Here is a 269,939-nt window from a genome sequence, read left to right as displayed (position 1 = left end):
GGTAGTTTGTGGTTGGTGTTCTCAGCCTTCTCGGTGGTGACCACAGTGAAAGAAAAAATGATGCCCAGCGCTACCAAGAGCAGCATAGTCAGAATTGCACAGACATGTGAGACAGCCAGCTCTCTTCACAGCACCCTGAGAAAAAAAGAGAAGTGGAGAGACAGACTTGCACTCTGTAATATTGGTTGAAAGCCTAACACCACAGTATACAAGCATGTGGGCACAAGCAAGTGTGTGGGGACTCAGCTCCAGGCGGATCTAAGCACCACATAAGGAAAGGTCCTGTTGCAGGAAGTATTACTGACCCTTTTTCCGACTGTTGTCTGAGCAATCATAACTGAGGCTGGAGGGGCAAATAGAAAACTGCCGGCTGGTAATAATGTGACCTTTACAGTTCCCAGTGGCCAAACCAGTATTTACGCAGACAGTCATATTTCCAATGCAATTTTGTTAAGTCTCAAGTATGCATGTGATTACACAGCCCAAAGCCACTGACATTCTTCAGTCCCAAAATCAATGATCAAAGCATATCAGTGTGACTGCTGTTACTGCAGTGACCACTGTGCTGTGCAACAATGGCTCCTAAATCTCTGCACATGTGAAGGAGCTGAGCAGACTGATGTCGCTGTATATGAAATGTAACAAACATTATTAAACTGTAAATACAGCAGGTTTAGTAGCAATAGCTTGTTAAGAGTTACTTACACGTGTTCTGAAGGAGCTCCTTCAAAAGCAGAGGGAAACACTTTGCTATGGGCGTAACGGGATGCCTGAAATTAAGACAACGGCTCCATCTATGAAATACTTGAGGATACATGTGGAAACATGGCGCTGACAGGCTCCAGGCTGTCTTTGGATGGCATCAGTTGTAGCTTATTACCGAATTAAGTTCACTTTAATTATGTCTGTAAAGAAGAGGTGGTTTTTTTTAACGAGCCCTGGTTTAATTTGTCCCTAATGTTATACCCGTGTTTGTGTCTCACGTGGTCTCTGAGAGAAGAAGCACCCTCCATTACAGCTGATGATGAACTAAATAAACTTTAAGCTAGCGACAGTTACTTAACTAACGCTTTAAGATCCCGCTAGACTGCACTCGGTGACCGGATAGACGTGGGAGATAAATCCGGGGGATATGTGGCGATAATAACGCGTTACTTACTCTTTCCTTTTTCAGGGGTTAAGATATGAGAATACTTTTCTGGAGGCTAATGTCTGAAATATTTATGTGGCGGCTAACTAGTAGCGTTAGTTCTTGACGAAGCCAAGACCCCTTAACGTTAATTTAAGATGTAACGTTACCGATGTGGCAGCAAAAGAACTGGACAGAGACAAATATTTAATGTTTCTACGGTGTATAAACTTGCGACGGACACAAAACTCCCATTGAGTGCTCGTCTATACAGGGTTGGTGTGAGTTTGAGTGGGAGGCAGTTTACCTGAGTACAGAGCCTGCTATCCTCCAGACTGAGGCGATGATGTTGCCGGTGGTCGCCATAACACCGGAAACCTTATCCCGGCCCGTAATACGTGGGGACAGCCACAGGGGGGCGCGGTGTACCACAGAGCTCTATAGATTACACTAATCCCAAATACTGGAGGTGCACTCCAGTATTAAATCATTTACAGTAAATGCTACCAGCTGAACAAGATACACCATCTTTCAGTTACATAATAAACATAATGAGCTGTACACAGAAAGTGAAAGAAAAGAGCAACCTGTATAGTTTGTGTGGCACGTTTCACATAGAAAATGTTTGTCAGTCACATTTTCTATGAGCAGTCTTGTATGAAAATATAGATTAGACAACTGTATGCAATTGTTCAGAACATGGAGATTTATTTGAATAGTTTTGTGCATTATTAACATAATGTAGTATTGTGTGAATGTAATGACACTACTGGCTTCTAATGATAAACATTTAAATTAAGAATCACCGTATTTTTCACCACCCAAATAAATGTTTTATTCATTTACATATTTATATGGTTTAAAATCCAATCTTCAGGATTTCAATCACAAACTACTCTCAGGTCTACGCCATGTTTTTGTAAGGAGTTAAAAGAACAATACGTAAATTTCTCTGTACAATATGTTTATATATTTCTTAAATTCTGTAATGCATTAAGAAATAAACAAGGATGAATTTGTATAGTGCAAAAGACCTTCACCAGCTCCCAGTTATAAACTGTACTACGTGAAAGGTTCAGTTATGAGAAATTATGTCTAGAGCAAAGTCTGTACTAAATCCCAAAGATTTCAACTTGACACCCGAATCACAAACTGTAGCTATCCTTCATACTGATTCTGTAATAATACATTGTATGATATGCATACTCCCAACATTAAATTAAAATATAGTATGTCATAATTAATTAAATAAAATAACAGATAGAGATAAAAGAATTTTCTTTTGACACAGTGATTAAACTTAGATTATCTGCCCTATCTTTTTCTGCGAATGCATGTGTGGCTAAGATGGTCGACTGATTTGTTTGTAAGTGTCCCAGAAGTAACACGGTACAATAAAAACTGTTTATTTCTGGTTCCGCAGCAGTTCATCAATCTGGGTTTTGTACATGTTCTTCACATCTTCAAGGTCCAGCCTCAGCTCCTCTGCCTCTTCCGCCTTTTCTCCATACATCTGCAGGATGGTGTTGTGCCTCTGCTCCAGATCCTGAAATGCACAGCAGCATAAATTAAAACAACGTCTGTAAATACAGCACCTTTCAACAGGAAAGCTCTGACAGAACTTTTCCAATGTACATTAAAGCATATATTTCCTAATACAGCCCTTACCTTGAGTTGAATTTTCAACTTGGGGATCTCTTTCACCTTCTCCTCCATCTCATCGTTTTGGTTGGTGAGTCGGATCAGTTCTTCTGAGATTACAGAACGACTCCTCTCTAGACTGGAGATCTCAAGCTGAAACAGCAGGACATAAAGGGGATAGTACAAACCACAGGGACATAGCAGCCTTTTAGTGCCGAGGAACGACTAATTTAATAATCAAAAACTTTATTTTGCTGTTGTTAGCAGTTGTATTTTCACATTTAAAGAATTTTATTTTTTTAAATCATAAGAAAGCATTTCAGATTTGTACCATCAAACTACCGCTTAAGTATTCTGAATGTCTACCTGCAGCTGTGCTATCTCTCCTTCTCTGAGTTTGAGCTGAGACTGGAGGTTCTCTATGATGCTCGAGCCTCCAGACAGCCTGGCAGCTTCGTACAGGTTGGTCCCGCTCATTGACACAGACATGGTCATGGTACTGAGCGAGTGGTCAAAAGAGTCATCCTGGGAAAGAATAGAGGTGTGCAGACCAGCGTTGTCTGCCCCACTGATGGAGCTGGAGCGGGACAGGGAGGGTGTTGAGGAGGCTGGGGGCTCTACCACAGAGTGGGTCATGGCCTTCCGCTCCTGATAGGGAAAGATTTTACAACTATTAGAGAAAAGAATTGTTTGAATGGAGAATTTTTTTGTTTAAATCAAACACAATACAGATACAGACAAATTTGGTATTAGGGATTTCTAAAATTCTCCTAAACCTTATCCTTGAGTGCCTCTTGTGCTAAGTAGTATTTCTTCTTTTCTTGCTCCACCTTCATCTTCTCCATTTCTAGTTGATTGGCCAGCAGCAGCTGGTAGAAGGAGCAAAAACAGTGAATATGACACATGAGGAAGTTGTTTCATGGAGTATATGGACAAGAGTATGAAAGAGCATTATAGTACCTTTTCTTTCTTGGCATCTTCCAGCATCCGGATGTGTTCTCCTCGCAGATTTTCCAGCTCAACATGCTCCCTACATCGAGAGAACGAGCAATAAGTCTCTGCAATCAACAGTGTCAAAAAGGAATATATGTATATGTGTGTGTGTGTGTGTGTGTGTGTGTGTGTGTGTGTGTGTGTGTGTGTGTGTGTGAAGATTCAAATCGGTGAAATGAAAAATGAATCGTGAAACTCCTATTAAACAGCAGAGGGCGCTCTTTACATTTCATTGCTTGTTACTTAATAGCTGTATCAATGTGCAAAGACATCAGTTTCACTTTTATAAGAAAAAAGAATATGCATAGTTTCGCTGCGTTTATACCCCACCTCAGAATTAAAAATGGGTTATTTAATTTGGTGAAGAAAATATAAGAGAAAAAATATTTTGTAGATTTTTGTCTGAGATATAAAGAAATCTCACTTTGTTAACAAGAATCGTAAGAATATCAAAACTGTGAATTGTAGCAAATTCACAATACTCGTGAGTTGAGTGTATCATTATTATGCCCTAGTATCAAACCAATTAAATACCCCTTTGACATGCCTATTAACAAATTGAATCAGCATAATGGTGTGAAATATAATGAAGAAGCTATGTGGTTCCTTTTACAACATCAGTTTAAATACTCTAATATGCTGCTATTTTCAGTATTTATTCGCAGCCATGTGTAGATAAGATGTTTAAAGAGGCATTTTATTGTAGTATCTAGATGTCTTTTATTCCTTTGTGTCAGAAAATACCCGCACACAGTACACCATACATTCATTTACACCGTTCAGCATGAGCTAAAAATTCTCCGAGCCAGCCAGGAGTCGAACCTAGAATCTTCTGATCCGTAGTCAGACGCGTTATCCATTGCGCCACTGGCCCAGTCAGAGGAGTAAACCTTCTCATAAAAGATGACTCTGTGGCACAAAGGCTAATGCACGCATGACTGCTTCTGTCAGGAGGGGATCCCCCTGGCCTCTGCTTCACACTCTGACTCACAAATGGGTTTGTTGTAACAGAAAACCACTCTCCAGGAAGCATTAGCATTACAAAGGGGGATGTGGTAACAACACCTTCTGTATTTTCCTTCCCAGAAAACCACGCTAGTAATTTTCAAACCTACATTATGCATATGTATATAAAGTTAGATGTTTAGGGCAATAATCTAGGCAACAAGAAGAAATTGAAAATAGCATAAAATTCACCATGTTGTCTACTACTACTCTGTCCTGCAACACACATTCTTGATGGTCCAGTGGTTGGGATATAATTTAGTAGGAACTCAGTGAAACCATTTCATAGTTCAAATTAAACCACCAACAAACATGAATAAACTTTATCTATCCAACCCCACACATTCCAAAGTGAAAAAGAAATATAATGAGAAAATGTATTTGTTACCTGCTGCTCTCATCCTCCAGTTTCTCTCTCTTGTTCTTCTCAGCCTCCACCTGTGCCAGGAGTCGGGCCTTTTCCTGCCGGACCAGGGAATTCTGGGACTCTAGAGAGGCCAGCTGGGACTTGATGGACAGTAGTTCTTCTGTTGCTGATCGCTCCTTCTCCACAGCAACGGCCAGCTGTGCCTGGGCATCCGCTGATGAAAAGAAAAGGGGGATTAGAGGGAAAACAGATGTAAAGCTTTTTGTTCACTTTGTACAGTACTGTCTTTTGGTGATTGTTTTACTCATAGTTAAACTCCTGCCTCTTACCTAGCCTATCAGAGATGTTCTTCTCCAGTTTTTCCCAGGATGCTGTCTGTCCACCCAATGAGGCCTGTAAGTTCTCAATCTGACGCAGAAGGGGCCGTGTTGCAGAGGTAACACTCTGACTGAGTTCCTGGTTCCTAGTCTCTGCCTCCTGAAGCCTCTGTGGAAGACAAGAAAAAAATGGCGTGCATTGAGTAAATTCTGTCCCGGTCATAATTATTATATTATTTTAGATTTTTTTTGCCTCTAGTCAAAGGGAACCAGCTTTGTAGGAGACCCTCTAACCAGTATATTACCAGCGTACCTGCTGCAGCTCACTGATCTCCTCCCTCAAATAATCTTCTTTCCTTGCTTGCTGCTGCTCAGCCCTCTGCAGAGCCAGTCTCAGGTCAGCCACCTGTACAAAACATTAGAAAGAGTTCATCAAGGATGTTCTGATAAACCTGGCAGTGATTAAATTAATGTCCAGTGTAGTTAATTAAGACAATTATTCATGTTTAAATGAAATCAGTGTGTCTTAATGCTTCTCCATCAAAACTATCAGAACAAGTTGTGAATTTTTACTACATCCCCATCCCTGGTGGTATCCCATGCATTTTGATTTTGTGAATGAAAGCTGGTGCAACTGAACAAAGTCTGGGTATAGTGAAAGAATCACACACCGTCAACTGCGTGCCTCAGTAAGTACCCATAAAAACCTGCTGTAAATAACAGCTGCACCACTAGTATTAAGGTTTACTGACGTGTGCTGGGTTGCTCCAACCCAGTATGTCTAATAAGCCTCCAACGGTTTACTTACATGCATAGAAAACAAATTGTTCCATGGTGTTAGTCTGTGGTACCTGTTCGGCCAGGGCCGCCTGTTGAATCCTGGCCTCCTCCTGGGCCTTCTCAAGAGCCAGGCTCAGTTGCTCCTTGGCATGTGTGTCCCTGCTGAGAGCCGCTTCTTCAGCCACACTGGCTCTGCTGGCATTCGCCTTGTGAAGTTCTGCCAGCTCCCTGACAACAGAGATGTAGAAGTAAACCATCAGCATCATATTACTGCAACGTCTGTATTCATAAGAACAATGAAGCATTTGTTCTTGTTTGGCTCTGTACTTAAGCACACAGGTTTTGAAACACAACAATGACAACTGGGTATTATTTAAGAATATGTTCATTTGTACAATTACTTTCTGACTATGTATAAAAAATGTTTCTATTCCTATAGTGTTCACCCAATGTAGATGTAAAACCCCTCAAATTAAAGGTGGAAGTCAACAGTTAAACCTCACTATCATTGCATCATTTAAAATTCAATGAACTGGAGCATCACATAATAAATATGTTACTTTCCAAATACTCAGTCCGCACTGTATACCCAGCAGAGCGTGTCAGCAAGGTACAATAAAACAATAGCTGGCTTGTTGGGTTAGATTTGCAGTGAAGACTCGGTTGTGAGTGTTCAGTATCCGTAGCAGGGTGTGTCAATGTTTACTTGTAAGAGTTGTCGAGAGCAGCCTGCAGGCTCCTGTTCTTCTCTTGCAGTTCCTCATCGTCTGTCTGCAGCCTGCTCAGCTCCTTCTCCTGCCGCTCCACCACAGCGTTCAGCTTCTTGATGTTCTCCCTGTGCTGTTTCTCCACCTCCTCCTTCCCATCTAGAACCTAGAAGTATAATATGAATGAATGAGTCTTTCGATTACATTTATTTTTAAATCAGCCCCCATATGGTGACATTATTCCTGTCTTTTCAAATGAAAAGCCAAAAACATGTCAAACAATGGAACAATAAAATGACTTCAAAGACATTTTATTGGACCTCCTAACAATACCAAACCCTGACTGCTCAACCTCACTTCCTCCAATTGAATCCTCCTGAGTAGAGACTTAAGAACTTAAATGCTGCTAACTGAAGCAATTAAAGTTCCCTTTAATGTGTTGACTAGAGTTAGCTGAAATTTGCCTGTCATAGTAATTAAGTACATAAACAAAATGTATTTAAAATTAAACATAAAACAAAACAAAAGTGATCAAACTAAGTTGAAACCAATTAAGCTAAAATTTAAATAAAGTTCCTCTGGCTCAAAATTGTCAGTAACTAAACTAAAAATTATTTCTATTGTTAAATTGACATTTTGAACTACGTACTAAAATCTGACCTGCTGCAGTTGCCTGAGCTCCTCGTCCTGCTCCTTGATTTTCTTCTGTTGCTTGATGATTTTTGTGTCGCTCTCCTTCTCTTTCACACGCAGTTTTTTGATGATGTTGCTGTGCTGCAGCTGCTGCTTGGACAGCTTTTCACCTAAAAGTGATAGAAATAAACAACTACTCAGCCACGTAGGTAAAGTCAAAAACAGATGCTAGGACAATACCCACTGAGCAAGATTTCAGTAACAAGGTATAAAATCACCAGCTGTTCTTTAAACCATCCACACTTTACTCCTTCAAGGTTGGGGTATGCGTGATTTCTTAAACCCGAATAAATAATTTGCTCCAACTCTGAAATTATGGTGGTGACACTTCCATCCATTCATTACATTACTCTTCATTCAACACCTTGTGTGCTACTTGAGCAACCTGTTCTGAGGTTAGACATAATAAAAACAGCTACAACTGGCTTTATGTGAAAGGGGGAAAGGGAAACTTTTGGTATGTTTTTTGTGTCTAAGTGACTAATGGACACAACAATTTTTGAAATTGCTCTGGTATTGAGTGAGAGCGCTGCAGCTGGCAGCCGTGAAACTGGCTGCAACATAATTCTTATGGGCAATTGCACACCATCAATGCACGTCCACTGAAAGTGGTTGTTTTTGCCACTGACAGGCTCAGATTGTTATTCTAAGTGTCTGACCACATTATGGAAAGGATCCCTCCAAATACAGACATTTTTGTTTAATCAGAAACAGCCTTTATATTGCAAAACACAGGAATTGCTGGTCTACCGCTGCCTCGATTGGTTGGTTAGTTAGTTAGTTAGTAAGTTAGTTAGTATGGTATTGTGTCACACAATAACACAAACAAAAATATCAAACTCTCTAAATACTGGAGCAATTTCAAAAATTGTGGTCCCCATTAGTCACACAAAAACATGGGAAAATTGGAAATACCAGAGTTTCCCTTTAAATACGTTCTTGGCGGTACAGCCTGTCTAGAGATGAAGTGGGTTGGCAGAGGTGAAAAATAATAGTCTGCTACATCAATTAGTCTTACCTTCTTCCAGTAGGCCTCGGATCTGCTCTTCCTTTTCTCTGATGATCTCCATTGTATCACTGGAGTTCAGTCTGGTAGAAAGCTCATCTCGCAAGCCCTTTATTTCCTGCAGCATAGAAAGATATCTTCTTTGACACAGAGTCTTTGGACATGTTACACTGCAGTAGATAAATATAGGTTAGTTGCAATTATATATCCGTATGAGTAGAGGCTTGGCTCACTAATAGATGCATTACCTTCTTAGCTATGTCTCTTTCTTTGCAGGCCAGCTGAGCCTTCCTTTCTGCGTCTGCTATGCGCTGGGTGAACTCATCCTTTAGAGACTGAACGGTGGAGCTCTCCTCCTTCAGGCTTACCACTTCACTGGAGGATGAACAGGCTCATTAGTGTAAGAGTTAATTGTCAGCCTCAAGGACAAGATAGCACAAGTAGAATATTTTAAGCATTGAGGTTAGAATAATTACATACGTGCATTAAGGTATATTTAAAAACCTATTGTAGCTCAACTTAAGAGTTGAACAAATAGTTTCATAGAACCAGCATAATACAGTGGTAATATGTTGCCTTGTCTGACCGGTATATCAGCAAGAACATTAGACTCTTGGCCAAAACCGCTTTCTTATTAAGACTGTTTACAGTGCCATTGTGAACCAGGTGTGTGGGCCATATACTCACTCTCTGAGATTGTCACACTCCTCCTCCAGTCTGGCCTTGTCTTTGCTGACAGTCAGCAGCTGAGACTCTCTCTTCTCAAGGCGGGCTGACAGCTCATCAATGACCTACATGTCCACAACATTTTTTTGTGTTTACAAGAGCAGGTGAACAAAAGAAAAGAAAAGCAGTGTGGTATGGTTTAAATATACACTGAGTGTTTCACAGCTGCTTTCTTCATATAGCATAACAAATTCTGGGACACCTGGGGGAAATACTGATTGAAATACAGCCAAATTCTGACGTACTGGTAGATATTTTAAAATACAGAAGTGTCCAATGGTCTTCAACAACAGAGCAAAGTTGTGTTTAAAACCATTAGACAGGACAAACACAAAGTGTTGGTCAGGTCAACATGCTGGGAAGAATTTACAAGATGATATGGAAATGTCACATGACAGTCTACCAAAGCGATTTACTTCTATTTTGCATTCTAAGGAAGGTTATGCAAATTATGGAGTTAGTTCAAATGCATTTGTTGTTACTTTTTAAACTTGTAAATGATGCTTTGTGATTGCTGCAGAGTTGTTCAAGTTAATTTTCAATTCATTAATTATGCTCAGATCAATAGACCTTTTTCTTACTTTTCAGAGCAGTTGAAGACTTTGTTTATGGCACTATATACACACAATTTGTGTAGAACAAATAACCCATATATTTGTTCATCAAAGGGTTGTGGCAAAGACATATAATATATACTGGGGGTAGGGTGTTTTGAAGTTTAACAGTAAACTTTAGTGTATTAAACATGCTCCACACAGCAATATGGACATAAACACATGTTACGTATGTAAGTCCATATTGCTGTATAATGTGTACATTAAACAAATCATTTCAATTGATTTGACCATCTACAGTACCAACTTATACCTTTTGAAGCTCCAAAATCTGAACTGTTGAGAAACTTTTCATCTCTTCTGTGATTGGTGGAGTGATCTGTTCTTCAGCTTCAGAGATAACATTAGACAGTGTAACATTAGCCTCAGATTCCTGTTCCTGTTCCATCAACACTTCAGGCTGCTCACTATTAACAGGCGTTGCACTCCGTCCACTCTCCTCCATCTCATCCAGCGATTGCTCCCTCACTGTTTCAGTAAAGCCCTCTTCCTCATCCTCCTCTTCCGCCTCTCCTACCTTCTCCACCACTCCATCTTCCTGCTTCTGACATACAGATGATGACACTGTCAGAGGAGCAGGGCCTGCAGTGACAGATGCAAGTGTCCGACTGCCAGGGACCTCATCATCTGAGTTAACCTCGCTGACACTCCGGCTATCCAGCGACTGTACACTGAACGAATCTATGCGCTCAAATGCGTCCGAGGAGGAGCCGCAGCTCTCTGTGAGTTTGGAATAGTCCTCTAGACGGGGGAAATCTCCACAAGTGGAGGCAGTGAGAAGCTGGAAAGAGCCCTGCATTAGGTGAAGGCCAGCCTTGCCCTCCCCTGTTTCTTGTCTGGAGCTGGCCGAGCTCTCACTCAACACAGATTCGTGGTCCAGTACTTCAATGTCACTAGTGGTAGAGGTTCCTGAGGAGAAAGCGCTGACTGGAGGAGAGGGGGTGTCATTTTGACGGTCCTCTACCTTTGAGTCTTTATGCTCTATGAGTACTTCCTTAGAGGACGGCGAGGGCGTAGGATCAGAAGGGGTAGAGCCCTTTGTTTCAGAAGTGACATCCGAAGATTCAGAGGAATCTGTGGTATCCTTCTCACCCTGGTGGTCTGATGGAGTCTGTGACTGCTCTGTTGTTGAGTCTACAGCAACTGTTGAGACAACATCTGTCATTACGCTGCTCGTTTTGCAGTCAGGGTCACAAGGAAGATCACCAGAAGATGAAGACAAAGAAGAAGAAGAAGCAGGAGAAACTGGCTCCAAGAGGATAGAGTCTGCATAAGGTGCTGTCGGTGAGGCCTCAGGTTCAACCGGCTGGCTCTCAGGAACCGTCTGGTTCTCATCACTCGTATGGTCGGGTGCCGACTGTTGAGTCTCCACTTCTTGTTGGACAAGAGCCTCTTTGTTTTTCTTTTCCTTCTCCTGGGGCCGCCTTTGAGACTTAGCAGGGGGCACAGACACTACCTGGGTTTTGGTGACACTTTGTACGTCTCCAGGCGTCAGAAAGGCACTGAAAAAGTTTTCGGACTCATCCACAACTGTGCGGGTGACAGGAGTAGTAATGGCCTCAGAGGAAGGAGGAGGGGTGGTGGTCTTTTCTTCAGGGGGAGCTTCCCACTGGGTCATTCCCCATCCTCCACTTAATGACAGCTTTCCAGGTAATGTTACATCTGAAAAGAAAGAAAGAAAGAAATTGTCATGTTACCAGGTTGTAGCAGTTATCCGAAAAATTGCATATGACAACATTAGCTAGTTTTTACCACGTCACATTACATTACTTACCATCATAGGGCATTACGACTGTGTCACCCCATTGGTCCTCTTCTTTGATATCTAGAACTCGGTCGATTGACTTTTGAGCTGATGTTAAAGCTTGTTTAGCGAAGCTGGACAGGTGAGATGCGTTGAACCAACTCATTTTGACTATTTGGCTAGCTAGCAAGTTCAGGAATTGTGACGCGGATGTTAAAGGGAATTTGGCGTTACGAAGCACGAAGCAGTCACTTTTACTGCCTCTGCATTTTTCGTTATCGACGATAACCTGGTGCGAACAAATATTTAACAATTTCAAATACTGTTCTGTCCAGAAAATATTTATGGACAGCTAGCTACCGCTTAGCTCGTTAGCAAAGCTCTTAGTTAGCCAACGCATAACGCTAGTGTAAGGGACAGCATCAATCCCAGATACAGTTGCAGCTCAAACTCACTAGCTGGCACTCAAAAACGGCATAATTTCTACAAGTCAGTCATGTAGAAATACAGCTATCGCTAGTACCGTATCTAGAACTCTATAGACATCAAAGCAAGAGCATTCCCATGGTTAATCCAAGCTTTTTTCGGCTCTTTTGCTCGGCCGTCATCGTTTGTTTTGGTCGCTCTCAACTTGTAGCCCAGCTAGCATTAGCCTGCTCGCCACTTCCTTTCCACGTAGCACCATGACGTCATGATCCGGGCTGACTGGGCCGGAGACATTACAGTCCAATCAGCAGGGGGAAGTCCTCCAAAACCACACCTGCATGTTGAGTCCTCTACGTCTCTGACCTCCCAATTACTGAAGTATGGATGTCCAATATGTATAAATTATCAGCTCCATTTGTTTATGTTTGAGCCTTTGCTTTTTTAGATGTTATCCAATACCTTAGATGCTCAGTCTGTATTGACGCATGTAAACAAACAAGCAAAGTGGCTCTCATACAGTAAGGCCTGGCAATCATCCATACTCTGTAACTGTTATTTCACTCCCACAAATACACATAGGTACATACAGAAAGCAGAAACTTTGTAAGAAAAACATTTTATTCCAGTTTAAACATCATTATCAGTGTCTGTTGATTACCACTCCAGTGGTTACTGCAACTAAAAAACTGTGTTGGAATAAATAAATATTCAAAATATTTTAAACCAGAACAAGTACAGAATAATCTTTTCCCAAAAGTAACCAATGCTTGTCTCTTCGTTTGCACAGAGCACGCTTTAGGTTGTAGTGCAGATAAGACATTAATGCAGAAATCCTTAACATTTGCATACAATGTATCACCAAAACATGACAGGTTTTGAACTATGATTTGGCTTTTCAGTGCAAAACATTAACTCAAGTCAATAAGTACATTAAAACAATGGAATTAGCTGCAATCATTTACACTGTGACTGAATACATTGTAAACTGTTCTAGTTTTTAGGCCATTTTAAATATTCTGTATCTGCATCAAGTCATAGTTAGCAAAGAAACAAACATGACATCAACTGGTTGTGGGAGTGCTTGAGTTCATCCTATGAGGTAAAGCTGAGTCTGAACAACATGGTCTGGGGTGTGGTGACATCAGCTACAGCCAGCTCTTGTCTATCAGTCAGCCCCAGCTCTGGAAAAAACATGTTCATAACATAAATGAGTCAGTGAATGACATTCACTGTGTATTCATCTGACCACTTCAGAGCGTAAGCATAGCCATTTCTCGGAAACATATTCAGTAAATAAAACACCTCACCCTTCAGCGTTTTGGACAGATTTGGCCGCGTCCTCTGCTCAATCGAAGCGACAGACTGTAAAACGAAATACCAAATGGATGTCAGTTCAAACCAAAACTTGTTCAATTGTCTAATTTCATCAGGACACCCCTCAGACTCCCATTACCATAAAACAATAACTGAAAACACAAAACATCAGGCTCAAATCAGAGGCTAATTACCTGTAAATATAATGTTTTGTTCTTTCCCTCCACTGACGCTGTTATAGCAGGTGATTTCATTTGTCTGAAAAAATCCATTATACTTGGTTGTCAAAGACAATGTGTAATGCACTACCAAAATCAAACAACAAACAAATATGACCACAAGCATAACTTAAGTATGGTGATAGAGTAATAAATCATAAATAAACCTACAGGGAGGCACTCTCAGTCAGGTAGTCCAACACCTCCTGGAGTTTGGAAGATGGAGAAAAGTGCAAGTCCACAGGTACTTGGCTGCAGGCTGAGCAGTTTTCCTGCATTAGAATTGAACATAAACATACGTGTTACAAAAAGGCCACTGTAACAAATGAACTGGCAGATGAAATTCAGGGACAAACCTTCCGCTCTGCTTCAAAAGTGTAGGTGTACAGGCCGTCAACATCATTGAAGACCATGTAGTTATTGAGAGATATGTAGGCACTGCAGATTCACAAAGTAATATCATGAGAAACAGTCAAAGGTATGTGTGGTTTATACAGATCTTCACTTTGTGCATATGGCTGCCAGGCAGAACCTGCAAACTTACCTTGATGCTATTTTGAAAACCTCGGTTGCGCAAGCAGCTTGGTCAAATAAATAAGAAAAAAACTGTTATGGCCAGGTAGACATTTCCATTGTTTTCATAAAGTCAATATACTCAGTACTGTTTGGAAAATGATTAACTCTTATATGGCAGAGCATACAATCTTTCATAAAGGCATCAAGTCCACAGGTCTGTGCACCTTCACGTTTAGCTACTTACCTGCTATGACAGCGTTTGTAGACGCTACAGCTGGAATTATCCTCTTTACAACGCCTGCAACATTTGAACAGGATATAGAAAATATATGTTTACAGCTTACTTCTAAAAATGGAAAATCAAAGAAATAAAATCTGCTGATCGGCACAAACATCAATGAGACAGTGTTTAGAGGCACCAACTAAGATACCAAACTTTCATCATCATCGCTCAGACAGAAACAGCCTGTTGTGTTTTATGTACTTTGGCTCATAGATGTGCTATGTGTGCTCACCCTGGGTTAGTCTGTATGTGACTCCTGTTATGTTGAACTCTGCTGCCCTCTCCAGAGATCTCTGATACACCCACTGGATGTGCTCTGGGTCATCCCCATCCAGGACCACACCATCTAATCCACACACATACAAACACACACACAAGGACTTGTTAATAAAGGTCTTGTGAGCCTCATGTCAAACTTAATTATTATTCTAAACATTACAAAGAGCAGTCAACAGAAAAAATACTATAAAAATAATAACTGCAGTCCCAGTGATTTCCTACCTCCAAAGGGAGTCTCTTTGGGCCACAGCAGCATCCGGACATACTCAATGCAATGTTCTGGCAAACGAGGCATGGAGGCTATTGTACACATGGGGAAGTTGACCTACAACGACGGCTGTATTTTAGCAACAACAAACTGACCAGGAACTGTTTCTGTAAGACCACTGAGTTGTGGTTGTAAACATTATTTTTCGGGGGGGAAAAGCTATCTTACCTGAGGAGGGTAAAGCTCAAGAGTACAGTCGATGCAGGCGGTCATGCCAGGGAGAATGACTCTGGCATTGCCTTTAAAGCCTTCTGTCCCACCATCAATGAGAGGAATGATGGAACCTGGGTCCAAGACACCATCCTCATAAACCAGCAAAGACAGCTGCACAGAAAGACAGGGATGTGCATGTGATTACATAATACTACAGCTGCACAATGAATATATTATTGAAATTGCAATATGCAAATCACAGAAGAAGGATTTTTTTGTTAAAGGTAAAATATGTGACATAACAGCATTAAAATAAAGTAATGTTTTTTTTTATTATTTGTGATGCAAAATCGATCATTCCCACACTAATGGTGAATCATATTGCAATATCTGTCTTCTTCTGTGGAGCTGCTGCTGCCAGCCCTATCCTTCCATACTGAGTTTGCCTTTGATAAATACCATACAATAAAATCCCTGTTAACATACAAATGGATTCTGTCCACAGAAACACTTTAATCTGAAACAGATACAGGAGATGTTGAGTTTAAATAATACCTTCATATTTTTTTCTATGTGACATATTCTATATAGACATGGAAAATATATTGAAAGGTGTATATGTTGCTGGTGAATTGTCGATATGACTATAAACAGACCCTTTTCACTGTCTATTTTTGCTGGCTGTCATGGCTCACGGGGAAAAAATAGTGATGTGAAGCGACACTGCAGCCGCAGCTGAGACATGCAACTCACACAGGCAGTGTGACTGCTCTAATCTGTTAGACGATCCACCAAGCACATACTCTGCTCAGGAAGGCAGTGTGAACGAGCCATTACAGCTTTACCATTTTTAAGAAAATGTTGCAAACACAGTTCTGGGAAAAAGAACTGTTATAAAGACTGCAGTGAAGAGGAATAACTTACCAGCATGCCATTCATCCACCTCCTGGCAACTATCGAGTCCAGTCCACAGACAATTATATGGAACTCTAGATGAAAACAGAAAGATGAATTCAAATCTAATGTGATAATGACACAGTCCAAACATTAGGGGTGTAACTAAATATCATGAAAAATCTAATGATATGTATTATAGAGTAACACAATTTCATTTAAATCTTATCAGTGGCTATGTGAGAGGTATAGAGTGGGACTGGAGTGACAGAAAGTGGCCTTTTAGGCTGTCTTTTTGTCTCAAGTAGTTTTGTGAATGTATGAAACCATTTTGAATCGTTACAAAACTTCCAACCAAACAATAGGAGTGTTGGGAAAGTGTAATCCTAATTATACTTACGTCTGTAGAACGTTTCATCTAAGTCTTGGATTTTCTTAAAATGTCTGCACAAGCATTTAGGAGAGTTTCATGTTTGGAGAGAATGTTTACTTACTTTCACAACCTGTACGGTGTCTATGTCAACATTATTAAATTGTAATTTTTAACACGTGGATTAGCTGCTCGTAACATTTTTCACATTTTAATGATGTAGATTGTGTTTTGGGCATTTTAAACAACTGTACTTACATCAAATATCTAAAATCTTGTAATAGTTGTTCCAGCAAAAGGATACGGGACTACACAGCATCCAGGTATACGGCTGTTGATAAAATCAGCTGCAACGTCCGCCTTGGGCCGACCGATATCTTTTGGCCTGGTCAATATTACACACACATTAATAAAAAAATATCTGCTTGCTTTAAACATTACATTAAACAAAAATATGGGTCAGAAATTATGCACAGAATTATTACATAACTCTATTTACCTGAAGAGGAACTGTCGATTCAGGTTTGAAACATCAATGGTGTCCATGTCCACTACATGGATGTTGCGAAAGCTTGATAAAGCCTGAGACACAACATCAACAAAAACAAACAACAAAGTGTTGGTCATTGATTAAAGCACAGATTAGACCTTCCAAATATTCATAATATGTGATCATACCAGGTCTTTCAGCAGCTCACATCCCAGACCACCAGCACCAATGACCAGGATTTTGCAGGTTTCTAACATAAACTGCAATGACTGTAATGAGAGGTGATAGAGACATTATCTATAACAGCACAACAGATCAAATGACTAGTGAAAAGCTTGCATAATGCCGCTTCTTGTATTTGTTACCTCTGTGCTGGGTTCAAAGTCAGGATGCGTGAAGGGCCCCGATCTTTCCAGAAACTTTTTGACATGGTTCCACCGCCCCTCCCACTCACAGGTGCCTCCATCAACCACCATCCTGAAGACAACAATATGTGTATTTAGGGTGCATCAGCAGCAACATCTCTGACAATCTCAAAGTATTTATGACACAAAAACCTCTGAGTTTATTGAGATCATGCAAAAAAAACACAAACCAATCAAGACCTAAACTCAATAGTGTGATTAACTGTCACATGGTGAGGGTGCTATTTACAATTCACAGCAGATCATGCAATAAGTTGAGAGGTTCAAGAAACTAACTAATCAAGTACTGTGACATTCACTCTGTTGTTTTGATGTCAGCGTCTGCTCTAACACATGTAACGTTTTGTTGTTTGCCCACTTCATGGAAATATAGTAAAACTGCATATTTCTGACAGGTGGGCGTTTCTGACCCTCCGGTATTTACTGGGTTATCTCTCTTGCCTGTACAGCTCCCAGGAGCTAGGCTAAGTGACCAGCTAGCATGTCAACAGTGAGAAGGTACAGTAAAGACCTCTAACCTCGCGTAGAGGTGAATGATACCACAATATCTTTATCGTATAGACGTGTTAGTTACTCACGACCAAGTGCTCAGGATCTTACTCCGTAGCTTAGCTGTCAGTGTACTCTGTTTACAACCAATATTAGCTTCGTCAGCTAGCTAACTTTAACCTTCCTCCTGTCTAATAACCTCAAACCTTCCGTCACTTCTACCAATTCATCACTAACTTCTCAGTCAGCTCCACTACTCTCCTTCTTTTCTTCTCCCTAAAAAGAGAGAATAAAAGAAGGTTCATTCATGCTGTGCTTTCGTAGGTTAATGAGATTTGAAAGCATCTTTCGGGCAGTTAATCACTGTGTTTCTTGCTTGTTTCTTCGGCAGCTACTTACGGCTCATCCGTGTCCGCCATGTTTGGCCACTTATTTGCCTTCAAGGCCGAAGTCAGCAGTAGTAAATGCAAGTCCCCCTCAGGCAGTAATACCAAAATGGTTCCTAAAACAAATATTTAGATGCTGTTTTAAATTTCAAAACAGCAGGGCTATTGTGTCGTGCTGCTAGGGTTAGAGGAAGGTAAAAAGCATGTAAGTTAACGTAGCATTAGCTACATAGTTTTATTTCAATTTAAATATTTCCGACAGTAATTGAAGGTAGCATTGGCTATAGTCCACTACAAAGACGGCAAAATACACCACATTTCCAACAGGTGGCAGCATTTACCCGTTATTTTTATATGTACAGTACATCCCTACTGCAGATTATATTAAACTATACTTCTGTCATTAATGTTAATGGTCAAAGAGAGTATTTAGCAAGTGTTGGCTCTTTTACGCAAGATGAATTTGGGCTCTCTAAAACATTAGGACATTAGAGCAGTAGGTTTAACAATGGCAAAGAGACTTAAATAATTGACTCTACTAGTAATTACTTGATAATTGCTCTGCTCTGTGTGGTTCAGCCCTATAACTTTAGCAATTATCTATAAAACCAGTTAACAGTCAAGAAGAGACAGGAAAAGGGAAATTGCCCCTTTGAATTAAATAAACCTACTTCAAGAGCAGAAATTGGTCAAATTGGCCTGGATGCAAAGTGTAACTGGATCAATAATTTAGCCTTTACATTTATTTGCAGCATTTTGCCTTGTGTTGTTTTTATACCTGTAGCTTGCAACACAAATCAGAACAAGACAACCAGGAAAATATGTTACACATTTATTGCTTAGGGTTGCTTTGATTGTGAATTGCTGCATGAAGCACTTTGCATGAATAAAACATAAAACTGAGATCCTGTTATTAAGTTTAATGACTTTAATAGTGAAGACATCACCCTCAAGTATCTGATTTACTGTGTCCACATTGTACTAATGGATCTTGGTGTTTAATCTCTCATTATAGAATGATTAATAAACGTTGGATGGACTTCTTTGCATTTTAAGAGACACGCCTGTGGGTGTGTGAACATAATTAATCCGTCTGTCCGCAGCCTCTCTAATAATAAAGGAAATGTGGTGTAGAACCCTTTTGCAGAGGTCACCAAATAGCTGCCTAATGTATGCACTGACATCCTGGCGCTCACAAATTATTTGGACGCTGATATAGGTTACTGTGTGTGTGTGTGTGTGTGTGTGTGTGTGTGTGTGTGTGAGAGAGAGAGAGAGAGAGAGAGAGAGAGAGAGAGAGAGAGAGAGAGAGAGAGAGAGAGAGCATGCACAGCAGGACATAGAGTATTTTCTCTGAGTTTCAGGGATTTGAATGGTTTGATGGAGCATCAGGATTTTTTTTTTTTCTGATTTTTAATGAGATGTTCCGAATGACAGCCTCCGAAAACTGATAACTAAAAATAACTGCTGCGGCCATGTCCTTCATAGCTGACTGCCTGCCATCTCAGCCCTCCTCTCTCTTTCTCTCTTTTTCTATTTGTCTTGTCCTCTTTCATTTAACCTCAGCCATGCTCTCATGTTAAACAGCATGGAAATGTGACAAAATTTCATCAAAAAAAAGATGAAAGATGGAAGACACTTTGCTTATGTTATTAATGAAGACCATTGCTGTGGGAGTATTGCTCATGAGCACTACAGTTGATTGCGCTCAGATATTCAGGTTGAAACAATGTTTCCCCTATTGGTGTTGCCACCAGCATTATTTTGAAGGTCTTTAAAACACTGAGAGTTGTTGAATTTGCACTGGATCTAAAGTAGGGCAGCAGAGGACTAGAAGTCAAAACATCTTCCAGTGGTGACACATTTTTATAGATTCCATTGAAATGCCATCTGTCATTCCCCCACCTTAAGCAGAGACATTCTGAATGTCACTACCGTGCCTTTGAGGTGACCCAGCTCTTTGCCATCCATCACAGGCAACCACAGTTAACGCGTCCATGCAGAGATTGAAGAGTCCGGGGTTGAATAGACCATTACTTGAAATACTTGATCATAGCAGGCTATCAGTAATGTGACACTTTGCTAGGGAGAAAAACCTCAGAGGAGCTGCTGATTTTTTGTGTCTTTCTTCAATTTCAGAAAACAGAGAAGAGAAATCCTCTTTTTCCTTTACATGCATTGACATGGGAATCAGGGTTTGTCAGCTTTATGGCCTCATATATCTTCATATCCATTTGCCATTTGATGGCTCTCCGTCATGACGTCCAAAGTGGTGTTGATTGTGCTAATGATGTGTCACAGCGATATGTCCCATGTTAGGCACAGAGCAGGGCTGCCAGCTAAAAGACAAGGAGAAGCTACAGGCTGATGTTGTGTTGTGCTGAAGTAAGTGATTGATGACTCTCTCTGTTGTAGTGCTTTGATTAAGACTCCAGTGATTTATCGCCACTGCTCACAATGTAATTAGACTCTCTATATACACTCAACAAAACAATGTTGTCTTGCTATATGATACCAATATGTGAGAGTGAGTGTGTGTGTGTGTGTGTGTGTGTGTGTGTGTGTGTGTGTGTGTGTGTGTGTGTGTGTGTGTGTGTGTGTGTCGTGGCACACACTTCTTGTTATTTTCATATATTACATTATATTGTGATGGTGTGCATCTAAATGCTTCCCAAGTCTGTCTGAATAGATTGTCAGGGAAAAAACACACCCCTCTATTCACTTTTTATGTATTTAAGCAGGAAATGTGTTGCACGTGAGGTATTTATTAAATTATTTTATATGTGATGGATGTGTTTACCTTAAACCTGAAATTGCCTGGAGTGTATTTACTTCACTATTGCCAAGAAGCTCTTTAAATAGATCATATTGGCTGTGAAAATGCACCTATACTGTGTTTGATGGTTCAGGGCCTTGGCTTTTGGTTTGTCTTGGTCTCTTTAGTTTGACTGAGGAAGAGGGAAGCAGATCCCACCAGGACTACTGAGTCAATCTAAAATATGTTTATTTCAAGTCTAAAAGAACCACAAATAATGGGCAGACTATGTTTGGCATTTATTCTTATTATTATTTCCTACATTGCTACTTGTAATACAAATGCATTATTTGAAAATGGAGTATCATGGCCAGTGTCCCCATTGTAACATGTCTCAAGGTGAAGAAGCTGGACCAGATCTTATATGGGTTTGTTGCAACATCACCAAGGTGTTCAACAACACAATCCATCTTCCTAGCATGAGGGGTGTGGCGTTATTGCTGGTTTGCACTTTGTTCTTCCTGTTTCGATGGGCAGAGCCCCACAGACTATTTGTGCTCGGCACTTCCTGCCTACAGGGGTGGAGGACTTGCCATGATCTTGCTGCACATAGTTTTTTTCCCCATTATTTGGTCCCTAAGAGTTTTTTCCAAGATGGAGGAAAAGCTGAAGATTTTGGATCAAAAAACGTTGATCACATGGTGACTTTGACACAACCGGCCCCACTACACTGTCTCAGTGTAGTCGGGGTGTTAAATGCAGCCACTGCATTGATTAGTGTGCCTTATAGGTTCAAGTCAGACCTTAATCCTGCAGTTATATTTTACATCAGTATATTTTCATCACCTACTCACTATAGTTTCTTTAAAGGCAACGCAGCTCGACCATATAAGTTCTCATTAAGTCTGTTTATTCACTGCAAATCACTCCAGCTACGACCAAAAATAGGTTTATAGTTTATAGTTTATTTGAAACAAATGCAAACGAGAAAAACAGTACACTTGCTGTCACATTTTCAGCTTATATTTGAACTCACGTTAGGCACAGATTGCAACTTAAAACGGCATGAAAGCAAACTTGGCAAATAATTACACTGACAAAAAGAAATACCTTCCAGCAATTGTTTGTCAGGTTCTCAGGGGGGACTTGCTGTTGGGAGACAGATAGATGGATGCATGCAGGGCAAAAAGCTGAGTAAGAAAAAAAACTACAGTAAGATGTTAAAATCTGAGTCACTATCTAGGGCTGCATGATATGGTAAAAAATAATCATATTGTAATTATTTTGACAGATATTGTGATATGATTCACAATTAGTGGGAATGATCATTTCTGCATCACAATTTTCGCTGACAAAAACAAAACAATCATGATGATGTGACATTGTTGGGATCTGTTTCTTTCTGTTTGTCACACATTTGACATTTATCAAAGAATTGCAGGTTCTGCAATTTAGATTTCGATAATATTTTGGATTCATTGTGCAGCCCTATCACAATCTCAACAAAGACTAATGACAATACTTTAATACTATTTTTTTTATCATCTGTTATCACCATTAATGTCATAGTTTGATATATTGCTTTATGCTTTTTTTGCTTTCTTGCTGGAAATTTGGTGAGAAGTTTGATACCACTTTTAGTCTATACGGTAAATAGGTAGGTACAGCCAACGATTAGCTTAGCTTATCATAAAGACTTAGACCTGGAATCTATCAAACAAAATACAGTGTGTGAATTACTGAGCTTTCAGGTTGTGGTAAGATGATATTTACTCCTCTGAACATAGCCAAGCTAGCCGTTTCCAGTCTTTGTGCTAAGCTAACCAGCTGCTGGCGCTAGCTACATATTGAGACTGTAGAAGTGACAGTGGTTTCATTTCTGATCGAACTCTGGGCAAGAAAAAGAATGAAATGTCAAACTATTCCTTTAAATGTCATTACAAACCATAAAGCATACAGCCACCAGTTCAGTTCAGTCTGAAATACTGTATATTGCTCAGGCCAGTCAAATATCACATCACAAACAGTTGCGTGGACCCATGTCTCCATTATGCCGATTGGTATCAGTGTGGTGTTAATATCAGCCATAATATATTCCTTCTATCACATGTCTCATCTTTGGGAGAGGCCCGCTCTCCGTGTCTTTCAAGGACGGGAGAGGAATAAGTTGCAGGAGAACCTTAAGACAGTGGAACGGAAATTTCCCTTCAGCTATTTCGACAGCGTTTATTCCTGCTTGCGCTTCCTATTTCCTGTCGTCCTCAGCACGCTTCCTGCTCTGCCATTCCTACTGTTCCTCCATCACTATTGTCCTCTTCTTGCTAAAAAGAGACATGTATTGCACACATGCATTGTGGAGACAACATCCAGTCTGTCAGCAGTCACCCAAGAATTTCCTCACTGGAGTGAAACATACCTAGGAATGAAGTAACAAACAACATACAGCAAGGTTTAGATTTTCAATTTAAGCAGAACGCTGAAGCTGAGAGAAAGGGTAGCCTACATATAAAAACAGAAGCTCTCTTTTTCCTAAAATGTATTGTGTGATGTGTTTTGTCCGGGGGGCATCAGTTAACTAAAGCAGTGTGCACAGTGGAAGTACAATTCAGAAGTGTACTTGGCCAGGAGCACTAACCCCTAGTGCCACTCACTTGACACCAAAAAAATGGGGGACTACAAATGGTTCCGATGGGCCGTTATTCCGAAAACCCAATAGTCTGAGAAATGTCGTATTAGATCAAAAGACTATTTGTCCGACTGTCCGTTATCCCGAAAACATAAGCCCACTGCTCTAAAGGACAAAGTCAGGTTACCTTTGTCATCATTACAGCAAAAATAAACATGAGGTTAACATTGTGGCGCAGTTTGGTTAGGTTTAGGCACCAAAACTACTAGGTTAGGTGTAGTAGAATCAGAATCAGAATCAGAATTATGTTTATTGCCAAGTAGGTTTTTACACCTACGAGGAACGTGTCCTCGTGCAATTGGTGCATAAAATATACAAATACAAATATACAAATATTAGAATAGAAGGACATGGTTTGGCTTCAATTAAATATGTTAGTCAGTTAAATTGATACCAGAGTTTGTTGGAACAGCAGGCCTTCCAAGCAATGAGAATACATTTTTTCCAGAATAAAGGGCTGTTGGACAAATGGGCTTTAGGTCCAATGGGACATCTTTTATATTACTGGGGTTTCAGAATACTGGGACTATAACCCACGTCTATTTTTCATTCTTGCCCCTGCACATGGCAGACCTCCAATTTATCCAGTAAATGTTGGTGTGACAAAGTAGACCAATGACTCATTGCTGATCTCATTTGGTCGATGCAGGAACGAACATTCCTTCAGAATTAGTTTCTGACCTTTTTATTTGTGACTGTTTTTGCTTAATCTTAAACAAATCAAGTATATCCAATGATCAAAGCAGCAAAGTCAAACTCACTAAAGGCATGACGAGTCCCACACCTTGCCATATCATATAAACAGCCATGATTTATGATAGAGAAGCTGTCTGTGCTGTTCCCGCCCGAAAGGTTTAACCCCCGGGGACTTTCTTAGCCCTGCATTTTATGTTCTCTTCTTTCCTCTGCAGAGCATGGGGCAGGGTGGAGCTTTAGGAAGTGGGGTATATCCTTCCTCTCCACTGAGAACAGGACTGAGGAGAGAGGCTGGAGGCTTGGATGGCTGGGGCTCTGAACCAGTGATAGGACTACAGATGCCACTAGCAACTTGCAGTTTATCTCAGTAGATGTTTACAAGCAATATGCATATGAAACAGTCACAGGAGATAAAGTATCCTGAAATCTTTCACTATCCCCACCAAAGTAATAAACAGCAGTGCACCTGACAGCTTGGCAGCCCTTAGAGGTAAATTGCCTGTGAGATTTGCATTGTAAAAGTGACACCTAAAAGAAAACACGCTCTTCTGTCATAGCAACTTAATTGCAGCAATATAGCTGCAATACTATTGTAGTTATCTCAGGCAAGATTTAGATGTTCCATCTACTGAAACCATAAGTCATTTTTATATGCGCTCATAATGGTATTTAAGATGGACTATATCACATAATGAAAAGAGTAACATTCTATAAATGTTTCACTCTGACTTATACAAAGTGGCCAGCCATAATTATAAGTGCACAGACTGTTAGTTGAAAGAACAATATGCACAATGTTACTAATGCTGAAATATCACACATTGATGAATCATAAGATTATTCATTTGTGTTTTCCTCTTGACTTTTAATCTTTATGGTTGTTATATATCTGCATGTAGCCTGCATAAAGAGTCATCATTTAATCCATGAACACACTTACAAATTTATCACCACATTAAACAACCATAATGACAATATGATGTGACTGTTTGCCTGTTAACATCTCTGAGTGGTGGAGACATTTGATCCTTTTTTCAGTTCCTCACTCAAATGAACTCTATAACAAAGAATAATGCAGTTTGAAGGATATTTCCGGTTTATTACAACGTGGATCTTATTTTTTTAGTTTTGGTAATCATTCCTATCGGTAATAATAAGGTAGTATTCTCAAAGTGAATTCTGGTGATGTGGACCGAAGAGATGAGACTGAAAAGAAGTCTGATTGCATGGATAAACATGATTTACAGTTCAAAGCTGCTGTAATCAATATTATATTATGTTGTGTTAACTGAGGATCAAATTATCTTTCAACTTATTGTTTTGGTTTTAAGGTCACAACTTCATTGTCACCGCTGTCATCAAACCCACAGATGTTTTCAGAAGAAGTTTTGATAGACTCTGTACACTATCTGCCCGGCACCAGATCACAGAAAGACAAAGTTAGTGACAAGGTGGGGAACATAATGAAGCATGGTGGAGGGGACAGGGAATATTGGACTCTAAGTAAATCTGCTTGTTTCATGCCCCGCCTGACTCTGTTATTGCGATGTCACTGTTCTCAAAGCAATTACAAGTAACCAAAATGGCCAAAATGATCAAAAAAAGAGCCTCATTTTGAAAAGAAAAATGATCCTTTAATCATTAGGAAAATTCAAACACAAGGCACAACTCGTGTTTTCACAGATTAAACTCTGTTTGATGACATAACAGTGGATCCCCTTGTGTGGATGCAAGCAACTTGCCAGCCAGTGTTGTGCCCAGTGTTGTCCCCAACCCGCCATAATGAATTCATTAGAGCGCAACTAAAATGAGATCTTGATTAAAAACAATTTGGGTGCTTACTTATTTATTAAGGTGGTGGTCAAGTGGTGTTTACCAGCTCCTGTGGGCCACTCAGTGAAGTAATGGCCGTCACATGACTAAGTATACTGAATATCTAATACACAAAGAAGCGCAGAGACACCCATATTCATATTACTCTTGATGCACACGTGCCCTCTCTCTCTCTCTCTCTCTCTCTCTCTCTCTCTCTCTCTCTCTCTCTCTCTCTCTCTCCACAAAGGATTACTCTCTCTGTCTTCCCCTCTCTTTCTCTCACTGCCAGACTGACACCCACCTGCTTGTTCCACTAACCCACCTGAATGCCTGGGAAATTAAATGCTCCGCCAAGGTAATAAACAGAGTAAATCCTGGTTGTGTTCTCTGCTGACGGCCGGGGTGTTGTGGGGTCAGGTATTACCATATTAAGCCCGGGGCAGACGGGATCAGAGCCCAGCACTCCCTCATTACACCTCATCTAGTGGGGATTTACTGCTTTTCCAAAAACTGCTTGCCTGCAGCTGGAGTCTGTGCTGTGTGTGGGTCGTGTGTCGGTTAAGCACAAATATTCAGAGTCATAATTTATGGCAACAGTTTCGTACATTTTATTGTAAATTGTTGAGTTTGCTGAAAGTCCTGCTACACTGCTGCACTCACATGTTTGCTTTTATGTGTGTGTGGGTTCTGTGCACATGGGATGGAGACCACGTCTAAATCAACTGTCTATTCACAGAGTTAAAGCTCAACTGAATGAGTAGATGATGTTTTATATATTTATGTGGTATAGATTTTTTTGTTTTAGATTTCCTACTGTAGTAATATAATTTTCATAATAGTCATCATACCGCTGTCGAGTATTAGGCAGCATGAACAGCTTGCACAGTTACTGCAACAAACATGATAAAACCATTCATTTTGAACAGATTTTCCCTCCTGATAACAGCTGCCGAGGAGCAGATTAATAATGAAGTAGAAAATGAGATTATGCTGAGTCATTAAGTTTATAACTCTCTGTAGAAATAGATAATGATTCTGCTAGTGATCATAACTGTTGCCACAAAGTCACTAGAATGTTTGATTATAAATGAATTCCTTGAAATCTTCCACCACTTGGGGCTGGATAACTTTTTTTTTATTGAAGTGCAAAGTCAGTTTATGAAGTACCGACAGTTGTTCGTCTCTTACAAGAGAAAGTGGTGAAGAAATAAAAAAAAAAAGAATCAGAAAACTTTCTACCCTTAAACCAAGACAAGAAGTCAATAAAGACATACAATTATATTCTAATTAAAGAGACTTTTTTGTTGTCTATATGTCCTGACAAGTGCACTTCATGTGCACCCTACCATTGCCCCTCCACAACACGGAGTCAAAGACTGTAAACGTAAACGTGTCTACCCCATTTCCACACCAAACTGTTTGTGTGCACAGGTATGTAGAACAGAATTGGCACGTTTTACACACAACTGCTTTAATGTCCCCACAAACACTTAGTAAACAGCCTAGGGTGGGCCCTTGGCAGGTTTGTTGACTATTTATTTGCATTTTACACATTGTCTTTTCTACAGATGATCAACCAGGCTGATTTCAGAGTGAAGTCATCTACTAGCACAGCAGGGGACAAATGGTCGTCATTAGCATCAAGCTAGTTTATGAACAAATGAATTTACCTCTGAAGATGGAAATTCAGTTGAAGACTTAACGTCGGGAATGCACATTTTTAAACAGTTGGGATTGCACCATTTGTAAACACATAACTACATGTATAATGTAAAGGGGAGCAAAAATGGGAAGCTGCTACTCCAAAGTACCCGTCTGCAAAATACAGCTAATTGCCTTGGCAACAACCTGGTGCCCTATTCATTCATTTTAATTGTAGGCCTACCACGTCTGTGCAGCAGTAACCACTGCTGTAGTTGAATTCCTTTTTTTTTTAATACACATTTTTTAAACACATTGTAATACTAAACTTCTGCAAACACGTGAAATGATGTGTTCATGCAAGTTGGATTTTCTGAGAAAGTTGCATTTTTATTTTTAAAACCAGACCCATTGCTGACAATTTGTACTCAATCACAGACAACCCACAGGCAAATATCTGTGAAGTGTTCAATCACAGTTGTCGAGATGAGGATTTAGCATGTGAGGTGCTGATGGAGGATCAATACAACTCCATCATGGCTAAGCCAGCCTCTCACTGCCAATAAACACAAACCTTTCACCACTTTATGATGTGCATGGACAAAGCAAATCCAACACATGCTGCAGGCCAGGGGCTTAGTTTTAAACAGAAAGGGGTGCTTCTGTTTTACACTCTTGGGATGTGATCACACACATCACAGTTGCTCATCTCCAGTTTTTTTTCCCGCTCAATCTGCACCAAAATATCTCCAGCATTTGATGCCTTGCCTACAGCTATTATCAGCTCCATATCACCACCTTGAAATCAGGGTTGAACTAATGCATCCTCTGCAGCCATATGAGAACAACATACTGTACATGTCTTGATATGGATGGTAAGAAATCAAATAAGAGCAGGTGTTCTAGTGCCATATTTTTCATAATGTGATAATGCAAGGTGTATATCTGTGAGTGAAGGCCCTTGCTGAAATACAGGGACCCTTAAGCTACTGTTTGATAAGAACCATATATTTGTTTCGGTTATATTCTTCCCATGGTGATACTGAGGTTGAAAAATCCCACCATGTGTTACAGGAAAAGCAATAAAGTCATAAATGGGGTAAAAAGGAAAAGATCATTGTTTATTGTGGTTTTGAAATTTTCATATTGCCTGAAACCAGTAACATAAATAGAGATATCGAGATTTTGAGGGTATAAGAAACAATAAAATCCTCTCAGGTGAGAGGTAAGTCCTGCCTGTGGGTCAGGTGGATCAGGCTTTAGATGTCTCCTGATGTAAAGCCAACAGCTATGTACTAGAGCTATACTCTAATCCCACAAAGATGCAGCACCTTCTCTCATCCTCAGCAAAAGCCTTTGTTTGTAGAGAGGGAAAGGTGAGAGACAGAAAAAACTGTAGCAATTAAAAGAAGAAAAGAGGAGTAAAAGAATGGGAGTAGAACATAAATCAAAGCCATGCATTTTTGAAAAGGAGCTAAGGGAAGGTGATATTGGAAGGGGGGGCAACCATCTGTCTCTGTGGACAAAGTAGTACTTACCTTTCGCATTCAAGCACATGCTTGACTGATTACGCATACATTAGATCACTAGGCGAATGTGCTGAAGTGGGATGTTCCTGTGAAAGGCTGGTGGCTCACAGGAGGTGTTGGGATTTACACCCTGTGTGGGTAACTGCTGCTCTCCTCGGCAGTGGAAGATCCAATCAGAAGGATGTTAAGCAGTTACAGTATTGTTATAATACGCTTTAAAACCTCACACTGACTCTGACTAGCCCGGAAATTAGAATGGACTCGCTGTGTATCACATATAATTCCAATCCATCCAATGTTATCTGATAAAAATACAGCTTGTTCTGTAATCAGTGCGTGTATTCTAATGATATTAATGTGATCAAACAGAAATAAGGGAATGTTTTCACAATTTTCACTTCATCATTTTGGTTCTAGTTACACAGAATTTTGTTTTTGGTTTTAGCTATACTAGCAGCATGGCTCTAGGGATGGTGATTTATGTCTGTTGTTCAGTCGCACAGTCCACCACTTGAAGAGCAGATAGAATTATTTCAACAACTATTAAAGAGCCATCTGTGGTCCCCAGAGGATGAACTGAAATAACTTAACTTTTCATCTAGCCAAAAGGTTTAAGACCTGCAAAACTACATTCCCATCCTCCTCAGCTGCACACCCTACATGTTTTGTGCTGATTGGCTAATGTTAGCATGCTAACACTATCTAAAATGGTGAGCAAGGTGAACATTATACCTGCTGCTTTAACTGCATTTTCTGTCTGTTAAGAGGAGCAAAAGGCACTCTTTAGTTTATGCCCCCAAGAAGTGTATTATAACTAACTGGGAGCTCTGGCCATTAGCTGCAGGATCTCCAGTTTGCTAGAACCAATTCTGGTTGTTCTTTTTCCTATCGACAGTACTCGGTGACCTCTAGTGATCAAGACTAGGGTAAAAATCTGCCGAAGTTCCCCTTTAAGTATGTTAAAGTTATCTTCTTTAGCATGTTAAGGCAGCTGCGTACGCCATGCGTGTTGTCATCACAATGGAAACCCCTTAGGACTGTTCAATATGAAATCCAACCAGCCATTTCACCATTTTTGCAGCCCAATTACACAGATGGACGCGAGAAATATCTGTGACAGGTCTCTCACATGTAAAATTGTGATTCTGGCTAATTACATTTGCTGACAAAGTGTAAACCAAATGTTGTCATGATGTATTAGCCTGCCAGCTCCCCCCACCTCCAACCCAATGCATCACAATGATTGAATAGCTTTAGAGATATCAACAACATTCACCAATCGCTTGTCTGCCAGAACTGAAAGTCAATGACATTATGTCTATTTATGTGTTTTGATTAATTGTTTGAATTGCCTTTTCAGTGCGTATCTCCCTGGCGCTTAGAGGAGTAGCTGTTGGCAGTCATTACCATAATCATGTTAGTGTTTGGCTCTGCCCTTGTAGTGGCTCTGTCCCATTATCATTCCACACTGTAATGGATGCACATCGGAGATGAGATTGTGACAGCTTTGTCCTCTGCAGGTTAGGACACCGGTCACCGCTCCACAAAACAAAATCTGTTTTATAAATGTGCTTTAATCTCATCATATTTGATACTTCAAATCTGAAAACATGCACCTTACTGATGAGAATTTCTGCTAATGTGCACCCCTTTAGCCTGAAGTTGCTGTAGTGTACAGTCTGCTAGTGAAAATGTGTGTTATAATTTACGCTGTGCTGTGCTGGCAGTCTCTGCAGGGAGCTCAGTGGCTCTGCTGTTAACTTGCTGCTATCTATCTGACTGAGACATCTCCTGTTCCATCTCAGCGGCCACCTAAAGCTTCATTTCCCTGCCTGTCACCATCCGCCCCGCTCACTGTCTGCCACAAGGACGCATGGTTTGATAAAAGCCACTCCGCCACATATTACATCTCATTTCACTGACACTAGTTGTGCACCTCGCTGTAAGACCCAAGCAGACCTCACCCCTTGACCTCACCTTATGAGAGTAATGAAAAGTGCAGCTGTGGATTAATGTAGACCACCTCCATGCACACACACACACACACACACACACACATACACACACACTCACTCCACCTGAAAGGCAAGAGGAAAAAAATGCTGAAAGGTGTAAAGGGTGCTAAAGGGAGCCGAGGTTTGTTTAGCACAATAAGCATGTGTCCATCCTGAGGAGAACAGGAATCCAATAGTGAGGTTTGCCCCAAGGATGATATCTACTGTTTTATTGCCTGTTTATGTCTGTGTTAGCACAAACTTTGTAATGGAGCTCATAAAATGTGCATACTGCTTGAAGGTACAGATTTTGTCACAGTGGGGACCTATTGCTGCTACAGTACAAAGAGCACTGGTGCTTGTACTGAATGTTATTTTTATCTCTTTCATCTTCATATCCACAACTAACAAAATAGAATTATGTTTGATAGTGAGGCTTTCATAGCTACATTTCAAAATGATACAATAAAAAACATTCAAACTGTTCCGCCTTGCAACGTTGACACCCTACACAACTTATTCCAAGATTAAATCAGTTTAGTGTGGGATTGTGAGCTGGAGAGACTATAATGCCGATAATTACAGTTGTGCTTCATGACAGTCTGCTGCCTAACTCAGTTCATTGACAGCAATGCCATTTGAATAAATCTAGTTCATCCAATCAGCCACATTTCATTAGCTTAGTCTGAGCTGTTGCTTCAACTGCAACATATATATCTCAATAACAGTCGGATATTATTTGCCGCAACTCAGTCCTATGGCGTTGAATTTGGCTTCACTACAGGGGAACCAAACTCAATTGAATAAAATGCAACAAAAATGAATGCTCTAAATTATTTTGTCTGGTGGTCCAGCTATGACCTCAGCTGTGTTTCACCTCCAGGTGCCACTTAACCTCATTAGAGGAAAATGAAAAAAACACACAGAATATATATTTGTCTACCCATGCACAAACACACACACATAAAATATCAAATATTTCAACCTTTACACATTCAACACTTAAAAGACACTTTCTCTACCGCAATATATCTTTATTACCTACTTAAGCTTAAAGTGGCTCCATCACCTGACATTTAAATCTCAGTTATTGCACTGGCGCCACAGTGCTGAATTCATAAACCAATACAACACAGCAGAGCCAAGACCCCGCTCAAGAAAACAAGCGTGGGCATTACAGACAATGGCTACTGGGTCAATGAGGGGTGAGGAGAGAAAGTGAGTCCCAGGAGACGGCACAAGAGGGATTTTAACTGCACCAAATAATGACAACTCAGGCAATATCACCCTGCCAATGTGTTGCTACGACAATAACGATTGATTGTGGTTCATTGTATCAAAGCTGATCCTTTTGACCTCTAGGTTGCCATGGTAACACATAGTCTCTGAAGGAGTGATAGCTGACTATTGACACCAGCTGACACGGTATTGAGAATGACACCCATCACTTGGGGCAGATATTACTTATAGATAATGTAATTATAAGTGTCCTCTCCCTCTTCTGTTTCCCACTGAAAGGCAGATGAGCACAGGCACTAAAGGTCTCCACAGGTCAACGTCTTTTTCCATCATCACCAGTTTAACCACGCCACCAGGCTGCAGCAATGTTGTGACCTATTGCTGTCATAAATAGCATGATCAAATATACATGCTGAAGCATATTCCACACTTTGGTGGTTTTGCAGATTCCATAAATGAAAATTGACCGTGCTGTTTGTGCTGATGTTGGTGGAAAACCTTCCAGTTTGTACATGAAGCATCCTCCCCCCACCACACCATTCATCTCCTGAGGCTCACTGTGCATGAGAATACACAAGAGCCCGGCTGAAACCACCTCAGCAAAATATCTGACCAGAGACAGGACAGCAAGACCGCTCGTGTCCTTTGAGTCTGTTTCACTGTGTGTGTGTGTGTGTGTGTGTGTGTGTGTGTGTGTGTGTGAGCATCAGCTGGCACGGCATACACTCAGAAAGGACACAATATCACACACACACAATGGATACAGAGAAGAAAATCACTAGCCTGGGGTGAAGTTGAAGATGTGAGGATCTGAAATAAGATAATAATTAAAATTGATAAAAGATAAGTCTGCTGATCCTACTAAACAGTAGCCTATTGTTGTGTAGCTTCTTCCTCTGTGCCATAGAGCTCCACTGTTGTTCAAAACTATTAGAAATACATCAGTGAGCCACAGTGTTACATTGGGTGACACGTTCCTTCACTGCTATAAACACTGACACGTAGTTTAGTTTGAGTCAACCACTTACACTGATGCTGAAAATACTTCAACTACCTCTTGTATTAATCCACAACTTTAGATAGTCCCCAACAAATGTTATTTGTAAAATATTTACTCCTGTTTGAGTAGCATTTGCCAAAAACTACAGTGCTGAGCTGTATCAGGAATTTTACTTTTTAGGTCGAGTTGAGACAGTTGAGACCCATTTTCAAAGGGTCAAAAGTTATTAAGCCTCAGTCAGAACCTTAGTCAACTTTCTTTTTTCCTGTACTACGATATGCTGTGTGATAGGACCGCCTACGTTGAAAATACAACCACATTCTGAAGATGGTTAAAAGCAACGCATAGCCACATCTTAACTTAGTTAGCTCATGTTAGCTAACTAACTAGCTAATCTAACTACATCAGTCGTTAGCAAGATAGTTACATCTGAAAGGTAATGTTAGCAAAACTCTTGCTAACTAGCAAACCAATTCACATCAATCTTTAGATAGCCAGTCACTGTCTGTGACAGGCAGCAAGTGTTGCGTGGCTTGGACTGTGTGTTTCATGTTAGTGCAAAATATATATGACCGGTGAGTTCAAAGGGGTCTCACATTGTTGCAGACGACCAAAGATCTTATATTAATGCAGATCTCTCATTTCCTGTCTGCCAGTGACCCGTCTTGATTAGAAAAGACTTAATTATTCCAAAACAAAAGCCTGGGAGAGACACAGAAGGGAGGTTGTAGTGTTGGCTATTGATATTGTTCTATCAGACAGCTCGAAGGCAGGAAGTCCTCTGTCTGAGCTGACAGGCCTGGCTTTTTCTTTTTTTTGGGGGGGCGAAGGGTGGGGAGGGGGGGTCCTGGGGATAAGAGACCGCCCTGTTATCTTTGTGTAAAAGGTCACATAGGTCTGTCGGAAGAAGCAAAAGCAACAACCATCTTTGTTTTCCACACACTCTGGTGCAGCAGGTATCCAGACCACGGAGAGCCAGGCTGAGTGAACACACACATGCACACAGACATCACATCACTCACTCATATCTGTGCATTATGAAAAATGCATTGTCAGAAGAAGTTGGAAAGCCCCCTGATATGTTTTCCTTCTTGTGATGTGTGTGTTGAAGTATGATTGTTTGCACACGCTATTCCTCAGAATGTCTAGTTCTGATTTATCAGAGGTTTGACTTATAGTTTGTGCTGCTATTGTGCAGAATGTTTTTATTCATGTGACAAACCTTCACACACAAAGGATGATATTTCATTTTGCAGCTCAAACATATCACAAATAAAGATATGGTTTAGCTCTACAATGCACTCTAGCTAATGACAGACACATTTGAGCCTTGTATACAGGTTCAAATTACAATTTCTTCTGTTGCATGTTGTTACGTAAGTCAAACAATGTGCTTACACCTACACAGCTAGACTTGCGTGAGACTGTATAAAAGCTCTGCCAAAGACGTGTGTTTCACTAGCAGGAGTATCTGCATCCTCCCAGTCTCCTTTGGCTGAGAAATGTGAAAACAGTCACAAAAAGAGTCAATTCTGGCCCTGGGGCTTTTTTTTTTTCCTGATCCTATTGTTTTCCCTCTAGATCGTTTCATGCTGTTCACAAACAGAATGGTGGCAGTGGATAGCACACACACACACACACACACACACACACACACACACACACACACACACACACACACACACACTCATATTTGTACAGCACACACCTGCATAAACCCATGTAACTTACATACGCTCAGAGCTGATCCCATGCAGGGAATTCATGTTATATAGCCACATGAGACCCGAGTGTTCAAGGCCATTAAAATGATAAACAAAAACATACTGCAGAGATTGAGGAAATATATAATGCATTAAGAACCTACACGCAGACCACACAAACTCACAATGAAAGGCCTCCGTAGTGCTCGTTAATTTGTGACGCCAAAAGCCAGCGTATAATCTTTTGACTGTGCTATTGTGCTTTATTTGGAGAGGACATAAATGCTTCTTTTTTTATAGGGCTCCTTGAGAATTATATTTCTGACTAGTAAATCATTGTTTTTACAGTGGAGCTTGGAGGATTGTCTCTGCAGCAATAGAGAAAAAGAATAACAAATTCATCTGTTATCAGAGTCTGACCTACTCTCTTGGCTTCGGGCTAATTAACGGCAGTGGGACAGCTATTGTGCCGTAGCCGAGGCCTTCAGAGCCTGGCCTACAGAGAAATAATACTTTGTTTCTGGGTAATGGAGCAGTGCTGCTACTTAATCTTAGTGTAGGCTAGACTTAACACAAACAACACTTTTGGAATTACAAATTAATGTGACACACCACTCAATCATTATTTGGATAAGCTATGTGTCATTTTTTTAAAAAGCTTACACATGGGGGAAATTCGCATTGTGATGACTACAGCAGCACAACAATAACATAGCTTCAACATTTCTGAATGCAATATAATGTGTCTTTTTTTATTCAAATGACAACAATGATACAGGCCAGTTTCATTGATTTGCTGTGGAGCTCTGAGGCCCTGTTGGGAATTAAACCTGTATTTGCTGCTTTTTGATGAAGTGCTGACTTCCATGGTCCACCTGTTTACTGCAAAGCTCTGCTGCGTGTGCGTGCAGTCACTGGGGGTGGGTGGGAGGCGTCTCTGGCTTTATATTGTTGGGAGAATGGAGTATACACTGCTGACAACAGGGTTTTCTTATTTCACTCAGGTTACACAAAACTATTTTTATGCATAAAGACACCTGAGTTTCTTGGGCAGCAGCAGTTTATGTGGTTCTCGTTAATAATGCATTATCTATCTTGTCGCAGTTTTTTGTCAGAAATAACCAAACTCCAGTAATCCTATTACAATCCCTGCACTCTTCAGTTAGACATTTTAATAAAGTCTTTCGTCCTGTTATATACATATCCTCTGCTCTGAAGTCCCCTAATCAGAATCTACAGCTCGGGGCAAATACATAAGTCTCAGAAGAGCACCGTGGTCCTTACTGGTTGTGCACAGCTGGGAATCAATAAAACGTGTCAATAATGATTCGATCCATTACAGCAGTCAAACGCTTTGCCATCCAATTACAAAGGTGTTTGGGTCACATTGAAGAGTGAATGACCTAAGCCTGATTGTACTTGATTACCACATAAATCAATACCTGAACTTCATACGCTACAGCCAGTTTGCATAACAACATGATTAAGTGCCTTTTTTTTTTTCCTGAGAAAGGAATTCTGTAGCGAAGCTGCCACTGACACATTATAGAACATACTGTGCATAATGGGGCAAAATGTGCTTTCCAGTAATCAGCTGCATTACTGTGTGATGTCACATAGCTGTAGTCTCAGAGGGGAATAAAAACATCAGCACATCCATTCAGTCCAGTGCGCAGTCGCTGGCAAAGCAGGTGTTATGGATTGTCTCAGTTATGGGAACAAGTTGCTGACCCCTTTCCCTGATCTCTTTCCTGTTTGGCGTTGTAGTGCAGGCGAGGTGAGGGGAGATAGAGTCGGTTTGTTCCCTGCTACTGTGGCATGTTTTTCCTAATATCTCCATTCCCCTTCTCTCCTCCAGTCAAGTCATGTTCCAGGTGGGGTGACAGAGCACAGCACGCAGCTACAGGCGGTCCAGGAAATTTGTGTCCTCCGTCCAAAAACATGTTTTGACCGTCTGTGCCACATCTGGGGGGATATTTACTCCTAAAGCCATTCTTTTCTGCAGCCACATGACACAATACTCTTGACAGGTTCTATTTGCACACCCTGCAAAAGCAAAACATATTTTGCACAAATGAAAAAAAAAAAGGTCATATGTAGCAATTGTGAGCAGAATACTCGGGAGAGAGGAGATTTGGCACTGCCAATAGACCAGAGTAGAGCTATCTTTAGTCATCCAATTCAAAAACAAAAGATTACTTTATGGCAGCTATAAATGTGCTACTACTGACACATTAAAAACTGTCTTGGCTTCAACACTCCATAATGGTTATTACAGTATCACATTGTAACAAGGGGAAGCAAAACAACTGAGTCACAGTGATCTAATTGTTTTGTTGGTGCTGTAGCGTATTGCAAAATACATTACTCAGCATCCTATTGACACAAATACACAGCTTAATTACTCCAGCAAACACAGTGGATCGCATCTTCAATAGAAATTATTTCATATTTAATACCCTCTTTAGTGACTTGCTTAATAATTTAGAAATTGTATCATTACACACATCAACAGATGTATTGTTCAATGAGATGACCCTCACGCGAGTGCAAAGAAAACATGAGGTGATTATGACACAACCACTCTCTAACCACCTCTTTGAGTCTAATAGAGCTTTGCACCTGCAGCAGAGCTTAATCCTTCCTGCACCAAACCATCTGGAATGGGACTTTTGCTGTGTGTATAATGTATGGGTCTGTATGCCACTGCAGCAGTCAGGACCGGAGCCCTGCGGCGATACAGCTCTGCTAATTCTTTTATTGTTCTTCTCTACTCTATCACTATCTACTTCAACTCTGCTGTAGGAATCCCAGAAGTATACCACATTGTTTGACCTTCAATGCGTGGGCGTTAAACCAGCATTGGGAGCTGTCAAATCAAAGACCCCAAGTGGGCGACGATCCCAGTCTCCCCCTGTGTTGCACAAGGTGCCTCTGTCCTTGAAAACCCATCATGAGTCCCACACTGAAGCTGGTCAAAGTTTGTCTGCTCCTCGAGCCATCAGGCTCTGCACAGCACCAGTCAATCAGCTCTGTTAGAGGTTACCTAAGGGGTTAACATCGCCAACCTTTCCCATCTGTTGCTAAGGAAGCGTTGCCTGTTGTGCAGGAAACAGGGAGAGCAGTTTCCTGTTATGAAGAGAGGTTTTTAAAGGGTTGCATTCATTCAATCATGCAACAGATGCCGGGCCAGGAAGCCCGGCCAATAGCAAAAGCTTTGGTGTCCTAGAGAAACTGTATTTGGAAACTGCTTTTAGGAACCTTTCTATGCACTGCTCTGGTTCAGGAAGTATTCCATGAGCAAAACATGCTGAAGAAAACACTGAGAACAATCTATGCTTGATTTTCTGAGAATCTGATACATACTGTCCAATCATCTATAGCGACACGTTCCAGTCATTCCAGGCATGAAAAGTATGTCATGACATATTTGAGTATCTCATGTAACAGTGTGAGTCTTCAACTGGTGTCAACTATGTATCAGTCAAGGGACATGTGCCATGCACCAAAACATGTGCAGATGTGATTTGAAAAACTATTATTTGTACATAAACAGTAGCTGCAGATTTAAAGCTCTCCATCTGCACAATGAAACATTGGAGATAAACTGTGGCTTAAATTTCTAAGTCTAAATCTCTCATACTGAGTGGATTTGGTCTTATTCAAGTCAAGTCTAGCCTGCTGCCTCTAGAATATGGCCCCGTTTCACACATCTGTGGAGCAGAGTCCTGAAACAAAACATGACCAGATGTGAATATAATTGCCCACTGATGCTCTATGTGAAACAATCTCAGCAGTGGCTGAGATATAATGATGTGCATTGGACAAATGAAACATGTAGAGAGTGGGTTTGGTTGTGCTGTAGTCCTGCCTCAGGAAGCGCCAAAGCAGCACCTCCCGTCTCCACACAAGAGCGCACCAGTGTAGCATCAGCACTGGAGATGTACGCCGGGTGGGAGCTCAGCTGCGACTCTACGATCACAGGCTTCTTCCACAAGTAGGCTCTCACTGGAGGAAAAAAATAAAGAAAACAACACAAGATGCTCTACAAGTCTCCCTTTACCTCCTGATTTTCCCGCAATGTGTTTGTATTTGGACTAAGTTTCCACGTCATTTCGAGGGACACGGTCGGTGTGGGGAAACATGAGGATAAGTGTCGCTGCCCGTGGATGATGATGTCCCACAATGAATGCAGGTGGGTTGTTTATCGTTTCTGTTCGTGTCAAGAGTCCAGAAACCAAACTTTAAATGTTTTACAGTTAACAAAGTGGTGCGCAGTAGCGTGAGTGTGTGTGTTTATTTGTGTGTTGGAAGGAAGTCTTTGTGTTCATTTTCATTTTACAACCTAAATTACAATAACCTTGAATCATATAATTAATTAATGAAACCGGTTAATTCTGTCGGAAAATATATTTCACCTGTTAATTTGCACATACTTTACATACAGATTGATATCCAATGCAAATGGATGCAGGCTGCTGTAGTGATTGAAATCAGTTATTCCATAGTTTAAACGAAATATCAACAGAGCTATAGATTAATTATACAGCTACTGAAATTTTCAAAGAAATTATAGCTTTCCATTTAAAAAAATAATTTGGATGAATTCTGTATAATTTGGAAATTTGGAGTGAGTTTAAATCCATACCTATGGATAAAGTTGCTTTCAGTGGAAACCTGTCCTGGGATAAATGTTCTGTTCTGGGATTGGTTATATGGTTAGATTACAGCATTATAATCCATGTCTGTGAAAGTAGGCAGAGGCACTGTTCTATACAGAAGGTCACCTGTCTGGCAAGTGCAGTGTCCTGTGAATTTAGTAAGGGAAAGAAGTTCACCTGTATGTGATTTCTGTACATCCGTCAAAGAAAATCTTAACTTCTGTGTTCTACAGCCTTGTCACTTTGGAATTAAGACAGGTTGCTAAAGCTTGGCAGGTGACATTTCATGATGAGGACACAGTCTGAAATCATATCCTGCGAGTTTGGCACAGCCAAGGTCCCAGTGTCTATCTCTTCCTTTGTTTTTCAAACATTTGTTGTAATTGAATTCTTGTTGCATAATTCATATCCTGTTGTTTGCAGTTGGGTGCTTTGTCAGACTGGGACCCCTTGTTTTCTCCACCAGTTTTATTGTTCTTTGACGCACTCAAAGGACCTTTTTTTCACCCAAAAAAAAAAAGTGTTTGCCTGTATGTGTAGGGTTGTGTGTGTTTCCGTATCTGTGTGGGGCAGTGTGAGTACGTTTCGTGAGAATCTGGGAAGAATGACGAGAAGGAAGTCCATTTGTGTTGTGAAAATCTGTACTCCTAGAGGTTCATGGAGGAGTGATGGGGGGCCTTGCTGTTAATGTCCTTCCCCCGATGGACATCCTGTGTGGAGCCCTTTAAGGAGGCTCTGCTGGAGTGGCTAATGAACCTGAAATTCTTAAAAGAAGGAGTGTGGTCACATTGAGAGAGAGAAAAAATGTAGGGGGAAAAAAGTGATGTGTGACAATGAGGGTCTTTTTTTTTTTTTTTTTTTTTTTTTTTTTTAAATTCATATTACACTGATGTCTAGAGAATGAGAGAGAGACATTGACAGAGAGATAGAGAGAGAGAAAACACTCAGATAGCCAGAGTGCACACAGGGTTTAATAGGATGTGCGTCAGGGCAGGTACTAAATAACAGGAAGAGACAAGGGGTGTACACACTTTGTTAAGTACGGGTGTGTTTCATGACAATTCGAAATTTCGTAAGCAGTGCTCTTTAATGACTTCACAATTTTTAACACTTAACAAAACATAGACGCACAGTGTCAAGAGACATCATGATTACATATTAAATCTGCTTAATCATCTTTTACGTTGCCGTATCAAGAGAGACAAAGAATTTTTGGAGTGATACAATTATCTTCAAAGTTTTTGGTTATAATTAGCCAACCATTTGTTAAATCTGATTCTGCTATAAGCGTACAACATGCATGTGTCATTTCCCAGACAGAGAGATGTTATTGTTCCTCCTCTAAGTACCCTGTGGCTCTGTTGTTTTTCCTGCTGATAATGTCCCCTGTAGCATTCTGCATGTCACTGACTATTGTATAGGATTTGACTTCCTCTTAGCATTCTACACCAAAACAGGACTCACATATTTATCCTTGTATAAACGTAGATATTAGGTAAAGCAATAAAAAGAACCCAAGAAATGAAAATATTAAGTGGCTTTTACATTTTTTTTAATTAACTTTTACTCTCTTTGCACAGATTTTCAAAATCCACTGCAAGTCCCTCAACCAAAGGTCCGCAGTCATCTGACCATCAAAGTGCAGTCCAAACTGATGTCCAGGCCGTGTCCACCTGTCCATGGTCCAAAACCTCCTGTCGCACCCAAGCCCAGACCCCTGTATAAGCTTCACACATACAAGGAACCCTGCCCCCCACAGAGCCTAAGTAACGGAGACGTGGCTCACTCTGATGGGGAGACGGAAGATCTCCATGACATGGCTGAGGAGAATCAGGACAAAGAGGAGAAAAGTGAGGCAGAGGATGGGGTTAATGACAATGGCATAGGACAAAATGACAAAGAGGACCTAGTAGAAGGAGAAAATGAGAAGGAAACAGAAAAAGAAATAGATATATTAGATAATGACGATGACAGCATTGGCTCTGAGGATACAGTCAAAGCGGATGATGGTTTGACTGTTGACACTACTGAGGATGAAAACACTGACTTGAACCAGCCTGAAGGTGGCAATCACACTGATGATAAGAATACATCCACACCCTCACCTCCTCCTGCTGAAATTGAAGATGAAACAAGAGAGGAGGAACAGAGTTGTAGTGGAAAGATTGAAATACTTTGTGGCTCAACCGGACACTCAGATGAACATGTAGAGGAAGAAAACCTTGATCAAACGCAGTCACTTAGTCAGGGTGATAAGGACAATGATGTTGGACCTAATGAAGTGGACAGTGGGCAAAATGAGGACTGTGTGCACCGTCCAGAAGAGACGGAGCTGGAAGCTGGAGGATTTGCATTCGGTTTCAGCGTGCTTCCAACTGTAACTGAAGAGTATCCTTATGATGTGATTGGCCCCAACGATGATGCTAGTGATACATGTGAGTCATGTGACCCAGCTGAAACAGGGGATGCAGAGGTGTGGCAACCAGAACGGGCCACCAAGGACCTATCTGGCTGTTTTCGATTCACATCCAGCACTGAGGATGTTTTTGGGCCATATTCGGTCATAGGAGCTGTTCCGGAAGATATGGCGGACACTGCTGACCCAGAGTGGGGTCAGGATGATACTGATGACAAATCTTTACATGAAATCCAAGCACCTGGTGCTTCCAAACAAGAACCTTACTATGTGTCATCAGATGACGTGGACAAGCTAGAGGATAAGCAAGTCCTCTCAGAACAGGGTGAGATCGAGGAGGCCACTGAGCAGTCAAATCAGCACAAAGATAAAGCAAAGGATATTGAGTCAGCTGATGAGTATGCAGACATTGACGATTCACTCTGCATTAAAGCAGATGACTGCGAGCAGTGTGTCTCATCTGAGGATTACGTTGAGATAGGCGATGAGGACGAAGAGGAGGAAACAGATAAGAAACATATCAAAGGAAAAAGTGCAAAAGAGAGAACAGCTAAACGAGAGCAGGCTTTCCTCAGCCAGCGAGCAAGTTGCCAGCCTCGCCTCAGGTTGTGCAACATCACAGTGCCAACAGACCTAGATCTGGGCCGTACCCCAGAGCTCACCAACAGGGTTGTGTTTGCCCACACCACTGAGGCCTTTGAAGAAGACATTGAGGAACTGGACTGCCATATTGTGCCTTACTATGAAGACACAGAGTCGGACAGTGAAGAGCATATATACGAAGAGGCAGGGTTTGACTCAGAAGGGGAGAACTTTGTGACACTTGATCGTAAGACTATTGTCACACGATCGCGCTCTTATTCTGGGAAAGTACCAGGTTATGTCCCAGAAACAGTACCAGAGGAGACAGGGACGGAGTACCAAACTCATGACTACTGCACAGTGGCCTTGGATAAGAACAATGATCCACTTAACCAGTCACACCAGCCTGCGGTCCCGTCTACGAAGTCTCGCCGCTTCTTGTTATATTCCCGGTCTGCAGAGGGTCCAGAATTGTCCTTGACCACTCCCACTGAGATTGGCCTGAATCTGAAGGATGACATCAGGATGAAAAGAAAAGATGATACCCTTTCACTCCCATGTGTGATAACTTCTTCTGGAAGCTTCTCCCAGCGTAGCCATCAATCATCTAGTGGTGTTTCCACACCAACCTCTCTAGTGGACATCCCACCACCCTTTGAACTGGCATACATTACTAAAAGACCAGTCACCAAGAGTTCCCCATCCCTCCTGATCCAGCATGAACCTAATGACATACCTAAGAAGAAAAAGTCCTCCTTCAAGCGCTTTCTGGCACTTAAGTTTAAAAGGAAGACAGATTCGAAGGGCTTCAGTGATGGAAGTGTCCGCTCTTCACGTTCTTCGTCTGAGTCCAGCCACCACGGCCCAGTAAGAGTCATAGAACTTGATCGCAGAAGCACCGGCAGCTCTCCTCAGCTTCAGTCTCGAATGGTGAATCCCCAGCAGCGTCCTTTAGATCTGCCATCCACCTTTGTCCTTTACAAAGACCACCAGCGGAAAGCTTATGGGAGGGGAGTCTCCAGAGTGGAATCCTTCGAAGAGCGTTCCCGGCGCTCCGTTATGCCACTACCATTGACCAAACCCCGCTCCATCTCCTTCCCCAGTGCGGATACTTCAGACTATGAAAACATCCCAGCCATGAGCTCAGACTATGAGAACATCCAGATTCCAGGCAGACCCACCAGATCCCACACTGTGACTGAGTTTTTTGAGGACCCAAACCGCACTACAGTTCCCTGCAATGAGAATGATGGCTATGTGGATATGAACAGTTTCCCTGGGATTGACAGCAAACCCCAGACATTGAAAGCAGACACTGAAAGGTAATGTAAAAGCTCAATAAATTTGAAATGGTTTTGTATCATTTCAAGCAAACCTCATGGGGTTGATTCACCCCAGTTACAAAAAACACATCTTACCATATCTCTAGTGCTATCTAGCCATACAATACTTTTACAATACTAGGTTTTGAGATTCCTTTCTCTGAAATTTCCAATGCAATCTTACCTAGGCAGACCCAAAAGATCTTTTTAGGTCATTTAATACATAATAAGCCTAAAATGTGTTTTTATTTATGATCATATATGGTGTTTCAGCTACTCTTCTTGTACATGCCTGTATTAAACTCTAGAAACTAAGCATGTCCTGCATGCATGTTCACTTTGTATAGAACAGGTGAGAGTGTTTATCCCGTGAACCACTTTTAAGGTTGTCAGCTCAGTCGTTGGGCCTGGACCTATCTGCTCAGAAGGGCAAGCTTGACCCCTCAACAGCTGACAAATATTCTTACACTGTATCTCAGATGAGCAGAGGGCACATGGCTGAGTAGAATCGGATCTCCCTCTTGTAGGGAAGTGTTCATTGAGAGATGAGCAGCCTGCTGTATCAAGCATCGCTGGCTTTGGGAAGATGGACAATGCTTGTGGGAGAGCTTACTCCTGTTTTTCATTTGGTAGATTTAGAGGTCACATCTGGTGCCGCTGCTTCCTCTGCAAATCTGAGGTGATAGAACAGGTAATGGCAATTGGGTAGCTCACTGAGCGCAGGTTATTCACATTAGAGAAAGTCATTATGGGCTGCAATTAAAAGTGGAAAAAGTGTGGGGGAGTTCCGTTCACACAAGGAAGTTGAGAAAGATGAGGGAAAAGGTGAGAGAGGGGGAAGGGATTTGTTAATAGAGTCTTAAAAGAGTAAGAAAACAAAGAGTATAGCGATGAAGTAATATAAAGGAGGGGGAGGGGGAAGTAAGAACAGGAGAATGGGTGCAAAGAGCAGTTCTGGTGTAATTGCTCTCCTGTACCTGACACTTATGGTTAAGTTTAGGAGAGCTTTTATTAAAGTAGCTCTCTCCCGAGTGTTTCTCTTTCATTGGACCCTTGAGGGGCCACAGGATTTACTGCAGTGTGTGATAGAGTGAGGAATCACCGTGGTCAGACTGTACCAAATTGCCCCGGCCTGTGCCACAGTTTCATCCACTGCGGGCCACAGTCTCTCCCCAGTCTTAATAAAATAGTTGTGTTTGATGACCTGTGTTTAGTCAAAGAGACAGGCCATTACCAAGAGCTTTTTAAAAGGCTTGAAATCTTGGGGCAAAATGCTTCTGCCTCAATTTGGTTTTATTTCTTGTGTGCCCTTTGTTTTATAATTCATGTTCAGCTAGCTGTTGCTTATTTTAACATTTTATCTTTTATCTTTTATAACTATTTTTCCTATGTAGAAACGAGTTCAGTCCACAGTTCATATCCTTTATGCAACTTTTAACAGACATAAAGTTTATAGTTACCTCTCGACCATACATTCTGTGCAGCACTATACCATGATTTCCCCTCTGTTTATTTCCAGTGTACTTTAAACTCTACACATATCTCAACATTTGAAACCTGTCCATTTCCCAGACAATGGTCCCTCAGTGAGGGCTCTTTTTCTCCCAGTGATGTTATCGATGTAGCTCATTGTGTGGTGGAGGTCTCACACCACTCACAATGATGCAAATTACCTATCTGTCCTGTCACCTCGCCCTCGCCACATTCCCCCTGGAGATGCTTCTGTTACCAGGGACACTGTTTGGTGTGTCTATACAGGGCTGGTTTATGTTTATTTGAGTGTGTATGAGTGTACGTGCGTGCCCACAATATAAGTCATTGTAGGCGTTTGTCCCTGCCTTTGTGTGTACATCTACACTAAACTCTGTTCAAAGCTTGACATTGCTGCCGTCCCAGGCTGCCTATCTGATGATGGCAGTGATTTATTGAGAACACATTCAACATTCAACGTGGTTTTTAGACCCACAGAGGAAAACGAGGATATTTGTAGTGAGGAAAATGACCAAATGGCCCTAGAGCACTGCACACAAAAGGACCGTGCCTACAGTAGCAGACACGCATTTTAAGGAGAACTCACAAAGCTGCTGTGCCACAGGCTTGGCTTGTTTCCACTTGTGTGATTAATGTATAGCACCATTCACACACTACTTCAGCACAAGCATTCACGCTAAGCAAAGAGACATGTTCATTAGCAAGCTACCATAATGTACAATAGGAAAAGAAAAGGCACACTAATGATTCATCCCAAACCTAACCAAGGTGTTTGTTTGTATGTGTGTGTGTGTGTGTGTGTGTGTGTGTGTGTGTGTGTGTGTGTGTGTGTGTGTGTGTGTGTGTGTGTGTGCGTGTGGGCGTGTACATGTGTGCATGTGCAATTCAGTGCTGCTTTATCAAAGATGAGGCTCCTGCTGAGAATGCAGTCTCAGCAGGATTGTTCTTGCCAAGTAGCCGTGTAGCAACAAATTTGTTGAAAAAGGCGTTTTAGCAAAAAAGCCCAGGATTTGTGATTGTGCTCAACTTAGAGCCCATTAAGTGTTCTTTATGTCGAGTTTAAGCAGTTCTAGGTAGACGCACAACAGTAATGCAGATGTGTTGTTGTCCCCATGCACACAGTAAACAGAACTATAGTGGTATGTTCAGTGAGATGCTGCTAATGTCTGCAAAATAGCACATCTCTAGCTTACCTTTTGGCGTCATTTTCACTTCAAACAGTTCAACATGAACCTCTTCAGAGTGATGACAAAGCCCTGCCATGGCCTCTAAAACAGCTCCTCCACCCAATGTTATGTTAGTGTTAGTAGTGATGAGGGAGCCATCTTAAGTACATTGTTGTACTGGGTGGTGGCTGTGTGCTGTGTGGCGAGGTGGTGGACAGGGTGTGTCGTTGGCTCGCCAGGTCTGGTGCCAGGCGCTCTGAGGTCATTGCCAGGTCATCCCCGGGGAGGAAGCGTCCAGCCTAGGAGCTTCCCACTGGCCTGTTTACAGGAAATGCAGGGACGAGGGTGGGGCTCTGGCTGGAGGCATGGAGGTGGAGACGGGAGAGGACAGATAGGATGACGGAAGGGAGATGGGGGTCACCCTGGTGGGGTGGAGGTTCCCAGACTCTCCCTTGAACAACAAGATGAGGTGTGGTCCAGTCAGGAATGCCAGGTCTGCTGTTATTGTTGCTCCAGTTTGTCAGGAATGCCTCAAGCCTCCCACTTCTTATACTCCAAAGAAACTCTTGTGGTGCAAAGGATAAATCAACTGAAAACAAGTTAGCAGAGGTCACAAAACTGTTGCATATGTGGGCCTGAATCACAGCATGATGTAGGATTGACATTATCCAAAGCCATCTTCCTTCACTACACAGGTGATGAGCAGCAGTCGAAGCGCCAGCGTCTTCACAAATCACTTCATCACACGCTGTCACAACAGCAGCAGCAAAACAGCCACAGACTACATGTAATCATCATCACTAAAAGCAGCAAACAATTTAAAACTGCTCCCATTAATCCCCCCATCAGTATCCCAATCTTCTGTAGTTAGCAGGCTAATGAACCTTTTCAGCTGCTCCTATTTCCTTGTGCCATTACAAGTGAAGAAGGGCCTGTCGGATTGCACCTAATACATATTTTAATACTCAATGTTTAGCTCAATTGAATTACATATTACAGGCACCATCAAATTCACAGTAGATTGGTGTCATACAGGTTTCACAGAGAGTCATTGTGTCCTCGTGTGAATTTGACACAGAAGATTTAACTTTGCCGTGTTATAAAAGACATTGCATTCAGCTGGCATAATAGCATTGACTTAATGGTGTTGTTAAAGGGCTTCCCGTATTACCATATTACAATATCACATACTCGCAGGTTTAGATATAGAAACATCATATGGAGGTGACTGGAGCTAAACATAGCTATATTTGGGATTTTATGGTGGGAACATGGTATATCTTGGCATGTTTTCTGTCCAAGAAAAGGGAGATGTAACTTAAAGAAGAAATTATTACAATTTAACCATAAATGCTGTTTTTTTAGTTTTCTGTTGGACTTTTCAGCGATACATTATTATAAATTGGACACAATCCTCCATTACAGCACAGAAGGTGTGTTTTCAGAGATTGTGCTGTTGATGGTTGAGGGTGAAAAGGTGAAGGTGAGAATCTGCGGTGCGTTTCTCTTGGGCATATAAAAGAATGCCCCTCACTCGTAGAATTAATCGGAGCTTAAGAATGAGTTCAAAGAAGACCTATCTCTCGTGTTCCCTTTCCTTCCCAACATCACCCAGGAGCCCACACCAGGCTGACCTGTCTACTCTGAGGTCAACCATGAGTAATGGCCCGTAGGTGCTTTCTTCAGCCCACCCAATAGAGCTGATGTGTGTATGTGTGTGTGTGGTTTAGTGTGAACCTCATGAAGTATGAGTTTGTCTGAATGGAGATGAAGTCCAGCGGGTAACTCTGTTAACCTTTGGTCTTCTAATAGCCGTCTACTCTCTGCACACACAGGGCTGTTCAAGACATCAGGGCAAACCTTCATTATTATCTGTAAAATGCCAGAAGAAAAGTGAAAATTTCTCACAATTTCTTAATGATTGTCTTATTGGCGAACAGGCCAAAATGAAATAATTAGTTATAAGATAATTAGTTTACTACCACTACTATCAGATTCTCACAACTGATGCTTGAAAAAGGACTTAAATGATCAGTCGATCATCAAAATAGTTGCAGATTACTTTTCCTTATCAACTAAACAATGAATAAACTAATCGCTGCCGCTGTAGATAGATTGTTTGACGTCACAATTAAAGAAAAAATCCTTACAAAATACTACATTACTGATGCACTTTTGTTGTTGTGGATAATCAGTCAGAAATTAATTAAATTAAACATGTTTTCACAGCAATAATCAAGGTTAAAATCTGTGTTTGTTTTTTGTTTTTATCGAATACAACAGTCCTTCAGAATAAAAGAGACTTAAACCATTTTGCACAGATGAGATTCAGTTTCAACAGTTTCACTAAAGGAAGACTCAAATAACCAGAATGCAAAGCAGCTCCTGGAGATATTTCACTTGAAGTAAGCAGTGCACACATCAATCATAAAATCACATTAATACCCCATGTTTTTTTTGTCCTGTAACATCATCATATCATCATCATTTTCAGTCATAAGTCAATTTAACTTAATACTATTAGCATTATTCTATGTTGCATCGCAGTGCCTACAGTATTCTCAGTATTTACTATAGCAGTACTTAATGGATAAGAAATGTATGTGTCCTTGTGGCAGTACATTAATATTAATTTTGTTATTCTGCTAAACTATACATGTCATTGTAAGTCTATTCCATTGTCATCTGACATACTGCACAAATATTCAGCTTTTAAAACGAAATTGGTGGTTTGCATGTAGAAAGCTCTGAAAGCTTTCTATTAGTTGTGAAACCTGCCATCAGTCTCTCTTGAAGTAGCTATGCTACAGCTATAGGACAGCTTGTTATATGAGAATATTTGTTATCCAGTTATCATCCTGGCAATGTGAATTTAGTCAAGCATACTGAATGGGTCTTAATGGGCCAGAGGACATTAATAATTACCACAGGTAGCATTTAAAAGGATTACATGTGAAATGACCTAAAGCATGCCCCTCTCAGGTACAGAAGCACACAAAAGGATTACCAGCGTCTGAACACAACTGTGCCATCTGTGTGAAGAACGAGTCATGAAAGGGATTACAGTCTGCCACTGGAGGACTCTATATGAGCAGTGGACATGTTCAGAGACACACACAGGAAAGGGAAAAACACACATTTACAGGGGACTTGGAGTATTGCTCAGTGTTTTGAGAATATGCTGCTGTAAAGATAATATACAGTGGCTTTTTACTGTGAATGTTCAATGTGTGTCCTCAATGCGTTCCTGAAAACATTAAGTGTCTTTATTTATAGTTAAAGCAATTCTATTGAACTCATGCTACTGTGTAGATGCTGCTATAGTATTAAATATAAATGTTTCAGTACCAGGGCTGTTTTGCTGTATTCATACTGTCTTTTCTTTCCCTTTGCAGTGCCTACACAGAGCCTTTCCCAATGAACCCCGTCTCTGCTGGTCTGTCAGCAGATGAGGACCACGGGCGTACCTCAGAGGAGGAAGAAGGGGTGGCGGAGCAAAGTTATGACCGACAGGTGAGATATGGTATACAGAGATAAATGAAAGTAGGGTAGCAGGTGATTAATTCAGTCCTCTGAGCTACCAGCTGGTCCAGCAAATCAACATGATGAGCAGAAAATGTGGCAAGGGTCCTTTTGAATGCTTTATTGTATTAATATGCTTTAGGTTGGAATTTTAAATATTTTATACATTTTATACGTGGTACTCAATGTATACATGAACCTTTTCTCCTGAATGTATCACCTTAAACTCCCCAGACTTTTGTACAATAAAAGGCAGCCATTTTACAGTGGCTATGAGACCCCACCCTTCCTGCTGCTACCACAATAATATCAGGCCACTGCTCCCATCATGTGGCACACATTTCCTTGTTTTCTTCTTCAAAGCAAGACAGAGAGGAAGAGGACCAGAGAGACTTGCATTGGTCCCAGGAACAGTTTCATTGAGTGTTTTGGTTATATTTTGAGGAAATGAGGATCAGTGCGCCTTTAATGCAGTATTTGTGAAATGCCCCACATAGGAAAAAATAACACTGATAAAGCACAGGACCCTTGCCGGTAAACCCCTAAATGGCTTCAATGTTATGTTTTGGCTCGGATGTTTTGAGACCCTGTGATTAGCCTCTAAATCAATGAGCAGCATTGTTGTCACCACACACACAGCCTCTCATACATAATGCATCTACATTTAAAAGTCCCGTATTTGAGAAAGCCTTCATCGTCTATGCTGCACTGTAATGAAACAATCTGTCTTATTTTGACAGCAGTAATCTTACCCAAAAAAAGTGAATTTGCTTTTTCGCCACTTTCCTCGGCTGCTGCGTAGCTGTTCCTATTAATGTGTAAGAGGAATAAGTGCCCACTGAGAGCCTTTAAACATTAGCTGTGTTCATTCATCTCCCACTGTTCTCCCTCCCTGTCACCCAGATTGATGGCCGATCCCGAGCCTTCTACGTCGCCAAAGAGCTTGTCGACTCAGAGAGACTGTGAGCATCTCCACTCGGGGATTTCCCCATTTGCACTCTTCTCCCGCATGTCATCACACACAAACATGCTGCATCCAAATCTGATGTTTTGTGTCTTTATCTATTCTCCTATTCCCTCCAACTGTATCTCTCTGGCTCCTACGATAATTCATCGAGCTGCATGCAGGGCAACTGACAGCCAATTACACAAGTGTCTTGTGTAACTTATTGAATACACTAGCCTTGCCCTTGCCCTGCTACACACTTAGCCATTCTTCTGATGTAGTTTTCTCATCATGCATAATTTAAGTAATTTAATGAGTCTTGTAGAAAGATTAACATAGTTGTGTAGAAGGTTGTAAATTCCTTTTCACAGTTTAATTAAATTTTAGTTTTTGCTCTTTTTGTTTTCCAGACACGTCAGCGCCCTCAAGTACCTTCAAGAGGTAAGAAAACCCTTGCTGCTAACGTGGCATGAGCGTGCCATGTTAGCTTTGAATGTCTCCTGCTTCAGGGCCTCTTAACATGTCTTGAAAACCTACTGATAACATCTTATCCTGTGTGTCTGCTCCCCAGTGTCTGTCTCCCTCTCCTCCTCCTCCTCCTCCTCCTGTTGTAAGGTTCTGCTCAGGTTTATCAATGTTGTTGCAGCAAGATCTACTTCCTGTTCTTGACAAAGTTGACATGTTGTGGTATGGTCAGTTGTAAGATGACGCAGTGTGCATGCTGTCGTTGTATTCTTACACAACTGATATGTGTACTCTGACACTCAAGCAACTCAGCTGGCAGTCTGCCACCTAAAGGTTACAACAATGCTGTTGGGGGCTTTTATACTGGTCATATTGAATACTCTGGTATGAGCTCCTTTTGACCAGGTTGGCCATGCAATGGAGAATTTCCTCTCAGAAGAGTGTAGTTGATGCAGGGCAGAGGATTTAAAGGTGAGCAGTGGTAAGCCTCTCGAGGTCAACCATGCCTCACAGCCAACTGTTGTCATCTATTTCCATCATTTCTCACTCACTGCCTGTCAAAACAAAACCAAATCTCTACAGAGGTATGAACAAAGAAGGATGTTTACCAAAAATACCACACAAATAAGACTCAAACACTTCAAACAATATTTAAATTTGAATCAAAAGGGAAAGTCATACAGGAAGAGGAGGTCAGACACAAACCTTTAAAAGAATGGTGTGGGTTGCTATTAAGGTGATGGTTGCCAGTACAAATCTGACAGGTAGAGTCATTGTACGCAGAGAAAGCCCATCAGTCAGCCTGTTCCTTATAACCTTGAATAAGGTCATAACCTGATGTGTACCCCCTCACCATGATTTATGAAAGCCTGATACAAAAGCAGCTGATTTGTGTAATATGTAATTCAATGCCATTAAATAGCAACTAATGCAAACATTATACAATGGACGCCCCTAATAATCAGAAATCTGCAACCGCATCAGGATGCTCAATTACACTAATTAGCTGCTGCATGCCAAAGTACAGACAGAGACATATGCTGCAAGTCAATATGGGCCCCATTGCTTCAGAAGTGACATTTTGACAGTGATGTCCTAGTGTAGTCTGAGCTATTGAATATATTTTTCAGCGTAAATTATCTGCGTTCACACATTCTCACTTTAAACCGAGTAACCTTGGCTTGCGCTCTCTTCAGTGTTACCATACCTTTTAATTGAATCTTTTTGCCACCTTTCAAAGGTGACATTGTGGGCTTTTTCATCACGCTGTTGCATAATGCATAGGTACAGTGTTATAGGGTCTTATTATTCTTTGAACTTCAAACTATGATGTGTCAAGATATTAGTTACTTTGATGCAGATGACTGTCATAATTAGCATGAAACTGAGTAATTCAGCTGGCAAACACTCCAGTGGCACAACGTGCACAAACAAACAGTTTGGGGGGGAAAAAAACGAAAGCAGCGTTAAGTGAGAGGCACACATGAGCTATTGTTCCATTGTTTGATAAGTAATAACAAGAATACAAAGAATTTCCAGACCCTGTCTCCACATAGGAAGGGAGGCCCTGCTCTTCTTCTAAAAGACTTTCCCTATAACAGCTTCAACATATGAAGCTCAGAGTTATTACTTTTTCTTGCTGGTGGTAACCTGTGACATCTGAACAGATTCTCCGTGCTGAGTTATGACCGAGCATGACTGGTTGCTCAACCAACTGCTTAACGTTGCTTCTTGACCTGCCTTACGTGAGGAAAATAGGGATAAGGTGGTGAGTGGGCCGGTGAAATGGAGAGTAAAGCTCCTTACATTCATGGATCTGAGTGTGCGTGTGTTTGTGTGTAACCTGGGAGACCGAGTCAACCAGAGCCGTTAAAGTAGCTGTTCTTCTCCCCGGCAGGCGTGATGAATGTTAACTCATACGCGATCGATTGTGCATGATGAACGGCATGTTCTGAAGCACCCAGTGTCACTACATTATCTCGCGGCCGACTGGGACAACTCTGTTTGTTTTATGTCTGTGCTTTACTTAGAACTGGAATAGATGGGCTCCGGACACTTATCCCTTACAGACACACAGAGGCTTTATATATGATGTTTGCCAGACAGCTTTGCCCACAGAGGAGAGTGAGATTTTTTTAAGCATGTTGACACCTCCTAACGATTCCCCTACTTTCATCTAGTTTTTTGTCTTCATTTGCTGAGTAGATGAATCACCTCTCCCCTGCTTTTTCACTCCCATATGCCATAACTCCTTATATTAGTCCTCTTAGTCACTGACACCGCAGCTATTAATGCCTGTTGCTTATGTTTTATGTGTGCTGAATGTACTTCAATGGACCTGAATTCATTGTATATCAGTGAGTTTTTAGGTTCTTGTCTACAGAGAAATGAAAAGTGGGGACTATGTACAAAACAGCATTGTGTCATTGAGCACCAAGGTCATTATGCAACAACACCTGGTGTGTAACTCTTGTGCTAGCAGCGCCGCCTTTCCTGAATGCCTGGACAGAACCCAAAGTGGCGGGAAGGCACTGAGGTGATTTGAAGGGAGGGTGGCAGGAAGGATGTTTAGGAGCATCTGACCTTCCTTCCTTCCATTTTCTCCCCCTTCTTCATTCCTCATTCCTCAGTGCCTTTTCATTTCTCCTGCTCTCCCTCCCTTCCTCCTTTTACCCTAACTACCATTTCCTCCATTCCTCTCCCTTTTATGCTGTTTTTCTGCCCCACACTTTTGTCTTCTCCTTACAAATCGTGTTTTCCTCTCTTTCATGCAGGAGTTTAGGTCAGCAGTGAAAGAGGCGGAGGGTGAGGGAGGTGAGCCTGTGTTGGAGGAGCAGAGGTTAGGGGAGATATTGGGAATGCTCCCCCAGGTCTACACCCTCCACAGTAGCATCCTTACCGAGCTGGAGGACCGCATCAGTCAGTGGTAAGAAACACCATGGATATTACCGTTGCTTATGCTCTGGTCTGTTGTTGTAGACTACAGTTTTCATATAGTGTATTTCACAAATGTAGCACAATACACACACAGTTGAAGCAGACTAATGCAGAATGGATGTAAAGAGTAAAGAGTGTGGTCGTAATGCATTTTACTCTGAGGTCACAATAATTACTCTACACTATCCCAACCCTGCTTTAAAATGCATATAATAATTTGAGAGGTCATTCAACCATTAAGTGTTTTTTTGTGAGGTTTTAACATTATTATATTTAACATGAACTTTTCTGTCCTTTAAAAAATCCATCTTAACCTGGTGGTGTACTTTTCTTATTCTTAAACTAAAATATGTAATTTCTGGGAATCATTGTCTTTACCAACATCATTGCAGTCAGCATCTTAAAATTCAGTGTTTTTCCAACACTGTTCAGCAGACAAAGGACGTCCCAGAGGGCCTGCCAGCTGAGCTGTTGCTAACATTAGCTGAGCTTGTTTCTCTGATAACTTAAGATCCAGATGTGCCATGCACGTAATCTCTGATTTTCCTTTCTGTGCAGGGAGGAGAGCCAAAGGGTAGTAGATGTGATCCTGTCACGTCGGGAGGACTTTGGGGTATTTGACACCTATATCTCAGAGTATGATCGTAGCATGTCCTTGCTGGAGGAGAGCTGCAGGAACAACTTGGCTTTCGCCAGCATCGTCAAGAAATTTGAGGTAAACTACTGAACAGACAGACTAGAACCTGAGCAGATAAAGGCTCTTGAGTATGTCTCTTCTCCTCCTTTTATTCCCACTTTTTTCCCATGTCTTTATTGTTTAACTGAGAATACTGCATGTGGCTTTGGAGCACTGCTTAATAGCAAAAGATCCTCTTCAAAGCATAAATGGTAGAAATATTTTGACAGTCACAGATTCAAATCTTAAGTTCAGTTTCCATGTTTGTGGAGTGAAAGCGAAGCCTTGTGGGTGTTTCCAGGGAGCAGAGATCGAACCTGGTATTTCCCCTGGCGCCCACTCAGCGGCTCTCAACTTAGATTTTGTCACCCAGCTTCCACGGGGAGATAATGGCCTTTCTAAACCCTCTCTATCCCGCCCTTCTCCATGGGACTGACCTTTCCACTGTCATGCTCGCATATTTTATATCCAGCACTCAACACCAAATACTCATTCTTTGTCCAGCGTGGATCTCCTCATCGTTGATCCTCCCTGGAGAGCAGGGAAGACGCTGGGTGACGCGATCAAAATTCAGCAAAAGCACAGATTGTGTGCCTGGGCCACTTAATCAACATATTATGTTGAATAGGAGTCGGTATAGTCCCTGCTGGTAACAATACAACTGAAAGACTTTTAACTGAAAGACAGGATATAAAGTGAACCTATAGATAAGACCACAGAGACAGATCTGTCATTTCGGTGTAGCTGTGTCCCGGTCTATAAAATTGATTCTCAATTTACAGTGTGCAGCGGCACACAGGTCATCCTGAATAAATTAATAGACTAAATTAAATGTATTACCTCTTATTTAGTCCTTGTTTGGTAATTAGAAAGAGTTTATGTACAATTGAATGCTTCAATTTGTGTAAGACAGATTAGTAAAAAGGCCTTTCTCAGGCTTCTGTTTATGTTAAAGTTTGGGTTTTACAAAGTTACCTATTCAACTCACTACCTTTCTTCTCAAATGTACGCATTACTAGTTCCACCCTGTACTCTGATTCACTGTGAGTGGCTGGCACAATGGTTCCAGGCGTTTCTAGTTTGATAAGAAAAGCGGAAGGACAAGGCACCAACTGTCTGTGCTCATGAATATTCAGCAACAGCTGCCCCTTACCGAAAAACTTTGGCTCTGCCAGACTTAAGTGAAGTTAATGTAAATAGAAGAGAGTGCAGGTGAGAGATAGACTCTAAACCGTCACTTTAGGAAATACTGACCTTTAGTATGTTACTGCATGTTCTCACACTTGGTCTATGTCAATATGCTAGCCCTAGCCTATAACCTTGATCAAAGTCAATAATTTGCCACTTCATTTCAGCTTCATAAAGTTGATATTGGTCCCTTTTCTCACACCATAAAGCACTAATTGCTATCTGGAGTCACCATAAAACGATTGATTTGCAAAGAAAGATAAATGTAATATCATCTGATCTAAGGACACAAGTGTATTTTTTTCTCTAAAGGTCAGAGGTCAGTAAACAATAAAGAATCGGCTACTCCTCTCTTGTGTCCATATAAATGCTGATTCATCTCACACCTCTTAAATTAACACCCAGAGGCATATTCAATCACTTTTTCTCAGTCCACTCACAGGCAGATTCATACTTCCCACGGTATATACACACTGCATATTGTATTTATGTTTCAAATATAAACCTGTAATATGGGGTCTGTCCTCCCCAACCTCCCACAACCAGGAATTGTGTGTGTATGTGTGTGTGTGATGGATGCTGCTTTGAATCAGAGCACTGCCATGGGAATTGCAGGGTGTGTGTGACCCCACTGTAATGAGGGAGAAGGAGGGCCGAGGGAGAGCAAGGAGGATCGTGCAGGTCACAGGATACACTACTCCTACTACTGTGACAGTCATTTATCTGCCGACTGTGTGACACTTCACAAGTCATTATACTTCACAGTAGTGGAAATGCTGATGTAAATGTTCTCATTTCCTGCTCGCAGCTATTTTTGCAAATTTAAAACTGTTCGTCAATAGCTGCAATTTTCGCTTTCTCTGTTTCAAGACATAAACCCTTACCTCCCTCAATATCCCTCTTTCTTCTTCACCCTCCTGCCCCTCTGCCTTTATTGCTACAAGCCAAAGTCTAGCCGTATAAGTGGTAGTAATTTCATTGTGGATGTGGTGATGACAGTGATGAAGTAGCCACAGACCCTGATCAGATCAGAGCTAGACCCTTACAGGATTAAAGCCTCCTCTCCACAGCCAGTTGCTTGTTTACCACATCATCTATAAACATTGGCCCAACACAGTCACAGTGTGTGTGTGTGTGTGTGTGTGTGTGTGTGTGTGTGTGTGTGTGTGTGTCCTCTTTTTTGTGAGAGTTTCTGCGCCTCTGTGTATTTGTGTCTGATTGTTTTGCAGGGGCATGTCCATACACAAATTGTGTGGATCTTGTTAAACCATTTTTTTCTGAAATCTCTTTCCAAAGCCCTCCAGCTTGGATTTATATTCATGTCATAGCTTGTGTTTGTGTAAAGCCTGTGTGTTTCCTCTTGTGCAAGAAGCCCAGGAGGAGAGGAGGAGGCTGTGCAGCAGGTGGACAGAGAGCGATAGAGGGAGAGCGCGATGGAGTGAATTCCTTGTAAAGGCAGCTGGGCAATGAGGCAGACAGAAGCTAATTAGAGAAGCAGCCTCCTTTACAACTCCCCAATTAGATCAGTTGTGTGTGTGCAGGCAGCAAATCAGCTGGCCATGCCAGAGTCTGAAAGGTGGGTTTGTGTGTCCGTGCGTGTGTGTTTATCTCCCAGCACGACGCATCACACCCTTTCCCTCTTCTCTCCTCCTCCATTTGGCTCGCTCACCCAAACAAACCACACGCTAATTAACATCTCTGGAAAGCCACTTCTTCCGAACAAGTGTCAATTGGATGACAATTTGCGAGCCACACTTGAGGAGAGCGGATGTTCTGAAGCCAAGCGGGTTTTATAATGGAAAGCTGGTTATTATTGTACTCGATGCATCATGCAGCGATCAGGAGGAAAGGGGGGGGTTACAGAAAAGTGAGAGAAACTCAAACAGAGGTTGTTGCTGAGAAGTGAAGCTGAGTAGAAGAAAAAGAAAGCGAGATAGAAACAAAAAGAGAAAGCGAGTAGTCGTGAAGGGCTCATTAGAAGGGGTATCAGCTATGTGTTTTACTTTTTGACTCCTGCACTCCAGATTGTGATAATGAAGACAAAGAGTGGTGTGTTTAACTCGCATCCCGTCCCTCCCCTTTACAGACCTCATCAGTGTTATCTCATCACCAGCCCAAGGTCTTGTGTGTGTGTTTGTATCTGCTTGTGTGTGGAGGGTTGCATCAATAATATATCGCATGTGTTTGTGAGTGCGTTTGAGATGAGTTAAGCGTGTGCCCGTGTGGGTTCTTGTGTGCTCTCATCTATGTATGTGTGTGCAGTGTAAATAAGATGAAGATGCTGTTTCCCGCAGGGCGCTATCTGTGCCTCTCTAATGTTGGACAGGACTTCATTGGATTAGAGAAGACTGTGTGTGTGTGTGTGTGTGTGTGTGTGTGTGTGTGTGTGTGTGTGTGTGTGTGTGTGTGTGTGTGTGTGTGTGCCCAGTCCCCCGTTGCTTCTCTACCGCTCAGGGCATAAATACCTGTCACAGACAATTAGATTGTGATTGATTTTCTAAAGCTCTCTTTGATTGCGCCAATTTCTGTCCCCTTTCACCTGCAAATGACTGCTCTGAGAAGAAGAATGGGAGTTGTTCGGGTTTTTTGTGTGCTGGAAAGGTGTGTGAAGGTCAGCCAGTCCAAGAGCGTTCCCTTTGTCACTTGTGACCTTGACTTGTAGCATCGTGTTAAAGAGGCTATCTTTGCTTTGAAGACATAGGTCTGTGGTTTTGTGGGTGCAGTTTATGGACACCCAGGGGTCCTTTGGTGGGATATCACACTGAGGAAGATTTGAATTTGATTATAATTTTATTCAGCCGAAATTATCAAGTGTCAGTGGTGTATACAGTTTAACAATTCAAGTTTAAAGCCCCTTTTCTCTATCAAACATTTTTTGACCTATGTATTGTTTTGATATCTGTATATTTACCTCTTTTAAAAATCTGTGTGTGTGTGTGTGCGTGTGTGTGTGTGTGTGTGTGTGTGTGTGTGTGTGTGTGTGTGTGTGCATGCAGACAAAAAGCCCAGAAGAAGCTGAAGTCCCACTGAAGCACCAGCTGCTGCAGGTTATAGTGAGAGTACTTCAATATCGGATGCTACTCACAGGTAACGCCAAACACACGTACATACATAGTAATCTAATAACAGTTGCCAGTGTTAGCTACAGTTGAGTTGAAGTGAGCAATGATGTGCTTTATTCCTCATTCATTTTTTGAAGTTTTCAAATGTAATGTTATTTCTTCTTTTAAAAGTCACATTTTAAATTCACAAATGCTAGAAAAGACATATTAGGATTATGTCATTTGCCTCATGCACTGAACAAACGGCACTTTGCAAACAGTTTAAAAATTGTCACCAATTTTTTTAGCAGCCGTTAAACTGTATTTAAATAATCAGTTTGAGGGCCTCATGTTTTCACTATTCTTTTCTCTCTGTGTCACCTGCAGATTACCTGAACAACCTCTCTCCTGATTCTAAAGAATATGAGGACACACAAGGTAAACCTGCAGCATGGAGCTCTGACTAGAGCCATAATAGTGTTGATTTTTCAGTAGTCAAAGACATACTGTCACACACACGGTGCAGCTGCTCGACATGTATCAGGCTATAGTTGTAGGATCACAGTCACTGAGTGTGTCTTTATTGAATTCAGTCGTGCATAAATCTCTCTTTCTCTCTGTGTTTGTGTTGCAGCTGCCTTGGTGATCGTGTCCGAGGTGGCGGACCAGGCCAATGACAATCTGAAACAGGGGGTGAGTTTACTCTGGATACTCTCCATGTGTTTATAACATTCACACTGTTTAGCTCCTGTTGAGTTTGACACATTCACAGCCCAGCGTGCCGTTATTGAGACTCCTCTTTATATTCCGCCTGGCAATGAAAGAGCAATTTTCGGATGGAGATGAAGCGTGGAGAAGTTAGACAGCGGAGGTTTTCCTGTCTATGAATCCTTCGTCTAAATGAAATACTGGAGTGAAGGAGAGGTCTATCCCTCTTTGGCGTCGGCCTCCGCAGCTTGTTGATTAACGCAAGGGGCGAGGAAAGATGATGTCATCAGAGAGTCCCAGGTGTATCATTACAGAGGGACCAGTGTGAGGGTGGACATGACTTACGCTCCCCCTCAGACATGGGCAGTTCAGAGAGATAATTCCCCCCTCCCCCCCACTGTCTTTCTCGCCTCTCACTGTCCAGATCCCCTGTGCCTCACTCTGGCTTGCCTCCTCTGTTTATCACACTTTTTTCCTTTTTACGGACATGCACTGACACACACACACACACACACACACACACACACACACACACACACACACACACACACACACAGGCTGACAGACAGTGGAAACACAGGCTCCCTCTATCTCTGCCCCCCCATTCAGTTTTCAGTATCACATCCCTTTTCGCCATCCTCCCTTTCATTCACGAACAAACAGTGACAGTTTCATTCTCTGTCTCCTCTTCCGTCCATCACTGGATAATCTCCCTCCATCTCTATGCTCTCTCTGCTCTCCCCCAGGAGAACTTGCTGCGTCTGGTCCACATAGAGTACAGTGTGAAGGGAAAGAGGGACCTCCTGAAGCCTGGAAGGGTGAGCACCAAGTGGCCGCTTCTGGCCAGTACTGTTTCACAACACTTTGTTTTGTAATGACGTCTGAAGAAAAGTATTTGATCGTCTGAAACATAATTGATGTAAGCAGCAATTTGACGGCCTACCATGCCTTTCTTATGCTTTTCTCTGTGTGTGTTGTTTCTTTTGGCAGATGTTTGTCAAAGAGGGCACACTCATGAAGGTCTCAAAGAAAAGCAGGCAGCCCCGACACCTGTTTCTGGTAATGTTTCTTTTCTCCATATCGCTCTAACTTTCAGACACATTATTAGACATTATTATTGTTTAAACTTTTAAAATAGTTTTTCCCCGCTATTCTTTCATTACGTAGTTTCAAAGTCATAGTTCTACATCATGGGAAATATGCTTATTAGCTTTCTCTCTGAGGGTTCGATGAGTGGATCCACACTATTCTCACATCTGTTAAAAACAGCCAACATGCCATAAGCTTATCTTAGCATGAAGACTGGAAGCAGAGGGAAACAGCAAGCCTGGCTTTGTCAGATTAGGGTTTTAAAAACACCCATCAGCACCTCTAAAGTTCCCTAATTAACACCTTATTCATGTGTGTAAAAATTACATTGGCGATTTTTTGAGGTGGTTATGTGCAAGACTGTTTATTGGCTGGGCTCAGTGACTTCCTGCAGTCTGTAGTTTTTCTGGCACCCTGTTTTTTGTGTGGCTTAGTCACACAAGATAAGAGATGTTAATTAGCATTCAGAGGTGTTGGTAGGTGTATTTTTTACCTTTCGAAAGTCAGATTAGCTGTTTCCCCATTTCCAGCCTTTATGCCAAGCTAAGCTAAGCGGCAGCTGGCTTTAGCTTCATATTTAGCATATAGACATGAGAGCGGTATCAATTTTCTCATCTAACTCTCTGCAATAACGAATATTAGCATATTTCCCAAAAGGTCTAACTAATTCTTATAGGTTGTTAAATCATTTCACACATGGAACTTCAAGCTGCATAATTTTATACAAATCTCTCCAAAAATCATCCTAACTTATTTGGTGTCTTTGGAAACTTATGGATCTCTTCTAGAGTTTTAAATCAGGTTCTGTGGGTTCGAACAATATTTGTACCATGAGTTTAGTCATACTGCATCAGTGATTTGACATGGTGCACTACAGTTGAAAACACCTGCCATGTTATTGAAGAAATGGCAAAAACAAGGCTAGCGTGGTCTGCGAAAATATAGGGGAATGTTGGGTGGAGGTCGTTCTGCGAGAGGGGTGAGGTTGGGGGGGGGCACGAGGCCAAGGCTGTAAGACCTCCACTTGGCACCACACCCAATCGAGAAAGGGCCTCCCTCTCCGCTCTTCTCCTCTCCTCCCCTCTCAGGACTTGTTTTCCAGGGCCCCACTTCCTTACAGGATGTTTGGTGTGGGTCACTGGATGCTGGCTTCCTGTGTATTGGGAGGGGACTGACAGCAAAGTGAAGGCCAGACACCCTGTAGAATGCAGGGAGGAGGAGGAGGTGGTGGAGGAGGGGTGGTGGCGCTACACAAACACATAACGTGAAATAGAGAAGCCCACTCTATTGTTCCATGTGCAATCAGTGCTGTCTCATGTTGTGAATTATGCTTGAGCTACACATCTGCGGGAGCGGCGTAAATGATTTTGGCTTATACTAGTCGATCCAAATAGAATATAACGTGGAGATGTGGATTTGTTTTATCGTTTATCTTCCTTTTGCTCAATTCCATCATTCTCCTCTTTCCAAAACAAGAGTGCAGCTGAGCGACAGCTGAAAAGGGTCGGTGGTTGATACTTGTAGGCCATTAGAGTTATATAGCCATTCGCTCCCTTGAAGCTGACGGCATTGGTTGGTCAGCTGTTATTTATGGGCTTTTAAGGAAAGAGAATCCAAAGAACAGTGAAGATGAAAGCCATCACTCACCTCAGCAACAGAGAGAAGCTACAACCATGTCACAAGCCTGGGCTCACAGAAGAAAGACAAGTGGGGGTGAACGAGTGAATGCAGGGATTAGAAGGAGGATGGAGGTACAGAAAGTTGCCAGAGGGAAGAGAGTGAGAGTGAAAGAGGCAGGTGAAGGAGGTGAAGGGTTAGTGGATGAGCTGAAAAGCCTTGAAGGTGCCAGGGGGTCAGGTAGGTACATGTCGTGTCTCATCTGGGAAAGTTGTCTGTGTGAAGTCTGCTAACTTGGCACTTGCTTGGGTTTCTGTGGAAGGAATCTTTGAGTAAATGAGCAGTGCAGGCAGGGTGGAGCCCACGAACTGTGGTGGCTGCAGCCCAGAGGTCGCAGGCAGGGCTCGGGCTTGGCTATCATGCACTGTTTTGTCTCCAGCCAGTCAGCCAGTGAACCCGTAACTGCGACTGTTTGTGTTGTTGTTGTGGTGAAGGTGGCCGGTTCCACCCAGTCCTGGTTCTCAGTGTAGCCTCAGAAGGCTGGGAGGGCGAGGGGGAGGCATGGAGCCCGGACCAGGGTGGAGAATTCCTGGATGCTGCCTTTACGGCCCCAGCGGATGTTTAGAGCACACATTAGGTGTGACCAATGATGTCATCTCTTTTGTCTGGGAAAAAATGAAATACCTCTCATAACACAATGGACTCTCAGTGTGTCCGGGGATCACAATACTTTTGGTCTGACAAGCAAATAAACACTTTTAATGCCTTATTTTACTGTTTGCATACATGGGAATTTTGTGCTGAGGGGTTGCACGGACATATGTGAATACTGAGAAAGGAAACATAAGTAGTTGAGCCCAGAAAGTTGCTTTCAAGAAAGAAAGAATAAACAAAGAGGTGTGTGCTGCAGTTTTCTCTCAAGTCAACACCACCACCTTGTGGTAATTAGGGGTTATTGTATTCTTCAAAGCTCAGAATTCAAGCTCATTTTTTCAACCAAATCTAATTTATCTACTTTGTTATTGTTTTGACAAGCACAATTAACAAATAAGCGAAATCTAACATATTAATTAACCTCTTATTTCCTCTTTATTTTCTCTTTATCAGATGAACGATATAATGCTGTACACCTACCCTCAACAGGATGGAAAATACAGGCTCAAGAACACATTATCTCTGTCTGGGATGAAGGTACATTCATTTCCTACGAAATCTCAGCTCATCTCCAACTTTATCTCTGTACACAACGTTTTTTGGCTGACCTCTGATGTGTTTTTGCCCCTCACACACACACAGGTGAGTAAACCTGTCCTCGACAACGTGCTGAACTGTATTAGGATTGAGGTGTCTGACATCACTATTACACTCTCAGCCAGGTGAGCATCTATGAACAGTGTGACTTTGTTCATGACTGGCACAAGACTCCTTTTCTCCTGTTCGACTCCTGCCTGACTTTAAGTCTCAAGCCTTTCAGAAATATCAGGTGTGAATGTTTGTCTGTTTCCGTCTTCAGTTCAGTTGGAGAGAGGGAGGACTGGTTCCACACATTGAGCCGAGCCATAGCAGACCACGCTGCAGGACTCTGTACATTTGGTGGACCCTGCAGTGAGGTAAGAAAAGTCAAAAAAAAAGATGAAGCTTTTTTTCATCTGAGCTGGTCCATAAATGTCCGCATCAACTAAAATTAAGGTAACAATCAATGCTTGTTCAATTAGTTCAAATACATTTTACCACTGAAATGATTACTGAAAGAATCTGTTATATTATTTTAATAACAATACATAGGTGTGCTTTGTAATCCCCAGCTTATGTCTTACCACATACTAACATACAGAAACATCTGCTTATAAAACCTCACTCTCACCTTGTCTGATATATTGCATGTGTCCACAGGCCCGTGAGAAGTTGTGGATGGCCCTGGGTGAAGCTGCTCCTGTACTCGTGCCAGTGTCTCATGTGATGATGTGCATGAACTGTACCTCTGACTTCAGCCTCACGCTGAGACGACACCACTGCAACGCCTGTGGCAAGGTCAGATACACAGACCTGCAAAAACTACTTTGTGATCAGTCTTTGCTAGAGGTTTGTTTCACTGTACTGGATGCCAGGTGAAGTTTTAAGAGACTACTGACCTGGACTAGAAGTACTAAAACAAATAGAAAGACGAAATTGCTGTGTATCCAATAAACTCATTATTCTAGGTTCATCATCTCATGAATTATTAAATGACACAGTTATATTGTCTGTCACACAGACCTTTTTTTAATGTAGCGCTCTTTATTTATCTATCATTCTGTTAGAGTATTTTTTGTTGTTTCTCCGTTTTGGTATCAGGAGGTCAGACACTCAGAAACTCGATGCTGTCTGGTTTGTAAATCCTTTTTCCATTCTGTCTCCCTGAACAGGTGGTGTGCCGTGCTTGTTCCAGGAACAGATACCCACTGAAGTACCTCAAAGACAGGGTGGCCAAAGTGTGTGACCACTGCTATGCCGAGCTCAGGAAAAGAGGTGAATCTCATCTTGTATAAGCATCTCAGTGGTGGAGGAGTACAGTGGGAGTACAGTGTGTTTTTTCCTATTTGATATGGTAATAACCGTGTATGTGTGTGTGTGTATATAGGTGGCAGCGTGTCGGGGGCATGCGGTAACTCCAGCCCTCGGACTCACCGGGCCAGCCGTCCCCTCTCTGCTGTCTTCCAGAGCCTGCAGCCCCCAAGTTTGTGGAAGAGCAGGAAGAGCACCTCCCCTCTCAACCAGGTGGACTACGCTTCCCATTTGCCAACATGCACTTAGCTCAAAATATGGCATTTTATGGGCCCAATTTTTATCACAATGCATTAAATAATCACACTTATTTTGTTTCAGCTTTTCACTGTAAATATGGTCATGAAGGCTAGTGACATTTGATCTGATTTGAGTTTAATATTTAGTTTGAATGAACACATGTTCATTTCCAGTACAGAGTAATCTACTATATTACTACAGTATGCTGTATGTTAGAGGCTTTAAATCAAACGGCCTCTACCCTTCAGTAAGTAAAGAGTGTTCCCTGACCGGGAATCGAACCCGGGCCGCGGCGGTGAGAGCGCCGAATCCTAACCACTAGACCACCAGGGAGTTAGAGGGTTTTATGGATAGCTTGTCGACTGGAATGACATGTATGACATGTGGCATGTATGATGAATTATGTGTAGACACTTGTGTAGTGTATGACAGCTGCTAGTAGGGTTCTCTATCTTACTTTCATGGCCTTCTTCCTGCCTTCAGGGATTGGACAGTACAACAAGAATTTAAAGTAATCCTACTCCTGCAATTAAAACCAGATTGTTATTGTCAATTGTAAACTCGGTTACATTATGTTGCAAAAGTTTCCAGTTATGTGTATCTAATGTGTCATGCAATTCATTAGGTGGTGCTTGCTGTGGAGGGCTCCGCCATGAGCGGCAGCCTGCAGCGCCGGAAGAAGAGCAAGAGGAAGTGGAAGCGGCTGTGGTTCCTCCTCAAAGACAAGGTGCTCTACACCTTCACAGCCCGTGAGGTGAGGGGGCACAGAGTCTCCCACACCAGCCCCAAAACTCTCTCACACACACACACACACACACACACACACACACACACACTCATCACTCAGTCACAGAGCTATTTCCTCACAACCCTTCTCTATACTTTCTGTTTAACACTCACACTTTTACTGTTCAACCTTTCCTCCTGGGAACAACACTTGCGACTAATGAAGGGATTCTCTGTGCTCTCTCTGTTTCTTAGTATGCATCTGCTTTGTTCTTCTTGAAGCATGAAATTCGTGTTATTTGCATATTGCCACAGACAGCAAAACAGTTGTTTGTACGCCTGTGTTTGATGTCTTCACTCTGGTTTCTTTAGGATAAAGTGGCATCAGAGAGTTTACCTCTGCAGGGCTTCACCGTCAAGCTGACTGAGAGGCCCGATGGAGAGGAAGGCAGCAACGTGTTCCATCTTTACCACAAGAAAACCCTGTACTACACGTTCAGGGCTGATGATCAGCACACTGCTCGCAGGTCAGAACTGGAGAACTCTTTATATAGAGAGATGTGGCTTTTATTTCTGAATTGGATTTGAAGAGTGTACGAAAAGCACGTTCCCTGACCGGGAATCGAACCCGGGCCGCGGCGGTGAGAGCGCCGAATCCTAACCACTAGACCACCAGGGAGCTATGAAAAGGGTGATAATTGGCATGTGTGGTATGTGTGGCAGGGAGGAGAAACTTATCTCACATTCTTACATGAACCATATAGATAATTGCTGTCCTTAGTGATCGTGAGTTTTGGTAAGAAGTGTTAATCTGACAGCATTAAAGTCAGTATCGGTGAAAGAGGACAACAGGCATGGCATTGCACTGTTATATGGACTATGTGGCTGTTTGTGGCATGCTTTGTTCTTTGGGCCTGGGGACTACACATTTTTCTCAAAGGGTAGGAGTCCCCACACAGGGAGGGTCTCAAAAAGATACTTTTAGTTGCATAATGGGAAATGAAGGATCCAGTGTTTTTGGAAATTGACAGTAGTGGATTGTAACTCAAGTAGAGTACTGGACTGATTACAAAATTGAGGTTTGAACAAAACAGTTGCATATGTGCAGATAAATATCCCTCCTCAGGGACTAGAAAAGTGACTTTGTCATGTAAAATCAGCGGAGTGCCCCTTTAAGTCCATCAGTCTCATGTTTACTTTTATTGTGTTTCAGATGGGTCAACGCCATAGAGGAGGCTACTGTTTTATAGCACCTACTCAGTTCAATGAACATGCCCTGCTGTCCGTGACTGCTAGAACTCCTCTGTGGAGCACAACATAGCTACCTGCTGCATCTGAACTCACACCATCAGTAAGGATTCATCACGTCTGATCTGTTGTGGAATATCATGTGACAATTTAATCACCGGGGGGGATCTTACACAAAGTGGGGGAGTCACAGGGGTTCTTCTATGTGGAAAGGAGAAGCAGAAACCTCTTGTTGGAGTGTATGAAAACTTGTAAGGTTCCAAATACGCCGATCCAGCCATGTTCACTGGAGCCCGTCCCTTTAAGGAGTTGCTTGGATACATTCAATGCTTCATCTAAAACAGCATTTTATTCCCTCTGTTACACCTTTTTACAAGGACCATCCCACAAAAGATTCTTCTCCAAGTCAACTATTTCCATCTTTGTGGTATTTTATTTGTTTTTTTTAACCTGAGGTTCCACTGGATTATTAAACCACCCTTCATTTTCATACATGAGACAGTTACAGCCTGTGTTCTGTGATGATTGTAAAAAAAAGTCAAAAACAAACTTTGCTCCATAGTCGTATTTGCAGCTAGTAAAAGGGAAAATATTGGTCAAGATATTTGGTAATCTGAATATATATTGTGAAGTATACACTGCAGATATTGAATTATATGATTTGTTTGTATAAAAATGGTGTAACATGATGTTCTGAGTAAGAGGTCATTTTAATCATCATGGTGTGTGTACATTATGCTTCTTGTGGAGTGTTTCTCTTGTGTTGAATCTACAAAGCTATGGAATGACCCTCAGCATGACAACCACTCAATACATTTCTATGATGAAGAATACATTCAAAGACACTTTGTACTTTAATCTGTAGGTTTTGATACATTTGCCACACAGTTCTTAAGTGCCAACTAATTTCTTCCAGTTGAATGCAGTGCAATTCCCAATTGATGATGAATGTGCCTGAAATGAAATTGTACTTTGTTTGTCTTTATGTTATCGCAGTACTGTACTACTGTCAGGTCTCCAGAAGAGACCTTGATAACATGATTTTATCTACTCTTATATACTTTAATCTTCTAGTATTTTGAACAGTTCAGTTACAGTCCAGTAACATAAGAATATACTATTGTGCCACATTTATTAATGCATTTTCCGTGCTGTATATACACCGCTGGACTTAATGGAAACTGCTGAAAAAAAGCCATTGTCATACTACCTATGAAATCAGTGTTGGATTCATCTGAGCCACTTGTGCAGTAGGGAGGACACTGGAGTTTCACTCTTCTCTACTCTCCTAACATAATCAGACATACATAGTTTCTCTTCAGTAACCAACCTAAAGGCATTATCTGCTCCATTCAAAATGCAGCTGTACTACATGTGATCCTTCACCCTGTCAAACCACATTATTTCTAAAGCACACATTTGTTCATCAAGTACTGTTTAGCTTTTCTACCTGTTTCCTATGCGCCATACCTATAGTGTTATTATGGATTGTACCTCTTGCATATTGTGCATTGTAAATGTTTATGTATATAGATACATATAAGAATAAACTACTCTAAAACGTTTACTTAATGTGCTTTCACAATGCAGAGATGGGCTGCCTGTTCTCACACATAAATCTATTTCTTTCTCTATACAAATAGAGTAGCCAATGTTACTCTATTTGTAAAAAGTAAACAATGTTCCTTTTCTGGTAAAAAATATTTCTCAAGATCCACTTGAGCACTAAATTTAAGGCCATCATTCGTATATACATCCATTTTATAGATAGATAGATAGATAGATAGATAGATAGATAGATAGATAGATAGATATTCCTTTATTTGTCCCACAATGGGGAAATTCCAAAGTAACAGCAGCAAAGTGGACACATTTATATAATTGAGTACAAACACACTGCAGACCAAAAATTATCATACGTAGTTCAATCGACTGTCTGACGCAATCCTAGCAGTTCTAATTATGAGCTTCACATAAGCAATACTTATTGAAGGGTTGCTGCTATGTATGGGATACATTTGTATGGGTGTTCATGTTGTGCCTGTTGCCTGTAAGTGATAAGTACTGCGATGACGCAGAAAAAGTACATACTGTACCTGTATTTCTACATTGTTTGTGGTACTGGTAAACACAGTATAGTTAAGTGCCTCTTTCATCCAGCAGAGGGCAGCATTACTTCATGTCCCACAGATTGCACTAGGATTGTATTAGACATGAGTTCCTTTATTTCTGTTTGTCAACCAGCATGCAGTTCAAAGAACATAAATAAGATGCAGTTATATAAGTTGAATTTTCACTTGCAGAGCAATGCCATGTTGTTGAAGTTCAGGCAGCTCGGTTTTCCCATTATTAGAGGAGAATTAGAGAATTAATAGAAACTTGATAACATGTATTACATTGGGCAGAAAACAATAATACAATGTTTTTATATGCAAAGTAGTGTGACATGTATCTCCTCAACCAGGCGCCCCCATTATGCTGAAGGTATACTAAGTCACTGTCAGTTCATTCTCTTATCTTATTACTTCTATTAATTCTGCCTGGGAATAACATTGGTGAATGTAAGAATGGCAATTCAAGGTGTAAGATCAATGCAGATTGTGTTCAAGATCCAGCCAATACTGATATTTGACAGGTGTATTTGAAAAAAAAACATTTTAAATGAAGATCTGTTCATGAACAGATGATGTTCAGAGTGACAGGATGTAGAAATATATCAACAGCATACTTTATAGCAGTAATCCTATGAGTGATTAAGTGTCCAAGCCAAACCTTTTTAATCTAAGTCTTAATAAGATTTTAACTGATATAAATTGAGTTGATTCTGGGCGTGATGTGTTACTTTGCAGGATTGTTTAATGTAAAACACAGGGGAGACGTTGTTACAGAGGCATGTTGCTACATAAATCCTGATGTACATCCATTAAGAATGTCAGATGATGCCCCCTATACTATGCTGTCAAGCCATTTAATGCACATAAGTCAGACTAGATCAGAATTTAACAATACTGCAGGCCATTCATTTTCACTACACTGACTGAATCAAGGGAGGCCCTCTAATTTTAGGTCAAATTAAGGAGACATATTTGTGTTGTATTTATACACATCATTACTTTTAACTGTTGCAGATGTAATTTGGCCAAATATAAAATGCACATGCACATCCGCTGCCAGTAGTGACCATAATCAGCCCTTCTTTTCTCCAGGCTTTTCACTTCCCAGCCCCGGCCAGACGGCTGGGTAATATGAGCCATCTCAGATTAAGTTAATTAGTTATACCAAAGAGTTCCACACAGCCAAAACAACCAAGTCAGACAGCGGTGGACCACGACCAGGAAAGCAGTGGCTAGCATAAATATTTAAAGACAAAGAAACAGCACAAAACATTTTGGCCTATTTCTTTTTCAACATCTGCAATATTAATGACTGCGAGTTAACCAGAGCAGGCCCGATTTAAGAGCTTGCTAAAGAAAAGAAAGAGGATGGTGGCTTTCATTTATCAGCCAGTACAGGTCCTTTGATAATTAAAAAGTGGCATTTGATTTGCTCATTAATAATTTTAAATGCCTGTCTATACAGATAACAAGAAAGGAAGAGAACAGAGGAGAGTGTTTGCTGAGGACACTGTTACTGGATACAGAAATCAAGACCAGAAGACCATTTCCAATTAGACGACGGGTAAAAATGAAGTGATTGCATGTCAGTCAGAAAGTAGGCAGAAGACAAAATGGGAAGATTGGGGTTGTTCTAGATACATGATCCCAGGAGTGTCAGTGACCCAATACTTAGTTGAAGTAACAGAGAGAACTAAGAGAGAGAAGAGAGAAAGGCACTGGAAGCAGGGAAAGTTGTTCATTTCCGTCAAGCACTGAACAGTTAAAGACACCTTGTTCCACTGAGCATGAGCTCAGTCTCTCACGCAAACACATTAATAAAACCTTTCCCTTTGTGGCCAGGGAACCAGAGCTGCGGAGAGTGATTGGGTAACCTCCCGCATGTTTGAATCAATACCCTTCAATTTCTGCAGTCTCTGTAAGAAAAGGACCTCTAATAATAGGAAAAGGACAGCATCTCCTTGTACACGCTCAACAACGTTTAAAATTCACAACCAGGAGGCCAGTAATAAGAAATTCAATAGAGTGCTTGCATTGCATTGCCAAAATACCAATCTGACACAGGCAAAGAGGTTCAGAATTAAACAAAAATATGTTTTAAATTTAGTTTAGTTTGTTTCAAGATAAGACAGTGATAGCAGGTATCACTGTATGTGTCACTGACTGGGTAGCCTAGGACACCAGTGAAGTCAGGTGAGCAATGTTCCATGTTGTTATCTCAAATCTTTTCCAGTGCAATACTGTTGGTATGCATTGCATTGAATATGCACCTGAACAGAGTTTGAGGTATGGGTTTTTGAAGAGAAAGTGTTCCATCTCGTCTTTGTTCTTGTCTAATGCTCCTATTCACAAGAGCCTTAACATAGAATATGTTACACAATAGGGGGTAAGTTTGAATGGCAACAATAAATAAGCATCTGAGAACAAAAGCCTTGCTGATATTCCAGCTGTGCGTGTTATCTGCTGTGATGGCTGGTACAACATTTTAAACCACAGACAACACAATCACTCGTAGATGTGCGTTTGACGTTTTTATCACCATTTGAGAAGGAAGTCATTTCAACAGTGTCTAAAAGAGGAAAGTGAGGTTGTGCTGCTTTTAGAGATAACCCACACGTTAGCCAAATGTCTGTCTAAAAGACTGGTCTGGTTTACCTCATGGCCATTTCAATGAAGAAACTTGTTCAACTTCTCCTTGTCTACAAACAGTTCTCAGCCTTGAAAAGTGAAAAAAGATGTGTAGGAAAGAAGTGGACATGAGCAAAACAAGCAGGAGAGAGAGAATGACAAAGAAATGAGGACAGATAGTGAAAGGCAGTTTTAGTCTCTGGCACGTCTCTTGATGAAAGGACCATTTCTCTCCTTTTTTAGGGATTGTTTTTTATCCCTCCCTCCCTCCCTCCCTCTGCCTGTTCCTCTCATTACTCACTCTGATGTTTGCCCTGGCACTGCTGTGATGGCAGAAATGGCCATCCCAACAGGAACAGGCTGGGTCAGTCCCCTGCCGCATAGAAGTCTAATTCACACAGAAAAGCCAGTAGTTTCATACAGTATGCTGTGTCATGTTATACAACTGGTGTTTTCACAGTTACACGCAACGTCAACTCCATCTGGAATTTTTACAGCAGACAATGATGCTTCTAATTAAAAGTTTAAAGCTGCAGGGGGGTCATTTTGTTCTCCTGCAACCCCTGGGTATCAGCGAGAAATGAACCTGATTGCCATCACATAGCCTGTGCTGACGGGAAACTATGCACGCGACTGTTCTACATTTCTTCCTTCAGGGTGGTGATGGTGAGAAAACCTTCTTTGCTTCCTCATGTTGAGGAGAAAATCTTGCTTCCCCAATCTGATGCTGAACCACAGTGTTGGGCGGGACTAAACACAGGAAGGGGTCACTCAAGTGCAAATCCACTGGATCAGTTGGTAAATCCAGAGGCACGTTCATTTCATGGGAGGGGTGACTTATCACAGGTCTGTGATGGTTTTATTGGGTGGAATTTGTATTTACAACCAGTGGTGCAGCATGAAGTCATTGGTGAAGATTTCCAGGAAGTGAAAGTAATTGAAAAAATTATGTTTTCCTGTCATGGGACTTGAAGTTTTTAATGTGTGTTTGTGTGTGTTAAATCTTTGGAGGATGTAACACTACTCTTTCCCACAGCCACAGATAAGCCTATAGTTGAGTGATCTTGAAATTATAAATTTGGAATATATGATTGACTACAAATTTTGTGTATCAGTTGCAACAGCTCTGTGAGTGGCGGACAGTTTTTTTTCTTTCTGGTAAAATCTATTGTCCTTGAGTTGTTGTCCCACGCTCCAAATGTTTGTGGTGGTAATGACGTCGTGAGCTACTCTATCAGCATTCAACTCTGTCACTTATTCTATACGTCAACGTTTAACCCTTTTTGGAGCTATAAATAGCCCTTTAGAAGATGAGGCAGGCTGTCTAAATTTACCGGTCCATTCTCTCTTATAGTCATACAGTTTTGGTGGGTGGGGGCTGCCTGATGACTCAGCACCACGTGGATCTCTCTGCTTTGTGAAGGAGAGGAGGAGTGTTAATGTGGAGGTGTTGTGGGCAGGGCCAGTATGGAAATGCATGGCTGTTCGGATCAGCCCACAAACTGTGTGTGTGTGTAACCAGACTGTATCCGAGAGTACATACTGCATTGATTTTCTGGTTTGCTGGTCCACCTACCAAATTCAGATATTTAACAAGAAGGAAAAACTGTTCACAATCTTCAAAGCTTCACAAGCACTTCCTTGCTTTTAGACACTGAACATACCAGTCTGATAGGAAAGATACAGCATTACTTATGACACAGCAGTTAAGAGAAACCAGCTTCAAATGGAAAATATCAAGTTTCCATGTTGTCGGTCCAGTCCTGCCAGTGTATGAAATTTAAAAAATAATTAAGTAAATGAAGAGCATTTGAAATTGAATTGCATTGAAAATGTGACTTAAGTAAAAGTGTGTTAGTATAGTCAGGAAATTATTAAAGGTATAAGTACTCAAGGAAGAAAAAACGGTCCCTGTGATTGTTATACTATTATATATTATATCCGATTATTACTCGTGAATTAATGTAATAGCAGGGTTTTGCTGTTGTAGTTGGTTGAGTTGGAGCTCATTTTGAACTATTTTATAATCTATCTTATGAACTATTTCTAGAGATAGTGTCATTATGGATTCATATGCTAATGACTGTCTCAATTTAATGACAGATAGTGTAGTTTTTTAGAAATTCTGAAAATAGTGATAAGCGCCATCATAATTACCCAGAGCCCAGAGTGACACAGTACTTGTTTTGTACAACCAGCAGTCTCCTCAAACCTCAAAATGATGAGAAATAAGTCTGAATTATTGAAATAATTAAAAGGAAAAGCAGCAAATCCTCACATTTGTGAAGCTCTTTCTTATCAGCTGTAGCCTGTTTACATATTCATATGTTTTGTGTGCAAAGTTCAAACTTAAAGCTGTCAGATAAATATAGTGAAGCCTAAGGTACATTTGTGTTGTTGTGTGTCTACTGCTGTGCACAACCATGTAGTCTCACGTGTGTGTGTGTGTGTGTGTGTGTGTGTGTGTGTGTGTGTGTGTGTGTGTCTGTTGGAAATTCACCTGGTTGACGTCACACATTCACTCCTCTGCTCCTCGCGCTGCCATAGAGCCGCAGTACAGAGCGAGGACAGCGCAGAGAGACAGACAGACAGACAGACAGACTGACTGACTGACAGAGAGCCTGAATTAACAGCAGTCGACTTGAACACTTCCTTAAACACCAACGAGGATCTAGAAGTCGAACCTCCGGGAAAACCCCTGGTTCAAAAACCAAAGCCGGTACAAACTCGCCACCAACAACACACTTTCCAAGCTCGGCGGAAGAGGTAAGTCTCAGTTTGTTGAGAAGCGGTTAAACTTGTTCGCGGTTGGAAAAACTTGAGCTCGGCGTTGTTTGACAGTTGGGACAAACACTTGCTTGTAGGGTAACTACTGGGTGTCAGGAGTCGCCTGGCTTTGCTATGGCCCCGCTTTTTTTGGCTGAAGTTTTGTCTCACAGAGGAGCGACTGCAAACCTCGGTTGACATCAGTAGTAGTAGTAGTCGTCGACTGCCTGGCGACGGGAATGAGAGCGGCTGCTGTCGCGGAATGTCTCCCTCTCTCGCCGTGTAGTTAACGTTACGTAAGTTAAGTTAAGCCATGTTTCAGTGCTTGCATGTCCGGATAATGTAACAAAACTTTACTTGTCCCGACTAATACTGTGGAAACTACCTTCAGTACAACACCGGGAAGCCAGTTTGTGTGCTTTATAAATTCCTCTTGCCAAGTGTTGTATCCTATGGCAACAGAGGAGTCTGTTTCAGGGATGTAGCTAGCGAGGCTAACTTAGTGCAGAATAAAAGTGGGCTAAACGGTGGTGTTTATGTCCACCGTGATGACTGTTAAAACACTTTAAAGGTGTTTAAAGGTGTACAGTTTAAGAGTCTCCTCCTGGTGATCCTGCGGGTAGACTAAGCACTGACAATAATGACTCACTTTTGAGTCTCACAGATACTGTGTGTTAACTATTGACTCTAACTCACACCATTCTGTAGTCACAAAATGTGGATATAACTTTAATTCCCTGAAGTTCAAGTGTAAGTTGAATTTTAGTTGACTTTCATTAAATCCCAGGTTTCATCCTTAGGTTTCTGGTAGGGTTTGATAGAAACCTGCCAGTGCCACAGTCATTGCAAAGACAGTGCTGATGATGAACAACAGCACTTGGCACTTTGTGGTCTAACTTGTACTGGAGCCGGTTGGCATTGTTCTGTTGACACCATACTGTCAATGGCTGAGACTAAAGTCCATGAGCCTTAAGAATCAAAGGTCCTTTCCTCATTGCACGCAGGTTTAGCAACTGGAATTGCCATCATGTAACTCTTTACCATCCTTCGTCGCCTCTTCTGGATGACGTCAATGATTGAGTAAAACACAACGAGAAGGATGTATTTGTGGTAACAAAAAGAAATAGGATGACTAGTGTCTGTGTGAAGATTACCCAGCATTCTTGTGGCTGTAAACAAATCAGCCTTCTGAATCCACTGAAGCTGACATGACTTGTCTGCTCCGCAGGTACGCTAAACACATGATCCTGTTTTGAAATATTCTTTCCATCTCTTACGAAAAGTCTTGTGTCACACACTACAACACAATTCTGCATTTGTGGCAAGACTCTGTATCCTGCTGTTATCTTCTGGAGGCAGTGCAGCATTGGGAGCGCAGGTAACACTATCTGCCTGCAGTTACTGGTGTGTCAATATTGGCTTGTGGCTTCATGAGCTGCTTGGAGGACACGTTTGGGACATCTGCTCAGTGAGGAGTTACCCATACAGTACTGATCCCTCGATAGTACAACACACACATAAACGCAACACCGACTCATATAATTTAGATAGCGTTCTGACTGATATTAGACTGTATACATATATAAATAATTGATCATTTAATTTGAGACAGGAAGGCAGAGTAGGCTAAGCTTCAATAGGTACGTCAAATGCCAAAAGCCATCAGCTTGTCTCTTGGTATATTTATAATAATGTACACAACCAAACTGTTTCCAAACTGAGTAATAAAATGGTCAAGTACTGAATGTTGACATCAGTAATTAGTCTAGTTTATCTATTTTAAAGAGATATTTACAGATTTAATCAATAATTTTGTTAATTTTATACTTTATTGAGAAAAGTTGCACTCCTGTTTATGGTAAAACATAATTAAACACTAATGCAGCTGATTTGATTTATTTCATTAACTGACTCAGGTGTTTTGTAAAACATATTTCTACTCAACAAAGTAATGTATTGGGGAAAGAAAGTCTAATTTTGGCCCCAGTATCACCAAAACTGTACATGCAGTTTGTTTTATGTGCCATAAAATATGAAACAGTACAGTATCTCCACTGCAGCACTTCTGTCATGATGTACGATAACATGATTTTACTTTAAATAGCAACCGCTATGCACAACTCCACACACAGGCAGGCAGACACACACAGACAAAAGGCGAACTGCCTCATTTGCTAAATCAGCACTGGGTGATGATAGTTTGGCCATCACTTGCCCTTGGCGTCTCTCTCACTCTCTTTCTGCCCCTCCCCCCACCACACACACATCATGCTATCCTGTTTGGTGCTCCAAGCTCGGATGCTATTTGATTTGTCTTAACCAAGGCTTTGTGAACTGTGAGTGGGGCAGAAATAGACACCAGTCTTAATGCATGTGGAGAGAAGGCACGCTCACACACACACAAACACAGTGGCAGGATTCATTTCATGCTGGTATGGCAGGTTTGACACCATGCCAAAGAGTTCAGTGATACTCAGGAGGAAGGGACAGAAAATCTGAAAAGGTTATCCCTCCACAACAACAGTTACACTAAGTTTGTGACAATGTGTAGTGAACAACTAATAGTTAGTTATTAACAGCTTGCATTGATTTGGTCTTAGGTCAGTTCAAGGCACATAGTGAAATTATAGCAGTCAGTATCTTTGGAATAAATGTATCACAACAGCCATTCATCTGACTCTGACCTTGAACCAGCAACCTCAGCTCTAGTCTCATTCTTCAAATCTCACTCGCTTTTCCTGTCCTACTTTGACCTGGTGGCTTTGTGTGTGTGTGTGTGTGTGTGTGTGTGTGTGTGTGTGTGTGTGTGTGTGTGTCTGTGTCTGTGTTGTGTGTGTCTGTGTCTGTGTCTGTGTGTGTGTGTGTGAGTGTGTCAGAAAAAGAAAAGGAGACAATTTAACATCACAGAATGGAACTAATGGATACTGTATTTTTTCCCTGTAGGTGTTGGTGTCTCCTTACACCAAATCTGTAATATACAGCCTATTGACATAACCTCTATATGTGTGTGTGTGTGTGTGTGTGTGTGTGTGTGTGTGTGTATGGGGTTGGGGTTGGGGAGGGGGTGTTAGACATTAACCTTGCTTAGTGAAAGAAAGGAAGGCTTTGATTCTTTCAAGCCAGTCTCCACTGAAATTCATTAAAGGCTGCTTTGTTCAAGGTTATTAGTGTATGTGCGAGCACAAGTGCAGTTATGTGCTTTCGAGATGGCGTTAATACGTGCCACCTTGCCTCAGTGAAAGATTTGTGGATTAAGGCAAGTTTTATGAGAATTATGTTTTGCATGAATTCATTTGTCTGGAATGAAAAATAATGTTAAGTATTTGATTGGGCTCAGAAGTTATCTTGTATTATTTCTTGCAGCAAGGAGGCTTTTTTTGGTCCTACTGTGTTTGTCACTTCATATTTGTAAAGACCACTCCCACTCTCTCTCAGCCATTTAAACTCAAAACACTTTCTCACCACTTCTGCAAGTTGCAGTTTGTTTTCAACAAATATGGCATATGTTTGGTACCCAAAAAAAGTTCTTCAAATATTTTTAGTGGTCGCCAAAGGCATGAACAATTGAAGATAATTCTTAAAGGCATTGTTCAGTTGTAAGTCAATTTTGACAACATGCGCCCATCAGTTCCACTCTAAACTAAATTTAGAGGCTATAGCACTAAAGCACTGTTGTCATTTTTTTACTTGCTCTTGTGATATTCTGTCGATTCTTGAATACACTATAGATTTTTGTGTTTAAACCCTCAACCACTAGATGTGTAGTAGTTTTATAAACCACTGTTCTGGTTGCATAAAAAACTTGTTTTACTCATATATATGGTGTATTTGTTATACTAACAATTATTATATATATATATATATATGTATATATATAGTATAATTATATTATACTACAATATTGCCTTCCTTACAGTATCGTAATACATCACAATATATTGAATCGTAACCTCATGTTTTGTATCGTCAGATTCCTTCTGAAACACAGCCCTAATGTGTAGCAAGAAAATATTTAGTTAGGATCAGCCCTTTTCCATGATCACACTGTTTAATTTCCAATGTGGATGGATTGTTTTTATTTAAGCTATCACAAATAGCAGTTTGATGATGCAATAGATGTATTGTTTACCCACACAACTACACAGGTTATTAGCTTTAGGCATGAGTGTCGCCTGCCTGAGTCTTACCATGCTTATTCAGGCTCATTATAACCGTGTGGAACGTGTTTGTTCAGCTTTAATTTGCCCGGCCACACACTGGCCCTGCTCCTTCCAGTCAGTGGAAGTCAGTCCAGTCACTCCTCCTCTCTTTCTCAGTCAGACAACACAGTCTCTTGAAATAACTGTAAAACAAACACAAAGTAGGACAGGGAAAACAAAGTTTGTGTAATTGTTTACCTGAAAGGTGTTTTGAACATGTAGGGAACAAGTACGTACGCAATTTCTTCCTTCACATTTCTCCTTATTTCCTGCTATTGATTACCAACTATACAATACGGGAATGTGTCAAACACTTCCTGGTTTTTCTTGACAGCACCAACAGCTCAGCATCAAGTGAGCCAGAAATGACCAAAACTGATATAATCTCACATTGGTTGTTATGATGTCAACTGACAGCTCTACTTTAGTAATGTTAAGTCATTTTAATATTGATTTGACATCTATTTACCTTTACATGACTAACAGGTTGATCTGCTACCTGTGTCCTACTTTAATCTTCTAGCTTTTTTTAGCATCCTGTCAGGCCGGTTAGCACCAGTTGAACATTGAAATGGCCCTCCTTCGAGATGACAATACCAGAAGTGTCCCCAGACCTAGTGGAGTTTGAGAGCCCTGGTTTAATCAGTTCTACTGACGTGCCTTTTCCAAGTGTTACTAATAACATTAAGGATAGCTCCATTCTATTCAAGTGTCTCAGTTAGCTGTGACAGTGTGCTAGCATGCACAATACCAGGACCCTGAAACTGAAGCAACGAAATGGAGTTCAGCCATTTTTTTTCTTGCTGTGACAAATGTCTTCCATGAAAAAGGCCTGTTGGTTTGTAGTCAGTAAGTCAACATAGACCTTTTTCACTGCAGACATTTTGACATGTCACAGTGGGAAAACCACAGGTGTAATTAACAACATTAATAATGCATTCCATTGCATTGGCTGCTGTTATGCATCCACTGGAGTCTTTTAAATATAGGAGATGTACTTTTAACACAGTTACCAGTCCTAATGTTTAATATTTGGAAACAATGACTGTCTGAAGAATACAATACATTGACACCAGCAGACACTCAGTGTCTTTCCTGGTGATTATCTAACAGGCCTGTACTGCAGCCATATTTACTTCTTGCTTGTTTCTGGGGCTTTATGCCTTGGGTTTGGCAAGTGAAACATATAATTAGTCGGACTGAGGTCAGGTAACTGACTTCACTGTTCAGAGGACAAGAACATTCCACTGTCTGCCCATATAAAATCCAATTGGTTGCCTTGTCTACATGTTTTTTGTCCTGCTGGATTGTCCTAAAACTTGATGGGAAAATAGTAAAAAAAAAAAAAAAAAAAAGGCTAGAAGTTCTACACTGTTATAAACAGTGCTTTTGATGTAAACAAGCCTTTCTTGTAATTGTGTAGCAAAAGGGTGGCTTAGTTCAGGTAGAGGTTAACCATCAGTGCTGTGTAGTCAAACATTCACAATGTAGAATTAATGCATCTTTGGACAAGACTCCGAATCCCTTTCAACTGTTCTGCAGGTGGCTCTATGGCTGACAAATAAGAATCATTTTCCATCATTAATGATCTTTGTTAATAATTAATATTTCATTGCTTCGTGGAATTCCTATTGATCTAAATTCAGGTTGCTGGCATTAATTGCACAAAAGGTAACGTAATGCAATAATTTGTGTTCGCTGTGTGAAGGAAACTCTGTTGCTGTTGTTCTCTGTATAATTGTACCTGTCTTTGTTCAGACCGGCCGATGAATGTTTGACATACAGAAGCTCCCAAACCTGCTGGACCTGCTTGATCACGTCTTTCACTAAATACACCTCCACACATGCTGTACATACCAGGCTTTTGACCTGTTTGTGGTGCATCATTGGGCATGATTTTGATGATAGTTTATCTGTTGGAGACAATCACGCATCTCTGTCTCCATTAGTGTGTTGTTTCATGAATGCAACGTAACAGAAGATTGGTTTCACGTCAGGGTTTTTTCCTGGTTGTATGTTCTGTTTTCCTGTTCATCACGGGATTGACTGTTCCATGAATCTGTTTTTGTAGTTGTCATTATTGAATGACACTCAAAGTGTAGTTACGGGAATAGGAGCACTTCTTAAAGTCCCTTTAGAGCTTATATGTCAGACGACAGCAATTTTCATGTCAAGTCAAGCGGCATTTAATGGCATGTTCTAGTTACTTACATCTTCTTGTTGTCATGTTTTCCACATACTGTACCTTCTTAAAGTTAGTGTATAATTTATGAATTCTTTTGTGTTATAGAAAGTAAAGTAGACGCCACAGGCTGGTAGTCCAGCTTTACATTCACTGGGTCTTGGCAGTCCTTTCAGTCTAGGGCAAAAGCTTAAATATTTCTTGAGAGTAACTAAATAGCACCTGGATGCCACACACACACACACGAACATCCATATCCATCTCGCTGGAAAACTGACCTCATTGTGGCTGGATTTAGTGAAGGCAAATCTGGTATTGTCATTGAATCTGATTTCTCTTCAGGTCCACTGGCCGGTCCGGTCTTCCAGTGTGTTGTCTATCTTTTTTTTCTTTCCCTCTCTTTTGCTCTTTTCCTCTACCCACCCCTTTCCCAATTGCATGTGCTCATTTTTTCCGCTCTCTCTGGGGAAACAAGGCTCTCTTTTCTGTGTACCAATGCTTATGTATGTGTACACAAGAGTGCTTGTGTAAATTGGAAATGGACTCTAAAAAAAATTTTGCGTGTTTTTCACATCTGGCAAACTCCATAACTAAAAAAAGACATAATATTGTTTTTGCGTGTCTGTTTGTGTGTGTGCGCGCGGGCAGTATCATGAGAGCTCTAATAGATTCTCGATCTCGACCCTCCTGACCTCTTTCAGAAATTGCTTGTTGTTGGAGTCTTTAGATCCCCAGCAGACTCACAGGGTCGGTCAGAGCCTTCAGCAGCAACAACAGAGATGTGTCATTCTCAGCCAAGTGGAGACAAGGATATATTTTCAAAATATAGGCTGATTATCTTAAAGATGTAAAAATGTTTCCAACATACTGTATGTATTCTCTATTACTGTAGCTTTATACCAACATTACACATCTAGTACATAACTATACACTTACTATGAATACATTTGGAACTCTGTAGACTTTAATTCACATTTATTGCTGTATATATGCTGTAAAAAAAAGTCCTGTGTCATATCTTTTTAAAAAACACGTTATCAGTGTATTCATTTATTTATATAAAATGCAGACTGACTGACAGACTGTAGAGATTAGCCATGAACATAAACCATGTCCATGAACATTAAGGTGTTGCAATCATTTCAATAATCTCAATAATTTGGCTGGTTTACTGCAGCCACTTTGACCCGTAGGCTATAGCTTCATTTTGTTCAACAGTTCATTTTGTTCAGCCCTGAATTTCACAGCACGCATACATCTTCTACACACTTGTAGTTGTTGTTTGCCTCAGTGGTAACCTGTAATCAGCAAACTCCATCAGCTGGTAGAAATTTCCTCCTTCCACAAAGTTTAACAGGAGCATATCTCCAGTCACCACTTGTGATATGAGCCGCTTTATCGCCTGGTAGCATCACAGCGTTGCTTGTTGACTTTAGCAAATAAGATGATAAGAGGTTGCCTCTTGTCCATCTCGCTTGTTTTCTCCTTACTTAATCTACAAATGGTTATAGTTGTTCTATGATACAGAAGTTTAATTTAATTAAGTCTAATGTTACAAAACTTGCACTGCATGTTCATTTTGTCTTTTTTTTCTGTGACTAAAAGTGTTGAACGTTATTGGCGGCTACACATGCGCAGATCAGATTAGTACTTGATACAGTGAACTAGTACCGACGTCCAAGTACTCGAGTACTCATGCCTATCCTTAGTATGGATTTGTGATTTCAGAATAATACAGGGTGGCATAATGGCTCTGAGGAAAGCTCTGTCTTATCATAACACAAAGGTCCTAGGTTTTAATCAGCTGGCTGAGGGCCAGGGAGATGTCGGGACATGGACTTTATGGGTTTCCTCCAGGTGCTCCAATTCTCTCCAAAATCACTGAATTAGAAAATTGCTTGTCTGTATAAATGAATGTAAATTAGAGTGACCATGCTGTGAGACTCGACTTGCCTTGAGACTTTGGTAAAAATGCTGTGGAGAGTTTACTTGGTGACATGGTAATATTGAAAATTGCTGCACTGAACGTATTGTGTATTTTGGAGCGCTGCGACATTGTCATGAATAATTACTAAGATAACGGAGATACATGCAACAAGCTGCTTTCACTAGAATAAAGAAGACTCTAAGTTCAAATGAGATAACCCTTTATTTAATTATCATTTCGTCTTTAGCAGATCATTAAGTAGATCCGTGAAAATATTCTGAATTTACGTAGGCTATAATTGCTGTTAGTTATGTTATGTCCTTTTGGTTTTTGTAGAATATGTAAGAGTATTATTGATGTTTTTTCACTTGTCAGTTGCACTGATTAGGCTATCATAAATAATGGATTGTCGATGTCTTTCGACCTGTTTTAAACCAGATGACAGAGAGTATAGCCGATACTGCAGGACATTTAAAATGACTGTAACATAGCTGTCACTTGTGCGTAATGGTTTCTGCGTCTTGTAAACACTGTGCTCCATGTCATCCCCACACAGAAGTAGTGGCCACATCACCATGTGCTGGCAAGTAACTGACTTTTGGAACAGTTGAAGGTTAAGAGGCTTGCTCAAAGGGCACCTTAGTGACAGCTACTGAGATACCATACACTTCAACCATCCAGAATTGTGTTGCTTGTCTGAGATATCACATCAGATATGACACCTACACACTATAGATCCTGAGTGAGTCAAATACTAAAGAATTTTATACAGCTGCATACATTAATCCAATTGTACACATTCCCACCCAAGACTTGTTCAGTGCAGGCACAGTAACATCTTGTACTGCTAAGCAGCTCCACACAGTGATTAGAAAAAGCAGTGGAGAAGAAACAGGATTTCCTCGTCCCCTAAAACTTTTCAGCTGCAATATGAAAATTCTCATTTCAATTGTGCATTTAGAGTGTCACTCAGCAAGAAGCTAAAACGTGATCTGGATCCAGCCTGAGCCCAAAAAAGCATCTGGTCTACCTTTGTAGGCAGAGCAGCAAACATGTATGTATCACAGCAAGCACCGGTTCAGTAACTCAGGACAACTCATTATGTATGACATTGAATAATGTCATGATTGATTAATTATTTAGGCAGAAGCAGGAAGGCTATAGTACATTCCTGTCCAGGAGTTTAATGTACATATTCATGCTCAGGGGAAGGACATGTCTTTTAGAAATTAGATTACAGAAATGTAATTTTATAGAGCAGCTAAACATCATAGTGTAGCTAGAATGTGATCACACTAAAATCACAGGCATGCCATGTTTATGAAATGACTAATAAGCCAATATTATATTAATAGAGCAAGAGATCAAGTTAAGGAACTTAAAAGCTCACAAAAAGTGCTGTGTGGAGGAATTCTGTGGGATTTTATTGCTGTTTTTGGTAACTGGGATGTGGGCTAGTATGCCCTCAGGGTGCTGCTAGTCTGTGACAACATACAGTATATGTATAGTGTAAGTGAACAGCCTCGATAACATGATTGGCTCAGTAAGTATTTGTTTCTTTATACAACATTAAGCTTGACTGGCTGCCCACTAAGTTTAGAAAATGTCACCCTTTGTAATCCCTTATAACAAGGAGAAATGGTACCAGTTTTTCAGCATTTTTTCCCCAGTAAGACAGTTCGTTATTAAAGAACACTGATTTGCTGAACACTGTGTCCTAAAGCTGAGAAAACAAAACCAGTGTTTGTCCTCCTATGGTTGGTTCTTTGGTGTCCTACTGATACTGACTACACCTTCAAAAAAACGCTTTCTTGTCGTCTGATAGTTTAGGATAATTAGATTTGATAAATGTTATTATTTTAATGTACACATGTACAGTATAAAAGTACAGGTTAATAAAAAAGTACTCCCTTTCCAAGGACTTTACTATTTGCAGGTCCTATAAAGCAGCAGCTGCTGTCCTGTTGCCTGCCACAGAGAGTTGCCCAAATAGTGTTTTTCTTGTGTTATAAGTTATTTAACATTTGTCTGGGGATTTAATTTATGTGTTTCATTCTTTAACACTTCATACTGCTTTATATGGAGACTCTACCACCCTGCTTTATAATAATTGTGTTAAAATATATAGAAGGGTCTGGGCCATCTGGGCAGATTAAGAAGGACTCAAAGACTTCTATTCAAACCCCACAAGAAACACTTTAAGAGGAAGTGTAGAAAACACATGGAGAACCGTGCTGAACAAATCTGTCAGTGGAGCAATTCAGCTTAAATGATGCAAGCAGGTGGACACTTTTGCAAACTGCTTGTGTTTTCTGTTTCAGTTTTATACTTTTGAAATGATGTGTGTAGGATTTAATTTTCACTTGGAATGTAATGCATTTTAGAACAACAGATACATCAGAAGAAGGTGGATACCTTTACATATTACTTAAATAGGTATTTTATTTCTTTCAGCATAATAGATGTAATATTGCAGATGTGGCCTGCAGAGGGATTGATTCTAGTTTAGAGTGACTCTAACATGTACAGCATTACTAGACAGAAAATCGGCAAGACTGATGCTAATATTGACAATTCTCTATGGTGTAGTGCTCTAAACGTCCTTTAAAGAATGGCCACAGACATAAATAAATACAACCAACTAAGTAGAAACAGCTGGGAATAAGGACTAGACAACCATGATTAAAGAGCATAGTTTCATTGGAAGAATTCCCACAAAATCAGTGTAAAATAGCAAAGAGCCTGCTTATCTTTTAACTTTGTTTTCCTCCTTCTAATACTCTGTTTATCTTTTAAATGTGATCATTTTTGATTTTCTGTTTCACATTCCCTCATCCTGCTCTGATGTGCACAGTTTGGGATTACCACTCTGTTACTTCTTCCCTCATTATTTGCGGGTAGTTTCCAAAGTTGTGTCTTGAGTTGGAAACTTCTACTTCCTCTGTAGTTCCCATCTGAAGACACTGTTAGCCACCAACTCTCTTCCTTCTTGTTTTAAGTGCAGAAGTTAAGCAATCCAAGTAAAAGATTATTGTATGTGTGTGTTTGTGTGTATGTGTATGTGATGTTCTAACTGTGAGTCTATGTCTTTGTTCCAGGAGGCTTAGGTGAGCAGTCACCATGGCACCCTTCCTGCGTATCTCCTTCAATGCTTATGACGTGGGCGTGCTGCCCTCTCTTTCTGACCCTCCCATCTGTGCCGTCAAGATGAAAGAGTCTGTCAACACAGGTATTTGCAGATGTAAACACACCTGTATGCAGTCATAATTTTATGTAGCACAGTGAACTGGAAGACCAGACCTTCTAAGTTTAATTGCCTTAACAGCCACCATCTGCTGGACTTAAAAATCCATAAGCATACTGACTCTCTATCAGTTCCAGGTGCTTTGTGCTGTCTTACCTTTTGTGACTTCCCTGAGAAAGGAAAAATAAAAGACAAACGTTTTGTTCCCAATGATGACCCTAATCTTATTTCACAGAGCGAGGAAAGACCTTGGTCCAGAGAAAGCCCACCATGTATCCAGCCTGGAAGTCCACTTTTGATGCTCACATCTATGAGGGGCGTGTCCTAGAAGTGGTCCTCATGCAGAGCACCGAGGAACCATTGGCCAAGGCCACGGTGGGCGTGTCTGTGCTGGCGGAACGCTGTAAGAAGTCCAAAACCAACAGTCGCACTGAGTTCTGGTTGGACCTGCATCCTTCAGGGAGGGTCCAGATGGCGGTACAGTTCTTCCTGGAGGACAGTGATGCAGGTGAAACTGCTGCGTCATAAAAAGCCCCTTTCATGACTAAATAACAACAAAAATAAGTTAAAGTTATCTTCTTCATCAAGACCGGGTGGGATTTCATCAACAGTAGCCTGGAAACTTAAGCAAGCAACCCCACAACTGTCATCACATTTAGTTTCAAATACTGCTTAATCCTGATTGGAAACATGTGACACCACATCACCTTTTTGTTACTGAGCACAACCCAGTTCAAACTAGTGACAGTATAGACAGAAATCTCTCATTACAAATAACCAAAACTATTCTAACTTTGGCAGGCAATTGTGTGTTTTTGCACATTGCTTAGAAAATATGTTTACACTGCCTTCAAAACAACATTCCCTGACCGGGAATCGAACCCGGGCCGCGGCGGTGAGAGCGCCGAATCCTAACCACTAGACCACCAGGGAGTGTCAGCATGGAAGAAAATAGTCTGCACACTATGGCTGTTGGGGGGGGGGGGTGTTTAAACCCTTCCCCTTGTATCTCCTTCCCTTTTCTACTCTCAAGTGGACCCACAGAAAATCACCCTGTCTCAGTGTTGATAAATAATGCCCTCTACCGGCAGGAAGGATTCCTCCTCTGGTGTTCATTTCCCTGCACTTTCTTTTCTACACACAGCCACAGCTTAACATAACACGTTAGTTAGTTAGTTAGTTACAGTGTGGAGTCATCATGCTCTGGCCCAACTGCCCTGCAATAAACGGTCTACCTCAAGCTGTCAAGGGTTAATGTGCATGCTGATGACATATCTTTCACTGAGCTTGTCGGTTGGGTACAGGTGTGGCCACTCAGCGAATGCACTGTGACAATCCTTCAAGGTCACGTAGGAAGACTGTACTTTGAATAGCTAAGATATTAAATGAATGTTTATGTTTATTGCTCAGCATATGTCAAGCCAAATGTTAATGGATATTTCTCTTGATACAGTGTACTAATGTTCACTAAGAACCTAAGGTTAAACAACTGCATACAGTATATTAGGCTTATATGGGTATATTGGTTTTCTTTTATTTCATGCTTTGTATTAAGTTTTTCAATGAAGAGTTTTATGTATTAATGGTCTGGTCTGTCAGTGACATTGAATCTTGTTTTAAGGAATAGCTCACAAATTATCCACCATAAGCAGCTTGAGATTGAAATCATACTGCTATCATTTATCTGCTTTGAAAAACCTATTTTAGTTTCACTTCAGCTGTTAGAAACAGAAGTGGAGAGAGCAGTGCTATTTAGCTGCCAGCTCACCAGCCCCAGCCCCAGGAACCCAGTCTATGGTAGTCACTGTGATCGGCTGATTATCTTCTGGGGGAGTTTCTGAGAGTAGCACAATCGGGGTTCACTGTTCAGGGTTGGAGAGGGTCATGAGATGGGGGGGATGTGTCTACTGTTATGAAGGGCTCCATACTCCATCAGCTCCCTCCTACACACTCCACAGGTTTCCTGAAAAGCAGCCTGAAGTATTTTTAGGCATGTGTGAACAACCCTCAGCGCTGTCTGCCTCCTCTGTCGTATTTCTCTTGCCCTCTCTCTCACTCCCACTTACTTGGCTCAGCTCACTGAAGCGTTGATCAAACATAAACATCTGTCACTAGAATGGCAGAGAGAGGAAATTAGTTTATTTCTCTCACCTCATCACTCTTCCCACGTTTCCATGTCTATCAGTTGTCTCTTTTGGGGCTACTCCTCTTGAATTGTCCCTCATTCCCTCCCCTCCCTCTTACCCATCCACCCACCTACCCTCCCTATCTCCACCAGAGTTTCTGCCTGCTTTGTTTACTTCTCTCACGCCTTTTTCGTTGTCCTCTCTGGATGACTTTCGACCCCACCCTGTTCACATGCATCAGTGGAAGCTGCTTATCCAAAATGGTATTTTTCTGTGTTTACCCTCCATTTGGGGCCTCCTTCTCTAGCTAATCGGGCTATTTGACTAAATACCCCTTGGCCATTGTAGCTAAATATTGATTTATGGTAATGCCCACTGTGATGTAATTTCATCAATAAATCTCATCAGCTAGATTGTAAAAAGTTTGGTAAAATAAATAATCAACAAGACCTCACTGCGTGCCTGATATCATTATATTGTATTTGCAAATCAATTAAAAGTGTATGTGCATAATAATTCACTCTAAAGCTGTTTGACAATCAACATAATATGTTTTGAATAGAGTAGAAATACAGCAGTTTGACTGGTAAATTGATCTCTCCCCTCAGCGGCTTGTAAGCCATCAGTCAAGGTTCCTCCTGAGGATGGAGTCATGACCCTCAACAGGAGGAGAGGAGCTTTCAAGCAGCCCAAGGTTCACATGATCAAGAACCACGAGTTCACAGCTACCTTCTTTGGCCAACCCACCTTCTGCTCCGTCTGCAGAGAGTTCCTGTGGTGAGATGCCAAGTCCTGCCTTTGTTACATTATGTCACTGTTATGTTTGTGTACTTTAGCTGGTTAACATATCAAATACTTTGACTTTCACCTTCAACCTGTTTTGAGTATCTTTTGAATTCCAGGGAGAGACTGTGTTAGTAATTTCCAATTCTGCTCTGTCTGGTCAGGACTTATCCAGAACCAGCTAATTTGCCTGTCTACTTGTTTGTCTGCATTATTATTATAATCAGCATTGTGTTTTTACTAAGAGGCCACTGGCGCAGCTTTTATAATTCCAGACCATTTGTGCTGTCACCCACTGTATGTTTTCTGGGTACCAAATGAGGCAAAAATATCAGTTGTCCAATAAGAAAAGTGCAGCCCCCTAAGGGTGTTTCTCAAAAGACTAGAATTAGTAGAGGTTCTAGTTTCCTAAATGGAGCAGTCCATGGGGGGTTAGTAATGGTAGAAACAACAGCAGGACTGCTATTGTGAGAATGACTCACTGTCTTGGGAAATCCCACAAGGCTGTCATGTTTTGTTCCAACTATGTCAGCAGCATTAACCTGCGAGCCAAGTTCCTCCCCTATCTCCCAAACTACAGTACTCTAATCCCTTTTAGAGACAGACTGGAGGAAATCTAATGTTTGCTTTAGTCTGTGCACATCTGTTTGACTATCTGACCATTTGTACAAATACAAGTTTTAATAAAATGGTCTAAGATTTTAGAGACAGCTACCAGTTATGCTGATAACAAATGAGTCATTGCTGTGCTAGTTCTAGTAGCAGGTCTTTCATGTTTTTCCCAGGTTTTTTTTTTGTCCTTGCAGAATACAACGTTTGCAGACAGTACAGATGTAGTTTGGTAGCTGTTGCATAAAGGAGACAGTACACTTACATTAATGTACATTAATGCTGCTGACTATCTGCAAGCTAGCTGGAGTACATCACTATCACAACCACAATCTTAGTAATGAAAACCGTCCTGGATATATTGCTCGAATATCATCTTTGTTAGGACATGTCACCCATTACAAGAGTTTAATTATGTTCCTTTTCTCACATACAGGGGGCTCAACAAGCAAGGTTACAAGTGCAGACGTGAGTGTTTCATTAGATGATGATTTTTACCACATTTTATCTTTTGAATTCTTCACACTTAACATTCTATTTGTTTCACACAGAATGCAATGCAGCAATCCACAAGAAATGCATCGAAATCATCATTGGCAGGTGCACTGGGACAGCGACCAACAGTCGTGAAACTGTGGTGAGCAAAGTTAATGTTCTTCAGCATCAATGCAAAACCTCACCTCAGATCTGACACTGACAAACTGCATTTACCTTACTTTATTAGCTTTTTATTACTTTTCCCTCCTGCAGTTCAATAATGACTTTGTATTCTCTCCTGCTTTATTTACATTTATTTCACAAAGTATCATTAAGTAGTTCATATCATCCTTTAAGGCTCAAATTTTAAAACCGATCAACCAAAATTTGTAAAGATCAATTCAATATTTAAATCACTGGAGATGTATTGGCTGAGGAATTTCACTCTGACTTTTGCCTGCCACTCAAATGCAACTCAAAACTTGCAAAACATTATTATTATATTATATTTGTTTCTACTTTAATGATCAGATAGCACCTTTCTGTGGGTTTAATGGATTTCTGTGTTTGTAGTTCCAGAAAGAGCGCTTCAAGATTGATATGCCTCATCGCTTCAAGTACTACAACTACAAGAGCCCCACATTCTGCGACCACTGTGGCAGTCTGCTGTGGGGTCTCTACAGACAGGGTCTTAAATGTGAAGGTGGGTCTAATGGGTTTATTGTTTTTTATGCTTTCTCTCAGATGATACATCTCATTTTGACATTTTTCTCTTCTGTTGTATTCCCTTTCTCCACTTTACCAATTGATTTTACAATTTATTTATTTATTTTTCCTCTGACCAGACTGTGGCATGAACGTACATAGTTACTGTCAGGCGAAAGTGGCCAATCTGTGTGGAATCAACCAGAAACTACTGGCTGAGGCTCTGTCTCAAATCTCTCAGGTTGGAACAGTAACACTATGTTTAGTTTAGAAAATTAAGAACAAATTATATATTGTTGATGTGTACAATGTCAATGTTTTTTAATCCCTAGAAATCTATGAAGAAATCTGAAGATCCCAATGCAGCAGATATTGGGGTCTACCAAGACGTCCGTAGTGCAACAGCAGACCCTAGTGGTAAGATGTGTTCATTTTAGACTATAAGTTGTTGGATTTAAATCAAGTTGTATTATTACGGTAAAATAGTTGTAATATTGTTGCAGATAGTCTGTATGTTTTTATATACATTCTCAAATCTATATTCTTTGTTGTATGAGTTTGCATGCATCTTTGCATTCCAGTTTGCATAATGTATTTACTCTGCAGTTGCAAATGTGTATTTATAGCAGATGGCAATGGCAAAGTACCTGAGGGCTTGAGCCCAACCCCAGCCGCACCTACAGTTCCCCGGCTACGCCTCACCATCAACCACCTGGTCTTCCACAAGGTGCTGGGAAAAGGCAGCTTTGGCAAGGTAGGCCCTATGGTTTAAATCCTTTCCTCAATTTAACATGAAATGATTGCGGAGACACAAAAATGTAAGGCACTGTTTGCTTACACAAACTTGTTATGCCAATGATGTTTCACATATACGGCAACGAAAAAACATTCTTAATGTTCAGTTCTTAATTCTTAGTAATTCTGCAATTGTGTGACTGTTTGCTTTGTAGATGAACATTATAAAGCCAACCATTAGAAGTGGAATTACTAAGAACAAGAAATATGTGAAACTGTTGTTGTAAATGTGCTGAATTTTAATACTAGTGAGCTTTGAAGGGCACACATCTTCAAGAGGCAGATTTTTATCATGTTATAATGTCTTAATGTAACCATCAGAGTCTATCACTGTCCTTCCCTAAAGCATATTGTATTTCATTTTTTATTTCATTGTATAATTCTTTATTTTTTTCATAAACTAGGCTTTCTAGAGCAATACATCTCACCACTGCAGGTTAAATGACTTCCCTCACTTCCCTGGAGTGGGAGATAGGTTATTCATCCATCACTAGAGATGCCAGGACATATTTGACAAAAACATACAGCCTGTGAAGGTTGACCTATTTGAGGTAAAACAGAGAAGCAGAGGATAGGGGGTTAATTTATATCACAGCCCAGTGTAGCCTGGCAGTGAATCAAACACCCAGTGTCCTCACTGAGGTACATTGAGATTGAGCATACAACACCACCAAAACCCAATTTCGATTGTAATTTGCTATTATTCACTCTGATGAAGTACTCACTCTAAGTGGCTTTGACACCTCAGGTGCTGCTGGCGGAGCTGAAGGGGCAAGGACAGTACTTTGCTGTGAAGGTTCTGAAGAAGGATGTAGTCCTCATGGATGATGATGTGGAGTGTACCATGGTGGAGAAGAGAGTCCTGGCCCTTGCCTGGGAGAACCCATTCCTCACACACCTCTACTCCACATTCCAGTCTAAAGTAAGTGCACAAGTACTGAACAACTCCACTAGTGAAACATTTAAACGTGTGTTTTCTGATAAGGAATCAACCAGGGCTGCAACAGTAAGAGCCACAATTACCTGTTGTTGATAAAGACCCACACTCCCCCCCACCCCCCCAATCTTTTCTTCCTCCTCACACACTCTTCATGCTTCATTTGTCGGTGACAGTGAGCTGACAATAAATCTGTTGTTTGAACAGGAGCACCTCTTCTTTGTAATGGAGTACCTGAACGGAGGCGACTTGATGTTCCACATCCAAGACAAAGGCCGCTTCGATCTCAACAGAGCCACGTAAGTACACTGTGATACTGTGTAAGGAACTATGAGTAATACAGCAACTGTCATTTTCCGCAATGGAGGATCTGTAACTGTACCTCTGAATCACAGTAAAACTGGGTTTAATGCTTGTTTTGCACATTTCAACCTTCAGGTTCTATGCAGCTGAGATAATTGTTGGACTGCAGTTCCTCCACTCAAAAGGAATTATCTATAGGTAAGACCCAACAGTTGCTCTGTACCAGTGTCTACAATCTCTATATTCAACCTGTTACACCAACAGAGTAGACTGGAACTGAAACTCTTCCTGATATTAGACTACAGTACTTCAAACAGAATATCCTGTAGTGAAACTGGTTGTGCATTTTTTTATATTTTTTCTTCTGTCTTTACTCAGAGATCTGAAACTGGACAATGTGATGCTGGACAAGGATGGACACATAAAGATTGCGGACTTTGGAATGTGTAAAGAGAGTGTGTTTGGAGATGTCAGAGCCACCACGTTTTGTGGGACACCAGACTATATCGCACCAGAGGTTAGCTTCAGGTCACGTTTCATCCCACTATGTTTCCATCAAAATCATTAAAACATATTTGCTCTGTAAACATACTTTTTTAAATGTGAAGCCCCTTTCTCACCTTGTTATGCATCCCATCATTCATTCACAGTCTGTTTGCCTCCTAGTGGTCATAAAGAGGCATGGCAAAATCTGCACATCACTAGACTGGAGTTATTAACTTGGCTTCTTCAGTACTAATGAACACCAGCAGAGTGTTTCAACTTAGACAGTCTGTGTCCCTTTCCTCCTTATTACCTTCTGATGTTTTTTTTTAAATCTGTCTCTCATCTCAGATCCTACTTGGACAGAAGTATACCTTCTCTGTAGACTGGTGGTCTTTCGGCGTGCTGGTGTACGAGATGCTGATTGGTCAGTCACCTTTCCAAGGTGACGATGAGGATGAGCTGTTTGAGTCCATCAGGTCGGACACCCCTCACTACCCTCGGTGGATCACCAAGGAGGCCAAGAGTCTGCTCGAGCTGGTAACTATGAGGATACACATGGGCACACTTTGTTCCCCCCAGGCAGAAACAGTGTTTACATCATACACACGAATGGATTTCAGTGCATACATTCGTCCTTATCACAACATAGTATTGTAGGGAGTGGTTCTGTGTCATTCCTGTAATCAAAATGGCTTCTTTCCCTTCATCATTTTTCCAGTTGTTTGAGCGAGATCCCAGTCGCAGGCTAGGTGTGGTGGGAGACATCCGTGCACATGCGTTCTTTAAAACCATCAACTGGCCAGCACTGGAGAAGAGAGCAGTGGAGCCTCCTTTCAAGCCCAAAGTGGTATGAGTCTATGATTTTATTTCTCAACAAACTATGTGGTGTCTAAAATCCATTTGTGTAAATATGATTACATGCATCTAGGATACTGATGACTTCAGTATGCTTTGTTACATTAACCTGACTTGCCACCCACAGAAATCCCCCAGTGACTGCAGCAACTTTGACCGAGAGTTCCTGAGCGAGAAGCCACGGCTCTCCCATGCGGACAAGAACCTCATCGACTCCATGGACCAGGCAGCATTCGCTGGCTTTTCCTTTGTCAACCCCAGACTGGAACACATGATAAGCAAATGAAAAAGAAATGGCTCCCCTGGGAACATGGTCTTTGCCCAGCACTTCAAAATAGTCTCCTCTAAAATATGCTCCTTGTATCTTCATATGGTCATCTGGATGGATAACAAGACCATTAAAAGATTTGGGCTTGACCATGACTTCTTTAGTTCCTCTATCAGAGGATGAGATAAAAATGAAATGAGGTTTGCTGGTATCTAAAGCAATAATCCTGTCTTAGCTGTCAAACTGTAAAGGTGTATAAAATAATATAAAGCTCCAGGAAATTAAGGGAGATTTTTAAGAAACGATACCCTAATCAACGATACATTCTGTCTTTTCTTACTTTTCTGTCATTTTTTCATTATGATCACACGAAAACGAATCATCAAATGTACTGTATCTGAAAATTTGAACTCACAGGCACAAGCCCAGCACCCTTATTTAGTTATACAAATATATACACCCGGAATTGCACATGCAAGTTAAGAGAGTTCAGTGGTCTATACCGTGTTCGCTCTCACTCTGTGTGCTTTGCCAGCTGTATGCCTCTTATTACACTCCACCTGTGTGTGTTTGTGCATGTAAGTGTAAGGGTGCGTGCAGGTTTTTTTTGTTTTGTTTTTTTTAAGCTGCAAATGGTGCTACTGTAGTCGGAAACGTTGTTGAACGAATCATCATTTGATTCCTCATTTTATTATGCCTTTATCTAACAGACAGGTACAGGCATAATAGAGAGAGTTGTACTTTAAAGTTGAATTGAAATAATGTTATTGTGGAACAGAACAGTTTCCACCCTCACTGCTCTAAGCACACCCCAGTCTCACATAGCTTCAAGTGTTTGTTTTTTTTAATTTAACACAGGATTTCTCCATGGTAGTCTACTAGTCTTTTTTGTGCCAAGGGTGTCAAAACGTCTTATTCTGCATCAAACTAAAGCGTAGTGCAAACAATCATTCAATCCATAATATTAATTTTCTGGTCCATCGTCAGACTTACTGGAAAGTTGCAAAAATGGTACATCTGTATGTGTTGAAGCATGTGTTATTTTGTGTGGGAGGGATGGGCATTTCACTGTAAGAATAGGGTCTTATATGTGTTATATTACTTGAATGTAGGAATTTTAACGTGAAAATAATAGTGCTGTACATTGAAAATTAGTATGTGTGTTACCATGAGCTGTCTGTGAGTAATGGGTGTACTTTTTTTACTCTTCTTTTACATCTGATTATAAATAAATATATTGTAAATTCTAAATCTGTGCCAGACGGTGTCACTTGGATTCTTTTTAAAAAGTTAATTCACATGTGCTGTAGACATGTATGTCACAAAACTACTCCTACAAAAACAACAATCCTTTTGTAAGGACTTGCATACCATAGAAATTCCACTACTAATCACTGCATTCCTGCTGTTATGATGTGGCTCTCTGCACTGCTGGCTTCCTCTGCTTTAGTATATTTGATGGTGCCTGTGTTGGACGCTGTGACATAGCTTCAGCAGTAACCCTCGTTGGTAAACATGAAGTCCTTTTTGTAAGGGCACCATAACATATCCAAGTACCACAAGGGAATTTGTAAGTGTGATCTGAAGACCTGTCAGGATTACTGCCATCTAGCGGTCAGGTGCTATAGTTGCACCTCGTGTGACCGATTGACGACGAGGACATTCCTGCAGTGCGCACGGCTCATGACCTGTCCTCGTCCTCTGTCCCCAGCAGTAATCCGCTGTCTGCTGCAGAATGTGGACAGTGAGCAAATACAAGAGGCACAAAACAGCGACCTGCAGTGAGTAATAAACCTGTTCAAGTTGTTGAGAAATTTGCCTTCATGCAAACAGCCTTCCACACCAATTCAGCATTAAAGTTGTAGACCTTTAAAAATAAAATGACCCTACACAGCTGTCAGAATAAAAAGCATGATCGAAAAAGCCAAATAACAAATCAACAAATGCATGCTTTTTCTGAGCCTAATTTCCTAATATTATTTGCACAGTCCTGTGTTTGTAAGCTTCTAGAGAGAGCGGCTGAGCGCTACACTAATAAAATGACTGAATGAATTTGGGAGTAAATGCCAGCCCCCTTTTTTGATTTATTCATGGCTCTCCGATTGTTTCGACTGTTCAGGCAAGATCCGATCGCTTTTCTCCAGCCCGCATTTATTGTGCGGTTTCCACCTCAACGCATGCAAAACGCGGATATTTTTTTTCTTTTGTTATAATAAGCATCCGAAGGGCTGGTCTATTGTGGATGATTATCTGAGTCAGTAGCCTATATGTGGTCCAAATGAGCGGCAAAACCTGTTTCAGGCTACAGATTAGGCTTCAAGGATCCCAGAAACGCCTTCTAAAACGACAAATACGCTCATTTAATAAATAAAGCATATTTATAGTACGAAATAGATGGACTTTGAGCGTTGCACTCACAGTGTCAAGGCATATTTTCAGCAGTTTCTCCCGCCCTCTCCTCCCCAAAAAACCCGACTTGAGATCCTTGTGCAGCAGAAGTACCGTACCAGTACTGATTTTATCAAGTCATTATGATGGGGCGTAATTGTGATTTATTTAAAAAAGTAGTTGCCCATTCAGCCTTTTTTTGTGTATTTTTATTGACTTAACAAATATTAATATTAAAGGGGTAATTAAGCAACTCGAGGTCATCTTCAGTAACAAAACCAATAGACTATTTCATTACAAAACGAATTGCTTTTTTTGTGGCAAAAAGCAGCGCACTTATCGAAACTGGGTCGATTATATGTGCAATTAATTCTATGTCAGCCAATAACTAAGTGTTGATTCCGCTGGGAATAAAACCCCTTTAAAGACTGTTTATGGTTAACCCTCGTCTGCTCGTAAAATGAATACAAACGGGAACCATTCTGCTCTTTTTCCCTTTTCTTTTGCGCGTGTTATAGATTTTGGTCTTGATTCTGGTTGTGTGATATTTTATTGTGTGTGTGAAGATGGAAGTCAGTGTGATGTAGCCGGGCTCAGAGGCATATAGGCGGCAGAACATGCGCAGTGGCCATTTGTGCCATATTGGAATGAGGTCGTGTGGACGAGAACTGCGTCAAGCTAGCGAGACGCTGCTAGAGCGACACCGGAAGTCTCACGATTTAACCCTCGGCACGGAAGGTCCCCGCTGTTGCTTAGGCGACGGTTGCAACTCCCGCTCTTACACGCGTTTTATTTTGAAACGTTCAACCGGGGTTCCCGGTTTGTATTCACGGTAGCTTAACATTGCTGCGAGCGAGCAGGCGGAGAGGAACGGCATCTAAAAACCGACTTGGAAAAACTACTTAGCGGTAAGGGGCGAATTTTGCGACTAAATATTCACATACTGTGTGTTGTTTGTTACAAATTCCTAACGGTGTTTTGTACCGTGGTGGCGCATTCGCCTTTTTTCCCGTCTCTCAAAAAGATGAGTCGGGTTCGGTCGAGTGTAAGCGCCCTTATTGCTCGTCAGCCTGCTCTTATTGCTCAAGCTGTGACGTTCAGTAACTTGACTCGGACACAGGCGATTTTACCATGTGTCCAATGAGTCCCACACGGTCATTGTTCATTTAGGACGGCATGTTTATTTATTAGACAGCTATTAAATAATTTTCTCAATCGGTATTTGTGATGTTCTCCTCAGAGTGAAAGTTAGACCGTCGGCGCTGTAGTCTCTCTCTCCCTCTCTCCCTCTCTCTCTCTGCAAAGCCGTTGCGTTAATGGCCCATCTCTGTTTCTGAATGCTGCGGTTAGTCCGTACGAGCAGTGCAACCTTTAAGCTAGTTTCAGTTCGAGGATTGTGTGGAAATTTCCAGTGAACTGCCCTTGAATAACTCCGTGTATTTATAATGTCGAAGTCTTACATAATGAAGGTTGCACGACCTCAGCCGATTTGTGTTTGTGTGTAGCTCTCAACAAACAGCCAAAATAAACTCATCGGTTCATGAACGCTGCTCGCCTCCGTACGCTTCCACCAGCTGATGAGCGGGGTGATGCTCAGGAGGTTGTCATGTTGTTGTTGTCACATTGCTGTCATATTCCACGTTGACTTATTGCAACCTTATTTTTTTTCTTCCTTTCTGGCTCTTAACTTCCCCATTGTGCAACTTGAGCGCTGCTCCGGTCGACGTGCCGCTATGTTGTTGAAACTGCAGGCTGTGTGGAGGAAACGTGGATTTGTCTTGTCAGCAGCCCTGTTTGGTTGCAAGTTATAGCTGGTACTTTAGCATTGGACATAAGTAGTGTGAGAGAGCTCGTGGATTACAATGCGCTGAACAGGCCAGCTCCCATTGCTTGGTCTTCAGTGCGTCCCTTTGTTGACAGCCATAGTGTCCGTATTAATGACAGTGAGCCTGTTTTTAAAGTTAGTTAAAACGCCCTGGCAGGTGTAAGTCATCGTCTGATAGGAACCTTTACTGGGCTGCACAATAATTTGGTTCTTAAATGTATCTTTAATGTTATCAGGAGTGCCATGGAGTGTAAAACTACCTCCACTATTATTTACCTCAAGTACAATAAAAGCCCTTATATTTACCTATGGCAGCCTACTGTTGACCCATCAGCCACATGGTTTTGGTTTTACTTTTACTTCAGACATCATTCAGTGATATTTCTGACCCCGTTAGAGGAGGTGAGGGCAATGTTTTTTCCTAGCATTCCCAGCAAACAGCAGAATCTCTCTCCAGAAACAACCAGTCCCTGTTAAACAATGTAATCCACAGACTTCACTGTGAACAGTTTTCATTGGAACTAGGGCCGCGACTAAAGATTATTCTCCAGGTGATCATTTCCTCGATTAATCGATTAGTGGTATGGTCCATAAAGTGGTGAAACATGTTGATCACTGTTCTCCAAAGCCCCCAGCTCAAATGTCTTGTTGTGTCCACAATCCAAATATACTTAGTTTACTGTCATAGAGGACTAAAGAGATATTTTTTCTTTATAAATGACTCAAAACAATTAATCAATTATCAAAATAGTTGGCAAGTAATCGATTAATCAACTAATCATTGCAGCTCTAATTGGAACTACTTTCTACCAAAGAAATAGTTCCTATAAAAACAGTTCACAGTGAGAATCATTGATTATTTAGAGTTTGGTGGACACTGAGAAAAGATGTTTCTGTTGAATTCACAAATTCCCATCACTTCAGTTGTATTAGGGTGAATGCAGATATTTCAGAGACTGATATGTCCAAACCTGGCACCATGAAACCAAAACAAACTGCATGGCTCGATAGCGCTTTAAGTAAGTGAGAAAATATGTTTTTGTACTTTGGTTGATATTTACATCTTGGTCACACAAATGAACAACACACCATGGTATAACACCAGTGCAAATAATAATAAAAAGCAAATAAGTGCACCTCTGAAAATGGGTTTATTTATGTTTGAATATAGACACTAACAGGAGGACATACTAATTTTCTGCTACATTAGTGCTTATAATGTAATGTCATCTAATGGTGATCAGCAGATGTCATTAAATAGTGTTTGGGGAAATGTTTCAGCAACTAATTTCATTTTATTAAAAGTTGACTTTGATTTTATTTCCTTGAGAAGCCGTACTTTGTGAGAATGTGTATTTTGTCAGATTGCCTATCCCACCCAGGGACCTCAGAGGTTCAGGAAGGCCTGTTTAGAAATAGTCAGTTGGATGCTAAGTGCTGATGAGAATATGATTCAGTAAGTGCTTGTAAAGAGGATGTAGTGTGGATCTCAGTTCTCTATGAGTGCTTGTTTGTGTTTGTGTGTGTGTGTATGTTTGCGTGGGTGTGTGTTCATCCTTTCTCTTTCAGGTTCAGTCAGAGTCTCGGGTGGTGCAGAAAGATTCAGGCAGACTGCTGCTAGCTGTGGTCCACACACAGACCACTTACACTGTGTATGAAACAGGGGAAGTTGCATTTCTTCCTGTCTGCTCGTACGAGGCCATGCTGTTGTACAAAGTTAAGTGCTGTAGAAACCTTCAGCTCAGGCTGTTGAATAACTCAGAACAAATACTGAAAGCTCGTATTTGGAACTATCAGGTGATATTTCTCGGAAGTGTTAGTAATCGATATGCGTCTTAGAGTTGATAAACAGACACTATTTTATTCTTTATGAGAATAGCTGATTCAGTTTCATCTTGTTTGAATTGTATCAGAAATCATCACAAACATAGAACAGCCATGAAATCGTTTGCGGAACAAGGCCCCAGGAGTAGACATATACAGAACAGAATCAACTTAAAATCCCACCATGAACTCTTAAATGATCTAATATGTAAGCTCAGCATCAGCTGTCAAGATAAAGCTTAAACTTTAGCTCTGTATTTCTACTCCACTGCTCTTTTTTTTCCTCCACTCTTATGTTTGGAGAGTGACCCCCAGGGACAATAAGGCCCTCTGGCGTGTATGTATGCGTCGCAGGGAGGGGGAGAAAGACAGAGGGAGTCTGGGGCAGGGTCGCGGGTGAAAGGTGGTGCTGATCCCGGCGGAGCACGGGGGTCGCGGTGGCAGTCCGGCCGTCGGGAGGGGGTGGTTTCTGGTGGTCGCTCTGGTTTTAATAGAGACGTCAGATGTGACAAAGACAGGCTTGACAGGCCGGCTGAATGGAGCTGCCGTGACAGAGCAGCTATCCTCCGCATCCCATACACCGCTCTCTCCACTGTCGTCACGCCCTGCGCTCCCTTCTTTCTTATTCATGCCATCTCTCTTGTTGTATTAACTTATTTTATCTGCTTGTCACAATGCTGCGGGTTGGTGTGATGTGTCAAAGCTTGATGTGTGTGTCCACATTCGTGTCAAGGCACTGTTTTGAAATCTTCACATTGGGGCAGGAAAAGGTACACGATCACAAAAAAAAAAGCCCAAAGGGGGCTTCTTAAGTAGTGGTGGAGCTGGAGATTAGCATATTTTAATATATTTCCCACCGATCATATACCATCTGGTGTGTTATGGAGGTGGTAGCCTGTGCCACCCCAAATGAATGACAAATATGCAGCATGTAATTTGAGATTTTATTCACCGCTTATCGTGTTTTGTATTGATTGAGTCCAGGACCAGATAGAGGCACTTGAATATTGATGTAGAAACTTCACCAAGCATTTCGTATCTTAACAACTCTATTATCAAGGCCTCGGAGTCCTTGATTTTAGAGTGGCTGAAAAAATCCAAACAAATGCAAATTAATTTCATTTTGGCCTTGAAGCTGGGTTTGTAAATTACGTCTGTTGAATTTCGTCTGCAGCTTGACCAAAGTTGCAGGTTCCTTTGCCGGCTAATTAGAGTGTCGGTTGCCGGTGTATTAATGTGTTTGAATGAACATCATGAATGTGTTTGAATGTTGACTGATAATGTTTTTATTATCTGTAGCTGTTGGCTGACAGATGTGTCTTATTGGTGTGATAGATGTGGTGTATTGTAGTTATGGTAGACAGACAAAGTCTCGGTCGCTGTTTCACACTTTTTTGGTAACTTTCTGCTGATACAGTTTGCCTTGTGAACTGCAGAGCGGGCCGTTACACACCAGTGGCATCACCCGTCACCCATTATTAATCATATAGTGGTTGAAGACAGTAGCAAGTTCAGAGATTATTGAGTACTGTCGAGACCTCGGACGGTGATTTGATTAAACCCGGGCACAGCATAGTGTACTGCAGATAGACTGCGAGGAAGGCGGCTCAGTGAGACATTTTCACTTCTATGTTTTGGACCAGCACTCATTCATTTACCCTCGCAGGATAATAATCCTCTTCTGTTCTTCCACAGAGTTGCTAGTCTTGGCCTTGAGGGGGCACCAGCATGAGTCAGGAGTCACTGGAGTCTGGTAAGAACTACTCTGTGAACAGCTGCGTGAAATGAGTAAGATAATATGTTTTGGAGAGCAGGTTGGAAAAATGTGTTGTGTGTGTGTGTGTGTGTGTGTTCCAGATGGAGACTCTGCCCAGGATGTGTCTGACTTTAACTGGGATGACTTCTTGGAGGAGACTGGAGCCGTGTCTGTGCCCCATCACGCCTTCAAACATGTGGGTGCTGACAACCTTCACAGATAACACAGATCAGCTAAGCTTGTACCAGCTATACATAATAAATTGCTAAATGACTTTTACCTTTACTTATTTGTGAAGTCCTTACTAAGTTTCAAGTAAATGCTCATTTGTTTCAAACTACATCTGAAAGCATGACTCAGATCTATGGAATGAGTCAGCGAGTAAAGCCCCTAGTAATGTGATTAGAAGCATCCAGTCGTAAAGCATAAACACAGAAGTAACTAACAAAACTTCTATAGATAACAGTTTTAACACATGATACTTAGCTGCAAACTGGAAGATAGGTTTAATTGCAATAAAAGCCAATAATAGCATAGATTAAAAGTTGTATTTTCTCCTCTCATCTAGTCTTTGTGCACTAAGTTGTTTTTTGTGTGCCAATCAAGTTCATGATTCCAACCGTTCTTCTGTCCTCGTCTCAGGTGGACCAGGGCCTGCAGACAGGACTGACTCCAGGCATGAAGCTGGAGGTGTGTGTGCGCTCAGAAGCTGACAGTCCTTACTGGGTGGCCAACATCATCACCACGTGTGGCCAGCTGCTGCTGCTGCGCTACGAGGGATACCAGGATGACCGGCGTGCCGACTTCTGGTGTGACATTATGACGGCAGACCTCCACCCGCTGGGCTGGAGCCGCCAGCATGGGAAGACCATGAAAGCCCCTGAGGGTGAGGCATGGGTGGTGTTGGCATGGTGTTCTGATAAAGGTGTAGTGGATGTTGTAATCTGCCTATGGACACTATAGAGTGGTAAAAACAAAAGTTGGTCTGGTGCAAAATATTATCTTTTGTTTTTGTAAATTAAATTCTCTCACTATTAGTTTTATTGATAAATTGCAGATGTTGTGTAACTTTAGTTTGATACACATTTAGTGCTTCCACTTTACTTTTGGGGGCATTTTTTTCTTTTTCCGTGAGTGCTTCAAGGACAGGCTCTGCCACAAATATTTTTGTACCATGTACTCAAAATGCTATTTAGTGGTGGAGCTTCAACTAAGTAATTGCACTTTTGTTCAGTGTAGCAAGGAGTAATGAATATTTCTGCTGCCACAGTTGTCTCAGATAAAAGGTTTGTGTCTAATGTTCTAGTTTCATGAGGAATAGTTTTGTGGGTAAAATGGGCAAAAACCTTTGCAGTTTTTGATTCAACGTTCTGAAGCAATTACACTGTTTTTCTTCTGTTTATTTTCAATTAATGCAACCTAATTAGCACTTTGACACCTATATATGTTAACTTGTGGAAACAAAGAAATAATCTTAAAGCAAAATACAAAATACTATAATAGATGTAATAATGGGTTATTTTTCAAATAATTCCAGTAGTTATTTTACAGTTGATGCTGTGATTTAGGGTGACAGACAGAGTAGTATATGTGTGATCCTGAGCCCACCTAGTTGTTTGGTTAATAAAAAAAAAACTGTGTGTGTCTGTGTTTGTGTCTGTGTGTGTGTGTGTGTGTGTGTGTGTGTATGATCCACCTCAGGTGTGCGTGAGAAGCACCAGGACTGGGAAGCTCTGCTGGAAAAGGCCTTGGCCGAGGAGTGCAGTGCGCCTGCCAGCCTGCTGGAATTGGTAAGGCAGGGGAATGGAGCAGCTGTCCTTCTCCTCCTCACACCCACAATGGGGCGTCTCATGTCTCTGTGGCAAGAACAATCTCCTGCATCAGTACAGATTTGATGAATTTGACAACTTTAAAAAAACACATGAGGTTGTCATAATAAAGTCAGACATTCCTCATTACTGTTCAAGTGTGGAACTGTCATGTTTTGTTTTACTGTCATTTGCTACTTGTAGCTTATATATAGTGTAGCCTTCTCTCTTCTCTTTGTTATGCCCATTTTGAAACAACAAAAAGACAGTTCACACTTAAAGTGCCCATTGGAATAATTGTCAACTTGAACTAAATAAGATTTTATATCTATTATGAAGTCTTGCACGTGTACCTGATGTGAAGTCCCAAGTCTAGAAAAGACAAGGCTCTGAGCTTTTGTTTACGGCACCAAGTCCGTGCTGCTGAAAGCAAATGCAGTGTAGGAACAGCCTGTGAAATTCTTTAGAGCCATTAGTTAGCTTTCAGTGACTGTGCTTCAGTTCTGCCACTTAGTCATGCAGTTCATTCTCTCCCAGTACAAATTCCTATCCTTGCCTAGGCGTGTGTTCATTTGTGTTTGTGTAAGTGTGCTATCAGCTTCTCATTTACCACCCTTCTCCACCTCCCCCGCAGCCACAGCGCGGAAGAGACCCGGTGGAGCTCCTGTGTGCAGGCTGCTACGTGGAGCTCCAGGACAGCGTCGACCTGGGGCTGGCCTGGGCTGCCGAGGTGGAGGAGAATGTCGGAGGAAGGCTGAAGCTGCGCCTGGTAGGCACCGAGGGCCTCCCAGACACACCTGCAACCCTCTGGCTCTTTTACCTCCACCCACGCCTCCACCCACCAGGCTGGGCCAAAGAGCATGGCTGCACCCTCAGGCCTCCCTCAGGTCAGTGGCACTGACACGGGTCAGATTTTTATATTTAGACACCAAAAAAAGAAAGGTAAAATGATTTCTAGATTTCACTGTTTACTGCCAAAGCATGGATGAGTAATAGTTTCTGATGGAAGGATACATGAAGAATTCATAGGGCAATCATCGACTGGGTGGATGCATGGCCAGTTATTTTAAATAATCCTATGACAGATCTAATGTTTTATTCCAAATTATAAAAATCATACTATCTCATGTTTATTCCTACTTGTTCAATCACTTCTGTCATTTTTCTTCATTTGTCACATTATGTGAGTTATATTAACATTTTGCAATACTTTGACAAGCGCATTGTGATGAATTACAAGTAACTAATATCCAAAATGTGATGGTATCCCACTAGACCTTGAAATAGATTTTCCTTGCAGGGTTAGATTGATCATTATTTTCAGGGTTACGATCTGCTAATGCTCCTTAGGTGAATAAAGTTTGTTAATATGCAAGGTGTAAGAAACACTGGAGGCTATATCTATTTCCTGACACAGCTGATCTTCCTTCTGATACCACTACAGCTGAAGACTTATTGATATTTAATGCCAGGCTTGTATTGCTAAGATTGTACCTGGATACTGTGCTTTTGCAAGTTAATAGAATGTAGTGAGCAGTAGTGGTGCATTAAGCTGATCACAATCATAGGCTTTTATATTTTAACTTTTCATGAAAGAATATGGAAGATGTAATGCTTTTATATATGTAATGAAAGGTAAGTTCAGCCTTATTAATTGTGCATGTCATTTTGTGTAGAAGGCTGTCAGGAACCCAGCGTCTTGTGATAAGACATTAATGGTTTTGTGGTTGAAAAAAAGTTTTTTGTTTAGTTTTGGTTTTAGTTTTTGTCTGCTATAATTAATTGTGGCAAGCTGTTTGGAGGTCCAGCACAAAGAAAAAGCTGACACACAGAAGTCCAGGCATATAAGGAACTGCGTAGAGAAAATTTTAATCAATAGGTTTTACCCTTCCATTATATATTTCTTTCATAATCAATTATACGCCAGTCATCTGGAAGTCAGGTTTAGTTCTTCAGCGGCTGATTTGTTTGTATTTGTTTGCTTCAGACCTGTTGGCCCTGCGGACAGAGGAAGAGTGGGAGGAGGTGAGACAGAGGATCAGTGAGCTGCCTCAGGATGAAGCTCTGACTGCAGAGTTCAGTAAGGTACTGCCAACTATGCTCCTATTTGTTCTAACTGACCCAAACATATCAGTCAGATTTGAGATTTGATCATTATGCAATGAACAAAGAGTTGTGACCTTCTCCTCCCAACTGGGCGCTGAAATATTTCTAAGAGCTGAGGTTTTGGAAATGACTCTACGTGCGTGTGTGTGTGTGTCTCAGGATCAGCCTGCCATTGCTCCTCATTGTTTCAAGGAAGGAATGAAACTGGAGGCTGTTGACCCTGCTGCTCCTATTTCCATCAGGCCTGCCACTGTCACCAAGGTAACAGACTTTCCTGTAAAATCTGTCTCTCCTATGCTGCATTGTTTCACTCCTGTTTGCTGTTTTTTGGCCATAGTTGTTTATGCGTTATATTTTCATAACCACACTGTCCTTAATGAGTTAATTCTGTAGCTAGAAAACGATAACTGCTGAGTCTTGAAATACCACAAATGTGGTTGAAACTATATCTTTTCGATCTCGCAATGTTTCTATTTAATCACACAGTCTAGTAGATCTCCTTTAATTTAAATAAGTCTGACTCTGTGAATAGCTGTCAATTAAAAATGGCCCTAAATAACCTCCTCTCCACAACCAGGTGTTCAATGAGCAGTACTTCCTGGTTAAGATGGACGACCTATGTGGTATTGAGGAGTCAGAGGGTGCCGGGAGGTCCTTTCTGTGTCACAGAGACAGTCCAGGGATCTTCCCTGCTCAGTGGAGCCTCAAAAATGGGGTCCCTCTCAGCCCCCCACCAGGTCTGCACTATCAGATGTTGTCCCTTAATTTTATCAGTTACCAGTGATACCAGAACTTAAGGAATGACATTGAATAGATCACTCATGCTTTCTTTTCCCTCCCTCTCCATGTCTTTATTTCCTACTTTCTTTGTGTCCTTTCCTTTATCATGTACAGGATACCAGGGTCCAGACTTTGACTGGGCAGATTACCTGAAACAGTGTGAGGCCGAGGCAGCTCCTCAGCATTGCTTCCCAACTGTAAGTCAAGCTGTGTTTTATCCATTTTTTTTACAACAAGGTCACACTGGTCAGTCTTCAGTGTAAAGTTTGGTTTCATGTCCAGCGACTCATGTAAAAACCCACCACCAGATGCTGGTCAGACCCACTCTTGTAACATTGGTCATTCAGTGAAAGTGAAATTGGTTATTAAACGGCGCCCTGCACATCATGTGCTCTCCATCGGTCATTGTAGCAATCATGATTAATCATGAAATTTGTTGTAGGTTAATATTATTATATTGCTTTCATATGAAGGCTGCATGAGGTCTGTGCTATAATGCAGTGCGCCTGCATGAATTAATAACATTTTTATAACCATTGGCAAGCTGCCAGCGCTAAACCCTCCTTCCTACAACTTGGGTTGCATTATACAAGCAGCAATTAAGGCTACTGTAGACATCTTTTTTTATAGAAATTAAATAAACTCTTTACTGTATACAGGTTAAGTTTTTGTGTGATTTAATCCCATAGATAGCAGTAGGACTCTGATATTTTCTGACTAAAATTGACACTATTCCTGTGAATGTAGTCTAGCATCCTATAAAGTCTGTAAACTGCTTGTCTCATGGAAGAGTTTGATACAGAAAGAGCCTGCTGGGGATTGAACACGGCTCAGATCACTGCTATATTCTCTACAGTAGGCATGGAAGCATACTGTCAGTCGTGTTTGCAGCTTTGTAGATGCTATACTTTGGAGACAATAGATTTTATATTTTGCTATCCCATGCTGTTGTGTTATAAATGTTTTTGTCGTATCGTCTGCCTGTCATATATGACACAATGTAGGAAATGAGATTTTACCCATTTGACTGACAGCATAATCAAATGCCAGGGATGATACCATGTGTCCACACGATGATGAGTGGTAAACAGGTGGCTCGCTCTGACTTTTTTCTCTTTTACCAGCGGTAAATATGTCTGTATATACTCTATGTACTGTTTATATGGGTTTTTAATAATGGACAAAAATAACACAACACACAGCCATCATTTGCTGTGGAATAGCTCTCACATGAGTTCTTTCCCTCTCTGTTTGCCTGCCAGGAGCAGTGTGACCACAGCTTCAAAGAGGCCATGAAACTAGAGGCCGTCAACCTGCTGTCACCTGAGAACATTCACGTGGCAACTGTCACCAGGGTCAAAGGGCAATACATTTGGCTCAGCCTGGAAGGTGAGATGGGATACTGAAATAATGGCTTTATTAGAGAAAGAAAATGTACATACATTTATAGTTTCTGTGCAGTCCCACAGCGCATCGAAAGCCATTTCATCTAGAGCATTAACCTGTTATCCCTAGTTGAGCAGTTACCTTTCTATTTTCTATGGTGAATGCAGGAATGTTTTTTTTTTTACATCAGTCACACACAAGATCAATGCTTTGTTGCCTAAATAGGCAGAAATTAGATTATTGCACACTATAGACACAACATCTTAATATTCTGCGTTATGTTAAGCACCTAATAGTTTGTATCTCTTTCAGTAAGAAGCTAATTAATAGGTTTTCAGGCCCAGTAAGGTTAATGTCTATACATTTTGATGTAATTTCTTATAAAGTTTGTGTTGTCTTTACACAATTAAAAGATGGTGATGAGTATTTGTATATACTTGCATTCATTCAAACAAGCACGTGAAGACCCTAACTGTAAGTTTTACTGTTGTGTGACATTTGATTATAATTACAGCTGAAATCACTGCATACACACAACTCTAACTGAATTTGGCATCCATGCTAGGGTAATAGTGTAGTCTGTGATATTTTTACAACTTCTCACTGCATATTCCTCTACTCTAATAGCTGTGTGTGTGTGTGTGTGTGTGTGTGTGTGTGTGTGTGTGTGTGTGTGTGTGTGTGTGTGTGTGTGTGTGTGTGTGTGTGTGTGTGTGTGTGTGTGTGTGTGTGTGTGTGTGTGTGTGTGTACAGGACTGAAGCAGCCCATGCCAGAGCTGATTGTTCATGTGGACTCCCTCGACATTTTCCCTGTCAGTTGGTGTGAGACAAACGGCTATCCACTCATCTACCCCATCAAACCCTCAGGTATACAACATGAGTCATCACAGTGGACTCACACTGCCACTCTCACATCAGCCTTAACGAGACTGTTACTAATACTGTGACAAGCATAATACGATCTGTTTTTTACCCTGACCTCCAAATTAGTCGCCATAATGTGATAGCGTGACTGGGCACACATTAGTCTTTCCTTTGTTTTTCAGTTGAAAAGGAGAGGAAGATTGCTGTGGTGCAGCCTGAAAAACAGTGAGTTTAAGAGGAAGGGTGGGGGTGTTAACTGGTTTGAATGGGTCGAGTCCGATTGCCTTTCAACATCTGAATCAATATTCATCACTTTACAGCCGAACTTCATCATCACCTGACGCTGTCAAGCAGCAGATGGCCAACCAGTCTGAGACAGGTGAGTGGTATGTCTCAGGTCTCACTGAAAGGGTCCATGCTGTGATATGTTTCATCTACTGGTTGCTGTGCAGTCTGTGGTTGTTTCACCATTTTTATCTCTTCTTGTGTCGATGTGAAGGACAGGGGAACGGGAAATACTGCTGTCCCAAGATCTACTTCAACCACCGCTGTTTCTCTGGGCCTTACCTTAACAAGGGACGCATTACAGAGCTGCCTCAGTTCATTGGCCCTGGTAACTGTGCCCTGGTGCTCAAAGAGGTGAGAGGGGCTAGTCCAGCTGTTTGTGTGAATCAGTATCATCCCTCAATCCTTTAACACAAGCATGAAGATTGATTGTGATATGTTAAGCTTTGTGTGTGTGTGTGTGTGTGTGTGTGTGTGTGTGTGGGGATGGCAATCTTGGTCGGTGGGTCTGCCACGATTGGATGGTTGTCATGATATTTTGTACAGATAGTCATGGTTTCATCATCAGCATCAAGTCAAAACTGTTTGGGTGAAATATACACTCCCATCAGCTGTACTTCGTGTTTAGTGCTAATTAGCAAATGTTAGCATTCTAACATGCTGCCGCTATCTCACACCATGGGGTTGTGACCATATTTCCCATAAACCCTATTCCATTCTGAGAGAAAGGAAGTTGCTACTTGTTCTCCCCACATCTCAGTAAATGTGTAATGTGCCATTAAAAGAAACGGATTCATTTGCATTGAAGGAAGAGCATTCCCTCTGCTTTGTGTGGTAAAGCTGCGTCATTTCTACCATAAAGCAATCTCACCAATAATAACCAATGGCACACATTGTAGAGTCTAGGAAAAGACTGCTAAACCACTGCCAAATTAACAGTCACATATTAAGGATAATTATCTCATAGTTAATATGGTGACAGTTTGATGTTAAAATGCTACACAATTAAAGAATAAAAGACCTAACCCTCCCGCCTGCAGATAACCTGTAAGTGTTGCAATGCTTGTCTTCTATCCAGGTATTGACTCTGCTGATAAACTCAGCATACAAGCCCAGTCGTGTGCTGAGAGAGCTGCAGCTGGACCAGGAGAGCCGCTGGCAAGGCTATGGAGAGACACTCAAAGCAAAGTGAGGGGAAACGCCATTAAATCTGCTATATAGGAATAGTAGTACTGTTCACAGCTGGGCTATTTTAGGACGCATGCTGGATTAAACATGTACTTGAATGCACAAGTGGAAATAAATATCTGCACACCAGAAGCCAACACAAGCTCCTGACACTTGATTAAAGCGACGATTTAGCTGACAGCATCTGGCTTACTTTTCAGAGAGACCTTGCTGGTTGTAGCAACCTTGCTAGATCAAACATGAACATAATAGGAGCTTTAGTAAGTGAGAGTAGTCGATATCGTAGATAAATTTATAATAAAAAAAAAAAAAAAAGATTTTTCCCACCTAAAATTAAATGAAAATATGAATCATTTATCACTATTTATTTGCTGTTCAACCTTGCTTTTCTTTTGAATGTCAGGTACAAGGGAAAGAGTTACCGGGCCACTGTGGAAATAGTCCGCACTGCAGACCGCGTGGCAGACTTCTGCAGAAAAACCTGCATCAAGCTAGAGTGCTGCCCGAACCTGTTTGGACCCCGCATGGTTCTGGACCGCTGCTCAGAGAACTGCTCTGTCCTCACCAAGACCAAATACAGTAGGTGGTTTGCAGAACTAGAGACTTCTGATTATGGAGACTTGAAATGATATATTGGCTGATATGGGGTGGCTGCTGTCTCAACAAAGGAGACAATGAACAGAGCCTCGAATTGTTATGATTCATTTGTAATCAACGACATCTGTATACTTGCTTGTCAGTTGTGACATTAGTTCTAAACATTGTTCAAACTTACATTCACTTTTCCTTCTTCAGAAACCTCCAGTTGTTTTCATTTATGCTGCTCATGAATATAAATTATCATATAAGTACATAAATGCTCCCTTAATGAATACAGAAAGTCTGTGAAGCAGAGGAATAGAGTTGAAATTGGTTGAATAAGCAGATATAGTTGGCTGAAAACGTGCCAGGATTGGCCTCTTTCATCTTCTGCTGAACAAACCAAAGTCACAGATTTGTTGATATGTTTACTGGCTGCTGCACTGCAGTGCTGGGGTTAAGACACTGATGCAATTTGATGGCAATAGAAAAACAATTACACTTTCTCTTTTGTCTCACATGTTTTCATATCACTGCAGACAGTACATGTCCTCCACTGACATGCTTTTCCTGTAGAGAAAACGTATTAAAAAATACAGTCATTAAAATCTGAATAATCGGTTCATTTCCATCTATCACAATGATGCATTCAAATCTTTCAGACATGTCAAATGCAGCATATCACAATAAGCCTGTTGTCTTGTCACCAGCATATTACTATGGAAAGAAGAAAAGTAAACGTGTTGGCCGTCCACCTGGGGGGCACTCCAACCTGGAGGGTGGAGTAAAGAGAAGAGGGAGGAGGAGGAAGAAAAAGAAGCAGCTCTTCGTCCATAAGAAGAGACGCTCCTCAGCCTCAGTGGACAACACGCCTGCTGGGTCTCCACAGGTAACAGACACACACACACACACACATATTTAGTCTTTATTAAGTGTTATATGAAAGGATGTATCAGTTGTATCATTAAAACCTTTGATTCTTCCTCACACTTTACTTCTATCTGTCCTTGACTTTGGCTCACAGGGCAGTGGCGAGGAAGAAGATCTGGATGAAGATGACTCCCTGAGTGAAGACACTGGCTCGGAGCTGCAGGACGATCTCCAGGATGATTCTGAACAATCGTTTGGGAAGTCTCAGCCTGCCACGCCATCCCCCTCCCCGCCGGCAACACCCAGGCCCACACGTCGACGCCGGAAACCCCGCTCACCTTCATTTTCCGATGATGAGAACCGCCCACCCTCACCAAAGGTAATGAAAGTCACAAAGAGTTTTAAAATGACTCGACAACCATAAATATTGAAATGGTTTGAAAATATTTATCTGGTGGTATTTATATGTCAAAGTTTACTTAACAGACTTCTTATCTTTAAAGAATTCTCCATTGTGTACCACTAAGCATAAAATAAAAATGTTTTGCACAATTCCACCTCTGTGCCCCATCCATCTAATACACCTGCCTTTCTCTGTCTTATTTTAATAACATTTTGAATGATGTTTTCACTGTGACCTGAACGTTGTCTAAACAGCTTATGAGAAAATCCACAAGATTGAAACAGCCAGTGTCTCTTTTATGAATTCTTCTCAGCATCAATTGTAAGGGTTAAAATGAGCTGTGAGCCCTCCACTTCAGATGAGAAATTTCTTGGAGTCTCTGTTGACTCACCCTGTCTGTCTGTTTATAGACCTCAAAGACTGAGCCTCCTCAGAAGTTGTGTTTGGACACCAGCCCACTGGAGTGGAGCGTTACTGATGTGGTTCGCTTCATCAGGACCACTGACTGTGCACCTCTTGCACGTATTTTCTTGGATCAGGTAAGAAATACTAAGAAACTTAATGGGCACTCAGGGTGGCTGTGCACTCTACTCTCTTTAATCCATAGTCACAAATACAAAACATCACTTTACTAGATCGTTGAAAAATGTATTTTGTAATTCTGCATCTCATACGAATGTATATTTTTGTAGGAGATTGACGGACAGGCGCTGCTGCTCTTGAACCTCCCAACAGTGCAAGAGTGTATGGACCTGAAGTTGGGACCAGCCATCAAGCTGTGCCACCACATTGAGAGGGTCAAGCTGGCATTTTATCAACAGTTTGCCACGTAGCTGACGGGGAATGAACATGGACATGAATACATCCTGTTTTGTGTATTAATCCTGTGAAAAACACTGTAATTCCCAATTCTGATTTTTCTAACACTGGACATCCTTTAGAATCCTGCATATACCACACTGTGTCGGACAAGCATGACTGTGAGATGGACAAGTAAAATTTTCTGATCGTTGAAAAAAGAACAAAGAAGAAGAGCTACATAAGGTCAAAAACAGTTTGTGTGTTGTTTACGAAGCCACAGAGCAGGACTAAAAGAAGAATTCAAGGCACTTTAATTCAGTAAATAAGTATGAAAGCCTTTATTGATTCCAGCCCATTTTGCAAAACAAAAAAATGCAAGCCATCATCAAGGACTTGTTTTCAAATTAAAATAGGTTGGTTTCTAGCCTCGTTCTAATAAAGACTTATTAACTTATGTGTCTTCAGAGTGCCTCGGATTCTTCTATACATCTCTTCTATATTTCTTCTTTCTTAATGTGGAAGAGTGACTGAGCGCCTCCGAGTCAACATTTGCACCATCTGCAGGTGTCAGAAATGCAGTGGCCTTGCCTCCTAATCTGGTGATTTCACTGAAGTCTAATTTCAGTTAAAAGATGGTCAACATTTTTGGTGCAGATGAGGGTACACAACATGGTATCTGACAGCCCTCTTGCATTGAACCACTTTTTTACAAAATGAGTTTCACTGTAAAAGCTCCAAGCTGCATCTTGGATTACCAACAGATTTGTAGACTTTGTTTTATGGAAACTCACTTAAATTCTCAAAGATCACTTTGCCCATGAATTAAGCAAAGATAAAAATAATTATTGTAAACACATAAAGCTACAAGTTGCATAGAAGTAATACGATTTGCAGGTTTCTTGAAAGCCAGAGGTAATATTAAACTAGATTTGCTGACAATAGACGTGAAAGAACAGTCAGTGACATGTTGCAAGATAAATTTGATTTTAGCGTAAACACCAGACATGAATATTGTACCAACACCATTTCCAAATGTTATCCAGCTGAATGAAGATACAACAACAACAGATGTAAAGGGAGCCTTCATCTCAAGAGATCAATTGTTTTCTTGTTCAAGCTTCTATTGTATGCAAGAGCAGTTTACAGTGTAAGGATTCTGTAATGCAAGCACAAGCACAACCATGTACTGTATGGTTGTATGCAAATTTGACACTGCATGTTTGTATATATAATGTATATAATCAAATATCTTCTAGCGTAACAGGGTGAAAGAAAAATAATCTAATGAGCAAATAACTTTCTGCATAAGCAATGTGTAAATGCCCTAAATATACAGTATGTTTGCACAGAACAGGTCTAAATTTTCACATATGAGGTGTATGGTTAAAACAAATTCAACTGCAGTTGATTATTTGAGGAATTTCATATCATTGAAAGGTCGTTTTTTTTAACAATTAACTGAATGATAAAATGGGCAGTTTTAAATCAAGAAGATATTCTCAAAATGCTTTTGTATATCAGTTTTTCCTCTTTTTACCAGTTCTCGTAGTGATTTATTGTAACGTGCATCATTTTGTGTGTAAAACCTCTGTAGGCTCTTTGTTGACTACTTTGCTTGTAGTTTCCGCTGTTTCCAAAGCAACAAACAGCTTTTTTTTAAATTTCATGTTTGAAGATTATAACAGCTATTTAAAGAGAAGACTGCAATTAAAACTGTGAGCAACGAATATTAGACGGCTCCTGGTCTTTGTCCTACATTTCCCAACATGCAGTTCGTGGTTACGCAGGTCACATGACACAGCGTCTGTCAACATGAGTGGGCACTGCTGGGCAGGGAAGCAGCTGGGTGAACGTGAACCGTGACCTGTGAATATTGAAATCATTTATTTTTAATACAGACGAGTTGTTTTTAAACAGGCGTTAAAGTCACGAGCGACCGGTGCTCGCGCTGTTCCCACCACCTGAGAGAAACTACAGGTGTGCTATGCTAGCGTTAGCTTAAAGCCACTGAGGAGTTAGCTTGGGGGCTAGCTAGGTGGGTGATGATAGCATCTCAGCCGCTGCATCTTTTTTCCTCTCCCCCACTATGGACGTCTGACTGTCGGTGAAATTAGACGTCTCACTGACTGACCCGCGCTGTACGACACACCTAACATAAGTTTGAAGTGTGTGTTTGACGCAGGTTTCGCTGGTGTTGTGTTGTTAACGTACTAATGTTAGCTCGCAGATTCCAGGTCGAGACAGAAAGGTTTCACTGCTCCTTCTGAAGCAGCTAATGATGTTTCATGTTGCTGCTGGATTTCAAAGTGTGTGAACGAATCAAATCATAGCTACGTAGTGCGTTATTGTAACTTCTAGCTAGTACGACTTTACTTCTCTCATGACAGAAACAGCTATGGCTGTATGGATGCTTGAAGCAGGAGAATGAGTGCGAGTGGGGAAAGAGGATGCCACCATCTTTCATCGAAGACTGTCCAGTTTAACAGATCCATTAGCTGACCAACAACTGCTGGAGAGGACTGGGAAACGCGTAGAGTCTGTGTGAGAAGCCACCGCTGTCGACTTTATTAGTTAGTCTCGTCCAGCCCTTCTGTCCCATGGATACTGTTAGTGGTGTCAACATGCTGTCCCAGCTCGGAGACGTGGCACTGGCAGGTCCCGGGGGAGCAGGGCTGCCCGCTGTGTCCCTAACCAACACGTCGGTGTCCTCCAGCCCGACGCCAGGCACTGATAACCGAGGGTGTGAGAACGGCGCCTTGATGGACTCGTTTGGGATTTTTCTGCAAGGACTTCTCGCTGTGGTGGCGTTCAGCACGCTGATGTGTGAGTATTGCCAGAGGTCAGCTGTGTGCTAGTTAGATATCTGACTCCAGCTGCTGACGGAACTGGACAATTATCCAATAGCATCACCCGGTTAATCAAATGAGACATTGATCTCAGCTGGCAGGGTCAGGCCCGAGTCTGAAACAGGATAAAGCAAAAACAAGTAATATAGAAAGGCTTTCTGTCTCTTGTGAAACTAAATTCCAGGGGTTTAACTTCAGTGTAACATTACAGCTGGTGACTTCTTTGTTGAAGTTATTTGCTGTGGTTGTGATAAAAGCTGTGCACTCTTTACACTTCCTGCCACATGTTTGACCTTTCCTGCCACCTAATATCTATTCTGTGTCTCTCAGATTAAATCTCAGCCATGAAAGAATCCTAACAGGGAACTGCTGTACTTATCTCATAAGGATTTTATCTTCCAGGTGGAAGCCAGAGTATGTAAACAAAAGAAAACATGAAGTTAAGGGAGAAGTGACAGGGGAGTACTGAATGCTCACACTGATTATGTGTGTCTCAAATTGCAATAAGCACTTGCAGCTTCAATTCACTTGGGTATATTTCCAGACAAAAACGGTCCACAATGTTTTCAGAATAAGTTTTGCAAAGTAAGGTACATTCCCACACGTGACCCTGCAGCTGCTTCACAAACTGTTTCTCTTCCCTGAGATTGTTTTGTAGAAACCGGTGTGTGCATTTCAGAATCACATTACATTGCACAAACATAAACGATTTTTCACAAATGTTGTCTACTTAGTTCCTTCTTGTTTCATTTCTGCCTTCACAGGTCTGTTTCCATTTCTGGCTAAGATGGCTGTATATGAAAGTTGGGCAGCAGAACATATATTTAGAGTTTAGGGTTTAGCTGTGGTTCCATTCAGTCAGTGTCTGGCACACCACTGACAGCTGCATGACCTAATGAGAGCAGTCTCAGTTTTGTGTGTCCCAGCAGACTCGTAGCAGCGAGGAATGATCTGCATTTTTCTGCTTTTTTTTTTTTTTTTTGCTTGAGGCAGCTCTCTGAGCAGAAGGAGAAGGCCTCCGCCTGTGTTCTCATCACACCCAGCTGCACACAGGGTGTGTTTAGTCTGAAGTTACACTTAGCAGAAACTGAGGTCATAGCTTGCAGTATAACTTGTCCGCATGAAAAACACAAAAAGCCTTGAGTAAATGTTTGGGCAACACTACAGTATTCAGTGCGAGTTTTGAGAAGTGAGATTGATGTGTTCTCTGTGAGTTAAATGGCTTGTGTAGAAGTTATGGTCCAGCTGAGGTAGCACAGCCTCGAATAAATCCTTTAGAGCCTGTGTCTGATGTTAGAAAAGTAAATTAGTGATATCATAATGTGGTAAGACTCCCTTCTCATGCAGCTCTGTGTGATAGCAGTTAAAAGAGGAGGGCAGTGACATCGAAAACAAGTCGCTATTGTGAAGAACAGCAAGACCTTTATTTGTGTTGGACATGTCACTGCTTTCAGTGTGGAGCCTTCTTGCATAAAACCCAGAGAGAGAATAATTGAAGTGAGGACTTATAAAATGCACATCACTGGCACCCCAGAGTAGCAATCACATTGGCACATACAGTAGTTTGCACATACTATCATATTGCCACTGCAGATCAGTTTTAGGTCATGTTCTTGTCCACTACTTCTGCTTCCTCTGTGACCAACAAAGCATTTGATGGTTTATTGCACAAAAAGGGGATGTATAGTCTAATTTACAAGCTATAAATGTGTCGGTACAAACCAAGACTTTCAGTTGGACAAAAACCATTAAAATGCTCATTGGAGCTTTGACTCACATGATGGTTATAACTTGGTTGAAATGAAAACAAAGGAGATTCTGTCTGATTGATTCTTCTGTGTTTGTATGACTGATATGTAGTAAAATCCCACTATCTTTGTGACACACTCTTCTCTCCTCCACAGTGAAACGCTTCAGGGAGCCAAAACATGAGAGGAGACCCTGGAGGATCTGGTAAAGCAGCTGAGCCAGCTTAAATTTATTTCTCTGCAAAGGCATGAAATGAATCCTGCTGGAGTGCCTCAAAAGCATATCAACTGTCCCGTCTCTCTGCAGGTTCCTGGACACCTCAAAACAGGCCATTGGGATGCTGTTTATCCACTTTGCTAATGTCTATTTGTCAGACCTCACAGAGGAGGATCCCTGCTCACTGTGAGTTAATCCCGTATTTGACCTTTCTCATCAGAGCACCCTGATTCTGCATGTTACAGATAGATTTTCAAGAAACAGTGTTGAAATGCAGGGAACTCCAGTTTTAAATTCCATCCATTTTTCTGTCCCAGATACCTCATTAACTTCCTGTTGGATGCTTCTCTGGGCATGTTGCTGATCTATGCTGGGGTGAGAGCCGTCAGTGCTATTGTAGAGTGGAGGCAGTGGGACTCCCTGCGTTTTGGAGAATACGGTGAGTGGTAAAGTGGGAGTTCCAGCACATTCCTAAAATGCCTGCAATGCCCAATGGAGGGCAGTAGCTGCCCTCAATGTGCTGCACTGTCATTTCTTACTTGGCCAGTGTTGTTTGTCAAAACAGTTTGTGTGAATCTGAAGCAGTGAAATCTAATAATGACCTGTGCTAGATATTTGAATCCCTTTTTTTTTTTTTGTGTCTGTGTGTGTCTGTGTGTGTCTGTGTGTGTGTGTGTCTGTGTGTGTGTGTGTCTGTGTGTCTGTGTGTGTAGGAGAGCCAGTGCAGTGCACAGCATGGTTGGGCCAGTGTATCCTCTACATCCTCATTATGATGTTTGAAAAAGTCCTCATCATGCTGGTCCTCCTCATTCCCCAGTGGAAGAAGGTGAGAAAGAAAGTGTAACAATTTGAAAAAATAGCAGGTGAAATTAGTGCCCATTAATATAATTTGAAAAAACAAAGTGATCAATGTGCCCTCATCAGAGCCATTTACCTCCTATAAAATATCAAACTAATTAAATTACCTTCATGTCATGCATGCTCATTGATTACTGTAATATGAGCCATTTCCGGCCTTCCGAGAGTTTCACAGCCACCGTATTTTCAGACGCAAGCAGCGTTCAGTTAGTTGAAATCTGTAACATCACTGCTAGATGCTACTAAATCCTTTATACTTCCTGCAGGAATGGTAAATACATTTTTCTTCACACACAAAAGATGAGGTGGTTATTATAGTTTCTATACAGCAGGGGTCTCCAACCTTTTTGAGAGTGACTTATAAAACGAGAGAAAATTGTCAGGAAAGCTACTCCGTATATTTGACAAGCATTCATGTTAAATTGATGGTTTCAGTAGAATAATGATGTGTATTTTCACCTGAAGTCATTTTCATATACAGGGTTTTGTATTTTTGAATCAATTTGATTGCTGCAGTTTGAACTGAAACTGCAGTTGTGGAAGTTATTTCTTCTCTGGTTTTGGTTTTAACACTGAAGGATCTTATGAGAAATCAACTGATATAAACAGTGAATAATCTGTGGAGGTGTTTTGCTCCTTGGAGTAGAATTTCGCAAATTATCTGGAAATTTTTATTTTAGTGTGTAAACAATCATAAAAAACTGTAATAGGGGAGCATGGTTTCAACTCTCAATATACTTTTTTGATTAAAAACATAAAATTAAAACATGTTTGTAATGTATTTGAATGTGTTGACATAATTGAACCCAAATACACTTCATTGGAAGTGTTAAAAATATCAAAGATTGAGATTACAGAACATGCTCGGCGGCGAACTCTCTTGGAGACCCCTGCTCTACAGTGTAGTTACCATGACAGGTGATCACTAGTTTTTAATAAATCAAACGATCATGGTGGGACCAGAAAGCCAGGATTAAGCACAAAACTACTCAGAAAACCTACTCATCAATCTTCATTAAACAGGCCCTTAATTGCTCATCGTCTTTTGAAATCCTTGTCTACAAGTACAGTTATATATCCCTTTAAAGGTGACCTTTGTAGTTTTTATGTAAAACAAGCAAAAGTTTGTTTATATTCAGTATTACTTGCCAAAAACATTGTATGTGTCCTTGAACTTCATGAAGGGTGTTGAATGCATTTCCTTCATCATAAAATATTTGCGGGGAAAAAAGTATTTTCATTCCTGCGATGTCAACATCCATGTGTAAGTGGAGTCCCTGCCTTTTGTTGGCACATTAGTGTGAAACCAATAGTGTGAATGTTTATTGCCTCATATCTGAGTGCATGTGCATCTCAAATACTACTCCCTGTTATCCAATGTGCTGAAGACGAACATAATAAGGAGTTCCCTGACTGGGAATCAAACCCGGGCCGCGGTGGTGAGAGCGCCGAATCCTAACCACCAGGGACATCTGTGGGGGACTATTCTTTGCCGTTGGTAGACGTCAGTGTCAAGTGTCACTCTCTGTACCTATTAGTGGTCTGCAGAAACACTGGCTGAAACCGTGCCACTACCTATAAATGTAATATCACAGTAGTTACTCTGAGCGTTTTAGATAAAAAAAAACAAAAAAAACAGCACTTATTTTGAGAAATCTTCATTTTTGAAATGATCCCCCTTTCCCCACTGAAGGAGCGCAGCTACAATGGAGGCAACAAAATGACAAGTTTGTAGAGAATACAGTTTATTTTTATGGATTATATTGATACCAAATTGACAAGACTGTGGACAAATAACAGCCTTTAACTTGTGTTTTTATAGACACGTTAGGAATTGTTAAACTACACAAACACAAGGTAACTATTAAAGTAATATAATGTTGTCATTGACATTGACTGCTGTTAGTTATTAGTTTGATAAATGGTTTAATAATGTCAGGCTAATTATGAGCTTATTCTACTCAAGAGTTTCAAATGGCAGTATGCTCTAAATGGTTGGCCTTCGTGTATTGTGCTTGTTATTACTGGTGTTATTAATGACTCCAGTCAGACGGGTTGTGAAAGTGTGTGATCCCGTGTTGCTGATCAGCAAATTACAAAAGTTTACTGAAAGTTGCGTAGCGTGAACAGTACAGAGATCTCTCAACTTTGTAAGTCTTGTAGTGTGTCAAAGGCTTATGGCTAAGTGTGCTGTCTGTGTTGCTGTGTATGCTTATGACTGTGCTTGTTTGCGTGTTGTTGTGTATGTCGCAGCTGGCTCTCCTCAACCCCATAGAGAATCCCGACCTGGAACTGGCCATCGTCATGCTCATCGTTCCGTTCTTCGTCAACGTAAGTCTGCTGTTACTATGTGTTTTTCTTTGATTTTACAGCTCTTGCAACACGAACACCACGTGTCTTGTGAGGTTCTGTTATTGGGTACCTAAATCATCCCTGTTTGTTCATATAATGGCTATCATCTTGTGTGTGTTTGAACATAAAACAAATCTTCACAGTTTTGGTGGATAATATAAAAATCACTTCTGTTGATTCCCCATCGGGAAACATAATACATCACAGTATTTGTTTTGTTTCATTTAGGCCCTCATGTTCTGGGTGGTGGATAATTTCCTAATGAAGAAGCACAAGACAAAAGCAAAGCTGGAGGAGAGAGAGGAGGACTCACGGGGGAACAGCAAGGTGCGCTACAGAAGAGCCCTGTCCCATGATGACTCAGAGTCAGAGGTAAGTCTCACTGAAGACAGAATCCGTTTTTGTTCATAAAACACACAAACAGTTGAAGTTGTCATCGAATGTCCATTGGCACAGAAGTTGCCTCTCCCAAATGTTTCTTTACTCCAAAATCCCACTTCTGAGCTTCTGAAACAAAGCTAATGACGTATTCTTTTGACTGTCTGTGGTTCCTGGTCTCCACTGCTGACTGGCACCCTGTTATGGACAAACTTACTCTTGGTATTAATTCAGCACACCCACGGTCAGAAGAGAGAGATGCCTTAAAGCTGTTATAGCTGGCTAGATCAAGGTTCCCAGTTACTTCATAAGCTTGTAAAGCAGATGAGCCCAACGCAGAGCTCTGCGTCACACACACTATTCACATTCCCACATAACACACAAAGTCATAACACAAGTCTGGTCTAAATCTAAACTACTACATCCAGCACTCTTGACACATAATAAGTTATTGATAGGTACAGCTGAACAGTGAGAGGAAAAGGGGAGAGACAGAACGGGTTCAAGGGAGTTGAATCTGGCCACTGCAGCAGACTTTTTATGCTAACCTTTTTACTTGCTTATTTTATGTCCTTGCTATTGTTTCTTTGTAATTTAGTCCAAAACTGTCTTTAATAGGCTGTAAATACTGATTTATCCAACATTTAGAAAAATATGCAATTAAAAAAGGTTATCAATAAAATCCATTTAAAGAAACAGTGATCACCTGCTTGTTAGCGTTGATAGCAGCTGGTAATGAATGGTAATGTTTATTCATAACTCAAACATGCTGCACTGCCCTTTAAACTCCTGTTGAATAAGCTGTTCAACATGTGATATTGTTCTTCCTGTGGTCAGATAATGAGGCAGAGTATAGGTCAGACAGAGGTCAAGAGGAAGTGATCAGGTATGCAGGTGGATTTTAGCTGCTGATTTCTGTTTTCTGAGGGTGGCACAACACAGCGGGCCGTGGCACAATAGATAACACGTCTGACTTTGAATCAGAAGATCCTTGGTTTGCCACCCAGCTGGCTCGTGAATACATTTTCACATTGTTGTGTTGATCCATTGGCCGGTATCACTATGTTGGGCTGGGTATAGCAAACACAAGATAATCACTGTCCATGGCCAGTCAACCAAGATTTTTTAGGTTAGTCAAATGACGGCCGTAATCAAAACCAGATACCCTTTGGCCATGTTTCTGCGTTCTGTCCTTGAACCTACTGCAGGGAGATTTTAACCAGTCATGAAACAGTCTCAATTTAATACTAATGCCTCTGTATGACCTACATAAGCACATAAGAGCATCAGCAAGAAGCCTATTTATAGGCTGTTTCTATATAGTTATTCCTAATGTCTGCCACCAGCTCGGATTTGCTCAAATAACTCTTGAAATCGAACGAGGATATGGAAACACTACTGCTTTTGTCCACAGGGGCCCCCAGAATGGACACAAAAAGCAAGTTTGTTGTTGCTGCTTTAAATTGTGGATTCATCATCTATTTTGGGGACATTTAACTTTTAGTAAAAACAACATCAAGATCAAGTTGTGTCAAAGGTTGTGAAAACACAAGTTCAGTGACTTCCTGTTCACGAAGGAACAAAAGTGCCACAGCACAGCCTTCAAGGCAGTTCTGCTTTTTTATTAATTAAGTCATCACGAAAGTGGAAAGCCAAGTTTCATTTTTATTTTACAACAGACAACAAAAATATACAACTGCTGTTTAGACTTTATTTCTGAAATCAGGTCTTCATTCTGTTATAAACACTCGTTTTGTAGTCAGTAGCCACATTAGTTTTTAGATCATAAAACGGAATGTGAAGTTGCTTTTCAAGACATTATTACATTTGAATGATCAAAGCAGTGAAGACAAAAGCCAGCGTCACGGTTTGTTTCACCACGTGTGTGCGTGCTGCAGCTGGCCTGAGTGCGCTTTCAGCAGAGTGCTGTGCAGTGGGGGGGATGGGATGGGCTGGGACACATTTATTGTTTCAGCAGCAGAGTGAGTCTACAGCGGGCCAGTGGCGCAATGGATAACGCGTCTGACTACGGATCAGAAGATTCTAGGTTCGACTCCTGGCTGGCTCGTGTCTTTTTCGTCCTACTGTTGTGATTAGGCTGAAATGCAGCATCAGCTTATGTTGATTATCAAAATAGAATAACCACTAGTTCCACTTACTGACTTATTTAGTAAAGTGACAGCATTACCTCATATACAAAGACACAGTACAAGAGATACTAAAGACGTTAATCTATACATTTACGTAATGTTTACTGTATAGTGTACTCTCTTGATTAGCATACTTTTGCTTTTGAGGATTAGAGGCATATTACTGAATTATTATGAAGGGAAAACATTAGAGGAATTTTTATCTCTTGTTTCACACACATTAGTTGGATTAACTGATTGATCAATTTATTAAAGGCCTTTACATGCAATGCTGATTCTCCACATGAGGCTGAAGGATTGTCAAAGGTCAAGGCAGCTGAAAAATACTACATAAACACAATGAACATTCATTTATTTGTACACATTAGGTAACAGCATGGAAAAAGAATCACAGCTCTTATTTGAGCTTGATATGTTTCCATTTTTTAAAGTCTGTCTCTTTAGACCACCAACCTTATGGAAGTGAATTACTAAATGGCTGGACGTTTTTTATTAGTCACAGCAGATTCTTGGAGATTTACATCGTATCCTCATTGGAAGTGGAAAAAGTCAGTCGATGGAAAGTCAACCAGAATACTGTGATATTGTGATAGACTCCATGAACCAGCCTCCCACTAATATTCACCTCACTTTCCTGTCCTTCAGATCCTTTTCTCAGCAGACGATGAAATGGATGAGTCGGATGAGGATGACGTTCGACGGCTCACTGGCCTGAAAACGGTGAAGAAGAAGAAGCTTCGCATGGGGATCCCTGTTTGACCTGCGTGCCTAGCTAAACTGCTACGATCAAATTTCCTCCGGTAGCTGTTCACCTCACGGGCTCACATATACTTTCCCAATACCTCCACAGATTCTGTATCAGCCTTAGGAGCTGACACCATCCATTATAGGACGCCCTTTGATGACAGAAGAATATACTGTAATTGAATTCCCTTTATTGTTGACTTCTGGAGGACTTCTGCGTAAGCTGTCTAACCTGGGATTTCAATTAACACACTGGGAGATGTTGCTTCGATTGGCCAGGTACTTCGGATCACTGTTGCATTTCGACATGACACTCCTGGGGCGAGTGTTGTGTTTAAAGACACTGTTTGGGAAAAAGAATCCCACCATAAACATACATAATATTGTTAAATACTTTATGCACGTATATTAGGAAAACATTAACACTGGGTTAATACTGTTTGGACTTCTGTGGCAGCTTGTATGGGTGCAGTGGGACAAATCTAAATGGCCACAACAGAACCAAACATCATGCAGACAGAACGGTTAAAGGGGTTGGGTGCATTTGATAGTCTAATATGTGCTCTAAAGTGATTGTATTCCTGATGTAGATTACATGTACATTTTGTCCTTTGTTTTCTCTTGTAGATGTACCACCATTGGCCTGTGGTGTGTGTGTGTGTGTGTGTGTGTGTGTGTGTGTGTGTGTTTGCACATGTGTGTATGTGAGGGCGTGTACAGTTGGACACACCTCAAATTTAGAGGAGCATTACGTCAGAGTGTTTGAATCACTGTGTTGATGCAACTCTTAACACTTTCCAGCAGAGTTACACACTTTATTACTGCATATCTTGTATGTAATGTTACTCGTGTCAAAGGGAACAAAGTTACGCCTGCAGCAACCTTCCATTTTTATCCTCTGACAGAGTCCTTTCAACTGTTAAACCTGTAGGACTGCAAGCATAACACTGCAGCATCCTTCTAATATCAGCTCAGCCGGTGTTGTCTGTCTGTAGACACAAGACCGCAGTCTCAGTTTGTCTGTGACAGTTACTGATGTGTTCTGACTGTGTGTTCTTTGTCTTTTGAGTGTCTTTTGTGTCATTTTAACTTGTTTTATATAGGATTTGAGTGTTATTTTCGGGCCAAATAGGTGACTATGCTTGTTCCAAAAGTGTTCTTTATTCCTTCACTCCAACGGGGAGAGTAGATATGGGAACCATTTCTTGCACAATTTCCCATTTATCACAACTTTCATCTTTCCTTTTATATTTGTGTTTTTTTTGGTGTTTTGTTACGATAATGTGCCTGAGTGAAATTACCAGCAGCAGGTATTTTGTTTGTTTTTTGTTTGTTTGATTTACCTTTTTTTGACAGTTTTTTTCCAGAGCTCCAGATTCAGGCATGAAGCAGCATTCAGCAGGCTCTGATGTTAAGAATGTGACATGCATAGACCTCTAAACTGTTAAGTGACTGTGGGCCAGACAGTCAGGAGAAAGTGTGAGAGTGTGTGAGAGTGTGTGAGAGTGTGTGAGAATGTGTGAGAGTGTGTGAGAGTGTGTGGGAGGGTGTGGGAGGGTGTGGGAGGGTGTGTGTTGGTGTGCCAGTATACCTGTATGTAGCGGCGTGTTGCGTGCTCTGAGTGCATGTGCTCCAAGTGTGCACAGTCGGTATGACTGCTGGTCCTCTTTAAAGTAAATGGAGAGTGGCACAAACTGTGACTGTGATGACTATGGTAATGGTGATTATTTCATTATGATGTTTTTGGCATGTTGGCAAGGAATAAATGACTGTGCATTTCAAAAGAGGAAAGTACAGCATCTCGCAACAGTTAAGGTAACTCTCAGCTCAACCAGGACAAAGAGGGCTCTTAGTATTAGTATTTTGCAAAGTGAAACTACTACAGGATTTAAAAGGCGAATGATGGAGGTAAATTATCATTACAAATGCTTTTACAATAAAGGATGAGATACACTATCTTGACAGCTGCCTTATTCCTAATGTAGTTTGATGTTGATGTTTCTGTACTGTATTACGAGATTTCTAGAAAAGCGTTCCCTGACCGGGAATCGAACCCGGGCCGCGGCGGTGAGAGCGCCGAATCCTAACCACTAGACCACCAGGGAAAGTATCACCTTAAAGCTGTGTCGTCGTAATATAAAAGTGGTACCGCTTGACTTGAGCGATTCGTGTGAGTAAACGGTTTACTTTGTTTATGCTTTACCACTTGATGCAGCGTTTCGACGCGTATACAGCACAAATTTGGGGATCACTCGCCATCAGAACCACCCGACCTCCACTTATAGCTTCTTACTAATACCTAAGGGAAGACACACGTTTAGCGTCAGGAGTCATCCTTCAGAAGCTCTTAAAAAATACATCTTGGCTCATCAGCTTCATTTAACACACAACCGCCTGTTTTCCATGATGTAATATTTTGACTGACACAAGCATGTCTTTATTTGTGTTTGTTGTTTTTAATCCATCCCCAGTAACAGCAAGTATGATGATTGTAAAAGCCACTGCTGGAGCTTCAAGTACAGGCTGTAATAAAACCATAAATTGTTTGAGGAGGTTGAGAGATATATTTAAGTGGCTCATGCTGTGCTCATTACCTTCAGCCTTGCACTAATAAGCACCTGTGCACACACTCACTTTTTACTGTGAGACTTAGGTGGCTAACATAACAACTTTGACCAGATTCACCAATAATCACACACGAAGAGTTAGATTGTGTGTTTGTTTGTTCATTCAGAGGCTATTCTCTCAGATTGATGTGTGCAGGGTGCAGTCTTCCAGATTCTCTCTGCGTCGCTGAGTTTGTCATTTTAAAATAGTGAGTCAGTTTGTCCATGACACAGTTAACTCCTCAGTTTCAGATTATGATGCCAAGTCTTATGACTTCTATTACCTTGACCAGCCTAAAATATATCTTGTCATCACAAGAAAATGTAAGCAAAAGAACATATGAAATGGACATAAGACATTTTATATTAACATTTTCAGAAAGTAAAGGTGGTTATTAGTAAATGTGCCGGTTCTGAAATGTATGATTGACCTCAAGCTGGCATGACCACCTTGTTGTCTTTCTTATTGCCGGAGACAATCTGGTCACTTTAACAGAGAGATTTTAGTGGAAAGAAATGACTATAGGTACTCAATTTAAACCATACTGCACATAATTTATTTATCTAAACATAGCATGGGCAAAAAAATATCTATATACACTTATTTGTACTTACCAAGAAACTGATTATATATATTCTAACATGATATATTATATATTTATTGTAGCTACTCATGACTTGAGTGCTAACTGCCTATTACCCAAATTAGAAAAGCTGCAGCCTTCCTGTGACTCAAACAAGACAGCAAGATAGTTATCTGAGCTCTTGTCTTAGTTCATTTTGTTGGTCCATGTGGTAACTGTCTAGAAATGCCATTTACAAGAACCCAAAAGACATTCCCTCAGGCCTAAATCAAGTTGTAGCAATGGGCAGGCAGAGGCCCAACCACTGGAGCTTCAGGGAGGTGTTGCAGGGCGGTGGACACTCTCGATACCTGTTTTAGTGCCAAGTCCCTCACCAACATTAAAAATGGTGTATCTCTGCCAGGGGGGGCGACAGCCTCTTGTGTTGTGTCAGAATTATCAGCTGTTGGCCTGTAAGCTTATCGTAAAAGATGGAAGACCGTTCCAGCTGTACCATCCCTCACGTCACAGCTAATTATACACACTGACAACAGGCAGAGTGGGACAGGAGGTAGGGGGTCTGAGTGATTCACTGGGTCTGGACCAGGACTATATATAATATCAGGCTTGCTGGGAGACAAAGACCCACACTGGAAAAACAACCAGCGAATCTATCACACTGGAAAGAGGTGTCTGTGGAATCAATACATCGACTTCAATCACCATGTCACAGGTAAGTTACATCAGGTCAAATATGCTGTTGAGGATTTACAGAAATTGAACCCAGTGCTTTAAGTGTGACGACAAAGCCTTTATTTTCCTTCTTTTCACCCTTAACCTTCACATTCCCCCTTTCTGTCTTTACTTCACTGCAGCCAGGCGAGGTGAAGAAGAAGAAACGTCCCCCGATGAAGGAGGAGGACCTGAAGGGAGCCCGCAGTAAACTGGGACTGAAGGGCGAGGTTAAGAGTAAGACGTATGAGGTCATGGTTGAGTGTGGTGAGTAAAGCATTTTATTAATGTCGTTTCCTCTGACACTGAAAGACAAAACAAGTGATGTGACGCCATGTCAGATGTTAACACTTTGTATTCTTACAAATGTAATATTTCCCCACAGAGAATTTGTTAAGGTGCTTCTGTTTGGTTTGGTTTCTCCTGTAGACCTCAAATATCAAACTTCTTGACAGTGTTATTTAACTTAAACAGTGAGTAACATGATAGGGTGGTCACTGGTGGTTCTTTGGCCTCTTCCATGGAGAACATAAAAATTTCTTGATTACTTGGCCTATGCTGACATGCATGACTGATGCAGAGTTAAAATTAATAAATAAATGTTACAGAAGGAAATAAAAATAGATTTCTAGAAATGTACCAATAAATGAAATGTTTTTTTATTTCCAAACTAATAAGTAACATGTATGTATTCATTCATGCATTTAATTAGGCATTTCTGTGTTAATTTTAACATTTGTATATGTATATTTATTTGTATATTAGGCTATTTACGATATGTACTTTTTATGTATATTTATGTCATACGTACTTAGAAAAATGTTGGTGTCTGTCCGTCACACCCCGCTGAGGTAATCCTGGTTTCCAGTAACAATATTATTGCTGCCAACGTAGATATTTCTTTAATCACCGAATCTGACACAAAACAGTGTTCCCTGACCGGGAATCGAACCCGGGCCGCGGCGGTGAGAGCGCCGAATCCTAACCACTAGACCACCAGGGACAGATGTAGAATGCCGAAGCATTGCATTATTTTCAACACATGTATGCGTGTGTACGCAGCTGAATGAGCTAACACACTTTTACATTTGGCGCTATACAGATAAAATTTAATTGAATTGAGTCTGTTATTCCAGACACAATCCAAATACCATTCAGCAGCAGAAGTTCATTCTTGATAAGTCTATTATAATATTTCCTAATTTTTTAATAACTTCAGGCTCTTTGCTCACATTCTGAGTAATCTGCAGCGGCCTTCAAAAATGTGCCCTTGCTAACACCATCCACCTGCTGCATTTGCACAACACCCACCCATTGTTTGGCAGCAGAAACAGCCAGGCACCAGTTTGTTTTTGTGCCCTTTAAACTTTACCCACCCACACAAATGTTGACTCATGTCTTCAGTCTATATTTGTGTGTGGTAAGAATCTAAATTAAAAGCCAATGATTGTCTGCAGTTCACAAATTCCAACCTCAGAGATAATTTTACAACATTTTAAAATATTTGCCAGCTGAATGATTAAAGAGGATCACGTGAGTTGGAAATGTTTATGAAAATCTTAATTGTTCAGCTGGGAATCGGACTAGAGCCACCTGCGTCCTAAACAGGACCAGAAACTGTTGCGTCGGTCACATACTTCCTTAAGAGACATCTGAGTAGAATTTCTATGACTTCTTGAGGATGGGCAGTCTCCTGGTTAAGATAAGATGTTCCTTTATTGATCCCCCGTAGGAGAAATTCAAATATGAAGTTTTTCTGACCATACATATCTGTATCTCTGTCTGTGTCTAGAACGTATGGGCAAAACGGCTCCATCAGTGTTCAGCGGTGTGAGGACGGGGACAGAGACGGCCCTGGATAAGCCTGCTGCTGCTAAGGCTCCTGGAGCCAGTGTGTTCAGCAAGTAGTAGACACACTGCAGGACACAGCAATTGCAATGAAGAAGCACTGTAGTCTTTATGTTTCTGGGTCAGTGGTGATGTTGCATAACATGGATTTCAAAACCTTTTTTTCTTTTTCTTTTTTAATGACGTGGGATTCAAGAGAGACAAACTTTGCAGTTTGCACAGTGCATCAGGTGACCTGGCTTAGGTTTGGTTTCATGTGGCTGATGAGCTGTACATTTGGTTATTTGTTCGCGTTTTGTACCTGACCTTTTTTCCTGAATAAATTATTTCCCCCTGTATTGATATATAAAAAATATTATTTTAGGTTGTAAACTTCAAAAGAGGGACATTTCTGTGTAATATATTTATGGTTTGCAATGCGGGTGAACTGTAAATGTGGCATGGTAACGTCTTCAAGTGTCAACTTAAGACCTCTACAACAGCACAATCATAATGATCAACCTGAAGTGCTAAATAATGCTGGCAAACACAACATAAAAACACATAGGGCCTGTTCTGTCAGCACTTGCATGCAAATGGGTTGAGCGGAGTAGAATATAAATAGCAGGCATGTGAGGATTAATCTAGTCTTTGGTAAGTTTGAATCTCAATATTAATTGTTACGTTTGGATGAAGACAGTACCTCTAAATTATTCAAGCTTCTACATTTTTAATTTTTTTTTTTAAAAGTTTTTGGGTGATAAATTGTTTATTTTTTCATTATTACATCTAGTGGTACATGTAGCTCTGACTTATGAATTACATTCAACTATAGTATAGTATAGCTATAGCTATATTGTGATGCTTCCACTAGTAATCTTAAATTATTATTTATTGTGCCTTCAGTAGATAAATAAAACAACACTTGACTTTTTTTTCCAATTTAAAAAGTAGCATAAATAAGTGATCAAACCTGGATCGCTACTCAGGAAAAGCCGGCCACTAACCCTGTTGCTAGACCTTCAGGGGGCAAAGACTCACATTGTGGCAATTTTAATGATTCATGATAATTTAAAGCTGCTTTAATACATATTTTTATATGAATGAATCACACGACTATGTTTATTTGAGAAGGATTGCTCATATAGTGACAAACCCACAGACAATTATCACTGGACTTTGCAGTTCTCCTCAGTAGGCTACTAAGGAGCCTTTTAGTGTCTCTCAGCTCGTGGACAGTTGTTTTCAGATAAAAAAGCTCAGATAAACCCAACATACACCACTGGCTCAGCACCAAACAGCAGACCGAGCAGGTTAGCACAAGGCTGGGGACCCTAGTGTAGCATTTAGCAACTAAACAGTCAGATATTTCATTCAGAAGACTCACTGTTTAAGTTAAATTACGCTGTCATTCAGATTTCCTTATAGCACTTTACATAACACACACAGGCTGTTGAGGAATAACTCAGCAAATAGTTTCCACCAACACCTATTTAAACATATACAGACCTGTTGGTCATTACTCCAAGGCAACACACACACACACACTTTTTGTCCCTCCCACTGGGCAGACAACTTTTTGTTGTGAAGTCAGTCACTGTTCAGCAGAACTTTGGTCATGTCTGGACTGCTGGGTGTTCGACTGTTGCTGCTGTGGGGCAGCGCCTGCCTTTGGCTGCCCGGCCTCGCCCGGGGATCTCTGTTCATCTCCGGGGCCCATGAAGCTCTGCAGGTAACACACTGACTTTTTATACTCTGATCATAATTTGAAATCACATAATTTTATAGATGAAGTTTAATTTTGCGAGTATTCATTTAATGTGGTGGCTCCTGATCTGTTTCCTTATGAATAATCTCTGGAACACAAACTGTGCTCCTTCGGTCCTACTTTGCATATTAAACCCTACTCAGTTTTACTATTATATTTCTCCTTCCAACTTCTTCTCTTTGTGACACAGAATATAAAGTTTTTCTTACAAGCTACCTCATGTAATGTCAGTGTTTGTTTCTAATATCTTGGCACCATGTTGGTTCACTCTGCTGTATTTGTATTTCAGGAGACAAGAGGAGCTGCCAGATCACTGCAGGTATTTGAGAGAAACTACTTAGAGACAGACAGTCCTTTCATATAATGGTGAAATATTTCTGTTTGTACATTATGTACCAAGCTTGTAGTCATTGATAAATAACGTAACTGAATCATAATTACATAACTTAACCATTAAAATGAAATAAATATGGCTATATTTAAAGAGGTACATACATAATTAATTTATTAATAACATTAAGTAACAGTGGTAGTTGAAATTATCAACTTTGCGTAGTCTTAAATTTTGATTTTCCACATCTAAAAAGAATATTATCTAATTTAGCTTTTTGGTTTTTGTTGCAGAAACGAAGTACAACTGAGGTCACGGTAAGAAAAAAATCTGTTTGATGATGAGAAATATTAAATTCAGTTCAATACAACTTAGATAGAAGATAGAATAAGAAAGAAACAATACTAATCATCAAACCAGCAGAAGATGTATTTGAAATAATAAATAAATATAAATAAATGAGAAAACAACCTAGAAACTATGTAGGCTGTACAAGAGCACAGAAAATTACCGATACAGCTCAGAGCTAAGAGTAGCCATTACTTTTACAGGCAGGTAAATCTAGCGACGTCCTGGTAGGATCAGTATGTTTATTGATTTCCTGTGATTTGTCATAAAAAGACCTCAGATCTCTCTGTTTGACTCCAGTCATCTTTACTGTTAACCGCACCGTTCAGGCTGTTTCTGTCCTTCGCTGACAGGCTGCCCACCAGCAAAAAACAGTAAAGCTCAACAGACTCTCAACAAGAGACTGAACAACTGAGAATAACTGAACTCACACTGAACAAGAGTTTAGTTTTCAAATATCCACACTATCCCTCCTTAGAACACACAGCACCCAGGTTGACTCACCCAGTCTGCAAGATCACAACACTCCCAAAGTGGAATCAGTGACATGTCTTTTTAAAACATTTTTTCAAGCTGTTTTTTCTTTTTTTTCTTTGGCACCAGTCAGGGCAGCACTTTGTGGACTGGATCCAGCTGCAAAAACTGTCTGAAATGACATAAAAATAGCAGTTCTAACAGTGATTCACTGTATGAAAATGCTGAATGTGAAGTGCTTGTGATAGGAGGCTTCTCATACTCATTAGTGTTTAAATATTTCCATGTCCTTCTCCTTCTCCCTCGGTCTCAGGTGGAGGTGTACAGTGTGACAGTGGACTGCACTGTGACGTCTCGTTTCGCTCACACCGTCATGACCTCCAAGGCTCTGAACAAAGCAAACACCTCCCAGGAAATCTTCTTTGAAATGGAGCTGCCCAAGACTGCCTTCATCACTAACTTCAGCATGTCAGTGTGTCTCCACTCAAATGTTCACTCTGTTCCTCCTTGTATTGTGACCATTTGTGTGTGACAGCATTTATCCCTTTTCTGTTTCCCAGTTGATTTTTCTTCATGATACAGTTAGAGTTTGACCAGTTTCCTTAAGTTTCCTCATGTCATTCTCCATCTTTGTGCCTCACAGGGAAATTGACGGTCAGGTGTATGTTGGTGAGGTGAAGGAGAAAGAGAAAGCCAAGAAAGAGTATGAGAAGGCTGTTTCCTCTGGACAGACTGCTGGACTGGTCAAGTGAGTCATGATGGAAAATAGGAAACCCTAGTATTGTGAAAGAAAGAAACATATAGTATCAACATTTTTATATCCTTCCATTAGAGGTTGTCAGTTGAGTCTGTGTTTTTATACAGGGCTTCCGGAAGGAAGATGGAGAAGTTTTCAGTGTCTGTTAACATTGCAGCCAAAAGTAATGTGACTTTCATTCTGACCTACGAGGAGCTCCTTCAGAGGAAACAGGGCCAGTATGAAATTCTGACCCGAATTAAACCCAAACAAGCAGTGCAGGAGTTTCAGGTGAATCAGGGTTCACGTTCAAATTCTGCCTCTTGGTGATTTCAGATATTCTAAATGAGTGGTTTACTGAACAAATGTTCTCTGTCTCTGTGTGTGTTTGCCTGTGTGGAGACAGATTGTGACAAACATCTATGAGCCTCAGGGCATTTCTTATGTTGATGCCCATGCAACATTCCTCTCCAATGAGCTGCTCCCTCTGGTGGAGAAAACTGTCACTGACAACAAGGTACACGATACAACAGGCCTTGTCTCTGTTTTTTCCTGTCCTTTTATTCACATTAACAGTAAAATGACTGACCCCAGATTAAGAGTATTGACCGTATTGTATCCCATTGTCAGGCACACATCTCTTTCTCACCAACTCTGGAGCAGCAGAGGAAGTGTGCGAGTTGTGATGAAACGCTCATCGACGGAGATTTTATCATCAAGTATGATGTGAACCGAGTAGCGGGCCTCGGGGACATTCAGGTCAGCTCTCAACAAATACTGCACTCAGTATCTGCTGAATGTGCATTTAACTATATGCTTACTTAACTATACAGATTCACTTTAACACTGAATTCTAAAACAAAATTGATGAATCTGTAATTAGATTGCCCGACAGCATGAAAAGAATCAATCATATTTTAGGGAAAACATTGCCATTCTAATTTTTCCTTTATTCTTACATGTATGTTAGTGTTCCTTATGATTATCTCCCCTTCAGATTGTGAATGGATATTTTGTGCACTTCTTTGCTCCACCTGACCTGCCCAGAGTCCCTAAGAATGTAGTGTTTGTGATTGACAGAAGTGGATCAATGAGTGGAAGAAAGATGGTACAGGTGAGAGTCTGTTCAGACTGTTAATGTGCTTCTAATATACTGATGCCCATATTTTGACCTCTAACCTTGTAACTTTTGTTACTGTAGACACGAGAGGCATTGCTGGCTATCCTCAAAGATCTCCATGAGGAAGACTACTTTGCCCTCATCCAATTTGATGACAGAATCGATTCCTGGCAGAAATCACTCACCAAAGCAACCAAGGAAAATGTGGATCAAGCCATGATCTATGTCCAACAGATAAATTACCGTGGAGGTTAATAGAAAAACAAGTGACAGTAACTTAACTCAACTGCCTAAATGATAGAAATACACTCATACATTACACAATTTGGTGTGTGTTTCCCTTCTAGGAACTAATATCAATCAAGCAGTGTTGACAGGCGTGGAGATGCTGCTCAAAGATAGGAGGGAGAAGAAACTTCCAGAGAGGAGCGTTGATATGATTATTTTATTGACTGATGGAATGCCTAATTCGGGTGAGAAAGCAACTTGTGTCCATCCAACACTGTATATTTGTGTGGGTGCTCATTTGATTGATGCAATTTAACATTACATTCCTGCATATTGTATCTGTGCGCTTAAAGGAGAGTCCCATCTCCCAAGGATCCAAGAAAATGTGCGTTCTGCTATAAGAGGAAACATGTCTCTGTTCTGTCTTGGATTCGGAAATGATGTGGATTACTCTTTCCTGGATGTGATGAGCAAACAGAACAAAGGACTGGCCCGCAGAATTTTTGAGGGTTCAGATGCAACACTTCAACTTCAGGTGAAGGGTCTAGGCCATGAATACATTTTGGGGCCAATTTTTGCATTCTTGTTCAAAACTGTGTCACATTCCTCCACAATATGTAATCACAGTGCTTTTATTCCAGGGTTTCTATGATGAGGTGTCCAGCCCTCTGCTTTCAGACGTGGACATGCGTTATCCTGACAATGCAGTGGAATCGCTGACCACCAACCACTTTAACCAGTTGTTTAACGGCTCAGAGATCGTGGTAGCCGGTCGGCTGATGGACAACGACCTGGACAACTTCCTGGTGGAAGTGTTCGGCCAGGGGGTGAGGAGAAGAAAACGGCATAAACTTAGAGACAATGCTGAGAGAAGATGTTTTTATTTCTTCTACTTTTCTCTCCCCTGTAGTTTGAGGAGGACTTCATTGTGCAGGGACAGGCCAGTACTGTGGACTGGGGCGTGATGTACCCAGATGAAGAGTATATCTTTGGGGATTTCACAGAGCGTCTGTGGGCCTACCTCACCATCCAGCAGCTACTGGAGAAGAGGTCAGTTTGGGTAATTTCACTCTGCTTTAGCCAAGAAATATTTATTTCCTATTGGTCTCATGAAACTCTTTGTTAATGATATTTTGGGCATCGTCTGAGAGCCCCTGATAAATCTTGTAATATTCATTTATAGGTTCTGTTGTGGGTTTCTCAATGTCAGAGTCATATGTGGCAATTTCAGTAAATTGTTTTTCATGCAGCAAAAGTGGTGCCACAGACGAGAAAGCCAACGCCACAGCCAAGGCCCTGGACATGTCTCTGCAATACAGCTTTGTCACCCCACTCACCTCGATGGTGGTCACCAAACCTGAAACTGAGGACGGCACAGACACCCCCTCTCATTGCTGACAAGCTGACTGAGGGTAAGGGATGGAAAGAGAGGGTTTAAAACGTGATACTAAATAGGCTTTTCTGAACATGGCTGCAGTCAAGCTTTTTCTTCATAAGCAGAACTTACTGTTAAATTCTATTTTCTCAGCTATACCAGCAGAGGCTGGTGCTCCAGTATGAACTAGAATTGACCATGATGTTTTTGTCCATCTGTTTTTTGACAGAGCAAAGACAACAGGCAGAAAGAAACAGTATGTCACATCTTTTTTTAACCATATATTATTAAAAAGACATTCTGAGATGATTAAGTCAATGCACTGCATTTATTCTAACTTGAATTATATTGTTCCTGTGTGTAGTACATCGAAATTTACCTGTAACCCCCGTAAGCCATACTTACTCGTCAGCACCAACATATTTTGGTGAGTATATCTTTAATGCTTGCTGTCTGACAATATCTGTCATGTCCATCACAACAACTGTTAGATACATTACTAAGAACTTTTGTACAGTCCTAATGACTTGACTGATGCCTCCTTTTCATTTAGCACCATCAGCAGGTAAAAATCTTTTCCTATGCAGTGAAATATCTCAACATCCACTATATAGATTGTCACAAAATGTTTGGACAGTTATTCATGGTCCTCACACTCCCAAAGGCACCCACTCAATTTTGGTGGTAGCAAATGTTAACATGCTAACACGCTAAACTGTCATTGGTTAACACCGTCATTGAGGGCATGTTAGCATTCTGACATTAGTGTTTAGTGCGCCTTACAGAGCTGCTAGCATGACTGTAGACTCTTGGTGTTGTTGAAATGTTGTCATCAGCATGTTGAGCTTATACTGTGATTTTACTCTGGTGTCACCTGCAGTGGACGGAGATCCTCATTTCATGATCGAGCTGCCAGACAGAGATGACGCTCTGTGCTTCAACGTCAACGACAAACCAGGAACCATTTTCAACCTGGTCAGAGACCCAAACTCAGGTTAGCCCCAAGTCCTAAGATGCGGCTCCTTGTGTATTTTTTTTTTTTCCTTTTAACTACACATGTAGACCTAATACTCCACACCGTTAGTTTGTGACTGAATCCCATGTTGTTTCCTCAGGTATTTTGGTGAATGGCCAGATTATCGGAGACAAGAAGATTCCCCCTGATGGTAAAATCAACACCTACTTTTGGCGTTTTGGCATCATCCACCAGACTCTGGGGGTGAAGCTGGAGGTGGACACTGAGGTCATCTCGGTGTTCCAGGACGGCAAATGGGTTAAGCTGCTGTGGTCTGATGCAGCTTCTCTCAAGGGACTCAAGTGAGTGGTGGCATTTCTGGTACAGCCTCAAACTGGTTTCATTCCTATTTGACTAATAGAGTCTTTATTGTTTGCATAAATAATCATGTTTCCTCCTCTGCTCCTCTGCTGTGTGGTGTCCCTCAGGGGTCGATTCTTGGTCCAGTTCTGTTTTCCCTGTACATGCTTCCTCTGGGTCATTTGTTCAGCCGCTTCCATGACATGTCATACCACTGTTATGCCGATGATACACAGATAATAATTTTCTCCACCTAAACCACCTGACAAAACTGAAATAATTGTTCTGGGCCCTGAAAACTTTGTCACTGCAGTTGATCAGTTTATTGGACCATTACGCACAAATATCAAACCCACTGCTAAGAATCTGGGTATCATCTTTGACCAGTATATGACATTTGACCTTCATGTTACAAAACTTGTCCAGTCCTGTTTCCTGCAGCTACGAATTATTGCAAAAATAAATAATATAGTATAAATAAAGTTTCTTGTCCTCCAGTGATCTCACACTATTAATTCACACCTTCATTTTCTCCCATCTTGATTAATGCAATTCCTTCTACACGTGGCTCATTCAAGCTTCGTTAAATCGTTTACAGTTAGTACAAAATGCAGCCGCCAGACTTTTTAACCACAATTACTCCTGTTCTCACATCCCTTCATTAGCTTCCTGTAAAATTCAGAATCAACTATAAGATCTTACTGATTACATATAAGACACTTCATGACCTTGCCCCCAGTTACATTTCAGATCTCCTTGTTCCTCATTCCACTCCTCGGCCACTTCGCTCCTCAAATCTATAATCCTTTAATCCATTCCCTGCTCTAACTGTAAAACTAAAGGTGACTGTGCCTTCGCTGTTTTAGCCCCAACATTGTGGAACAGTCTTCCCTAATCACTGAATCTGTGGACTGTTTTAAGTGGCTCCTGAAAACCCATCTCTACAGGCAAACCTTTTTATAGATCTCCTTGTTTGTTTTCTCATCTGTCGCCTCTCTTTTAATTTTCCTTCCCCCTTGTTTTATCCTCCTTATGTTTGTCTTTACATGCTCTCTATGTATGTTTGATTGGGTATGGTTATGCATGTACATATTTATATGGTATACCCGCATGTATGTTTGTTATTTGTAAAGCACTTTGGACCTCTGTGTTAAAAAGGTGCTATATAAATAACGCTTTACTTACTTACTTACTTATTTACTTACCATCACATCTCCCCCAGTGAAAGAGAATTATCCCTTTACATGAGAAATATGAAATGTGTAATCCAGTTCAGAATCATTAATAAACATCTTCTCCTCCAGTGTGGATCTTCTCTTGACCAAGGATCGCAGCCTAACGGTAACTCTTAAAGATTCAGTCAAATTTGTCATCCTGCTACACAAAGTGTGGAAGAAGCACCCATACCACCGGGACTATTTGGGTTTCTACACCCTGGACAGCCACCTCCTGTCCCCGTCTGTTCACGGCCTGCTAGGTACAACATGACACACACGTTAGAGAATAGACTGCATGGTTTAAGGTTTAATTAGCAGGTCTAAAGAAGTGATATCGATTTAGTTTCAGTTGTTGTGGTTTATATTAAAAAAAAGATCATGCTAAAATACATTGACACAGACTCAATCAGGAAACACTGGGGTTGTTACCTTATGATATAATGAAGCTCAAATTATTTTGGCATTTTGCAACTATTACTAGTGGAGAGACACAGCGCCAGAATGATTATATTTGTGGTCTTGGTTCATCCTCCAGGTCAGTTCTACCATGGGATTGAATATGAGGTGACAAACCTGCGTCCCGGTGAAGTCCCAGAGAAACCAGACGCCACCATGTTTGTGAAAGGACAGGAGCTCAATGTGACCAGGTACACTACATTGCTCTGTGCATGTAATGTTAATTTAAATTAATATTTGTTCTTGATATATCATTTGTTCAACATGACATTTGTGTGTCTGTCCACAGAGGCTGGCAGAGAGACTTCAGGAGGGATATGAAGAATGGAGAAAATGTTCCCTGCTGGTTCATTCACAGTAATGGAACCGGCCTCCTTGATGGAGATGCAACAGACTACATTGTGTCGGGCCTTTTTAAAACTGTTTAAAAAGAGGTTACACATCAGTGTCTACCACAGAAATCATCCAAATCACAGTCATACAATACATATTAAAATCTGCTAAAAATAGGCTTCATTCACAGCATAGTATTGACAATTTCACAGTTTTAGTCAATTGCACCGGTGTAATTGTAAGAATTATCAGTTACACTATCCCAGAATAGTGAGAAGTGCTGGAGGACAGCTTCAGCAATCATTTGTATCGAAATAAATGGGACGCACTTCTTAAATATGAACTCGAGCTGGATTGTGTATTGTATTAAAAAGTGTTTTGTCAGGAGCTACACTGATGAAAAGGTCTGTTACAGTTCATGTGAAGACTACTGTAATCCTGAACTAAATGATACCAAATAAATGATAAAGAGTGGTGACAAATTAGTGAAACTGTTTCTTTATGGTCAGACTGATTATTGTTGTACTTCAGGAAATATCAACACTTAACAGTGATTGATATTGGTTTAATGACCTTATTCACATTTCGGAATGTGGAGAAGAAATAAATAAAGACGGGTGACAAATTAAAGGAAAAACCTGAATGAATGAATGAGTGGACGAACATGACAAATGCACGTACTTTCATACAGGACATGAGGGGTCTTTGAATGGTTGATGAGAATGAAAATGATGTGAATCAATTGAACACCTATGGGTGGATGGAGAGGGTTCCAGAGATAGGAGGTTTGTATTGGTTTTGCCTTTAAATTGGCACCCATTTGTACATCTATGAAAGGCAAAATCCCATGATTTATAAAACCTTACTGCACTTCGTGTGGAAAACACACAAACACACACACACACACACACACACGCACACACACACGTACACCTTGAAATCTAACGACAGATAGACAGATCGGGAATAGATGAAAATAACATCAGTTGATCACACATAATGTGGGTGGAGTATAACTCTTATGGCAAGACTTGATTCCCACATGCCTCGACTTCTGTCCACACTTGTTTTCAGCCATGCAGGAGAAGAGGCTCTTCTGTTTCCCAGGCATGTCAACAGTGTGGAGAGTCATGCTGCTGTGGGTCTGCACAGCAGCATACATACACAGGTATTTACAATAAGCTGCATGTGCTGCATCAGCATGTAAACAAATATCTGTTATGCTTTTTTCTATGTTCAGCTATTACCTTTGAATTTTTCTTTTTTGAGTTGATCTTTCCATTGAAACATCTACAGGTACACCAGGAAGTGATGTGCTTTGCATGTCCGACACCAGCAACAGTGTTAAAGAAGATTTGATTCCATAAATACCAAGGCTGTACCAGAAAAGTGCCACAGAAAATGAAATGCCAAAGCAGTGGTGGCCCGGTCATCTCCAAAGACACATAAGCATTGAAAGCTTAGAGGAAATATCCTATAAATCTGCTTTTTGTTTTTTTTAACCTGCTAAATTGGTATGGTTTGCATTTCTAACCTATTCTTGTTATTTGGGGATGTGATATCTTAACTCTGTTGCAAATCCAAGTCAAATCTCAAGTCAGTCCAAACAAGTCCAAGTCAAAGTCTCAAATCTGTTTATGCATGCCTTTAAAGTCAGGTGCCACCTCTTTTAGCATAAGTCTCCACAAGTAAATTGCAAGTCAAAATTCAAGCAAGACAATACAAGACTTAATAATTCAAGTTGTGCAGCTATGTTCGGCCTGCCTCTGTCTTTTTCACGCACGTTTCTTTTAGATGTGTTAAAGATGTGTGTCTTAAATTCTCACAGCAGTAAAGTCAAAGTCAAGTCATAATTTTTGTGACTGATGCATTGTGAGACGGGTCTAGTAATAGTGGTCTTGGTTGTTGTCCGTGTCAGACTGTTTGCCATCAATTTTTAAGACTCGTCTAAAAAAACAGCATGTCCTCTCAGAACTTGTAATAACTCAGTCTCCACTAGTTGCTCCCATTGAGTAGATATAAAGCCCAGTTCACCACTCCAGTATGCCCGATTGTCAGTGTTGCTTCCCAGCCTACCCTGTCTGTGGTTGACTGTTTATTCGTGCCAGCTTGTTTGTTGTGTGACCTTTTCCCACACCTGCATTAAATCCTTTGTCTGGTTCTGGGGTCACACCTTGCTTTCCAGACATGTCACTGCAATGCTTACTTAATATTCTTAAAAACTTTCTCTAAAAGATATTTTATTAAACATGGAGGTGGCAGCTTTAATGAAAAAGCATGGATGCTTCAGATAGGGACTTCAAATGAATCGTTGGTACAGTTGTTGGTGCTTTTGTGATATTTTCCACTGGACTCTGGGTGTCAAGCTCATTATGTTTCCAATTTAGGTTTAAGTTTGGTGTCAGTCCTACAATCATTCACACACTTTCAGCCTGAGCACAGATATTCCATTTGAGCTTTTAGAAGTACCAATGTTTGCCCCAGGGCCTCCTGCACATTGAGCTCAGGCCTGTTGGTCAATATTCCAAGGCAACACACACACACACTTTTTGTCCCTCCCCCTAGGCAGACAACTTTTTTTCTCAGGAGTGAAGGCAGTCACTGTTCAGCAGAACCTTGGTCATGTCTGGACTGCTGGGTGTTCGACTGTTGCTGCTGTGGGGCAGCGCCTGCCTTTGGCTGCCCGGCCTGGCCCGGGGATCTCTGTTCATCTCCGGGGCCCATGAAGCTCTGCAGGTAACACACTGACTTTTTATACTCTGATCATAATTTGAAATCACATAATTTTATAGATGAAGTTTAATTTTGCGAGTATTCATTTAATGTGGTGGCTCCTGATCTGTTTCCTTATGAATAATCTCTGGAACACAAACTGTGCTCCTTCGGTCCTACTTTGCATATTAAACCCTACTCAGTTTTACTATTATATTTCTCCTTCCAACTTCTTCTCTTTGTGACACAGAATATAAAGTTTTTCTTACAAGCTACCTCATGTAATGTCAGTGTTTGTTTCTAATATCTTGGCACTATGTTGGTTCACTCTGCTGTATTTGTATTTCAGGAGACAAGAGGAGCTGCCAGATCACTGCAGGTATTTGAGAGAAACTACTTAGAGACAGACAGTCCTTTCATATAATGGTGAAATATTTCTGTTTGTACATTATGTACCAAGCTTGTAGTCATTGATAAATAACGTAACTGAATCATAATTACATAACTTAACCATTAAAATGAAATAAATATGGCTATATTTAAAGAGGTACATACATAATTAATTTATTAATAACATTAAGTAACAGTGGTAGTTGAAATTATCAACTTTGCGTAGTCTTAAATTTTGATTTTCCACATCTAAAAAGAATATTATCTAATTTAGCTTTTTGGTTTTTGTTGCAGAAACGAAGTACAACTGAGGTCACGGTAAGAAAAAAATGATGAGAAATATTAAATTCAGTTCAATACAACTTAGATAGAAGATAGAATAAGAAAGAAACAATACTAATCATCAAACCAGCAGAAGATGTATTTGAAATTGGTAATAAATAAATATAAATAAATGAGAAAACAACCTAGAAACTATGTAGGCTGTACAAGAGCACAGAAAATTACCGATACAGCTCAGAGCTAAGAGTAGCCATTACTTTTACAGGCAGGTAAATCTAGCGACGTCCTGGTAGGATCAGTATGTTTATTGATTTCCTGTGATTTGTTGGTCATAAAAAGACCTCAGATCTCTCTGTTTGACTCCAGTCATCTTTACTGTTAACCGCACCGTTCAGGCTGTTTCTGTCCTTCGCTGACAGGCTGCCCACCAGCAATAAACAGTAAAGCTCAACAGACTCTCAACAAGAGACTGAACAACTGAGAATAACTGAACTCACACTGAACAAGAGTTTAGTTTTCAAATATCCACACTATCCCTCCTTAGAACACACAGCACCCAGGTTGACTCACCCAGTCTGCAAGATCACAACACTCCCAAAGTGGAATCAGTGACATGTCTTTTTAAAACATTTTTTCAAGCTGTTTTTCTTTTTTTTTCTTTGGCACCAGTCAGGGCAGCACTTTGTGGACTGGATCCAGCTGCAAAAACTGTCTGAAATGACATAAAAATAGCAGTTCTAACAGTGATTCACTGTATGAAAATGCTGAATGTGAAGTGCTTGTGATAGGAGGCTTCTCATACTCATTAGTGTTTAAAAATTCCCATGTCCTTCTCCTTCTCCCTCGGTCTCAGGTGGAGGTGTACAGTGTGACAGTGGACTGCACTGTGACGTCTCGTTTCGCTCACACCGTCATGACCTCCAAGGCTCTGAACAAAGCAAACACCTCCCAGGAAATCTTCTTTGAAATGGAGCTGACCAAGACTGCCTTCATCACTAACTTCAGCATGTCAGTGTGTCTCCACTCAAATGTTCACTCTGTTCCTCCTTGTATTGTGACCATTTGTGTGTGACAGCATTTATCCCTTTTCTGTTTCCCAGTTGATTTTTCTTCATGATACAGTTAGAGTTTGACCAGTTTCCTTAAGTTTCCTCATGTCATTCTCCATCTTTGTGCCTCACAGGGAAATTGACGGTCAGGTGTATGTTGGTGAGGTGAAGGAGAAAGAGAAAGCCAAGAAAGAGTATGAGAAGGCTGTTTCCTCTGGACAGACTGCTGGACTGGTCAAGTGAGTCATGATGGAAAATAGGAAACCCTAGTATTGTGAAAGAAAGAAACATATAGTATCAACATTTTTATATCCTTCCATTAGAGGTTGTCAGTTGAGTCTGTGTTTTTATACAGGGCTTCCGGAAGGAAGATGGAGAAGTTTTCAGTGTCTGTTAACATTGCAGCCAAAAGTAATGTGACTTTCATTCTGACCTACGAGGAGCTCCTTCAGAGGAAACAGGGCCAGTATGAAATTCTGACCCGAATTAAACCCAAACAAGCAGTGCAGGAGTTTCAGGTGAATCAGGGTTCACGTTCAAATTCTGCCTCTTGGTGATTTCAGATATTCTAAATGAGTGGTTTACTGAACAAATGTTCTCTGTCTCTGTGTGTGTTTGCCTGTGTGGAGACAGATTGTGACAAACATCTATGAGCCTCAGGGCATTTCTTATGTTGATGCCCATGCAACATTCCTCTCCAATGAGCTGCTCCCTCTGGTGGAGAAAACTGTCACTGACAACAAGGTACACGATACAACAGGCCTTGTCTCTGTTTTTTCCTGTCCTTTTATTCACATTAACAGTAAAATGACTGACCCCAGATTAAGAGTATTGACCGTATTGTATCCCATTGTCAGGCACACATCTCTTTCTCACCAACTCTGGAGCAGCAGAGGAAGTGTGCGAGTTGTGATGAAACGCTCATCGACGGAGATTTTATCATCAAGTATGATGTGAACCGAGTAGCGGGCCTCGGGGACATTCAGGTCAGCTCTCAACAAATACTGCACTCAGTATCTGCTGAATGTGCATTTAACTATATGCTTACTTAACTATACAGATTCACTTTAACACTGAATTCTAAAACAAAATTGATGAATCTGTAATTAGATTGCCCGACAGCATGAAAAGAATCAATCATATTTTAGGGAAAACATTGCCATTCTAATTTTTCCTTTATTCTTACATGTATGTTAGTGTTCCTTATGATTATCTCCCCTTCAGATTGTGAATGGATATTTTGTGCACTTCTTTGCTCCACCTGACCTGCCCAGAGTCCCTAAGAATGTAGTGTTTGTGATTGACAGAAGTGGATCAATGAGAAGAAAGATGGTACAGGTGAGAGTCTGTTCAGACTGTTAATGTGCTTCTAATATACTGATGCCCATATTTTGACCTCTAACCTTGTAACTTTTGTTACTGTAGACACGAGAGGCATTGCTGGCTATCCTCAAAGATCTCCATGAGGAAGACTACTTTGCCCTCATCCAATTTGATGACAGAATCGATTCCTGGCAGAAATCACTCACCAAAGCAACCAAGGAAAATGTGGATCAAGCCATGATCTATGTCCAACAGATAAATGACCGTGGAGGTTAATAGAAAAACAAGTGACAGTAACTTAACTCAACTGCCTAAATGATAGAAATACACTCATACATTACACAATTTGGTGTGTGTTTCCCTTCTAGGAACTGATATCAATCAAGCAGTGTTGACAGGCGTGGAGATGCTGCTCAAAGATAGGAGGGAGAAGAAACTTCCAGAGAGGAGCGTTGATATGATTATTTTATTGACTGATGGAATGCCTAATTCGGGTGAGAAAGCAACTTGTGTCCATCCAACACTGTATATTTGTGTGGGTGCTCATTTGATTGATGCAATTTAACATTACATTCCTGCATATTGTATCTGTGCGCTTAAAGGAGAGTCCCATCTCCCCAGGATCCAAGAAAATGTGCGTTCTGCTATAAGAGGAAACATGTCTCTGTTCTGTCTTGGATTCGGAAATGATGTGGATTACTCTTTCCTGGATGTGATGAGCAAACAGAACAAAGGACTGGCCCGCAGAATTTTTGAGGGTTCAGATGCAACACTTCAACTTCAGGTGAAGGGTCTAGGCCATGAATACATTTTGGGGCCAATTTTTGCATTCTTGTTCAAAACTGTGTCACATTCCTCCACAATATGTAATCACAGTGCTTTTATTCCAGGGTTTCTATGATGAGGTGTCCAGCCCTCTGCTTTCAGACGTGGACATGCGTTATCCTGACAATGCAGTGGAATCGCTGACCACCAACCACTTTAACCAGTTGTTTAACGGCTCAGAGATCGTGGTAGCCGGTCGGCTGATGGACAACGACCTGGACAACTTCCTGGTGGAAGTGTTCGGCCAGGGGGTGAGGAGAAGAAAACGGCATAAACTTAGAGACAATGCTGAGAGAAGATGTTTTTATTTCTTCTACTTTTCTCTCCCCTGTAGTTTGAGGAGGACTTCATTGTGCAGGGACAGGCCAGTACTGTGGACTGGGGCGTGATGTACCCAGATGAAGAGTATATCTTTGGGGATTTCACAGAGCGTCTGTGGGCCTACCTCACCATCCAGCAGCTACTGGAGAAGAGGTCAGTTTGGGTAATTTCACTCTGCTTTAGCCAAGAAATATTTATTTCCTATTGGTCTCATGAAACTCTTTGTTAATGATATTTTGGGCATCGTCTGAGAGCCCCTGATAAATCTTGTAATATTCATTTATAGGTTCTGTTGTGGGTTTCTCAATGTCAGAGTCATATGTGGCAATTTCAGTAAATTGTTTTTCATGCAGCAAAAGTGGTGCCACAGACGAGAAAGCCAACGCCACAGCCAAGGCCCTGGACATGTCTCTGCAATACAGCTTTGTCACCCCACTCACCTCGATGGTGGTCACCAAACCTGAAACTGAGGACGGCACAGACACCCCTCTCATTGCTGACAAGCTGACTGAGGGTAAGGGATGGAAAGAGAGGGTTTAAAACGTGATACTAAATAGGCTTTTCTGAACATGGCTGCAGTCAAGCTTTTTCTTCATGAGCAGAACTTAGTGTTAAATTCTATTTTCTCAGCTATACCAGCAGAGGCTGGTGCTCCAGTATGAACTAGAATTGACCATGATGTTTTTGTCCATCTGTTTTTTGACAGAGCAAAGACAACAGGCAGAAAGAAACAGTATGTCACATCTTTTTTTTAACCATATATTATTAAAAAGACATTCTGAGATGATTAAGTCAATGCACTGCATTTATTCTAACTTGAATTATATTGTTCCTGTGTGTAGTACATTTACCTGTAACCCCCGTAAGCCATACTTACTCGTCAGCACCAACATATTTTGGTGAGTATATCTTTAATGCTTGCTGTCTGACAATATCTGTCATGTCCATCACAACAACTGTTAGATACATTACTAAGAACTTTTGTACAGTCCTAATGACTTGACTGATGCCTCCCTTTTCATTTAGCACCATCAGCAGGTAAAAATCTTTTCCTATGCAGTGAAATATCTCAACATCCACTATATAGATTGTCACAAAATGTTTGGACAGTTATTCATGGTCCTCACACTCCCAAAGGCACCCACTCAATTTTGGTGGTAGCAAATGTTAACATGCTAACACGCTAAACTGTCATTGGTTAACACCGTCATTGAGGGCATGTTAGCATTCTGACATTAGTGTTTAGTGCGCCTTACAGAGCTGCTAGCATGACTGTAGACTCTTGGTGTTATTGAAATGTTGTCATCAGCATGTTGAGCTTATACTGTGATTTTACTCTGGTGTCACCTGCAGTGGACGGAGATCCTCATTTCATGATCGAGCTGCCAGACAGAGATGACGCTCTGTGCTTCAACGTCAACGACAAACCAGGAACCATTTTCAACCTGGTCAGAGACCCAAACTCAGGTTAGCCCCAAGTCCTAAGATGCAGCTCCTTGTGTTTTGTTTTTTTTTTCCTTTTAACTACACATGTAGACCTAATACTCCACACAGTTAGTTTGTGACTGAATCCCATGTTGTTTCCTCAGGTATTTTGGTGAATGGCCAGATTATCGGAGACAAGAAGATTCCCCCTGATGGTAAAATCAACACCTACTTTTGGCGTTTTGGCATCATCCACCAGACTCTGGGGGTGAAGCTGGAGGTGGACACTGAGGTCATCTTGGTGTTCCAGGACGGCAAATGGGTTAAGCTGCTGTGGTCTGATGCAGCTTCTCTCAAGGGACTCAAGTGAGTGGTGGCATTTCTGGTACAGCCTCAAACTGGTTTCATTCCTATTTGACTAATAGAGTCTTTATTGTCTGCATAAATAATCATGTTTCCTCCTCTGCTCCTCTGCTGTGTGGTGTCCCTCAGGGGTCGATTCTTGGTCCAGTTCTGTTTTCCCTGTACATGCTTCCTCTGGGTCATTTGTTCAGCCGCTTCCATGACATGTCATACCACTGTTATGCCGATGATACACAGATCTACTTTTCTGCGAAACCCAATGACCTGAATCAACTGTCCTCTCTCTATTAGTGCTTAGCTGCCACCAAAGAGTGGATGTCTCTTAATTTTCTCCACCTAAACCACCTGACAAAACTGAAATAATTGTTCTGGGCCCTGAAAACTTTGTCACTGCAGTTGATCAGTTTATTGGACCATTACGCACAAATATCAAACCCACTGCTAAGAATCTGGGTATCATCTTTGACCAGTATATGACATTTGACCTTCATGTTACAAAACTTGTCCAGTCCTGTTTCCTGCAGCTACGAATTATTGCAAAAATAAATAATATAGTATAAATAAAGTTTCTTGTCCTCCAGTGATCTCACACTATTAATTCACACCTTCATTTTCTCCCATCTTGATTAATGCAATTCCTTCTACACGTGGCTCATTCAAGCTTCGTTAAATCGTTTACAGTTAGTACAAAATGCAGCCGCCAGACTTTTAACCACAATTACTCCTGTTCTCACATCCCTTCATTAGCTTCCTGTAAAATTCAGAATCAACTATAAGATCTTACTGATTACATATAAGACACTTCATGACCTTGCCCCCAGTTACATTTCAGATCTCCTTGTTCCTCATTCCACTCCTCGGCCACTTCGCTCCTCAAATCTATAATCCTTTAATCCATTCCCTGCTCTAACTGTAAAACTAAAGGTGACTGTGCCTTCGCTGTTTTAGCCCCAACATTGTGGAACAGTCTTCCCTAATCACTGAATCTGTGGACTGTTTTAAGTGGCTCCTGAAAACCCATCTCTACAGGCAAACCTTTTTATAGATCTCCTTGTTTGTTTTCTCATCTGTCGCCTCTCTTTTAATTTTCCTTCCCCCTTGTTTTATCCTCCTTATGTTTGTCTTTACATGCTCTCTATGTATGTTTGATTGGGTATGGTTATGCATGTACATATTTATATGGTATACCCGCATGTATGTTTGTTATTTGTAAAGCACTTTGGACCTCTGTGTTAAAAAGGTGCTATATAAATAACGCTTTACTTACTTACTTACTTACTTATTTACTTACCATCACATCTCCCCCAGTGAAAGAGAATTATCCCTTTACATGAGAAATATGAAATGTGTAATCCAGTTCAGAATCATTAATAAACATCTTCTCCTCCAGCGTGGATCTTCTCTTGACCAAGGATCGCAGCCTAACGGTAACTCTTAAAGATTCAGTCAAATTTGTCATCCTGCTACACAAAGTGTGGAAGAAGCACCCATACCACCGGGACTATTTGGGTTTCTACACCCTGGACAGCCACCTCCTGTCCCCGTCTGTTCACGGCCTGCTAGGTACAACATGACACACACGTTAGAGAATAGACTGCATGGTTTAAGGTTTAATTAGCAGGTCTAAAGAAGTGATATCGATTTAGTTTCAGTTGTTGTGGTTTATATTAAAAAAAAGATCATGCTAAAATACATTGACACAGACTCAATCAGGAAACACTGGGGTTGTTACCTTATGATATAATGAAGCTCAAATTATTTTGGCATTTTGCAACTATTACTAGTGGAGAGACACAGCGCCAGAATGATTATATTTGTGGTCTTGGTTCATCCTCCAGGTCAGTTCTACCATGGGATTGAATATGAGGTGACAAACCTGCGTCCCGGTGAAGTCCCAGAGAAACCAGACGCCACCATGTTTGTGAAAGGACAGGAGCTCAATGTGACCAGGTACACTACATTGCTCTGTGCATGTAATGTTAATTTAAATTAATATTTGTTCTTGATATATCATTTGTTCAACATGACATTTGTGTGTCTGTCCACAGAGGCTGGCAGAGAGACTTCAGGAGGGATATGAAGAATGGAGAAAATGTTCCCTGCTGGTTCATTCACAGTAATGGAACCGGCCTCCTTGATGGAGATGCAACAGACTACATTGTGTCGGGCCTTTTTAAAACTGTTTAAAAAGAGGTTACACATCAGTGTCTACCACAGAAATCATCCAAATCACAGTCATACAATACATATTAAAATCTGCTAAAAATAGGCTTCATTCACAGCATAGTATTGACAATTTCACAGTTTTAGTCAATTGCACCGGTGTAATTGTAAGAATTATCAGTTACACTATCCCAGAATAGTGAGAAGTGCTGGAGGACAGCTTCAGCAATCATTTGTATCGAAATAAATGGGACGCACTTCTTAAATATGAACTCGAGCTGGATTGTGTATTGTATTAAAAAGTGTTTTGTCAGGAGCTACACTGATGAAAAGGTCTGTTACAGTTCATGTGAAGACTACTGTAATCCTGAACTAAATGATACCAAATAAATGATAAAGAGTGGTGACAAATTAGTGAAACTGTTTCTTTATGGTCAGACTGATTATTGTTGTACTTCAGGAAATATCAACACTTAACAGTGATTGATATTGGTTTAATGACCTTATTCACATTTCGGGATGTGGAGAAGAAATAAATAAAGACGGGTGACAAATTAAAGGAAAAACCTGAATGAATGAGTGGACGAACATGACAAATGCACGTACTTTCATACAGGACATGAGGGGTCTTTGAATGGTTGATGAGAATGAAAATGATGTGAATCAATTGAACACCTATGGGTGGATGGAGAGGGTTCCAGAGATAGGAGGTTTGTATTGGTTTTGCCTTTAAATTGGCACCCATTTGTACATCTATGAAAGGCAAAATCCCATGATATAAAACCTTACTGCACTTCGTGTGGAAAACACACGAACACACACACACACGCACACACACACGTACACCTTGAAATCTAACGACAGATAGACAGATCGGGAATAGATGAAAATAACATCAGTTGATCACACATAATGTGGGTGGAGTATAACTCTTATGGCAAGACTTGATTCCCACATGCCTCGACTTCTGTCCACACTTGTTTTCAGCCATGCAGGAGAAGAGGCTTTTCTGTTTCCCAGGCATGTCAACAGTGTGGAGAGTCATGCTGCTGTGGGTCTGCACAGCAGCATACATACACAGGTATTTACAATAAGCTGCATGTGCTGCATCAGCATGTAAACAAATATCTGTTATGCTTTTTTCTATGTTCAGCTATTACCTTTGAATTTTTCTTTTTTGAGTTGATCTTTCCATTGAAACATCTACAGGTACACCAGGAAGTGATGTGCTTTGCATGTCCGACACCAGCAACAGTGTTAAAGAAGATTTGATTCCATAAATACCAAGGCTGTACCAGAAAAGTGCCACAGAAAATGAAATGCCAAAGCAGTGGTGGCCCGGTCATCTCCAAAGACACATAAGCATTGAAAGCTTAGAGGAAATATCCTATAAATCTGCTTTTTGTTTTTTTTAAACCTGCTAAATTGGTATGGTTTGCATTTCTAACCTATTCTTGTTATTTGGGGATGTGATATCTTAACTCTGTTGCAAATCCAAGTCAAATCTCAAGTCAGTCCAAACAAGTCCAAGTCAAAGTCTCAAATCTGTTTATGCATGCCTTTAAAGTCAGGTGCCACCTCTTTTAGCATAAGTCTCCACAAGTAAATTGCAAGTCAAAATTCAAGCAAGACAATACAAGACTTAATAATTCAAGTTGTGCAGCTATGTTCGGCCTGCCTCTGTCTTTTCACGCACGTTTCTTTTAGATGTGTTAAAGATGTGTGTCTTAAATTCTCACAGCAGTCAAGTCAAAGTCAAGTCATAATTTTTGTGACTGATGCATTGTGAGACGGGTCTAGTAATAGTGGTCTTGGTTGTTGTCCGTGTCAGACTGTTTGCCATCAATTTTTAAGACTCGTCTAAAAAAACAGCATGTCCTCTCAGAACTTGTAATAACTCAGTCTCCACTAGTTGCTCCCATTGAGTAGATATAAAGCCCAGTTCACCACTCCAGTATGCCCGATTGTCAGTGTTGCTTCCCAGCCTACCCTGTCTGTGGTTGACTGTTTATTCGTGCCAGCTTGTTTGTTGTGTGACCTTTTCCCACACCTGCATTAAATCCTTTGTCTGGTTCTGGGGTCACACCTTGCTTTCCAGACATGTCACTGCAATGCTTACTTAATATTCTTAAAAACTTTCTCTAAAAGATATTTTATTAAACATGGAGGTGGCAGCTTTAATGAAAAAGCATGGATGCTTCAGATAGGGACTTCAAATGAATCGTTGGTACAGTTGTTGGTGCTTTTGTGATATTTTCCACTGGACTCTGGGTGTCAAGCTCATTATGTTTCCAATTTAGGTTTAAGTTTGGTGTCAGTCCTACAATCATTCACACACTTTCAGCCTGAGCACAGATATTCCATTTGAGCTTTTAGAAGTACCAATGTTTGCCCCAGGGCCTCCTGCACATTGAGCTCAGGCCTGTTGGTCAATATTCCAAGGCAACACACACACACACTTTTTGTCCCTCCCCCTAGGCAGACAACTTTTTTTCTCAGGAGTGAAGGCAGTCACTGTTCAGCAGAACCTTGGTCATGTCTGGACTGCTGGGTGTTCGACTGTTGCTGCTGTGGGGCAGCGCCTGCCTTTGGCTGCCCGGCCTGGCCCGGGGATCTCTGTTCATCTCCGGGGCCCATGAAGCTCTGCAGGTAACACACTGACTTTTTATACTCTGATCATAATTTGAAATCACATCATTTTATAGATGAAGTTTAATTTTGCGAGTATTCATTTAATGTGGTGGCTCCTGATCTGTTTCCTTATGAATAATCTCTGGAACACAAACTGTGCTCCTTCGGTCCTACTTTGCATATTAAACCCTACTCAGTTTTACTATTATATTTCTCCCTCCAACTTCTTCTCTTTGTGACACAGAATATAAAGTTTTTCTTACAAGCTACCTCATGTAAGTCAGTGTTTGTTTCTAATATCTTGGCACTGTGTTGGTTCACTCTGCTGTATTTGTATTTCAGGAGACAAGAGGAGCTGCCAGATCACTGCAGGTATTTGAGAGAAACTACTTAGAGACAGACAGTCCTTTCATATAATGGTGAAATATTTCTGTTTGTACATTATGTACCAAGCTTGTAGTCATTGATAAATAACGTAACTGAATCATAATTACATAACTTAACCATTAAAATGAAATAAATATGGCTATATTTAAAGAGGTACATACATAATTAATTTATTAATAACATTAAGTAACAGTGGTAGTTGAAATTATCAACTTTGCGTAGTCTTAAATTTTGATTTTCCACATCTAAAAAGAATATTATCTAATTTAGCTTTTTGGTTTTTGTTGCAGAAACGAAGTACAACTGAGGTCACGGTAAGAAAAAAATCTGTCTGATGATGAGAAATATTAAATTCAGTTCAATACAACTTAGATAGAAGATAGAATAAGAAAGAAACAATACTAATCATCAAACCAGCAGAAGATGTATTTGAAATTGGTAATAAATAAATATAAATAAATGAGAAAACAACCTAGAAACTATGTAGGCTGTACAAGAGCACAGAAAATTACCGATACAGCTCAGAGCTAAGAGTAGCCATTACTTTTACAGGCAGGTAAATCTAGCGACGTCCTGGTAGGATCAGTATGTTTATTGATTTCCTGTGATTTGTTGGTCATAAAAAGACCTCAGATCTCTCTGTTTGACTCCAGTCATCTTTACTGCTAACCACACCGTTCAGGCTGTTTCTGTCCTTCGCTGACAGGCTGCCCACCAGCAAAAAACAGTAAAGCTCAACAGACTCTCAACAAGAGACTGAACAACTGAGAATAACTGAACTCACACTGAACAAGAGTTTAGTTTTCAAATATCCACACTATCCCTCCTTAGAACACACAGCACCCAGGTTGACTCACCCAGTCTGCAAGATCACAACACTCCCAAAGTGGAATCAGTGACATGTCTTTTTAAAACATTTTTTCAAGCTGTTTTTTCTTTTTTTTCCTTTGGCACCAGTCAGGGCAGCACTTTGTGGACTGGATCCAGCTGCAAAAACTGTCTGAAATGACATAAAAATAGCAGTTCTAACAGTGATTCACTGTATGAAAATGCTGAATGTGAAGTGCTTGTGATAGGAGGCTTCTCATACTCATTAGTGTTTAAATATTTCCATGTCCTTCTCCTTCTCCCTCGGTCTCAGGTGGAGGTGTACAGTGTGACAGTGGACTGCACTGTGACGTCTCGTTTCGCTCACACCGATATGACCTCCAAGGCTCTGAACAAAGCAAACACCTCCCAGGAAATCTTCTTTGAAATGGAGCTGCCCAAGACTGCCTTCATCACTAACTTCAGCATGTCAGTGTGTCTCCACTCAAATGTTCACTCTGTTCCTCCTTGTATTGTGACCATTTGTGTGTGACAGCATTTATCCCTTTTCTGTTTCCCAGTTGATTTTTCTTCATGATACAGTTAGAGTTTGACCAGTTTCCTTAAGTTTCCTCATGTCATTCTCCATCTTTGTGCCTCACAGGGAAATTGACGGTCAGGTGTATGTTGGTGAGGTGAAGGAGAAAGAGAAAGCCAAGAAAGAGTATGAGAAGGCTGTTTCCTCTGGACAGACTGCTGGACTGGTCAAGTGAGTCATGATGGAAAATAGGAAACCCTAGTATTGTGAAAGAAAGAAACATATAGTATCAACATTTTTATATCCTTCCATTAGAGGTTGTCAGTTGAGTCTGTGTTTTTATACAGGGCTTCCGGAAGGAAGATGGAGAAGTTTTCAGTGTCTGTTAACATTGCAGCCAAAAGTAATGTGACTTTCATTCTGACCTACGAGGAGCTCCTTCAGAGGAAACAGGGCCAGTATGAAATTCTGACCCGAATTAAACCCAAACAAGCAGTGCAGGAGTTTCAGGTGAATCAGGGTTCACGTTCAAATTCTGCCTCTTGGTGATTTCAGATATTCTAAATGAGTGGTTTACTGAACAAATGTTCTCTGTCTCTGTGTGTGTTTGCCTGTGTGGAGACAGATTGTGACAAACATCTATGAGCCTCAGGGCATTTCTTATGTTGATGCCCATGCAACATTCCTCTCCAATGAGCTGCTCCCTCTGGTGGAGAAAACTGTCACTGACAACAAGGTACACGATACAACAGGCCTTGTCTCTGTTTTTTCCTGTCCTTTTATTCACATTAACAGTAAAATGACTGACCCCAGATTAAGAGTATTGGCCGTATTGTATCCCATTGTCAGGCACACATCTCTTTCTCACCAACTCTGGAGCAGCAGAGGAAGTGTGCGAGTTGTGATGAAACGCTCATCGACGGAGATTTTATCATCAAGTATGATGTGAACCGAGTAGTGGGCCTCGGGGACATTCAGGTCAGCTCTCAACAAATACTGCACTCAGTATCTGCTGAATGTGCATTTAACTATATGCTTACTTAACTACACAGATTCACTTTAACACTGAATTCTAAAACAAAATTGATGAATCTGTAATTAGATTGCCCGACAGCATGAAAAGAATCAATCATATTTTAGGGAAAACATTGCCATTCTAATTTTTCCTTTATTCTTACATGTATGTTAGTGTTCCTTATGATTATCTCCCCTTCAGATTGTGAATGGATATTTTGTGCACTTCTTTGCTCCACCTGACCTGCCCAGAGTCCCTAAGAATGTAGTGTTTGTGATTGACAGAAGTGGATCAATGAGTGGAAGAAAGATGGTACAGGTGAGAGTCTGTTCAGACTGTTAATGTGCTTCTATTATACTGATGCCCATATTTTGACCTCTAACCTTGTAACTTTTGTTACTGTAGACACGAGAGGCATTGCTGGCTATCCTCAAAGATCTCCATGAGGAAGACTACTTTGCCCTCATCCAATTTGATGACAGAATCGATTCCTGGCAGAAATCACTCACCAAAGCAACCAAGGAAAATGTGGATCAAGCCATGATCTATGTCCAACAGATAAATTACCGTGGAGGTTAATAGAAAAACAAGTGACAGTAACTTAACTCAACTGCCTAAATGATAGAAATACACTCATACATTACACAATTTGGTGTGTGTTTCCCTTCTAGGAACTGATATCAATCAAGCAGTGTTGACAGGCGTGGAGATGCTGCTCAAAGATAGGAGGGAGAAGAAACTTCCAGAGAGGAGCGTTGATATGATTATTTTATTGACTGATGGAATGCCTAATTCGGGTGAGAAAGCAACTTGTGTCCATCCAACACTGTATATTTGTGTGGGTGCTCATTTGATTGATGCAATTTAACATTACATTCCTGCATATTGTATCTGTGCGCTTAAAGGAGAGTCCCATCTCCCCAGGATCCAAGAAAATGTGCGTTCTGCTATAAGAGGAAACATGTCTCTGTTCTGTCTTGGATTCGGAAATGATGTGGATTACTCTTTCCTGGATGTGATGAGCAAACAGAACAAAGGACTGGCCCGCAGAATTTTTGAGGGTTCAGATGCAACACTTCAACTTCAGGTGAAGGGTCTAGGCCATGAATACATTTTGGGGCCAATTTTTGCATTCTTGTTCAAAACTGTGTCACATTCCTCCACAATATGTAATCACAGTGCTTTTATTCCAGGGTTTCTATGATGAGGTGTCCAGCCCTCTGCTTTCAGACGTGGACATGCGTTATCCTGACAATGCAGTGGAATCGCTGACCACCAACCACTTTAACCAGTTGTTTAACGGCTCAGAGATCGTGGTAGCCGGTCGGCTGATGGACAACGACCTGGACAACTTCCTGGTGGAAGTGTTCGGCCAGGGGGTGAGGAGAAGAAAACGGCATAAACTTAGAGACAATGCTGAGAGAAGATGTTTTTATTTCTTCTACTTTTCTCTCCCCTGTAGTTTGAGGAGGACTTCATTGTGCAGGGACAGGCCAGTACTGTGGACTGGGGCGTGATGTACCCAGATGAAGAGTATATCTTTGGGGATTTCACAGAGCGTCTGTGGGCCTACCTCACCATCCAGCAGCTACTGGAGAAGAGGTCAGTTTGGGTAATTTCACTCTGCTTTAGCCAAGAAATATTTATTTCCTATTGGTCTCATGAAACTCTTTGTTAATGATATTTTGGGCATCGTCTGAGAGCCCCTGATAAATCTTGTAATATTCATTTATAGGTTCTGTTGTGGGTTTCTCAATGTCAGAGTCATATGTGGCAATTTCAGTAAATTGTTTTTCATGCAGCAAAAGTGGTGCCACAGACGAGAAAGCCAACGCCACAGCCAAGGCCCTGGACATGTCTCTGCAATACAGCTTTGTCACCCCACTCACCTCGATGGTGGTCACCAAACCTGAAACTGAGGACGGCACAGACACCCCTCTCATTGCTGACAAGCTGACTGAGGGTAAGGGATGGAAAGAGAGGGTTTAAAACGTGATACTAAATAGGCTTTTCTGAACATGGCTGCAGTCAAGCTTTTTCTTCATAAGCAGAACTTACTGTTAAATTCTATTTTCTCAGCTATACCAGCAGAGGCTGGTGCTCCAGTATGAACTAGAATTGACCATGATGTTTTTGTCCATCTGTTTTTTGACAGAGCAAAGACAACAGGCAGAAAGAAACAGTATGTCACATCTTTTTTTTAACCATATATTATTAAAAAGACATTCTGAGATGATTAAGTCAATGCACTGCATTTATTCTAACTTGAATTATATTGTTCCTGTGTGTAGTACATCGAAATTTACCTGTAACCCCCGTAAGCCATACTTACTCGTCAGCACCAACATATTTTGGTGAGTATATCTTTAATGCTTGCTGTCTGACAATATCTGTCATGTCCATCACAACAACTGTTAGATACATTACTAAGAACTTTTGTACAGTCCTAATGACTTGACTGATGCCTCCTTTTCATTTAGCACCATCAGCAGGTAAAAATCTTTTCCTATGCAGTGAAATATCTCAACATCCACTATATAGATTGTCACAAAATGTTTGGACAGTTATTCATGGTCCTCACACTCCCAAAGGCACCCACTCAATTTTGGTGGTAGCAAATGTTAACATGCTAACACGCTAAACTGTCATCTGTTAACACCGTCATTGAGGGCATGTTAGCATTCTGACATTAGTGTTTAGTGCGCCTTACAGAGCTGCTAGCATGACTGTAGACTCTTGGTGTTGTTGAAATGTTGTCATCAGCATGTTGAGCTTATACTGTGATTTTACTCTGGTGTCACCTGCAGTGGACGGAGATCCTCATTTCATGATCGAGCTGCCAGACAGAGATGACGCTCTGTGCTTCAACGTCAACGACAAACCAGGAACCATTTTCAACCTGGTCAGAGACCCAAACTCAGGTTAGCCCCAAGTCCTAAGATGCGGCTCCTTGTGTATTTTTTTTTTTTCCTTTTAACTACACATGTAGACCTAATACTCCACACAGTTAGTTTGTGACTGAATCCCATGTTGTTTCCTCAGGTATTTTGGTGAATGGCCAGATTATCGGAGACAAGAAGATTCCCCCTGATGGTAAAATCAACACCTACTTTTGGCGTTTTGGCATCATCCACCAGACTCTGGGGGTGAAGCTGGAGGTGGACACTGAGGTCATCTCGGTGTTCCAGGACGGCAAATGGGTTAAGCTGCTGTGGTCTGATGCAGCTTCTCTCAAGGGACTCAAGTGAGTGGTGGCATTTCTGGTACAGCCTCAAACTGGTTTCATTCCTATTTGACTAATAGAGTCTTTATTGTTTGCATAAATAATCATGTTTCCTCCTCTGCTCCTCTGCTGTGTGGTGTCCCTCAGGGGTCGATTCTTGGTCCAGTTCTGTTTTCCCTGTACATGCTTCCTCTGGGTCATTTGTTCAGCCGCTTCCATGACATGTCATACCACTGTTATGCCGATGATACACAGATCTACTTTTCTGCGAAACCCAATGACCTGAATCAACTGTCCTCTCTCTATTAGTGCTTAGCTGCCACCAAAGAGTGGATGTCTCTTAATTTTCTCCACCTAAACCACCTGACAAAACTGAAATAATTGTTCTGGGCCCTGAAAACTTTGTCACTGCAGTTGATCAGTTTATTGGACCATTACGCACAAATATCAAACCCACTGCTAAGAATCTGGGTATCATCTTTGACCAGTATATGACATTTGACCTTCATGTTACAAAACTTGTCCAGTCCTGTTTCCTGCAGCTACGAATTATTGCAAAAATAAATAATATAGTATAAATAAAGTTTCTTGTCCTCCAGTGATCTCACACTATTAATTCACACCTTCATTTTCTCCCATCTTGATTAATGCAATTCCTTCTACACGTGGCTCATTCAAGCTTCGTTAAATCGTTTACAGTTAGTACAAAATGCAGCCGCCAGACTTTTAACCACAATTACTCCTGTTCTCACATCCCTTCATTAGCTTCCTGTAAAATTCAGAATCAACTATAAGATCTTACTGATTACATATAAGACACTTCATGACCTTGCCCCCAGTTACATTTCAGATCTCCTTGTTCCTCATTCCACTCCTCGGCCACTTCGCTCCTCAAATCTATAATCCTTTTATCCATTCCCTGCTCTAACTGTAAAACTAAAGGTGACTGTGCCTTCGCTGTTTTAGCCCCAACATTGTGGAACAGTCTTCCCTAATCACTGAATCTGTGGACTGTTTTAAGTGGCTCCTGAAAACCCATCTCTACAGGCAAACCTTTTTATAGATCTCCTTGTTTGTTTTCTCATCTGTCGCCTCTCTTTTCATTTTCCTTCCCCCTTGTTTTATCCTCCTTATGTTTGTCTTTACATGCTCTCTATGTATGTTTGATTGGGTATGGTTATGCATGTACATATTTATATGGTATACCCGCATGTATGTTTGTTATTTGTAAAGCACTTTGGACCTCTGTGTTAAAAAGGTGCTATATAAATAACGCTTTACTTACTTACTTACTTATTTACTTACCATCACATCTCCCCCAGTGAAAGAGAATTATCCCTTTACATGAGAAATATGAAATGTGTAATCCAGTTCAGAATCATTAATAAACATCTTCTCCTCCAGTGTGGATCTTCTCTTGACCAAGGATCGCAGCCTAACGGTAACTCTTAAAGATTCAGTCAAATTTGTCATCCTGCTACACAAAGTGTGGAAGAAGCACCCATACCACCGGGACTATTTGGGTTTCTACACCCTGGACAGCCACCTCCTGTCCCCGTCTGTTCACGGCCTGCTAGGTACAACATGACACACACGTTAGAGAATAGACTGCATGGTTTAAGGTTTAATTAGCAGGTCTAAAGAAGTGATATCGATTTAGTTTCAGTTGTTGTGGTTTATATTAAAAAAAAGATCATGCTAAAATACATTGACACAGACTCAATCAGGTAACACTGGGGTTGTTACCTTATGATATAATGAAGCTCAAATTATTTTGGCATTTTGCAACTATTACTAGTGGAGAGACACAGCGCCAGAATGATTATATTTGTGGTCTTGGTTCATCCTCCAGGTCAGTTCTACCATGGGATTGAATATGAGGTGACAAACCTGCGTCCAGGTGAAGTCCCAGAGAAACCAGCCGCCACCATGTTTGTGAAAGGACAGGAGCTCAATGTGACCAGGTACACTACATTGCTCTGTGCATGTAATGTTAATTTAAATTAATATTTGTTCTTGATATATCATTTGTTCAACATGACATTTGTGTGTCTGTCCACAGAGGCTGGCAGAGAGACTTCAGGAGGGATATGAAGAACGGAGAAAATGTTCCCTGCTGGTTCATTCACAGTAATGGAACCGGCCTCCTTGATGGAGATGCAACAGACTACATTGTGTTGGGCCTTTTTAAAACTGTTTAAAAAGAGGTTACACATCAGTGTCTACCACAGAAATCATCCAAATCACAGTCATACAATACATATTAAAATCTGCTAAAAATAGGCTTCATTCACAGCATTGTATTGACAGTTTCACAGTTTTAGTCAATTGCACCGGTGTAATTGTAAGAATTATCAGTTACACTATCCCAGAATAGTGAGAAGTGCTGGAGGACAGCTTCAGCAATCATTTGTATCGAAATAAATGGGACACACTTCTTAAATATGAGCTCGAGCTGGATTGTGTATTGTGTTAAAAAGTGTTTTGTCAGGAGGTACACTGATGAAAAGGTCTGTTACAGTTCATGTGAAGACTACTGTAATCCTGAACTAAATGATACCAAATAAATGATAAAGAGTGGTGACAAATTAGTGAAACTGTTTCTTTATGGTCAGACTGATTATTGTTGTACTTCAGGAAATATCAACACTTAACAGTGATTGATATTGGTATAATGACCTTATTCACATTTCGGAATGTAGAGAAGGAATAAATAAAGACGGGTGACAAATTAAAGGAAAAACCTGAATGAATGAGTAGACGAACATGACAAATGCACGTACTTTCATACAGGACATGAGGGGTCTTTGAATGGTTGATGAGAATGAAAATGATGTGAATCAACTGAACACCTATGGGTGGATGGAGAGGGTTCCAGAGATAGGAAGTTTGTATTGGTTTTGCCTTTAAATTGGCACCCATTTGTACATCTATGAAGGGCAAAATCCCATGATTTATAAAACCTTACTGCACTTCGTGTGGAAAACACACAAACACACACACACACACACACACACACACACGCACACCTTGAAATCTAACGACAGATAGACAGATCAGGAATAGATGAAAATAACCTCAGTTGATCACACATAATGTGGGTGGAGTATAACTCTTATGGGAAGACTTGATTCCCACATGCCTCGACTTCTGTCCACACTTGTTTTCAGCCATGCAGGAGAAGAGGCTCTTCTGTTTCCCAGGCATGTCAACAGTGTGGAGAGTCATGCTGCTGTGGGTCTGCGTCTGTCTCTGGCTTCCAGCTCAGGCCCAGGGGGCTCTGGTCGTTTCCCGCAGAGATGCTCCAACACAGGTATTTACAATAAGCTGCATGTGCAGCATCAGCATGTAAACAAATATCTGTTATGCTTTTTTCTATGTTCAGCTATTACCTTTGAATTTTTTTTAGTTGATCTTTCCATTGAAACATCTACAGGTACACCAGGAAGTGATGTGCTTTGCATGTCCGACACCAGCAACAGTGTTAAAGAAGATTTGATTCTATAAATACCAAGGCTGTGCCAGAAAAGTGCCACAGAAAATGAAATGCCAAAGCAGTGGTGGCTCTGTCATCTTCAAAGACACATAAGCATTGAAAGCTTGGAGGAAATATCCTATAAATCTGCTTTTTGTTTTTTTAAACCTGCTAAATTGGTTGGATATGGTTTGCATTTCTAACCTATTCTTGTTATTTGGGGATGTGATATCTTAACTCTGTTGCAAATCCAAGTCAAATCTCAAGTCAGTCCAAACAAGTCCAAGTCAAAGTCTCAAATCTGTTTATGCACGCCTTTAAAGTCAGGTGCCACCTCTTTTAGCATAAGTCTCCACAAGTAAATTGCAAGTCAAGATTCAAGCAAGACAAAATCTTAATAATTGTGCAGCTATGTTCGGCCTGCCTCTGTCTTTTTCACGTATGTTTCTTTTAGATGTGTTAAAGATGTGTGTCTTAAATTCCCACAGCAGTCATGTCAAAGTCAAGTCATAATTTTTGTGACTGATGCATTGTGAGACGGGTCTAGTAATAGTGGTCTTGGTTGTTGTCCGTGTCAGACTGTTTGCCATCAATTTTTAAGACTTGTCTGATGTTTGAAATGAATTCCTGGATGTAAAGCTAAAAATATATGCAAGAAAAAAAAAGATTTTAATGTTATGACTTTTTATTACTTTATTGAAAAAGAGTGCAGCTGTCACGCTATGAGAATTTGGTCCTAATGATAATGAGATCTAGTCACACCCTTTTGGATTGACAACTTAAGACTTCCCCACTGTTTTTTCATGATTGTGAAATTCTGTCAGGCCAAAATTACACTGGTTAGATGCCTTTAGGCCTGACTCAAATCCATCTGTCAAGTCTAAAGCTCAGTTTGCCTCTGCCTTCCTTTCTTCCTTTCCTCTCATGGTCTCCCACCCACGCATCAGTTTGCTTAACTAAACATGGCATGTCCTCTCAGAACTTTAATCTCAGCCTCCACTAGTTGTTCCCATTGAGTAGATATAAAGCCCAGTTCACCACTCCAGTATGCCAGATTGTCAGTGTTGCTTCCCAGCCTACCCTGTCTGTGGTTGACTGTTTATTCGTGCCAGCTTGTTTGTGCTGTGAACCTTTCCCACACCTGCATTAAATCCTTTGTCTGGTTCTGGGGTCACACCTTGCTTTCCAGACACTGCAATGCTTACTTAACATTCCTGAAAAACCTGCTCTAAAAGACATTTTATGAAACATGGAGGTGGCAGCTTTAATGAAAAAGCATGGATACTTTAGACAGGGACTTCAAATGCATCGTTGGTACACTCTAAAAACAAATGTCTTGACAAATGAACAAATGAACGCAACAGTTTCCATCTCTCATTTTGAGTTGTGACAAATCAGAATGAAATTATGTTCAACCAATGAACTGTATTAAGTAAGGCAAATTAGCTTTTGCCTCCACAATGAAAGGTTTGAATTTGGTTTATGTGAGAAATTAATTAATTTCAATAGCTAAACTGTTTTTATTTTGAACTGCAGTTTAACAGTGTTTAAACACACACATATTTAAGAAACAACTTGGAAAGCAATACAACACTAAACACAAATTTAAATTGTTCCATACATGGCCACCAAGGCCCTGCAGTCTTTTTTACACATTATAGGAAAGACGTTTTAGATACATTTTACAAAAACTGTAACAAACAGCAGCAGACTGTCACTATCAATGTACATTTAAGTTCCAATAGCTCAGATTCCCGTCAGCAAAGCACAGCACCTTGGGATATCCTTTCCCTCCAGGATTTTGGTTCCCTCGACCATGATGGTTGCTGTCATATGGTCAGATTCTGGGTGGACCGGTCACCAATGGTGGCAGTTTTTTATCAGTTGTCTATTGAGGCCTGCCTGAAATGCTACTGTTTTTCCTTGTATAGCAAGTTAAAAGAAAAAAATACATTGATTTATTAATACATTGAAAGTAATTTCCCATGCCATTGCTGTCAGCACCTATCTGAACAGATCATTGTTATGATATTACAGACTGGGGTGTAGCCAGAAGTGTAATATACCTAAAACTTTAATGGACAAGGAGCAGATTTCTGCCCTGTGTATTTACACTGCCCAATGTGGATTTCATTTTCTTTCAAGATGTTGAATTACTTACTCTAAACTCCTTGAGAACGGTCCTCTTCCTTCTCTCCAAGGCAGTGGATAGCTACGTCTCTGTGTACTTTAGTTGTATTGGGCTAAGAAAAAGAAAGTAACTAACCAAATATAATCTGAATTGGTAACTGTCAACAAAGATAAGCCTAATCATTTCCATACCTCGAGAAGCATGTCTTTTATATGTCTAATTGTCACTCCTGTAGCTCCTGTCCTTGATGCGACTACATCCATCATTTTTTATGTGCAATGGTCAAGTCTGGCCATTTTCTCTGGAATTCTTTATTTATCTGTAGACCTCACAAACGGAAGAATTCAGTCTTGCAGACAATAAGCTATACTGCATTGATTCATACTCGTTCAACACATTAGTTAAAGAGGAACAACTCCTCAACATATGTGAACTCTGACATACAGTGGTTAAAAAAACAGGGCACTGAAATGACCCACTATCATTGACTGCCATTTTGTTCCAAGTAGTCGCTCTCCATAGGGGCAACTTGGAACCAAAGACCAGGCAATAAGATGGGCCAGTCAAGTACCCTGCTAAAGCATTACATTTTATCCAGTTTAATAAATACAAACAGCAATGTAGTTTACAGCTAAACACATAATAAGTATCATGCTATTCCTCTCCATGGCTCAAATAAAAGGCTCTCTCAAGCTGACCAGATTTGCTAAATAAAACTTTATCATTCGTATCCACTGCTGTGCTACACTGAAGGGTAGAATGGCTAAACTACGCTGCTAAATATAAATAGCCTTAACTATGTTTATTAGTACAACATATACCATTAACTGTATTAACAGATGTAGCCTAACCTTCAGTCACAAGTCCACTGCTGGTCAAATCACAATTGAGAATATGCCAAAATTCATGGAAGAATTTATTTGCAAAAAAAATGTACTCACCTCAAAAATGTCCTTTGTATGATGTATTCGCTCAGCCTACAGGTCCTCTAAAACAGAGTCTTAACTGTTTGAATTTGCCCAGGCATGTGATGTGGGTAGGGGAGGGGACTTGAAATGCTGAACTCAAGGTGGAGAAAAATGAAGTTATCAAGCAATTTTTTTAAAGTTATTACAACTTGACTTTTATTTTGAACCAATTAACGCACAATATTAAGTTGACGTAATTACCAACATTATTATATCAACACAACTCTTTTGCAATATTTTTTTGCAACTTAAAAGGTTGATCTAAATCAATATATTATAATTTTTAACTTGCAACCATGCATTTAATTAAGTGGTGATAATAGGGCCACTCAGTTACTTTGTAGAGTGTACAGTTGTTGGTACAATCTGTTTTTTGTGCCTGGCTATAACTAATGCTAAACATTCAGGGCAGTTTAGTGATGGCAGAGAGTTTAGTAGTGCACATTTCTTTCCAATTCTGTCTTTTCTTTCTCAATAACCATGCAGTTCTGCTATGTTTTGTTCCAGGAGAGCATAGAGGCCATGGGCAGCAAGTCAATAAAGGTACTCATCTTAAAATACAAGCATAAAATATTTAACAGTTCTGACTGTGAAAATAAATGCATATTTTTGTCTCTTTCTTCACCAGAAAAGAAGCACAAACTCTGCAAATGTAAGGAAAAGATTTTGATATTGATACAAAATTTTAAAATCATCATAGAGGTATGACCTTTCCTAACAACAAGGCATTTATACGTTCATGTTAATGTATCCTTGGTAAGTTAATTAAGGAGCGCTATAGGAGATCTTTTCTGCCTGCTGCAGTAAGACTCTACAACTCCTCCAGCTGTCTCGGTCAGGGTGGTCAGAGTCAAGCTGGGGGATGTCTTTTGGTACACTGTGTCAGATCTCTATTTATTTATTTTCTATTGTTCTTATTTTATTTATCTATCTAATTGTTTAATGTGAACGTGATAATTCAATACTCAAGAGGACCAGTAGCTTTCTTTCTTACAGTAGTGCTATTGTTTTTATGAAGAACTCATGTTCTATAACATTGAGGAGGATCTATTGGCAGAAATGGAATATAATATTGATTGTTGTGTTTTCATTAGTGTAAATTACCTGATTATAGGAATCATTTTGTTTTTATTAGCTTAGAAGATTCTACAGATACCGAGGGTCGCTTTCCATGGAGTTGAACCACCATGTTTCTACATTAGCCTGCCTAGAACCGATAAACACTATTCCATTCTCCCTCCCTGGCATCATTTTGGGACATTCCTTGTGAGATCTGACCCAGAATTCAGTAGAGAGTTGCCAGTCCTCTTGGCCTCTGGTCTTTTTTGTTTGCTCTAATGTCACACGATGTCTTGCATGCCAAATTTCTCTCTCTCTCGGTCCATCCTTTCAGACAGTGGACGTGTACAGTGTGACGGTGGGCTGCACTGTAACGTCTCGTTTTGCTCACACCATCGTGACCTCCAAGGCTCTGAACAAAGCAAACACCTCCCAGGAAATCTTCTTTGAAATGGAGCTGCCCAAGACCGCCTTCATCACCAACTTCAGCATGTCAGTGTGTCTCCACTCAGATGTTCACTCTGTTCCTCCTTGTATTGTGACCATTTGTGTGTGACAGCATTTATCCCTGCTCTGTTTCCCAGTTGATTTTTCTTAATGATACAGTTAGAGTTTGACCAGTTTCCTTAAGTTTCCTCATGTCATTCTCCATCTTTGTGCCTCACAGGGAAATTGACGGTCAGGTGTATGTTGGCAAGATGAAGGAGAAAGAGAAAGCCAAGAAAGAGTATGAGAAGGCTGTTTCCTCTGGACAGACTGCTGGACTGGTCAAGTGAGTTGGACTGAGAGAAGTTACAGTATGGTTGGAACATGTGGTGGCGGTGTGAACATCACGTTACAGTAATGTCCATCATTACAGGGCTTCTGGAAGGAAGATGGAGAAGTTTTCAGTGTCTGTTAACATTGCAGCCAAAAGCAGCGTGACTTTCATTCTGACCTACGAGGAGCTCCTTCAGAGGAAACTGGGCCAGTATGAGATTCTGAACCGAGTTACACCAAAGCAACGGGTGCAGGACTTTCAGGTTGAACACACTCTCCTCTTTTATTTCCTTAATAGTGACATACTGGTCAGGAGGAGCTGGAAAACAGCTCTCCAGCTCTAGGAATGCAAAGTATGAGGACGTTGTGTCATCATCAATGAGACTTTTATGTCATCATGATTCCTCACTTGATCGTGATTATGTGTTCGTGTGTGTGTGGAGACAGATTGTGGCAGACATCTATGAGCCCCAAGGCTTTGCTTTTGTTGAGGCCACTGCAACTTTCCTCACCAATGAGCTGCTCTATCTGGTGGAGAAAACCGTCACAGACACAAAGGTAAAGGATTAGAAACTTCTATCCCCTTGTAACTCTGGCCACAGCTCCAGAAAATAGGGGGCAGCATTTGACCTCCTTCCACCAATGATGCCATGACACTGTTGAAGATTGCTTACAGTTTTAAATGTATAATAAACCTTGCGATGTCCCCAAAATGTATAGCCGATGTTCCAAACTCTTACTCTAACGGTAATGCCAGGGGATTATTATATGACCCTGGGATCATTTCTGTTTATTTGCTGCTGAATCTACTTACTAGAGTGGTATGAACCCATAATGGACAGATTTGATTTAATTGTGATAAACGGATCACAAGGATGTTGAAACATCTACATCATGATGGCAATTTGTAAAAAGTCTGAATTGATATTTTGTCAGGTCCGTCCCCAAGGAGACACGCAAACAACTTTTGAAATGCTTTTTTTCTGAAAGGAATTCAGATCGATCAGAGCTATGCTAACTTAATTCATTGTAAAGCAAAATCATGAGCTTGAATCAGACACATATTTTTAATCTCCTTTTTAGTCCGGTCTCTGTATATATATGAAGTAGTAGTGCTCTGGGTGCCCACAGACAGTTACAATAACAGCAGTGCAACTGCAGCCAGGTTGAGAATGAGAGTAAAGACAAATCCCCTTTACAAAAGAAGAAACTCTGAGCTCTCCTCTTGTCTGTAAAAAGCTGATGATGAAAACAGAATCAGGCAAGACCCCAGGTGTCTTACACATTGTTCCTTTAAAGACTTTTTGAATTTTTGAAAGCACAAATGCTGTATCCACTAATTTCACTTAACATGAATCTATTTGTCTCTCAGGCACACATCTCTTTCTCACCAACACGGGAGCAGCAGAGGAAATGTCCAGGATGTAAAGGCACCCTAATTGATGGAGATTTCATCATCATGTATGATGTGAAGCGAGAAGAGAGCCATGGGGATGTTCAGGTGAGCAGTCAACAGAATTTGCAGCAGCACAAAAGACTCCAGATTTAAGGAATCGAAGAAATGTATTTATTATTATACAACACAAGGTTGTATGACAAAATGAAAGAAACAAATAATCAAATTCATAATAACATTTAAATGTGTATACACCCAGGAAATAATTCTGCAGTGCATCTTTTGAATTTGCATCTGGGGGAATTCAACAGCAGTAACAACACGGTGATGATAATATGGTTTCATCTTCACATAAAAAGAAACAGAAGCACAATTTTATAAAATTCACCTGCAGGAAAACTGCATCTCTCACAATAATTACATGAACCTTAGGATAAAAAAATTTAACTCCCTAGCTATTCGAAGGTTTGTAAAGCTGTGCTTTTGGTTTATATTTTATTATTTAGACTTAATCAAATGCTGTATTTCCCATCAGATTGTGAATGGATACTTTGTGCACTTCTTCGCTCCACCTGACCTGCCCAGAGTCCCAAAGAATGTGGTGTTTTTGATTGACAGGAGTGGATCGATGAGTGGAAGAAAGATTCAGCAGGTAAAATACTGTGTACTACTGTTAAGCTCCATACTGTGTGCATCAATGTACATCTTCATATGGGAATTTTGAACTTTTGCAGACCCGAGATGCATTGGAAGCCATTCTGAAAGATCTCCATGAAGAGGATCACTTTGCTTTCATCCTGTTTGATAGTAGTATTGTCACCTGGAAGGACTCTCTTACCAAAGCAACAGAGGAAAATGTGTCTAAAGCCATTGCCTACGTCAGGGAACTAAGGGACAGAGGAGGTTAGAGGAAAACAAGTGATACCAGCTTTTATGCCAAATGTTGTTTGGCATAAAAGCTGGTGTGCACTTCAGATGACAAGAAATCCAATTCAAATATAAATTTTACAATTTGTCAACAAGAGTCAGATGACTTAGCTTAGCATAAAGATGTCTAGTCTAGTCATGACCGTGAACTTGCCAGGAAACATGTGGAGACTCCAGGAAGTTACTGCCCTGGCCAAGAAATGACCACACTCACAACACCAACAAGATATAAAGTGTTAATTTGCGACCTTTAGGGTTGCTAATAGGTGGATTTTTAGATGTTTGGACAGAGACAGGCTAGCATTTTCCCTGCTTCCTGTCTTTATACTAAGCTAAGTTGCTGGCTGTTTCTTCATATTTAGAAATGAGAGTTGTAGGAACCTTTCTTATCTAGCTGTATATCTAAATGTATTTTGAGACATTGTTGCTCGATTTTCTCTACGATAATGTTATCTCACGAAGCTGTCATGTCTATCTGCTCTTTGTGTCTTTGCCTTTCAGCCACCAATATTAATGACGCTGTGCTGAGGGCAGTGCGCATGCTGGTGGAAGACAGAGAAAATGACAAACTTCCAGAGAGGAGTGTGGATATGATCATTTTACTGACTGATGGGATGCCAAACAATGGTGAGCCGTCTTAATTTGGAAGATAATATTTCATTCTCAGAGGTCAGAGGTCACTGTATGTAGACCAAGGACAGCAGCTTAAAACTAGTCTTACATGAAGGTAACAATCTGTGAAAAGGGAAAAGGTAGTCAAAAGGGACTTGTCCCTTAAGATGGAAAAGTTCTCAGTGAATGAAGACTTACTTTTGGAACTTGTGCACAATGTTCAAGAATAATAATTCATAACAGAATTCAAAGTTTTCACACTGACAAGCTCTTGAATAAACTTAGTTGTATATTAACCGTCTTGTTGGAGCTGAAAGGCTTTTCCCATACATAATACATGTATGCCTGTATTTATGTGCGTTTGAAGGAGAATCTAACCTCCAGACGATCCAGGAGAATGTGCATTCTGCTGTTGGAGGGAAGATGACTATGTTCTGTCTTGGATTCGGAAATGATGTGGATTACTCCTTCCTGGATGTATTGTGCAGACAAAACAAAGGACTGGCCCGCAGAATTTTTGAGGGTTCAGATGCAACACTTCAACTACAGGTAGAGAACAAAATACTGATTTACAGCAAATATAATGTCCATGCAAGTTTGGTATTTTATGTTTGTTTGCACCTCCAAGAACATTTGGGAAACAGATATTGTATGATGTGCAATGTGTCTTCCAGGGTTTCTATGACGAGGTGTCCAGCCCTCTGCTCTTGGACGTGGACCTGCGTTATCCTGACAACGCAGTGGACCACTTGACCAAAAACCACTATAGCCAGTTGTTTAACGGCTCAGAGATTGTGGTGTCTGGTCAGCTGATAAACGGCGACCCTGATAACTTTTTGGTGGAGGTGTTTGCTAAGGGGGTGAGAAATAGACAGCAATATGTCAATTAAAACATGAATAAGACACTATCTAGTCATGGCAGTGAATGGACAACTCTAGTTTCAAAGCAAGTGTAACTAAGACCTCTAAATTCTGCTAGCTCCCTTCGAGCAAATTTAACACGTCACACACTCTATGGCCTTATGGCAGCCGTTTGCAGCTGCTGTCTGACTCTCAAGTCCACTAGAAACACACTGACAGCCATTTGTAAAGGTTTCTGTGTGGTACCTGTATTGTAACATTGGCTCACGTAGTTACAGCTAATCTCAATCACTATCTGGTTATTTAGCTGGCTAGCTAGTGTTTTGCCACAGAGCTAACTAGCTGGCTTATCTGCATTAATTATTAGATAGCTAGTTACATCTGATAGCTAATTTTTCAGAAAACGCTAGCTAATGATTGATGTACGTTAGCTAGCTAGCGTTTTACTAACATTAGCTAACTTAAGATTTGACTATACACACACACACACACAGAGCTGCTAGTGTTGCTGTGGACATTTAGTGTTGTTATCAAAAGATACCTTTAATTTCCTCTCATGTCAGTAATATATGCCCTTTGTACCATAGCATATTGTCATATATTGTCTTCGCAGGGCGCCATTAATTCCTGATAAAGGACACCTCATTGGGCATTATCCCTTACTTAACCTCTCCTCCTTCTCTAGCCTGAAATGGACTACATTGTGCAGGGAAAGGCCAGTGTGGTAAACTTGGAAGTTATGTACCCTGAACAAGAGTACATCTTTGGAGATTTCTCAGAGCGTCTGTGGGCCTACCTCACCATCCAACAGCTACTGGAGGACAGGTTCGACCATCTGAATTGTCTGTCAGCTTTACCTGCACACTAACCCTGCAGGTTTCAGACTATAAGATAATATAAAGATCATTTTGTGATGCAGACATGATATGTCATTATCATCAACAATCAACCAACTCTTGATTCTTATTCCCAGTGACATTAGTACTCATCAGGATAAGGACACAATGATAGGCAAAGCCCTGGAAATGTCACTGCAATACAGCTTTGTCACGCCTGTCACCTCCATGGTGGTCATCAAGCCTGACACTGAGGACGGACCAAGCAGCCCTCTCATCGCGGATAAACTGACTGAGGGTAGGTGTAGAAAAGGCCAGAACATTATCTCTTTCCTAAGACGCCTGACCAGACCACTCAGTGTTGAGAATCAAGCCACGGGTCCTCCCGCTCATCACTTGTACTTTGCCAGCTGAAGAGGAAGGACCATAACAGCTGGTACTGGTCTATGTACCCGTTTTTGGACTTGAAGTTGAAGTTATGTGTGATGCACAAAATGTAAGTCATAATAATGCCTGTTATTGGTCTTAATGTCTTGCTATCCGTGGAATTTGTTGGCCATCACTCCTTGCTGTTGCTCTGTTTTTAGTCTATTGTGGATGAATGTGTGCATAGTTTATTGTGCAGCCATAATATTTGGGTTGTGTCCTCGTAGTTTGAACCATGATCTTAGGCTGATTCTAGCAATAATGCATATGTGCTGTACAGAAGGAGTGGGTCCTCTTCCATGGAGGCCGTTATGTTGAACCACTGTTTCTTCAGTAGCCCAGAACAGACAAACAAAACACTGGCTGCAGATATGGCCTTTCACATTTTTTGCAAGTATTACGGCCACTGTAGTTTGTCCTTCATGGTTGGTTGTGTCACAGGGTTTCATTTGGTTGCGATCGCACTGGTAGAGGCCACTAAATCCTACAATCTGGTCCTTTAAAGGGTATTATGTTATTTATGTAATTTATGCCAATTGTACCTCAACCTTTATTACATGGAAGTTAATGTATCTCCTTTTTATATTGTGTCTAAATGCTGGTGGCATACAATTTAAATATTTAATATTTTGCATATAGAGTAATGTAAATTCTATGTACTTAAATAAACTATAGCCTGTTTAATGGTGAATTGAAGCCTAGACTGCTCTAGACTGACAAGGAGGTGTTTACTGACTAGTGCTGCATGTTTTTACATTAAAAGAAACCTCTTGAATCAGTATGTAAGTAGTAGAAGTAGTAGTAAGTAGAACAAGCTCCAAATAACTGTTTTTGTGTGTTTTCTTGTTTCACAGACCAGCGACAGGCATCACAGAGAGATACGAGTACGGCAAACTCTTTCTACTTAATAACATGACATTATTATTATGACTTTATTAATCTCATTTTGGGCTGAACAACTTCACTGACGTATGCTTTTATTATTTTTGATAACAGGTTCAAGCGCTGCCAGTTCCCATAGCCGATCAAATGGTAAGATTTTTCACACAGCTTTACTTTGAATATTGCACACTGTTATAATATTCATCCATTCATTGTTCTTGCCACTTTTGCTGAAATCCTCTGGTAAAGGTTTTATTGAGCTTACCTGGTAGACTTCCTGCCCCACGTAGGATGAGTCTTTACCACAGTGGCACAGGTTCGATTCTGATCTGCAGCCCTTTTTTGTTGCATGTCATCCCCCCTCCTGTCTATCTCCACCTGTCCTTTCAAATAAAGGCTTAAAAACAAAAAGGTTTTATTGGGGCACAGAAGACTAGATTGATTAAACACAGGAATCATGAATGTTTATTGTTTTTCTCTTTAAAATGAAATCATTTGTGTTCCACATATGAATGTTACTGTAATGATGCTTGTGCAGTGGACGGAGATCCTCATTTTATGATCGAGCTGCCAGAGAGAGACGACGCTCTGTGCTTCAACGTCAACGACAAACCAGGAACCATTTTCAACCTGGTCAGAGACCCAAAATCAGGTCAGCCCTGAGTCTTGGAGAACACACGTCTCTTTTTTGTGAGAAATGTGAGAAGGGACAACAAACTCAAAGCTCTCACTATTTTCAGGCTTTGTGGTGAATGGCCAAATTATTGGCAAGAAGAAAGTTGTTCCGGATGCCAATACCAACACATACTTTGGCCGTCTTGGTATCATCCACCAGAAGCTGGGGGTGAGGCTGGAGGTGAGCACTCAGGACATCTCAGTCTTCCATGATGGAAAGCAGTTCAAGCTGCTGTGGTCTGATGCAGCTTCAATCAAAGAAACCAAGTGAGTAACACTGAAACTATTATTTAAAGGACAACAACACATTTTTTAACTTTATAACATAATATCTGTTCTAAGCACACAAAACAAGGTTCTATTGTTATATCTTAAAGGTACCACCCCTACAGTATACCAAAAATTAAGCATAGTGTTCAGGCAGGCCACAAAGTCAGGCTCAGCTCTCATTCCAGCTCTATCATATGATCACAGCTAATCGTAAACACACATCAGCTGACAGCTCAGCTGATTCCCTCAAGCATCCAATTGGCAAATATCATTCATGGCGCCTTATTTAAGCTGCTTTAGCCTGCCTATCTTTGCTGCTTCCTCTACAAGCCGTTTTGCAACCCACCTCCACCCCAGCTCCTCCTTTTTATGTTGTATCTAACAAATCAATGTCATTTTCTGATTGCATTGATGCTTGCTCTGTTCTGTACCCTGGGGGGTCTCTGCTGCTGCTTTCCTTGTCTTAAACTTTTCCATGTATGCACATGGAAGGGCAGGGAGGTGTGCTCTCTGGAACTTCATCTAATCCAATGTACACTATCGCACTATCAACACTGAAATTGTACATCTACTTAAATCCCTTTTTCTCCACATGGCTTCTGTGAATCACAAATAATAATCAAGAATAAATAATCAAAACTTTTGCTGTCCTGTACAGAAACGTAAGAAATTCACCTAAAAGAAAATAGGTTTTTCTGAATTAGCGAGATACCTACAGCTCGCTCTCCATGCCCGTTGGGTGGGACACCCACTGTCCACACACACAGATAAGAACAGGCATTTGGTGTGGACATGGACCAGGCTGATCTCCAGGGTGTGAAGTATAGGTGATACACAGTCCTGCATGAGCCCGCTGGAGCTCAGTGGAGGATGGATACAGGATTTTGGTTCGGCTCAGGGTGGCTGAGAGCCAGGAATGGGCATGGAGAGCATGTTGGAGGTATCTCAGTAATTCAGGAAAAAACAGCATAATTTTTTGTGAAAAGTGAAAACGGTTCTATTGTCTTGCTGTCACCTATTGGTCACAACGTTTTTGTCTCTCCTCCAGTGTGGACTTCAGCCTGACTAAGAACTGCTGCCTGACAGTGACACTGAGGCACTCGGTTAAATTTATGGTCATTAGACACAAGAAAGTTTGGAAGAGACGTCGGGAACATCAAGACTACCTGGGTTTTTACACCCTGGACAGCCACCACCTGTCTGCCTCGGTTCATGGTCTGCTAGGTAGAGAGCTGCCACAGACGTTAAAATCATGATGCATTGATTGTGTAGCTGTTTGACTTATTCCTTATTCTGAGTAAATCAAAAGATGTGAAGTAAGCTGTCTTCCTGCAGGTCAGTTCTACCATGGGGTTGAGTTTGAGGTGACAGACCTGCGTCCGGGTGAGCTCCAGGAGAACTTAGATGCCACCATGTATGTGAAGGGACAAACACTCAACGTGACCAGGTGCCTCATAAAGCTTATGACTCACCACACACAATGCATGGAAGGTGAAAGAGCATTTCTTTTTGCATGTATGCACCTCTCCATTGATTTCTTTAATTTCTTCCTCAGACACTGGCAGAAGGACTTCAGCAGCCATATGAAGGATGGAGAAAATATTCCCTGCTGGTTTGTTAACAATGATGGAACAGGCCTCATTGACGGGAGAGCCTCAGACTACGTTGTGTCAGAGCTTTTTAACACTGCTTTTTGAATTGTCTGAATAATTTCTCAAAAACAGAATGTCTGACAACATTTGAAATCTATCCTGATGTTAACTATTGCAGTCAGTGGAAATAGGGCAACATCAGTCTGTCACTTAGGGAAGAATCAATCTTTGAATAAATAAATGACAGACTTCTCTGTGTTGTAAGATGAAGTACACATCATTTTATATTCATAAATGAATTTTTGATGCTAGTTTGAAATCTACCTGTACATGCATGGAAACCTGTTATCACCACCCTGGTGGTTTTAGTTTGAAGCCACATGGTTTTTCTGTTTCTACAGGCAGCGCAGCTTGAACATGACATGCTATTGGTGGCAAAGGTTGTGTTCAATAACTGGGTGATGCAGCCTAAATGTGTTACCTCCTCAGACTGTTTGTGTAAATTAGAGACACATGACTATTAGGTTTAATGGTACATTTGGTTCCTTCTTCTTTTTCTTCCTCCTCAAATTGCCTGGCACTGACTAACTGCAGCAGCTATTTACACATTGCAATCTGCACAGTGCATCAGACTTGTTTTGGGTTTGTTAATCTCTGATAAAGTTTCCTAAATAAATAATTTCCCCCTGTATTGAATTTATTCATCTTTTTGTTATTGTGAGGTAGTAAGTTACAAAAGAGGATCATTTCCATGGCAAGTAACCTCATCAACTTGACCTCTTCATTCATTTCATCAACATGATGTTCTGCCTGCAAACACAATACAGCATGAAAGGACATGATGTCTGTTTGCACTTGTACACATACATGCAAATGGGTTGAGTGAAGCAGAATAAATAGAGTCAATAGCAGGCAATCCTTAATCTTTGTCTTATTGTTAGTGTGTCGTGGCCACGGCAGTGCTCCACTGTGTTCCTGTTTCCTTATGTTTCCCCCTTCCCTGTGTCTCCTGTGGTCCTCTCTCTAACCCAGGGACATAAGGGGAAATTATGACCATGTTTCAAAGTTGGTCAGAGACAGACTTAACTTGTGGCTCAAAGGTCAAAGGTTATTGTGACCTCAAAATAGGGTTTTAGTCATAATTTTAAAAGCAATGGAGCGGTTCCAGATTACAAACATGTTAAACATTAACTCTATATTTCTATAAGAATTCATCTTTACATAGTAATTAAATACATGTACCTGATTAGCCAATACATCTATGAAAATCCTTTGTTAATCAGTTCTGTATATTCAATGAAATCATATCATCAATGTATCCTCAAATGGTCTACAGACTCCCACAGACTTTGGTGATCCCGTGACTTCCTCTAGCGCTACCATGAGCTCGACATTTTTAGTTTTGGGTGAAATTTTCCTACAACTACTTGGATTGTCATGAGATATGGTGCACACATTCATGTCCATCAGGATGAATTGTAATAACTTTGGTGATACTAACTTTACATGTAATGGGTGATGCCACTCGTCACATTTTTTATTTATCCAATCCTTTAGTTTGTGATCATATAACTGTAAAACTAATAGCATTGCAATTAACTTAATAGACAGCTACAGTGTACAGGGTACCTTTTGTTTCGAGTTAATTAGCAAATGTTAGTATGGTAAAACTAAAAAAGCTAACTGAACTGAACTGAAATGGCCACTGTGAGCATGTTAGCTGGCCTAGCCTAACAGAGCTGCTAGCATGACTGACGACTCTTGGTGTTGTTGAAATGTCGTCATCAGCATGTTTGAGCTTATACTGTGATTATACTCTGGTGTCACCTGCAGTGGACTTTACAATTTATTGAAATAAATGGGACACACTTCTTAAATATGGACTCAAGCTGGATTTACTGATTTATTTTCATTTTTCATTGTTTCCTATGACAGAAAAGCCTGTTTAGTTAATGTTTTTCAGTTCTTTGCTTTGTTATTTCTCCTTTTCCCCTCAAGTTGACTTTAAAATGCAATTCTCTGCTTTATTAAATTAAAGATTAAAGTGTTTTGTCAGGAGCTACTCTGATGAAAAGGTATGTTACAGTTTATGTGAAGACTACTGTAATCCTGAACTAAATGATACCAAATAAATAAATAAAGAGTGGTGACAAATTACTGAAACCTTTCTTCATGGTCAAACAGACTATGATCATTGTTTTACTACAGGAAATATCAACACTTAACAGGATTTAATGTTAGTTTAATTAGCGGTTGACATTTTGTGGTGACATCATGAACCTCATTCACGTCTCAGTGTGTGGAGAAGAAATAAATACATTCATGAAAGGGAAAATCCCATTATTCACATAACCTGCACTTGCATGCAGTAAACACACACACACACACACACACACCCTGAAATGAAACACTAGATAGGCAAGTCGGGACTAGGTAAAAAATAACTTGAGTTGTTGAACTCTTCTATACATTCTTACAGGCCTCAGTCCCCCCGAGAGACTCACACACGCACAAGTACCAATTTACTGGAAACCACGCACACTGACTCACACAAACATCACACAGTGCCCCTCCTCCTGCATAGTGGAGAGGACATAATGTGGGCGGAGTATAACTCTTATGGGTAGAGTTGATCCCCACATGCCTAGAATTCCCAACACACTTGTTTTCAGCCATGCAGGAGAAGAGGCTTTTCTGTTTCCCAGGCATGTCAACAGTGTGGAGAGTCATGCTGCTGTGGGTCTGCGTCTGTCTCTGGCTTCCAGCTCAGGCCCAGGGGGCTCTGGTCGTTTCCCGCAGAGATGCTCCAAAACAGGTATTTACAATAAGCTGCATGTGCAGCATCAGCATGTAAACAAACACTGTTTTGCTATTTTCTATGCTGAGCTGACACCTCATTAGTGATGAGTCTGTGCACTGTTGGTAAAAGTTTGCATAAGTTGTAAGAGTTTGAGTTTTCCTTTAAAAACGGTCGTGTCTAGATAGTGAGCCTAGATTTTCTGCAAAACTCTTGCACATGCGCACTTGAATCAGTACAGTAGCCCTTGACTCGTGCCAGAGATGGCAGATAAGTTTTATTTTCACATCGCAAGGAAGGATAGTGGATGTTTTCATTCTGTGCAAACTTTGCCATATTTGTATGAATGTTATGTTAACGATACATAATGAAACATCAAATCAAATATTGTTGCTGAATTACTTTACATACGTACTGTGGACACTTTACCTCCTCTTAGACTTCACATAAACAGAAACATACGCAATAGTAAGATATATGGCTACAAAATGAAAAAAGAGGGAGCATTTATAATAACAGAAATCAGTGCCCTTGAAATGCTTCTACATCCTTGCTCCTTGGCCTAGACATCAGATAAACAGATGCAGTCAGCAGAGACCCACCAATGTAAATGTTCAGATCAGTGACAAATTAGTGCTGAGTGGTATGGCAAAAACATTTGTATCATGTGTTTTTTTTAAGGTTTTGTCTTTTTGCATGACTTGACCTTTATATATGTTTATAGTGGCTTATTCTACTCTCAGGAGTACACGGAATATACAAACATTTTAATGTCATTATGTACATATTGAAGGCTCGATTACTGTAGGGTTTTCTTGGCCCCACAAGATGATACAATATATAAAGAAATCAGATTGCATCAAACAGTTGCACAATGTAAACAATTTATTTTGTGCAAACTGCAACGCAGTAAAAACAGAAAACATGTCAACAACTTTAACATTGCTTCCTTTTCAAAACAAAATATTCAAAACTAGATATATAAGCACTGTTTTATATATAATATTTTATATATAAGTATGTAAGTATTCAGATTTTTGCAATTTTCTATTGCACAAGTAAGAAACTCACTGTCAAATGGTTGTGTGCCATGGTGTTTTGCCCTGTTAAAGAGAGATAGTTGCGAGTTATTAATTGTTGTGTTATGAAGTTATAAGCATTAATCGGGCTTCCAAATACACATGACACAGCCTGCTCCTTCAATAGGCAACAACACCAACATTGCTGCCTAAAAGTTACATCAGTTGTTTCCGCTATGCATCGATGAAAAATTATATGAAAAATGTATTATACAGGAAATTAAAACCAGTTTGTAGTTAGGCTACTTGGCTATTTATTGTGATGCTATGTAATCTTACCTTTACACTACGGAATAGTCCATCTGATGGTTGTAATGAGAAACAAGAAACAACACATAGACTCAACCATGAAAATGAATGATGTGCTTTGCGTGCCATGTCAGACAGGAACAGTGTTTTTTCCTGCAAAGGGAATAAAAGAAGATCTGTTTAGAGGGCAGAGATACCAAGACTGTGCAGAAAAACAGAAAAGCACCCCAGAATCAAGGCGGTGGAGACACTGTATTCTCCAGGAACATGTGTGGTGTATGTGTATCACAATGAGATCTTGTGTCGCTGTTTTGGGTTGACGATTTCCCCACAGTTTTGTCAGGATTGCAACATTTTGTCCAAAAACACACAGTGAGCCAGTCTGTCTCACAAGCAAACAGTAGTCAGTCAGGACATTCACCATTTTGCTCAACAGTTACACAAAAAGAACTCTGTTAAAGGAGTTTCAGAGCCATCAGTTTGCCTCTTTCTTCCTTTCCTCTCGTGGTCTCCCACCCACACATCAGTTTGTTTAACTAAACATGGCCTCTCCTCTCAGAACTTGTCATAACTCAGCCTCCACTAGTTGCTCCCATTGAGTAGATATAAAGCCCAGTTCACCACTCCAGTATGCCAGATTGTCAGTGTTGCTTCCCAGCCTACCCTGCCTGCCAGTTTGTTTGTTGTGTGACCCTTTCCCACACCTGCATTGAGTCCTTTGTCTGGTCCTGGGGTCACACCTTGCTTTCCAGACATGTCACTGCAATGCTTACTTAATATTCTTAAAAGACTTTCTTTAAAAGATGTTTTTTGAAACATGGAGGTGGCAGCTTTAATGAAAAAGATGAACAGTTTCCAAAGCATGGATACTTTAGATAAGCACTTCTAATCCCTTGTTGGTACAGAAAAGCGTGGAAATCTGTTTTTTGTGCCTGGCTGTAACTAATGCTAAACATTCAGGGCAGTTTAGTGATGGCAGAGAGTTTAGTAGTGCACATTTCTTTCCAATTCTGTCTTTTCTTTCTCAATAACCATGCAGTTCTGCTATGTTTTGTTCCAGGAGAGCATAGAGGCCATGGGCAGCAAGTCAATAAAGGTACTCATCTTAAAATACAAGCATAAAATATTTGTGAGAACAGTTCTGACTGTGAAAATAAATGCATATTTTTGTCTCTTTCTTCACCAGAAAAGAAGCACAAACTCTGCAAATGTAAGGAAAAGATTTTGATATTGATACAAAATTTTAAAATCATCATAGAGGTATGACCTTTCCTAACAACAAGGCATTTATACGTTCATGTTAATGTATCCTTGGTAAGTTAATTGTGAAACCTGGATATGATTGTTTAATACACATGAGATCATGATCAAGAGGACTGGTAGCTTCTATCTCACAGTAGTGCTATTGTTTTTATGTCCACATTTTCTTTAAACCTCATTGCTTCCAGATGCCACATGTTCCATTCTCCCTCCCTGGCGTCCACAGGCATGCATTTATTTTCTCTTCACTTTACTGGAGACAATAAACAGGAAGGGGAAACTGGAAGTGATTTGTCCATCTGTGTTTTATTCCTTTCTGTGTTTGTCAGTATGACAAGCGCTAAAAGTTTTATCTTACGTTGTGTTCACAGAACAGTGACCTCTGTTTTTGACATGAATCATTTCGGGACATTCCTCGTGACATCTGACCCAGAATTCAGTAGAGAGTTGCCAGTCCTCCTGGCCACTGGTCTTTTTTGTTTGCTCTAATGTCACACAATGTCTTGCATGCCAAACTTCTCTCTCTCTCTTGGTCCATCCTTTCAGACGGTTGAGGTGTACAGTGTGACAGTGGGCTGCACTGTAACGTCTCGTTTCGCTCACACCGTCGTGACCTCCAAGGCTCTGAACAAAGCAAACACCTCCCAGGAAATCTTCTTTGAAATGGAGCTGCCCAAGACCGCCTTCATCACCAACTTCAGCATGTCAGTCAAAACACAGGACTTGTGACAGTGAGCATAGACCTCGCCTTTCTCTATGTTTGACAAATGTCTTTGTGCCTCACAGGGAAATTGATGGTCAGGTGTATGTTGGGGAGGTGAAGGAGAAAGAGAAAGCCAAGAAAGAGTATGAGAAGGCTGTTTCCTCTGGACAGACTGCTGGACTGGTCAAGTGAGTTGGACTGAGAGAAGTTACCGTATGGTTGGAACGTGTGGTGGCGGTGTGAACATCACGTTACAGTAATGTCCGTCATTACAGGGCTTCTGGAAGAAAGATGGAAAAGTTTTCAGTGTCTGTTAACATTGCAGCCAAAAGCAGCGTGACTTTCATTCTGACCTACGAGGAGCTCCTTCAGAGGAAACTGGGCCAGTATGAGATTCTGACCCGAGTTACACCAAAGCAACGGGTGCAGGAGTTTCAGGTTGAACACCCTCTCCTCTTTTATTTTCTTATTAGTGACATACTGGTCAGGAGGAGATCAAAAAAATATCTCCAGCTCTAGGAATGCAAAATGTGAGGACTTTTGTGTCATCATTAAAGCTGCAGTACATTTTTGTTAAGTTATCCTCCTTAATCTTGTAGGGACATTCATCCTCTGCGTTTGACCCATTCTAGATACCAAGAGACACCTAACTAACTCCAGACCTGAGACTGGAGAATTAACCGTACATGTTTTGATGGCAGGGAAACTCCACACAGAAATTTGAACGAAGGACCTTCTTTCTGTGAGGTGACAGTGCTAACCACTGAGCCACCAATGATCATGTGTATTGCTGAAACTTTCAGTATATCCTGACAGTATGACATGAGATAGATAATCTTTGAAAAGTGCTTCTAATAATTTTTCGAAACCAAAGGTGATTGTTGAGTCTTATTCCTAGATCAGGTGAATATGACGAAAAGGTGTTTTTATAAAAGTTACCCACTGCAGCTTTAATGAGACTTTACGTCGCAAGGATTCATCACTTGATCTGCCTCAGTGATTATGTGTGTATGTGTGTGTGTGGAGACAGATTGTAGCAGACATCTATGAGCCCCAAGGCTTTGCTTTTGTTGAGGCCACTGCAACTTTCCTCACCAATGACCTACTCTCCCTGGTGGAGAAAACCGTCACAGACACAAAGGTAAAGGGTTTGTAAGATTTCTATCCCCCTGTTATAGGATTTCTAAGAATTTCATGATAACTTTTTAAAGCATATATGCTGTATCCACTAATGTCACTTAACATGAATCTATTTGTCTCTCAGGCACACGTCTCTTTCTCACCAACACTGGAGCAACAGAGGAAATGTCCAGGATGTGAAGGCACTGTAATTGATGGCGATTTCATTATCAAGTATGATGTGAAGCGAGAAACAAACCTTGGGGATGTTCAGGTGAGTGTCTAACACAGACTACCTGAGCACTATATTATGAGATTCACCTGCAGGAGCACTGCCCCTTTTCACATTTACTCCTACTTATGTTGACCAAACTCAAACAGGCTCTTGGAAGTAGCTTAGAGCATTGTTGACTGAACTTTAAACTTAAAAAAAATATTTTACTTCTGATCTTGTGTTATATTTCCATATTAGACCTAATCAAATGCTGTATTTCCCATCAGATTGTGAATGGATACTTTGTGCACTTCTTCGCTCCACCTGACCTGCCCAGAGTCCCAAAGAATGTGGTGTTTGTGATTGACAGGAGTGGATCGATGAGTGGAAGAAAGATTCAGCAGGTAAAATACTGTGTACTACTGTTAAGCTCCATACTGTGTGCATCAATGTACATTACATACATAGAATTCTTCATATGTGAATTTTGAACTTTTGCAGACCCGAGATGCATTGGAAGCCATTCTGAAAGATCTCCATGAAGAGGATCACTTTGCTCTCATCCTGTTTGATAGTAGTATTTTCACCTGGAAGGACTCTCTTACCAAAGCAACAGAGGAAAATGTGTCTGAAGCCATTGCCTACGTCAGGGAACTAAGGGACAGAGGAGGTTAGAGGAATTCACTACCCTGACCAAACAATGGCTGCACTCATAACACCATAGAAAACATCAAATTGTCATTTTTACACTTTTACACACAAAAACAAAAACAAGTGTTCATTGTAAGCTTTAGGGTTGCTAATAGGTGGATTTTTAGACTTTTGGACAGAGACAGGCTCACATTTCCCGCCTGCTTCCTGTCTTTATACTAAGCTAAGCTAACTGCATGCTGGCTGTATCTTCATATTTAGTGGACTGAAATGAGAGTGGTATGGACCTTCTCATCTAGCTCTTGGCAAGAAAGTGTATTTCCCAAAATGTTGTTGCTCGATTTTCTCTATGATAATGTTATCTCACGAAGCTGTCATGTCTATCTGCTCTTTGTGTCTTTGCCTTTCAGCCACCAATATTAATGGCGCTGTGCTGAGGGCAGTGCGCATGCTGGTGGAAGACAGAGAAAATGACAAACTTCCAGAGAGGAGTGTGGATATGATCATTTTACTGACTGATGGGATGCCAAACAATGGTGAGCCGTCTTAATTTGGAAGATTATATTTCATTCTCAGAGGTCAGAGGTCACTGTATGTAGACCAAGAACAGCAGCTTAAATTTGTAAATGCAACCATCTGATTCATTGTAGAATTTGAAGCTTTCAAAAAGTTGACACTCTCTTGAATAATCTTAGTAGCATGTTAACATAATATTAACATCATATTGGAACTGAATCTGAACTTTTCCCATACATAATACATGTATGCGTGTATAAAGGAGAGTCTAAGCTTCCGAAGATCCAAGAAAATGTGCGTTCAGCTATTGGAGGAAACATGTCTCTGTTCTGTCTTGGATTTGGAAATGATGTGGATTACTCCTTCCTGGATGTGATGAGTAGACAAAACAAAGGACTGGCCCGCAGAATCATAATTCATAACAGAATTCAAAGTTTTCACACTGACAAGCTCTTGAATAAACTTAGTTGTATATTAACCGTCTTGTTGGAGCTGAAAGGCTTTTCCCATACATAATACATGTATGCCTGTATTTATGTGCGTTTGAAGGAGAATCTAACCTCCAGACGATCCAAGAGAATGTGCATTCTGCTGTTGGGGGGAAGATGACTATGTTCTGTCTTGGATTCGGAAATGATGTGGATTACTCCTTCCTGGATGTATTGTGCAGACAAAACAAAGGACTGGCCCGCAGAATTTTTGAGGGTTCAGATGCAACACTTCAACTACAGGTAGAGAACAAAATACTGATTTACAGCAAATATAATGTCCATGCAAGTTTGGTATTTTATGTTGTTTGCACCTCCAAGAACATTTGGGAAACAGATATTGTATGATGTGCAATGTGTCTTCCAGGGTTTCTATGACGAGGTGTCCAGCCCTCTGCTCTTGGACGTGGACCTGCGTTATCCTGACAACGCAGTGGACCACTTGACCAAAAACCACTATAGCCAGTTGTTTAACGGCTCAGAAATTGTGGTGTCTGGTCGGCTGATAAACGGCGACCCTGATAACTTCGTGGTGGAGGTGTTTGCTAAGGGGGTGAGAAATAGACAGCAATATGTCAATTAAAACATGAATAAGACACTATCTAGTCATGGTGTTGAATAGAGACTCATGCACCTGTTCTCATATACTAAAAAACACACTTGACAACCACTAGATGGATTGCCATGAAATGTTGTACTTATGGGCCCCAGAGGATGAGTCCTATTGACTTTTGTGGTCCCTTTTCCTCAGGCTTCATCCTCAGGTCAATACTTTGGTATTTGGAATAACTGGTACCTCAGCTGTAGTTTGTGCTAATAAGTAAATGTTTGCATGCTAAAAAGCTGATCTAAGATGATAAACATGGTAGACATTATACCATTATACCATCATCCTGTTAGCATCGTCAGTGGGAGCATGTTTGCATGCTGATATTAGCATTTACCTCAGTAAAGCTGCACAGAGCTGGCTGAAGTTTGAGATTCTTAGTGTTGTTGTCAAAAGATACTCTTAATTTCCTCTCTTGTCAGTAATATTTGTTATTTAATCTCTCCTCTTTCTCTAGCCTGAAACAGACTTCAGGGCACAGGGAAAGGCCAGTATGGTAAACTTGGAAGTGAGCTACCCAAAACAAGAGTACATTTTTGGGAATTTCTCAGAACGTCTGTGGGCCTACCTCACCATCCAACAACTACTGGCGAAGAGGTTCGATCATCTCAATTGTGTCTCTAAACGTTATCTGTATCTGCACTAAAATCAAAAAGCTGGTTTTTACTGTTTCGTCGATTACTCAAAGAAACTCGTGCCAATTATCATTATTAAACAACCAGCCAACAAACACCTTTTTTTCATTATTTACTTCCCAGTGGCATTGGCACTCAGCAGGAGAAAGACACTGCGACAGCCAAGGCTTTGAACATGGCTCTGCGATACACCTTCGTCACCCCCCTCACCTCCATGGTGGTGACAAAGCCTGAAACAGAGGATGGACCAGACAGCCCTCTCATTGCAGATAAACTGACTGAGGGTAAGGGAAACAGAAAAAAGTGACAGCGTACTGCTAAAGTGACTAGTATTCTCTCCTTTGAACTCTGTAGCATTTTGTTACATTATTAGAAACCTGTTGAATCAGTATATGTCATGTTATGACATGTTTGAGACCTTCAACTAACTTTTGCTCTGTTTCACAGACCAGCGACAGAAAGCAGAGAGACACAGTGGTACGACAATCTCTTTTAACTTAATTATATGACATACTTTAAAAATCTCATTTTGGGCTGAACAACTTTACTGATGTATGCTTGACAAGAAAACCACAATATTCTTTCTTTTCAAAGCACATTGTTAGATTATTAGGAATGTGTTTAATCAGTTTGTGTAATTAGAATTAGAAGACCTCCAACTAACTGTCTGTTGTCTGTTTCCTTGTTTCACAGGCCAGCCACAAACAGCACATGGATACAGACAGATTAGTATGACAATCTCTTTTTACTTAATTATATAAAATAGTTTATAAATCTCATTTTGGGCTGAATACAGAAGCCTTAAGAGGCAAGTAAGGGAAAAAAATCCTGGTGATCGACTTTTTTAAGTTTTCATTTGTGAAAAAGGTATAAAAAAAAGTGTTTGTTGTTGTAATACTAATTTCAGCAACAACAATTTGTAACAAACTTGCTAACACACAATACATGTACATTGTACTTGGTTGAGAAATTAAAATTCACCTGGAAGAAAACATGTTTTTAGTCCTATTATAGAACATGGGTTAGTGATCTTCAGCCTCTTGTGGTCAAAATCAGTATTACAACAACAAACACAATGTAATCTTGACAAAAAACAAAACTTCATTGGCAAAACCTTTTTTCCTCCCCTGTTCTTAAAGGACCACTGAGTAGGATTTCAGTGGCATCTAGCAATTAAGTTTCAGATTACAACCAAATGAATAACACTCATCTCCCAAGTGTTTAGGAGAAACTATGCTGGCCACAAAACTTGCGACAAAGCGACCCTATCTAGAGAGAATGTTTGGTTAGTCTGTTTTGGGCTACTGTAGAAACATGGAGGTTCAAGACCTGCTCCCTTTGTAGATAAAGAAACCCTACATACAAAAATGCTGGTGAGGTACTCCTAGAGTGCCTGTGTAACCGTCTCTCTGTGTAAAGACATAGCTAGCTTAACGTTAAGAAAACAGCACTGAATATATCCTTGTTATAATGGATTAAAAACAGCCAAAGAAATAGGGTTAGGGTTATGTTGTGTTTAGGGTTAGTGTGCTAAATGAGGGTACTGGCACATTTTGTCCAATTCAGACATTACACTGGACCTTTAAGTCATAAACATACACAGGGGGGGAAAACAATTTAGATCAGACAGACCAGAATGTGTTTTTCTCTTTCTTGCCTGTCATGGCTTCCGTAGACAGCTTCATTAATGTATCCTTTCGATATTTTTGATAACAGGTTCTTCAGCCAGTGCTGCCAGTTCCCGTGGACAATCAAATAGTATGCTTTTTCATACAGCATTAGTTTGACTGTTACATAATTTGTCTTTAAGACATCTAACTATCAGCCTTTGTGTTTGTTTTCTAACTGTTGTCTTGTTTCACAGACCAGAAAATGAAACTTGTGGGTACGTAATTACTTAACTACTTAATTACATGACATTATTATTATGACTTTATGAATCTAAATTTTGGCTGAACAACTTTACTGACGTATGCTTTTATTATTTTTGATAACAGGTTCCTCCCGGTCAAGTGCTGCCAGTTCCCGTAGCCGATCAAATGGTAAGATTTTTCATACAGCTATTGCATAATTTCATCATATTTATGCTTTCATGGTTTCTTACACTTTTACTGCAATCTTCTTTTAAATGTTTTATTGAGACATAGAAGACTAGATAAACACAGGAATCATGAATGTTTATTGTTTTTCTCTCTAAAAATGAAATCATTAGTGTTCCACGTATGAATTTAACTGTAATGATGCTTATGCAGTGGACGGAGATCCTCATTTTATGATCGAGCTGCCAGAGAGAGACGACGCTCTGTGCTTCAACGTCAACGACAAACCAGGAACCATCTTCAACCTGGTCAGAGACCCAAAATCAGGTCAGGCATGAGTCTTGGAGAACACACGACTCTTTTTTGTGAGAAATGTGAGAAGAGACAACAAACTCAAAGCTGTCACTATTTTCAGGCTTTGTGGTGAATGGCCAAATTATTGGCAAGAAGAAAGTTGTTCAGGATGCCAATACCAACACATACTTTGGCCGTCTTGGTATCATCCACCAGAAGCTGGGGGTGAGGCTGGAGGTGAGCACTCAGGACATCTCAGTCTTCCATGATGGAAAGCAGTTCAAGCTGCTGTGGTCTGATGCAGCTTCAATCAAAGAAACCAAGTGAGTAACACTCAGAGCTATTTAAAATCACACACAACACATTTTTAACTGAAATTAACAATCATTTAAAGAGACATTTTCTCATTTTGGTCATGTCAGGTTAAAGGGAATCTTCACTACTTTTCAGCCTGGATATTTTGCCATATTTTTGTGTCTGTGTGATTACTGGGGACAATGGGTTGAATTTGATCTGGTATTGAGTAAGAGCGCTGCAGCTGGCAGCTGTGAAACAGTTTGCCACATAATCCTTGGGGCAATTATGCACCGTCAGTGTACATCCACCAACAGCACTTGTTTTAGCCACTGACGGGCTCAGATTGTTTTTCTAAGTGTCACCATTATAGAAAGGATCCCCTACAAAGATGGATCTTTTTGTGAAAGAGTAAGATCCTTTTTGTTTAATCAGAAACATCCGTTATACTGCTCTTTTCAAAGTCACCAGACTCCATTGACAAAAACAGCAATTTTACCTCACAGCACGTGGGTGTTGCTGGTCTACCGCTGCCATAGTGTGTATGGGTTATTGTGTGACTTTGGTTTTTTTACAGGGTTAATCTGAGCCTACCAGTGGCTAAAACAAGCACTTTTAGAGGCTGTATTGATGGTGCGCAATTGTGCTGAAAGATTACAGGGACCCATATCATGGCTGCTGGCTGTAGTGCTCTCGCTCAATACTGGAGCAATTTTAAAAATTGGGGCCCTATTTGTCAGTTAGACACAAAAACATGGGAAAGTAGGGTCCTGGTAGAAAAGGGTCCCTTTTAGAAATGCTTTTAAAAATATATATATTGAAAATAATGTTTAATTGTTTGTGTTTATTGCACAATACCGTAAACTTTAGTAAACAGAAAACAAAGTTGTATTGTTACCTTAGAAATACCACTCCTACGGTATACCAAAGCAAGATACAAGTAGAACTTTATCTAAACAAAAAGTTAACAAAGAACAGAAACCAAAAATAGTCAAAAAACAAATGTAGTATCACACTATCTACACTGAAACTGAGTTAAACTATATGTAAATCACACTTTTTTTCCCACAAGAAACAAAATAATCCAAACTTTGCTGTCTTGCTGTCACCTATTGGTCATGACGTTTTTCTCTCTACTCCAGTGTGGACTTCAGCCTGACTAAGAACTGCTGCTTGACAGTGACACTGAGGCACTCAGTTAAATTTATGGTCATTAGACACAAGAAAGTTTGGAAGAGACGTCGGGAACATCAAGACTACCTGGGTTTTTACACCCTGGACAGCCACCACCTGTCTGCCTCGGTTCATGGTCTGCTAGGTAGAGAGCTGCCACAGACATTAAAATCATGATGCATTGATTGTGTAGCTGTTTGACTTATTCCTTATTCTGAGTAAATCAAAAGATGTGAAGTAAGCTGTCTTCCTGCAGGTCAGTTCTACCATGGGGTTGAGTTTGAGGTGACAGACCTGCGTCCGGGTGAGCTCCAGAAGAACTTAGATGCCACCATGTATGTGAAGGGACAAACACTCAACGTGACCAGGTGCCTCATAAAGCTTATGACTCACCACACACATAAGGTGAAAAGGTGAAAGAGAATTTTTTTTGCACGTATGCACCTCTCCAATGTTTTCTTTAATTTCTTCCTCAGACACTGGCAGAAGGACTTCAGCAGCCATGTGAAGGATGGAGAAAATATTCCCTGCTGGTTTGTTAACAATGATGGAACAGGCCTCATCGACGGGGGAGCCTCAGACTACGTTGTGTCAGAGCTTTTTAACACTGCTTTTTGAATGGTGATAATTCAAAATTTCAATTGCACTTGGGCCACATCATTAGGGTGAGAGAGTCACCGTGTGTCTTTATTCAAAAATGACACACATCCAGAAACAAATATCATAAAAAACAGGATAATTGTTTTTTTTTATATAATGGCAATACAAAATAACAATTTATCATTAACACTGGCTGCCACATGTTTGTTATTTTTAGATTGACTGCTTTCACTATTAGAAAGCACAAAGTAAAGTGTGTGTGATTACAGAAATAATATAGTCTGCAAAGCTTTCCAATATTAGACTGTCATAGAATTATATAAGTCTTCATACTTCACATACCAAATTAACTTTATAATCAAATAAATGTTCTGCTGTAAAATATCTTTCCTTCCTGTCAGTGCAGGAATGACACTGGATCACACACACAATGATTCAGTGTATCACATTATAAGATGAGGACGAGCAGCAACGGTCACATTTGTACTTAAGTACATTACTTGAGTTAATGTACTTAATTACATTCCAGCACTGGATGAACTGGTGGTATCATGATGCAGCATGTCACATGTGATATTTAGGGTCACGTGTGCTGTGAAAGTTCACTAATTAGTCTCTAAATATTTTTTACCTCGTAGATTATAACTACATAAGATTATAGGCCATTTCAAAGCGTTCAACCTAATCATTCAGTGTGTTTGCTAATATCAGTGGCTGATTCAGAGTTGAACCTATGTTTAATGTGCTGCACTACATACTGTGTAGTAGTAATACAGAAATTCTAACTGCTTTTGCAGTCACTAACATGACAGGGTAACAAAGTATCTTTAGATTTGTTCAGTAATTGTCTCAAGAACTGTTTTTTTCTCAGCAACCATCCCCAACTGTAACTATTCATATTTTGCACTTCAATAATAAAATATCTTTTTATTATAAAAGGATTGTACATGATTGTCCATGGTGCATGTGATTGTATTTGTTTTAACTTGTCCTTGGAGGAAAAGCACAGATGTAACTAATAGGGTCACGCAAAGTTAGTTGGATGTCTTTGACATGTTCCACTGGCACATCCTGGTTCAGCTGGTTTCTAACGATGTAACAATAAAGTATACATTTATAAAAAAAGAACGAATATTCTGGTTTGCACTGCTCTGGTTCACTTCAATGTAATACATGTGTGTACGTGACCCCAGCCACAATAATACCACGTGTTTTGCCTCACACTTTGAACTGATCTGCACCTTGATTCGCAAAATGCTAAAATACTGCTGCTTCACCTACTCAGTAAAAGCTGTACAATAACTAGTTTGCATATATGGACCTGTACACTGGTGAGTGCAGAAAACCCACACACATACTGCACCTCCTCGACTTACACCATCTAACTGACAACCAGAGAGAAATATCAGCAAACACCATCTTGCTGAAAATGTGCACACTGACCAAGCCAGATTATTAAGATTCCGAACTGAAACCAAAATAGCCATTCAAGGAATACAATTAAGAATATAAAATATATATTAGGTGTTTCTGACTCAAACTGTTTTGACAGCATCAAATGTTCAAGGTTCAAGTTGGTATATCTTGAGGGCAGGGGTAGAGTATAACAACATGTCCTTCAGCACATTTTAAATATAGTACTTTACGTGTAAGGGAATATATTTATTACCATTATCATTATTTATTTTCATAGGTTTGTTTACCTTGTATTTTTGGCTAGAAGGCAGGTGTAGAGAGGAAGTGGCTCACATGGCCACAGGGGGCAGCAGTGAGCTCATTACCGCTTGTTCCGACGTAAAGAAGATGGCGCACTTGAAAACGGGTTTATTTAACAAAGGTGAGAATTGTACTTTATTGAAAGTATTTTCTAACTGTATGTTTTAGTTTTACAAAAGAAAACACTACAAGATTACTAACCAATGAGAAATGTTTCTGGGGTAAACCTCCACGAACTAACGTTAGCTAACGGTAATCTCACTCCAGCTAACACTAGTTAACGCAACGTTGTTTAACATAAGCTAACCATAATATATGTTATATAACGTATGTATAGTTTATATAACAGTAGTTTATATATATATTTATATATATATGAGTGTGTTTGATTCTCTGTAGTTGGTGTACTACAATGACCTCCTTTATCTGGGGTTAGACGTTAAGTTTGCTCTGTGTGTTCAGGTTATTGACAGGTTATCGTCCACTGAACCACACCTGCTACTGCTCACCTGAAGAGAGAAGACAGACAGACAGACAGACAGGTAACAAATAGGTGACAGACACAGTGCACAGTTAATAATTGTAGAAAACCCGTGTGGATGGAGGGATGTCATTTTTGTTCGCTTGTATTCACCAGGAGCTCATTAACCTATACAGTACAGTATACTGTACACTTCATACAGTATGTATACACTGTACACTGTACAAGCACCTGAACACCCACCCACAGGTGATTTCACTTGACTTACTGATTAGGTGTCCTCTCTGGACTGCTAGGGCGGGTACAGACTGTGGTCAACATAGTAGGTAAAGCACAGGTGTTATAAATAACATTAACGATGTATGTGACAGTACCAGGACCCTAAAACTGAAGAAGCTAAATGGCATTAAGCCATCATTCGTTTTATCATTTTCAACCTGTGCTTTTTCCAATGTGATGTGATCTTCCTCATTCTCCTTTTTAGCTTCATTTCACCTGTTGGGTGGGAAAAATGTAAGTTCTCTTATTAAAGGGCACATCAGAAAATCCTTTGATGCCACATTATAATGTAATTGTTAACTTCACGGTATTAATTAATCAATAAGAGTCTATGTCTTTATGTCACTACTTTCCATTCAATGCCTCAAATGCCAGTAAAATATGTGAGTGCTGTGGGTTTGTATTGTTTTTAATTATGAAAAACTTTTATAATCTTTAGTGATTTTGGAGGTCTTTCTTTCCAGGCAATTCAGTCATTACTATATATTATCAACAGCTCAGAACACATATGTTTTCTGTCACCCCTCATTTGAATGCATTTGTGTTTTTGCATGCATAGTTATGTGCTGTACTTTTCCCTATGAATCTAAAATGTGTGTGTGTGTGTGTGTGTGTGTGTGTGTGTGTGTGTGTGTGAGACATGTACTGTAACAATTCACCAGCTCGTATTACATGGCTGTGGTGTGTGTACTAATAGATCCAGAGCAAGTGTGTTGACCCCAGTCATGTCGGAAGTTCAGAAGTTGAGAGGGATTTTCATAAGGGGATCTTTGCAGAAGTGTTTGCCTGTGTGTGTCTGTCTTTTTGTATGTGTGTGTGTATATGTGTGTTTGTGTAAGCTTTGCTGATTAACACCAGATGTGCGAGACTCAGGGTGTCGGCAATAGCTTGAGAGGGCCCCACTGTACTCCATTCGGCCCTGGTTGCAGAAAATGCTCAAGCGACTTCTTCACACATGGCTGACATTAATATCTTTGCTGTTCATCCCCCAGATCCCCACAAGGTTAGAAACATCAGGTCAGGCTGAGCTAAAGGAAGTTTTAATAAGGAGATTGTGCATTGAAAGGTAAGGAGTCAATGTATATCTCCTACTCGTCCACCAGAGGGCGTGAGAGACTGTGAAAAATCTGTAGTGTCAGGAAACTCAGGTCTAATAGTCAGCTTTGACTACTGTGGGTTAATACTTTTTTCCATGGTTCTATGCAGTTTTCCAGTTTATAGAAAGCTTAGGAACATTGTGGTTTTTATCGTATTGCTGTGTCGAATTAACGATTTGCGAAGTGCGTCACTTAGAAAGTTGTACATATAAACTACTGCAATATTTGGAGGAATGACTGAATTAAATTTGATTAGTGCTGCAACCAAGGATTATTTTCAATAATGATTAATCTTTTTATTATTTTTTTTATTTGATTTGATTATTATTTAGTCTATAAAATGTCAGAAAAAAGTGAAAAATGCCCAACACAAGTTCCCAGATCCTAAAGTGATAACCAGACTTTAAGTTTACAGTCATGTAAAACAAAGAAGAACAGTAAATTCTCACGTCTGAGAAGCTAGAATGAATTTTTCTTTCATATATGACTTTACAATTAGAATAGTTAATGATTAATTAACTGTAATTTGACTAATTGTGTTACAATGAATTGAATCTCAGATTTAGTTATGATTATTGTAATAAATTAGATTACAATAAAAGTAGTTGTAAAACCATTTTAAAATGAAGGCTGTTTATTACTGTATTATTGACATCTTCCTTACTATAAAATATTGTGACAGATAATTTTGTAGTAAATCTTAAAATTAATGTTGCATTTTGAAACAACTGTCCAGCATGAACTTTTTTTCTTTTTGTAATTTTTTGTAAGACTTGCCTCAATGCCTCAAACAGCTGTGCAGCGAGACGTTTGTCTAAAAAAAAGTTTGTCACAAGTTAGTTTTTCATGTCACTTCTACCGTTTCAGCCCGACTTTCTTGAACCCTTTCCTCTGTCCTCACCTCCCAGGTCTCCCCCTCCCCCTCGTGTCTCTCTACCTTTTGTCCCTGTGTGAATATTTCACATTGCTGCTGCCGCTGGTGCGTGATGCAGGGGACTGAGCGCTCATTGTGTGTACGCAGTGTGGGTGCTGCGGTATGCGGCTCCCTGGCGTGTGGTGTGTCGTGACAGGCGTGTGGCCGCTGACGCCAGTCGGCCGCCTGCCTGTCTGTCTGTCTGTCTGTGCAGTTACACCTGACCGACGCTGACATTGCCATGCCCACACACGCATACTCACTCACTCACATATACATTGCTCCACTAGACAGAGTGCCCAAAAGTCCGATTAAGGGTCATCAACCCCCTGCCACTGTAGCCTGCCCACTTGTCCCTTCAGTACAGGAGGTTGACATGGGGCTGTGATGTTGCCTTTGATGTCCCGCTGAGTTTGTGAGTTAATGGCTGTCATCAAAATTTAATCAAAATGTAGTTTGCAAGTAATATGACAAAAAAAAATAAAACCTGCATAATTTAAATGTAATTTAACTACAGCTGTTGCATATCTGCTGCAGTTATTAGTGATAATATTTGGGCAGATTTATACTATTGTTTTTCCAGCACATGCACTCATATTTTAGGTTCAATATGCACCAAGTATGTCTAACCGTATTGCAACAGATGGTTTGTTGTGGCATTTATTTAATATGAAAATGCATTATTGAATTGTGGTTTGGAAATGTGCTGTGTAGATCGGTTCTGAAATGCAGTGAAGGCGAGGCGATATTGCAGTGTGCTGTGGTGTAATCCTTGGTATTTAGTGTGTTCTCTCAGGCTGCCGAGGTGAAAAGTTGAACCTGGTGTTGACCTTCTCTTGAGAGAGGGCTTAGCTCTGAAGTCAGGCACAGGCCAAACGCACAGGGAGGATATTCTCAAGTTCCTCTTTCCCTCCCTCACGTGCACTGCTCCTCTCCATGGCCACCCTCGCCTCCCACACGGAAACAATTAGCATCTGTGATAAGATATTGTACATATTTCCACCATTTTATCTCGTCAGTTTTGTTTGTTTGTTTTTCCATCATGACTAAAGTCTTGTGTCCTCTTGTCATGGCGCTGTTAATCACAATTACATCTCATCTAGGTGCAAGGAGTTGGAGGGAGAAAGAAGGAGAAAGAGAGACGGAGAGGGGCCGTATGTTTATCACTGCAGGGAGTTGAATTCCAGATGGAGAGATAATGAAGAAAACAAGCAAACAATTATGCAAAAATAGACAAAGTGGGGGAAAAAGCGAGAGCAGACTGACAGACGACAGGAACGATGTTTGGGGCAAACTAGACAAGTTTTTATTTGTACTCCCAAGAGTCCAGTTCAAGACATGTCTGCAGTGTCACCTGAAAGTAAAAGCACTGATTCATAAAAAAGGTGGATATCTCTAATAATCATAAACCTTCACAACCACAACAATTAATTACAAACTTGTTGTTTGTGTGTAGTATTTTATACATTTAGGCCCCTAATGTTGATGTCAACTCAAGAAGGCAGGGGGATCCCTGCTACTTAAAATTAAAGGGCTCTTGTTTTAGGTGTATGTATGTGATGACACACTCCCGTACAATTATCTAAAAATGTATCTACATGATCATGAAGACGCTGAAAGAGGCACTTGGGCATTGTTTGTGTGTGGTCTTTATTTTGCGTTTCTCTATATTGTTTTCATCCCTGTGAGGAACAGAGGGCTTTAACCACTGTGGAAGATTTACATGTCTTATCATGTGTCATATCATGTGCCTCAGACTTACTGATCCACACTCTATTATGCTAAAGCAACATGACCCAGAATTCAAAACTACGTCTGACATTCTTCCAGTCCAGTGAAGCAGGAGAATACATGGCCTCAAGATACGAGTCCGACAGTAGATGTTGAGTCGTGCTGCACTCCGTTCTCCATCTGTTTTAGTTTTGGAGTGGTTGTGATAACCTCGGCCTGACCCCTGATTGGACTAATCTCACCCTCATCTTCTCTCTCCCACTGTCAGCTGACAGAACGCTGCGCTGCTATTGGTGGGTGCACCACTGAGGAAGAGGAATTTGTTTAGCATTGTGTTGGGGTAACAGTTAGCCAGTGAGAAGTTTAGTCTACTGTCTAAACCATAGCAAAGCGTCAAAACACAGAAACAGAAGGAATGTTTAGGGCGAAAAATTCAAAGAGCCAAACATGTTGGCTTTCCCAGGCAGTAGCCGATGAAATGCTGTTCGCCCTCAGGGTGTGCACAAACACAACAGGGTGTCAGTAAATATAAACTCATGTATTCAGTACAGTGCTTACAGTATTATTGTTATAACATTTGTAAATAAGTTGCATATGTGTCTTTAGAAGTCAGCGCTTATCTCCAGTTCAAAGCAGAGAATATTGCATCTAACCCCTAGCGTGTCCAATGAATCAATGTAAATGAGTTTCATTCCATTTTTGCCTGCTAACTCTTGACAGAAAGATCCTGTAAAATGAAGTTATTGCAGTTGCAGCTCTTCTAAATTTCTTTAAGGGACGGGACAAGTCGCAGTCCAGTGTAGAAGCTGCTCCTGGCGATCTGTTTGGAGGGCTTTAGTCCAGCCAGATTAGATCAGAGGACCACTCTGTTTGTTTGTTTTGATTTGGGAGGGGCAAGGCTCCTGAGGGATCTCCCCCCCCACCTCTCTTCTATCCCTCTCCAGGATTCACCCTCAGGCCACAGTCGACTGGAGCCCCCCTGACCTCTCTGTCACCCCTTCCTAACCCATGTTAGCCATGGCATCCTGGGAACAAAAAGAGAAAATGAAGGAAGACTCTGCTGTGTCTTAGCGTCCTCTGAGCCAAATCACAACCAGACCTGTTCATCCAGGGGTGTAGGCAGTGCCACCCAGGCAGGCAGCCCCTCTAGCCCTGGTCAGTCCAAGAAGAGCTTCATTCCACCGGGTTGACCTCTCTTTCATCTGCTTGTGGGTCTGAGGTGTTCTCTCACACCCAGTACTGCTGCAAGGGCAATGTATTAGCTAAGCAAAGAGGTTGGCTCTGCAGTCCAGTTCTTGTGTGTGTGCTGTAAAAATATGGCATCTGAATTTACTTAGCTGTACATTTAAGAAGGTACCAGTATGGATGGAGTTCAAAATAGGTTTGTAATTGGGCTTGAATATACAGTAGATCCAAATTTATCCTGTCGAAGTAGCCAAATTGGTCGCCTTTTTCACATGATTTTCTGCTTCTGTTTGTGCTTTCTTGTGCAGCCTTCTGGATCCCATGACTGCAGAACACTCGTCTATCTTTCCACCTATTCCCATGTCTTTCCATTGCCACAATTTTCCCTTTTCTCTGCCTTTCCGTGTCTGTCTATCTGTCCAGGCTCAATGGCAAGGCTAGGGCAAACACCCTCACGTACACACACACACACCAACACACACCACCCCCCACCTCTGCTGACCTCTTCTTCATCTCCCACAAGGCCCTGGGGTGAGGCAGCCTGGCACCAGACAGTTATTCAAACCCTCAGGCAGCTTCACAACAGGTCAGATTCAGAAACACAGAGAGGTTGCAAAAAAGAGAGTGTATTCTCAGCTGATTATTCCTGATTAACTGGTGTCTTAACTTCAGATGGGGCATGTGGACTTTTTCTTTTGAATAGAAATAACTGAGACTTTGTGAAGTCTTTTTTTAAAATAATATTCAATGAATGTCAGGCATTGTTCACTGGATTTACATCAAAATTTCCTTTAGAAATATATAAACACAAAATAAAATTTAAAGTCTAGGAAACTAATTGGCTTCTTTGCCTTTTAATTATTGTTTGTAGATTCCCTCACAGTCTTTAAACCCATCCCTTTAAAACAGAAAAATATGTTATTCAGCCATAAATTAATTTTGTTTTTTATTATGTTTCATTTAATTTTAATCCCATGAAAAAGGAAATAAAAGCAGAGGGGATGCTGTGATTGGATTAAAAGTCGTCTTTGTAAACATTGTGACCCATGTCTTTGACACACCTCCTTTTCTCCTCTTGAAGAAAGTCTCTTCATAACAGGAACGCCAAGAGATGAAGGTCTCTTTTTAAAAGAGGACATGGGATGGGGAGGCAGACTTTGGAGTCTTTGTTAGGCACGTGGGCCTGTGTTTTGTGTCGGGTTTTGTTCTTCTAAATCCTCCTTGGTTTGTGTTTGTCTCCGAGCTCTGCTTTGAGCGATTAGGGACGAGGGTTTGAACGGCTCAGTTAAATGAAGACATAATTTCAGCCCTTTATTGTAGCTTTGAATAGTGTTTCTTTATATCAATAAATGACACTGGTTTGAATATTAGCTATATTGAAGGTTTGTTCTTTAAAGAGAAATAGCCCAAAGTGTTTGCAGAATTTAACTGTCACATTAGACTTGGGGCTTGTTTGCTCTTTATGGGATGAGAGTGTATTGTATTGGACAAGTGATGTCAGTAAACCATGCCACCAGAGATGAGCCATATCACAAGAGGCATCGCTAGAAATCTGAGTTGTGCCATTAGACAGAGAGAAAGGCAGTATCTTGAGAGAGAGAGAGAGAGAAAAAAGGGGAGAGACACAGAATGGATTGTTCCACAACAGACTGACGGACCTTTTAGCCTTATCTTCCTGAGCTACTCTTACAGAAAACCAAGGAGAGAAGGGAAAAGAATGCCCTGCTCTTTCTCTCCCTCCCATTTCCCATTCTCTCATTTCTCCTGTCTGCCTCTCCCTTCCTTCTTCATTTCTTCTTCTTCTTTTGTCCATCAGTCTTTTCCTTTGCGTTTCTTAAAAATCCTCTTAACCATTGCACTCCTTACATTGTCCCCTTTCCTCAATATCTTACCTTGATGTTTTAATATCTTGTTTCTTTCCTCGCCCACTACTACCTTATCCGTCTTCAGCTCTTTGGGGCACTCTTAGAGCTCATTGCCCCTACAGATTGTTGAAAGGTAGATATGTAAGCCACCACTGAGTCTTAGCAGCAGTTGGCTGTTGGCGTTACACTCAGTAAAATAGATCCCTCTCTCCATCTCAGGCTAACACTCTATGCATGACAGCTTTTCAGGAGGGGTACCATACAAACATGGGCCCGGTTGCCTTTTGCAAGAACATCTTATTTGCATTTGTTTACATGTGCCACTCTCTGCACATTTGGATTTGCCGCATGTCACAATGTTTGGTGCAGCCCCTTGCCCAGATCCTGATGCACACAGACACACACGCAACAGTATTTGGTTGGGATGACACTATGAGTCGTCCCTCTCCTCCTCCTCTGACAGAATGAAACGGATGGATAATTAGATATCAAAGGGAGGCAGGCAGGGTGTGGCGAGGCGCGCGGGCCCCTACGATGGTAAAGCACTTATTAATGAGATAGGCCTTATCTGCTCTCCTCCCAGGAATTCTGCCTTTGATCGGCCCCGACTCCGGACTTAATACATTTTTGATTGATAGGCCGAGATGACAGAGAGAGGCGGCATGGATGGGGTAGGTGGGTGGAGGGGAGTGTGTATGTGCGTGTGGAAGGAGAGTGGGGGGGGGGATCCCTCGATGCAACTGTATCGATGCCCTTCACATGATTAAATAACTTATGACAATAGCATTTCACCTTATGGAATAGGGTACATTAAGATGAGCAGACACACAGCTTGTATGCATGGTAAATAAATCACTGTTACACATACACACACGGTTTTTAAATACACACACGCACTTTCACATTCCTCTGCCCACACAGACATAAATTCACTAAGACAACCCAAACAGACAGGCCTATTCAGTCACCTTAACCTCAACTATAACTCACACACCGGGGCACCAGAAAATCTTTTCCCTAAGACAGAGCAGGCACGGGGCAGGCCTGTGGAAGGGGACTGAGATAAGGCCCTATCCCCGTCTGGAGATGAGTTATAGCCCACCCAGGAGGATGTGGCTAGCAACGACCCACCCGGACACGCTGTTCAGCTCGCTGGGATTGGTAGGGACGGTGTACTCCCGTTAGTGAGGCAGCAGGCGACCTCGTGGACAGAGATAACAGCCCCACTCTCAATAGCACCTTGACCAGAGGGAGGAAAGGTAACATTGACTCAGTCAGCCTCTACACACGCTCAAGCTCGGTGCCACACAAACCTAAAAATCCACACACATTACACACCTCTGCCCACGCTCCCTCTCTCCGCCTGACAAAGAGGTGACTGAGCGTAAGCATTACAGTGCCGTGTCACCTTGTTATGAGTCTCTGTCAGTGTGAGGCGTCGGGTAAATTAAAGAAGCCATAACTGCTGCTCTGTCAACCGCCCGTCATCCCCCATTTATTACCATGCCAACAGACAGAGGGATGAACCCCACCATCAAGTGGACAGATCGATCAATGTGACAGGCACATTTCAGGTCTCCAAATCAATCACACTAACAAAGGCAGGTGAAAGAGGAGGTGATTGTGGATTTTTTTATTTGCTTGTTTCTGGATGAGTCAGGAGAAAAAGCCTAAACATACCCTCTGTTGTCCTGAGGCAAAGACTCAAACTTTATCTAACTCCCAGTACTGTGGGTCAATGCAGAGATCTCTGTACCTTTTATTTCATAATCATGCCATTTGTGTGGAGTTTTACTTCAGATGGTACGTGGAGCTGGATAATCAGATGTGGAAGGTGCTGCATCAGTGATCGAAGAACCACCACAGACAGATTTTAAACTCGCACATCAAAGTTTTCATTTAACATAGAGGCCGGGCTCTAAGGCTGGACACAGCATGAGAGTGCGGCTCCATGAGAAACATGATGAAACAGAGGCAGTGTTAAACAGAGAAGGGGTGGGAAGCAAGACAGCGCGAGGAGGGGGTTAGATGATAAGAGTGGGAAGAACTGATAGAGAGGAAGAAACCGTGTAGAGAAAGAAAATGATTAAAAACAGCAATCACCCGTCGGAGACTGATAAACCAACCAGTCGTTAATTGGAAGCGTGCAACTCGTGGGGATATGGTTGGATTAGGTTCACTTCTTCCCTTTGCTCTCTGCCTTTTCTTCCCCTGCACTCCTTCTCTTTCCTCCTTCATGGACATAAATGTCTGGAAGACACATTTTATTATCAACAGTTACAATAATTACAATTAATGTAATATTTATATTTTTCATATTTGCAAACCAATGGAGAGAAATTAAATGGAGGTTCTTCCTTTTTGAACTGTACATCTGAAACAAACTTGGGGTGACAAAATACCATTTGTTAGCAAAGAAAATGAAAAAGGGAGAGAGTCGGAGATGGAGAGACAAAGAGCGGTGAGGAAGTAGCTGTTTTTGAGTGATCTAGGCTTTTGGGGCATATAGGAGATGGGAGATGGGTGGTGGTCCATAAACAAAGGGCTGACAGCCAACCCATCACGCCGGCAGGTCTGGCTTGTGCTGCCTAGATAAAGCAGGGCTGCTGCCTCCTGTATCAACACCATCCATCATCCATCTTTGCCTGCTCGCCCGCTCATTCGCCCTCACTTCAGCCCTCTCACTCCCTACACCTGCCCCCCTGCCAGCTGTGTGTGCACGCGCCTTTACCCATCACAAAACTTTCAATACAGAAACCACAACTATCTGCATTTCTGTTTTTCATTACTCCTCTTTATATATTGACCAAGTTTGGAAACGTTTCCAGTTAACGCAAACCTTCGGTGCTTCTGATGCGACTGTCCATCCAAGCTGTAGCACCGTCCGTTTGTCCAAGTTATTTGTCCGCCCTATTGATGTGACATGGGGGCTTGCGGTCTTTGGTGAATTATTCATTTCAAACTCAACTTTGGAAGGTTGAGCATTAATCATTGATATGTCCACCATCCTCTGCGCCTTTTATCTGTTACTGCTCATTTTTGGCTTGCAGCAAAGTCAAAGGATACTGACAAGTGAAATGAAAGGCATTGTTTCCTTTTTATTTCTTTTTTGATTGCGTGAGAACTATTCAGGTTTGATGCATTTTGTTCGTCAAATTGTACAAAGCAGGGGTCTGACTGAGCTTTGGCAAAATAGTATTTTCCAAAACTAGCCTGACAAAGTATTAAACCATGATTTAGGACATTTTAGCCCCCTGAAAATGACCCTTCAGGCCACCATTGTTCACTCGTCAATTTGGTTTTTGTATGAGCATCTCCTTTCTTTCTTTGTTGCTCGTAGGGAATGGAAATTATGCAAATGGAGATGGGCACTAAAGAAAAAAATGTTGACATCTCCCATCCTTGCTGCCCCCTAAATACACACACATCATGCATACACCATTCAGCAAGCTCTCTTTTGGCCCAGTTTGGTGGGTCTGTCTCTTTTGGCTGTCTCTCAAGCATACTTTAACAATTGCAGCCATATTGCGCCTGTGTCCTGTCCTTTCTTCTATCCATTCTGGCCCATTTGAGTCAGACTGGACAGGTGCTGAGACAAGAAGACAGAATGCTGTCAGCCGTTGTAACAAACAATATTGGGTTATCTAACTTTGGAGGAGAACAGTGGAAATAAAAGTTGTCCTGTGTTTGAAGAATCATGTGCTTTGATTAGCCGCCTCCATCAATGCCCCCTCTCCACATATTCACATTTTAAACACGGGGACCTGAGACTGTAGCAATGCAGAATGAATGAGGAGTTTTGCTTTAAAGACTGTGAAATTTACTGATGGTTTGGTGCAGAGGAAACTTTGTAGTTTTTTCTTTTTTTCTGTGTTTCATTCAGTTCCACCAATCAGAGGGGAATTAAGAGATAGAGACCTGGAGACTGAGCAGAGCAGGACGGCCAGGGAAATGGCTCAACTAGAGGATGAATTAAAATGAATAAAAGCCAAGAAATGGGAAAAAGGACTATCACTTGTGCAGCATAATGAACAAAGTGCACATATCACTGTCTTTCTGTGCCAGGGGGCTAGAGGCTCTATGTTCTCACACTACTAGAACAAATGAGAGTGAACGGAGCCAGAAAGCATAATGATTGTCCATTAGTCTGTCCCTAAACTCTGCTTCCTGTTGTAGCTTTAGGGAAACAGAGTTTCTGAGCTGTGGGAACCCATCACGTGACCTCGGTGCAACCTTTGAATACCCCCAGCCTGCCCAAATGGGCCCAGACACAACTCCCTGTGTATGCATTGAGAGTTGGGCTGTGACTCGGGGTTCACTCAGGGGTTTAAAGTGACTGTGTGAGTCGGGAAGTAGACTGAGTTACAAAATTATTTAAACGATACAAAATCTGGCACTTTGATGTGCACATGTTGTCACATGTTGCCAGAAATAGTCATATATTGTAGATGTATATGTGAAGGGCTACAATATAATTTAATGTAATATAATAAAACATTATATAATGTATTGTATTGTCAAACAATAGAACCGATTTACATTTGCAGTGAGGAAGAACAGAACGGTTGCAATGGTTTTACCAACATATTGCTTTTTAAAATTACAGAATTAATAAAACAATTTTGTCAGTTTGCCGTTCCCATATACGTTATTGTGACTATTAACCGTTGTTAAGGTTGGGCAATAGTGACAGTGTAGTATAACTATAATATAACTATAACTAGTTTGCTATATCGTTTCTACAGGGAAAGCTATTTTTTAAATGTCTAAATCATTTTAAAACGTTACTACTTTTATTCAATCATTCTATAGTATATATTTTGTTGTTTTTATTAAATCTGTTAGATTTCTTTTAATTACATTTGTAAAAATCTTTATTTGATTATATATACCCTAATCTATACATTTTCTTCATTGTATGTCTTTCTGCAAGACACATGGCAACATAATTTTGTCTATGAAATGTCACAAAATCCTAGAAAATGTCCATAATATGATATCTAGGAGCCCTACATGACTTATTGAAGTGTCAAAAGATTATACTAATATATAAAAAAGAGCAAATCTTCAGTTGGAGAAGCTGCAAACAGACAGTTTAGAATCAATTTCTGCTTTTAAAAATGGCTGAAAAAATTAATCAGTGATTAAAATAGTTGCCAGTTAATCTTCTGTTGATTGACTGATCAATTAATCACTTAATTCTCTTTGCTTTAATATAAATCATTGATCTTTATTATTTAATATCTGTAGATGTATTAGACATTTGCAGACAGTGCTGAAAATCAATGAGCTGGACAACTTTATGCCAGTAATGGATATACTGGATTTTTGCATTTAAGTGTTTCATGTAATTCCAAAATCCAAAAGAAGATATTCCCATTGATTTATTTTATAAACACTTTCTCAAATGATTTTCTAAAAAAGTTACTACTGTACATCATGATCACTTTTGTAATCCAAAATTACATATACCATGATAGAAGATTTAATCCATATTGCCCACCCCTTCACCTGCTAACAATAAACTGATTTATTTGTACAACAAGAAACTGACATTTCTTGCATCTTTAAGAAGTCGACATCTATCCGTCAAAGAAAATGGTGTTCTCTATAAACACAGAATATGTGTACAGCCTGATGTATTTCACAACCTTTCTGATACTTTTCTGGAGGGAATGAGTATTTCCCCCTCATAGACATGACAAATGAGCACCATCATCTCTTCGTGATGAGCTCATCACTGCATACCCTCAGCTCTAATGATGATGATCTTCAGTCACGCGTGGCTGAAGAAAGAGTGCACTGCGTTTAAGACCCCTGCACTCGCCACCGTCTCCATTAACCCCCATGACTCAGCTGTTGACACTGACCCCACCCCAGTCTAATGTTCGCACATCAAACAGCCATGATTGACTCTCTGTCTGTGTGGTTAGACTGACATGTCGGATGTGACATCAGCAGGCTGTGAGTGGGCAAGTGGTGTCTGAAAGTGTGTGTGGGGGAGACGGGGAGAGAAAGGAAAAGGCCGTCATGATATTAGTGCTGAGGAATGTGATGTGTTGGAGGTCATGTGAAACACCACTGGCACTCTGAATAACCTTCAGGAAGGCTATCACGACATGACCCGGAAGTAGTCGGGTCATGTGTCAGGGCAAAAGGCTCGTCGCTGTTGACAGCACCCTTTCCAATCCATACACAACTCTAACTCCTCAACCTCCTGGGAACTGTACTCCCTGGCTGCTCAATTTAAAGGGCTCTGTCCACACAGGAAAGGACATGTTGATGTGACTGACCAAAGCATAGAGAGTCATTGTTGGCCGTTAGGATATCAAGGAGCCATTTTCTAGGGGTGTGAGCTGAGAGGAAAACTTCCCCCAGGAAGTGGTGGACTAATCGAAACCACATCTTAATGTATCTCACGGGTGAAACCTCCCTGTGGTTTACAATTTTAATCCCAGAGAGGGAAAGGTGTGCCTAGCTTGAACCACGTGGACCACTGATCAATGTTTGAGGGTCTAATAATAGAGAGGGATGAAGAAAGGAGGAGGCGATGGGTGGAGGAAGGGTTGACGTAAAAGTCACAGAGTTCAAGTTGCATGTTAAACAAACAGTGTGGCCTTTTGAATGGCTGGAGCCTGAGGTTTGCGTAAGTTAAGTAAATTAGTGTAAATTTGCAGAAGTAACCTAATTTTCTGAGAAAACAAATGGCGGAATTTTAACTGAGCACAATAGCTGTCAACTCACCAGCCTGAATGAGGGAAATGAAGCGAGACTGATGGAAAGACTAATGGTTTGTGTAGGCTGCTGCCACAGTAATTATCACTGCTACCCTTTACTTTGTTATACAGGGCAGAGTAAACTCAATAAAGTGTAAAGTAAAGTCTTGTGTAGTGCAGCTCATAAGGAAGAGCGTAGTACAACATTGTTGTTTCATTTCAGATGAGTGTCAAAAAGTATGCTATTAAATAAAAATGCAAAATAATATAATAATAAAAGACCTATTGATGGAGGACTGCAGGTCCTGAATTGAAAAATCTGATTATTTACCATGATTTAATCTACAAGTCCTCTAAAATGTACAGAGTGAATCATCAGTGAACAGCATTCGCGCTGTAGTGTGTGTTTAGACCTCGGCTGAACACATATTAAGCTGCGTATCTGTGTTCTTTGCACTTTTAAAACATTGAGTAGTCAGGGCGCCTTATAGCTCATCTGGTAGCTTCATGTACAAAGGCTGCGTCCTTGCTGCAGCGGCCATGGGTTCAACTCCGACCTGTGGCCCTTTGCTGCGTGTCAGCCCCTCTCTCGCCCTCCTGCTTTGCTGTCACTCTTCGGCTGTCCTATCCGTTAAAGGCAATAGCAGTCAATCAGTTAGTCGAGCAAGAGAAAATTGGTCAGGAACAATTCTGAAAAATCAATTAATCACTGAAGTCAAGGGAACTTTATCAAGCAAAAAGGCCAAACTCTCTCAGGTTGCGGCTTCGCTAACATGATTTAATGATTTAATGCTTTTCTGTGCTTATTTATTGTACATTAACAGACAGAACAAGACATTTTAAGAAGTCCCTTTGAAATTTAGAAACATATTTTTTGACTTTTTATTCAACAAAACAATGTAGAAATAATATTTCCTTCTCGAGAACCTCATTAGACTACAAGAGCTGACACGCAAGTCCTCCTTGTTATTCAGCTGATCTTTATAACTCTAACAACACTTAATGTGCTGTTTCTTTTCTTCCGTCTTTACCATAGTGTATATCATACCTACATTAATTACAAATATTAGGTAGTGTAATGTTATTTTTAAAATACCTGAGTAAATCAGTTAACTTTAAACCATTAAAATATTAGGTTGAAAGCTTAATAAATCATGTTATTAATGTCTGTGTCATGTTATTAAACTGTAGTTAAAACCTAAATGTGTGTGTATGTAGTGTACTCCTTTTTTTCCCTTGATATTATAAAAGGAAAATCCTTATTTAAACAAATCCACTGCACGTCAGTTGCACAGCTTTTTACCAAGGTCAGAACAGCTCAACTTGTCAGTATGTGCACATCTGTGTGCAGCATTAGTGTGTGTGTGTGCATGCACTCTAATGTGTGTTTTAATGTTTTAACATATGCAACCCCTTATAAACAGTGTTTTATGCAAACAGTGGCAGGGCTCCCATCAGATAAGGCTCCAGAACAGGAGAAGGAGACTGCCTTGTGAGGGAGAGAGGGGTGGAGGAGAGACAGAATGAGTGAGGGGTGAAAGCGGAGGCAATGTGAGAAATGAGCACAAAACATCGTGGCCAAGAAAATGTCTCTTTTGAACATTTTGAGACAGCTAAATAAATAGCAACACATTTGTCTGAGGAACTTTTGTGGCTTTTTATTTGACCTCTCAACATTTTGGCATAAAGTGACCTTGTTTCAGTATTTTAGCTACACATGATAACAACTGTAGCAACAACTTTACAAAATAAAGCAAGTTTTATAGGATAAAAAAAAAAAACATCAACAAAATGTATTCAATTTGGTTGCTGCACAGAAAGAGGGCTGTGTAGCTTTAGCCATTCACGCCAGGTTTTTATTTTGGTAAAATCAGACATTTTCCCCCAGCATGTGGACTTGTAGAGACAATATCAGCTGTCCACTGCAGTCCAGAGTGTATCTGGGTTTTAGGTGTTTTTCGGAGTAATCTGCTGTGTTGTGTGTGTGTGTGTGTATCTGATGGTAAGACACGGCATGGCATTGGTCACTTTATCATTGCTAATGTAATCTCTTGCTCCCCTCTACTTCCTCTACCAGCACAACATAAAAGACCGCTGCCTGATAGAGAAAAATATAACACAACAACTTGGCCTAGTCGCTTGAGCCATCTATCTCCCTATCTTCTATCTCTCTTTTCTTTCTGTTGCTCTCTCTCAGCAAAGGAGAGAAAAAATGTCTCCAGTCGCTTCTGAGTTTTGATGTGCGTCTTGCCTTCCATTTTAACTCTCTCAGCATTTCTCTTCCCTATATTATGATTTTCCTCTGTTTTTGAAGATTGAGGAAGCACTGTGGTGTTGACTGAGCTACTACTCTGCCCTAGATCAGCTAAATCTCTCATTTTGAACACCCCCCGCCAATTTCTGTCACTCCGGGAGACAAATGTGCATCTCGAGTTCATTCCCCCCTCTCCCTGTGCCCACTGGCTCCCTGAAACTCAGTTCCTTTTCGCCTTTGAAGTGCTGCGTGCAGAATGGAGATTCTTTGCATGGTAAATTTGCCCAGTTGCCCGCAGCGTATCCATTACACAAGTTTAAAGAATGCTTCGGAGTCGTTTTGGAAGGGCCCTTTTTTCTCACTTCACAACCAATTTCTCTGTGTTTTGAACTTCGGTAGTCATGAGCCATGTAATCTGTAAATTGGGCCCTTTCTTCCAAGCTTGCGCTCCACCATCGAGCAGCGTTTGATGTGCAATTATTTTGCTCATTACAAGTTAATTTTATTGTTATAGTTTGCAAATGTTTCTCGGGGTCATGATGTTAAAAGTTTCTGAAGAAGTAAGAAAGAGGGAGAATTAGCGAGTCAAGCGTACATCACGACGGCGCAGAGAGCTCATTTGAGATGCCAGAGCTGGCTATCTCTAGGCTCACTTTCAAGCCTTTTAGAAACAACCTGCTGGGTGGTTTGAATAGCTAAGGAGAAGTTGATCTGGGATTTAGTGTGGAAAAGGGATCCAAGGCCCTTTATCTGCTGTAAAAGGTTGGGAAAATGGAGATTTGTCGTGTTTGTTAGAACGGAACCATAATCTCTTCCACAGAGAAATCTTAGCAGTATGGGAATCATACGTCCCATTTATTTAGCCTTTTGTCTCCATTCTCTCTCCACGCACATCTTTGGCAACCTGGTGTGATTACGTATGTTTTGCCGACACACTATTGATATGATATGGATGGATGGTGAAGAAGAAAATCTCTCCTTTTTTTTCAGAAATGCCAGATTTGAGTGGTTTGCTAATTTCACATTGAAGAGGATCAACACATTAATTATGTCTGGCTCATGAACAAAGCAATTTTTTGGAGCTGCTAAATGTCATTGTTAGAGCTTGGCAGTACAGCTCTGAACATCATATAACCATGCCGCTAAGCATTAAATTCATGTCACTGAATTATGCTGTCAGGATTTTTTTTTTTACTTCAATAGCTGCTAAATCCATTGATAGAAATAAGATTGGATTTTACAGTGACATTTTACTTTTGTATTATTTCATTTTGATACCCCAAATCATTTGACAAAATACTGTTATTGTTTTGCCTTTCTCGGATTAAAAAAAGACAGCTGGTTTAGTCCTACTGCTGTATTATGTTTGATCCAGGCACCCTAACTCAAATACATTTATAATTACCCTTTAGCTGTGGGACAGAATAACTAACAGACGTGCCTCAATTGTTTGTAGACTCTTCTTTTCATCTGAGGAAGAGATAGCGCTCTCTGCTCTTTCTTTTACCTCTCTTTCATTTCTCCCCGTCTCATGGCAAAGGCAAATACTGTTGGACTGTGTTCTTTAATACCATCAACGCTAAATAAACTTTGTTGACAACAATAGCTTCTGGCAAAGCGCCTCCACAAACAAAGGAGAGCCAACAGGTTCAAAGGCAATGCATCACTCTGCTTCTGACTCGTCATTATTCATCCTTCTGTCTTTACCTCTCGTCCCCCATTCTTTCCGATGCGTGCGTGTGTGTATGTGTGTTTTCTTTGTGGCTCTTTGTCTGTTAAACTGCTACATGGTCTGGATACTGAGGCTTATTAGCTGTTCAGTTTAATTAAAAAAGGCCATTCATATGAAAATGTGAGTCCGATAGCGATTGCTGTCCCCAGCAGCTTCCTCCTGTTACTTTTAATTAGACACCCACTTGATTGACATCAAGCCTACTGGCTGGATGAAGCTGTGTGTGTGTGTGTGTGTGTGTGTGTGTGTGTGTGTGTGTGTGTGTGTGTGAGAGAGAGAGAGTGTGTGTGTGCGTGCGTGGTGTGTGTGCGTGCGCTCATTTAGTGTCTGTGCGTGTGTTGAGTGTGTGCAGGCTTTTTCTGCATAAACATATACACAGACGTGCACAAATACCAGCTCTAAGGTCATTAAAGCATTACAGCGTAGAGACTGTACATCAAAGTTCACTTTGTCGTCATGAGGTAATTATCCGCACAGTAGCACAGAGCCCGGCTGCCCACCTTGTCACTCATGTCCACCGGGTCACACCGAACAATGAACAGTAACCTTGTGATTATGAACAGGGTCCGCAGTGTTACTGTGTTCAGTCACACCAGCGCCACCCGCCATGCTGATGGAAAAGGTGATGAGCTACTCTTCTCTTTCTATTTGTCCTCTCGTTCCTCATTCGCTCTCTCTGTCTCTGTCTCTGGAGAGAAGTGGCTCTCTTCATCTGTTTTCAGTGCACGCTCCAGCTCTTGCTACCTTATTATTATACTGTCAGCGGCACGTGCCTGGCTGATAGATGTTCCTCTCAACTGTTTACTACAAGCAGATGATTTAACTAAGGCTCTCTGTTCAACTTGACCTCTCCTCTTTTCTTCTTCTAAAACAAGATGACTTCATCTGTTGTTTACGATGACTCCATTTTATGGGAGCAGGCAGAGGAATAAGCTTAGCTATATGGTTGATGGTTGTGTTTTAAGGTGTGTGTTTGTGTGTGTGTTAAAGCTGGAATTGAGGAGGTCCATGAATGTGTGCATTTCTTTCCCTCACATCTCTGTTATTATCGCCAGGCAGATTGCTCACTCCTTTTGTGTAGTTTTATTTCCAAACACAACAACAGCTCATGTGTGTTGGAGTAACAGTGCACCAGTACTGTCGATGGCTCCAACTGAATGTAGCCCAGAGTAGCAGCCTGTTTCATGTTAAGGGCTAAGTAAAGCCCACCTCCGCGCAGACTGGAGTCTCCAGCAGAAATGGCCCATCAGAAGTCACTGCTCTGTAAAGTTGTGTTCCTTTCCCCGTGTTTTGTTTTGATTTGCCGGACGTTTGGGAATGATTTGGGAGAAGGCCCTGATGGCGGCAGGGATACCAGAGTAAGACGTGCACAGTGGACCTGAAATGTTGTTCCAATTACTGCCTTGATTATGGGTTTGTCATCCGCTGTTTAGACGCACAGCGGCCCACATTTCATGCTGTGGCAGGAGGGGCCACTTGTTTTTTTTTTATGTAGTCTGATATCCGCTGCAGGCTAACGCAGTTCAGAATGTGGAGACAGCCACCAATAGGGGCCACTCTGAAACTACAGAGGGACAAAAAGAAATGGTTTTCATGGTCATGTCAGTTTTGGCCTTCGATATCGTTGTATTTTAAATCCAAATGCAATATGCAATGCGCCTTTCATTTTATCCATCTGTAAAATAAAAATAACTTGTTAGAAATAAGTTTTGCTTCAGAAGAGCTCAATTTAAAGGTCCACAGACCCTTCTGTTTTGTTACTCTGTTACACAGTGTTCTCTCCTTCCTCTCAGACAGATTAAATCACTTGTGTTACTCGGAAATGCTCCAAGCAATAAGGCAGGATGGAGCGTGTACAAAAGAGCCTAACATGGTTTGAAGAGCAAGACATAGGAGTGAGACGGAGGGGAGTGTGCTGATGTAACATATCATTGTGGTGACTCTCTTGAGTTAACACCATTAGCCAACCAATGCAACAGTCCAGCTGTCTTCTCTGAGCCGCCAAGGTGAGTTACCTGGGCTGACTTACCTGTCCTCCCAATGCCCCCCAGGATACAGTGTTTCAGCCAGGCCCTGTGTCCTCCGCTCTCCACAGCACTTAGCAGTGATTAACCCCGGATTCGGCCGGCCCACCTGCCATCTGACTACCATTACAGCTCTGCTTATCTGCCTCTCCATCTCCCTACAATAGGGCCGGGGCCTGGGCAAGGCTGGGGGATCAGGCTGGGGAGGGCTGCCTGCTCTGTTTAATAATAAATCATTAGCTAAATACTTTTGTCCATTTGTGTCATGTTACATGTACTTCAATTTTCTGCTCTGTCTCTGTCCATCACCCCCCTCCCACTCTTTTCCTTCCCTTTCTCGTCACTACCGCCGTCTGCTGCCACTATCCACAGTCGCTGCCAGTGTCTCTCCACCAGACTTCTCCCTCCTGTTTTTCCCCCCCCCTTTTCTCTTTCTGTCTCTAAGAGCCCGACTGACTGTACATCTAACTGATTCATATCAAAGCAAAAGTTGATCATCTCTCTCCATATAAACAGCCAGATAATTTTATGTATCCTATGCGCTGACCTAATGAAAACGAAAAGTTTGTGAGGCTTTTGAGACCTTTTGAGAAAAAAAACACTGACTTGATCAGTCCATTATGTTGCATGTTAATCCAAGCAGACGTACAGCCTCATGTTTTGTGCTGGTTCCTCAGAATGGCACCATCTGAATTGGCCTGTTTTGGCTGCTACCGTGTCAAAACCTGCCATTCAGACATATCACTAACATTTATGCTCCACTTTTTTTTGGGTACAGTTCACTGTAAAAGGACACCACAGAGGTACAACGACTGCAGAGGATTTGTGTCAGAGAGATTTCACAACACACACACACACACACACACACACACGCACACACGCACGCACGCACCACACACACACACACACACACACACACACACAGACACATGCTTGACACCAGCATCAGCAATCTGGACAGCGAGGAGGAGATAAGTCTGTTCGTTCATCTAACTTGTATAAAGTGATTATGGACATACTGAGGCCTCCATATTTAGACTTCTTGACGCCCCCTCCTCAGGTCCTCTCCCCCTTGGTCCGACTTTTGTAATCTAATTTTCCGCTGACAGAGACCGTGGAGATCCTTGGGTCACGGTGCAAGTCCCTCCAGCCCCCCTACCCCATGCCCTCACGCTCTAACTAAGAAGTCGCCATGCAGCAGACAGCACACATTAGATCTGTCTACCACTACGCCGGCTAACCCTTCCGATCCATAACCCGGCACTGCCTCGGTAATCAGAGCGAGAGATTAGAGAAAAAGACAGCAGAAAGGAATTGCATTTATCCTCGTTTCCGCTTTTTGTTGCTCCTATCGTTGCTCAGCACCTTACAATACCTGTCAGAGTCCCTGTCAGAGTGAAAGATGAACTGTATATTGCATATAAATTTAAACCTGTGAGAGATCATTTGGGAGGATTAAAGTAGGGGTGAAGAAAGTGTGGAAGGGGGTGTGCTGTGTTGGATCTCAGTGTGGAGGCCACACCTGGAGAGGTCACGCTCCTTGTTGACCTTTAGTGTGTCACCGACCTGACTCACCCTCAGTTTCACTATACATCACTCTGCCTGTCAACACTTGCATACAGCCTTCACTGCTACCGTTATCTGCAGTGGAGAGCATTTGGGCTCCTTAACTTGATTCGCCCGTTGAGGGATTTATCTCAATCGTTTGAACATCGCAGTAAAAAGCTGACGTCAATATCTGGCATACACAACTCACAGGAAACGGTTATTTCCTGTGAGTTGTCTCAACCGCATATGGCCTTCAAAAAATTTGAGCTGGTAAGCAATTACTTTTTTCTGATTTCTATGTCGATGCTGACAATTTTTTTCATTCAGCATCTTGTATTGTAGTCCCCTCTCTTTCTCCCTCCCTCTCTCCTCCAGGCCGTAGCATAGCCAGTAGCTGATAGGCATCTCCTCTGGAGTCTGCTGTAGTCTGCCCCGGCTTCAGACAAAGTGCCTCCATCAGACCAGTGAGGCTCCCTGGGAACCTAGCAGCAGACCCCCTGGCCCCACCACCAGTCTGTGGTGTGTGTGTGTGTGTGTGTGTGTGTGTGGGTGAATGAAGGGGGCTCAGACTGGAACCTTTGTGTTTCAGTCCCGGTGCTGTAAATGGGTTTTGTAAACTGGGAGATATGGAGATGTGTAATGTCCATGATATGTAGGCAATGGCATGAATGCCTAGTTTATTCTGAATGTTCATCTGGAAGCAGCGCACCATACTATTACTGACTATTCATTATATATGTTTGCATTCATGCGGCTGTGTTGTAGTCCATGTGATGGAGTCATATCAAGATTGACTGTTTCTCAAAGCCCTGAGACACAGAGGCACACTCGTACACTCATGCACAAGCACACACACACACACACACGCATACATTCAACACACACACTTCATAAGTCACGCTCCCACTTCAAATCTGCATTTGGCATCAGGGAACACTTGGGAACGCTTGACTTTTTCACTTTCATCATAACTAGAAAGAGAATGGACCAAATGGACAAAAAAAAAACCAGAGGAGGAAATCAGAAGAAGTGCTTTTATCAGGGGCCCAGTGTTCAGGGCCTGACACAACACACACACACACACACACACACACACACACACACACACACACACATACTCTTCCTGTACCTGACCCACATGTGACCCCCATAACTTTCCAACATTTAAAAATGCAGTCAAGGAGGCTATTCTCCCACTGGAGTTTTTGGTGTGTGTGTGTGTGTGCGCGTGTGTGCATTCCTCTAAGGCTATCACCACCATCACTTGACAAGAATTATATAATTGCAGCCTGTGATCTCATTTACCTCAAAGAGCATTTTGAAGTTTCCTTTCCTCTTTTTCTCTTTTTATTTCCTCTGTGTCCCACTTGTTTTAATGTTAAAATGACTCGCATTAAATCACCCAGCTCTCCCCCGCTCCGTTATGCCATTTTGCAGTGCATTAGCTCTCTGCTCACTGTTTGTGGAAACTTTTATAGGTTTAGAGCATATGGTTGAATAGGGTGTTTTAATGTAGAGTAAGGCAAATTGCTGATGGCATCCACCTTTTTATTATTCAGCTGAAGTAGTGGCAAATAAAACTCTGTTACAGAAAGTTTAATTTTTAAATACAAGAAACAAGAAAAAAGCAGTTGCTGGCAAATCACTTCAATAACAAATTTCAGATTTTATTATAATTATTGTAGTGCCTGGTTGTTCCTAGAAAATATGAGTTATATTAATATAATATAATAAATAATTAATATTATATTATTTATAATAATATTAATTAATTATTTGATATCTGCTGTCTACTTGTCTATATTCAGAATTTCTCCCCAGTTTCATTATTGATGAGGTGTAAGGTTTTACATGAGAATGTATAAATATAAAATTCAAATAATTCAAATGAGTATAATTTTCCAATAATACATTTAAATGCTATATAGTTAATACATAGCTACACAGTTAATGCAAACAGAAAACATAAATGTTTCTCTTTCTGTTCCTTTTTTAAAATGCGCCCAATACCAGCTGCCCAGTACTAATCAAGCAGCTAATGACGTTGTGCTGTCTGGATACTAAATATAAAGCCATGCTGAATCAAAACTTAATCTTTATGTCTTGTTTAATTCCACCCTCTTACTCCTCATCTCTGCAGCTGCATTCCCATTCATAGTCAATAGAGGGCAGAAGTGATCTGCAGAGGCTTGACCTTATATGAAAGAAGACAGAGACTGTTTATGTGTGTAGAAGTGAGTGTGTGCAACCATGTCAGTGTGCCTGTGTGCTCATCTGCCTGTGTGTTTAGGTTTTGATATGTATGCATGTGCCTTTGATGAATGTCTGTATAACTCTGGTCCAGCTGCTTGTAAAGTTTAAAGATCCCCTAACAGAAACAATATTAATCCACAGTGATAGCATAAAAATATAACAACAAAAAACATGAAAACACTCCATGGGACTGTAACTGGAATTATGTCTCAAGAGATTTACAAAAAGAAATCTTAAAGCACCCCAAGGCTCCTATAAACTAATTATGAAGACCCACTGTATTTGTCTAAAGGTACATTCTGGCAGTATTACAGTGATTTTAACTGAAGGGTTTATTCTGACGCTGTCTCGCGCAGTGTACTTTTCCTCTGACATAAGCTAATTTGTTAAAGATAACAATTGCGTCTAGCACACTGACTGCACACATGATTTCTTCTTTCTCCCTTTAACAATTTAATGCAAAAGGAAATGGCTGTCTTTCTTTCTGCTCCCATAAATCAAATAGCTACGAATGTATGGAAGAGTTAAAGAGCACTGCTGCCCCCCACCCCCTTCCCTGTGGTTTGGTGGCTTTATTGTCACACAGGCCTTATCTCCGATTGACACCTCTGGAAATGTCCCAGGAGAGGGACAGATTTGCTGCAGGATTAAACTAATTTACCAGATGATTGAATGTGAGTCCAAAGCCACTCTTTTGGAAAAAATGCAAAAGGGGCTCACGACCACCCTTCCAATAGCCATGATACATGAATGACTTGGCAATCATGCTCACTGTGTGTACATGTGACTGTGTGTTGTATGTAAATCTGCAGTATGTTTTCCCTCATGACGATGAACTGATTTGAAGGGGATTTTTGTGAGAACAAAATGGTGTATTCCAGCATATTGTAGTTCTCTGGTGTTAGGTACATGTTTATAATAATACTTTAAGGTTTATAGTACGTTGAGAATTAAAAGCAGGCAGCCCGACACCCAAACCATCCACCATCCCTGCGTTCGAATCATTAGCAGCAGACGTGAATCATCATCACGATACAGAGCAGATGGAGATGAGTGGTGGCCTAGGTTGTGACAGTTAAGGAGAAGGGGGCTCCTCCATAAGACTCAAATATCTTTTCAACACTTACACGGTGCGTAAACTCTGCATTTTGTTCACGTTCTTCATGGTCTCCCAAATATGTAAAAATATGGGAACATTTTCAGTGTGTCCAAACCAATTTGTGCCTCGGGGATGTTTCTTAATTGGAACACATTCAAGAGAACACTTACACGCTCCCGAGTGGTGTACAAAATATTACATTAATTAACATGCAAAACAGTCCTGCTCGGCTCACACACACACACACACACACACACACACACACTCGCAATGCAGGCACGCAAAAAGATTGCAGCGACAGCACAAAACAGACGTAGGCCAAGAGGAAATAAGGGCAAAGAATAGGAAGGAAATTTGCTCGAAAATTTAGCTGTAAGCCTGCTGAAGATCTTATTACATAGGCTGAAGATAGAGATCTCAGCTGGAATAATACTTAGCACATGCTGCCCTTTTAATTAAGCAGTAATATCTGCAGAGAGGGGTGGAGAGCAAATCTCTCTGTTTCTGTCTTCATCTTTCTCGCTCGCTCCCTTCCATATCACGGTTCCCCATCTTTACCCTCTGCTCCTCACTCTCTCTCCCAATAATCTCCTATGAAAGGGATGGGCCGAGGTGTGGGATGGGGGAGGAACACGGGACACACTCCTCTGTGAAGTTAGTGTCTTCTTTAAGGCCTTACACATGTTTCTGTGTTTCTGCCTCACTGGAGCTGTCTGAGCGCCCTGCCGACAGCCCCGGGGCTCTCCCTTTGAGGTGTATGTGTATGTGAGTTAGAACCGACACGCGCGTATCCTCAGTTTATGCACGCAGATTCTGCTCCTGTGTGTAGGTGAAGACTACCTCTAAAGCGGGCGGGTGGTTAATGGGCAACCTTTCTGCCAGAGTGTTAGCATTGAGGCCCTGCAGCCTGAGGGCACGCCTGGGCCGTCCTCCTGTGTCCGCGATGCCTCATGTGAGTGTAGGATAGGAACCAGTTGTCCAAACAGGGCCGTCCAGTCTGGTGGGGTCTGTATATGAGGATCTCTCACCATGGGGTGGTTGTCAGGGACAGACCCTCGGCGTCAGGACCCCGGACTTCATTAAGTTCAGTCGCCAAAGTGTTTTGATGTCAAACTAACAATATTCAAGGGTTCTTTGTTTAACCTACCGTGGTCACAACAACGGCCACCTAATATAAAGTTTTTATGTTTGTCAGGTTGTGTAAAGAAAAGGGCAAAGTCACTGCATCATGACGTTATGGCTGTGATATGGCTGTGGTAGCAAATACAGTAGGTGAGCTGAATGCCCTGTTGTTATACTGCATTACTGTTCTTAGGTATAAAGCCTTTAATCCTCTGAGTATGCTATTTAATCTAGTGGCTGAGTGACGCCTCTGTGCACTTCCAATTGTACGACATGTAGCACATAAAGCCTTTATTCAGATGTGTTAACCATTGCTCTGTGCTCCATACAAGTGCAAATCGAGTTAACACTCTCTGTTCGCCTGTGTCTACACACCCTGTGCCTGTGTCATTACTCTGCTCACGCTGGCAACCGAGCTCACTCTGTAATTCTGCACACACACTCTGCACACACACACTGCACACACGGGAGCTCCAAAAGGCCACATGTTAATCAGCTGTGAGTTAAACTTGCAGCAGAGAAAAGACAACAGATCAGCTCAATTAACACAAAAAAGAAAGTGCTCCCTGCGCACACACTCACATACACACACCCAGCCTTAGTCATTGCACCTGCAACTGAAGGGGCATTGTTCCAGCAGCCCCCCTCCTCTCTCTGTCTCTCTCTCTCTCTCTCTCTCTCTCTCTCTCTCTCTCTCTCTCTCTCTCTGGAGGAAAGCTGTTTTGTGGCCACTCTTTTCTCTCCACTCAGGGACTTGGCCTTTCCACAGGGCACCCCTCCTTTCTCCCATTTCCCTGGGTCGCTACTCTCTTTCGGAGGTGCAGGGCGCCCCTCGCCTGCCTCACTGCAAACACAGCTGACAGAGGGCTGCTCACGTGCCGCTCCACAGGGCCCCAAAATCCCTTTGAGTGTGTGTAAGAGAGTGAGTGTTGAAGAGAAAGTGGGGGTTTGTGTGTTTGAGGAGGATCTGTGCCATTCATCCTGGTTCTCTTGATGCTGCGGATGTCTGTCCATTTTCAATTGTTTGGTTGGGTTGTTCCCTGAAAAACTCCCAAACATACCATGTAATATAATCTAATTTTTGTAAAATGAGATTATATTAAGAAGCAAGAGTTTAACCAGGGCTTTTCTGGCACTGCCTGTGTTTTCACCTATATTCTTTTAATTTGAAAACTTTTTTATATTACACCATAGTCGAAGCAGCAGCAGAATTGCAGCTCTTGTGCTACTGAGTGTGCTTCAGTTTCAGTGTTAAACAGACTCTCATAGATGACTCGAAACGGAAAAATGTGAAAAAACATAAATTACTAATATCATTAGGTGATTATTGACCTGTTCGTTCTAAGAAAGTATGTTTCGTCTCCACTCCTCTTGGAAAATCATTGTGTCCTTGGCTCTAATGCCGTTTTGCATTGCTCTCCTCTTTGGCTCCCTGTCCCATTTGTCACCGCAGCCGGTATTGCTCATTCTCACTGATCATCCTATCACAGTGCTATTTTTCATATTTCTCATATCCGCTCCCCTTATCTCTCTTCCAGCGCCTGGGCCAGACACGCAAAGCTAATACAGGCTCCCAATACGTGCGCAGAATTCAGTGACCAAAGATCACAGCGGTGTGAAATACATATAGATTTCATACGTTATTCTGTGTTTGCTTGTAATAGGATCGGGCTTATCCCATTTCCAATAACTCAAGAGATAACATGAAAGTACACATTGTTGATCAATGAGAAAGTGGGATTCCTAACAGGCCCTTGGATATGAATTTTCTCAACCCACACAAATTAGGGCTGTGGCGGAAATGGCAACCATTATAATTATTTGCAATATCAGTTCTTCATTGAGCACTTCACAATCAATTTGTGCAACTTCTCACTAAGCCAACTAAGGATTAAGGGAAAACACAGACACATGCACAGAGATTATAAGGTTGTGTATGCCCTGTGTCCGAGCACTTGCGCATATGCACGTGTGTGTATGTGTCGAGGCTGTGATGGATGAGCTGCTGTAACTGTTGGTTGAGTGGTGTTGGTGGTATTCTAACCATGCTGCCTGTGTGTTTTACTGCCCTGCTGGGGTGCTCTTTCATAAAGACCCTGCCTGGCTGCATCTATCTCCTCAGGTTAAAACAAACACAAACGCCCACCACCACCCTTCAGCCTCCCACCCCAGCCTGCTTGGCTTGCCCTCCTCCTTCCCTGGCTCCAACAGCCCCGTCCAGGGGGCAATAAACTCGTTATCTCCCCCTCTCAGATCCTAATCTGACGGCCCGCCGCCCTGCGCGCTGCCAGGTGACCTGGGGTGGGGGGGTGGGGGGGTTGAAGCTCCCTCTCAAGCTCTTACTGCTCCAACTCCAGCTCCCCTTTGCTCGCCTTTTAAATCCCTTCAGCTTTCCCTGCCTGTCAGCACCATCTTAACCCCCACCTTCTGAAACCCTCCCCTGCCTGAGGCTCTGAAGACCTCCTCCTTCTCCTCCTCCTCCCCCTGCCCTTTCAGCAATTAATCCAGCTATTGATCACAGTGAAACTCTTAAGGCCTGTAGGCTGCAGGCAGACTGGTTTGAGGTCTATTCAGGCCGGTGGCTGGATGAGGCCACACTGCTGATGAAGCCAGAGAATCACGGCCTTGCTGTTGTTCAGTGCAGTTGTCCTTTATGTTATGTTTTATCTACCTTCTGAACTTTCTTCACAATATTGCAAACCTAAGATTCTCAGTTAGAAACCTCCCATTTTTCTATGTTATGAGGAAAAGCAAGTAGTACATTTAAGGCCTGAGAGTTGAGTTTGCTACATACAGTTGGTCTGTGTATCAGTGAGGGTGTGGGGCTTTTGACAGAGGGGAAGATTTTGGCAGAATTCCAGTCATTCTCCAACTCTTTTTGAGGAATGTTTTAAGATACTGCCTCACATTTTGCTTATTGTTCTTTGCATACAGGGTCAAGACAGGCCCTCTAACATTTTACAGTAAAGTAAAACCAGAGAGAATAGACATGCTGTGACACTGCTTTGGCGTACTCCACTTTAAAATACATACAACATAATTGACATAACCTGACTACAGCTAGTGTAGCTCAGACAGCATCCAGGGACTATTTCATAAGCCAGGCCACCACCTGTAATTGCTGCTCAGGAACAATGCTAATGTATGTAAGGTCCGACTGGCCAAGGTCTACCTAATGGAAAATTCCCCGAGATTCACACACTTCCTTAATGACTCATTGTTGAGGTCTCCGGCTGTTCAGTCCCTATTTATTAAAAGTCTGTTTGATGAAAGTGTGGGTGTGTGTGTGTGTGTGTGTGTGTCTGTCTGTCTGTCTGTGTGTGTGTTTGTATGGGTTTGTCTTTCAGTATGTGTGTTCAGTATGCGTGCTTCCACCTTAGCGAGAGTGAGTTAAATTCTGTGAATCTCAACAATCTTCTTCACTGTATCATCAAATGTGATGGTGAATACTGTCAGGGGGGTTTCCACAGTGATTACTACGTTGGTGAACCACTGTTCTTTTCCCTAGTTAGTGACACAGTCGTCCTCTGTGCTGCACAGGGCCGAAGCTGAGGCTGTGGGTCCAGGTCTTTGATGTAAGGAGCGAGGCGAGCTGTTTGGGTGTTTGGGCAGGAGCTGGGACAGACGGGGGCAGAGTGTGATGGAGTGATTACTCTCCTCGCTGCTCTCCTGTCTGCCCTGGCATGAATGCCCCTCTTCATCCACCCTAAAAGGCACATTATTGGCCCGAGGAGAGTGGGATATCCTGGCCACTGACCCCAGAGTAGGGGTCAAGGGGAACAGGGGGGCAGATGAAAGGGAGGGTAATTATGGGCGAAAGACAAAAAGAAACCTTGTCTCCAAACAACTATTTTGGTGGGAAGGGGGGAGAGAGTAGGGTTGAAGGGGGGTACAATTGAGATCAAGACATTTTCCCTGGCAAGTTATGTCCTTATCGCATCCCCTGCCCCATCATGGGAAGCTAGGGCCTTGCACTGATTGGCAGAGCTCTGGCTCTTATCTGATGACGATTGGCTGAGGCCCGCGGGCACAGGAAGTGACAGCACGGTTCCCACAGTCCCACCCCTGTGAGAAACTGAGTCTGATCAACTAGAGGAGTGAGTGTGTGTGTTAGGTATTCATGTCCCCACATATGTATTAAAAACCAATATTACTGAACTACTCCTTTTGTTTCCGGACTGCATCTTACTATATGTAGGAGGGTTCTCCTGCACACCACTGCGGCTCTCAATCTTTGGCCTCTGACACTGTGGCAGCCTCAGGGTCTGTGTTTGTCTGACCTGACATGCTCTAACTGGCCAAATGACCATCTGATTCTGTGTTTTTCAACCTTTTCTCCAGGGATCCATTTTTTACTGAAAGAATCCTGTCAGTTGTTTTTGTTTTAGTGGGATGTTGTTTGCTGTCGAGGCTTGTCTGAGAAATCTTACTGTCAAACTTAATGTCTGGGGCTTCTACCAGAATTTAGGGTAATTTACTCAGTTGATCCCAAAATTAAAAAGTGTTTTCTGGGCATGAGTCACAGTGGTAGGGGACTTTAGTACAGTTCACAATACAGTTCACAATACACTCGGCAAGTTCACAGTGGTGTAGTGTTTTGTGGTACTTTCTAAAAATGTATTTGTATTTTTATTTTGTGTAGTTGTATATGTTATGTGTGTATTTTTTATGAAAGTCCATGTAGGGGCAATACAAATGAGCTTATAAATGCCGTGGTGTGTGGCACTGGTTGATGTACGGCCAATAAAAATAAGAAGTAAAGCGATGATGTTTATCTTAACAGGCTTACATGATCCACACTAAAACAGACTTTTCACATTTTTCCAGACCGTTTTTCAAAAGCTCTCCTTTAAGGTGTGACAAATGCCAGCGGAAGTGGGGACAGAGAAACAAACCAAGCCGGATTAATATGAACATAGTGTTAACAGATCAAAATCTGTGTTGTAAAAGTAGCCCACGTTTTGCACATCTGCATCAGGATAGCATACAAGACACAATGACTTTTGTACACTTTTTCTTCATGTTCATGGTAATGTTGTTATTAAATTTTATGTTACTATACCAAAGTATGTAGTTACTGTTACTACATAATGTGGTACACATGCTTGAGTCACTGTTCATGCTAAAGCATCGTGAAACCAGATCAACAATGATTAGAGGCTTGGGAACCATTAAACTTGAGTTTGGAGTGAACTGTGCTGTGCAACTAGTTTGTTTAATAATGCTGAGATTTGCTGGGACAGAGATCCTGTTTCTAAAGCACAGTGAGTCCGTTACAGGGGGGGTACTATGGAAACCAATCCAAAAACCAGGAAATAATTAAGGTGATGATCTTTTGAAATCCTGCCAGAATAGTTCTAAATATGTCTTCTTAAGTTATTCAATTATATATTTAGATATTTTTTTTAGATATATTTGTATGTTATTGTAGCAGATGACAATGTGTCACTTACAACTTCAATCACAACAAAACAAACAAACAAAATGTATCAATTAATGTGAAACTTTTTCGAAGTCACACACTGTCAGTACTTGTATGTGTATCGGTTATACCTAAGATTAGAAAGGCTTTGGTTCTACTTTCTCACAGTGTCACTCTGCTCATTTTTATGAACTGCCACTTACTCATTTAGTGAGTATTTCTTGAGTGGGCTTAAACATGATTTTGAAAACATGTCCCCCTGTTACACCTCAGCAGTTTAGCACCAATCTGACTGCAGTTTTCTGTGAATTACATGCTGTAATGACTTGGGGAATTATTTCAGTCCCCACCTGTGGGTAGACTCTCTACGGGTGGACTACTTCTGAATGCAGAGGCATTCCTTAGCATCTTTGGCCAAAAATCACAGCTTTTGTGATAAATGTGTGTTGTGTTTGCTTTGTTAGATTATTCACACTGCTTTTGTGGTCATTCTCAAGTTTTCCTGAATGAATGGCAATCTGCACCTCTTGTCTCTGTAAATTACAAGTAGAAAAGCGATTTGTAAGTGATAAGTCAGGAGTTGAATAGCTTGACCACTTGACAGAATTATCTAACAGTTGAGTGATTAGATGGCTGTGGGCTGTGTGTTTGGAGCTGTTAGGGCATGTTTTGACACCTGTGAGCCTCGGACAGGTTAGATGCTGCTGGAGGGTATGTGCTGGATTTGTGTGTGTGTGTGTGTGTGTGTGTGTGTGTGTGTGTGTGTGTGTGTGTGTGTGTGTGTGTGTGTGTGTGTGTGTGTGTGTGTGTGTGTGTGTGTGTGTGTGTGTGTGTGTGTGTGTGTGTGTGTGTGTGTGTTTGTGAAGCCTGGTGCTGCATGCTGGCAGATGGATTTAGGATCTAGTCAGTGAGCAGAGGCGAGCACTCCCTCCTGGCTGATGGATGGAGGTCAGGGAGGTGTGGGGCTCTCCTGCCCACCCAAGGATGATTTTATAGGGGATAGGAGGAGTGCTGCCATAGGCTGCCTTACCAGCATAGGACTCAGATTCCTGGCCAAGATTCATGATCGCCCTTTACAGGAATGTGGTCAGGCAGAGGGAATGGTGTGTGTGTGTGTGTGTGTGTGTGTGTGTGTTTCCGCAAAAGTTGTTATAGGTGTGTTTATGTGTGTAGTGTCTCGCATGTGAGCGCATTCTGCATTTATATGTGTGTTTATGATGTGTGTTGCTACTTTTGAGGATGTGTTTTTGCTAGACCGTAGATCTCTCAATACTCTTAAACCTGGACTGAGAGCTGACACTTGAGGATGACTTAGTGGGAGCAATGAAAGGCAGTCGGGGCTTGTCTTGTAAAAAGTACAAATTTGTGATGAGGGAGAGACGAACCAGCATTAGGAAGGAACATTGGCCTGAGCAGCTTTATTACTGCCAGAGATTTACGCTCTACTTTATTCCCAACTGTCACTCGTAAAAGTAACGGAGAGGAGAGGAGAAGAGAGGGAGGGGATGATATACTAGCAAGGCCCTATATGATGATCAAACCCAAACAGGAAATCAGTCGAAGGACTTGGCAGAGAGGAGGATGTCATCATGCAGCTGGATGCTCTGATGTTGAACGATATTTCTGTTATTTCTCATTTCACCTTCAGTCAATTTGCCCCTGAGCCTTGTTTCCAACAAACCTTTCTTAGAAGGAAATGCAATAAAAAACCTAATAATAATGTTAGTGACTGCATCAGTGACTGAATTATGCAATACCATAATTGCCGTATCATCATTAAGTCCTTTCTAACATAAACATCCTCTGTCTCTCACACACACACTCACACATGATAGTGTCATCTTCAGGGGAAGTATCCTCGGGTGATCTTGAAAAAAAAGTGCTTTGACGACTTGAGGAGGAATTTGAAGAACTGTCCCGAGGAGTGTTTCTGAGAAAACAGATAAGATAAACCGATGGAGGAGTTCAATGAGGCATTCAGGGAGATCAACCCCTGTGATAAACTAAAAGATAGTGAGAGGAAAGGGGGAGAGATAGTGCAGGTATGTGTGAGGTAGTCAGATTTAGGAGATGCAGTTGGCAGGTTTTGTGTACAACATTGTCGTTAGATTATGGTATCTTATTTGAGCAAGCTAGACACAGGGAGGTGGTAAGAGTCACTTTGGAGCAGTGCTTGAGCATGTTCAAGGGGCTATGTGCTGTTGTTTTGCCACGCTTGGCTATACGGGCCCCTCTCGGACTGCATTGTAAAATCACATTGATCTGGCCTGACAAGGCGTTGAGTCTTATCCCCGCAGCGCAAGCTTAGGGGTTGACGCCACCGGCTGAGGAGGATAGCAGCAGCGGATAAGATGAGGGAGAGGCGAAGATCCTCTGCCTCATCGGCCGCATTAAGAGATGGGAGGAATCTAAAGTGTAAAATCGGCCTCTTTTGCGATCAGTTGGGATTTAGCGCTGGTTTGTGGCAGTCGGCGCCGGCGCTGAGTTCTCCCTCCTGACAGGGTAATCGCCCAGGGGCTTAGCGCCACAGGAAGAACAATACCTCCCACTTCCTCTCATCTCATCTCACGGATGATCTGGACAAAGTACACATCCACATCGACCATATCTGCCGGAGCGAAGCAGCCGGGGAGAGACAGGATGACAGACCAAGGCCTGAGAGAACGCTTAGAAGTCCAACGTGCTGTCAGTGAGGGGCAGGCATGAAGGAATATTTGTGTTTGTCTTAAGCGTGTGTTGTTGTGCGTCTGCATCTTTGTGTCTGTAAATATGCTGTGTGTATGTATTTGTGATTTTGCGTTATTTTCTGTATGCTGCTTGTGCGCATACAGCATTATATGTCTCAGTGTACACCTCATTCATGTGTGCGTGTGTGTGTGTGTGGGTATTTACACATTATGGGATGTGAGTGTGTACCTGCAGATAATATGCTCATAAATGTATGTGAAGAAACAGCGTGTGAGATTCAGGGGGGTCAGTGCTAATCTGCCTCAGGTTTTAGTATCTAGAATCCCTCCTGTTCTCATTAATAAGCACCCTAAATAAAGCTGTATCTCTGACACATGCAAATGAACCGACGCAGCAGTAAAAAAGATCAAAAGATGAGAAAGGCTGCTATTACAGTAATCTACCTCGACGGAGATGAGAGGCTTTTATCTGGCCTAAATTAACTGGCTGATCCGCAGTCCATCATCAGCCGTGGGATCAGAAGGCGTCAGGTAGTGCAGCGCTGCACAAACGTGTTTCCAACATAAAACACTAAAAAGCTGCCGGTGGTCTGCTTTTATCAACTCAGTGTTATGCATGAGTAAACTCATTTAAGATCTTTCCATCTTCATCTACCTTTTTTTATTTTTTTGCTAAATGGCACTTGCTCCAAAAAAAACTGCAAAAAGAGTTCATTTGACAAAACCAAGGAACTGCTGAAATTGTAAATTGCGAAGGGAACATGGTCTGAATAATAAATACAGCTGTTGACCTGTTGACCACTCTTGACGTGTCCAGGTTTCTTCTGTATCTCCCCGATTTAGGCCGGGCTGGCTGCACTGTAACCTGAGATACGACTCTCCTCCCCTCTTTCTGTCTGTCCAGGTGCTGGGCTTCACTGACCGTCTAAATCTGTTAAGTACAGTCTCACTCCTCTCTTTCTAGCCTTGTGATAAGGAGCAGAGTTTCCAGTATCTACCTCACACATGCATTCTCATATAACCCAGCCATTACTTTGCATCATTGGGGTTTATTTTACCTGATAAGCACACTGAGGGACCATTCTCTCCGCTGTTAGTCCTGAGGAGGAGCGGCTGCTCTTAAAGAGGTTTTAGCTATCTGAGGTATGGCAACCATTTTTATGACACTGCCTGTTGCACTTAGCAGCTTGTTGCCAGGTTCTCATGTCAGGCACGTGCACAACGGAAAACTACCCCATTGTATACATAAAAACAATCTGGGGTAATTATGTGACCGTAAAAGGCAGGTCCTCAAAGCAGGGGGAGCCATTAGAGAGAAAGAGAGTCGTTTTTACTTGCATAAATCACCCACACACAAACAACCACACACACACACACACACACACACACACATCTCTACAAGCGCACACACACGGACACGTAACATAGCCGTGGGGCATGACCTCTGCACTGAAGGAGCTGCTAATACGCCCAAATGACTGCCCAACAACTTGGAAACATCAAGTGGCTGACTGCTCAACAGTAATGACATCTGCCACAGACCGTCCAATTAGCACCACAAACGGCCACAAGAGGTCCTGCCTGTATGTGTCACTGTGTATGTGTGAGTGATGCCCATTCATGTTCATACCTTTTTCAAACTTAAGTTCATATCTGCGAGTGAGAGCTTCTATATATGTAAATAGCAGTGAATGTAGTCTTCGCTGTGTGTATGTGTGTGTATTACCTGCCTCTTTTGGCTGGAAACTGTCACTGTCTCTATCTAATCGGATTGGGAGAACACCAGCGGCTAATGCAGCCTGCTGCCATCAAGTCGTCCATTTAAAGCAGCGCTGATCTGATTGCTGGAGTTTATTGGAAAATGGAGCGAGCAGGGGCAGGGCCCAGCTCCCCCACGCTCCCTTCACTGTAGCTCTTTTCACTGACCGAACACTGGGAAGTGCTTCAGCCTTTACCTAGTTAGCACCCTTATCAGTCTCAGCGAGTTTGGGGTCACTTTGGACAAGGACCTAAAGGGAGATGTTTAATGTAATTTCAATGACAGGAAATGGGACTTTGGATGCGATTAGGTACTTGCGGGGCAGGTAGGGGAGAAGAGAAGTGCTGTTTGGAGTTTGTATAAAAGCCATTTGATTGTGCAGCTTGTGTCCCTCGTATCGCCCATGGAATCAGCCTCACTGGAGAGAAAGTACGGCGTTGACTGCGAATTCAAAGTCATACGGGTCACTAAACATCAGCCTCTCTATAGGATTAACAGCCTATTCCACTACATCCGTTTGTTTCTATTTTGACTCTCTCAGGAGAAAGGGGAAGAGTCAGAGGTGCTCTGTCGTCACTCAGTGCAAATGTTCATGACACATTCTCATTCAGAAAACAAACAGAGTGTGATTGTCTGATTTTGAGTGAGTTAAAATTGGTGCCATTTTTACATGCCGCCATGATTACACAGACTGAAAATTTGGGTGAAAAAAAATAGCACTCCCCAGTGAATTGCATTAAAGCGTGTGAATGTGTGTGCAAACCGCTCACTAATGCTCACCTCCCCCATTTTCTATGACTTCCTTTGCCCCCCACAACCCCCACCCCCACCCCCTCTCCTCTCCCGCTTGCGGCCACCACTCTCCCAGTCTCTGTTGCCCTGTGATCTTATCACACCTCTTCTGATTTCATTTGACCGTCGCCAGCTAATCAGAGGCCAACATCTGGAGGGTTCCCATGGCAACCGACAGGACCAAATATTCTGGGCCTTAAAAGGTGGGTCGAGGTCCGGTTGGCGGTGGGGCAGATTGACAGCTTTGATGGACAGAGTAGAACAGAGGCGTGAATTGCGCTGCACTGCCACTGTGTGTGTGTGTGTGTGTTACCTCATTTCCCCTGAGTCCACTGCCCATCCCATGGACCCAGTGGGAAAGGGTGGAGTGGATGGCTGTTTGTTTGTGAGTCTGTGTATGTGTGAGGGAGAAAGAGTGCAGGGATATAGCTATTTTCTTACTGTACCAAAGGGCTCCGAGCAGCCGCAACAGTGCCTGCAGCTTATAAATACATTCATACACACAATAGTTTTTTTTTTCCAATAGAGGGAGAGAGGAAGTGCACTGAGCAGTGTATAGACCTCTGCCGCCTCCATATCGAGTCACTAAGAGCTTTACGGCGTTACCGCAGCCTTATTTAACTTATTTAATAACCGTGGCTGCCGGTAGACATCAGTGTATTCGTTCGCTTCCTTTTCCTTTAGATGCAGCTTTGTCATTGATTATCTGAGAGATTCAAATTTGATTGATCAGCAGATTGACTGATCACTTTACCTGTTAATTACTGTCACTGTCCTTCCTTCTCCTCTGGTCCGAGCAGCCTTCCATGCGCTGGTCTGCATCTCTTCTTCATGTATTCATTTACCAGGGTCCATTAAAGTTGGGCTCCCCCAGGGCAAGTAAAAACCTCATTTAGCACAGCCTGCTCGGCCAAGACGGGAAACGCCAGACCCCCTCAGCCCTAACTGGATTAAGAGCCAGCCAACGGATGGGCCGCAGGACAGAACTCCCTGGTCCAACCACTTTAGACCACATCACACCAAAACAGAGAAGTGGGATGTGAGGGGACCAGCAGGCAGTATTGTGATGGAAGGGTAACTAATTTCTGTAAAAAAGTAAGTGAGTTAGTATAGTACCGTTAGTTACCGCCAACTCATACGTCCCCCTGGAGTTAATAGAAATACTTGGTATTTTTTGGACTTTTGGTCAAATTCATCTGGCATACAGTCCAAGGCACTATATTATAATTATTTATACACCTTGTGTATGATAACTAAATACTGACTGGTACAGGGGAAACCCTAAAGTCCCTTAAAACCGGGTCTCGGGTCTTATATAGTCTTATGTATTTCTCTGTTACTTGGAATATTCATGACTATTTAGGCCACAACTTAAGTTAAAGTTAGAAAAAAGCCTCCTCAGTTATTACTCATTAAGCATTTAATGTTCCATAACTGAGCTTATCTGCTTGATCAGGACTGTGTGGGGTGATTTGATCAAATTTGATTAATAGCGGCCCAGCAGCATAAGCAAACAACAACAACTGTCATCAGATTCTGATTCAAATATTGCTAAATCCTGATTGGTGCACAGAAATATGTGACATCATTTCCACTGTGCTCCGCCCACTTCAAACCAGTAAGATGAGCACAGAGAAAAACAGAAATGTCTCAAATTAAATTTGATTGTACATTCATGAAGGACTCATATGAAGAAGCTGATTGAGAAAATGGGTTTTCAGTGCCTTTAAAGTTTTTTATTTATTTATTCTTTCACATTATTTTGCTGGAGAAAGTACCAACTTAGTTTGTGCAATCTACTGAACTACTGACTGAACAGATAAAGGCAATAGTACTAAGACCCAAAAACCCAAAGTTGTGATATTACTGGACAAAATGATTTAATAGAAAATTATTTCTGGGAAGTGCAGCACAACAAGTTCACAGAAATGAGCACCTGGAGCAGCCCCCTCCTCCACCCCCCACTGCCCTAAGATTTACAAGCAATAATTTCTTCTTTCACATTTTTCTTCGTCGTAGACCAAATTATAATAACTAAATTTATTGTCATTTCAAATAAGGCTTTCTCTTTTTGCTGATAACATGTTTAGATAAAACATTCACGTTTGTTTTGAAATGCAACGAAAAGCCAGTGTAATGATCCCTGTTGCACTTTCACTGTAACCATGATCATTCTGTCAATTTGTAATAAACCTGTATTAACATGTAATGAAAATCATGGTAATCTATAATATACTCACAAGGACTTGTAGTTATTAGAAGGACTTTATCATTTACTACCAGCCGAATCCTACATTTATATATGCAGAAATAAAGCCATTTGAACGTGTCAGGTTAAGTGTTTGAATGATCACTGTCATAAACAGACTGGTATGTAAGTTGTCCTCTCATCGTCCCAGCCCTCCCTCCCTACCTCTCTTATCTGGCTCTCTCTTGTGTCACATTTTAAGACTATTCTCTGATGATTTACATGTCTTTTCTAAACAGGCAGACAAGGATCACAGATCTCCCCAACACAACCCCTAACACCATTATCTCTCTGTTAGATATTAGTCACATGGGACATTAAAGTGTTTTATTACATGGAAAGAAACTTGGTTTGTTTTTATCCACAATGATTCATTTGTTATTGCTGTTAGTCATCTGAATGTGCACTATTGGTTTCATAAGAAGAACTAACTTTGAACTATCAGACTTTTTTTTCCCACTAAGAATACCTGATGTATCGCTTTTGTTGAGTCAGCTACACAGTAAAATCACTTAGGGGGTCCTCTGATTGGCCCGTTTGAGTGATGGAGGGCGGGAGTTAAAACAAGGTCAGGGCAGAAGAGAAATGTAAGAATATCTTTGAAAGACAAAGTTCTGTGGAGGTAAAGGTGGGGTTAAGAGTTTGAGACAGAGACAGGGTGGGACGTTCCTCAGAGATCACAGCATACCAAGAGAGAGGAAGACAGAGATGGAGGGAGCGAGGGAGGAAGACACGTTTTAGTCCTACACTAACAAAAATGTTGTTTTATTTGTCAGACACAGTAATTCACAACAATAAACTTAAATGCTGTTTCATCTCCCTTTCAATCGCTTTCCTTTTCCTCTTTTCCTTGCTGATGTTCTTTGAGAGGTCAGCAGTCTATGAATTTATGCACAGTTTACACTGGGGTCCATTAATGTCTGTATGATGAAACTCAGATAATTGAATTTATGTTACTGATTATTGAACTCACTTATCATGCAGTTACATTATGGTTATTTACCAGTTTAAACCGCTTAAAAATCAAGATAGTATGTGTGATATGATAGTGCAATGTGATTTTCTGAGAATCAGATCATATTATATCAATTATATTATCTGATGTTGTTATATTACCAAGTAAAAGCATCTCAGCCCACAACAACATGGAGCCTCAGTTGACAGTTGTGGGTGTTTCCTCATTGATGCCATGCACTATTGGTCAATTTGAATCAATTTGAAAGAACACATCGTTGCACACCAAAATACATCAGCCATGCCAACACCAGACCGGCCTTACAAACACTACCGTTAGAGATAATACCCCAGGGATCCCAGAGGAGAGAGTGGCTGAGGGCGGGGGAGAAAATGGGAAAAAAAAGGGGGGGAGGGATGGAGGAGAATAGAGCCCAGAGAAAGTCATTGAGTATCAGGGGAGTTGTATGGATCCGTTATGGTGTAGCTGTAATAAGGAGGGACAAACAGAATGTGTAAAGGGAGTATAGTAGGGTGTAAATGCATTAGGGCTCCCAAACCGCAGCCTGCTGGGATCAATAAGTCTCCATTCACATCAGGCTGGTCAGGAGCTGTCCAGCCCCCTGAGTGCTGAGCCTCACTTTCTGTGAGTCCGACTCAGACTGCAGGGAGTTGGTTAAATGATAAAAATGTGAAGTATTATGTATTGATATATATATATATATATATATATATATAATACACTGAAGGTATTTCATGTCAGACACCTGTTGAAGGCCGCAAAGAGTAGATTAGAATAGGAAAAAACAAGAGGAACCAGCAGGGGAAGATAATAAAATAAAAGTGATCAGACAAGAGCGAAGGAAAACGGGAGCCCACATTGAAGAGATGATGACAGGCAGAGGGAGGAGCACTGATAACCTTGCTGGCTTAAAAGCTTCCTCCGGAGCCTAATCAGGCGTCCCAATTACAAAGACAAGCCCACCCCCACCCGATAAACGGCATTATTAATTAAAAGGCTCCAATTGAATCTGTGTCTGATGGACGAGCCTCGGGACAATTAGCTACAAGACCTGACAGAGCTTATTTCTACATGATGGAGTCCGTCGATAAAGGGAAGGAGACAAGTCAACACAGAGATACACTGTCATACACACTGAGGTGGACAAACACACTGACAAAGCATACTAATGCTAATACCGATACCTGATATCACGTAAGATAATAGGGAAGTTTCTATTTTCAGTTGTCACCTCAGGTCAGTGCCAGTTACACAACAGTACAGCTTTTTTAAGCAACTTTTATTGACACAATTTTTGACATACAACTGATGGAGAAGATAAATAGGAGACATGGAGAAAGAGAACAAGGAAGATGACATGCAACATTGCAAATACTTGGTCAACAACTACTAGGCCTATCACTTCTGAGTTCGCTAATGAAAATACAATACAAACAAATGTAATCTGCATGCAGCCAACATTAAAGAAAAACAAAATATTTTAATATGTGCAATTCCTTGACAACTGGGCAAACTCCGTCTACTGAAGAAGATCATGTGTTACAGTCAAAAGCTCCAAAACAGCTGCTGAAAGGCCTTTGTGGTGAGATTGGTTTTAGTAGCTACATTATGTGAAACTAACTTGCTGTATCCGAGCAGTTGTGTCTCAATAATTTGACACATCTGAAGTCACTGATGCGTTGAAGTATCAGTACCTGTTTCAGAATGTAGTTGAATGTTTCTCATTTATTATTATTGTTTTGCCTTAAAGAGAAAACACTCATTCAAATAGAACATGCTTTTCATTATTTTTACCACTGAAAATGTGTTTGTGCTTTTGAAGCCGACGCACTCCCAATATCACCAACAGTGTATATAACAGAAATATGACTTTATTGTTTGTATATTGTAATATAACACTGACATGCCTAATGAGTGCTTTTAGTACGTACATTTTGCTGATAATACGTTTTTATGTAAGATGTTGAAAGCAGTACTTGTGATGTTATATTTTGAACTTTTACCTGAGTAAAGAAAATAAATACTTCTTCCACCACCAGAAATTACATTTATGATTATTCTTCTTTTCTCTTAATGATATAAAAAGTCTTAAAACAGGTTCATTGTGGTATTTTATAGTTAATAGACATAACTTACTGATGGATTTAACATGATTTAAACCCATTTTATGACCATTATAGCTTTATGCCATTAAACATACTTTCTCACGGTTAAGTCGCACCTCTCTGAGTGAAAGTGAAAATTTTACGGTAGCTGTTTATCGAGAGTATGTAGACATGGCTTGGCTTGGCTTGGCTGGGATGCTCCACCTCTACCCCAACACCCCCCGAGGGAGCCCTGGGGGATCAGATAAGACCGGGTTCCCAGATCAGGGTCAGATTGACAGTTGAGGGCCTGAGGAAGAGTGATGGGTTTGGGATTGAGATTGGAAGGAGGGTCCCTTATACCAGAGGGCCCCTAAGGGACCTCCAGAGCCCACAAAATATGTTGACTGTAATGATACAGATTGTTCAGCTGAGGAGAAATCGGTCTAGTGACGATTCATTAACAAAAACTATACATTAATATTATTCTATCAGAATGTATTCAGTCTGAATTCGATTGTGGAGCCGAACTGTGGTTTAACTTCTGCTAATTAGTTTGATTGTATCCAATTGGCTCAAGCTTGTAAATGTGACCAATACGTTATTTGTAGCTGATGAGACTGGAGCTTGACAAGAAAAGTGATTATAATTAAAGTCTCCCGGGACCCTTCCTCTCCTCCTGTTCCATGATAGAACAAGATAATAAGAGCTTTCCCACATATGTATCAACCATGGATGCACCAACATGTTATAGGAGGGGTCAAAGGGTAGATGCAAGGATTTTATCTTAGAAAAACCATTCCATGTGAGAGGCGAGAATTCCCTCAGGAAAAACAGAAATGGCCATATTATCTTTTTTAAATGAGACACTAATGGGAGATTTGAATCAGCAACAAAATGTAGAAATTTGGTGCTTTTTTAAGTGTCTTAAGTAAACTTATAAATGTCCTGGTTACAAGTTGTGGCTTTGTGATTAACTGATTGTGTTTGGTAATTTGCTCTTGGTTAAAGATACTTGTTTTAGATAGTAGTTAAAGAGGAGAAGTAGCTTTAATTGGCTTGTAAAATCCATGTGTATATCATCTGAGAGGGGATTGTACTCTGTTTTATATTTAAAATAAAAATAAAAAGAATATTCAGGGTTGCTGGAAAATGAGGCGATGCGCTCTCAAGGCCATCGAGGACTCCTCCAGGGCTTCTGACTTCTGACCAGAGAAATAATGTTGCTGCAGACACAGACTGCATTATTGTTCTTAGCCTGCAGACAACCTTTCACATATTTTCCCTTTTGGTTGATGCAGCTTTGAGACTCCATGTCTCTGCTAGACACACAGACACACACACACACACAAACACACACACACACACACACACACACACACACACACACTCGATTATATACACACACTCATGCCTCTTATAACCGTGAACTGACCTATTAACCCAGTACACAGCACCATTTACATTCAGTCACACACACTCGCATATGATTACACACTCATATATTGCACTATGTACACAGACAGAGTTATGGACTCGCACACACTGCGTGAGTCTGCCACACACACACACACACACAAGCAGAAGCGCACATGCTGTTGGTCACTCAGACTAACTGGCTCTTGGGCTAATTGAGTAGAGTGTGTGGCCCCGTGTGGCCCTGGTCTGACCCCTCTGTAGCCAAGGACACCACTGAGCCTCTGCTTTGATACATTTGATATGGTTTAAGTGAGGAATGAAGACCTAAGCCTGTTTACATTTGAACTGGATTAGTGTTGGGGTGACAGTGCAGTAACCGAGAGTGAGATTCAAGGAAAGCAGAAGTATTGAAGGACGTGAAAAGAGGAATCCATTTATTGTAAATCAAACAGGTGGCAGTGCCAGTTTGACTTTGTTTCATTTGCATTTCTGTCATCTTTTCATTTCACCTACTTGGTGTTCATAGTGCAGACATAAGATGAGGATGTTTGTGCAGTTATTCCACGTTTGTTCACTGTTTCTCTTTTAAAAATAAAATTTTTTTAGGTGTGTGACATAGTTTTAGTTTTATACATGCGCATGCTCGTATGCCAGGTAGGGCCTTTCTACAGGGAGTGTGTGTTGTTGCAGCACACACTGTCAGTGATTTTGTTTACTGTTTATTATAGGTATCATTCCATTATGTATTAGTAAAATGGTTCCCTGCACATTATTGTAATGGAGTGACTGAGAACAGGAGAAATCTGATATCTCTCCCTGTTTATGTGTGTGTCTTGTTCTTTCTCTTGTTCTTTTTCTTTCTTTCGTCGTCCCTCCACCAAACCACCCCCTCGCATCGCTTTCTCCCTTTTTCCGAAGTAATGATTTGATGTTGCTAATGGCTTCCTAAATTTTATAGAAAGGGCAGAAGCAGCGCTGTCTAGAGTTTCAGACGTTGGAGGTCTGCCAGACAAGGAGGGAAAGTGAGGAGGGGAGGTCGGGGGGGGATTCAAGCGAGCCGAGGCTGGGTTGGAGACTGTAGGTAAGGAGGTCGAGTAATGAGCATGGGGATCAACAGGTTGTTATCCTCATAATGGCTTCCTTTAGAGATATTAATATTTCCTGTTGTTTCGACATCCATACGTCACAAAATTTAGAAATCCCCCAAATAAATCAAAGTGCTTGAAGCCTAAACTGTCTTCTTTCTCAGAAATATTAATGGCAATGGAGTCGTCAAAGGACAAACCATATAAATACTTTGGAAACACTGATTCATGACCAGCATAAATTAACTTGTCACATAAAAAAACAAGTAACAAATCCTAGATTTGGCAAGGCTGAAACTACAGTAAGTAAGTGATAACATTTTGCCTCAAGGTGTGTCTGGCCACTGCTGGGACTAACACACATGGACACACAGCCTCGACTCTGCCAGTAGAATGGATTCTATTGTTGGAGCGCTCTACTGCTCATTCAACTTAGCCCACATGAAAGTCAATGGAAGGGAGAATGACGAATGGATGTGCTGGTGCTTGTAGTTTACATGCTTGCACATCTGCTGGTGTGTGTGCGTGCGTGCCTGTGCGCGCACGCTCTCTGCAGTGTGTTTGTGTGTGTTTGCTTGTTTGTCACATGATGTCCTCTGGCAATCCCTAACTAACCGTACAGGCGCCAGTGGAAGGTGGGGGGGGTGGTGAGAGACGGGCATGAGAAGATGCAGAGGAGAGAAGAGGAGCTATGGAGCCATGGAGGGGGGCACTCTGGCTGACTGCTGTCACATGATGGGCATATAATGAAGCCAAACTACATTCAAACTGTTGAATAACTGCACAAATGACTCATGACCTGACTTAGCACTGTGTAAACATGGAGCTGCAGTTCAGTCTTCTGAACAAACCGACATATCAGAGGATACACTTCAGTCAGCGCTGAGAACAGAATATATTGTTATGAGCTTAACATTTACACCCATTAATAATCTAATGCACACTGAGATCCTTGAACACAGATTTTAGACTAATGTTCTCACTGTCCTTTGATTCTGTGTGTGTGTGTGTGTGTGTGTGTGTGTGTGTGTGTGTGTGTGTGTGTGTGTGTGTGTGTGTGTGTGTGTGTGTGTGTTCTCGAGACTTGGATCTGCTGCCAGTACTCAGTATAGAGCCCGTAAAGTATAATGGAGGTATTAAAAATACTTTACCGAGGCAGAGCATTTCATCACTGTCAAATTAAAAATGAAACATTATGCCAAGGTGGTATTTCTGAGCAGAATGCCTATGTGGCTTGACAGGAGTCCAGAGTGAGTGGACAAAGGATGGACACAAGCGATGGGTGCAGAAACGGCCAAAAGGAAGCAGAGTGGCTGCGTGTGGCTCTTTATCACAGAGGCTTAGTAACGCTGTCATATCTAATGCTCACACTCCATTAATCACACAGCCCGTATGTGTGACTGGGCTTGCGTGTTGGATGGCACTCTGGGAGTGTGTGTGCGACTCCATGTAGGCGAGGTGGTAGTGTTTACCCAGTGCATAAGCAGTGGTTGGCCGCAGGCCTGGTACGCCTGGCCATGATAGGCCACTGTGAAATGTGGCTGACAGAGGCAGCCTGTTGCCCTTTCCACTGTAATTTTGTGTGTGTCTGTGTGTGTGTGGGGGGAGTCTACTGCGTCTGTGCACGCTTGTATGTGTCTAACTCATTTGTAGGTGTTACTAACTATACTGCTTAGTTGGCACGTACAGATTGCCTCCCCCTTCAATGTACGGATTTCTATGTGTCAATGTACGGAGAGCAACCACTCACCTTCATTTTATTCCTTCCAACAGGCCAGAAAGATACTTTTTTTTTAACACTGAAGGGGGAAGTGGCTGTGTAGCTAATGGTTGTGTGGTTACAGAAGAGAGTGGGAGAGAGAAACAGAGAATGGTAATAGGGTGGGAAAGGGGAAATGAATCAATGGAAGGCCCTGCCATCCTGGCTTATTCAGCAGGCCTCTCTCCCCTCGTCTGTCGTCTATTTTTTCCCCTTCTTTTCGTTCTTGAGCTCTTGATCACTTCTCTTTCCCCTCTCCACTGCATTCCGCGCAGTTTTGTCATCCTGCCAAGGAAACAAATCAGAGAGCCCTCTCTCAGCCACCACACTTTTCCTTTGTCTCACTCTGCCTTTCTCTGCCTCTGTCCGCTCGTAGTTTGGTCTGCACCCTACTGTCTCAGCACACTTCACCACTGCACCACCACCCCGCCCTCCCTCCCCCATGGCCTATGATGTCACACTGGGAGCAAAGGCTGTTGGGAAGTGACCTGAGGTCGAACGAGCTCGTGTCCAGCGAGCATTTCTGGGTGTTGCGAACTGCTCATTTTTCCCTTTCAGGAGAGTGCTTCCCTTGTTTGGAGAAAGTGTCTCCTGTTTCAAGAAGTCTGCCCTGCCCTTTTAAAGAGTTTCAAAGTGGCTCCCTGATTCCCTATTTTTCTTCTAAGCTAATTTGATGTGCCTGTACATGCCAGTTATCATGCTACAGAGCTCGTCATTTGCACCAATAATTGAATGAAGCCGTTTACATCACTGACTTTTAATTAATTTTCATGTGTTGTTTTCTTTTTCGAGATGATCTCCAGTGAACCATGGCAGTGGTGAAATGTTTTAATCAGACGGGTAAATGAAATAATTCTATCAGTCAATTTGGTCTTGTCTTTATTTTTACATGGGTGATTAACCATGTTACCAGTTGTTCAACTGGCGGGGTGGATTAGCTGGATTAGATGCTCAGTATTTGTGTGTATGCATGCATCAATGCGTGTGTGTGTGTGTGTGTGTGTGTGTGTGTGTGTGTGTGTGTTGTGAGACCAATTAATGATGGTTTGGCAGGCAAAAAGTCAATCAGGGGCATAAACGTTGCATAGAGAAAGAGACTCGACATAGCCAGAGCAAGAGAACAAAGATAATACCTGTCCACGTGACCTTTGGCCCCTTTAACAAGCTGAGCTACTAGAAGGAGGCGATGGGATATCTTAGATGTTAGAGAGGATCATTCTGAGCATTTCTTGTTGTTCGCCCACACATTCACTTGTGTTCCCGTACGCAGAAGCTGTCTATGGCACTTAAACCCTCTCGCCATCGACTGTCTATATTCTTTGCAACCTTTAGTGCTGTGAGCAGCTCGGTGGTAAACGTGTCGTTCTGCTGTCTCTTTCCCAGCTCTTATCAGGCCAGATAGCCCTCAGATAGACACTCCTACCCGCAGTCAGAGGCTCAGCTAGCCACAGCAGCTGATGGAGCTGATGCAAGGGCGCTATGACGACAAGAGGACAGGGCCTTATCTGTCGTCATGGTAATGGCCATGATGAAATGATGACAATCTGCTCTTGGTTTCGCATTTTCTTACAGGACAACACGGCTGGCAAAATGTACACCTGTTCAGGCATGTAAGCAGAGAATGATCAGGTGTACTACAGTATCCACGTGCAAGCAAATACAAGTGCATAATATTGTTCCTCCGTAACTATGTTGGACGTGTTTGTCTCGATCGTGTTCTCAACCGACACAGACAAGCAAATGATCACGGTCATGCAGAAACCGCAGGGAAGTGAGTTTTATGTCGCTGGCCCGTTTTTTTGACTCATCGTGCTCTCGCCGCGGTGTCTTTTCTTTCCGACTAATATGACAGATGCATATCAAGCTGTGCAGTCTGCTCAGGGGAGATAAGGACCAGTTAGGCGCTGGGGTTGCAACATCCCACTGAGCCAATGAGTGAGCACAACGCCTTTTTCATACCGATCCTCAACAGATAGGCCTGCAGTGTGTGTGTGTGTGTGTGTGTGAGTGTACACGTGTGTGATGCCCCTGATAATTTTTGTCTCCACTGAATTCTGGCATCTACTGTGTAATGGTTGCAGGTCTGCACATGTCTCCTGTCCTGAAACGGGTTGAAAGTAAAACAGAAGTTAAGGTCAACACTAAGGTGGACGTTTGAAGAGCAGGTTGTCTGTCCAGTGCATGGATGTTAAGGTTATGAAGGTAACAGATACAGTCTCACTGATCTTGCTTATCAAAAATAAGAGGTGGTGATTACAAAGTGCTTACTCTTAGAAAGGAATAGAACATTGATACAGTAATAGAAATCAAAAACTTTCTTTCTCCCTTTTTTATCTGTTGTTTGGATCTAATAGAGCTCCTCACATCCACAATTTTGGCCCTTAGAAATAACACTTTCATCTTTCTCATCTCTCTCCAAAATGTCCCTGTGGTCCTTTAATGGTTTAATCATATTAAGTTTTTTTTTTTTTTTAAATGAAGCACACTGTGTTTCATTGATTTTTCCCTGTTGTTAAAACTGGCCTGTGTGCGTGGCTGTGTGTATGTGTGTCTGCCTATCTGCATTAACTTGACAAGTATTGGGTAAACAAAGCCATAGACACAACAAAATCTAGTACTGCAGATAAACACTGAGAAAAGTTGTCTAGGAATGCCCTCATCTCATGCAGTGTTTCTGCATGAGTGACGTTATGAACAGGACTGATATGCGGCCTTCTGGGAGTTTAAGCAGTCATGTCAGCACTTCTCTGGTGTACCTCTCTGCGTACAGGCAATTTTGTTATAAGCAGAAGTGTATTCTGCGAGCACCTGAATACCTCAATGCATTAAGAGTAGCTATGCTTTGTTGTGAGGACAACGTAGTCCATGAGAATGAAGTAGACTTCAAAGTGAATTCAGGGCAGCCACAGAGCAGCTCTGTCACTTAATCCACCACAGAAGCAACCATCGTTAGTCTACAATAGCGAGCTGAACAGCTTGGGATTCTGAGCAGGGCATGGCAGGTCTCTTAGGGCTTCTACTGTCCTCCACAGTCCTCCTGTTCTCTGTCTGGTCATCAGTCCCTGTGGGAGTGTCCAGAGGATCCATCCAGGGGTAGGCACCTGGGTCCCATCCTCTCACTCCTGGCCATGGGCCAAGGTGCCCTCAACTCCCCCACTCATGCCTTTCTCCAGTTACCTGCCAGTGAAAGCGAGTGGAGCGGGGCGGGGGCTGGGAATGGCGAGGGACATTATATGGGCGCGGAAGAGGATGGCAGGTCCAGACGCCCACTCCCCTGAGCCCTCCCAGGCATTAGTACTGTACTTGCCCCCCGGTTTGTCAATGGGAGCCTCCAGATGAATGGGCTCATTTGTCCTCAGACAGTGGGGATGAATTTGTCTGTCAGAGCGGGTGAGCAGGAGGGCCTCAGTCCAGCAGTACACAGCATGAATGAGAGCTGAACACTACCTGTCCCAGGTGAACATCCTGAATGCTCCCTGTCCCAGGTGAGAGGAGACTGACCTCGTTTTCAGGGTGAGTCGAGGGAGGGGTGCTCTGCATGTCCACACCCTGCTTCTGACAGCTACTGTTTTAGCAGATTTCACCCTCGGCTACTGTAGAAAAGAATGTGTGAAGTGGCCAGGATGGGAAAACGGTCAGATGACGGATGCTAATTCATAATGGTCTTAGTTTGAATTGCAGCAAGTTCGTGTGATTTGGGGAGCTGAATGGTTTTTGTATCCGCCTCATTTCAGCAGGGATTGTGCGCAGAACAGAAGAGCACAGACACATTAGCACAGCAGTAACATCGACATCAGTGGATACCAAGTTAGTGAGCGGATAATCATGTGGGAGTACTACATAGCAGCCACAAAGACCTGTAACTCTATGCACTCATAAACCTCTTTCATTATTACTACACTCTCCCCAGAAACCTCTTTGAAACCACAAACTGTGGCAATAAGGTCTGTCTCCAGCCACCGATGACTGATATGAAACACTCTCCCAGTTGCTTTCCCTCTTTCACTTCTCTTCTTTCATATTAACAAGCTATCCCATTGATGCTGGTGAAATATTTAGTCTTTTTTTAAGATAAAAACATACTTTCAAAGTTATTTGACATTTACACTTTGTTAAAGTTTGACTATTAAATAGTAAATATTTTTTTGTGTGCTTCACACACAAAATTCATGACAGCTATAAGCACAAACATGCTCCATTCATCTGAAGTAAGCCTAAAATAATTTGTCATATGGCTAGTGTGTGTGTACTAGGATAGTCTGTGAGTTTCATTATGGAAAAATGTTCAATAGCCCAAATAAATATAACAAGCAAGTGGTAGACTGATTTTAGTGGCGGGTGCTCTTACGGCACACAGGATGTTACTCAGCAGGATGAAACCTTACAGAGAATTACACTTAAATACTGTACAAACCTTGTACCCCTTGTAATCAATCTCTTTTTACTGTCTCTGTCAGACCTCTATGGTCTTAATTGGTCCTAATAGTACAACATAAGTATTTCCTGTTTGAACTTCTCACTTCCTGTTTTTCATTTGTTTTCACTGCTTTGAACACCCATGTCCTCACGCGTTCGAGCTTGGTATGCAGTTGTTACCAGTGGAGCAGGCTTTTAATGTTGGGCCTGAAATGAAAAAAAAAAAAGACGTGAAGGCCCATAGGGGTCATGGAGGACACGAAAATGATGCAAGATCAAAACACATTTGAGTTTTTCTGACTAATTTCTGACATTTGGGGAGATCATCAGTGAGATTTGGCATTCTGGCAGGTCAGGATGCGGTTGTTTCCTGTCAACAGAGGTCATCAGCGATAATCTGCTGTCAGCTCTGCTACTATCTGAGTGACAGTTATTACTGTCAAAGCTTTGCCGATCAGAATCATTGCTACGTGGTGTGGTTGATTAATTTTAGAAGTGTTAAAAGTTGTTCGAGTGTCAAATGGTTTCTATGAATAGTGCTCACCAGGTGTCTTACTGAATGTACCCACCTTTTTCCTGTCACAGGGGTATTTCTATGAATTTCTCTTGATCCATGAAAAGAGGAAGTTCACGTGTGGGTCTCATCATAGCACACTCACTATGACTTGGTAGCCATTGCAATTCAAACAGTTAAGTGCTGAGTTAAAGCTTCATCATGGCAAAGTGAAGCATAAGTTCTCTTTTTGCTCAAGGTCAACAAACAAGCAACTTACTGAGTGACTGAACTTTATGGCGAATGAAGGCAGGAATACATGTCCCATGTTTTTATTATCTAAGTACTGTCCCCTCTTGCAGCCTTAATATCCTTCTCCGGGTCTGAGGAAGGAGGGATGCTTTCTTAGTTAGGCCCAGGCAAAGGTCAACCCCCACTGCAACACACATACTAAGAGACCTGCATCTGAACTGCGCTCCACTTCCTTTCATCTTCTATGTCTCTCTCTCCCTAACTCCACTTTGTGAGGGGATGGTCGGGATACCTTTTGATTCCGCTAATTCAATTTGATGGAAAAACAAATACACTGGGGGAGTGGGAGACAAGAAAAGAGTGGGAGTAGTAGGGGGGTGAAGAGGGGGAAAATGAAGAGATGGAGAGTTACATGGAGCTCACAGAGCAAATGAGCATTAGTCTTGGTGGTGGTGGGGGGGTTGGTGAGGACAAACGGAAGAGCGGAGGGGAGAAAGAAAAAGCAGTAGGGAGTCGAGATGAGTTGAAACATCCAGTTCCAGGTTGAAGTCGTAAACCTCTCGGTGCTCTGATGTAGGTGGCCACCATGTTCACCCCGCCGACGCATCCGACATTTCTCCTCTTCATCACTTCTATGGAACGCCACTTTGATAGTGAAGATAAGTAACATCCTATTTTATGGCTCTGTTCACGTCACACAACTCATGTTGTGAGTTAGGAGGAGGATGTCTAGTTCGATGTAACAGCCTAGCCTCGTGACGCTCTGTGAGTAAAAAGTATACGAAACCCTCACATTATAGAGTCTATATGAATTTAAGGGGGTAGGAAATGGAGCGACGGTGGCACATGCTGACTACCAAAACACTTAGCCAAGAATTCATTTCAAGAGCAAGCGTGCATGTCATGTGCCTGCTACCTAATGTCTTTTCAGGCTGCCCTGCTCTCCAGAAACACAAACTCTGCCTCTGCATCAGACACGAGAAGCTTTGTCACACACCATCCTTGTATGTATGTATGTACACATGCGTGTTAATGTCTCTCTGTGTGTGTGTGTGTGTGTGTGTGTGTGTGTGTGTGTGTGTGTGTGTGTGTGTGTGTGTGTGTGTGTGTGTGTAGGCAGGGCAGCTCTAGGAGTCGCTGGCCTGGCAGACTGCTGTATTATTTTTGGGAGGGCTGTCCCTTCCCTCTGGAGGGCCTCATTGAAGAGCGCTGGCTCTCTCCGTCTCCCCCTCTCAGGCTCCGGGAGTCCGGCCAAGCCCGGTCGAGCAGGCTCGCTGGCTGCAGCAGCAGCACACAGCCCGCTGGAGCCGTGGCCTGTACACGGCCCAGCACCCACAGCACTATGCTACACACAGATGGTTAGACTGCTTATTGGCAGTCAAGCGTTACATTTTCACTGGTGTTCAGCAAGTGGATCAGGGGGATCCAACCTCCCCTCTCTGAAAAAAAGACACTCAGAGGCAGTGCTTCAGTCCTGTATCCATGTGTGTATAGCAGAGTGGGAATTTAGCACCAGCCACCAGCCAAAAGCTGGTAAAATATGAAAGTGACTGGTAGATTTCAGACACAAAATAATGATTTACTATTGAGTAATAGCTGGTGGATTTGAGCATGTATCTGTCAGTGGCTGATAGATGTTCACACTTTGAAAGTTAATTTCCCTTCCTGGTATACAGCAGAGTCAGTGCAATGATGTAGCATAAGCTGACGACACAGTGCTCCACCCACACTGGATGAAAAAAAAACAGCACCTATGTAAATCTCTAGATAAATATTATTTCCAATTTGAACTGATCAAGCCTCTGGGAAACCCCAGCAGATCGACCTCCACAGCAGTCCAGCAGATGTGATTAGGGCGGAGGGTTCAGGGAGGGGTAGTAGTCCACTTTTAGCTTGGACTGTTTAATGGGATGGTTAGTGCTGTGGGTGTGTGAGGGTATGCTGAACTCAGTGATGATGACCTCAAATTGGCCCTAATCGAGCAGACTCATTAGTGGCTGGCTCTGTTCAAAGTTCTTTTTCAGCCCCTTTATTTTACTGTAATCGTCTAAATGGGGAGGGAGAGACAGAATAACTAACACAGAGAATAAAGGGGAATAAAAGACAAACAGAATGAACAGGATAGAAGAAAGAGGGAGAGTGAAAAAAGATAAACAAAGCAAAAGAAAAAGAGAACGAGGGAGCAGTAGAGTCGACGCCTGCTTCCTGGCAGCCTCAGCTGCGTGCACATCTGTGTGCAAAGGGTCTGAGCAGACCCCCATGTGTTTGCTCAGGTCGCCTGATTGCCTTTCCTTCCTCCTCTCTCTCCCACTAAAGACCCGCTGTCCTTCCTCTCACTCCAATCCCAGCAGACAAGAGAGAGGGCCACTCAGACAGACACAGGGAGCGAGAAAAAGGCTCCCACTCAACTGCACTCATGACTCAGTATTTGCTGCGTACAAATTTATAAAAGAAATGTGCCTGCATGGGTTATTTGTTTTAATAAGGGTGTGAATTAGAGTTTGTTTTTTTCCCAAGTGTGTGTGCATGAGCATGTGGGTACGTGCATATGTATGACTGTGTGTGACTCTGGAGCCCTTCGCTGGAGCCTGCTGTCTGGGTACAATGGTCCAGCCTGGGGCCTCAGCTCCACAAAGAGGCCTTCTCTTAACAACGCGCCATCACAGATAGAGGAGGAGCTTGACCAAAGCATTACCACGCTTAAGGGATCACAGAGCTTCCCTTGATGCATCTGATATCACTTATGATTTTAATAATCAAGCACTCTTCATTAGAAGGAGAGTTCGGTCCAGTGCTATATGTTTTGTGTGTGTGTGTGTGTGTGAATGGGAGGATGATGAAGAGAGACAGACTAAGGCAATGACAGATTTTACTTTAGTATTAAACTTTATTTCCTTTACTTTTGTGAGATGGAAAAAATGATAAAAACGTACAGCTCAGGGACTTTTCATCTAAGATAGGTCAGTGTTTTTCTTTACGTAATAACCATGAAAATTAAATCATAACAGTTTCCATGTGTCTTTGACGAAAGCTTAAAGAGTGAAAATAAATTATCGTAGCAATAATTATAACATCAAATATAACAACAATAATAGCAATTAAGCATTTATAAACACTCTATTTACTGTGTCTTTTTTCCATAAAAGTCCATTATTAAAAACAGGTGAGCGTTGTGGTGGTGTACAATCCAGCATGTGGGGAGACCACTGGCTTGTGGGAACTGTAGTCTGCGTCTGACTGGTTCGTAACAGAGGTGTACGGGTGCTGTAGCTGTGAGCCAGTCTTGAGGCTTCCAGCGCTGAAGAGTTGGTCCGTCTGTCCACAGCAGTTGTAGACACACAGCCTGGGGATGGACAGGGCGCACGTATCTCAGTGTATAATGAGATAGTTGTGAGGTGAAAACAGCGGTTCATTTTAAGACCTCTCGTAAGTCTCCTGTTACAGGGTCAAGGAGAGGTGGGTACCAAAGTGACTTAGTAAAAATAAGCAAAAAGAATGACAAGTGTCTCCATTCACTCCATTCCTGCAAGCCTCAGTCACCCGGGGACTAACAAGCCCCTCGTCACATTAGCTCTTCACAGAGTCCGCTTAAAGTCCTGCTCCGCAGCGTTCCATCAGTGAGGTCAGGCATGACGCGACCTTCAGCCTTTGAGTCCAACTGAAAGTCTCTCCCCTCCAACCACTGTACATGACACAACAAGTCTGCTCAGCTTTTTCGACGCAATGTGGGGGCCATTTAGTGTTAATGGCGATGTGGGGGCTCCTACAGGCGGAGGAGTTCTTGGTCTGGAGGGGCCTCAATGAGGTTCAGCCCAGACTGGCGAACGATTGGAGTGGTGGTGGTGGTGACCGAATGAAGGGTGAATGGGCGTGGGAGTAGGCAGCATGTGTCCAGAGTGGCTGAAGGGGGGCAGGTGACCCATATGGGTCATGTGGCTGGTGAGGCCGGGTGCGCCTCCGAAGGGAGAGACCTTGTCCTGCATGCACTTGGAGAGCTCATCGAAGCCGTCCCCTGCTCGTTTGTTCCTCTTGGACTTGCTGGACATCTTGCGGTTGCGTGTCTGGATGCCTTCCTTCTTCATGGTCAGGGGTCTGTTGACCTGTGGAAGAGCAGCCCATTAGCTCAAGGCAAGCCAGACAAAAGCTTCACTGACACTGTCAATAGCACTTTGTAGTGGTTAAGGTTTGTTTTAGCTTTTAGCTTGTTCACCAGCTCATAATTTCAAATGTCACTAGGAATATGTCACAGATTGTGTTGCGGCTGAGGATATACATGCATTTCTTTCCCAATATTCTCAGTTAGACCAGTGTGATATAAATGCTATAAATAATGAGCAGCTGTTTTGCATATATAGCTGCATTATAAGGCGAGTGAGGGGCGTTTCTGAGCTTTTGTCTCATTTAAAACCAAACAGAACCGTCTTGGTCAATATGAATACATGGGGATGAGGGCCGGCTGGAGCTGAAAGGAGCAGCCTCAGACAAATCCTCATCAGTGTAACCGACGCCGTTACACTGAATGACAGTCCCACCCTGCAGCCTCTCCGGGGAGTAACGCCCCCCATTGAAACAACGATGGATTAATAAAAAAAAGACGACCGGTGGGTTCTGCTCGACAGAGTGAGCAGGCTTTGCCTCCTCACTCTCACAGTTTCTCTGCTCCTAAATCGATACGAGCTGTCCGCCCACTTGACCAGTTAACGACCAGCACCGTTTCTCCCCCTCCTCTCCCCCCCCCCCCCTAAAACGCCTCACGTGAGTGCAGAGTTGTTGTTGTTGTTGTGTTTTTTTTCAGGCTACTTACATTGTGCAGTTTAAAGTAAAGGCCGCAGGCGTTACACACCGGGTCTCCGTTCCCGTTGCGCCTCCACAGGGTGGTGGTGGTGGTCTGGCAGTTTGCACAGCAGGTGCCTGCACGTCTGGCAGCGGACTGAAGGAAGCAGAGAAAATACATAATGAATAATGAGCCAGTCACATGTTGGAGAGAGGGTCAGCGCGGACACCGAGCTGCACGACAGCACAGTAAATATATGAGACACCTACAGGATCAGTTCAGTGGTGTTCATAAAGCTCATTGCAATGGAAGGAATCTGTGATTTCTGCCTCAGCACAAAATCAATAGGAGACAGAAAGTTTTTCTTAAATTAGACTGCGGCACGTGGATCTTCGTGAGGTTTCTACTTTGACCGCAGAACCATGTGCAGAAACGCATCAAAAGAAGCGACACTCAGACTGGAAAAATTACTTAACTCCTCTATTAAATCAATTGCATGTAAGCAGACCGCTATAACCATGATCAAATTGTCTAATTTGCGCAATAAGATATGGGGACATTTTTCTAGAGAACGCCTGATTCTGGACACGTCTTCCGGTAATTATCATATTTAATGAATTAAAAATAAGTATGCTGGTATTAACAGGTTATAATGCAGGCCTTGTGTAAACCCCTCTATTTATCCTGATCCAGGGAAACTGGGCTACAAAGTCGTGTAAGACCCGGTGTCCTGCCTGGCAACGTGCTCCTGTGTCCATTGCGGATCAATTCTTCACACATAATAAGAAACATTAGCTTTACATGCGAGAACCCTCCGGCTCTCTCTCTTTGCAGGCAGCATCCAGGATTTTCTTTTAATTAATTTCAGGTGGGCTCGTTGCAGTTGACCTGGAGAGCAACAATAAGCCCGGTCATTTTTTTTTATATGAAATAAAACTTTAAAATAATAATAATAATAATAATAATTTTTTTTTAAAAAGCCGCGTTATGGCTACCGAGAATGACAAACAAGAGAGGAACATAAATCCATTTATTTTCCAATGCCCGCCCCTCACGGTCTGTCTCTTCACACATAAGCGGCTCCTCCAGTGTTGTGATAATCTCTTTACAGTATATGTCAGTCTGGCCATAGAGAATGCAGCGCGCTGGTTGAAGGCGGAAACAGCCGGGAGCCTGACTTCCTTATCTGGGCCGGGCAGATATCCGGATAGGAAACAACTGGATGCCCCTTTGAACACAACTCTGAAAAACACTTGAGCTGAAAATGCAAACGCTACAGCCACATGGGCCGACCCAGTGGAAAATGTAATGGGACTTTTCACGAGGAGGAACGCGGAGTTGGTCAAGGAACAACACGAAAAAAAAGAGTCCACCAAAAAATATATAATAATGGCTTTTTAGTGTTTGTTTGTTTGATTTTTGGAAACCACATCCAAAATCTGTACCGATCTTCTGATAGCGGATAATTTATTTGCCAGTGTAATTACCAGCTAATGTTAATGAGGACCACATTAGCCTGGGTGAATGAGATAGCACCGACCCCCTTTTTATTAAAGCGAAGAGGTTATACCAGCACTAAACTACCCCAAAACTAATTTAATTTAAACTTAGTTAGTCTATTTAATTCATAATAATTTAGCCACTATTATAATTGTTATTTGTAACAGTATTTCTGTTTATTTATCTCCATTTAGTTATACATGGCTTGTGCTTATATGCCTGTCTTTATTTAGACTAACCAATTAACCACTGACAGAGAAAAAAGTTTTAATTTATACAAACGTATTGTTGTTTGTGGCAATTTCTGAATTTTTAAACCAAAAAGTGCTTGGATTTGTTTGTTGAAAAATTAACCACTTTAAAAAAAAAAAGAAACTATTTTCCTTTTAATTCTTGCTAAACAATAAAGGATTCAAAAGGAATTTCTGTAAAATACCAAAAATAATTATGAGGCTATAAAAAATTTAGTAATGCATGCGCTTTTGTTTGTAGATAGATAGATGATAGATAGATAATTAAAATATTTATAAGTTGTAAGTATTAAAGCAATAAAGTACATAAATGATGGCCCAGACAATTGTGTCTGGCTTCAGTAGGGTTAATGTCAGAAGTGTCTGTGCAGCTCTGGAGCAGAGTGGTAATGTCCACGCTGCTTTTCATTTACTCAAGCATGGTGTTAACTAAAGCAGCATGGGCATTGGTATCAGTAACAGTATCAGAAGTACCAGCAATAATGATAGCAGGAACAATGGCAATAGTAGCAGTATTGTAACAGGCCATGAAGGCGGATCATCGGGGGGTGAGAGGGACAAACAATTCCAGGAAGATCATAGGGAAAATATAACTTTCCTGGAATTGTGCTGCCGGCATCTGCTTTGTGCTCATATTTGGGTGCCTTCTCTCAGAGTAAAGCGATGGAGTTAAGAAGTAGGACTCACCAGTCTACGTTTGGGCTTGATAAGTGGTCGGTTCTGGCCGTTCATCTTGTGGTACAGTCCACAGGCGTTGCACAGGTAGTGGCCGGTACCATCCCGCCGCCACAGGGGGGTGGAGGTGGCACCGCAGTTTACACATTCACGGCCCTCTGCATATAGTTCAAGAGGAGGAGACAAGGAAAAAATTTATATAATTAAAAAGTTCACCCGCTGTCAGAAGCAACACATAACGGCTGTCCGGCCAAACTGGGCAACTGTGCGGCGCTTGACGACCCCAGGTGGCCCTGTAATATGAATTTCAAAATCTGTCTCATGATGGCACAACGTCCATATCACAGTGCAGGTGTACCAAGTGTGTACGGCTGTCATGGACACAGACACCTCCATGTAAACTGATCCAGAGTGGGGAGGCCAAAGACAGCCAGAACATGTCCAGAGGTGTCCAACAAGAAGAATGAGACACACCATCAAATTAGGACTACATTATTCATCAACTCAGTGGGCACTCATGAGAGGAAACATAAGTGTGTGGTGGTGGTATTAAATGTGCCGGACACTGTTGCAGTCTTTGATGAAAAGCTTGCATGCCAGTTGGCAGCAATTAATAATATAGAAATGGCGTTGGATCTAACTATTTTGATGAGGTGCGTATTACTCTTAAACAGCAGCTGAATCTTAAATAGACTTCCTTTACATTCTGGCACTCTTCTATACAGAAACCTGCTTTTTTAGTTATTCCCACATCCTGCCCTCTCCCATTCAGGTTTGACTGACTTCAAACAGCCTGTTGCTAAACCGACCGATTCATTTAATTCAAGTATCCCTCTCTCCCTAGAGCATCACCTCATTATTCCTGTTATAATGCAAGCGACACCCACAGTCCCACCCTCACTCTACAATGGAATCTGACCTGAGCAAAAAACTATGTTCCTTTTGAAATGCATCTCATCGCTTTTTCATGTACCTCCCTTCTCTTCCTCTTAAGTGTTTTCGCAATCCAGCGACCACATTAAAGTGGGTTCATTAACACTTAAAATATTCACCAGCAATGACTGACAAATTATGTCTTACGCAATGTTCAGTGTTGAAATAAGAAAAGAAAAATGGGAAGCTTCATGTGAAAGGTAGGTTAGAGAGGAGGAGGAGGAGTTCTGGTTTGGGGCTAGTTCAACAGGAAGCCACATTACTGTAAGGTATATGTGCTGACAGCTGAAATGTCATTGTGGCATTTTGTACAACAATCAATCACCATTACTGGCACTGGACACCGACTTTGATAGATAAGAGGCTTTTTAATGCCGTAGCTGATATGTTTGTGTTACTGATTCAGGCACAGTCTGGCCAGGTTCTTTTAAATGTCACAGTATAACATTTCTCTGCTACAACAACTCACATTCACTCAGATTATCAGCCACTGAGCAGTCCCCAGGCGTATTAAAAAGCATGGGGACAATGGATGACAATATTGATAATTACACGACTACATTTGGAGCAAACTTGTTAATACTCTACGGTGTCTGTTTCTTGTCCATTAATCCAAAGTACAACAGCTGGAACAATGCAGGGAAATTACAGACCCATTACCAGACTAAGTTGTTTTTCAAATGTCTGCACATTAACGTCAGGCATAAAGTCTAAATATTACTCCCAACATATGCAGTCTATTGAATCAGGTGCTTATCCAGACAGTCAGATAATAGACTGTATTTTATTATAAACAATTTCCCTGGCTTTGAGAATTTTGAGAAAAAACAATTATGTGTTTTTAATCAGGATTACTCAATGCACTGGTCTCCAAACTACAGTAACAGTAGTTATTTAATACCCTCTGGTCTGCACATAGAAGCAGATCTACTGTGGACCCTTGCCTACACTTCATGTCAGTGCACTGGGCCAAGGCCATGCTTAAAAACACAAACAGCAGGGCTCTGTCGCCTGTGCTTTGTTAGTACTGGGGAGAGCTGTGGGCGGGGTGGAGGTCGTGATTTGTTCACTTGGAGGTATACAGGATATGGCAGGAGCCAGGGCGTCGTGACTCCTTCATTTTTTAAGTGAAATAAAGGCCACATTTAAAAGAAAACAAGCCAGTGGCACGAAGAAGAGGCCATTTGTGTGAACATAGACCAGTAAATAACGGAATAAGTCGATGTAAAATCCTCGGGAAAATTGCGTTACAGATTTTATTCTCTGATCAAACTATAATAATCACTGTGCTCCTTTTTCGCCAAACCAACAACAACAACAAAAATGAATAATTGATTCATTTGAACTATAATGCCACTTTCATTACGCGCATAATGGGCCTACCTGGACATTTAGTAAATAGTTGACCTCGATTAGTCTGATGAGTTTCATCAAAGGTTGATTCTCTCTAAAGTGAACCCGTTTAAGTGGTGGGAGCTTACAAGTGCGCGATGGGACAAAAGATAAGAGTTGTCAGGACAGGTCCGACATGGATTTTGTGAGGGACCCACTGGAGCAACAGGTCGTAAAATGTGGTATCAGTGAAATATATAAATAGTTAAAAAAATAATAAAACAAACACCAAATGTGCAAATTCCCGCATGGCAGTGCCTACATACTTATATAAACTAAAGGTATGACAGTAGTATTACATGGTGACAGAATAAACAGATAGCCTATACTAGTGACTGACTGGGTACACTAGTGTGTAACGCTTCGCCGCTCAGCTGAATAAACCATAACCATTTAATTAGGCCTCTATCAGTGGGATCTGCTATCTCATGTGAGGGGAAGAAACTCAAAACACACGTGAGACTCACCTGAGCTCGACCTGGCTTTGCTCTTGCATTTGGGCGTAAAGCTGGAGGAGGACCCGCCGAGCAGGCTGCCGGGGTGGAAGAGACTGCCGCCGTACTCGTGTGGAGGCAGAGAGTAGGCCGGGTAGGTCGGGATGGGGTGATGCGTTGCCGGGCCCTGGCTGTTCATCGAGCCCAGGCCGCTGCGGAGCGGACTACAGCTCTCCATTTTCATCCCGTCTGTCAGCGGCACTTGGTACTTGATCGACTCCTTCTCGTCCATTCTGGTGGAGGTGGAGGTCGGGGAGGTAGGGCCGGGGTCCGGGGATACGTCTTTCGGGGGGGTAGGGGGGAAACTGTAGAGGTGCGGACTGGAGTGGGACGCCGGAGTGAGCGACGACACCGGAGCAGTGCCGGTGCTGCTGCTGCAGGGGTAACCGGAGCCGGTGGTGTGCAGGCCGGGTTTGCTGAAGTGGCTGACCGCCCATGCGTTATGGTGGTGGGCAGCGGACAGGGCAGCTTTCCCGGGGTCCAGCCAGGGAATACCGGGGCTGTGGATGAGGTGTGGTCGACAAACCTGGTTCCCAGTGAGGCGAGCTGAAATCCAAAATAATGTAATATATTTAAACTTTTGCCCTCAGATTGCAAAAAACAGAAAGACCTTTATCTTTCTTATTAAAGTTACCTTACCTGTTAAATACTCAGAATTATTCGAATCCGACATTTAATTTAAGATGTAGATAAAATACTGACCAATTCAGGGAAAAAAATAGATTGTTCTCTCACACGGTTAATTATCCCCAAAATGTTTCCATTAAATGACAGTGGCTTCACACAGCTTATCTTTTTTTAAGATCGACTTTATACAGGCCTACTGACTGCAGAAAACACACCACACGCAGCTTCTCTTCGGGCCAGTATCTTTTCATCGGCTGCAGCTCTCGGACTAAAGATTGTTATTAGTAAATTTGCGGTTTTTATTTTATATCCGGGAAGTGCCTCTCTCTCTCTCTCTCTCCCTCCAGAAACCCCTGCCCCAGCAGAGAGGGGTTAAATGACATACTTCCCTTTCCTCTCGCTGTCATTTGCTAGAAATTCCTTTTATGTTTGTGAATTGTCCCAGAAAAGTCAAGACGGGCTTTTTAGACAAATTACTGCACACTGCATGACTTGTTACGCTCATAGTTTCTGTATTTACACACACACACACACACACACACACACACACACACACACACACACACACGTGCAAACACACACACACATAATGTAAGCTCTGTTTGATCACTGATGAATGATATTTTAAAAAAATCATTAATAATGTCTTGATAAAATTATTATTTTTCAAACATGTTCCTCATTTCTCATCACAGCCCTCACAGTGTAAACATCAGAGCGCATCTTACCGTGTGCTTGGCTGTATGTGACCCTTGCCCGGGAGTTAGTGTAGTAGGGGTTCCCTTGAGAGTCCAAGTGGTTCAGAAACATGTCAACTTCGTCCTGGGGCAGTAAAGGCGCCATGGGCTCCATGTAGTTGTGGCTCAGACTGTGGTGGTGAGAGTCCGGGTGCTGGCCGTTCAGCACTGCGTGATGGTGCGCCATCCACCGAGACTGATCGGCCGCTGCGACCTCCATGGCTGAGCTGGCCGTCTCCTTTGGCTCTCTGTGTGTGTGTGGGGGGGGCTACTTTTAGGCTATGTTTACCTCCAAGGTAAAGGGAGTTAAATCCTCCTTACAATATAGTTCCTGAGCTGTGAAAGTCTCGGCTGTGTTTATTTACTTCAGAAATAGAATCCTTAAATAACCCGGTCTCCTGCTTTCTCCTCAGTTATACCTGCAATGAGACGAAAACAAAATGTTAATTCATAAACACCGTGGCCGTTGCACCTCTCCTTCCGACCAAAGAAGAAGCATCCATAATACTTTATACAGGCTAATGATAACAGTTGGCATGAGAAATAAACAGCGCATTCCTAATGTCTAAAGGTCGAAAACAAAGTAGTGCAGTGTTGAAGCAATTCGTCCAGCCTCCGCATAAAGGAGGAAAAAAAATACAAATGTCTCCGCTGGATAGGATACCTGTTGCAAGTTCGATCAGCTGACAGCAAATACAGCTCGGACGTGTAAACCTCCGGATCCATGCAGTGCTCAGGCTCATTAATGAGATGTGGCGCAGACTGATGCGGCTGGCGCCAGTAAATTCCCATATCAAGCTACGTGAGGCGGGGCCTCGGTCTGAGCCAATCACAGTCAGCCCTTACACAATTGGCTCGCTGCATCCCTGCTCTCCTTCATTCAATTTCCATTTGCCTGCACCGAAAAACTAAAAGACTTATCAATCAGCAGTGTAATTTCTCGGGGGTCTTTCTCTCTCATGAAGCTCACACTGAATGAGCAATCGGCCCCTGATAATCTGCCTTTTTAGCGGCAGTTATAAGCCTAAAGACAGACATCCAACATGAAGGGAAATTCACGGCACAATGCATGGCTTACTATTAAAATGATTTGGAAAGAGGTAGTCTATTGTAAGTCGCCTTGCCCCGTATGAATCCATCTGCAAAATATTTTTAAGAATATAAATGATCTGCGACACATTGTCACGACTTTTCGCTGCGTTCAAATGTCGCTCCCACTAGCAAAATGTGTTTATTCTTTAACAATTAAAGTTACTGAGTGAGCATTACATTACTAGTAATAATTGTAAGTGTTGTTTTTCGCATACTGCTGTTATGTAAATAAACAGCGTTTTCAGTGCCTGTAAAACCAACAGAGGAGGAGTCGATTTATGACCCCGAAATTGGCCCCATTGTTAGGAGCTCCTAATTGTCTTTAATTAGTAGCAGGGCATTCCTCTTGTGAAAACAGTGGTTTTGTCTCGGGGACAGAGCAATCAAACACAGTTTGCATACTAATGGCGCCTCTTTCTCACTTGATGGCACCAGGGATGGGCGCAAGGCCTCACCTATAAAACCAGTTGGTGATCATCATAGTGTCTCTTGACGCCCTCATTCATACCTCACAGTACAAATCAAAACAGCAAACAAAGGCGTATTGATTTGTTTTTTTAATTCTTATCAGTATTTTAAGGACACATATGTTTCTGCCAATATGGATTCAGAAAATAATAATATTTTGGTGGAAAGGCAAAATAAAATAAAATAAATATTTTGCTCTAATTGCAGAATTGGCTACAGTGCGTGCGTAAAATGATCAGCCTGTGCGCACCAATCCATGTATTTTCCCATAAAGGTATACCTATACTTGTATACATCATTTGTGCATGTGTGTGTGTGTGTGTGTGTGTGTGTGTGTGTGTGTGTGTGTGTGTGTGTGTGTGTGCATGTGATTGACAGGGAATAATTGGAGGGTTTGCATGGAGCCTAGACTGGCCGCCACGCTGACGCCTGGACCTGACGTCACAGAATCACGGGGGGAGTTGGGGGTGTCACGGGCAACTTCTAATACCTGGACAGATTCTCTCAGGTAAAAGACCCCTCATAACTCTGATGACACAGTATCCCAGATGCAGGTCATTAGGGCATCAGTCATGCTCTGATCTGATGTTATACCTGCCCTGTAAATATGTGTGTGTGTCAGTAATCAGTCATTAAATCACTGGCAAGTTGCCAGGGGCCGTGAGTTGATGAGCTCAGTCCTTTGAGCTTGTCAACTCCTAAAATCAACAAATTAGTGTATGTGGGGCAGCAGAGGACGGCCACCTGAATAACTGACATTCCAGTGAAAAGAAGCACTACGGTTGGCAGGTGGAGTGAGAACATGCTCGCCTTAATACGCTTTTTCTTTTATAAATATTGTACTATAATACACAATGGATCAATCATCAATGATACGCTATTACTATGACTAATAAGAGAAGCTATTTTATGCTGCAGAATATTTGCTGTCACACATGCTTGAACCTGAAGCAACAACGACTCCCTCTGTTCCACCATGAATGGATGACCAGTGACGCTGTTGTTCTTGAGGCGAGTAGTGAAAGGACTTCTTTTTTTTTTTTGTCTATGCACTGTAACATGTCACCATAGCCTGCAGTGGCCAGTTTCTGTGTTGTGTTCTGGCTGTGCTAACTACTGGGCCTTGGAGAGTGGGTCAGGATCAGACTAGCTGCTGCAACATGCCCATTGTTGTTTGCATGTTTGCCAAATAGATTACTCAGCAGGATTTAGCCCTCTGTAATTTATACCTTCATTAATCCCATTTGTATCTGTGCTGGAACAAAAGATGGGAGAGGGTGACGGAGGGTTAGTGGAGAGGGTGTGTGTGTGTGTGTGTGTGTGTGTGTGTGTGTGTGGGGGGGGGATGCTGTTGCTTTCCCTCTGTCTTTCTCAAGGACACAGCAGTATTGTTTCACCCAGGGATGCTATCCTAGAATGTAGAACACTATCCCTCTCACAACACCTCCTGCGCTGGGTGAGAACTGTGTGCAGCAACTGTGTCGCTGTGCAGCCACAGTGGCTAATGAACAACAAGATTATCATTCCGATCCATGCTGTTATTAAATGGGATTGGCTTTATCTACCTGCTTGTTCCCATTGGGCACGGTCATCCATCATTATCCAGAGTGGAGGTGTGTGACTGTGCGAATATGTGTGTGTGTGTTTGTGAGACTGACTTTGTGTGTGTGTGTGTGTGTGTGTGTGTGTGTGTGTGTGTGTGTGTGTGTGTGTGTGTGTGTGTGTGTGTGTATTTGTGGGGGCAGTGTGAAGAGCCACAGTGGGGCTTGTGAAGATAAGCAGAGCCAGAGAGAAGAGAATGACACAAACCAGCTGAAGCATTATTGTCCCCTTTACTCAGGGCTAATTAGATCGAGCCAGGGCACTGGGGGGCTTTATAGACACAAGCACCCAGACACAAGACCAATATAACTGCTGGGAGAGGGACCTGGATGCTGCTATGAGAGCAGCACTCACCCCCATTTAAGCAGTTTGAGCTCAGACTAATAACATTTCAGAATAGGGCAGGACATAACACACAAGTGCACAGTTAACAGAAAGGAGTATAGGTGATTCCTAGGTTTACAACCAAACCCCTTTACTGGATCTATAAATACAGAATCATTTTGGAAAAAGTTCTCTACAGCACAATGCTGTTTGATCAGAGATGCAGCAGCAGCAGTGTTAAAATCTGTTCATTCATTCATTCCTTAAAAAAACCACAGGTTTCTTTATTACTCCTGTGTCCTAACCTACAAATCTATATTACACACACTCAGTGCTCACAGAGCTCCACACACTTCCTGTTATTTGAATTATGCACAAAGGAGACATCCTGCATACAACAGCACAGGTGAGATAGAGAGAAAGAGGGAGAGAGAGGGAGAGAGAGAGAGGTGTAAACGGTGCCATGTATTTACTGGAGCTCCTGCATGCCTGTGGAGACCCCAGCCCGCCCCTGTCTCTGCTCCACCATTGTACCGGTGTGATTGCTCTTTCTGATGATGAAAGATTTTTGCTCGTGTCATTATCCATTTTAAAAGCGTGACAATTGAATACTTTTGTCGTCACTTATATCATGCTGATGATACACTAATCCATTTCGTGATCGAGATTTTTTTTTATTCCCTTAACACCTTGCCCACAGGCAGAATTAGGTTTGCTTCATTAAAATTGACTATTGGTCGCCTACATACGTAACCGCGTGTATTATTCCAAATTTTAGAAATACAGTACGTCTGCCAGGCTCTGTATTAGGCTCCTGTCGCTAGGATTATTCTTAATTTGGGCTCAGTTTTGAAGTCATTTTTATTGATCGCTCATTTAGAAAATAAAAAGGAATATGTGTATATATATAGGTGAGCCTACTGGTCTGAAAAGAAAAAAGTAAAAGCAGACCGTGTCAGTGAGAAGCAGCTAGAATACAATACATGAGACTGATTAAATATTGTGCTTGTATGTAATGTAATATAGGTTTATACAGTTAATACCGAATAGCCATAATAAACTAAGGCTGAATATGAAGCTGCAATTATGAAGAAACCGTAAAACCAACAAATACTATTCCTTAACAGTCAGGAAAGCTACACGTCAACTAATACAAGTAAAATAACCTTAAGTAATAATTATTATTATTTTTTGCTACAATAATATAAATAACGACCGATGAGCAGATTTAAAAAAAAAAAAAAAAGAAATGTATTATAGCCTACCTATAGCTTGGGCTACGTATAATTCCCGATATTTATTTATTTAATAATTTTTAAACGGTGAGAATAGTTCACAAAGAAGATTTTTAAATGTCAAATAATCTTTTAAAAAATATGAATAATTCACTGACCTGCTCCAGCAGAGGGGCTGCGCTTTCTGAGTCAGACCAGAGAAAGTGGGTCCATCGGATTCACCACGCAGCTTCTGGCGCTTCTCTCCAAAATAACGGCACAAAATAAACGACCGATGGGGGGGAAAGGTGTCCGGACGAGCCTTGCTTTTTGAAAAAAAATGCTGTTGAGACAACACGGAACAACCGGGGCTGGCTGTGTCAGAGAGCAGTGTGTGTGCGCTCAGTGTCTCCCTCCTCTCTCGCTGTATCCAAAACCTCTCTGAATATGTGCAAAAACTTGAGCGGCCGTGTGAGAGGCTGCAGCAACACAGCAACGTAACGGCACGTCAGCCAGCAGCCTGTCTTCCGGGTCCCGGTTAAATGGACAGAAACTGGCAGCAATACCTGTTCCCAAGGTGATCAATAACTTGCCCTCTCACTGAGGATCCCAGCATTGTTATATCGAAGACCCCCAGGTCTACTCTCAGCTACAGAACCCCTCTGACAGAGTCTTTGGTGTTGGTTGTGAATGGGAGCAGAACTGCACAGGCCTACAAACTAAAGATGGGGACATTTTTTAACGCACATCTTTCATTTCTCAGGCAGTAAAATAATAAAGAAATTAAATGATTGCATTTAATTGAGGACTCCCTGGGGTCTTTCGAGGGCCAGTGGGTGTCCCTATAGTCCCCACTTGTCCCAGGTGCAAGATAATACATGCACAATCATTGTGAGCAGTTTGGAAGTAAGTTGTAAACGACCAATGGCAGCTTGTAGCAGCAGTAGTAACAGAACGCAGACTGAGGTCCGGTAAAGACCCCGGAGCTACATCGGCTACACCTGCTTTATAATATTTTGTATCTGTCGTGTTGTTTCACTAAATTATTTGAAAGGATGACAGCCTCGGACATAATTGACTTAGGGAGATTTTGCTTCATGACCTCCCCCCTCCTCCTCCTCCAACCCCCCCCGTTAAATGTGTAAAAGAAGAAAAATACGGCCCCCTCCCTCCTTTTTGTGTGCTTTATATCCCACACAGTAACAACAACTTTGTAAAACATGCAAAGCCCCTAAAAGCTCCTGCACGCGACCCGGGCTCGTGCGCGTTGCTGGAGCCAGGCAGGTGCAAGAGGCGCGAGGACCTCTGCAACTCGGGGCTCGTGCTCCCTAGAGTGCACACGCACACAAAAAGAAGAGAAAGAAAGGAAAAGAAAGAAACAAGAAATGTGAAGTCGAAGTCTGACTGAATTAATAACATTTGTTTCGATGTTTAAAATCACCAGAGCAAAGATAAGACATGGCACAGTATGGACGTCCACGGAAATACAACTTCGTTCAAGATGAATAACGAATAACATATAGTTTAAGTGCTTTATGGCTTCTCAGTGTATTTTGACTCATGAAGCCTGAGGCTCCTGACATGAAAATTGTCTCTTTTTTAAAGTTTAAAGTATTTTTGTTGCAATCTGAAAGAAATGTATTCTTTAATAAATAGAATTATTAGTTTGAGTGATTTATATAAGGGTTCATCTTTCAGTTACAACGTCTGAGCTCGTATATCAATATTAACACAAACACTATGCATGTGAGTCAACAGTTCTGCCTTTTAAAATTCGTCATTAATTAGACTCTAATTAGCTGAGAATTATGACAATGGGGTCTTTGTGATCCGTCTTTCAGATCCGACAACAGTTCACCATCAATCTGGTTAAAATCAGCTGGTCAAGTAAATTAATAAAACACAAATGTTACGCCAATCATTGTAGCCACCGTGAGGGAATAATTACCACTTGAAATGACAACCACCAAATTTAGTCTTTTGTTGTTGTTGTTGTTGTTGTTGTTATTATTATTGTTATTATTATTATTATTATTATGTGTACAAATCTGTTTTCTATCTATTATCACTATGTATCTATCTCTTGTCTATAAAAGCCTATAATGTTATATTTGAGTCTACTTGTTTTGTTAATCAGTTTTCTGCATATTCTGCACGAGACTCTGTATGTGTGCGTGTGTGTGAGTGCGTGCACGGTTTTCGTCAGGGACGATATTATATGCACACTGCATTAGATGCCAGGGCCCTTCTCCTTCTGATTATTACCAGGGGTAATATTTCATCGGCACCACGCAATCTTTGTTCTCTGTGAAGATAATAAATGGCCTAATCGTTATCAGCAAACTGCTGGGGGTGTCAGCACCGACCGAGGCTGGAAGCGGGGTCCAAAGTGCTGCTGAATAAATTGGTGTTCCTTATCTCTCACTCCCAGATTATCGCCGCCTTTTCAAACTTGCACAACAAATACATTCAATGCATCTAATGCATCATTTGTAGGGAGGGGGGATCCCGCAGGTTGATAGAGACAGATAGGCGCAGGGAATGAGAAATATTTACACGTTTTATGCACTGCAGCGGTACCGCCAATATGGGCTCTATTTGGCATTAGAGGGAGTTTATTGGCCAGACAATTGGCACACACACTTTACATATCAATACAAGCTATATTAAACATACATCACTGTGATATGATGCCTATCTGTCTGATTAGTCCGATTACTGCTCTGGGATGTAGCCTCTTTTAAATGTACACCACCCTCTGGAAATCCACACAGGCTATATGCTCTACCATACAGCTCATTTTGAGTTTTTTACTTAATACACATTTACAAATCCTGAAAATTTACAGATGATTAAAGTTTTTTTTGTTGGTTTTTTTTTCATATTTTTAGACTATCTCTAGATAACACCCTAAAATACAGATAACGCGACAAGCTCAATTTCCAAGTCCAATTGTACTTGTGAGAATGATTCCCTCCTAATAAACACATCGAAACATGAGAGCATTGTCTTCAGTTTCACTGGACGCTGAGCCGCTGATTTGGTTTTGTCTGGTCAGTAGGCCTACTTCTCTCCAGAGCCAGCGGGCCTCACATTAGGCCTGTGTTGTCATTTAAGTACACTGCTGCTGTGGTATTTGGTTAACGGCCAATGGTTGCTGTAATTTAGGACACAGAAGACCTGCTACATTTTTTGTATTGATGTCCGGCGAATGCAGTTTAATTGAACGGATAACGAGCCGAGCGTGGCCGCCTTAGTTCACCCTTTTTTCCACGGCTGACCTTTTCCTCATAGTCTTAAATATTTAATTTATAATTTCAACATGCTGAAAAAAATACTGCTGCAGGACAAACGTGGTAAGAAAAAAATGGTTGTACGTCCATAATGCAGTATTTATGAGTGACACTTGTGACAAAAAAAAAAAGAGAACGTTTTCCAATACACACACAGACACACACACACACAAACACACACACTCCCCTTTTAATACCGTGGCATCTCCACCGGCCCCGGTGCTCTGATGGTCTCCTAGACAACCGAGATAACGGTGCAGCAGTTTTCCATATCGGTCGCGGAGTCTATTATAGCTCGGGATTAGCTCTCTTTCCGAAAAGGTCATACACAAAGTCACCAAACCTGCTTTTTTCCACCCAATGTGGCCCCCGCGTCAAGGCGCACTTATAAACATGCATGTGCCATTTCATTTGATGCCATTATACTAATGGCACTGCGCATTTTCCTGCACTAAAAAAACAGTAGTAATATAAATGAGAGCCTCCTGAGGAGATGGAAGAGCCCAGTATCCTCAGCACTGAGGCTTCACACTGCAGGAGAGACGCAGTCAAGTCACGCAGGAGGAAATGTGCTGTTATGTAGCGACCCCTGGCGGTGAGAGGATGCACTAGCACTACCAGAGCAGTCCTGTGTCTGTGCATGCTACATATATTTGCATGAGTGACTCTGGGGGGATTGAGCATGTGAGAAATTGTAATAATCAAGCAGCTCGGCGAGGGAGGTGGACTACCGCACAGCTAGAATGTTCCAGCTGGGATTCCCGGTGGCTGGACAGGAAGTTAGAGGAGCTCTGACAGGAAGTGTGTTTTCAGGGAGGGCCAGCATTGGGTGGAGAGAGGGAGAGAGGCTGATGTTTCCTGTTGGCTCTCTCCACATGCTTAGACGCTGAGCTTATTCTGTCCGCCCCCTCCCGGCCCCCCCATTTCTCAGTTCACTTCACACCCGAACACACGTACAAACCGGTATGCAAATGCTTTTAGCAGCATCCGCCTGTGCTCACAGTGTTAAATTATAGGATTGCTATTAGAGGACAGTGGTAAGCCAAGACAGTAGATCATGTGTGCAAGGTAGGATTGTGTCACAGGATGCAGATGTCACCACATGAAGTGAAACTTCCTGCCCATCAAAGCAGCCAGTGCCAGTTTAATGGACTCGCATTCAGCAGACAGTGAGTACATGGAAATAAGGGAAGAAAATTCAAGAGGGAGAGATGGCAGAAGAGAGGAGGAGAGAGCAAGTGGGGAAGGAGATTGTAGGTAGAGATGTGATGGAGCGATATGTGGATTGCAAGAGGAAAAAATCTCTTTGTCTCTCCTGAGCTCAGTGGACAATCAAAGTTTCCTATCAGCTCTGGAGTAGGGGAAATTGGCTGCCCTGGGAAGGAGAGGGCCACTCTCACAGCCAATGGGAAGTGCCCCTGTCACTCTAATCAGGTCCGATAGAGAAAGTAGGAAACGTGTGTGTGTCTGTGCACACGCTCAGACAAGAGTGCTTTTTAACAGAGAGCAGCTTTGTTTCACTCGCCTTCATGTGATCCAAGATGATACAAAGTCGAAAGTAGAGTCAGACCTTCATCTGCCGCTTATCCTCTGCACTGAGGGACATATATGAGCCACGCGGGTGCGTTTTTTGGCAAAACTTGCCCTGAGAGGCATGACCATCAGTGCTTTGATGGAGCGCCATGTGGCAGAGATCAGTGGGTCTTAGTGGGAGCTGTGGACAGTTGCACACAAGGGCGGCAAGGGAAGAGGATTACTGTCTCATCGATACAAATCCATACAGAGAGGGAGGTTGACATCAATATGCACACAGATATAGGCAGAGCGCAGAGGCTTTGAGCAAAAGTGTGCACGATGTAAACATCTGCATGAGAGAAGCACGACCGAGGACTTTGATGCTCGCCCCTTTTTTTTGGGCCATCCATCTTTCCTGCTCTCCCTCTGTCCCCACCTCCTCCATGCCAGACAAGAATGTGTCTCTCTGCACCCGGGGCCCAATCCTCTGTTTGAAGTCCCATCTCCATCTTTGCGCTCCCTACGCCGTCCTTCCCTTCCTCTGTCTTTCCATCTGTCCGACCGTCTTATCTGTTAGCCCCGCTCCTCCCCGCCTCCCACAGCTGCAACGAGGGCCACAGACGCCTTCATTGTCCTCCTCTTCCTCGCCCTCACGCTTCTGCACCCGGCCAGATCACACCTGCCACCTGCACAGGACGCAGGGCTCCGGGACCTTAGCAGCGGGGCCTTTCATCCATCCCTCACCTCGCCCTTCAGAGCCTCTCATCCCCTCATCCCGGCACCCTGTCACTGAAGAATGGCCGGTGCAGAGGGCCAGGGCAGAGCGGGACACAGAGCGGCTGTTGTAAAGGATGTGTGTTTTAAGCAGAGCCAGGGGGACTCAACGCAGGTGAGGTGTGTTTGAGGGCGAGTTTTGAGTTTAGATTTGAGTCATATTTCTTCTTTTTGACGACATCCTTTTATGGCTGGGTAGCAGGATTGACAAAATTGAATGAACAGACGTATGTCGTGAGGAACGTGGAACTGAGCTTGTGTGTGTGTGTGTGCATAATAACATGCTGACAGTGAGGGTGGTGGCTCTGTGTCAGTGATTTATGAGAGTGTGCTGTGAAGGGTCTTCTGAGCAGGATATTGTTCCCTGACTGGTGACTTCTGCCTCTCTCTTTGTGTGTGTGTGTGTGTGTGTGTGTGTGTGTATGTGTGTGTATTTTAGAGCGAGAAAGATTAAGAGGCAGAGTACGGCAGGTGAGCCCTCAATGTAATCAATCACCACCACGTCACAAGACCCAGGGCCTGTGGATTACCCCTTCAACGGATACTTAGTTTGACTCCACATTTTTCTGCATATTCATTATTCTTCTGGCAGATAAAGAAAGAACACACTCTGCATCATTACTATACTTCAGGAAAGGAAGATAATAATCAACTTCATGTCTGAGGGGGGACCATGACAGCTCAACCACATGGCCCAACCAGTCCAGCACCCTGCACAAACCCCCTCATCCACCTCAAACACACACTTACACACACACGGTTTGCCACATCAGGATACAGTGCAGCACATGAATTCCGGTTTAAACAGTATTCTGCTCGGCTTACGCCAACAGATAAACCGCAGTTCTTCTGCGACCGGTAATCACATCCTGGACCAGAGGACAGGGCTGGAACTGAAAAGACTGTAAGGCCAATCAACCAAACACCACACAAGACAATGCCCTGTAAGTGATACAAAGGCCAAATGGGGAAGCAAATGCATCAACAAATCGATGTATGATGACATAAACCTTAAGGTCCAGCCATATTCTGTGATGCCTCTTCATGACCTAGGTCCAGCTGTATTATAATCACGTCATTTTAACATTAAAAAATGGCTTCAGCAGCTCAAATGTGGCATATCCTCAGTATCTGAGCCTGTATTTATCTAACCTTTAAGAATTACACTGAAGAGTGCCCTAAAGACACATCTAAAATCTTCTGAAAGAATAAGGCACATTTATCGAGCGACTTACTTCTATTTACAGATGACATCACATGATTATTAATCATAATCTGAGAATGAATAGCCAATCGGAAAGGCAGGTTTCTGCCCTACAAAGCTTAAATACAGTAACATTATATTTGGTTCAAATTGAGACCAGAATCAGAATCTAATCTTACCATTAAGAATATACCATACAAGTGTGTGATTTCTGTTTTTTTTTTTTTAAGCATGTAGATTTCGCAAGAGCTAAAAAATGGAGGTAAAAAAACAGACAGCTTTCTGGCTATTCAAGGCTAGCTGGCAGGACAGCAAATTTACAGTTTTTAATTTTGATGCTCCAACATATTAGTAAATAAGTTTTTATTTGTACCAGATGAATAAGACTGTAACAAAGTTTCACTATAATGGAGAAGAATGGAGAAGCAATAACACCAGTAACACCAGATAAACAAGTCCTGCTCAAAGCTAACTAGCCTAGCTTAGTAATAGTTTAGTAAATATAGCTCATTAAAGAGTCATTTATTACACTAGGTAATTGACCCAAGAGCTGAAGAAACAAGAACATACTTTGTCAGACATGTTTTCCCTATTCTGTTTACATTATCCGAACATATAGTGCAGTGACATCTGGTGAGGAGTCTTAAATCTTCAAACCCTTTTCTCTCAGTTTCACTGTTTCAGTAGTTACTGCTGTCTGCCTTTGTATGGCAGTATTATTATTCTTAGTCATTTCATTTTTATGATATTGTTCTATAATACCTCCAACAGCGATTGCCACAAGAACTATACAATCTACATATTGATGATATATAAAATATAAATGCGGATGAAATAATAGGACATTTAAAGCAGGGGAATGCTGCTGGTGTTGGCCTAAATTAGAGAAAATAAGGGTAATTTAATACCACAAAGACAAGTGTAGACCATGGAAATGCATGGAAAGGGATCGCAAACACAATCGGTGCCAGCTTTATTCTATTCTCCTAACCCTTTCTGAATTTAAAATATTGCCATTTCAAAACATGACCCAGAAGCTGCAAGCTGAGCTCTCCAGACAGCGGCCATCCACAATCTACTCTGACTCAAGAGACTTGTGATGCTCTGTTAAATTTAAGTTTGATAGAAATTTTACGAACAGCTTTTACTTACAAACGTTTTATGCATTTTCAGCAATTTGATAAATGCGACAATGGTCCAAAATCCTGGTGACATCATTCATTTTCAAACTGCTGCGGTATCATTATGAATCTCTATCACAGTGTTGATCCTAGGATGGAGAGCAGGTCAGAGAGCTTAAGGATACTGATGAAGTCGGGTCTTAACTAATTTAAAGGCCAATGCTTCCTTCTATAAAACCTCTCAAATCCACACATTTCAAATGAGTTTTCAGTCCCCAAAGGAATCTTTCAATCACGTCAGTCCAACATTTAAACTCACAGAGTGACCTTATAGCATCATTACAGAGTGGCAAGCAGACGTGAGCTCAATGGTCTGGTGTCGAGGTGGACGTGTCGAGGCAGTCTGCCTGCTCTGCTCTGCTCTGCTCTGCTGTGAGAATGAGACTCGGCGGCTCACCGAACTCTCTGCTCCAAATCTCTACTCAAGTCCAAACATAGAAACAAAAATGCCATTGTGTGGCTTTTCACCAGCACCGAGCATCAGTGCTAACAGACATTGTCTTCGCTTTCCCCCTGCTGTGTATTTTCAGAATGATTATTGTATGGCACATACAATATGTTAACATTATCATTGTG

At 41.5% G+C, this 269,939-nt stretch overlaps 14 protein-coding genes and 7 non-coding genes across 32 annotated transcripts in view; 11 read left to right on the top strand and 10 right to left on the bottom strand.

The window, feature by feature from the left end:
• eogt (EGF domain-specific O-linked N-acetylglucosamine (GlcNAc) transferase) overlaps positions 1–1,517 on the bottom strand; it is a 20,907-nt gene extending 19,390 nt beyond the window's left edge. Inside the window, exons 1-2 of one of the 3 annotated variants that reach the window (XM_051414459.1) lie at positions 1,437–1,517; positions 1–135 (exon numbers count right to left, since the gene is read on the bottom strand). The exon at positions 1–135 is cut by the window's left edge and continues 118 nt beyond it. In XM_051414459.1, the coding sequence (XP_051270419.1) occupies positions 1–86 (86 nt within the window). In that variant the 5' untranslated portion in view covers positions 87–135; positions 1,437–1,517. Of the gene's footprint in view, positions 650–705; positions 1,407–1,436 lie in introns of those variants that run through there. The other 2 variants (XM_051414460.1, XM_051414458.1) reach the window with 2 other exon arrangements.
• Positions 1,518–1,812: 295 nt separating this feature from the next.
• On the bottom strand, positions 1,813–12,395 carry tmf1 (TATA element modulatory factor 1). The gene is made up of 16 exons (XM_051414453.1): positions 11,753–12,395; positions 10,232–11,640; positions 9,326–9,429; positions 8,887–9,013; positions 8,651–8,756; positions 7,600–7,742; positions 6,939–7,105; positions 6,304–6,460; positions 5,766–5,858; positions 5,465–5,621; positions 5,157–5,349; positions 3,731–3,800; positions 3,547–3,639; positions 3,137–3,418; positions 2,798–2,923; positions 1,813–2,675 (listed from the first exon to the last, which is right to left on the bottom strand). The coding sequence occupies exons 1-16, from the start codon at positions 11,886–11,888 to the stop codon at positions 2,535–2,537; spliced, it is 3,504 nt and encodes a 1,167-aa protein (XP_051270413.1). The 5' UTR covers positions 11,889–12,395; the 3' UTR covers positions 1,813–2,534.
• Positions 4,565–4,637, bottom strand: trnar-acg (transfer RNA arginine (anticodon ACG)). Its single transcript has one exon. It is a non-coding gene; the product is annotated as a tRNA-Arg (tRNA).
• A 353-nt stretch (positions 12,396–12,748) lies between the features above and the next one.
• On the bottom strand, positions 12,749–18,306 carry uba3 (ubiquitin-like modifier activating enzyme 3). 4 transcript variants are annotated; one of them, XM_051414464.1, is made up of 18 exons: positions 18,247–18,290; positions 18,085–18,123; positions 17,299–17,410; positions 17,122–17,202; positions 16,943–17,025; positions 16,748–16,828; positions 16,474–16,517; positions 16,104–16,168; positions 15,195–15,350; positions 14,981–15,083; positions 14,712–14,825; positions 14,441–14,494; positions 14,225–14,261; positions 14,037–14,118; positions 13,852–13,952; positions 13,657–13,720; positions 13,456–13,510; positions 12,749–13,329 (listed from the first exon to the last, which is right to left on the bottom strand). In XM_051414464.1, exons 1-18 carry the CDS (start codon positions 18,264–18,266, stop codon positions 13,241–13,243), a joined length of 1,380 nt encoding a protein of 459 aa, XP_051270424.1. In that variant the 5' UTR covers positions 18,267–18,290; the 3' UTR covers positions 12,749–13,240. The 4 variants fall into 4 exon arrangements, with proteins under 4 accessions (XP_051270424.1, XP_051270426.1, XP_051270425.1 ...); XM_051414466.1 differs by having other exon boundaries at positions 17,937–18,123; positions 18,247–18,264; XM_051414465.1 differs by lacking the exon at positions 18,085–18,123 and having other exon boundaries at positions 18,247–18,306.
• Positions 18,307–39,153: 20,847 nt separating this feature from the next.
• On the top strand, positions 39,154–69,443 carry fgd5a (FYVE, RhoGEF and PH domain containing 5a). Of its 2 annotated transcripts, none has more exons than XM_051414452.1 (21): positions 39,154–39,486; positions 41,533–44,272; positions 50,325–50,442; positions 51,355–51,413; positions 51,808–51,838; positions 54,637–54,788; positions 55,358–55,514; positions 59,660–59,750; positions 60,092–60,142; positions 60,339–60,397; positions 61,159–61,230; positions 61,403–61,471; positions 64,226–64,309; positions 64,415–64,494; positions 64,632–64,728; positions 65,012–65,149; positions 65,524–65,626; positions 65,739–65,875; positions 66,528–66,629; positions 67,001–67,155; positions 67,842–69,443. In XM_051414452.1, the coding sequence occupies exons 1-21, from the start codon at positions 39,477–39,479 to the stop codon at positions 67,876–67,878; spliced, it is 4,542 nt and encodes a 1,513-aa protein (XP_051270412.1). In that variant the 5' UTR covers positions 39,154–39,476; the 3' UTR covers positions 67,879–69,443. The 2 variants fall into 2 exon arrangements, with proteins under 2 accessions (XP_051270412.1, XP_051270411.1); XM_051414451.1 differs by having other exon boundaries at positions 66,528–66,656.
• trnae-cuc (transfer RNA glutamic acid (anticodon CUC)) lies at positions 66,164–66,235 on the bottom strand. Its single transcript has one exon. It is a non-coding gene; the product is annotated as a tRNA-Glu (tRNA).
• Positions 67,236–67,307, bottom strand: trnae-cuc (transfer RNA glutamic acid (anticodon CUC)). Its single transcript has one exon. It is a non-coding gene; the product is annotated as a tRNA-Glu (tRNA).
• Positions 69,444–75,158: 5,715 nt separating the features above from the next.
• On the top strand, positions 75,159–96,531 carry prkcdb (protein kinase C, delta b). Of its 2 annotated transcripts, none has more exons than XM_051415168.1 (17): positions 75,159–75,384; positions 86,791–86,921; positions 87,172–87,444; positions 89,671–89,839; positions 90,891–90,922; positions 91,006–91,091; positions 91,505–91,634; positions 91,777–91,877; positions 91,969–92,053; positions 92,263–92,390; positions 93,180–93,353; positions 93,576–93,667; positions 93,807–93,869; positions 94,050–94,188; positions 94,506–94,694; positions 94,876–95,004; positions 95,140–96,531. In XM_051415168.1, exons 2-17 carry the CDS (start codon positions 86,813–86,815, stop codon positions 95,296–95,298), a joined length of 2,058 nt encoding a protein of 685 aa, XP_051271128.1. In that variant the 5' UTR covers positions 75,159–75,384; positions 86,791–86,812; the 3' UTR covers positions 95,299–96,531. The 2 variants fall into 2 exon arrangements, with proteins under 2 accessions (XP_051271128.1, XP_051271129.1); XM_051415169.1 differs by lacking the exon at positions 75,159–75,384 and adding an exon at positions 75,443–75,680.
• On the bottom strand, positions 87,798–87,869 carry trnae-cuc (transfer RNA glutamic acid (anticodon CUC)). Its single transcript has one exon. It is a non-coding gene; the product is annotated as a tRNA-Glu (tRNA).
• Positions 96,532–98,465: 1,934 nt separating the features above from the next.
• Positions 98,466–115,870, top strand: sfmbt1 (Scm like with four mbt domains 1). The gene is made up of 21 exons (XM_051416507.1): positions 98,466–98,576; positions 103,013–103,070; positions 103,175–103,269; positions 103,716–103,959; positions 104,775–104,863; positions 105,516–105,768; positions 106,869–106,966; positions 107,147–107,248; positions 107,565–107,724; positions 107,882–107,964; positions 109,030–109,156; positions 109,907–110,020; positions 110,200–110,242; positions 110,338–110,396; positions 110,517–110,656; positions 111,381–111,490; positions 111,894–112,069; positions 112,780–112,958; positions 113,094–113,318; positions 113,753–113,881; positions 114,035–115,870. Exons 2-21 carry the CDS (start codon positions 103,046–103,048, stop codon positions 114,173–114,175), a joined length of 2,592 nt encoding a protein of 863 aa, XP_051272467.1. The 5' UTR covers positions 98,466–98,576; positions 103,013–103,045; the 3' UTR covers positions 114,176–115,870.
• A 67-nt stretch (positions 115,871–115,937) lies between these two features.
• On the top strand, positions 115,938–127,392 carry stimate (STIM activating enhance). 2 transcript variants are annotated; one of them, XM_051416509.1, is made up of 8 exons: positions 115,938–116,966; positions 118,894–118,942; positions 119,045–119,140; positions 119,272–119,393; positions 119,668–119,780; positions 122,066–122,143; positions 122,393–122,536; positions 125,338–127,392. In XM_051416509.1, exons 1-8 carry the CDS (start codon positions 116,741–116,743, stop codon positions 125,449–125,451), a joined length of 942 nt encoding a protein of 313 aa, XP_051272469.1. In that variant the 5' UTR covers positions 115,938–116,740; the 3' UTR covers positions 125,452–127,392. The 2 variants fall into 2 exon arrangements, with proteins under 2 accessions (XP_051272469.1, XP_051272468.1); XM_051416508.1 differs by having other exon boundaries at positions 122,051–122,143.
• Positions 124,538–124,610, top strand: trnar-acg (transfer RNA arginine (anticodon ACG)). The gene has a single exon. It is a non-coding gene; the product is annotated as a tRNA-Arg (tRNA).
• A 77-nt stretch (positions 127,393–127,469) lies between the features above and the next one.
• On the bottom strand, positions 127,470–127,541 carry trnae-cuc (transfer RNA glutamic acid (anticodon CUC)). Its single transcript has one exon. It is a non-coding gene; the product is annotated as a tRNA-Glu (tRNA).
• Positions 127,542–129,186: 1,645 nt separating this feature from the next.
• Positions 129,187–131,523, top strand: mustn1b (musculoskeletal, embryonic nuclear protein 1b). Its single transcript, XM_051416510.1, has 3 exons — positions 129,187–129,338; positions 129,481–129,604; positions 131,130–131,523. The coding sequence occupies exons 1-3, from the start codon at positions 129,330–129,332 to the stop codon at positions 131,243–131,245; spliced, it is 249 nt and encodes an 82-aa protein (XP_051272470.1). The 5' UTR covers positions 129,187–129,329; the 3' UTR covers positions 131,246–131,523.
• On the bottom strand, positions 130,269–130,340 carry trnae-cuc (transfer RNA glutamic acid (anticodon CUC)). The gene has a single exon. It is a non-coding gene; the product is annotated as a tRNA-Glu (tRNA).
• Positions 131,524–132,732: 1,209 nt separating the features above from the next.
• On the top strand, positions 132,733–141,347 carry LOC127372600 (inter-alpha-trypsin inhibitor heavy chain H3-like). The gene is given in 23 exon segments (XM_051416506.1): positions 132,733–132,896; positions 133,222–133,251; positions 133,557–133,580; positions 134,399–134,553; positions 134,729–134,833; positions 134,950–135,112; positions 135,228–135,338; positions 135,452–135,580; positions 135,819–135,935; positions 136,023–136,191; positions 136,289–136,414; positions 136,523–136,704; positions 136,811–136,996; positions 137,080–137,219; positions 137,420–137,549; positions 137,551–137,581; positions 137,774–137,800; positions 137,909–137,971; positions 138,425–138,538; positions 138,660–138,861; positions 140,164–140,336; positions 140,612–140,723; positions 140,822–141,347. Coding segments are annotated over 23 exon segments (2,742 nt in total). The 5' UTR covers positions 132,733–132,782; the 3' UTR covers positions 140,961–141,347.
• A 2,125-nt stretch (positions 141,348–143,472) lies between these two features.
• Positions 143,473–152,129, top strand: LOC127372605 (inter-alpha-trypsin inhibitor heavy chain H3-like). The gene is made up of 22 exons (XM_051416512.1): positions 143,473–143,601; positions 143,927–143,956; positions 144,262–144,285; positions 145,103–145,257; positions 145,433–145,537; positions 145,654–145,816; positions 145,932–146,042; positions 146,156–146,284; positions 146,523–146,636; positions 146,724–146,892; positions 146,990–147,115; positions 147,224–147,405; positions 147,512–147,697; positions 147,781–147,920; positions 148,121–148,281; positions 148,474–148,500; positions 148,610–148,666; positions 149,121–149,234; positions 149,357–149,558; positions 150,946–151,118; positions 151,394–151,505; positions 151,604–152,129. The coding sequence occupies exons 1-22, from the start codon at positions 143,488–143,490 to the stop codon at positions 151,740–151,742; spliced, it is 2,733 nt and encodes a 910-aa protein (XP_051272472.1). The 5' UTR covers positions 143,473–143,487; the 3' UTR covers positions 151,743–152,129.
• A 2,109-nt stretch (positions 152,130–154,238) lies between these two features.
• Positions 154,239–162,907, top strand: LOC127372604 (inter-alpha-trypsin inhibitor heavy chain H3-like). Its single transcript, XM_051416511.1, has 22 exons — positions 154,239–154,367; positions 154,692–154,721; positions 155,027–155,050; positions 155,878–156,032; positions 156,208–156,312; positions 156,429–156,591; positions 156,707–156,817; positions 156,931–157,059; positions 157,298–157,414; positions 157,502–157,670; positions 157,768–157,893; positions 158,002–158,183; positions 158,290–158,475; positions 158,559–158,698; positions 158,899–159,059; positions 159,252–159,278; positions 159,388–159,450; positions 159,904–160,017; positions 160,139–160,340; positions 161,724–161,896; positions 162,172–162,283; positions 162,382–162,907. Exons 1-22 carry the CDS (start codon positions 154,254–154,256, stop codon positions 162,518–162,520), a joined length of 2,742 nt encoding a protein of 913 aa, XP_051272471.1. The 5' UTR covers positions 154,239–154,253; the 3' UTR covers positions 162,521–162,907.
• Positions 162,908–163,454: 547 nt separating this feature from the next.
• On the top strand, positions 163,455–177,879 carry LOC127372599 (inter-alpha-trypsin inhibitor heavy chain H3). Its single transcript, XM_051416504.1, has 22 exons — positions 163,455–163,632; positions 167,401–167,436; positions 167,522–167,545; positions 168,287–168,444; positions 168,620–168,724; positions 168,812–168,974; positions 169,159–169,269; positions 170,084–170,212; positions 170,643–170,759; positions 170,842–171,010; positions 171,536–171,661; positions 172,014–172,195; positions 172,321–172,506; positions 173,193–173,332; positions 173,481–173,641; positions 174,624–174,653; positions 174,766–174,801; positions 175,190–175,303; positions 175,392–175,593; positions 176,645–176,820; positions 176,932–177,043; positions 177,152–177,879. The coding sequence occupies exons 1-22, from the start codon at positions 163,492–163,494 to the stop codon at positions 177,291–177,293; spliced, it is 2,760 nt and encodes a 919-aa protein (XP_051272464.1). The 5' UTR covers positions 163,455–163,491; the 3' UTR covers positions 177,294–177,879.
• Positions 177,880–179,822: 1,943 nt separating this feature from the next.
• Positions 179,823–193,034, top strand: LOC127372598 (inter-alpha-trypsin inhibitor heavy chain H3). Its single transcript, XM_051416503.1, has 25 exons — positions 179,823–180,003; positions 182,374–182,409; positions 182,500–182,523; positions 183,120–183,277; positions 183,360–183,464; positions 183,552–183,714; positions 184,307–184,417; positions 184,541–184,669; positions 184,897–185,013; positions 185,111–185,279; positions 185,671–185,796; positions 186,326–186,507; positions 186,632–186,817; positions 187,329–187,468; positions 187,630–187,790; positions 187,954–187,983; positions 188,200–188,235; positions 189,223–189,264; positions 189,371–189,391; positions 189,504–189,548; positions 189,759–189,872; positions 189,961–190,162; positions 191,276–191,451; positions 191,563–191,674; positions 191,783–193,034. Exons 1-25 carry the CDS (start codon positions 179,863–179,865, stop codon positions 191,922–191,924), a joined length of 2,868 nt encoding a protein of 955 aa, XP_051272463.1. The 5' UTR covers positions 179,823–179,862; the 3' UTR covers positions 191,925–193,034.
• Positions 193,035–248,180: 55,146 nt separating this feature from the next.
• gata2a (GATA binding protein 2a) lies at positions 248,181–261,840 on the bottom strand. Of its 4 annotated transcripts, none has more exons than XM_051415731.1 (6): positions 261,576–261,840; positions 256,688–257,115; positions 255,307–255,878; positions 252,526–252,684; positions 250,118–250,243; positions 248,181–249,413 (listed from the first exon to the last, which is right to left on the bottom strand). In XM_051415731.1, the coding sequence occupies exons 2-6, from the start codon at positions 256,914–256,916 to the stop codon at positions 249,111–249,113; spliced, it is 1,389 nt and encodes a 462-aa protein (XP_051271691.1). In that variant the 5' UTR covers positions 256,917–257,115; positions 261,576–261,840; the 3' UTR covers positions 248,181–249,110. The 4 variants fall into 4 exon arrangements, with proteins under 4 accessions (XP_051271691.1, XP_051271692.1, XP_051271690.1 ...); XM_051415732.1 differs by lacking the exon at positions 261,576–261,840 and adding an exon at positions 257,361–257,472 and having other exon boundaries at positions 252,526–252,671; positions 255,306–255,878; XM_051415730.1 differs by lacking the exon at positions 261,576–261,840 and adding an exon at positions 257,361–257,472.
• Positions 261,841–269,939: the final 8,099 nt, after the last annotated feature.

The sequence above is a fragment of the Dicentrarchus labrax genome, unplaced genomic scaffold (genome assembly GCF_905237075.1).
Source record: "Dicentrarchus labrax unplaced genomic scaffold, dlabrax2021, whole genome shotgun sequence".
Classification (NCBI taxonomy): Eukaryota; Metazoa; Chordata; class Actinopteri; family Moronidae; genus Dicentrarchus; species Dicentrarchus labrax.
Note: the sequence above shows the minus strand (reverse complement) of the source record. Positions and strands in the feature narration are given on the sequence as shown.

Excerpts from the sequence above, each read along its gene's own strand:
- mustn1b (XM_051416510.1), top strand. Across the intron at positions 129,605-131,129 it reads TGAGGTCATGGTTGAGTGTG|AACGTATGGGCAAAACGGCT; the intron begins GTGAGTAAAGCA and ends GTCTGTGTCTAG.
- uba3 (XM_051414463.1), bottom strand. The coding sequence starts at position 18,152 with ATGAACCTTCTTTTATTCTCTCTTTTTAGGGAGAAGAAAAGAAGGAGA. Across the intron at positions 17,026-17,121 it reads GTGAGCTGCTGAAAGACCTG|GCTTTATCAAGCTTTCGCAA; the intron begins GTATGATCACAT and ends GTTGTGTCTCAG. Across the intron at positions 13,721-13,851 it reads CTGACTGAGAGTGCCTCCCT|ACAAATGAAATCACCTGCTA; the intron begins GTAGGTTTATTT and ends GGATTTTTTCAG.
- fgd5a (XM_051414451.1), top strand. Across the intron at positions 64,310-64,414 it reads TATCTCTGTCTGGGATGAAG|GTGAGTAAACCTGTCCTCGA; the intron begins GTACATTCATTT and ends ACACACACACAG. Across the intron at positions 66,657-67,000 it reads ACACCTTCACAGCCCGTGAG|GATAAAGTGGCATCAGAGAG; the intron begins GTGAGGGGGCAC and ends TGGTTTCTTTAG.
- sfmbt1 (XM_051416507.1), top strand. The coding sequence starts at position 103,046 with ATGAGTCAGGAGTCACTGGAGTCTG. Across the intron at positions 103,071-103,174 it reads TCAGGAGTCACTGGAGTCTG|ATGGAGACTCTGCCCAGGAT; the intron begins GTAAGAACTACT and ends TGTGTGTTCCAG. Across the intron at positions 110,243-110,337 it reads GTGGTGCAGCCTGAAAAACA|CCGAACTTCATCATCACCTG; the intron begins GTGAGTTTAAGA and ends ATCACTTTACAG.
- LOC127372598 (XM_051416503.1), top strand. The coding sequence starts at position 179,863 with ATGCAGGAGAAGAGGCTTTTCTGTTTCCCAGGCATGTCAACAGTGTGG. Across the intron at positions 183,278-183,359 it reads TTCATCACCAACTTCAGCAT|GGAAATTGATGGTCAGGTGT; the intron begins GTCAGTCAAAAC and ends TGTGCCTCACAG. Across the intron at positions 186,508-186,631 it reads ATGCAACACTTCAACTACAG|GGTTTCTATGACGAGGTGTC; the intron begins GTAGAGAACAAA and ends TGTGTCTTCCAG.
- tmf1 (XM_051414453.1), bottom strand. The coding sequence starts at position 11,888 with ATGAGTTGGTTCAACGCATCTCACCTGTCCAGCTTCGCTAAACAAGCT. Across the intron at positions 11,641-11,752 it reads AGTCGTAATGCCCTATGATG|ATGTAACATTACCTGGAAAG; the intron begins GTAAGTAATGTA and ends CTTTCTTTTCAG. Across the intron at positions 2,924-3,136 it reads GAGAGATAGCACAGCTGCAG|CTTGAGATCTCCAGTCTAGA; the intron begins GTAGACATTCAG and ends CTGCTGTTTCAG.
- gata2a (XM_051415731.1), bottom strand. The coding sequence starts at position 256,916 with ATGGAGGTCGCAGCGGCCGATCAGTCTCGGTGGATGGCGCACCATCAC. Across the intron at positions 255,879-256,687 it reads CACATACAGCCAAGCACACG|CTCGCCTCACTGGGAACCAG; the intron begins GTAAGATGCGCT and ends TTTGGATTTCAG. Across the intron at positions 250,244-252,525 it reads TCAAGCCCAAACGTAGACTG|TCCGCTGCCAGACGTGCAGG; the intron begins GTGAGTCCTACT and ends TGCTTCCTTCAG.
- LOC127372599 (XM_051416504.1), top strand. The coding sequence starts at position 163,492 with ATGCAGGAGAAGAGGCTCTTCTGTTTCCCAGGCATGTCAACAGTGTGG. Across the intron at positions 170,760-170,841 it reads GTGGAAGAAAGATTCAGCAG|ACCCGAGATGCATTGGAAGC; the intron begins GTAAAATACTGT and ends GAACTTTTGCAG. Across the intron at positions 173,333-173,480 it reads CAACAGCTACTGGAGGACAG|TGACATTAGTACTCATCAGG; the intron begins GTTCGACCATCT and ends TCTTATTCCCAG.
- LOC127372605 (XM_051416512.1), top strand. The coding sequence starts at position 143,488 with ATGTCTGGACTGCTGGGTGTTCGACTGTTGCTGCTGTGGGGCAGCGCC. Across the intron at positions 145,258-145,432 it reads TTCATCACTAACTTCAGCAT|GGAAATTGACGGTCAGGTGT; the intron begins GTCAGTGTGTCT and ends TGTGCCTCACAG. Across the intron at positions 148,501-148,609 it reads ACAACAGGCAGAAAGAAACA|TACATTTACCTGTAACCCCC; the intron begins GTATGTCACATC and ends TCCTGTGTGTAG.
- prkcdb (XM_051415168.1), top strand. The coding sequence starts at position 86,813 with ATGGCACCCTTCCTGCGTATCTCCTTCAATGCTTATGACGTGGGCGTG. Across the intron at positions 91,635-91,776 it reads ACAGGGTCTTAAATGTGAAG|ACTGTGGCATGAACGTACAT; the intron begins GTGGGTCTAATG and ends TCCTCTGACCAG. Across the intron at positions 92,054-92,262 it reads TGCAACAGCAGACCCTAGTG|CAGATGGCAATGGCAAAGTA; the intron begins GTAAGATGTGTT and ends GTGTATTTATAG.
- stimate (XM_051416508.1), top strand. The coding sequence starts at position 116,741 with ATGGATACTGTTAGTGGTGTCAACATGCTGTCCCAGCTCGGAGACGTG. Across the intron at positions 119,141-119,271 it reads GAGGAGGATCCCTGCTCACT|ATACCTCATTAACTTCCTGT; the intron begins GTGAGTTAATCC and ends TTTCTGTCCCAG. Across the intron at positions 119,394-119,667 it reads CCTGCGTTTTGGAGAATACG|GAGAGCCAGTGCAGTGCACA; the intron begins GTGAGTGGTAAA and ends CTGTGTGTGTAG.
- LOC127372604 (XM_051416511.1), top strand. The coding sequence starts at position 154,254 with ATGTCTGGACTGCTGGGTGTTCGACTGTTGCTGCTGTGGGGCAGCGCC. Across the intron at positions 155,051-155,877 it reads GAAGTACAACTGAGGTCACG|GTGGAGGTGTACAGTGTGAC; the intron begins GTAAGAAAAAAA and ends CCTCGGTCTCAG. Across the intron at positions 160,341-161,723 it reads GCTTCTCTCAAGGGACTCAA|TGTGGATCTTCTCTTGACCA; the intron begins GTGAGTGGTGGC and ends CTTCTCCTCCAG.